At 45.8% G+C, this 288,358-nt stretch overlaps 13 protein-coding genes and 1 long non-coding RNA gene across 30 annotated transcripts in view; 7 read left to right on the top strand and 7 right to left on the bottom strand.

Annotated features, from left to right (window-relative positions):
* Positions 1–3,597: 3,597 nt before the first annotated feature.
* On the top strand, positions 3,598–4,784 carry LOC135384041 (lactosylceramide 1,3-N-acetyl-beta-D-glucosaminyltransferase-like). The gene is made up of 2 exons (XM_064613291.1): positions 3,598–3,731; positions 3,810–4,784. The coding sequence occupies exons 1-2, from the start codon at positions 3,669–3,671 to the stop codon at positions 4,704–4,706; spliced, it is 960 nt and encodes a 319-aa protein (XP_064469361.1). The 5' UTR covers positions 3,598–3,668; the 3' UTR covers positions 4,707–4,784.
* Positions 4,785–13,847: 9,063 nt separating this feature from the next.
* Positions 13,848–15,201, top strand: LOC135384038 (UDP-GalNAc:beta-1,3-N-acetylgalactosaminyltransferase 1-like). Its single transcript, XM_064613289.1, has 2 exons — positions 13,848–14,015; positions 14,105–15,201. The coding sequence occupies exons 1-2, from the start codon at positions 13,959–13,961 to the stop codon at positions 15,092–15,094; spliced, it is 1,047 nt and encodes a 348-aa protein (XP_064469359.1). The 5' UTR covers positions 13,848–13,958; the 3' UTR covers positions 15,095–15,201.
* Positions 15,202–15,947: 746 nt separating this feature from the next.
* Positions 15,948–17,844, top strand: LOC135384040 (beta-1,3-galactosyltransferase 1-like). Its single transcript, XM_064613290.1, has 2 exons — positions 15,948–16,194; positions 16,770–17,844. Exons 1-2 carry the CDS (start codon positions 16,120–16,122, stop codon positions 17,724–17,726), a joined length of 1,032 nt encoding a protein of 343 aa, XP_064469360.1. The 5' UTR covers positions 15,948–16,119; the 3' UTR covers positions 17,727–17,844.
* Positions 17,845–23,682: 5,838 nt separating this feature from the next.
* Positions 23,683–67,824, bottom strand: LOC135386118 (beta-1,3-galactosyltransferase 5-like). 10 transcript variants are annotated; one of them, XM_064615866.1, is made up of 5 exons: positions 67,202–67,585; positions 66,430–66,491; positions 31,216–31,349; positions 27,295–27,452; positions 23,683–25,730 (listed from the first exon to the last, which is right to left on the bottom strand). In XM_064615866.1, the coding sequence occupies exon 5, from the start codon at positions 25,719–25,721 to the stop codon at positions 24,645–24,647; it is 1,077 nt and encodes a 358-aa protein (XP_064471936.1). In that variant the 5' UTR covers positions 25,722–25,730; positions 27,295–27,452; positions 31,216–31,349; positions 66,430–66,491; positions 67,202–67,585; the 3' UTR covers positions 23,683–24,644. The 10 variants fall into 10 exon arrangements, 9 of the variants coding, with proteins under 9 accessions (XP_064471936.1, XP_064471935.1, XP_064471937.1 ...); XM_064615865.1 differs by lacking the exon at positions 66,430–66,491 and adding an exon at positions 36,918–37,117; XM_064615867.1 differs by lacking the exon at positions 31,216–31,349.
* Positions 67,825–78,869: 11,045 nt separating this feature from the next.
* LOC135385027 (neprilysin-1-like) lies at positions 78,870–81,521 on the bottom strand. The gene has a single exon (XM_064614204.1). The coding sequence runs from the start codon at positions 81,519–81,521 to the stop codon at positions 78,870–78,872; it is 2,652 nt and encodes an 883-aa protein (XP_064470274.1).
* Positions 81,522–100,059: 18,538 nt separating this feature from the next.
* Positions 100,060–133,068, bottom strand: LOC135386115 (E3 ubiquitin-protein ligase arkadia-B-like). Of its 4 annotated transcripts, XM_064615857.1 has the most exons (18): positions 132,680–132,818; positions 132,011–132,070; positions 131,643–131,756; positions 131,209–131,314; positions 129,333–129,755; positions 128,241–128,489; positions 121,641–121,809; positions 121,245–121,553; positions 113,110–113,377; positions 112,850–112,967; positions 111,251–111,408; positions 110,232–110,296; positions 109,886–110,152; positions 108,838–108,946; positions 108,666–108,776; positions 108,439–108,537; positions 106,142–106,224; positions 100,060–104,210 (listed from the first exon to the last, which is right to left on the bottom strand). In XM_064615857.1, the coding sequence occupies exons 3-18, from the start codon at positions 131,721–131,723 to the stop codon at positions 104,084–104,086; spliced, it is 2,742 nt and encodes a 913-aa protein (XP_064471927.1). In that variant the 5' UTR covers positions 131,724–131,756; positions 132,011–132,070; positions 132,680–132,818; the 3' UTR covers positions 100,060–104,083. The 4 variants fall into 4 exon arrangements, with proteins under 4 accessions (XP_064471927.1, XP_064471928.1, XP_064471926.1 ...); XM_064615858.1 differs by lacking the exons at positions 132,011–132,070; positions 132,680–132,818 and adding an exon at positions 132,951–133,068; XM_064615856.1 differs by lacking the exon at positions 132,011–132,070.
* A 30-nt stretch (positions 133,069–133,098) lies between these two features.
* Positions 133,099–134,547, top strand: LOC135386117 (UDP-N-acetylglucosamine transferase subunit ALG13 homolog). Its single transcript, XM_064615862.1, has 4 exons — positions 133,099–133,488; positions 133,554–133,713; positions 133,848–133,986; positions 134,101–134,547. Exons 1-4 carry the CDS (start codon positions 133,396–133,398, stop codon positions 134,213–134,215), a joined length of 507 nt encoding a protein of 168 aa, XP_064471932.1. The 5' UTR covers positions 133,099–133,395; the 3' UTR covers positions 134,216–134,547.
* Positions 134,548–135,416: 869 nt separating this feature from the next.
* On the bottom strand, positions 135,417–153,767 carry LOC135386116 (histone acetyltransferase type B catalytic subunit-like). Of its 2 annotated transcripts, none has more exons than XM_064615860.1 (11): positions 153,733–153,767; positions 153,044–153,115; positions 152,893–152,968; positions 152,608–152,731; positions 152,358–152,499; positions 152,060–152,216; positions 148,243–148,347; positions 148,079–148,185; positions 147,852–148,003; positions 145,567–145,683; positions 135,417–136,561 (listed from the first exon to the last, which is right to left on the bottom strand). In XM_064615860.1, the coding sequence occupies exons 1-11, from the start codon at positions 153,737–153,739 to the stop codon at positions 136,385–136,387; spliced, it is 1,236 nt and encodes a 411-aa protein (XP_064471930.1). In that variant the 5' UTR covers positions 153,740–153,767; the 3' UTR covers positions 135,417–136,384. The 2 variants fall into 2 exon arrangements, with proteins under 2 accessions (XP_064471930.1, XP_064471931.1); XM_064615861.1 differs by having other exon boundaries at positions 153,044–153,112.
* Positions 153,768–153,845: 78 nt separating this feature from the next.
* LOC135386114 (calcium-binding mitochondrial carrier protein Aralar1-like) lies at positions 153,846–173,769 on the top strand. The gene is made up of 18 exons (XM_064615855.1): positions 153,846–153,915; positions 154,050–154,106; positions 155,559–155,615; positions 155,683–155,825; positions 156,281–156,396; positions 156,480–156,619; positions 156,962–157,108; positions 157,928–158,069; positions 158,312–158,408; positions 166,896–166,986; positions 168,377–168,452; positions 168,791–168,999; positions 169,083–169,163; positions 169,659–169,799; positions 169,963–170,101; positions 171,032–171,190; positions 171,282–171,372; positions 171,954–173,769. The coding sequence occupies exons 1-18, from the start codon at positions 153,874–153,876 to the stop codon at positions 172,117–172,119; spliced, it is 2,094 nt and encodes a 697-aa protein (XP_064471925.1). The 5' UTR covers positions 153,846–153,873; the 3' UTR covers positions 172,120–173,769.
* Positions 173,770–179,494: 5,725 nt separating this feature from the next.
* Positions 179,495–186,638, bottom strand: LOC135386113 (large ribosomal subunit protein uL4-like). The gene is made up of 9 exons (XM_064615854.1): positions 186,535–186,638; positions 185,722–185,899; positions 184,756–185,001; positions 184,551–184,675; positions 183,614–183,743; positions 183,330–183,486; positions 181,350–181,433; positions 181,096–181,255; positions 179,495–179,828 (listed from the first exon to the last, which is right to left on the bottom strand). Exons 1-9 carry the CDS (start codon positions 186,535–186,537, stop codon positions 179,541–179,543), a joined length of 1,371 nt encoding a protein of 456 aa, XP_064471924.1. The 5' UTR covers positions 186,538–186,638; the 3' UTR covers positions 179,495–179,540.
* Positions 186,639–186,824: 186 nt separating this feature from the next.
* On the top strand, positions 186,825–203,903 carry LOC135385026 (leucine zipper transcription factor-like protein 1). The gene is made up of 7 exons (XM_064614203.1): positions 186,825–186,937; positions 190,063–190,190; positions 197,479–197,673; positions 198,985–199,126; positions 200,443–200,595; positions 200,656–200,759; positions 200,838–203,903. The coding sequence occupies exons 1-7, from the start codon at positions 186,935–186,937 to the stop codon at positions 200,857–200,859; spliced, it is 747 nt and encodes a 248-aa protein (XP_064470273.1). The 5' UTR covers positions 186,825–186,934; the 3' UTR covers positions 200,860–203,903.
* On the top strand, positions 199,534–200,410 carry LOC135386112 (uncharacterized). The gene is made up of 3 exons (XR_010420601.1): positions 199,534–199,584; positions 200,085–200,171; positions 200,339–200,410. It is a non-coding gene; the product is annotated as an uncharacterized LOC135386112 (long non-coding RNA).
* Positions 203,904–203,964: 61 nt separating the features above from the next.
* On the bottom strand, positions 203,965–249,822 carry LOC135386111 (FYVE and coiled-coil domain-containing protein 1-like). 4 transcript variants are annotated; one of them, XM_064615850.1, is made up of 19 exons: positions 249,748–249,822; positions 216,955–217,033; positions 215,612–215,731; positions 215,413–215,531; positions 215,216–215,322; positions 214,959–215,102; positions 214,790–214,862; positions 212,469–214,714; positions 210,835–211,093; positions 210,583–210,723; positions 209,559–209,630; positions 209,326–209,480; positions 208,617–208,755; positions 207,740–207,846; positions 207,483–207,655; positions 207,058–207,160; positions 205,959–206,280; positions 205,353–205,519; positions 203,965–204,329 (listed from the first exon to the last, which is right to left on the bottom strand). In XM_064615850.1, exons 1-19 carry the CDS (start codon positions 249,805–249,807, stop codon positions 204,251–204,253), a joined length of 4,665 nt encoding a protein of 1,554 aa, XP_064471920.1. In that variant the 5' UTR covers positions 249,808–249,822; the 3' UTR covers positions 203,965–204,250. The 4 variants fall into 4 exon arrangements, with proteins under 4 accessions (XP_064471920.1, XP_064471921.1, XP_064471922.1 ...); XM_064615851.1 differs by having other exon boundaries at positions 207,740–207,813; XM_064615852.1 differs by lacking the exon at positions 249,748–249,822 and adding an exon at positions 242,399–242,428.
* A 34,124-nt stretch (positions 249,823–283,946) lies between these two features.
* Positions 283,947–288,358, bottom strand: part of LOC135384037 (beta-1,4-N-acetylgalactosaminyltransferase bre-4-like) — a 12,435-nt gene continuing 8,023 nt past the window's right edge. The window contains exons 4-6 of the mRNA XM_064613288.1: positions 286,137–286,259; positions 284,350–284,445; positions 283,947–284,287 (exon numbers count right to left, since the gene is read on the bottom strand). Of these exons, the coding sequence (XP_064469358.1) occupies positions 284,083–284,287; positions 284,350–284,445; positions 286,137–286,259 (424 nt within the window). The 3' untranslated portion in view covers positions 283,947–284,082. The remainder of the gene's footprint in view (positions 284,288–284,349; positions 284,446–286,136; positions 286,260–288,358) is intronic.

The following is a 288,358-nucleotide window of genomic DNA, read 5'->3' as shown; positions in this document are numbered from 1 at the left end:
TGTCATCCAAGCTCTCGTGAAACGCTGGGACAAGTGCACTAGTGCAGCTGGAGATTACTTTGAAAACTAATTTTTCGCCTGTAAGTTCATTTTACTTTTGCGAAAAATTAAAAGTCCCGGTTTGACTTGAACACTCCTCGTAGTATTGTGGCTTGCAAAGTTACAGTGTACCTAGATTTCAAAGTTAACACGAGCACAGGAAGAAGAAATAAAGAAAAAGCACTTCTTGCTCAAGTGTTCCTTTTATAACCGCATCCGTCAGACTTGAGCAGCTGTGCTCTTACCTTTTTGTTATCATTTGGGCCGACCCATAATGGGAAGTGGTGCAGGTCCGTAGACGCTGGGACTCTATCTTTTATAGTCACTCTCACAACTGTTAGCATCTTCCCAGGTGTCCACATTTCACTAACACACACTTCATATCACAGTAGTCCTTCTGTTTTGACATCTTTTCCTTTTCCATACCCTTCGTCACCCCTCGTCGTCAAAAAAGAAGAAAGATAATTGGAGTAGATTTACGCGTAGCTCTTCATCAGTGGTGGTGGGGGCGGAATTGCTTGCCGTAGTCGGCCACGCTCACTCGGGCAACGTCACGACCACTATGGTCACGACTACCGCAGGAGGGTTTCGTGCGCCCTGGGCCGACTTCACAGGGAAAGCACCCAGACAAGCACAGCCGGCGTCCAGATTCGAACCCGGGTCATCTCCCAGTTTCGTGGTGGCGGTGGTGGTGGTGCTAATGAAAGAGCTCGCCGTTGTCGGCCTCACAGGGGTTGGCAACGTCACGAATAACGCCCTGGGGGAATGTGGGTCCTGGGCCGACTTCTAAGGGAATTGTGCCGACATAGGTGCGACAGCGTCTGAGTAAAACCCAGAGGAAATCCCGGTCTGGTTGTGGAGTGCCACAGCAAGACTCCATGCTCCGTGGCCAAGTACCATAGAAATCATAAGGAGAGATGAGTTGGTGGTGGTGGTGGTGATGGTGAAAGGGCTCGCCGTTGTCGGCCTCACTGATATGGGCAACGTCACGACTGACGCCCTGGGGAAAGTGCGTCCTGGGCCGACTTCTAAGCGAACTGTGCCGACATATGTCGGCACAGAGGAGTTATTGTGAGAGTTCTATGCAGAGTACCAATAGGTTATGTGCCGCTTTGAGGTGAAGAATTGGAAGGCCTGTCCCGGCCAGTATACCTGTAAGGAAGAAGAAGACCTGTCCTTAGTGGCTCACGGCCATCTCTTGAGAACAAGAAGAAGCAGAATGTGACTCTCGACCTGGCGGACCGAGATTTGTCTCTCTGATTTGTGACCTCTGTCTCAAGATTTGTGGCTCTGTCAGACCTCCTTTCGTTTGAGCCTCTCATAATGCCAGTTGGAATATTCCTGTGGCAGCGGGTGTTTCGCCTTTCTTTTCCACTCGCGCCGCTTTTAGCTCACAGTCATCATCATCCCCAATGCACCCCCATCATCCCTTGAGTATTATCGCGCCTTCCATCACCTCCACCATCACCTTCACCATCTAGCTTGTTATCTCTCGAGTCGGTTCTATAGCCCTGGCAAACCTCCTTTTCTGGCTCATGGCCATTCTACATGGGACAGAAGAAGAAGAAGATTTGTTTGACTCGCCTTCGGTGCTTTCCCCTCCACTCAACGTTTACATTCATCGTGCAGGAACTTGTACGTCCCCAACCCCAATATGCACCCACTGCGTGGGCAGAATGAAACAGAACATTTCCCATTGCACTGTCAATATTTGATTGCCTTCGGCAATGCTCTTTGGCTGCCTTTGAGCAGGATGGGCTTCGCTTCCTTACTATCATTCGGGGCAGTTTACACTGGATAGTGGAGCCTGTTCGTGGCATTTTACATTCAACATTTGGCTCTGCTAAATGAAACTGCCCCAGGGGGCGCCAAAGGGGGGGGGGAGGGTTTAGCCGGTTTCGATCAGGTAGATGAGGTAAAGTGAGTTCAGGTAAGGTTAGTCCAGGTTGGATCATTATAATCGGGGATTTTTTCAGCAACCCTCCACCACCACCTCAAAAAAAAAAAAAAAATATATATATATATATATGGTAGAGTGGGGCTACTTCAAGACTGGGGGCAAGTTGAGGATAGTTTGGGTTTTTCGCGTGGCATTTTCTTAGCAATATTTTTTTCTCGTCTGTGACACCAGGGTGGGCACAGCCGTTGTCTGGGCTCTGAGGTAACGTGTTGACGTTCTGCACGTGGCTTTTTAGAAAGACGTGCACATGAGATGCTGTTTTGCAGATGTGGTCGAGGTAGCTACCTTGCCCAGCCGCTGGCTAGACAAAGAGTTCCCTTCTCCCTGGGCGCCATCCTGTCGTTTGGAGCCTCCCACACCGAGAAATGCGGTTTGAAATAGCGTCGAGAGCGGTCGCCTTTCTTACCATCTGCTATGGCTTCCTTCTACTATCATGCTATCCTACCATCCTCCTTGTCCCGCGTGTGAAGCCGTGGGCCTCATGAGTCTTTAGAGATTACTCTGCACGAAACCCTGGGCAATCGCCCTGTGTGGCTTGTGGCCACTGTACCTAGTGGTGGAAGAAGAAGAGGGGGCCTTTTTTTTGTCCCATCTGTAACTTTCGCGAACATTGACTTCCAACTTGCTCATTTCTGCTCCTCGGTTAATAAAATATGACCTCACGGATATGATGCTGTGTCACCGACCTGTGTTTCCATGTACACTACTCGTGGCTGACCGTTTCGGCTGCCCCTAACAAGAGACAAAATTTAAACCCGGCATTAATTTTTTGATGTCCTTAACTTACCCATAGAGTGGGGTAAGTTGATGCAAATATGAAGCCTGTCATTATTGGCTCGTAAGAAATAAATATCTGGTTTAGCACCACAGTAATTTGTGCATCATTTCTCAAAGGTTTGGAGATTCAGTTAACGAATTATGGTACAATTTAGGCGATTATTCTGACTGCTATTAACAAAATAGCTCAACTGACTTCAACATAAACCACCTTACCGTATATATACCGGCCAGACAGACGAAAACCGCCACAAAAGCAGCAGATATGCATGGGCGTTGCACACATCCCTACGAGACCCCCCCCCCCTCTCCCTCCGAGATAGAAATAGGGGGAGGGGGAGGGGGAAAGGGGGGCTGTGCCGGAATTTGTCTGTGCCCCCGTGTCGGCATCGAACTACGTGCGGTTAGCGGTCGTTCGCATAGCTTGTGCGTATATGTTGTTTTCGTATTTAACTTTTACAAAATGTTTGGTTTGTTCGACGATTAATACAAAGGACATTCGTACAAGTGCAATTTTTGGACCTTATAGGCTTTGTTGCTTCGAAGAAAATCCATCTGTCACACTGCTATACACTGTGGCACACTAGCCCGCCATAGGCACACATTCAAGACCTTCATCAGCCATAACTAGCAAGCCACGTTTAGCTACTGCTACGTAGCTATTAGCTACGTTACTAATAAAACCGAAACAAGCCAAACCAAAATCAAAATATTTTAATGGGGAGCTGGGGAAAAAAGCTGTGAGCCGCTTTAATGTTATTATTCTTATTGGGGGTATAGAAGAAGAAGAAGAAGTCACACTTCGTTTTTCCATGCTCTTGTTCTATGGTGAGCTATACTTGTTCCACTTGTTCGATATTAACGTTGGAGTCGTCTTCTATGTCCTAGAGTTATGACATTACCAGGATGCTCTCGAGTGATACGGGCGTGGACACTGCGTCTATTAAGACAGAAGGTGGGAAGGAAGTTCTTAATTTCGATAACGCTTATTTTAATAGTCTGCATATACTCATCGCTGACTTATTCCTTTAAGGCGAAACTCCTGGTGCTCGTCATCTTCGTACTATTTCTCAGTGGGATCGTATCTACTTTGAACCAAGATGCCGAGCGGTTCACAGGCCCACCGCGACTGGAGAGCACCTGCACGAACTGCTCCCACCATGGTTCCACCGCCCAAGACAGCGCTTTCCCTTACGGCTACACCATAAACAGACCACGTGCCTGTGACGTGGTATCTTTACTCTATCTCATCGCTGTTCATTCCGAACCGCGCAACCTGGTTGACAGGCAATTAATACGCGCGGATGTTGGAAGCTCATCTCACCGCAACTTCACCACACGGCTAATCTTCTTTATGGGCCTTCCAGCCAATGGCGAGTACCCAATGGACCGAATTCACGAAGAGGCCGCATACGGTGACATTGTCCTGGGCAACTTCTCTGGTGCACTGGGCAACGCCACAATGGTTAGCATCATGATACTCAAGTGGACTGATACGTTCTGCTCCAACGCGCAGTTCATAGTCAGGCTCTCTGACAGTGGCAGAACAAGCGCGAGGGCTCTTCGTTCAATGTACGAATTTCTGAGAACCTATTCTCGGGTGTTTGACTTATTCGGTTCAGTAGTCAACCTCGACGGACAACCCTGCGAAGTCCTATCTAACGGTGAACTGAGGTACTGTCCAGGACCGGGATATCTTACCGGGTGTGTCTACATAATGACGGGACGGGCTGTACGCCCCCTGTACGAGGCTGTGGTTCGCAATCCTGTCGTTCCTGTGGCACCTGAACTTTATGTGACTTACCTGCTTGCGGAAAGCGCTGGTGCTCGGAGAGCAGATATTCTTCGTGTGCGTGGATGTTACCTCGAGAGGATACCTCTAACGCGTGGGATAGTGAGGTGGTTTAGAATGAAATTGGGAATACAGTAATTACGCGTAAAATGCACGAAACTTGTTAGATATATGACTATATGTTGAGGTTTCCTGTTACGTTGCAGTTCATATTAAACTAGCACAGAAGTCATTTTTAGCACCCTGTTTTCTTTATGTACAACTGTTAAGTAGGCCAGTAAAATGCACTATGAGAAGTAATTCACCCCACAGAGCCATAATTATCGCAGAAATAGGTATCTACCCTAAAAATGTCATGACGTTGGTAGACAAACTGAAACCGAAACAAATCGGAAGAGGATGGCTGGATTCCACGAATGGGCACTTGTTCGCTGCCTCCTATTAAAAGAAAAATAGGACCGAAGGTCGCGTCCCCTTCAGAGACCATCGTAATTCCCTCAAGATCGTGGCCTTCTTGCGCGACCTTGTTCGACCCTAGCTTCGAGCGTAGTTCAAGTCTACCAAATTGGTGGCGCTGTCGAACACTGTGACGTCATTTGTTTACAAACAGGGAGAGGTCGATTGAATTTAAAGTACACCGCAAAAACAAAAAAGAAAAAGAAAAGAAACGATCGTGTGCAACGGTGGTGGAGAGTAGTAACCTTGCGCTCACGCTACGCTGTTCGCGCTCGCTGATTGGTTCAGACTACCTTCTGCTAGTCAGCTGTCCAGGCCTCTGAAGAAGCATTGCCCACAGGGAAACACCCACGCTACACTGAAATCCTCCTTGCCCCCCCCCCCCCTTGAAGGGACAGGTTCCGACTACAGAAGAAGAAAGCCCTCACGCACACAAAGAAGAACACAGGCGCTGACCTCGACTGACCGCGTAGACGTTATGACGTCATAAGTCGTCGCTTTCTTCCTTTTGTGTGTGTGTGGGGGGGGGGGGCACGGTTATATATGTCATTGTAAATACACTGCTCGTGGCTTTGATGAGCGTCACTTGAACAAACCTGCACGTGAACAAAAGAAACTTGGAAGTTGGGACTTACCCCAAGTTACTTGGACAAAGTTACCTAAAAAGGAACGAGTTCATCAAGAGTTACTGGAGCTCAGAAGAAGAGGAAGGCGTCGTATAGACGGCATATCTGCCGTCAAAATGTGTAGCAATGGAGTGGAGGTAAACGTTGCTTCCAGCACCGTGTGTCGGACACTTCCGGCGCACGTCAAAAGAACCCCAGGTGGTTCAAATTATCCGCAGTGTTACCCTGCGGCATGTGCGACATGTCGCCACACTAGGCAGACAGAACATTACGTGTAACATCACGGTACCATTATTATTCGAAATCAGGAGGAATACGGCGAAACGCGATGGAGGAACAGCGATGGCGGAAGCAGCAGCAACTCCCAAAAAGCCACTGACAGAGACGTTTTCTGACGAAGAAGAAGAAGCTCAGAGAGGAAAACGTGTTCGTTTGGCGGGCTACTGTGCTCCGGTAACCATTCTGACAATCAATGGCTACATTGTACAGGGTGGGTGCAGATAAAGTAGCCCCACAACGCCATACGTGCATGCATGTGGGGCTACTTTATCTGCAACCACCCTGCACTTCTAGTAGGATTCTGTGTCAACGATTAGATACAATCTTAGCTCAGGGTCAAATTAAAACATATATCATGGGGAAGTTTGCAGGCTTGCTTGCAAAAGACCGTCCGCGAATCGGCAACCTCCCCTGTGTTGATGTCACGGCCAGTTCACCTCGCAGGCGGGTAGTAGCATAGATTGAGAAGTTACCCGTCAAAAAGAACTCGTTACGAGTTCAGTTACCGTGTGAAAAATGTAAGTAAGTTAATAACGGAGTTCTTCAGCCTGAAACGTAACTCGCAGTTACTGAGTGACTTAAGATAAAGAACGAGTTACTTCCAAGTTACTTCAGACAAAATAGCATTAAGGCTACGGTCCCACTCATCACCCGAAAAGTGTCATTTTCACTCAAAGGTTACACGGCTTCTCGGCAACTTACGTGAAATATGTTGGTACCGTTGGAGAGCTTGTTCTTTGGGCAAGCTAAGCCAAGAGCTCGTTTTTTTATGTGATGATCAGCTGTGGCGTTATAAAGCGGGAAGGACGACCATATCTTCCATTTTTGGTGTTTTTCAATCAAGGATGATGCGAACACGAAAAGAGATAGCGCTGTCAATCTTTTTTCAAAGTGACGTTGCACAGTATGCAAAGGAAAGTCAAGAACGTTTTTACTCGCGTAAAGCGTCATTAATTGATTATTGCCTATCAAATTTAAGAAAAAAAACGCTACTTTTACATTTGCCATAAAAGGCTATTCTGTACTTATTCTCGGCTGAAAATATGATCAGCGGGCGGGTAATTATCAGCAGGAGTGACGTTCAAAGTTTTATCGCAAATGAAAGAATAATAAATAAACTAGCGTGGTTCAAAATCGTACACAGAAACGCAGAAAATGTGGTGACTAGCGCCATCTGCCGTACGCGTTTGAAACCAGCGGCAGCTTCGCGTTGCAAGAGGTTGCCGAGAGATGGCACGGGTTCCTATGTGCTGATCACGTGATCACGTAGCGGTTCTCTGACCTCCCTGACTTACGAACCGCATGGAGCCCATCCTCGGCGCCGTGGGCAGCGTGGTCGCCACGGGGAAGTGTCGGAGGTTGGAGCATTTTCTGTTGCCACACGACGTTTGCTCAAACACCATCACACATATCAGCTATGTACTGTCTTATCAGGTTTAGTGACACGAAAAGCGTACTGCTTGCAACATATACTTGTTTGCAGTATGGGTTCCGCGGTTTTGCAACATTCTGCGTGCTCTGTGAAGGATTGTTTGAAGTAATTAGTTATAAACAGGCCCAGAAAAGTACTCATTACGTGCAACAATTCTTCAGATGTCACAACGACATTTAGCGAATTATCGGTAGTGACGGTCCTGTCATTCAAACCATGCAAACAGTTTATCAAAATACCCTCAAAAGAACACTCTGCATTTTTTTTCTCGTTTGTAAGCATAGCCCCACAGACAAAATAACGTCATCAAAGTCAACAGTACACGGCTCTTGACGACAGCGTTTGGTTCTTTCCCTGTCGTTGTTCCTCCGATCCCGAGTAAAGAGAAATAACCCCCGTTCCAGACGGACAGGATCATCCTCGTAAAAATGCTTGACATGCCCAAAATCCGTTGGCAATTTTGGCACGCACTCCAGCTCAAAACCGGCCTCCATATTTTCCGCCGAACACGGAGGGCTCGCTCCTTCGTCGCTACTTGGCTGACCCTAATCCGCTGCCCCTACGTGGTTCGCGCAGGCAAAATATCTAACCGGCCGGTGTTAGCGTTTCGGTTGCGCTCGATTTGTTCCCCTCCTCGGCTGAGCTTGCGCTGACCTTCGGTTCACGCTGCGCTCGGATTCTAGATACGTGAAACACCCAAAACATACAAGCCAGGATAGGAAGCCACCACGGACGAAAGTGCTTGAATTTTTTCAACGTCGTCTTTTATTGGGCGCATCTCTTGAACCCGTCGGTCGAGCACGCCTGTACGGGTGGACCGAGCCGCGAGGCTGGTGTTGCCGTCTTGGGGTTTTGGTGGTGGTGGTGGGCTGGTCTGGTGGGCTTCTCTGCCTCCTGCATGAATTGCCTGAGTCGTCAAGCGCGTTCATGTTGCTGGTGACGCGTCCAAGCCGGTCCGAGAAGTGACCCCCGAAGAGCTGGCCTTGCGACGCACGGAAGTCCGGCTCCATGTGTTTCATACCAGGGACCAGGGTACCCAAAAGTGCAGTGCGGCTAATACGCGTGAAAATACGGTAATCACTTCGTCGTGTAACTGATCACTCAAAATTATATTCATTTTACCTAGAAAAATTACTTGCTCGCAGAAGACTGATTGAAGACAAATTCACTAAACGAGTAATCGATCTTCACGTGTTACGTACAACTCGGTCGTGACGTTGTCCGCTCCACTGAGGTAAACGTTGCAGCTTTCACAGAGGCATAATTCCATCTGAAACATGTCTACCTCATGCTACTTTCGAAAATAAAGATACCGTTCGAGGCAAATTTCGCCAGCGTTCCAATTCGAGAAGCGACATGAGAAGTGCGGCAGACACCGCGTTCAGGGGTGCGTGCAAAATCTCGCCCTTGGAGTATGGAGCCAGGGCACATCATCACGACAGGTAGCTGTGGGTCAGCTTCTTCGCTTCTTTTGTCTTTCAAACACACTTCTCTGTTGGGTTCAGTTTGCTTTCTCTCCGTTTCCTTGTTTACAATTGCAAGGTACCATGCTCCCTTCTACCCCTCCCCATCCTTCCAGAGAAAAGAAAGAGAAAGAGCCGTCCCCCTGTCATTCACGATTGCGCCGTTCCTCGCCAAGAACAAGTTCAAATTCAAGAATCGGGTGCTCCAAGAACCAGGATAAAATTCATTTTGTAGACAAGGGGACGGCATGGTGTTGCAGGCATTTTGCTGTGAGGAACCTTCGCCACGCGATGCTGTTTTATTTGAAATCAGTTTATGGAAACCAATTTCTTGAACTGAACTCTGAAGTTTACATGAGGGATCCTCTGTTCGCTCGCAAGAAGGACGATCACTTCAATCACTTCACTGCAAACTAACGCGGCGGAAAAGACTGAACTAAAGTAGCGAAATCAGCGACTTGACTCTGAGAAAGGACACACGTCTTACCATCACATAAAGCAATAACTGCGCCCAGTACCAAATTTAGGTGGCGGACTACTGCTACCCGCTACTCCTCTAAAAAGTAGCACAATTACAAGCGGCGCTACTCATTTCTAAACGATAGTGTGATATATCACTCTTCCTAATTACTAATTATGTATTCGAATTTGTGGCGAACACGTACCCCTTTTTGACTACATGTTGCTATAATCTGGAGCAATGAGCACGGAAATCGTCGATACCAGCCCTGAAACCAGGATTCTAGACAGAATAGGTTGGCGCAGAAATTGAAAAATGTCACCATATCACCCGATCATGTTGGATTGTGGGGCTAAAGACACGGCTCCGCCTTGTCCAAGTGGAACGCCCTGAGATACGGTATACTTCTTTCCATTTTTCCCACTGAAATAGCGACAAAGTAGCTGTAGCAGCATCGAATCCGCTGCCAAGCTTTGTGGCGGAAATTACTTTTCCGCTAGTGGTTAGAAACGTAGCACATCCGCTCCTCAGCTAATGAAAATCATGTATAGCGATTAGCGACTACAGCACTGCCCATTGTGGTACTGTCACCGCGGCTGCCGTGCGGAATACAGACAGGTCTAAGAGTAAAACGCGCAATTTCCCTATTTTTGCTTCGTTTATGCCATTTCCGTATTACGGGCATTGATGCTGGTCAGTTTCCGTGCGCAGTGTATGCCAGTATGCCATTTCCGTGACTGCTCGGTTCCATAGGGTAATTTTATAAATAATTTCAAGCTGAAATAATAGAAATAAAGGTGAAAACACATAAACAAGCAACTTCACAGCAAAAAGCTGTTGACTACAATGTCTTTTTTATTATGATTGTTTCGTCATCTTGCATTTGAGAGGAATTCATTTTTTGCACACTGTACGTCACATGGCATGGACGCTGCAGGCAGCACCATACATAGGACGGTGTGAATGTTTGGGTTTTTGAGCACCGAAGCGAGTAATCGTATATCCTATTCCATTTCCTAATCAAATATGGAATTCAATGTTCGAATTCCAAATCGAATTGATGCTTCTACTAAATTGAATATATTTGAAGAGACCCGGCACATGGAGAACAAAAAAAGAGTAAGCGCTATACTTACGCATACATATACGTACCGTACATGTTTGTATTCCAATATATGTTGTATATGTATCCAATTACGGTAATTCAACGAGTAGCTTAATTTATTCGTATTCAATTCCATTTTAAAATGACTATTCACACATAGCATTTCTTTGCCTAGGTAGTCGCTGTGGGTCTGTTTTGGTGAATTTGCTTCCTTGTGTCTTGCAACAATGCGGCCTGTACAGTCATGGGCCTCCCGAGATGTGATACCGCTAGATATATTGAAATATATTTTTGCCTGTCAATTTTGTTGCTTTCCCCCCGCATTTTATTTCCCTCTTTACACATCACACCTCTCGTCATCTCACAAAGCGATAACACGAATCGCAGCCAAATAGAAAAAAAAAAGTTATCTTCACCTACTAGTCACGGCCGCTACTATGCGGAATACGGACAGGTTACATAGCGTATAATTGTCGACTTCCCTATTTTACTTCGGTTATGCCATTCCTTTGATTCTTATCATTTTGAGTGCGTACTGTGAGTTGAACTTCTAGTTTCAACAGAAGTGGTAATTTCATAATTAATTTCAAGAAATCCTGTTTCTGTAAGCTGTATTGAGATAAAACTGCTACCGATTGGCACGTGAACAGACTCTTCAAAGCTGACTGCAATTATTTAGTATTTGCGTCCATTTTTTATGACGGTTGTTTGACCATTTTGCGTTTGAGATATATATTTTTTTATATCTCAAATATATTGTATTTTGCACAGTCTTCGTCACACGCTACGCGCGCGGCAGCTACCCCCGTGCTACTCAAACCACGAAAGCACCAAAAATCAACTCGCAGTCTTGCACGACAGTTTCAGAAGGCTTTTACGAGACAATGCTCCCTTCTACACACGTATAAACACCGGGTACGGTGGCATACAGAAGAGACTCAAGGTCAAAGGGTCCAGTCGGGAGAATCGCGCGCGGTTCTCCCTAACGGGGTCATCCACGGAAACCGCGACGGTGGCGCCCCGCCGTAGCAAGTCGTTAATTAAATTCAAGATGGCTACCGTGAGCGCAACACGCTTAGATCGTTTTCGTTTGTGTCACCCGCTTTGCATCTTACTCCCTGTGGGTGTACAATGCTTCAACTTCATTTCAATGGCAGCGGTTCTTACTTCCTGAATAAAATACTGTCACTGATTGAATATCACGTTTTATGGCAAAAAAATGCCATGAAGGAACCGGAGAGAAACCAAGAAAATATGGGGACGTGACGTGAAAAGCGAATTAAAAGTAACTTGGAACTTAACTTACTTTGGCAAAGTTACCTGGAAAAGGAACGAGTTCCTCTGAAAGTTACCACGGCGCAAAAGTACCGAGTTAAGTTACAAGTTACCAAAAAAAGGAACTTAGTTATACAGTAACGAGTTACCTCGAACTCTGGGTAGTAGCAGCCGCCGTTCACGGCCGTGGTTATCGGATATTTTTTAGCTATTTGAAGATTTTCAATTTCATATTTCACAGGGTGAATGCATTAATTAGTACAGAGGAACATATTGAACATGATTGTGGGCTTGTCAAATATGTATCCATCCTTTCATGGCCCTTTTAAGTTAAAAGTTACAAAAAAAAGTAGATTAGCTATACAGTAACGAGTTACCCCCGACACAGGAAAATTGTGTACTGTTTATTCAGAGGCAGTCATCGATTTCTCTCAGATGCCATAATGATATGAACCGCTGAACAACCATACAGTTCGCAGCGTCCGTCAGAGAGGCGGGGGGTTGCGCACTTTGCCCCTCTTGGGAAACACCCTGGGAACGCTCGTACGTATTGTCCCAGGAAACATACTCCGAGCATCGCACAGTATACAGTCACAACAACTAGTCAAAAGGTAAAAGTTGAGCAGCATGGGCGTCCGTCTAAGGGAACGTAAGAGGAGCAGAGCTGCCCGCCTCAGCGTGGTCATCTACGGCAAGCAGTTCCATTGCCACCAGCACCGAATCAGTTGCGGTGGCTGCAAGCCAATCTTCTACGTGCCAGTTGCAGTGAAACTTGGGATGCTGGTTCATATCGATGCAAATGCATGCTTTTTTATTTAATAATACTAATAATAATAATAATAATAATAATAATAATAATAATAATAATTGGGAGTAGGTTTACACGTGTGGCTACATGCTGCACTTGCCGCAGGGCAGGACTGCGGATAATTGCGACCACTTCAATCCCTTTTATCCGTTGAATGGAATAATTTAATAATCGCAGCTGAAGGAAAACCTCTTCTTCTTGTTCCAATGAAAGGATGGCCGTGAGCCACTAAGGGAGATTGGCCAGGACAAAAAGGGCGTAATTATGTCAGTGTGGTAGTGATGGGATGTAAGGCCAGGTTAGACGCGCGTACTTACGACATATATGTATATGATGTATGATGTCTATGCATGAGCAAGTAGGTACGCATGTATGTACCAGTGTGCGTACGTGAAAGTGTATGAGAGTAGGAAGAATGTGCCTAGAAGCGGTTGGGGAGCACAATGTACGACACGAGACCTGCTACCACAGACCTATTGCAGAGCGCAGTGCGGGATGCTCCGAGAGACAGCACTAACGCTAATGAAAGTGGGGCTCCTAACAAACGCAAAGGGGTCCAGATATACCTCTGGTGTAGTTGGCCAAAATGAGAACAGATGAGCAAAAAGTGTTCTTCTTCCTCATGTAGAACCTTCCAGCCCGCCAAAGCTAAGAATAGCCATTAGGTACATTCTTCTTTTTAGGTACATAGGTACATTATTTTTAGTCCGTCCAACTCCAACATTCTTCTTCTTCTTCCTCACACTTTCTGTCCTTCATTTAATAGGCGACGACAGGTGACGAGAGCTCGATGCCTGGCGCTGCCGCTAAATTTTTACCTCCACCGTGCTGGACGGTCTTTGTCCCCAGCTTGCTCCCACTGTGGCCAGGATGAAACAACTGAACACTTCTTGCTAACCTGCTCTCAGCTCGGCCAATTACGCCGCAGATATATCTGGACACCCTTACGCTTGTTAGGAGCCCCACTCTCATTGGCGTCAGTGTTGTCGCTCGGAGCATCACACACTGCGCTCTGTCATAGGGCTGTGGTAGCGGGTCTTGCATCCTACATCGTGCTCTCCAACCGCTTCTAGTCACTTCCTTCCTACACTCACACACTTTCACGTACACACACATTCATACAGCCATCCTTTTGGCCCTGTATAGTCGTCATACGCATATTCCTACATACGTGCATATCCAGTTCCTGCATTAGTCATCACATGTCATATATGTCATAAGATACTTGGATCCGACTTGGCCTTAGTTCCCATCATTACTGCACAGACATAAACAAACATCTCACGCCCCTTTTGTCCTGGCCAATCTCCCTTAGTGGCTCACGGCCATTATCTCATTGGAAGAAGAAGAAGAACAGGCGAACATCGATAGCCATTTTCCAAGGAAGCCGAAGAACAGTGTTGCATTCTGGAACGTTCTGCTTCCCTCTAATTATGATTAGCAACCTGGCGCTCACGGGCAACTTTTTAACTCTATATTGAACAAGATGACTCGACGTCGTCAAGTACTACGAGCATTGGTACGGCGCATGGTGAAACGAGAGGTAGTACCCAACTTTTTACGCTTCATAAGCAATCGAACTTTAATTTTCTGCATGCACTATAACAATGATTATATTCTCTTATGATGCAGGTTCTGGTACTCGTAGCCTGCGTACTGTTCCTCAGCGGGGTTATGTCCATCTTAAATCGGCAAGGAGAGAGATTGCCTTGCTGCGGAACACTCTTTCCACTTCCACCGAACTGTCGCCGCTGTCCTCCGAGATTCGAAGCTCCTTGCACAAACTGTTCCAAACCTGGTTCCATGCCTTACTACAGCTCAGAAGGCAATGTCTCCTCTATCGACTATGCCGTCAACGCACCTCGCGCATGCAAGGTGGATGATTTGCACTACCTCATCGCCGTCCATTCCGAGCCACATAACTTGGTGGACAGACAGATACTGCGGATGGCCATTGGAGGTCCGCGTTGGCGCAACGTCACCATACGGCGTATATTCTTCATGGGTGTTCCAGCCAACAATGAACCTCTACTGGGTCAAATCCTAGACGAATCGAAGCGCGGAGACGTTGTCATAGGCAATTTTACTGCTACACCGGCTAATGCCACTCTGGTCAGCGTCATGATACTGAAGTGGACAGTTGAATTCTGTCCTAATGCACAGTTCATAGTTAGGCTGTCCGACAGCGGCAGAACTGACGCGAAGGCTCTGCGTTCGACGTACCGATTATTGAAAAAATACTCCTCGGAGTTCGACTTCTTCGGATCACTTGTAACCCTGGATGGACAAGCCTGCGATGTACTATCTGGCGGGGAACTAAAGTATTGCGCCGGTCCGGGGTATCTTACCGGGTGCGTGTACGTCATGACAGGGCACATTGTGCGTTCCCTGTACAGCGCTGCCGTTCACCATCCGGTTTTTCCTGTTGCACATGAACTTTACGTCACCTACCTCCTAGCAGATAGCGTCGGTGCTCGAAGGGTAGACTTCGTGCATGTTCATGGATGTTACCTGAAGAGGAGGATATCAACGCGCGGAATAGCTAACTGGTTAAGGATGAGGATTGGACTTCCGTGTTCAAGCGTGCCTTCGCTTTTGGGCCGTGTTGATGATTATTGTTGACCGTGCGCCAACATGTTTTTTATTTCATATTTTGTGTAACAAGCTTGGCGACAAATCAAGCGCATTAAAGGTGTATAAGCACTAACGTGTTGGGTTAACGTAACCGTATGACTAAATTATGATGCAGTACAAGCTCAATATAGCAATCCCTTCGCAAAGTCTCCGGTGTATAAGAGGCCTATAGATTACAAACTCCATTAACTTAAGCTGCAATAATTGGTTACCCCAAATTAACGCCTCAGAATTTGCTCATCCCCTTGTGAAACGGAACTATAGTCTCACAGAAGTCTGTATAGAGACTCTTCCATCGACGAAGCCCTGCTTTCGTGTGCCTCACTTGATGTAACTACGGATCGGTCCAGTGTACCTCGACAACGTATCCGGCAAACCATTTGCCACCACAAGACAGCTATCCAGATGACATTAGGTAAACCCCGAAATGGGAGACGTCTTTTGCGAAGGGCGCTAAACGTAAGTGTCATGTGCTTATTTCAGCGCTCGTTGAACAACCTTCGGATGTGCAGAATTTATAAAAAAAAAAAAAAGACTAATCACTGTCAGCTATCTCCAACCAGCCAAGGTAACTAGAAGAAGGAAGAGGACCGAGGACGAAGAAGGAGGAAGAATAACTTCAAGGCCAGAAAGAGAAGAAGAAGAAGAAGACAGTTCAGTGTAACTAACTTCAGTGAGACTTCAGTATATTTTCTTCGTGGTTCACGGCCACTGCGTGTATGAGGACAAAGTGCAAAAGTTTAGCCGTGGCCAATCTTCATTCTGGCTGTGCACCACATCTATAGAAGTAGAAGAATCATCTATATCTCCCTTTGTGGATGGAGAACAGATAGGAAGGAATTCTGTATGTGCGCACACATTCGTCATCCCCATCGACCATGGCTAGGAAACAAGGTCACGTTTAGCCAATAGTTTAGCCCTGGCCAATCTGACCTCGCTTGGTGAGCGACAGCCAGAGACGGAGGAAGAAGAAGAAGGAGCAAAAGAAGATACTAACGTTTCACCACAACCCCATGTTTTGGAATATGAAGGTCCTCCTAATCTGCCAACGTTGTAGAATCCTCTGGAAACGACTAGTTAAACGAAAGGTGATTTTCGTTGTATTTCTAGGGCTCGGATGCATGACGCAGTGCGTCACTACGTCGTGGAAGTTGATATAGCCGTCAACGAATACAATATGTCTTCCCTACACTCAAAGTAGTGCAGAACCAAAGCAAGCAAGTTTTCAGCGTTGCATTTAGCGTATATTGTATCGAAATCATAAGGGTGGCGTAACGCGCGTCTATGCACCGCAGTGCAATATGGCTATGCCTTGCCCTGCCCCCCCCCCCCCCCCCCCCCAGCGTTTCTGTCTTCGTAAGTTTCTTGATTTTAAACTTTATTACTTAAGATTGGAAGCACTAAACGACACTACAGTTCCTTTTTTTTTCTTTTTTTTTCTTTCTTGTTTTTTTTTTTTCTAGTTGCCTTAATGTGCCCGAACGATTTGTGGCGAGGAGCATCGCAGCGTTCTTCCAAAATAAGACAGTGCAATGCTTATGTACGTTGCCGCGTTTATTGCAACTTAAACTACCTCTAATACGTTCTGGAGGTGTTTCCATTGAGCTGTGCATTTCACAACGCAGTGGTAAGATCTTTGACATACCTCGTTTGTCTCCCTCAGATCGCGGCAGTCTTCATCGTCTTCGCAATCGTGTCCCTAGCGGAGGTTCAACAATACATCCAGCGACCCAAGAGAACACGCCATTGCTGTAAAGGCTCGTCAGAGGCAGAGGACTGTAACCGATGTTCCCCGCATTCCACATTCTTCCTCAACACCCTTCCGGAGGCCGGTTCACCGCGCCGCCTCAATGAGCGAGCAAACAACGTGTTCCCTTACAAATACATCTTCAACGTACCAGGCGCCTGCAAGTCCACCTCATTACATTACTTGGTTGCTACGAACTCTGAACCTCAAAACCTGGTGGACAGGCAGCAGCTACGGTCGTCGGTAGGAAACTTTCTTCTTCCAAACGCCACCGTCCGACGATTATTTTTTATGGGACGTCCGAATCACCGTTACCCCATGGAAGAGCTTCACGAAGAACAAAGCTACTTTCAAGATATTGTATTGGGAGACTTTTCTGGCACGCCCGAAAACGCCACCCTTGTTAGCGTCATGATCCTCAAGTGGGTAATGACGTACTGTAGGAATGCGAAGTTCGTAATCAAGCTTTCCAACGATGGGCGACTCTCTGCGGAGTCTCTGCGCTTGTCCTACGGCACGTTTAAAAAATATTCCGCCCATTACCAACTACTCGGGAACCTGGTGAGCCTGAACGGCCAAACATGCACACAGCCCTCTGAAGACAGTGAAGCACCGACTGACTGCTCTGGTGCAGGGTACTTGACAGGATGCGTGTATCTGATGACGCAGGAAGTTGTACGCCCCATGTTTTACGCTGTGGCTAAGAACCCGATTATACCAGCGGAAGACCTCTATATGACTTACATTCTGGCGGAGAGTGTCGGGGCAAGAAAGGCAGACGTGACTGTCTTCCACGGGTGTTCCTTGAAACCTAGAAGAGAACCTCTCGGGCTCCTGGCTGTGTTGGTCCGCAAATTCGGACTTGAATATTAGAAAATGTCTGCCGGGTAATTATTTTATTTCGTTATACTGTATACGTATTATTTGTGTACTGCAGTGCATGCGCTGTTGTCACATGTGGAACGTTGAATGGAACTATACATATAGTCACGTCCAGGCACGTACTTTAGGTTCTTTGTTTCTTTTGTGGTTTTAATAGTGTTGTACTGTACCAACAACAACTTTATTACGAGATGATGAATGGGGAGTTTCATCGCCAGGGGCGGTGCTCTACCCCATTGCTGGTGGTGATGCGGGGAATGAAATAGTGAGCCCTTTCACAATAAGGATCGAAGTCCGATGGTATCCAGAAATGTGAAGAGAGCTTTGAGGGCAGAGCGTCCGTGGGCTGGATGTGGCCAGGGACCAAGCAATTTTGTGAGAGAGGGGGCGAGAGTCTAGCTCGTTAAGGGATCCGGGGAGTAGGGTTCGGGAAGGTTGGTAGTGTGGGCAATGGAGAAGAATGTGCTCTAGATCTTCTACAGCACCGCAGTGACTGCGTTGGGGAGAGTCAACTTGTCTCAAGCGGTAACGCCACTGCGCTGTAAAAGCCACATCGAGGCTCATTCGATGAACTAATGCGGCATCTTGACGAGAGGTATGTCGAGGCATGCGGAAAGTGAGCACTGGATCAACTCTGCTGAGCATGGCTGGGGGAGAATGTCAGGGGTCCATTGGCTGGTAGCCATGGGAGTCACGAGGTGTCGAAGTACGGAACGACGATCTCCTCTCAGCAGCGCAATACGCGTCTGTCTCCGAGACGAGAGAGCTGCTTCTGCGGCGCTGTCTGCCTGTTCATTCCCTTCGACACCGCAATGAGCTGGAAACCATTAGACCCATTAACCCTGCTTCATAGACAAGGTTATAAGCCATTAACACATCCACGGTACGGATTAGCTATAGAGAATATGTTCAATGCAAAGTAACAAAAAGAGATGCTAGATGCGGATGCTAGAATTTTCAGTTAAGTATGGCATAGGGTTCCGCAGCTGTGGATGAGGTTTGATGCGAAAGGCGACGTCCTTCCACTACGCCTTCGGATGGGATCACGAATGCCGAGGCGGACTTGCCATTTCGAGATGCGCCATCGGTGTATGCTGTGGCAGAGGTAGAGAACTTCGCATCTACCAGAGCATAAAAATGGGCTCGAAGGACTTGAGGGGGAACCTGATCTCTTCGTTCTTGGAGGTCCGGAAGACGTACGGAGGTGGGTGGCACAGGCAGAGACCACGGTACGTCCGGCGGTGTGACGTCCTTAGCTATGAAGCCAGTGAGAGCCTGGCGTGTCCTCTGCGCTACGCGATAGAAATCACTTACAGGACCGACGGTATCGAATTTTCCTGAGAAGTGGGTGACGGGGTGCACACGCAAACGTAGGAAGTGTCGCGATTCTTCACGCTCACTGAGAACCTCCACCTGGAGTTCACCAGCTTCAGCCAGGGCTTGCCGTGTTTCAGCCATTCTTGTTACTCCCAGGCAGCGACGAAGGATCAGGGCAAACAGGGTCCGAAGGGTATTTAACGAATTGTTGAAATCCTGTGCAAGATTGGAAGGCTGTAAAGCACAGTTGCCCTCACTAAAGCCGCGTGAGCGGCTAGAAGGGAGCGCTGATCACAGCACCATCCTAAGCCAGAAAGATGTTGAATTGCAGGAAGCTAGCACTGTACTTTGGTTTCAAGTTGCTTAATGTGGCGAGCCCAGCGCAGGTCCGAGTCCATAACCACACCAAGGAAGCGATGGGAACGTACAGGCTCGAGCTTGTTTGCACCAAACCAAAGAGGGGAATTTCTCATAGCCTTGCGGGTGAAAGGGATCTCGACGCACTTTTCGGGCGAAATAAGAAGAAGACGGTCCATCCCAAGTCGCATGAGATACAAACGGCGCTGAATGGCTGGTCGTGACTTGCTTACTGTCCAAAGGGCAACGTCATCGGCGTACACAGGGAATGCTACTTTGCGAGGAATGATCGATTTTAGGCCTGCCGTTACCACATTATAGAGTGTATAGGACTCAGAATGCTTCCTTGGGGTACGCCTTGATGAACAGGATGCTTAGGGCCTTCACCATGCCCATGGGATATGCGGACAACGACAGTTCGGTTCGTAAGGGAATCGTGGAGCCAGCTGAAGAGTCGACCAGATACCTCAAAAAAGCACAAGGCATGCAGCGCACAAATGTGCGAGACTGTATCATAGGCGCGCTTGATGTCTAGGGAAACTGATACAACGATCCGCCGATGTGCACGAGCATGTTGGACTGTAGAAACGAGGTCGAGAACTGGGTCCATGGAGCTTCGGTGGCGACGAAAGCCTGCGTGAGGGAACGCACCTTTCCTTTCGAGCCACCAGTCGATACGATGCAAAACCATTCTCTCCGTCGGCTTTCCCACACAGCTTGTCAGGCTCACAGGGCAAAAAGAGGACAGGGCATTTGGGGGTTTGCCTGGTTTCAGGATGGGAACAACTAACGCCTCCTTCCAGGTAGATGGTTGGGATCCCTGTTGCCAAGACGTATTATAAACATGAAGAGAGCTTGGAGTGACCGGCCGTCAAGGTTTCGCAGTGCGTCATAAGTGATTTTATATAGTCCCGGGGATGAGCCCACACTCACAAGCTTCAACGCTGTCTTTAACTCGATTAGAGTGAAGTCACGGTCCATAACCTCCGGTGGACGGAGCCAGTCTTGGTGAATTTCGGCCGTCAAGCTCTGGACAAAACTGCTGTGTACCGCAGTCGTCGAGGCAGTCGCCGGTGACGTTAGGACGACGGAGAAATCCCTCGCTAGCGTGGTGGTGGTGATGGTGAAAGGGCTTGCCGTTGTCGGCCTCACGTATGTGGGTAACGTCACGACTGACGTCCTGGGGAAATGTGCGTACTGGGCCGACTTCTAGGGGAACTGTGCCGACATATGTCTGAGCGTCGCTATCGTGTTTTCGTCTACACCCTTAGCGATAGCCAATGCCGTGAGAGGACGCCTCCAGCTCGAATTGTCCTCCAGATCTTTGTGGCCGGGTCAAACGGTGAAAGGTGCTGACAAAACGTACGCCAACGCTTCCGGTCTTCCTTCTTAAGTTCTCGTGTTACTATAGCTTTCATCCGGCGGTATGCTACAATGTCAGGAAGTTGCCCTGTTTGACGAGCCGTTCTTTCTGCTGCTACGTAATGTCCTAAGGTGGTTAATTGATGGAGAATGACCGACGTGGCCTGTTACCCTTTTAGACAGGACCACAGAGTCCTGAATGGCGCAACCGATGGCTTGCCAAAGGGCCTCTAGGGAAATACCGGTGTGCACAGGTGTTCGGAGGTCGGCACGAAAGAGTCTCCAGTTCGTGAAAGTAATCAGTCCAGTAGTGGGTGAGAGAGGCAGTCTATCGTGCGAGATATATAGTGGAAAGTGGTCACTACCTCGGGTATCGACATCGGTAGCGCACGACAAGCGGCGAATTATGTCTGCTAAGCACCACGAAAGATCCAGCGCATCGAGTGACGTTGGTGATCGCATTGGCTGTCGGTTGGTAAGTAGGCACATGTGAGCATTCTCCATTGCTTCCAACAACCTCCTTCCCCGTCCGTCCGAGTACTGTACCATTTTTGTGCGTTGGTCCCGATTTTATGTTAATCACACATGATCGACTTGACTGTTGCGGAACCAATGAGGAGTAAATGGGAAGTGATCGACTTGAAATTAATATAAAGATCAGTAAATTACTTTCCAATAAATTCTGCTTGTCTAGAAGAAAGTTCTGGTTACCAATAATTTAAGCTTCAGTCACAAATTCAGCGGTGAAGTTTGTCCGCAGGCATTGCGTTATTATGCAGCTATATACTAGCGATAACACCTGTTCGTCAATTTTCGTGAAGTCAGCACCGTTAAGAAGCACCGTTAGACTTTCGGTGCGTGAATTTCACCGTTACATGTACTCGTATTGTCCCATGAGGGCTGATCTAATTACGGGCGCGTCATAGCCATTAGTACACTAATAAACACCAAACCATGGTCGATGGGGAGTAGACTGTTGAGCACTTGTGGTTATTCCTTGTTAATTTAGTGACACTTAAGCTGTACATCTTCTGAACCAATGAGAAGAAGCACAGATTTAGCCCGTTGCATGGTCACCAGGGAAATCAAACTTCACACACACACAGTGAACACAAAATTGAGAAATGCTGAGCAGAAATGGTGTCGGAGGTCAAGATCTGAACCTTACGCGAAGAACTAAAGAAAGTAAAAGAGGCAAAGTTCAAGTAAACGGACATTAGGTAACTTGTTGAACAACAGCGCGAGTCAGTTTTGGAGTTTCCTGTCTGCTTCGCATAGAGGGATGGTCAAGTTACTAGTAACCATTAAAAGACAGGAACCGAGAGACACGAAACACGATGACAGCACGACAAGTGTTCCGAGCCTCTTGGTTTTTGTCCCTGAATCGTTATGCACCAGCTTGTCTGCGCCCTTTCCCTCCTTTTAACAGCAACCAACTGTCACGTCGACGATAGGGTTTGTGATTGTGAACACAACTAATCCTGTAATTGTGGTCGGTACGAGGAACGATGACAGTATGCTGAATGTTGTAGTTGACAACCCTTACTAATACCAGGTACTGCATCCTCCAGTGAAAGCATAGTAAATGGAGCTGGGACAAGCCGCATACTAGCTGGTGAAGCATGACGATGGAGGAATACCCTTATGGTGAACCACACTCTGAAGCACGGAACGAGGAAGTATGACACAACGCAAGTTCTTGTATAGCCCTTGTTCAAGTTGTTGTGTCATCTTTTACGTTCCGTATCTCATGGCATTCCTTGATCGTCAAGCCATAGTGAACTGTGGCCGAGTTTTTCTACTCAACCCCGGTAACCCTCAGTTTGGGAATGACATATGCTTCTCGTCCGTCACGTGATCTGAGAGTAGCTACCAGAGGGACCCCAACCGATACAGAATGTCATCTACTTCTCTTTCTTCCCTTCCTGGAAAATCATCCTTCGTCCCATTTTTTTTTCTCCCCCACCAAATAATCTTTATCCCTTTTCAAAACTGGAGAAAGCGCGAACATGGTTTGGGACCCCAACACAGCATTGAACGTCGACAATCTGGAACTTATTCAGAGAATTGGCTTTGCGATTTATTTTAAATCTGCCTATAGAAAATTATACCCTGTATCCAGATTATGTAGTACGGCTGAATTGGAGTAATAGACGATTTCACAAAATCCCAGTGCTCCTTGCGCTCGCGTTGCATCCTGGGAAATTACAGGAAAAAGGAAGGGAGAACTGTCCTGCACGTTTCGTTTTCGCTCACCTTGACACCCCTGCCTGCCATTAGCAAGAAAACTGTTTCTTCGCTTTCTTTCTCTGTTTATTCTTCATTCCTTTCACCACTGCGTGTCTTTGCCATCTCGCGAACCTATCCACAGCTCAAGCTGCATGGAATGAACCAGTCCACCAGCAGGCTCGTTGAGTGGCAAAAACTGCTTACCGTGGCAAGAAAAGGTTAAAATACGCGATGTGGGCACCGGACAACGAGCAGAATAAGATCCCGCTTGCATGCGCCGAAGCAGGCGGGAGTCACATGATCCTACTTTCCACGCAAAAACTACTACTTTCTGCGCACAGCGCCCGTCTCCCCCAGTAGTGGAGCCCGCGCCAAATACCTTTCAGTTTCCATGACGACGTAGACTGTTGTAAAAGGACAGCCGGCCACCCGAGAACCGCTTTCGGTATGGTGACCTTCGAGTACTTCGGGCAAACGTACACGGACAAAACGTCACTGTTCACCCCGTCAGTTTGTTTGCCGACGCTTCTCGACGCTGTTCGGCGCCACTGTCGACGCGGTGGTATGGAAAAATCGCAGTTTTAAAAACCCAACAGTTAAAAAAAACGTCCAAATGAGGAATGTGGGACTTCGCGTATCCAATCCATGGACCACAACGTATGAAACGGAGCCATACACTCAGTGGGTTGCCAACAGTCTCAGAAAATTTATCAATTCGATAGCCAAGCCCCTTACGTCACAATTTTCGACCGAATTGCGCGCATTGTTTTCAGAAAATTACGGGCATCACTGTGTGGAAGTCGCTAAGCAACTGCGCATTGCTCGTCAAATACGGCGCCAAAAGTGTGCGCATATCACTGGGTCTAAAACAAAAGTTGGCTATGTAGACATCATGAGCAGCAAGCCAGTCGGAAACATAGATCACGGTCTCTTGACCAATTTCTGATTATTTCCCACCAGGCGTCGCCCCGATCCGTATTATAGTACGGCGCCTGAATACTAGCTCCCTCTGTGAGCTACAGCGGGAGCTACTATTCAGGAACCCTATTTTAACGCCATTTTACTTGCATATTAGAAGAAGAAAAAAAGCCTTCCCTGTCACATGTATAACCTGTGCTGGGTTTACAAGCAACAAGCTGTTAAACTACTCCGCCAACAGAACCTGTCCAACTGCATGACGTCCCCTTCTCTTTGGACATGAGTGACCCAAGTACTTCCGTCACAGAGGGTCAAGTATGCGAGACAGGCGCCCTTGGAAGCTAGTATAATTTACTATATAGACATTGAGGAAACGTGTGTGAGTCACGCGCACTTGGACGAATTCTGTCGTTGTGTGAACGCAACGGTGAATGTAAGATTTGAGGCGCGCACCCAATCTGCCCGTCTGAGAAGCTCGTGCAGTGCCCATTGGAAATACAGTCGCGAACGCTATAGCTATTAAACAACACAAACGACGAGAGTAGTGCAGAGTGAGTCTTCTCACACAATGTATTACCGTTGCTGGGAACCTCTGCCCAGGCGTTACCTTGCTATTGAGAAGCAAAACCACGCTGATGAATTCATCAAGTATCTCTCCGTTGCTTTTCCAGCAACTCCGCACACATTATCAGGATTAAATAAACCATTGGCTATGGTATATACAGACTAGCTGGCGGCACAATTACAAAAATACCAGTTGAAGATGACATAATGGCAAGATAGGACGGTGCGTTGTAGCGTACTCCAAAGGAATACCATCTCACTGGGTGTGACATAGTGCCCCGCGATGGCATTCTTGTGTTCACATACGGAAGACAACTTGAGTGTGGAGACGCCTCGCAAGAGCACACGAGGGATGCCAACGCGTTGCGCGCACGTACCAGTGATGTACGCGTCTTCCATGGAAAACGGCTTCACAGCACCCGTTGCATTGTACAGCAACTCTACCACTCTTCCACCTACCACATATGCCGCACCACCTACGTAGTCAGGGTACGTGTCACCGGGGTATTCCTCGACAGTCACGTACCACTTGCTTTCCAACGATCGAATCGCTGACGTCAAATGGTACAACATACCATAAATGGCGTCAGTGCGCTGCACTCGAAGCGCCTCGACCAAGTTCGGAACGTTCAGGTACGTGTCATCGTCCACTTTCACGAGGAACCGTACACCGGGACAATATTTCGTGGTCCAGTGTAGCATCATGGCAGACTTCAGAGTGACATTTCGGTATGTGTCGCTGAAGTTCCCTTGTATGATATCTGAGTAGAGCGCAGATTCACTTTCAACCGCTGACTGTAGAAGAGTGCTGTTGGGGCTACCTAACAAGAAGGCGAGTCTATTATTGCCGAAGGCAAGCACGTCCCTTCCCCAGGAGTCCCGAATGGCTTTGCGGTGGCCAAAGTTCGGAACTGCTGAAGACACAAGGAAGAGGTAGTCTATGTCTTGGGTGGTATTGCTTTGAGTAGAATTTCCACGACACGTGTCTTCAATGTTGATAATATAGGGACATGGTTGCAAGTACTGACGGCGGCTGAGCTCGAAGTGGCCCGGTGAACTCTGCCAAGACCGATGGTCTGGATATCGCTGTGGGCTGTCGGGAGGAAGGTAGAAGACAATTTGCCCTCTTGCGTGTATGACTCCGTTGTCGTTGAAAACCACGATAAGAAGCCATGCCGTGGAACACAGTGCTATCGCTATCAGGACTGTGTGGAGCCATTTCGACTTGAAGCGCCACATTTAATGTGTCTGAAACGAAACAAAAGATAAGTGACGTCGTTCATTATTCTACACCGGCGTTTGTGACTCAAGTCTACAAGCGCTTATTAACGATAAGCATTTTCAGAGGGGAAGTGCCCCTGGAAACCCCTGCAGCACAGTGGTGTGTTACATATTTTCGGTAAAAATACGATTTCACTAAATGCATACCTCCTGAAAGACTGAGTCGCGGGCTAACCCCGATATTTTCCTACTGCAATGCACAAAACGAGGCCAGCCTGCAGCTCAATATCAAACACTTGATACCCAGGAAACATACCAAGGACTTCAAACAACTCAGGGAAAAGAGGTGTTGACGCCAGGAATCGTACCTGGGTCTTCCGATCTCAGGGTCAGATATGCAGACCGCTACACCACACCAGCATGCCCTTTCCCTTGAGCTAGAGTGCATCAAGTACAGGGGGGGGGGGGGGGACAACTAACCACGCTATTCCCATTCTCTCTTACATCTTTCTCACTCACTCTCTCATTCAGACACGAGGCAGGGCGATTGTAAACGACGTAAACAACGAGAAATTGGCCGAGGCCGATTTTTCGTTGTATACCAAGGACAGCTGTACAACACTGCTTAAAGGGACTATGAAATTTCCCGAACCCCCATACTTTTTTTCGATGGAAACTGTTCTTCCCGCAGAGAAACTAATATGCCACAAATTTTTCCGGACGAAATCGCTCCACTCTGCGAGGAGCGCGCGCTGGAAATGTCTCTTCCGCGTTCCTCCTCTCCCGCGCATATTTCCCTGCCGATGGTGTATGTACGGACCGCTTTTCGGTTCCCCGTTACGTCACCGGTGTTGCACAATGGCAAGTAATGCCGCGAGCCCGCGCTGTGGCTGCCGCCACTGCCGAAATCTGCCGATCGCGCGAAAGCTGCTGTCATGGAGATTTCCACTCCCGATGAACGCATACGCAGGATCCTACGGCGCATGCTCCTGGCGGGATTCCTCGGCTCGGCAACACGTCACGATGACGTGTTGGTGTGCTGAGCCGGCCGTGGTCGCGTCAAGTTACCCGTTGTGTCTCCGCTCGGCAGCTCGTCACGGCGCGGCGCAAGCTGTCCTCCCTTCGCCGCTCCGTTTAAATTCGCTCCCGAGAAATCCGCTCGCGCGACGAAAGTAAAATTTCGGTTCTAGACTCAGAAAAATGTCTTCTTTCGAACGAAACGAAGAAAAAAATCGTTTCATAGTCCCTTTAAGTTACAGAAGCGAATCTTGTCAAAAGCACATGCAAATTTTTTAATGCATGGCGTACCGGGGAAAGCGGAACAAACGGCATACTAGGCATACCAGGTCATCGCAGAACATTCTTCGCTTCGCTGTTCTATCCCTTCGATTCAGTGCGACACCTACGAAAAACTTGGCTTTACAACGAACAAAATATTGTCGCTTGTAAAGCCACCCGCGCATTTATGACGCGAAAGAAAGGGGCAATGTGCGTAGCGTATGTGTCGCGGCAGTAATTAATTGAAAACTTCGTAATTTTATATGGTGGAAAAATTCATTGACGCCGACGACTAGGCGTTCGTGAGGCTCACCCAGACGGCGACGAAGCTTGCTTTTGGTTCGCAGATCAACACAGGTAGTTCCCTCCGCGATTTGCATTGAGAAGTGGTATAGCAGCGCCTTCAGTAGCGGGCAGTTCCGTGTCAGGACAAACCACTCTGGTACACGAATGCAACCAGGAGACGTCTATCTGCAAGGCAGGTGGAAACATTCGATATCTTATCAATCAATCAACTTGGTAACGCGCGAGGACACGCAACTCTGCGTTCTCGCACAATGTTAGTCTTAGCAAACAGTTGATAACGTTGCTTGCGTCGAGCCGTAATCAACCAGTAGATAAGATTCTGAGTCACACACGACTGTGATTGTTCCGATAGGCACGGTAACGTTACCAACGGTTTGCTAAAAGTGCCTACCAAGCAACGCTGAAAAGCGAGTGCACTGGAGTGGCCGCGTAGTTTAGATTTCGTGTGTGTGTTCTGTGAAATGTTAAGACTGATAACACACCTTCCAGTCACTAAATAGGGGTAAGAGTATCCCATTCCTTTTCCGCGCCGGACCCGCCGTTTGGTGTCCGCCATTGGGCCGATCGTGTCACGTGGTTTCTTCTTCCAAGAACGCGCCGTCCCTGTTGAGTCCCTTCCATCCAAAACTTTAGTCACTAAATGGGGGTACAGAGTATCGCATGCCTTTTCCGCGCCGGAGCCGCCGTTCGGCGTCCGCGATTGGGCCGGTCGTGTCACGTGGTTTCTCCTTCCAAGAACTCTCCTCCATGTTGAGTCTCCTCCTTCCAAAACCGGTTTCCTCGGTTGCGAGCTATCGTTGTTCGCCACCGGAGAAGGGGGAGATTGGCGTCCAGTTGCTAGGCGACGCGTCCGCACATGACTCAAGATGGCGGGCTGGCTCGCTGGCGTGGCTCAGTGTCTCTGCTCTGCTCCCTATTTAGTGACTCTATCCAAAACCGGTTTCCTCGGTTGTGAGCCGGCTCGACTGCGCGCTGTTCCCCGGCGGAGAAGGGGGAGGTTAGCGTCCCATTGCTAGGCGACGCAGCCACGCCGGACACAAGATGGCGGTCTCGCTCGCCGGCGTGGCTCAGTGTCGCTACTCTGTTCCCTATTTAGTGACTCTAGTGCCGACAAAAGCTCACCGCTCACCCCTCTGAACGAGTACACGAGCCCGTTTCCGCTCGCAGGTAGGGTGTCGCTGCTTGAAGCGCGCGCGCTTCTGACAGAGTGGAGAGATTTCTCCCGGAAAAAAATTCTGGCATATTAGTTTCTCGGCGGGAAGAACAGTTTCCAGCAAAAAAGAAAAAAAAAGTTAAGAGGGGGATTCGGGAAATAGTAGAAAAATGGCGGAAATATTTGCGCGACTTTTTATTTGGTTGCGGTTTGGTTTGGTTTAGATTTCCGAGCTTGGAACGACGCTCTTATATAGTATTGCGCTACTTTTGAGTAATGTACCGGGTAGCGGTATTCCGTTACTCAACTTCGGTAGCGGGCGCAACACTGATTACAGGTGTACAACCCTGACAACAGGTATGCAAGATGTATAGAAGAGTCCCAATTAACAGACTGTACTGTTGTGTCTGTTAAATAAAGCAAACGGTATTTCGACACACGGTCACATCTCACGAAGGGCGGGACACTCGTCAAGAAGGGTACCGGGAGAGCACTTCTTAACCAGCGGCGCCCCGCCCATCGTTAGTTCCGATCAATCCCGCTGTATATTTTAGCATCACGGAACATGTAAAGTTCGTGGTTTTCGTTCACGTGTCACGGCCACCGTATATAGCGAAGACACCGATGGCAGTCCCAATGAGTATGCTATGTTAGCCCCACGCCACATATATATTTTTCGGCTTCCAATATGATGAACAGGGCTAAACGTGAACCAAGAAGTTGAAGTAGGAGCATATAATTTGGGGAAGTGCCTCTTCCGACTAACCCACTTGCCAGAACACCGAGGCCACCTCCTGAATCATTCATGACATGTCACACGTCTGACGAGCCAAGTAAGACCGAGCTTTCACCGCAATTGCGTGACCCTGAACTGAATCCCAAAAGTAGAGGAAGTGTACGTGGTTCCGCACGGGGCTACGATGTAATGCCATTCTACCGAACGCGGTTCTATCGCGTGGAAATTACGCGCGTTATTTCTGAAGCAACGTATCAACGTTGGCACGTTTTATTTGTCGCTTATCTTCGTCTGCAGGAATGTGTGCAAGTTTGGTGATGAAGGGCAGAAATAGACAAAGAACGGTGATGATTTCTCTAACTCGTTCGAGGCTCACCGAGGCTCATTTTAATGACAAATATGAGAACATTTGCATTAGCTCTCCATATCGGTCGATCTCACTGAAAGCGAGAAGGTATACATGACAACAAAAATGGCCGAGACCGCGAAGTTCTCACAGGCTGTTCACGACAGAAATGACACGCTTTTTCAGCACAATGTCACACTGTACTAAAATAAAATAAACACGCTGTTGAATATACTTGTTTTAAAGCATTGTGGTGTCGGAGCCACTCGCGTTTTCTCAGTATTTTTACCTGTACCACAGAGCCTGCCGTCGAGGGAAGCCTATCAAAAGGCCGAAAATCATAACGCCGAACTATCATAAGGCCGAAAGTCAAAAGGCCGAAAAATTAGAACGCCGAAAGCCAAAAGGCCGAAAAATCATAACGCCGAAGTGTCAGAAGGCCGAAAGCCAAAAGGCCGAAAAATAATAAGGCCAGGCAATGAGAAGGCCGAAAGTCAAAAGGCCGAAAATCAGAACACCGAACCGAACACCGAAATAAAACGGCCATTGAAACAGGAGACCTAGTGTAAGCATCCCTGTGAATGACCACTGAAAGGGAATTGCTCTTTTCATTTAAAAAAAAGCAATGAACTATAACCTCGTATTGCCAACCTAATCTAGCAATAATATATAACATGTTTACTACAAAGAGGAAGTGTGTGGTAGGTGAATGCCAGTGAATGACTTGTATCACGCACTGAATGAATTGTAGAGGAAATGGTGTTTCTCTACATTTTTTAACCCGAACCTGATTGCCACCGTGTACAATAAACACACAATAACACAGTGGTTCACATCTCTACTTTTCCTTTTTGTTTTCCCCTAAGTTATCGAAAGTACTTTATTAATGCGATGTTCGACGAAACGATTTATTTGCTGTATTAATTCCCAACAAGTTTATTCTATTTAATCTGTAGAGCTTTTTTTTTTTTTGTCGCAGTTGGAATACCAGTTCTCGTATCCTGGGTTCCTCATTTGTCGGCGTTTCGATAATTCGGTTTTGTGACTTTTCGGCCTTGTGATTTTTCGGTATTTTGAATTTTCGGCCTTCCGGTTTTCGGCCTTATAATTGTTCGATGTTTTGATTTTTCGGCCTTTTGAGTTTTGGTCTTTTGATAATTCGGCCTTGTGAGTTTCGGCCTTATGATTGCCACCCGCCGTGGAGGCTACAAACTCAGTGTCCGACGAGAAGTGAAGTGAGTTTGGGGAACTCACTAAATCGTTAGTGCACTTTCTGTCGAGTGTCACTAAAAGATGTCGTGTGACAGCAAATGAATGACACTAAGTGCAAGTGTCACTCGTTGAAAGTGACACTAAATCAGTCCGTCTGACAGGGGTATTATGTTTCGTCCCAACTGCACTGGCTTGTTCTTTTTTTTTTTAACTGAAATTGAAAATTACGGGAAAGCCGTCGAAGAGGTCACCAAATGAGCATTGCTCGTCAAGTATGACCGAAAACTGCACTGCATGCGGACAACACTGCGTCTAAAACGAAAATTTGGCCACGTAGCATTGGGACCAGCAAGTAAGTCGGGAACATAGATCACTGTTGCTCGACGAAATTGGGATCATTTGCAAAAGACGTCGCCCGGAGCCGTATTTTACCCAAGTTTGCTAACAAATTAAAAATATCATGCACTGTCACATTTCTTACTTGGTCCGCTGGGTTTACAAGCAAGAAGCCGGGTTTACAAGCCGTCAGCATGAACTGTCTGTCTGCTGCTTTACGGCGATTTTTCCTGAAGTCACGTTTGTCGATAAACACCGTCTGCGAACATGAACCTCTACCTGCATAAAATAATGCATGGCTGTTCATCCCCTTTCACTTGCTTTTTCACTCATGCATTGTTGAAGAGAATGTCCGTCTAACACACAACTACAGGCACGTAAAAACGGTCTTCTATGTACGATGCGAAGCGAATAGCAGCGTAGAGAAAAGAGGGGATAAATCGAGAACAAGGAATGCAGTGTCGATCTCGGAAACAATTTTATCCGTTTTATGCGATCGATACACGAAGTCCTTAGCCTTGCCACATATACGCCGGGCCAGTAAAGTCACGTCCACTTGATTCGTCTCTGCCACACTGATGAGACACAGAACGCAAAGCAGCCCACTGCACTTTATTCCAGCGCTTAATTAAGGGCGGGGGGTTGGCCATGTGATGACGGCACGCACCTCGAATGCAGAAGCATTTACGACATCCGGGACTCGACACTGCGTTGTACATTTTGTCCTGAACTGTACCTATGCTCTTGCAATCATAGCTATGGCTATACCCTGCCGCATTGAATTTCCTTTGCTAGTTTGTGTTTCCTTTTTTTTTCCCTCTTTTCTCCCCCACGCTGTAGAACGCGTTTCATTCACTTCATACATCGAATTGCAGCAACTGTAGGGAACCTAACCACAAACGCAAAGTCACCTTTATAAGTTGTCTTTTTCCACGAACGTGTACTCAACAACAACAACAAATAAATCGTGACTATGACCGTAATCAGTTCCTTATAAATTAAGCGGAAAGGAAGGTACATCATAAAAGCAGCGCAGGAGACGAAAAAAATGAGAGAACTTCACAGGACAACTGCAAAATAAAGGTGCCTCGAGGGTGCAGCCGTGACTACGGAAGAGTACGTTTCTTTTTGTTGTTTTTTTAATTAACATACAGATGAAAAGCACCCGTTGTTGCATGAGTTCAAAGTTCTTGTGAGTGGGCGACACGTAATTACGTTGAACTTACTTTATTTGAGATTGGGTAGTATAATTTTGCGCAGGAATTTTCGCGGCACCCCCCCCCCCCCCCACACACACACACCCCCTAACACCCGTCTAAAAATTGGGGTACGCCCCCCTCCCTAGAATACGTGCCAGAAAGGCCGAAAAAGCTAGAAAAGCAGCAGACATGGGCGTTACACCTCCCCCCCCCCCCCCCCCGCTCTTTACGGGATTCTAACACCCCTCCCCTCGAGAGGAAAATCCTGGGAATGTCCATGATTTCGCATGTATGATGCTCCAACCATCTATCGTGACGAAATCAGGTTCACGTACAACGTGGGTCATTCCACGCCGAATGATCCAAAGGTCCTGCTCGACCCCCCTCAGTTCTTTCCCGAAAAAAACAATACCATAGATACTCCGTCCTACCGATAGGCATCTGCCGAAGTTTAACTAAAAAATATTGAACCGCTCTCTAGTTCCGACGTCTTAAAATTTACGCAAAACGCGAAAACCATACTATACGAAAGGACGGCCTTGGTGGCTCAGTCGGTGGCGTGTTCGCCTGCTGATTCCAACATTCAAACCCGTCCGAGGACGGAGGCAACTTGGTGGAAGGGTACAAGTAGAGTCAATAGATAGGGCTACAGAGTATCGCATCCCTTTTCCCCCGCCGAGCCGCCGTTCGGTGTCCGCGATTGGGCCGATCGTGTCACGTGGTTTCTCCTTCCAGGAACTCGCCGTCCACGTTGAGTCACCTCCATCCAAGACCGGTTTCCTGGGTTGCGAGCTGGCTCGACCGCGCGTTGTTCCCCACCGGAGAAGGGGAAGATTGGCGTCCCGTTGCTAGGCGACGCAGGCGCGCCTGACTCAAGATGGCGTGCTCGCTCGTCGGCGTGGCTCAGTGTGGCTACTCTGCCCCCGCTATTTAGTGACTCTAGGTACAAGTTGCTCAGACACGCAGTCTTCCGCGAGGCACGTTAAATGTGGTGTGCCGTGCGTGTCGAGATTTCGGCGCACGTTAAAGCACCCTCAGGAGGGCAGAATTCATCCACAGACCCGACCACTGTGTCGTCGCTCATTATCGCAGTTGTCTCGCCACGTAAAGCCCCGAATTATTAGTATTACCATATACTACGAAAGAAGAAGCCGAGAGGGCGGACTTCTCCTCATGAACGGGGTTTTTGCGGCACAGAATTGGGGGGGGGGGGGGGTCGAGTTAGCTTGCCGTTGTTGGCCGTACTCAAGTGGGCATCGTCACGACTATAGCAAAAAAAAAAAAAAAGAAGGAAAGTGGGAGAGGGGACTTAAGGACTTCAAAGTGATGCATAGGCAGGATAACCGATACTGATGGGACGGAGGCACACTGTAGGTGAGAGGTGCACTAGAGTGGTCTTTCCGCTAGGCCCGTTTCTTGAAGAAAGCGCATGAGGCCGCGTGTTTTTGAAAGCCGTTCCGCACAAGAACCTTCGGGAAAGAAGACGTCCGTCAGGATACCAGGCCTGGCGTGGGGAAGATGAGTTTCCCGCATAGTATGGTATGCACGGCATTCTGTCAGGATATGCGCGACAGTCTCCGGATAATTACGGTGTCCGCAACTGGAGTCCTCCCCGGAGCCGATCTTGAATAGTTGCGAGTTCGTGAACGCAGATCCCGTGCGTAATCGATGGAGCATTGTCTGCATACCACGGGGAAGATCTTTCGTGGGAAGAGAGGGTCGGTGATTCTGCATGATGTCCTGTATGCCAGGACGACACAACGAGGATGACACAACGAGGCCCCCAATAATGTGCCAACGGCGATTTCTTTGGCCACTTTTTATTTTTAGTCCGCGAGGCGGGCCCATATAGATTCCGGCGCTATTTCTTCCAAGTTTGCGATTTTTTAGGGGTACCTTGCGTTCTAAGAGGAAGATCAGAAAAATATCTGCTTACTTGCCACACCCCATACAGCATGTTGGTACGTCTTTAAACTTTTCCGCGCAGTTTTGCTACATTGAATTATAAACATGACAGTTTTGTCAAAGTTGGTCGTCACCGTTTTTGGCGTGAAGCGGTCGACGCAGATGTGTGAGAAACACTGCAAATGATAGAGCAAAGCCTCGAGTCAGACATATATAAAAAAAAATAGAAAAGTACTTTTCCATAAGCGCGAGAAAATATTTTCATGTTCGACACACCACACCGGGGGCGCGCAGTGCGCTCGGCGGCTTTAGCCTACCGTTCAACGGGGCAATACTGCGGTTCAGGATCCCGCCTATTTCCTTGTGTCGAGTTCCCGGGACACTTCAAGGCGAAATGTCGGGGCTCCTCGCTAATAACATACGACTCTCGTAGCTACGCAGTGGGACGTGTGTAACGGAAAGAGCGGTATCTTACTGAACTTTGTTTTAACGCATGCTCTCCGCCTAAAGTAGACTTCATAGTCTGAACTGCGCTGTTCGAAAGATCCGTAAAAAATTACGGAGAACCGCGACAGGTGTTGTGCGCGGTGAAGTGGCGGTGAAACCGTAACAACCATATCCGCTTTCATACGGCTATATAGCTTTCCAGATAACATACAGGTTTACACTACACTGGTATGGCACATAGTGTAAAACAATGCTTTAGTTTTGAGGGACAGAACAATTCCAGGCGGAACTAATGAATGGCTCTTCCTGCGGCCCACGGCAACTATGCGTGCAACACCGAGCATGTTACGTAAAACTACGGCAAAAATTTTAACAGTGTGGAACAAAGTTCATTGCCTATAGGATGGGCAAGCCTAAGCGATGGGCGAAGACACATATTGTGGTCATGTTGGTCAATATTGTTTGTATTGTATAAAGACAATGTTGACGAAGATACACTGTCCTGGTTGTACACCGCCATTTATGGGCGTTCTCTTACACGTACGGCGAACAGCATCATTATTCAGGCTCAGTAATGCAGGAGTTCGCTTCAGAGGAACGCTTTTTGCTGGCGAGAAAGGACTGTGGTGTGTCTGTTACAAGTTCAGGCCCGGGCGAGAAATGGGTCGGAAGCTGACGTAGAAGGTATTTCTTCCTTGGCAAACGAAAGAGAATCGGTGCGTTCAGTGAGTGAATCATCTGTCCTTGTCGTCACAGCATATTCGAACTTGTGCTGCACAACAAACAACACCGGAACAAAGGCACAGTGAAGCCTTTCCGTTGAAAATCTGACTTTTCAAAACTTCTCACATCTCTTTCACTGTACAGTCACGGACTACTTAACGGAACCTTCAAAACAGTGAAACAGTTGCAGCACCCAAACCGTTCGACTGCAGCGTACATTTGCGTTACTGAGATTGCGTTACTGACATTTGCTGGCGCTTATGGAAAAGTACCTCTTTACTTTTTTATATACAGTGAACCCTCGTTATTATGACCATGGTCGTTCTCGAAAATTTTGGTCATAATGCGGAATTGTCATATTAACGGGGGGATTTGCAGAGGTTTCACTGCATTGTTCCCCAGGAGTATGGTCGTAAAGCCCGTATGTCAGATTATCGGGGGTCATATTAACGAGGGTTCACTGTATGTCGGACCACGACCACATCCGCGCGAAGCGCCGCGCGCAAGTGGCCGTGGTCTGACTCGAGGTTGATTGATTGATTTGTAAAAGAAAAAAAAAGTAGATGTTAGTCCTAAGCCACTCGGGACTGGCTACTCCAGGACGCGTTATTGAGACTCGAGGTTCCGCTCTATCATTTACAATGTTTCTCACGTTTCTCCTCGACCGCTTCACTTCTGAAAACGGTCCTGAAAACGACCAACTTTGACAAAAGTGTCATGTTTAGAATTTAATGTAGCAGAATCTTCCGCCCGAACAAGTTTCAAAACGTGCCAATATCTTGTATGGTGTGTGGAAAGTAAGCACAATATTTCCACTTCTTCCTCCTTGAACGCAAGGTATACACTCTAAACCTGGTACCTTCTAGTAAAGGGTAAAAATTTCAAATTTCACCTATAAATAGAGGTTACGGTCTCCTAACCGCCACACCGACGTAAAAGTTACAGTTTCGCGAGGCATGGGTGTCTCGCTCGCCTCTTTACAGACGCTACAGAACAAATGGTGCTCAAAATGAGCTCTCATCAGTGCAGAACGCATACTGTTGTTCGGAACATATTGCTATAATATACGTAATTCATCTAAGGGCATCCAGTGGCGAAAAGTGAGTGATCACTACATGTACGGATTCACATGCACAACAAAGGAAATAAATAAATAATTGCAACTGCATATGTATTACTTAATTGGCAAACCTGGAACTACAGTTGAGGCAAGAGCACGAGGACATCGCAATACCAACACTTCAGCTGTGGTGAACGACATTCAGTTTCAAGGAGGTATAATCTTTATAGTCCTCATGTTGTTGCAACTTCCTCTCCAGTACGCCGAAAACATTTATATATCTTTTTGATATGTCAGAATGACACATCAGCGACGCGGCTATGGTGAATCAGAAGCACATGAAGAAGTGAAACACAAGAATGACAAATGACTAAGCAAATAACGGATGTAAAACACACACGTACAAACTGTGTTGAACCGTTCAACCGTGTTAGAGAGACAGACTGTGCTGTGATTAGTGTTCCTAGACTGTCCAGCAAAAACGTAACCACGTAAACTTTGTAGTGAACATACCGTAGAAATACCCTGATAAAGTTCCGTCATTTGACACTTGTGCTTTCTTCACAGTTCTGAACACGATCCGCAGTTCGTACAGACGCAGAGACACAATAATGTAACGCACACTGATCCGACACTCTCGTACTGAATGATTGAATGTGCGGCTTGAACGAGAACACAGTGACTTTTGAGCAGTACCTTTTATACAGGTTACCCTGCAAACAAACAAGAAAAACAAACGAAGGAAATTCAAACGTGGAATTCGTTTAGAAGTTACAACGTTCCTATAAAGGGTACATTTATAAGTTACGACGATTGGATTTCCGTTGAACACCGAAGCAACCTCTATTGCTCCTCCAGTGTCTCGTTACAAGTCATGTTTAACCTCTAAATAGAGGTATCGGTCGTGTAACCTCTACGATATTTGGAAATCTACGTCTAGTATAAAGGTTGCTAAAGGTTGCATTGCTAAAAGTTACAATAAAGGGTACCGAGTTAAGAGTGTACCTTAAAATAATCTCAAATATGTAGGGGTGTGCGAATCCGAATATTTCAAGTCGAATCGAATATGGAATCGAATGGGGGAAAAAATTCCGAATACCGAATCGAATATCGAATATTTGTGCAAAATTTACAATATGTGACTTTCGCACTAAAAGTTTCCAATTTGTAGCCCATGGCTTTAGTGTAATTTTTCTGGTGTTAACTGTCACGAGAGAGACATGCACTTCTTCTGTTTAAAGCCCCTACTCTTTAATTTTACATGAGAGTGCTTCCTGCTTTTCAAGTGAGCCCACACTTACTGGAGTACTGGAGTGGTTACCTTAATTTCAAAATTTTATGTCAGGCAGTAGCATGTAATACGGATGAGGCTGTAATTGTTTCAGACAACCACAGGCCATTTGTGAAACAAACGAATTGGCATCCTGCCTCAGTTTTGCCATGAACACCCTTTAGTTTCTTTGCACTCGTCCTAGGAAGTTGCACTACTGAAATTTTAGACGTAAAGGACATCTTTAAGACACCCTTCTTGTTCATGGGCTGTAGTCATTATTCAAGAGTCCTAACTTTTTAAAGGCAACCTCACAGACATCAAATCAAAGTCCCTCGTCGGCACTGCTAAACTGCATGTGGGAGGGGCGCCGCCCCTTCCACATAAAATGTCTACAAAACTAACTTTGGATAACGTTATCTTAAACTAAACACCGTCCAGCCTGTGTTGGTCCTGCAGCAAGGGCAATTTCGTAAAGGAGGCTTCACCTAATGCATGGAAGCATTAGGTGAAGCCCACTTTCGGGTTGTGTCGTTCATATTCGTGGAATAGTCGAATATTCGAAAAATCGAATATTGAATATTCGATTCGCGAATCGAATAGTTCGAGCGTTTGATATTCGATTCGATTCGAGAATTCGAATATTCGCACACCCCTACAAATATGCAAGAAATAGTGCCGAAATATGTGCCCGCCTCTCGGACTAAAAATAAAAAGTGGGCAAAGAAATCGCCTCTTGCACATTGCTGGGGCCTCGTTGTGTCATTCTGTGGCACAAAACCCTATCCGTGTGGAGAGGTCCGCCCGCCGGGCTTCTTCCTTCGTAGTATGGTTTTCGCGTGAATTTTGTGACGTCGTAACTCGAGAGCGGTTCAATATTTTTATTTCGGCAAATGCCTATTGGTAGGAGGGAGTATCCATGATATTTTTTTTTTAAAGAACTGAGGGGGCTCGAGCAGGTCCTTTGGATCGTTTGGCGTGGAGTGACCCACCCGTCAGTCCTGTCGCTTATACCCTTTATCGGATATGTCATAATGGGAACCAGTGGTCCAATCCAATTGGGGCTGTTGAAATCAAAGTTGCACAAAGCACAACACTAAAGCGCGGACCCCATAACAAGCGACACGCGACGCGCTGCAGAATTTGTCGCTGTCGCATCTGGTCATGGCGCGACTTCCTGGTCCATTTGAGCAGCGACATTTCGTCGCCGAGAAATGATGTTTTTGGAGAAGCATTGCTTATTTTATTCGAGCTAAGTTGTAAATTGCCATAAATATACCAAAAATAGTATTTCATTCGTCAAAACGAGGAGAACTTGTAATGAAGCTGCTATGTAATATTCGCCGTAACGCGGTGGCGCTGCGGTTGAAGTTCCCAACGTCCCGCCCACTTCTTCGTCTGCTACTTTTGTTGGTTGCCCTCTCCACCCTTTCCCTTGCCCACGCGTTCAGTTCTTGTTTCACGCCGTCAAATCTAGCTGGTTTTGTCAAACAACAGGCAACGAACTCAGCGACATGCTACAAATATCAAATATCTACTGGGAGTAGATGCAGAAATATTCAGCCGTGACTGAGCTTTTTTGACGCTCGTGTGGCGGCAGTGACGTCGATTTTGACGTCGATACACGCTTCTCGCGTGTATCTGCCGCGTGTCGCTTGTTATGGGATTCGGGCTTAATTTAAAAAAAAAAAAAGAAACGGAAAACATTAGGAGAAATATTCGCTGCCGCATACCACTTCCAGTATAGTCCGGCGCGCAATCCAACTGAACCAATGCCTTTACATTACGATGTTCGTTCGCTGGCTGCGATTCAAACTTCCGAGTTCTCGCAGATGGTCACCGAAACACGTGATAATAGAGGGTTTTAGTACACCGTAGGCATTTTGAAGGCGCCTTTGCGTACGTAAAAAATAGCGTTGGTGGTCCTGCTCACGCGCAAAACATAGAAAGCTCGCAGAACCACCATGCTATTCGTTATGTACGCAAAGGTGACAGAGTACGATTGCACTAAACCTCACAACTCGTATGATGAGGCAGTGCAGGTCTGAACGAGTACAAACAGCCAGCAGGGCACAAGAGTTTCGCTCCTCTTTCTTTTCTTCCCACTCATACCTCTGACCCGTATTGATAATGCTCCTCTCATCTCCCATCAGTTACCGCCCCTTGGCTCTTTCCTCATCAAGCCTTGCACGAGAGGGGTTTAATCGCCTCCCTGTCTCCGTTTTTCCTCCGTTTGCATCATCAGCTTTCCTGCACCCTAGCACTTTTGCAGTCTTCAATCGGCAATCGTCTTCTCGCAAACATCGCACGAAGGACATTTTGTAAAGAAAGGCAATGAAAGATAGTACCAAGGACATTACCCATGACACCAATGAAATCCAGTCTACAAACATTCCAGTGCAACGTGTGGGAGAAAGTTGGTTGACCCCGTCGTTACTCGTTCATATGGTTCAACACGGAACGGCGGGAGTATACACACATAGGTTGCGCGATTGTTTGCATCAGGTTTTTAAACCACCTGCTTCCTTACACCGGGATACGTCACGCATAACTTAAAAAAAAAGCATAATATCGTAGACTAATGGCTCCTTTATGTTGGTGTGCAGCCTATCTGTGGCCGCGGCGGTTGCGCTCTCAGACAGCGGTCGTGTATACACTTTCTGACTATGCTGCGCGAGCTGAAATACATCATTATCTATCCGACAAATTCCCAAGAAAATAATAATAAATTTCTTTCTGAACATCCCTTACATGTACGGCGAACAGCATAATTATTTAGCCACAGTAATGCTGGAGTTCGCTGCAGTGGAACGCTTTTTGCTGGCGAGAAAGGACTGTGGTGTGTCTGTTACAAGTTTCGGCCATCAACCTGAAATCAATTGCGATCCCCACGTTCCCTGCCTCAACTATCGTCCTGAAGTTTGGCCAATACATGTCAGCCGATTGGGAAGCACGCGTGTCAACAACAGAAGGTCGTATAGTATGTTATCGTTCACGTGCTCCAGTACCTCCGAAAGTGTTCTAGCATGCGTAGTAAAGATAGCCCGGACCTTTGCAGTTAACAACCGGACGTGCCGGCAACATATTTCCTGAGTATGAGGAGCAAACAGCTATTAAACACGCATTCACAGGGACGAGACTCTGTCGCTGCTCACACATACTAAAGAGACATGTTGCCTACACGTCCATTACACCAGGCTTGCTTGCCGCCTAGACTGATATGTTCAACCGGACGCATTCAACGGCCCTTGTCCCACCCACTGACACCATAGGACTTTTCTTTCTTTCTTGTTAACGATGTATGTATGATTTCTTGGAAATTACACACGAGATGTAAAGGCGGACGTGTAAATTGGCAGAGAAGCAAGAATTCACAAGGATATAAATAAACATCTACGTGGATGCACATTCTTGGCTGGAAAGGAGGATTCAACGTATGGCGTGCCTTCTCATGTGACGAAAAACCATATCTACATAATTCAGCATCAAAAGGAGTGCACACAGAGTATATACACTAAAGACGCAGACACGTGTTCTGTGTGCACTCCTTTTCATATTGAATCGCATGCCTCACCAACTCGGCCAGTTTTCCTTTCCGTTTTTACTGCACGAACGGTGTGTGCGTTGCGGTATGACTACGGTGTCATATGAGCTCGTGCGATGGAGCACTCACTGTAATTGTACCTCCACGGCACTTTGCACAGCGTCGTCCATTACATGGACGACATTCCTGACACAGTATACGCACCTATCAATATCGTACATAACTGCTCTCTCTCTCTCTCTTTCTCTCTCTCTCTCTGCGGATGGAAAGGTCGTACAGCACAACCATCGTCGCATGCAGCTGTTTTTCCTTCTTAGTGGCCCGTTAATAGACCATCGATAGACCATCGATACAGAAAGAGGGCTTTCTCCGTGAGGAGGTAACGGCCATGAAAGCGCAATCAAGCCTACGTGGATCCATGAATACAGCTGCTTACAGTCGACCTTTTAGACGGTTTGTTTGCTGTTCATGCATGGCCTGCATGTAGGGCTGATCGGAACGAGGGAGAATTTCAACCAAATGCAAACTCAGAAATCGATGTTGCATCGTTCCCGATGATAATATATAGAGTCACCAGGCCAAATATGTTAATGAAACTGCCGTGGGAAAAAAGAAAGCAAAAGATCGTACACATCGTTCAATGTTGTTAGTTGATTTGGTTTGGTTTTAATGGTAATGTACATAAGATAAGCACTTAAAGAGTTTGAAACGTTCAAATAATTTATTTTACTGAAAAACAAGCTTTTGGACGGGGTCCGTCCGAGAGCTCCCGAAGCTGCCGGTAGCGCCCGAAAGCACCCCAATAGGAGGGACGTCATCACCATTGGCTTCTCTTCAGCCTGGTACATTCGTTCTATACTCATCTAACACTTTGCTCTCCCCGACGAACTCATGCACCCTCTACGCATCTCTACCCATCATCATCTATCCTCCATCAGTCTTTCTTTTTTATGCTTTAGTCCAACTTTGCTGGCCAACAACGACGAGCCGGTCCTGCCATTACACCCCCCCCCCCCCCCCCCCCCCATAACTGTCGCTTAAGAGTGTGCAGCAAACCCGTTCGAGCCACCCAACCTGGATGACAGACGACACAGAACTTTTCTTGGTACTACCACTTGGCGAGACATGGGAGGGGGTATATAAAGTCGTCACGCATTGCATTTTCACTGCAGATAGTGCATCTAAACTATATCTCGGAGAAGCGGAAGATTTCTGACGGACCTCGATACCTTTACATTTGCATTCGGTATTACTCGCCCATCACACGGCGACCGCGCCCCCACATATGGTACCCGAAAGGTACGCCGGTTTTGGGCTTATGCAAACACAAAATGACGGAGAAAGCGATAATTACGTCAGCCATAAGAACAAAAAAAGTGGAATAGTACGAAATCTGTAAGCAGAAAACATATCTATAATCTTCGACCCGAATGTCGGATGCCGAACTTCGAATGTCAGCACAGTTCCCCCTGAAGTCTGCCCAGGACGCATACTAACCACCCTGTCCCCCACTCCTTCCTGCTGTCCTATCTCTATCTGTCCACATCTGTACGCCGTTCATAGCCACAGTTGCTTCGAGGCGCCAACACTGAATTAAAAAAAGAAAAAAAAGAACGCGTTTACTGTATATCGTGCGTCCCTCTTTCTTTTTCACGTTCTAGATCTACATGAAATATGCGACACATTCATGCTTTTGCTTAACAAAAACTCGAGTAACGCCACCTGCAGGTACGCGTCGACGAATCCCCAGAAATACTGCGAAGCTAATCAGAAGACGCACCACGGCAAAACAATGACCTTTCAGTGACCTTCGACGCATTTTTTATACGTATATTTATATTTATGTTTTGTTTTTCTTTGTCCCGCCTGCGCCGACGCTCAATTACTGCGTGGGACACACAATGATGAGGGAGCACGAGGCAGCATACCCTCAAGACGGCTTAGGCCTCGTGAAGCCAGTTTCCCGGTCCAAATTTGAAGGATCAAGGATGCATTCTAATTTGAAAATAAGAAGAATATGAATATGTACGTGCGTAACGAGCTCCGTGCAGACGCGTGTTCTTCGCACTTTATGGAAAGAGCTCGAGAGAAAAGTCATTTCCGCAAGGATTAACGTAATAGCCTTTCATCAACACACGACGCTCCTCAGCAAACACACATTTGTCGTGACATGTAGGGTAACTGCAACCAACCTAATTTGCAAGCGGAAGAGAAACGATCCGGCGCCATCCTGTCCTAACAGTGTCAGAGTCTGGTTCGGTCCTGTCGCGCGAACAGGCTAATTATCCTAGACGTACGACTATCTCGCGTGGTAATGAGTGAGACTTAGTCTGTCGTATGCTGTCGCCTTTGCGTACGCAAGGGATAGCGTGGTGGTCCTGCGCAATGGTCTGCTTGGCTTGCGCATGCGCATAACCACCAACGCTATCCCTTGCGTACGCAAAGGCGATAGCGTACGATATACTCAAACTCACTACTGTTACGATGGTAAGGTCTAGACTAGACAGATTTTGAAATTTACTGTCTCTTTCACGGCTTGCTTACTGTTGTGCCCCGAACAATCCCCCAATACTAATTGTTACCCTCGTAATATTTTGTCAACGTGTCTTTTTATAGCATTCTTGGTCCCGACAATCCAAGTACTACACCAAAGCCGCAAGGGAGCCATTCTCAGCATCGTAAGACGTTCTTTTTTTTTTTTTTTCATAAGACCAACCAACCAACCAACCAACGTTGTACCCGCTGTCGCTCTTGTATCTGCCGGCCGCGTCCAGGCAAGGGTAACCGCCGTATTTTCGTTTCCATTTCTATTGCAATAGTCCAAATTTAGTAGCTCGTACGTATTTAGTTCAACTCAGATTTAGCAGAGTCTTCGAAGACCGGAATGCGTTCACGATAATGTTTGCGACGACATAAGCAAATCACTTTTCTTTGAAGTGCATGGCTGACATGGCGTTGCTGATCTTTGATTTGACAGTTTCCTTTACCGCGTGTATTGCTTCCGTAGGGTGCTTCCGAATACTAAAACTATCTTCGTTTCCGATACCAGTCTTTCACTTTCATGCCCATGGCGCTTCAGTTATTCTTTCCGGTAATTGTCTATGCTTCAGATGATACAACGCGTACGCATTACAAAACTAATTTCGCTTCTGCGAAATCGTACCTCTTCAGTAATTTAGGAGAACATTTATATAGACGTGCCTTCATCCTGTAGGGTGCCCAGCTCGAAATGCTGAGTTCAGGAATTCCTTACGGGCTGTCTCCTTCCGCTGTCGCAACTACAGACGGAAAGAGTGCTGCCAAGACGAAATGAAAAATTCACAGGTGCACTTTCCATGCTATGTCGTAGCCAGGGCCGACGTCTACGGGGGGCGGGGGCAGAGGGGCAATTGCTCCCTTCAGACGTCCGCCGAGGGGGCGCAAAAATGTCGGCCGGATGGCTGGGAGTTCACGGTGTTTGGCGTCCCACATTGTTAGCCGGTCACAAGTGTGGTCCTTGCAAGGCATATACTAACGCACTGTGTACAAGCCTATCCTTTCACTAGACTAGAATATATCAAAGGTTCCATGGATGCCGTATGGTACGTTTTTCATTCATTCCGTTGTGCCGTGTTTGGTTTCGGGGCGTCCTGTGCTTAGGAATCACACACGGAACGCACGGCCAAAGAAGTTGTATGGTACGGGCGGGAGGAGGGGCGCAAATCTCGGAGTGTGCCCCTAGGAACAAAAAGTAGACGCCGGCCCAGGTCGTAGCGTCTGTTATGTAGATCTTCGTGCAAGCTTTTTATCATGAGCTATGCGGACTGGAGTAACTGAAGAAGAACTATAAGTCAAAATGATGTTTTGTAGGGTTAATACATTTACGTACAACATAAGGAGCAGTGTCTGTTTGAAGTATCGGCGGCGATGTGAGACTTTTCGTTTAATGGTTCCTCGAAGAGTCTATACAGGCGAAATGAACGTTGATGACGAGCGGTGATAAGCATAAAGTTTATCGCCAGTGAAAAGTTCGCCTGTACTCCATTTCGTACAAAAGCACCCTTACCTGCACAATGAAACACAAGGTGTATCAGTTCCTGCACGTCGAGGACGGTTATCCCAAGACCAAACAGACTGATCGTCTGCTGACATCACACTATAGCCTGGGAGATCTCCACAAGCGCTCTTATCAAGCCGGCCAATCACGGCACCGCACCGGCTCATCACCACTCTAACCCAGTATCGTGAATCATCCAGCACTAACACGAAGTTGAGAAGCAGACCGAACTTTTGTTCCCATTTCCTGTTTTGTACATTCCAAAACGGGGACTGAGGAAGAAATCAGACACCGGAAATAATGCGTTGGTTGTAGCAATGTGGCAGGAACTGTCCATACTAGAAAGTCTCGTGACGTGAGTGTTCACGCTAATTCAATGCCGCCAGTATACATCTACGGGAGAGATTCAATTGCCGTTCTTCTTAATATTTACGTCTCCACGTACCATATGAAACATGAGTGAGCCACTTGTGGATATGCATCCAGTGCTCCGCAAGACGTGCTAAGGATCAGTGGAGACATCCTGTCTGAGGAACTGATAGTCGCCTGATCGTCTTTTTGTTACACACTCTATTCTTTTACCACATGTCATCTCTCATTTTCTTTCTTTTTTTTTCAATACCGTCTGGTCAGCCTGTGCAATGTTACTATTATTGGGAATCGTCGCGTTATTCAATGAATGGATGGATGGATAATATCGCGCTGCCTCTTTCGTTCGCGAAGACCCGCTAAAAATAACGACAGTCACGCGGTCTGCTGAAACACTATTGTGCTCTCCAATCCAGGAATAGCTCTCATACACAAAGGCAATTGAAAGATGACCACGTATACACCGAACTATAAAAAGAAGGCAATATGTGAAGCGCATTCAATCGAAGACCTCAGTATTTGCTTAGTATCTCTCAATCGACCATTTGCGATATTCATAAGGCAAGACTGTCACCAAAAGGAAGCATTTGACGTCACTCACCGACCCTTTCGAGAGAGAATTAAACTATAAATTATTACCTGTTGGATTGAAACGGATCGGCAGCCATGCTAGGCGCACGTCTAGGCCGGAGTCACGCTGGTTATACATTATACACGAACATCCCGTCATACATGTATGACGAACGTGTATATAGGCCGGAGTCACACTGGTTATACATTGTACACGAACATCCCGTCATACATGTATGACGAACGTGTATAATAAACATCCTTTAAACATGTATGACGAACGTGTATAACAAACATCCTTTAAACATGTATGACGAACGTGTATAACAAACATCCTTTAAACATGTATGATCATACAGTGTTGGTCACACTGCTTATACACCGGCAAACATGTTTTAAAACACGTGTGTATAACCAGTGTGACCGTGCCGTCATACAAGCAAGCGCTCTGACTATGTTTGAGAACATGTTGTCAAACACACGACGATGTATTTGGGCACTGCCGAAAAACGGTAATGGACAAGTTGAATAAACGGGCGTATTCGCCACGACAGTTTTCGTTCGCACGAGTCAGTGTCAACAACATCGTGATGCGCGTGAGTTAATTTACACGAGTAAGTTGTAAGTCAGTGTTCGCGACATTGTGTTGCACGTACGTTCAAAATGGCGACCTCTTTGCCTGCGCACATGGAGCATGAAACAATCGAAAATCAGCAAGTGCAGCCCCGTCTTCGTCATCTTCGTACATTTTGAATAGCGATGTCCGCGAATGGAAGCTATATAAACTCCTCGGTTGGTTACTGTGACACTGACGTGTGCCATACATCACGGTTTAAGCCACTCCCACTGTTCCTCCAGTCAAGTTGTATAACCGGTGTGACCGATGTTTGAACACCATGTTCGAGACTATGTATAATCATACACGCGTTTGGACCAAACAATGTTGTCAAACAAGAATTGTATAACCAGTGTGACCGAGCATTATACATGCTCCATACATGTTTGAAGACATGTCATACATGTTTGGAGCACGTGTATAACCAGTGTTACTCCGGCCTTACCTCTTTTGTGCATGCGCAATGGGGAGGTTTGATTTGATTTGATTTGATTTGGTGATTTTCTGGCGCAAGAATACCAGAGATGCACGATGGCAAGGTTTCTCTCTATATTACGAGAGTATCATTAGGCGCTAAGAGAATTCTGTGTGTGTGTGTGGGGGGGGGGGGGTTCTTCTTTTGCTCGGTCGAGTCTGTATTCGTCAATGTGCTGCTGATGATACCTGCATATCCATGGAAACGTTCGATATGCAGTTGTATCTGGTGTATTATACTGGTGAGGCAATACTATGCAAAATGCGTTACATAGTGCGACCATACCTGGGACCATATTTAGCTACGTTTACGTAGGAGTATATAAGCGCGCGTGGTAGCGCATGCATGTGTTGAGCGCACATATGTTAGAGGGATTCTGTGCACAACTGCTCTCGCTCTCAATAGAATCCGCGGCCAATTAATATGCCTTTATATCTTTTTGGCAGTGGTCTCACTCCAGTGACGTTCCCGTCAGCTGTTTCCGATTTTTGCTCAGTGAAAAGCAGGGAACGGAACAGTAATGGTGACGGAAACAGAAACGGTATATTGCCGAAACTGGAAATGGCAACGATAACGCAAAACAGAAACCCATACCACAGTACTTCACCACCGGAAACGAAAATGGTCGTCCGGTATTGAATTCGGGTGATGGCTATTCCTGCTGTGCGATGACACCAGTGACTTCTCATTTTATGCATTGTATTTTGGCGACTCCGTTCCCTGTAATATATGCCCTGAATACTACAAGAGACCGTGGAAAGCGCAATATTGGTTCTCGAGGGTACATCCGTCGCTTAACTCGTCCCAGTCCTCATGACGTCACACATACGACCTACGCAACAGATTCCATGATATAGCACGGAGGCGCAAACATGTGATTTCACCGTGGCTATGGCAATGTTGTTTACTACTGAGAACGTCAGCCGATGAATGCGACATTGAATGGATTTTGGATTGGCAGATTTTGGCAGGTCGAACTCCGATTTTAAGCACGACACTTTATGAGATGAAGACATGTTTCTACAGTGCCTTTCTTTTTTTTTTTTAATCCAGCAAGACGTACTCATCTCACCGATGCAAAATTACTTGTGCGTACGCGAGACACCGAAGCACCACTTGGGCAAAACGGGGTGTTGACAGAGCTGAACGCGCTGTCCTGCCGTACTGCTCTGTAACGGTCATCCCATTACCGGAAACAATAACGTAAACGAAAATATTGCAGTAACGAAAATGAAAACGGTAACGGGAATGCGCCCGGTACATTCCCTGGTGAAAAGCTTCGGGGTCTCAGATTCCAGAGAAAAGTCGATAATTATGTTTCAGCAGCTCACAAACATAGCCCTTGGTTGCCTTATATTCTTCAATAGGACACAACGGTGACGTCTGCAAGCGTGTGCCCCCTAATGCGGGCAACGGATCACTATACAGGGTGTGTGCAGAAAAACATGACCCGCATTTAGGCACATAGCTTGTTGTCTACCTAACTAACGAACTTCCGGTGGCGCATTTATGCGTGCGAAATGTGCAGAAAAATTGTGTAAGCCATACTCAGCTTAAAAAATAAACGGAGCAACGAAAACGTCGGCCTCCGTTCATCAGAATAGGGCAACATGGTGGACGTTGGAGAGTTGTGTTCAAGCACCGCTAGGGGAGCTATCGGTGCATAAATCGAAACGATGTCCCACATGGATGCTCATCGGCAGTACCCCTAGCGGTGCCTGCACATAACTCTCCTGAAACCGAAATGCGCTACCATGCACTGTGATGACCGCCCTATTCTAATGAATGGAAGCCCATGTTTTCGCGCTCACTTTATTTTTTTACGCTGAGTACGGCTTCCAGGATTTTTCTGTAGCTTTCGCACGCATAAATACGCCATCGTAGGCCACCGGAAGTTCCTCGGATAAGTAGACAACGAGTTACATGTAAAAATGTGGGTCACGTTTTTCTGCACACCCCCCGTATATGTGAACACTGGAACAGGGGCAGATGTAGACTCTCACATGGGGGGGGGGGGACAAATGTTTAACCTTTTTCTTTGGGGGGTGGGGGGTGGAGCGATCGCACCCTATTCTCGGCCCGACCCACTACCAGATATACGAAAGCGATGCAGTCATCGTAGACACAAAGAGCGACACGAAGAAGAGAAATGGTTGGTTTGTAACACTGAGCCTCCGCGCTCGAAGAGTTCATTTTTGTTTGGTCTATCAACAGAACTCATGCATGTCCCTGCGTATCCCTGAGATGCGCTTCTTTTTTTTTTTTTTTTTTTTGAATAGCATGCCGACCTTGGTCTGGCAGACCTTTCCCTCTAATAAATGTATATCCCCCTTCATGCATGTCTACTACAAATGTGAAACTTTCAAAGGTTGCACTTCGGGCTGTCATGAATTCCTGTTCATGCAGACGGAAACTCCAAGGGAAATCTATGAGTGCATGATGCATACATTGAGTGACGAGTGCCCATCACACTCAACCGTGAAGTGGAACTTTCAGCGTGCGATTCTGACACTGTAGACGCCGGGAGATCTGGGATACCTCCAACGGTGTCAACACCCGAAATTGTTGATTGTGTCCATGTCTTCATTTTGGCACATCGGCGAATCTCGGCTAAAACAATTCGAGACACGTTCAGAGAACGCAATGGGTTTGTAATTCACGAAGCGCTGGGTACATATGCGGAAGCCAAATGGGTGCCGAAATGTTTGACTGCCGATTGATTTTGTAGCATTTTGAACGCTCCAGGTACACTTTTCTTCAGCGACTTGTTACAACGAAACATGATTGCATTACCATGATCCCGAGAAGAGAAAAGACAACAGTCCATGGAATGGCGGTTCTCCGGTGCCGAAAAATTCAAGACTCGTCGATCAGCGGAGAAGGGCGTGGCATATGATTTTCTGTGACAAGGAAGGTGTTTTGATGACTGACTATTTCAACAGAAGGGTGAAACAGCTGACGCAGTATATAATACCCTAGCTTGCCTGCCGGTTAAAGAATGCCTTGAAAGAAAAACTGCACCGGAAAGATACGGAAAGGCGTCCTCCTTTTGCAGTACAATGCACCGGCTCACAAAGCAGGCAAAATAATGCAGGTTCCGAAGGACTTGCGATTTGAATGCATTGAACATCCACCGTACTCGCCGGATCTTGCCCCATCGGTCTAATTTTTGTTTCCAAACCTGAAAGGAAGTTAGAAAGGAAAGAGATTCTTAGAATAGAATAGAAATAGAAAGAAAAAAATGAAAACGAAGAAAGATTCTTGGTAGACTCGGAGGTGACCGGAGCAGCTAAAAAGCGATTTTTTCTTTCTTTTTTTTTGTTTTTTTGTTGCAGTGGTTACAGAAGCTTCAGGAACACTGCGGAGAGCGTGTTGAACTTCGGGGTGAATATGTCGAATTGTAACGAAGGTTTATGTCTCTAGCCCGTGTTCTTCGTTGTCTGGCCGTGAACCTTCCCAGCACCTTCTCGTGCAATCAACCAACTACGCCACCTTTCTACGCTGAGTTCTGTATATGCAGTTCGGTTTCCTTCTCTATTTCCAAATCATCGAGGCATTGCTTAGTGAGATTTTGTACACGGCACCTACACATAACTCACAATCCCACACGATTAGTACGGTTGCCCCATGAACGCGCGGTGTTGTTGTAGGAGCCATCGTATAATTGGTATTGTTACCTTGTCTGTTTGCTGTTCGACTGTTTGCGTCTTGCGTGTTTGCGCGTTCTGTGAGATCTCAGTGTGTGTGTACTTGCTTTCTGTCGGAATCACCACCACTAATCATCATCAACAGCATCATCATCGCCATCCTCCTGCTCACCTTCATTGGCTTCATCATTCAAGGAGTTTTTCACCAAAGTAACTGGTGCAAGTGATGTGGAGTTGCGGGCCTCACATTAGTGAGGCCAAAATCTCCATTTGATTTTTCGTTAAAACCAACCAACCAACCAACCTTGTCGGTAGAATGTGAATGGAACCGAGTAAACAGATCACAACGAACAGTTTTCTATCTTGATGTTTCTATTCGCTGAAGCACATAACATTGCAAAGAGTAATCGACGTGTAACAGTCGGATGCGTACGCAGGAAAGCCCATACATCGGCAAATTGAACTCGTGCCTTCAGTACAAAGTAAAAACTATACAGTAGAACAACCAATCACGTTGCACCATTATTCGGTTGCTAGCTCTTCTTGTTGATTCATGCGAAATCCGATAAATTCGAAAACACGGAACCCTATACGTATACGGAGCTGGAAAAACGAATCATACTTTCGCCATAACTCGGGAGCTTCGAGGACGCTTGGTGGGTGAGTGTACTGCTAGCCGACAGACGTTCATTGCAACCTGGCTGCAATTCTTGGCCCACGTCAGAGCCATGTGCAACACCGTCGAGGTCTTCTGATGTGTAGTTCCCCTTGTCTATCGGTTTGCTCCAGACGCTGTAGAGTCCTCCTCTGTATCTCAATGGCCATTGGTGCTTCTTTCCAGGGGCGGATCCAGGATTTTTCTGAGAAGGGGGTCCAGTCATGGAGAACATGCTAGATAGGTGATCTAGGGTCAATTAAACCCTATGTGGAGACTGAAATTGAGGAGGGGTTAGGACATCTGGACCCTCCCTCTAGATCCGCCCCTGCTTCTTTCATGTTTTTTTTTTCTTCGCCTTCCTTTTTGTGACGTAGCGCAGCGGAGCCAGTGGAGGAGAGCTCCATTGTTGTACTTGCACATAACTGTAACTTTAACTTCATTTTCATATCTCACATCTAATGCTTCGCGTGTAATGGGGTATTGTACTGCTCTCCAGTGGTGAATCACCCCAAGTCATAGTCATGATTTATTTGTCGTTGTTGTTGTTGTTGTTGTTGGTGGTGGTGGTGGTGGTGGTGGTGGTGGTGGTGGTGGGTGCGCCGCACGCGTCCAAGTATAACTTGTTTCGTGTAGTCTCGTCGAGGCAAATAAAGAAAGCAGCAGGGCAATGAATTAATTGTAATTAATTTCGTTCACGTTTATTTACGTGCCCCAAAATTATCGACGCAAAGTCCAACCTATTTCCTGTAAAATGATAGCTCGTCCACAGCATTTTGCGAAAAGTTTTTAGGGGTTGGGACACTTCGTCCCGAGTTATCTAATGACGAATTCGGGTGGTCATTTCGTAGCAAAACGGCCGAGCGCTCGGAAATTGCTAGGTCGGCGACTGAGTTGGATCACGTGACCGTTGCCACCCGAACATGATTGCTGGGAATCTAGCGGTTTTAGGTACTTGGATCACGCTAGGGGCGTCGCGGTCGCAAGTCTTCGGGTTCTGTCGTCTGCTAAACCACGTGATTTCAACATGCGGGCCAATGAGGGCACTCGCCACCGTTGCAGTGCGGATGTGACGACACCGGATACAGTTGAGCAATCTGCTGCTCGACCGTTTTGAGACCGGGCAAAAAAAGTGCTAGCTAGCAAATTCCGAGCGCTCGGAAAGCGCCACGCGAACATGCGAGATTTGCTTCATTTTGACCAAGCGAACATGACTGCTCGAGATCTGGCAAAAAAAGTTGCTCCGAAATGACCAACCGAATTCGCCATAAGATAAACGCAGAAGACCAATTTGAAAGAAGAAGAAGGTAAAAAGGTTCCCCGAGACAAGGAGAAACTACAGGCACACGCTCTCTTGCCCTTCTGCTCTTGGCAGCAATTTGCATCGACGTGGACTTGCATTCAATGATATATGTTTTAGAACAAAGGGGGTCACAGAGGCTTGGACAGACATCGCTACAGGCGTCACCGCCGGTGAGGCAGCACTTGAGACAGTGGAGGTCACTTGCTTCTCCCAGTGAGCAGCCAGTGAGAATGGCTGCGGTTCTATCTTGTCTGACGTCAGAGCCTGACGCGGGCATCATCTTCAAGGGCTTATATCTCGACGACATTAACATTGCCTTGAGTTCGAGGGGAAACACAGGACGTGTGTTCTTCTCGTCCGGTGTTTTCCCTCAAACTCAAGGCAATGCTAATGTCGTCAGGCCAACACCAGTTAGGCTGCCTACTCCTGTTATGTTCAGCTTATATCTCGCCAAAGCACGACACGTAGAAAAAATAAGCTATGCAACTAGGTCAGCTGTCTGCGCAGCTCCTCAGTTTCCCTCTCTCCCCTATTGCCCGTGGAGTGACTTCATTCGTCAGTCTAACACAATAAGGGAACAAGATTCGAAGTTGAGGAGCACGTGCTTTCTTCTGCGGGCCCGTGCCGGTTCACGACTGCCCCCTTATTGCTGCCTTGTGCCTGGACAGACACTTGGTCACGTGGTTTCTCCAAACTTTACATCCTCCCCCGCTGATAGACAAACTGTTGTAGACAAACCCCTTATGCGTGTTCTGCTGTCCTCGCTACTCTCGCGTGCAGTACAACGCGCACATGCTGTAGTGAAACCCATGTATCAAAGTGTGACAGACCATTTTATAAAGGAAAGGAAAGTTTCGCCTAGATACTCCTGCTGTCAGGGTCAACATGTCCAATATACCGATTAATGTAGTTGGAAAAGGGACAGAGAAAGGCTGCACGGGTGACCCTGCTAAGTGGTCCTGCAAAGCGACGCTCCAGTGATAAATGGCTCCTGCACGTCTGGCTCCCTCACGCCACTCTGGTATTGCTCTGCGTGGTGCTCGGAAAGAGGCCGCGGGTTCCATTGCGGCCGTCGACGGTGGCAAGTCTTATAAAGCTGTACGGGAGCTCGAAGTGATTGTACAGTGGGGTTACTCAAACATGATCCTTATCCAGTCTTTTTGTTAGCTACATGACATCCACAATGCATCTGGGAAAGAACACCCAGGGGTACAATTTGCGAAATCACCTGCACTTTCTGATAAAAATTCTCGTAAAGTCCCACTACGTAACTTAAAAAGATACAGAACGTGTGAAACTTTTGATCGTATACCGAGTTTTGGTGCGAATCAACGCACATTTAGAGTAATTTTTTGGTGTAGTTAGCAACGAGGAGTTTGGAGAGCAACCAGAAGCTTCACATGTCCGTACTTTCACGCATGTAAGGAGCAGAGCTGTGAATTACGTACTTACAGGTATCTAGGTTACTGTAATTAACTTTACTGTATGTGAGTACTTTCTAAGATTAGAAGCTAAGTTAATTGCATTTTCCTTGTAACTCGAGCTCAAGAAGCAGTTACCGTATATTCCGGTGTACAACGCGCGCGTTATACAGTAAAAAAGCATTCTGAAGACGTCCTGCGCGTTCTCTCGGTGCGCGTTATACACGGAAATATTTTCCTGCAGAATTCCTTTTCATGCATGTCGGAGACGTACAAATTCTAGCCTCTTCCAGAGTATGCTGTGGCTTTCTCGCATATCTCTTAGGGTCAGTTGACAAAACCGGCTAAAGGGCACTCGACTTCATAAAGGTTAATGATGCTGCTTAAGGATGCTATTCAGCAGTCAATAATCTTGAATTCATTTCAGAAGAATTGCGTATAGGGACGCGAAACGGAAAGCACAGAGGAGACTGAAGTATACTATGACACCAAAGATGTTGCACCGGAGTTTAACGGATTTGACTAAATGTGTTTCAAATAATGCATATATGATACACCGCTTTGGTTTATTGTGTATACTGGTAGCAGTACATAAGCTTGTAGCACCATTGCGGTGCGCGTTAAATACCGGAAAATACGGTACATTTCGCTTTCGCTTTTTCCACACTGCGACGTTTTTGCTGTTTTTCTTTTACGTGTTGAGTTCTCAGACTGACTACCGAATGCCAGCGACCTTCGTCAGTTAGATATATATGAGTAGCTTAGGAGAACAATGCTAAGTTGTGTATGGCGAATAAGTTCTCGGAGGACACACACATACACACATATCTACGGTAATTATATTATCAAAAATAACGAAGACGGTTAAGAGCATCAGCATTTTTTGTCCTGCATCGCCGGAAACTTGCACATTGATTTTCTTCACGTAATTATAACAGGTAATTGTAGTAGATTTACACGTAAGGTGTGTCCTAGTGCGGCGACATGCTGCACGTGACGTCAAAAGAACCCCCGCCCGGGGGTTCTTTTGACGTGTGCCGGAAATCTCAGACACACCATGCTGGAGGCAACGTTTACCTCCCCCCCATTGCTACCGTCCTCGGTAGGGATAGAACCCGCGATCTTGTTATATCCATGGGATAATGACTGGAGGGCCCGGAATTTGAGGCATTTGCCTGCATGTGCCTATAAACGCCTAAATGCGACATTTTGGGGGCTGCCTGCCTTTTTATCGACTCTATTGAATTGCATTGTTCGCATTTTTAGATGCCATAACAGCCTTTTTTTAGGGGTGAATCGCCCCATGTCATCGTCATGATTTATATGTTGTTGTCATTGTTGTTGTTTATGGGTGAAACTGCGAGTGCGCCTTGCAGGCTCATGTTTAGTGCGGCAGTTTGCTTTTCGTTTCCGCGTGTTTGCCTTTCTTTTCCTTCTTTATTTTATTTATTTTTTTTTTTTTTGTACCTTGGTTTACTAGAAGGGTTCATCAAAATATTTGCCCTTCCTTGGCCTTTCAAGATAATCGAGGGTGGAGAACTAAAAGTATCATTCAATATATCTTGGTTCTAGGCCTCCTCAGCATTCGTGTACCATATAGTAAGTCAAATCTTGTACCGTATATGGCCTTTAAATGAGCACGTTTTCCTGGATGGAGCATTCTGAAACACAAACAAAGCCAAAGAGCGTGCAAATTAACGTGCCTATTTTTGCATTTGATTGCCTATCTTGGCATTTTTGAGGGCCTAAAGGCCTGCCTATTTCCATCGTTTTTAGCTAAATTTCCGGGCCATGAGATGGGCGATGATGACATTGAGTGCGCGCAGCTCGAATGTAGGCGTTTCCGCACCTCTCAACAACTTCAACAATGCTCTGAGAGGTCGACAACTAACGATGCTGTTAGTAAGCGGAAACTGGCAGACATTGCAGGGGTGGCTGCACGCCAAGTACAAATGCCGTCGAGGTGCATGTGGACTAAATGCGCGGGGAAGCGGCAGGAAGAGGGGATGCCATCCGCGAATATGCCGTTTCGAGACTGATTCACACACGTCCGCACAGGTTGAGAGACGGAGACACCACAGAGGAGAAGTAAACTGACACTCTACGTGGGAACGATACGAGGATGGGAGGGCAAAGGAAGTTTATGCAAGTGGGTGCTCGCCCCCAAGTGGTTCATGGAACTCCAGACACTGAAAGCACGTATGAAACGTCCTGTCTTTACGTTAGCGGAGAAGAGAGCATATACTACCACAGAGACACAAGTTCGGTTCCCCAACAGCATGCAGGAAATGTACATGTGCAACTCCCAGGTAATCAGTTTCACGTGATGGGGTGTGTGTGTGTGTGGGGGGGGGGGCGATAGGTGCACTGATTTAAAACGGGTCTATTGTACATTTGTCTGTACTATAGTACACTTTCAAAGCATAAGCATTCTATACAACGTTCAAGATTTCCTTTTGCCTTGCACTTACAGGCACTGCAAGTATACAAAAACAAGATATTAGCTAAATATAAATTTGTGAAGGTCAGCAATGGGGATCTTCAACTTTCATTTTGATTGATCCAGTCTTGGTTACACCATTTGAATGTTCAATCACGCGAGTAGCGCTATAGATGTAGTATGTTATGACGGTATGTTATACCGTTTTAAACCGTTATGTTAGTTAAAAAAAAAGCGACCAGTGTTAGATGTGGTATCTAATTTCTCTTGATGTGTTTTGTTTCTACAGAGTCGTTTTATTGCACACAAACATTGGCCCCGTCAGATCTGCTTAGTAAACCATACTTAGTGGTCTGTGGGCAACGAGTTGACGTCTTGTCACTTTAAAGGCACATAACCTGAAGTAATTCCAATCCAATCCAATTGAAGAGTGACTCAATTACATTTCACGAGTAACTGTAACTGAGTTACCCATTTTGGTTTCAGCAACGTTTCTTGCAACTTAATTACTTCCAGATATATGTAACTGTGATACAAACAATGTTCCGTGCATGTCAGGCAGTTGTCATGTGTTGAATGAACTACAGTACGCAAACTTTCGATAGTCATGCAAATTTTAATGCTTCTAGCTTTTCTTTTTGAACACAGTAAAGAGCCACTACGTTGTGTCCTCTCTACAAATCTGTCAGTCCTATAGCATATTCATGCATCCCCCCTGAACCGCGAAATAGTAGTTTTGGCAGACGTATCAGACTTATCTATACAACATGTTGGGACACCGCGGCCCACTCCTGGGCGGCCTTACGTCACGTAGTTGGTTTTTTTTTTTCTTTTTTTTTTAGGCGACTGCCCGAGTAGCACATCCGACCGGACCGATACCGGCGGAGGGTTGGGGATCCACCGCGGTACGGCACCGGGGAGTCATCCATTTTGCAACATCGCACCAGTGCTGGCCCGGTACTGGCCATGGGTACCCATGCCCGACAGTTCCCCGACGTGATTTTGATACCGATATCTCGCGCACTCTGCCGCTCGGGATGCTAGGTTTTTTGGGTGATTGAGTGATGATTTTGGATAACTAGAGTTACCACATTAAGAAATAAATACATCCAAGGCCTTTCGAAATGCTTGGAACAGTTTATTTCGGTACTCTTTCAAATATTTGCTTCTTTAAAAAATAAAAGCAGATGTTCTTTCCTTGTTCGCCGTTTTCATCGCAGGAAGTATTCTATTCTTGTTCGCTGTTCCCGGCCTCTGCTGTAACTTCCCTCTTGCGGGCTTCACGTCCCCTTCTCGGTCTTGCGCCCCGGCAAGAAAGCGACCAAGTTTTCCGTCAATGTCTTTCTCTGTCGATGCTGGGTACCGCTTTAGAAGTACTTCTGTAAAAGAGAGGGAGAATTTAATAGGTGTTACAGGTGCTAACCTAAATGCACGAAACTCATTTTTTAGCGCGACACACATTAAGCACTTGCCGGTGAGCACCTGAACCATGCATAGCCTTGAAGGACATCTACTGTACAATAAGCGTAACTGTAACATCCCGGAGCGTCTTTTAGTGATGAGGAGCCTGATTTCGCTATACTATGGGCTCGGCAAAGGAGCGTCCTAGAACACCAGGATAATCACCAAGAATGCAAGAATGTAGTCGCAAAGTGGAGAAGTTATGCTTCTGCTGAGCGCCCTTCAGACTGTGGAGCAATGCTACACTGTTGGTCAGCAGCTTGTTCATCACAATCTGCACCGTTTCTTGAATTGAGTTCCCTCCCAGCCGGGACAGCATCTCAATCTGAAAAGAAGATTAACAAGAAAAATTCGTTAGACAGGAACTATGCATCCCAAAACCACAAGAATAACTCACCATATGTGCCCTGCCTCTGGCCTTTGCCAGTACTGTGTCAAGCTTGAGAAGATCGCCTTTAGTTTTCACAGGGAGGTCCGGGATGTCGAAGTTTGTAACCAAATTTCTCTGGCAGTACGTTTCATTGAACTGCTGCAACGCTTGCAAACGCTGTTCCACTGACTTCACTGTTTTTTCTTATATATATGTCAAGTAGTACGGTGAGTATATTTCCCTTCTTCCCTTCAACCTTCATACTTCCCTTCAAGACCTGCAAGACATTGCGTAACACGACTATGTGATACCATAGAGCAACATGCCAATGCCCACCTTGAGCGGACCTTGCAGCACTGTTGTTACGATGCTGTTGCTGTTGTGTACGCAACACAGATGTTAGCAAAAAGAGAAAACGATGTTAGAAAACGAAAAACTTACCTGCATGTTTACCTGCGTAAACTTACCTGCGTGTTCTGTATGTTTGCCTTATGGCAAACATACTTGTTTTATTTGGCGGTTGACAGCGCGTCTGGCCAACGGACACCACAAACAAACTAAAGAGAATTAGAGGAGAGGGAAACAAATATTCACGCATGCGCGGAATGGTACGGTCACATGCGCGCCGAGGGCCGGTAGCCAGCCGGTGGTGTGCGGCGCAGAACCCAGGCCGTCGGGTATAGCCCCGTTACCTGTCGGGGGTCGACGCTACCCTCCTTACTCTCTCGTTTCTCTCCACCGATGTCCAGACGGGATCGTGCTGGCTCCCGGTACGCGGTATTGACCAGCAGCGGCCCGGTTGCCCCGATGGGACCCCGACCCTCACCCGACATATTGTGCTGCTCGGGTGGTCTGGACTCCTTGTGACCCCGACAGCGCCCTCGGACATTCAAACCACCACGACCAGGATCGCCGCTCAGATCATCACCGTCATCTCCAGTAGGTCGTGGTCATCTCTCATCATCGTCATCACTCACATAGACCCCCTAGCTATGGGGTAGCGTTCCACTCCTAGAGTGGAAAACCTCCCCGCTTCATCGTCAGAATATAATTGTTGTTGTTTCATGGGGAACACCGAACTTTTTTGCTCGTCCGAAATTATCTGACCAAACCAGGAAATAACATCACAATCTAAACAACGAACGAAAAGTAGAGGAGACTATATCGAATGGCAGCATAAGTTGATTACCGGGTCATGCAGCTAAACCAAACAAAGGCACCATCATGAGAGAACATCGCGCACGCTTCACTCTGCTTGTGTTGCCGTGCAAACATTGCGGTACTGATGAAATTACTTTCCACTGCTTTTCATTTCCGAGAGCAAACGAAAGTCGAGCGTTTCTCGAGAAATGTGACTGTATATAGTACATTATTTTGTGCGCGGGCAATAGGTACACAAGACAGATTTCCTGCGCATACCAAGCATTATAAGCGGGTTGAGGCGGCAGTGCGTAACACTGGCATAGAGGTATAGCGTATGCGATAACCGTAACATCGGTTGTTTACTGATAATAATTGATAATTTGTGACTTTACCTCGCGAGACAACTGTGATCAGGTTCTTCACTCGTTTATGACTGGAAAGATAGCAGTTCAACATAGTGTGGTGCAAATTGGACAGTGATTTCCCTCCCTACGCAAAAGTGTTAAAACAAAGGATAACCCATATTTTTTCTCTATCTCTCTCCTGATTTTACCTTATCAGGGGCTCGAATCCCCGGGAATCGTGGCTTTGATTGTGCATTTGGAAGAAGGAAGCGATGGTGAAATCCTCCTGCGCCCATGTAAAGTGGGTATATATAGGTGAACCTCAGAAAGGTCTTTTTGTACTTCATATCTCAGGGAGCGGTGCTGCTTTGTGTATGCGATGTGGAGTTCCTTCGTCTAGTATTTCTTGTACAGATAACGAGCATTGGAAGGTTTCCCCACTTATTTCCTCTTTTCTTGAGAAATCAGTGCCACACAAATGCCGACTAAAAATTTTCATTTCAACACCTCCAACCCACAAAGAAGAGAGAGTTATGACACCGGCCTATTAAATGAGCAAGACGACTGACATCTCTCATATCTTATTATGTCATATTATATCATATCTCATAACGTATTATTAACTCCTCAAAGGGAAGACTGAAGCTGATTTTTAGCATCTGTCGGACGATGCATTCTTTTCGTTTCTAAACGGTTCGAAAACTAAAATCGCAATTTCAAAAATACAACTCTTATTATCATTCACTATTCCACACAGTGGAAGCAATGAAAATAAGTTATGAAACTGTCAGGATGGGCTCATGGAAAAGGGCGCGGGGTGAGCAAATGTCGGTGAGTAATTTGTCTTCGTTCCGTTTCTTTGCCCGGTGAGCAATTGTCCGCACCCTGCTGTGGATATGCCCAATCACGGCAGATGTCCTATATGGATGTCCGGCAGATAACCCGTCCTAACAGCGAAGCAGGGAACAGCGCGCGAGACAGGGAATACGAGGGTGGTTCCATAAGTTTCCGGCCCGAGCAACATTTAATAGTCATAGAGACGAAACAAGTGTATCACTTTTCGACATAGTCACCCTTAACTTCGATGCGCTTTTGACAGCTTTCAACCAGCATTCTTATACCCTTGAAAAAATAGTCCGAAGTTTTGTCCGCAAAATGCTGGAAAACTGCCTCTTGCACCTCATTATCGTTTTGAAATCTCCGTCCACTGAGATCCCCCTTCAAGTTTGAGAACAGGAAGTAGTCACTCGGTGCCAAGTCTGGACTGTAGGGTGGGTGGCGGATTTCTTCGAAGCCGCACTCCTTCAGTGCAGCCTTGGCAACAGAAGCCGTGTGGACAGGGGCATTGTCCTGGAGCAACCGGACACCTCGACTCAACCTGCCGCGCCTCTTTGCCTTGATGGCGTCTCGCAGTCGGTGCAGGAGTGAAGCATAATAAGTCGCATTCACTGTGGTGTTCCTCTCTGCGAAGTCGATGAGGAGGATCCCGTGACAATCCCAAAATATTGTTGCCATGATCTTCTTTGTGGACTGTGTGACCTTGGCTTTTCTTGGGGGTGCTTCTCCTGGTTTGCGCCATTCCATCGACTCCTTTTTCGAAAGGGGATCATAGTAGAGCACCATAGTCTCATCCCCTGTGGCAATTGACTTCAATATTTCTTCTTCGTTCTCTTGAGAGCTCCAAATACTCTTTGGCACAGAAGACGCGCTGTTGCTTTTGAACTGACGAGAGAAGTCGTGGCACCCATCTCGCACTGACCTTTTTCATGTGAAGGCCCTCGCCGATTATGCGAAAAACCGTTGTTTTGGAGAGCCCCAGCCTTTCTGAGATTTCCTTCACCTTCAGACGCCTGTCGCTCAGCACTTCCTCCTCGACAAGAGACAAATTTTCTTGTGTCACCACTTCCACTGGACGACCATCGCGTGGATCATCTTCAATGGACTCTCGCCCCGGTCGAAACTGCTTAGCCCAGTCTTTTACCGTTTTTGCTTTAGGCGAGAGTTCCTCTTTTGTCAAGAATTTTATCACAGCACGGTACTCGATTTTTTTTCATTTTAAGAATTTTTTTTCACTGAAGAGTGCACCCTAGCTGTTTGAAATGCCGCTCTCCAACCGACAAAAGCATGGAGAGGGTTGAGGGTGGTGCTCCGGCCCTCCAACAGATGGCGCCACGAGTCCTTAATCGCATTTTCTACCTCGGGCCGGAAACTTATGGGACCACCCTCGTCTATGCGCCCTCCTGCCGCAACGTGGCGCTCTGTTTCTGGCTACCCATAGAAATCATAAGGAGAGACTAGAAGCAAAGGCCTGAGGAGGAAAATGGGAGAGAGCAAAGGAGTTGAACGGAGGGACTTTCCTCCTCAACGGCAAAACGCGGACTTCGCCATATTGTAGTAGCCGAAGCCGACCGGAAGTGCATGAGCGCCAGATAACCAAGCCAATCCACAAAAAAACAAAAACAAAAATGGCAGTTGGTGCAGGTACGTATTCGTTTTTCTGCCTCCCGAATGTGCCTCTCCAAATGTTGTACGCTGCAACGTCATGCTAGCCTTTTATGTCAGGTCTCGTATACCTGTTTCAACCGCAGGTTGTGCTAGCATGACAAATAATGTCTGTAAACGTGTACGCTGCGTAATTTCTTACGGGGATGGAACGTCAATACTCAAAGTTTCAGTGCGTGTTACCGATATAGCTTGGTCTGTGCAAGAAGTTTAGGTATGGTAAGCTACTCTGTCATATTGAAAAATGCATGAACGGTGATCTGGGTTGATATGTGACCTCCATTGAGCTCGGCGTTCTTCACTAAGCAGACACACAAACACAGGAAAATGGGAGGCCTTAAAGGTGATAGATGCTGTCATAGTTGTAGCATAAATTTTGAGTAAACGTAGGACGCTTGGCGCCTAAATATTAAAGGAGAATTTGCACGTGTAACGAACATGACTGATTGAACTCGTTTATTGGTCTTGTCGTGATCTCCGCCTCACTGGTTCACGAAGAGCACTTGTTTTGTCAGCTTGCTCATGATGTAGGCCTTCTGGGATATCTCTGTTATCTTGCGGGACAGTTCGTGCAGCTTCAACAGCAGGAATGATCTTGAGCTTGAATGAGCTTCCACAGCATGATCACTTTCACCAGTGAGATGATATGTTCGGGCTCAGAGCTGGAGTGGTCCAATAGATGTTCTTGATCTATGTAGTGGACTTTATGGTAGAGTTATGCTACATTATTTATGACAATGTGATTAACCAAAACAGAGTTCTCATTCATTTTGACTTGAAGGAATTTCACCGCACGTATATGCATGTAGAGACTGTGTTTTCAAATCTGTTGCTTGCGTTCTCTCATTTTCGCAATTTTTTAAATCCTAATTTCACAGGCTGTGGACACTGCAGTCATCTGCTCTGGAATGACATGAATGTGGCACCGTGCCTCGCAAACAGGTGAAAGCGCTTCATCTCCTTCAGTAGAAGGTATCGCTAGAGTGTGGAGCCAAGCATTAATAGTAAAGCTTTGTACCACAGTACAACTAAACAGTTTTCAGTATTTGCTTATTCATTGTAATACCTATTTCTTAGGTGCACTTTACTGTGTGCTACAGTAAACATTTAGTAACTGCAACAGCCAGTATCCAGCACTTCTTGTTTGAGCAAAGCAGTAATTCGACTAGTGGACTGCACTCTACAACAGAGTGAATATCCCTGTGCACCATGGTGTATGATGAAAGTCACTGAAAAGGTTAGCCAGCTGTAGGACTCGAACCCCCATCTTCTGGATTGCCGGTCCAGGGCTCTACCAATTGAGCTAAGCTAACACGCCTTTTCAGCGACTTAAAGGGTGCGTCATCTGAAGGGACAGCCTCAGCCTTAGAACATCAGTTCTTTCATGTTCACCATGGTGTGTTTGAGTTGACCACAAGTTTCAGCTAATGTGATGTTTGACTGAAAGAGCATTCACTGTATAATGCACGAAATTGAGGTATTGATTTTGAACTTGCACGTTAGTGACACCTCAGTCATAGCTGTTCCATATCTCTGACATTAGTACTTTTCTGGAACTGTTACTTACTTGTACTATAATAAAAATCTTGATTATTACTGCCTACTCCTGCCAGAGGTGACAAGATGTAATTATGTAAGTAAGAAAACAAATGTAAGTAATTATTTTCTTGAGAGGCATCGTGTGTGTACACGACCTCATTCTTGTTCCAAGATTACTTTCATCTGTCCTGTTATTCAAAGGCCATACCACTTTTTGCATATGAAATAAATTGTAATGTACCACATCTTGTTCGAGTGTCATTCCTGCATGTTTCATGGACAAGTGTAGAATGAACATCATGGACCCCCGACCAGTTGCAAACGCTGCAGGCGCCATAAACGCGAAATAAAATCATAAGTGTTGTGAAAGAGGCGGTGAGTAATTGTCCGGCTTCAACGGTTCTGCAGTGAGCAGTTGTCCGGCCTCAGCAGTTTTTTGGTGAGCAATTGTCTGCGCCCCGGCCACGGGAAAGGGTAAGGTGAAAGGGAGAGGGGAACTGTGAGTGAAAGGGAAGTTGTGGGAGGAGAGAAGGCACAAGAGAGTTATGTCATGAAGATTATGCGCGAAAATAGTTATTTATGTCTTTGACTGGAGTCTTTATGTTGGAAATTGCAATGTAAAGAGGAAACAACGCTACACGTAATAGAACAAGAGTCAAAATCCAGACTGGATCGCAACGCACTTTGAAAAACACATCGACGTAGGTACCTTCTTCGCAGACGGAGAATTCATGGTGGTCGCACGTTCTAACCACTGGCCCTACGCAGAGCCGTATGCCTCTTTCCACTTTATTTTGCGCCTGTTTGCAACGTTCCTTTCATTTTCGTCGGCTTCTTGGTGAAGTGTGGCACTGCACATCCACAGCGGGTATCATTTTCAAGCAGAACATAAAAAAAGGGGGAGGGGGAAGTTATTTAAATCACAGAAAATAAAGATGGTCTTAATCGCGATTAAAATCGCCGATTTAAGCGCGAGTGATTTAAATCGCACACCGTGCCCCGCCCGTACCTCTGGGCACGATCGGCAACGCGGCAACGGCTCAATTCTGCCTGCATCCCCATTGGCCGCTCATACTTTTCAGGTACTTGCTTTACCAGCGATCGTTTCTATGCAACCGGCACTACGCTTTGCTCGTCCTAGATAAAGGCAGGGCGATCTAGACTAAACGTCCCGGAAGCGTTACTCGACCCCTGATATCTTCGTAAACACAAGTAATAATGACATGGCGCTGCTCTTTTGCAACAAGCCCCGTGACGTGCACAGTTTTTTTTTTTTTTCTAAGCCCTTCACGAAACGCACAGCTGTTCGCTATATCGTAAACGCTGTATGAGAGACAGCTTCATACAGCCTATGCGTGTGTAAAAAAAAAGTTTATCGACAGCTGTGCGTCGCTTTTCTGAGCAGCGAATATGACACACACACACTGCTCCTTACTATCATTCGACCTTGGTGTAACCAGACCAGACCACAAAAACAACATGGGCGTACGGAGAAGGGGGGGGGGGGCAAGGGGGGACCTCCTCCCCTTTGAGCTCCAAGGTTATTTGTGAAAATGATGTGCTAGTTAGTCACAGCTCGTCATGACCGCCAGCACAGTCCGAAGTGTCCGTCTCCAGGAAAAGAGGTGTGTGTGTGTGTGTGTGCGTGTGTAGGCACGCTTTGCCCCCTGGAAGCACTTTGGAAAAACATCCTGGGAACGCCTACGTTACACAGCAGCCATTAGGGTCTCTGGCAGTCGTTACATAACGGCTCTATGGAGTTCTTACGTTAAATCGCATGCCGCAGCGAGGTCATTGACCACTGTGAAGGACACGTGTGGAAAGAACTTTGAAAGTTCTGGGAGTCGCAAAAAAGAAGAAGAAGAAAGAAATAGCGGAACGATGTAAGGCACGGCTCAGTGGTACCACATGCAGCATTAATGAGGAAATTTACAAAACTGCACACAGCTAAACCTGAAAGCGTTGAGAAGGCCTGATGGATGCTTGAAAACCAGAAACATGCACGATGCGAGAACACCCTAAGACACGAAAAACTAAGTTTATCAGACGTCAATATCTTCTGTCAAACCATTCTGATAATTCCTTGCTGGGTAGAGGAAGGCCTGTTATACAGACAAGAGGTACGCTATCGTTGGCCTTTGTTCCCAGTTAATTGTCCTCAGGAAAACAGCAATAAATCCGCAGTATTACAGCAAGGAGAAAGCGACGAGCGTGTCGAGCGTGTGTCTATTCTATACTAGCAGCACAAGGCGAATTTAAACAGGGATTACCCAACATTTTGATAAATCGGACTCATTCGGAAGTATTTTGGCGGCTTTACGAAATTGAAGAACCGACGTTGTTCCAATCGTACTAGGACTTCGTGCTGGCGACTGTTGCCCTCTGAAAGACAAGGATAGCCATACAAATGCGTCGAAGGGCGAGGAATACACATACAAGTCAGCAGCATGAAATAATATTTCCACACGTGTCTTTCCTCAATATTAGGGCGATACCTACGCCAGAAGAGTTCAACAGTGGGCGTAGCTCGCCATTCAACACCCTCATTTTCCTGTTCTTCCGCAGCGTGTCTTGTTCCAGTGAAAAGTATTTTTTCTGATTCTGCAAACGTATGGTTGAATGCCGAACCTGGACGGCAACCGAAGTGGGTTGGATTTACTAACGCCATTCGTTCGTTCGTTCAGGTAGAATTCCACGAGATAATCCACGGAGAAGTGCGGTACCCCTTCCTAATTTATTAGGCAAAAGGAACACATTCCAAGACCTCCCCGTTTTCCTATGTTTCTGGCCAAACTGCCTCCACTTCTCTTTACACTACAGTACAACACTTCGGTTTCCCGCCAAAACAACGCGCTTCGCGGTGACATCTGCCGCGCGCTGATTCGCGTCACTCACATCGTAACCTGCACTCGCGTAAAATTTACGAACAGCAGCCAGCCTACACAAACACAAAACAGTGCTCCTATTTTGCGCTCCCCACACGGCAAGGTATATTCGATACCTCCGGGCACATCCACGAGAAGGTAATGTAACGGAGCAGACGACACTGAGATCCTCGGAAGCAGAAAGAAATCCGTCCCAATTTTACTCACTTGCCATCGCGTCCAGGGGACAGCTAAAAATACCGGATGATCTGCGGAGGCTTTCTTCCGATACAACGACGCTTCTCGGCCTGATGTTCACGTCGAAACACAGCGCTGTCGTGAGTGTCAAAATTCTCAATAATAACGCAAGATCACACGAGCATGGAGCAGCATCGATGTTCCGACTGCTTCTGCCGTGAAAATGTGAAGTGAACGCAGATGGCGTGCGAGGGTGCGAGTGCGACAGTGACCACGGGGGCACGGATGATGCTGCTCCCTTTTGCTCCTCCCCTATCCCTCTCTCTCACAGGTCGTGTCGCGTCTGTTGATGACGAAACCAGCGCGAAAATCAATCTTTTTGACAGAGAGCAGACGCGGGCGCTCTCCCTCGTTTTGTCGAACGGTTCGCTGCCTGAAATAATAGCTCAAATGAAAACTCGGAAAGAACGTACTTTGGTCAGAAAGAAAAGTGATAACAAAAATCGAATTACCGTAATACAACCAAGCGGGTTCTCCGAGACAGGTAGTGAAGAAGGACAGATACGACACGTTTTCGATTGAGAGCCTACGTTCTCAAAGACCTCCTGGCAGGCGGCAAGGCGTAGTGCGATTCTCGCCCCTGTCTGGTCAGGTCGACGTCTGACACTCCTTGCCTTGAACTGCACCAAAATCCGGGCACCTGGGTCACGCGGTTAGGCCTCATGACCACCTCGGTATGTGTGAGTCATTGGATGTATGCAAGCAAAATCCGAGGGCCGATAGGGTTTCACTTTTTCCTCTCTTGCTAGCATAGCTCGGAGTTTCGGGCCTTCGAAACTCACGATCACAATCATCTGATCAGGCGTAAGTTTGGGCCCTGCTAGGAGATCACCTGAAGGTCGACATGACGAATCGGTGAGCTCGATCAGGCCGCATATTAGTCCACTCACCGGATAACATCACACTTGTAAGCAGAGCAGGTGTGATGTTATCTGGTGAGTGCGCTAATATCCGGCATGATCGAGTTCGCCGATATACGCCATGCCGTCCTTCACGTGAGTTCGTAGCAGGGGCCCGAACTCACGCCTTATCAGATGATTGTGATATCGTGAAGGCCCGAAACGCCGAGCAATGCTTGCTATAGTGCCTGCCATGTATTTGTCCGGTGCGCCTTCATTACAGCGCAATAATGAATTGTTCAACCTCTTCCGAATGCACGTTGTTACTCGATAACGTGTCATATGCGTTCAGACAGAAAAGATGGCGACGGCTAGCACAAGCACAGATGATGTGAACTGTTGCATTGCTCTTTGTCTATCTGCCTTGTGTCGGGTACTGCCCCATCGGCTCGCACGCATATTTATTTCGCCATATTTAAGACAGCACATTTTCGCCCTTCCTACCAAATTGAGTGATACAACAAACAACAAAAGAGAGTATGATTGTCGTATAATCGGGAAGTGTGACACGAAGAGGAACTGGAAGAGGGAATTTTCGAGTGTATTTAGCACCCCGTTTGCAGGGGAAAAAATTCTTTGATTGGCAGTTCAGTGCTGTGTCGTCGTCTTCTTTGTGCACGCCCTTGTTCCTGTCCCCGCGCTGATGGTTTTATCGATCTTAATTATGAGTTACCAACCCGCCGAAGTTTTAACTTTTTTTTAACGAAGTTAGTTTAAATTTGAACGAAGTTAACCCTTTTCAAAGGGTCTTGTTTCGGGTTTGGCAACGCTGTCCTATTTATTTTGCGGCGGTGTGCAAAAGTTCCGCGCCTTCGTCGGTACGAGAGGTGACTTCTGGTATATATACTGGTATATTCGCGGTACAAGAAGAGGTACAGGAGGGAGCGAGCATGACCGCTCTTTGGAATGGCTTTGGGAATAAGATTTGGTTATTATAAGACGTTGGATCCGGGACTTTCTCTGTTTCATGCAGCTGACACGTTTCTATTTTTCCAATGCGCTTTCAAGGGAGAACGGTGAGCGCGTGCAGTCCCTGGCGACGAGCGCACAACGCGGGCGTGCCGCAGAAAAAAAAAAATAATAAAAAATAAAAATAAGAATCTTGAGTTTAACGAAAAGTACTTTTCTGATTTTTTTTTACGTATTCTCAAGGTGGTGCTCTGCAGTTCTGTGAAGAGCACCTTTCTAGCTTGATAGCGCCACAACATTTTTACCCCCTATGCACTTCTGAACGATTTTCTCGACTTCACCGAATTTTTTCGGCAACTAAAATTTTAGTCAGAGCAACGGTACTTTTCGTTGGAATGTATGCCTGGTCAGCTACTCACATGCAGGATTTGGTTCTTCTATAAAGCCTAGTTATTATTTTGACAAAAAAAAGTCTAACACTGTGCCAGACACGCTCCTTTTGGCGACAGACCATTGACACTCAAGCACACGTAAGTATAGAGAGAGAGGTTACGAATTTTCGACTGTATTTCGGTGCATTATGACGGGCACCGCACGCTATCAAAGTGAACATGGATTTCCCTCCGGGCGCTAACTTTGGAGCCCTAGAGCGGCGAAACCCTTCGGAATTTTAGACTCATATTTCGCATTCGATATCCCCCTGACACCGCGAAGCACACCCGATTTGTTTGTTTGTTTTTTCTTCCCCAAAAATCTGTGATGGTCGAACGAGCAGCATCGCTGGATGAGTTGGCGTGGTACGCACGAGTTTCCTTATTGAGATCGCTCAAGGGCTTTTTTGCTGCAGAGCGTGAAACATTCGATCACTATCGCATGGTTGGAAAAGATGTAACTGGAATGAGGAAAATTACTCCAGTAGGAAAGCGCAATCGACGATCCAGCGTATATGGCTGACTTCACGAGGCTACGGGAGTGCCACGGAAGTACGGTTTAGTTTTTCTTCAGTGTGTTCCGCATGAAGAACTTTTCTCCCGGCAGAAGACCAGTTCCTGGCTTCTCTTGATCGACTGTGGGCCGCGGACGAAGAACTGTCGGAGACATCGGCATCCTCGTCATCGAATACATCTCAGGAAGAAGGCAATATACGCGACAGAAGTCTGCGAAGATGATTTTTAATAAACGTTTTTGTACGCTTCAGTCACTTTGCCAAGACATTTTTGCATGACGAGATCAGCAACCTAGAACAGTTTCTGTACATGCTGATAGAGGAAGGAATAAGGGAACCCTTCCCTAAGGTAAATGTTTCTCTTCTTATACAGGGTGTCCCAGAAAACGTGTCATTGAATTATCATTTAAAAAAACTACATCACCTAAAATTCATGCTGGCAACGGCCTTTGTTCTTATACTAGGCTTTTGCCACCTTCTGATGTGAATGTCATGTAACGCAAGTATAATTATGTAAATTTTTTTGCGAACTGAACTCGGAAATTTGCCAAGTAAAGGTCACATTTTTACTCCGCCAATGTGAAGCGCGTGCCGGATTTACTCAAATTAATGGGAATTGGCAGGGATATTGCAGGGTGCCGAAGCGAAACGTTTTTCGTTCCGGTTTTCGTTCCGGTTACGTCATAAACGATCCGGTACCGGTTCTGCTCCGGAGCAAAAAAAATAATGGTTCATACCGGTTTTTAACCGGTTCGGCTTCTGCTGGGAATACTCATCCCCACACACACAAAAAAAAATCATTGTTAAAAATGTAAACCCGTTTATTCGGCATACATGGTATTTAATTAATAGTCAGCTGTGAAATTGGTAGCTCCTGGTTCCTGTAGGTTACTGTCTGCTCAAATGGGCTTTCTCCTATCTTGAAGCGTATGCTACAAACGGACTTGTTTGTCGTCATGTCATACGTAAAGTACTTTCTTGCTGGGCAAGCTATTGGCTAAGCAAAGCTTGGCAAGCTAAGCTGGGTTGGAGCGATCGCGTCCCATCCGAATGTCTGTTTCTACTGTCTAGCCAGCAAGCACCACCGCACAAGTACGACGCAAATCGAGAAACACCTTCACTCACAAACGCGCTCGACGGCTCCGTTTTATTTTCTTCGTGTCCTTGTCCACAAAAGAGTTGCCACTTCGCACGGGCTTGCCCTCGCGTATAGGTAAATCTATTCAACTAAGCTGCTGTCAAACAAGGGACGCGTTGGGCGACATTACCGATAAGGAAGCCGTTATGCAGCCCCCTTAGGTCGCTGTTTAGTTGAGGAGAGTTTGGGGGGATCAAATTAAAACAAACACTACGGCACGTTGCTAGAGAGTCACACGTACAGCTTGGGACAAAAGCTTACGGAACACGGCACTATTTGTTCATCGGAGCGGTCCCCTGTTAGCTCTCCAGAACAGATCGAATAAGAAACAGGTGACCGGCTATTGTATCCATCTCTCAGTATGTTTGTCTGCTCCTGTTTGCTGCTAAGGTGTCCCACCAAGGGAGAAATGCGACACCCCGGTGTTCCGTAAACTTTTGTCCCAAGCTGTACCTCTAAGTCTGTGTGCGTGCGCGAACGACAACCCATTACAAAGGGAGCCGAAGGGTCATAGTATACCGACATACATTCCACCGTAACCGTAACCTTCGTATAGTATCCATGACATGACTTCAGAGCACACGACTTCTGTTTCATTTGCCTATCCGTAGTCCAAACCGGCGAAGTTTTTTTCTTGGACCGAAAACCGTTCAATATATTTTTCGGTTTCCCTCCTGAGCGAAAAAAACATATACGGTTTCGATTCCGTTCCGGTTCGCACCAAAATAGCGGTTGTTTTCGGTTTTCGGTTCCGGTTTTCGGTTCGCTCCGACACCCTGTATTCAGGAGCTATCCCATCGGAAAAAATAGCCGAACATCATGTCCGAACTTCATTATTACCATTACGAACATTAACAACACTACTTCATTAACAACATTACGAACATAGCACTATTTTTCTATTTCTATATTTCCATATTTACAAGGGTTGTTCAAGGTTGACCGAAACATTTGTTCGACAAAAATGGACGAGTAAATGTAATCGAATACAGTAAAACTTTTTGAAGACGAACTGCGATCCTTCTTCGGTCAGCGGCACGTGCAGCAGCGGCTGCTATCATGGCAGCGAGCAGTGTGTCTGTAGCTGTGGAACAGCGATTCATAGTAAAGTTCCCTGTCAAGGAGAACATCAAACCGCTTCTAAATGCCATCACTCCCAATTATTATATTTTAACGCGTAAGAACTGGAGCTGCAGGCGCCCTTACGGCAGCCGCCTACCCAGGCAGCACAATGTACTGAAAGTCGAGTGCAATAGGGGTGGACGGGTAGACGGAAGACCTTGAACAGTCTGTTCAAACTAAGGAACATTGATAAGACACATACCGTCTACCCCTATTGCACTCGACTTTCAGTACATTGTGCTGCTTGGGTAGCTCCAATGCACGACAATCCAGTTAAACTTATCTTATCTTATCAAACCAGCGGAGGCTTTGCAAAGGTTACAGGCCCAGTATCCCCAAGCAGCACAATGTACTGAAAGTCGAGTGCAATAGGGGTGGACGGTATGTATCTTATCAATGTTCTTCAGCTTCACGAGCCTGTTCAAGGCCTTCCACCTACCCGTCCACCCCTATTGCACTCGACTTTCAGTACATTGTGCTGCTTGGGTGGGGAACAAACGACGTCAAGGGGAAGAGTGTACGAATGGTGCAGACAGTTTGGCGAAGGACGCGATATGGTGACGAATGAACCATACACATGGACGCGTTCGTCCGACTGCAGTCACGCCAGTGAACATCGCAGACGTTGAGCACGCCATCCTGGAGAACCGGCGAGTATCAGTTCGGGACATTGGAGCACAACGTAATATATTAGTGCCGGCAGTGTGGAGACAATAATTCATGAGCAGTTGAGCACCTACTGTTCCGCAAAGTCGGATTGGTGCAAGATGGGTTCCCCGACACCTCACTTGTTACCAGAAAGGAACGCGCATGGCAGTCTCTGAGCAGCTGCTGAACCGGTTTCAATCCGACGAGGGACGAATTTTTGCAATCAATCGTCACATGTGATAAAACCTCAATGCGTCATTTCACCTCAGAGACAGACAGCAGCGGCATGGAATGAAGATGTGAGGCTTCCCCTCTGCCAAAGAAAAGCAAGATGCAGCCGTCTGCTGGGAAGTCCTTGGGAACTGTTTTCTGAGACATGCGGGGTGTCATCTACGTGGATTTCTTGGAGCATTTCGAAGATTAATGCCCAGTACTACTACTCCACGTTGATAAAGGGTGCCGTGCGAAACGCAATTCGCAAGAACAAGGCCTGGGATCAGAGTTGTACGTAACGCGTTACTAGTAATTGCGTTACTAGTAATCAATTACTTTTTCAGTAATTTTTTAACGTAATCAATTAGGTTTGTGAGCAAGTAATTTTCCAAGTAATCTGATTACAATTTTCGGTAATCAATTACTGAGTAATCGATTACTTTTTTAACTTTCTGTCAACAAGGCAACCCTATTCCAAGCCAATCTGTTCTTCTGTTCCACCACGAGTTCGACTGAAGCAATGACGTAGAGGTCACTGTGACGGCAGTCTCTAGTCCACACGTGTTGCATGCACACCACAGTAATATGATAATCCCTTACAACCGCGACCTACTGGAGCAAGAGTAAAATAGGTGACTGTATTGATACATTGTGCGGGCTGAACATAGCAATAGTAACAAAATGACGCCCATGTTTCGACGTGGATGTTTCGATGTTGTTTGAAGTGTGTATATAAATCTGCAATAAACGCGTGTATGTGTTTTGTATGTTGCTTTCAAATGTATTTGTGAATTTCACTTATCATGTACGTTGGTGTCTCGTATTTGAACTTGCAGCAAGATCTGCATGGTTGCATTCACCGCAAGCTTGTTGGCTTTGGTATGGCTCACAATTTAAAAGTAATGGTAAAAGTAACTCGTTACATTTTTAATAGGTAACGTATTACATTTGTGATGAAGTAATTTATAACGGTAAAGAATTACTTTTCGCGCAGTAGTAACAGTAATTGTAATCAATTACTTTTTTCGAGTAACGTGTACAACTCTGCCTGGGATGTTGTCCGAAAGGGTCATTCTCCTCCATGACAATGCCCTGCCTCACACGGCGAATTTGATGGTAACAACTCTTGCCGAGATACGCTGGAAGGTTTTGCCTGCCCCTTACAGCTCAGATTTAGCCTCAAGCGATCCCATTTGTGTGGCCCTTTAAAAGAGCAATGAGGTGACTTTTAACATGGCTCGAAACCTTGCCTCGTCTACCATGCTGTCCACCAGGAGTCACCATGCGAAATATTTCCGCTCTGCGGCGTATTATAGCTGCGCAATCGTATTTACAAAAACAATCGGAGAAAGCAGCCGCGGACGGTCGACACGATCCTGGGATCCACGACGTGGAAAAGGCTCCGAACCTTTTTCTTAGTTTTGTTCTTCTCAGCTCACGCGCCGTTTATACATGTTTGAGCTGCGCCGCTGTACGTCACGGATCACGTGCCGGCGATCATGTTACGTCACGACGTCCTCCCGTTCTGCGAACTGCGATGCGCGCTTTTCACGAGGAGAGGATGTTTGAAAGGTGGGCAGAACAGAGGCCTCGCGCTCGCTCTGCAGGTCACCTGCGCTGATCGTTCCTTCGCAGGAGATCATTTTATTCGTTGCGGAACACGCCGCAGCGAAGAACAAAAGATATTTTGCGGGTCACCTCAATGCTCCTATAAAGATAATGTAAAGCAGCAGGCAAGCTGTTAATATTGGCAGAGGCGTTTGAAAGCTTATTCCGAAAGACACACGCACACTGCAAATTTTATGTGCGGCAGAAAACTCTAAATATTTTTTCATCGCGACTGAAATTGCGGTGAAAAGACGCGGGGCGACGCCTGGTGGGAAACAGTCGCCCATTCGTGGAGTAACAGTGTTACATGCACGACCTACTCTATGCTAGAGACCTGGACAGCTGGCGATCCCCTATGGGAGAGACGGGTCACGGGTTAGTTACGTTAGTGACCGCTGCAAGCGCCACATAGCATTATTGGGGAGAGGGAATCGCCCTTGCCACCGCCTTTAGTCTGCTACGCAGGGATACACAGGCTGTTGCTAAGCACGCGCTATTATCTCTCTTATACTGCTTCGTCGTTGTCAACACAGCCTACCATACGCCGCGGTTTCGACAAGTCACGTGGTAACGAATAGTGCGAGCTAGCGCCAAATCCCATAGCCAAGCGGCGATTGCCAGAACTACTACCCCGGTGCTGGGAGCATTGCGGATGTCCAGGTCTCTAGTATAGTAGTAGGTCATGGTTACATGTCCCCAACACAGGGGTGACACAAACCAGCCATTGTTGTAACTACCCTCAAGCGGGTGCTTTTCGCAAAAGTCGTGGTCACACGTCATACGCAACGTCATTATTAGGTCAATTGACTTTGTTTACTCATTTTAGCGCTTACCGGCATATTCCCGTTGACATAAAGTCAAGAGATGAACGTACTTGGTCACCGTAAACTATACCGTGCTTCTTCCGCAACGTGGTATCCCATTTCTCCTCAGTTTAAGTACATCACACCGCCTCCGTGTGTCTTACGCGGGGTCACATCTTTGGAAGTGGTCAACAATACGAGCCCTCATGTACAAAACTGCGCGTTTTACTGCGAGATTATCGGATAAAAATAATCACCGGGATCGAAATACGTCCAAAACGGCGCACAGAAAGAGCAAACGCGTTGTTAACTAAACGGTTTGGCCGCCGATCACGGGCGCAGCCATCGTCACGTGTGCGGTGACGTTTGCTGTGACGTGTGACCACGGCCTGTCCAGAATGCATTGCGTTCGCCCAGCAAGCTTTCGTCTATGGAGCAACACAATGGATCAGGGTGTCGAACCGAAACCGAACCGTTATTTTTGCCGAACCCGAACCGAAATTTTCATGACACTGTTGAACCCGAACCTGAGCAGAGCCGGAAAAAATAATAGCGGTAACCGGTTCGCAACGAAACGGTTCGGATATAAAGAAGTCAGCATATGAGCTCAAGTGCATCTCAATCCCCGAACGCGAGGACACATTGGTATCCATATCATGGATTTCGCAAATTTGCACCTAGCAGTCAAACGAGGACGTATAGTAACTAGTAAGTATGTTTTGAGTGTCTTTTTTAACACGTCGGAGCGCAGTTGCCTTGTGAGCGCCGCGGCTAGTCGCTAGTGCACCACGCACGCGCTACGGCGTCTGCTCTTCAGAGAGGAGGCGCAACGCGGACGCTTGTCAAACGCTGTGTTTCCAAGCAAGCGTCGCGGCCGTCCTCTGTTAGCAACTGCTGTATTTTCTGAAAGGTGGGTGGCCTGTCATCGTCCACCGAATGAAGCAGGAATGGAGTAGGCCAGTTGTGTAGCTCTACAGGAAGAATCTGTGATTAAGCAAGCGCCGAACATTTCCCTTTACACGTGAGCAGTAACAATTAAACCAGTCAGAAACATGACAAGTGGATGAGCATACGCAGAACTGTGCCTGTACGATTGGTGGTGGTTTGAAAAATAGATGTAGTCCTGCTTACTGGTAGGGCAATTGTGTCGTGACACATTGCCTTTGTGTTGTGGATTAACTGGTACACTCATGTGACCACCGACTGAGCAAGGCTGGAAGACTTGTTTTCAACATGCTTCAGTGCGGTTTCAGATCGATTCACATTGCGAATGCAGTGTGCCGGATCAATGCCGTCGTCTATGTAAAATGCTGTCCATCTTATTTGGCTTTCTTAAGTGTATCTTGCTGGCACTCTGCATGTGGAAAAGGTGATTTTGAGAACAGAGAGTAGCAGGCCTTCCAACGTTTACCCCCTTTTTTCTTCTTCCTAATCAAATCGAATCTACACCGCTTCATCAGCGTGGACGCTGTTTGCAAGTGCTCATCCATTTCTCCTTTCTCTCGCTAAAGGTAGTACCAGGCCACTGAAAACGTCGATGCAGACAACAGCAGTAAGCCATTAGCCACGCATTTCCTGATAAAAGCGATTTAATGTGAGATATAAAACGGAAGCATAGAACCGGTTCGGTTTTTGCGCCGCTGAACCGGAACTGAACCGGAACCAAATCTAAGGAACGCGAACCTGAACCGAACCCGTACTTTTTGTGGTTCGACACCCTGCATTGGGTGCCACCCCTGTGGTCCTGGGCTAAGTAGCCGGCTTCTTGAACTTTCTTTGAAAAGGTTGTTCAAACGAGATACTTTGACATATATTCTCTCAAAATGCAAGAACATTGGTGCATCGTGGAAATGGGTAACAGAACTGTCAGCAGAATCACCATGAGAGCCACCACGTCCAAAAGTGTCCAGTCACCAGTCCAGTCCAGTCACCAAAAATGCACCACGTCCGGCAAGCCGGCGTGGTGATGGTAGCGGTTCAAAGATGTCACTGTACGCTCCCATCGTTATTGGCAAGTTTTTCGTTCGCCGCCCTGCATGGCGGGAACTGCGGCGTTCGTGTCGGGTCTTATACACAGGGTTGCCCGTGATATTGAATCTGAATTTTCTATAAAGAAAACTACGAGTTGGATTTTAACGAATTGTGTGGCGTTTGTATATTGAGCACCCAGGCTGTCAGACGAGACGGCAGTATAAATTAAAGCACTCCAGAAAGATGTCCTGCAGTGGCTACGACAGCAGCCCACCACTTTCTACGCCAAAGGCATCAAAAGAGCTGCCACAGCGATGGCAGCGGTGCCTAGATGAGCACGGCGAATACTTAAAAAAAAGAAAAAAACACTGACGTAGTTTCGCGCTTCCCGAATTTTTCATTGTAAGTCTCGGTTAACCCTGAACGACCCTTGGATAAAGCGCGCGTTATACGTAGGAAAATAAGGTACTTTTTCAGGTAATTTTAGGGTGGCAAAAGGCAGAGCTCATAACAAATTCGGGTGGCAACACGGCCTAGCGCTCCGAAATTGCTAGCCTGGTGCCCGCACTAGATCACGTGATCGTTGTCACTTGAACATGACTGCCAGTCCAAGCAGCACAATGTACTAAAAGTAGAGTGCAATGGGGGTGGACGGTATGTGTCTTATCAATGTACACGGTGTTCAATATGTCTGTTCAAGGCCTTCAACCTACCCGTCCACCCCCATTGCACTGGAGTTTCAGCACGTTGTGCTGCGGGAGGGATCTATAGGGGTTTTAGTCGTTTGGATCACGCTAGGGGCATCGCGGTTGCTCGTCTTCGGGTTTCGTCGTCTGCTAACCCAAGCGAACTTTGACGTGCGGGACAATGTGGGTCCTCGACGCCCTCGTAGTGCGGATGTGTCGACAACGGATATAGATGACCAGCCCGCTGCTCGGTTGCTAGCTAGCAAATTCCTGGCGCTCAGAAAGTGCTACGCGAACATGAGAGATTGCTGCGCTTTGACCAAGCGAACATGACTGCTCTGGATCTGGCAAAAAAAGAAAAAGAGAACAAAAAATTGCCACGATAGGGCCACCCGAATTATTCGCCATTAGTGGGTGTGGACAATCGGGCGCATTGTGGATTAAATGCAGGTGTGTACCCGTCGTGTAACAAGTGGAGAGGAGGGTATAAGGGGGACGAAAGAGGGAGGTAGGATATGCGGCAGTCTGCAGGGGGAAGCGTAAGGACACCTGGATTCGTACCCACCACCTCCCAGTGCTTAGCATACCCACAAGTACCACCACCTCGACCATGTCGCTGGTATTTCGTAATGACATAACGTGGAAACAAACGTACGGAAACGAATGAGAGCTTGTTTTACTATCGTACAAAGCTGTCACCAGAAGGCGCACGTATGCCGAGACTCTGTAGCGCATCCAAACACCTCCGCAAATGCGCCGGATAGTGACATTGGAACATTGACCCTCAACTGTGATGGGACAGCGGTCTTGAACTGAAGTTGTCTTCTGCCATGGCTAGCGTCACGGGCGGGCTCACAGAACATGGTGGCATAGTTAATGAAGAACAGCTTCCGGAACGTAAGATTCAGCGGCTGCCCCGGTATTGTCGCCATCAATTCTTCTCTGTTTGCAAAGTTAAGGAACACGTCGTACAGTGGTCGTAATACGGAACTATCAACTACATTCTCCTCTAAAAATAACGTGCTTTCAATATGACGCTTCGAGTATTGCCTCATTCCATCAGCAAATGCGTCTTGAACGCACCACGCCCGATTGAGAAACTTGCCCTCTGTATTCGTAGACCACCACCTGCGTACGATTCCGTTGGCGTCCACAGAGCTGCCTCGGAGGTCTATCGTAGAGAACATTCCACGTAGCAACGGAGCGACCAAGAACGGTACAGAAAGAGCATCGAACGTCTGCGAAAGTCTTGCGACGAATGCAATGATGGCGGGAGTAAGTGACAACATGTTGCGCTGAGGGTCGTACGAGAATCCTGGAAGGAACGAGGACTCCGTAGGGGTTCTCGGGACGCGGAAATGAGTGAAGTCTCTCGCAGCCCAGTATTGAAGCCGGGTGAAACGAAGCAGTTTACTGTACGTCTGAAGGAATTTTCCCGTTTCTGGAAGCGATAGCGGGAATGATAAGTCAGGTAAGGATAGCTTATGGATGTCTGGAATCAGCTGGATTTTCATGCGATCTATCTTGGAGCTGGCAATTGAAGACTCATTCTGAAGCATCCAAACCGTGGTAGACGCAATCTGTTTCATCTCTGCACGTACGGTGTCCTCTAAACGGCTCATGTCCTCTGCGAAGCCGGTTGCACCCGAGGTGAGAAACTTCGTCTTCGACAGTACCATGGACCAAACTAGAAAGTAGATGCCGAATGGGTAAGCTCGTTCCAGCATAAACATACAAGCTTGCAGTCGTTCGGGCACACCCACTCCTAACTGATGCTGGTGACTTAGCTGAAGCATGAAATCTGCCTTCCCACTTGGTAGCAATGGAGACATCGTTACTGCTAAGCGATAACCAATGTAGTTGATGAGGGTGCGTCGCTTGACGTGGTTTAGTATTCCCGACAGCTCCTCCACGTACAGCGGATCGAGTAGGACTACATTAGTGGTGACTGGTTTCGGCACTGCATCTTGTAGGAAAAAAGATAAGTAGTTAACCCAGTCCCAGTGGCGCAGTGCCTTGAACGAAGCAACTGGCTTCGTCTTGTGGATAGCAGGTACGCTGCGAGAAGAATGGGCGGCTGCTTGTGACATCATATGTTCCAGGTGTACGATCTCAAGTGACAGGTTAGAAGTTAGTTGCGAAGGTCTCTTCCATACTGACATCACGTTGAAGACGAAGTTTCTGTAGGTCCTCAGGCGTTCGTCTGGAAACAGGGTGGCATAGCGCCGTAAGAAAATGGGTGGGGAATCGATGTGAAGTTCAGGCTCTCGATCAGGATGTCGTTCTTGAAGCAGCGGCGAGACCAAAATGGACGTCCCCAGAAACTTATCGGCGACTTTGGCGACGTCGTGAGGCTCCGTGTCGTGCACATCACTCACATATGGCCAGCCAGATATCTGTAGGCTCTCCAAAATATTGCGAAAAGCTGTCCACTCACTATCAACTTTAATCTCTTCCACGCAACCTCGAGCCAAGAACGCCACTTGTCGTACAAACGAAGGAGCGCTGGAGCGCTTACCACGCAGGTATTTCCAAAAGTCCTGCATCAATGCTGCGGAAGCTCGGTACATGTAAGGGTTGGCATCGTGGTTGTCCGTGAACCAATCCGCTGAACAGACGTGAGAATAAAAGTCGTCACATGGGTCCACAGAATAGTTGAGCTTGTCCATCAAGTACTGCCCTTCCCACTTGCACGCTGCCGACGTGCACTGTACCAACTTCATGGGACCCGCGCTGGTTGTCGTGTTGTCATCGGTCTGTGTTGTTCGAGGTAGAAGCCAATGTCTGATGTTTATCATAGGGATGCTGTCCTGGTACTCTTCTCCTGCCATTCGAAGAAGCTTGCTTGCCGAACCTAGAAACAGCAGGAGGACAACGGCCAAGAAAACTATCGCCGTGATACATGTATTTAAGGAGCAGCGACAGCGCTCTGCGAAAGCTCTGCGGACGTCGTATTTCGTTGAGGTGTCTTCTTCATCCGGGTCGCCCTGAATAATGGATGCATCTGATGAATCTTGTACCAGATGAGTTCCGGAAGAAAGTTCTTCAACAGTCGACGGTTCACATGGTTCTGAGGAGCGCTCCAAGGATAGCATAGTATCAGGGGTGTCTTGGGGAATGAAATCTCCCTGTTGCGGTGAACGAATCGGGAACCTATATCTGTAAGGGGGCGGCGATGGCATGTAGGGGGAACTGTACATGGGATATGCTGCTCCGTAGTTCGTCGATAAGGTGGGTGCAGGGTACGGGGGTGCTAGATAAGAGGAAGGAGGATTCGACATATCTTTGACGAGGAAGGAGGTGGTGTTGGTGTCAGTAAGGCCCGTTGTTGAAGATGTGTCAAACATAGTTACGCGCAGAGTGAAGAGGTGGTGCCCCAAAGAAGCAGTGTGGCAGCAGAGCCAGTGTAGTATTCCAAGCTAATACAGCTGGGAGCGTGCACCGGCTATGACACGAAGTACGTGAAGGTGCTTTCTTCTTCGTCTTCACTCGCAGTGACGGCTCGTCCTACGCTTACTATCAATTCGAAGATCTTTGCTTCGACGATAGTGAACTCACGAATTCACCGACTCCCTGTTTCACTTTTAGCCTACTTGAGCTGTATTATTTGTCATCGGCAATATGAATTGTGAGCAGGCGAGAGTAACGGTAATGGTAACGGAAACAGAAACGGTATATTACCGAAATTGAAGATGGTAACGATAACGGAAACGGAAACGCATATCACGGTCCTCCATTACCGGAAACAGAAACGGAAACGAATTTAGCGTCCGGTATGGAATTCGGGTAATGGCTATTCCTGTTGTGCGATGACATTTGAGTGACTTTTCATTTTTTGTTTTTGTATTTTGATGTGTCCATTCCCTGTAATGCTATAAATACTACACGAGGGCATGGAAAGAAAGCGCAAAATGGATCCCTCACTTACTTCGCCCCAGTCCTCATAACTCCATGACATCGACACGTGACCATACTCCACCATAGCATGAGCATGCCAGGCCATGATTTTTAGTTACTTATTTTGTACTTTTTTCTTTTCACTGTGGCCATGGCAGTATTATTTATTATTGGGAGCGTCCGCTTATGAATACGACATTGGATGAAAGTTACCCGTTGCTGCACTCCGACTGACTCAAGACTGAAAACATATTCCTACACACACACACACATATATATATATATATATATATATATATTTATATCTTGCAAGATGTCCCAACGACGCAAAATTACTTACAAGTGTAGTGTGTACGCGTGACACCGAAGGAGCACTTGGGCAAAACAGGGTGCTGATAGAGCCGGACGGGCTGTCCTCCCGCAGCTCTCTAACAACCGTTCCATTACCGGAAACAGTAACGGAAACGAAACGGAAACGAAATTGAAAGGTCGGTATCAGAAACGGATAACGGAAACGAAAATATATAGCAGTAACGAAAATGGAAACGGTAACCAAAATATGTTCGTTATCCTTCCCTGAAGAATCCACACGGCTCAAAATTCCCGCTCGGAGAGATGTATGCGCGACGTCGGTGTGACGACATGTCGTTCCCTTTCACCTGGCTTGACGCTTGAGCAGGTATGGGAAAGGATGCTCACACGGGATCGTCCTGACGGAGCGTCACGGAAACGTCACGTGAGCTGATGAGATGTTGCGTAGGTGCGTGTCCGCTGCGTGAAGTCCATGTACGTTGCTCTGGAAAGCCGATTTCGAGCGGAAGGGGCTCTGAGGAGAGTTGTTTGGAGACATTCTCTCTTGAATAATTTTGTGGCGTACCGCAATACATATGCGACAGAAAAAAGTAAGGTCCATCGTAAATGTTCAGTTAATAAGGCAATTGCAGGCGTCATATCTTGACCATCGGCCTAGAACGGTAACGGTAAGCAGCAACTATAGGGTAGCAGGAGTTTATATATATTCAATGATAACTGATCCCGATTCCCAGATCTCCGCTTTTCGCAATAGATGCTGTTCTTGAATCACCAGTTCCTGAATCACCAATCACATACGAGAGACACAGACTGTGTTCTCATGCAGCTTCGCTGTTACGGACACGTCCTTCGAGACATTTTGCTGGTACGTTAGTGCTTATATGTGCCTGCGATTTCTTGCCTTGACATACAGAGTCCTTGTTCCCAGGGGGCGGGGGTAAAGCCACCCCGTGCGCCTTCACCAGCACGGGACAGGAGGTCCCCAGAGGTCGCTAAAGTTACGTACCCACTGACACGAAAAAACAGCGCAGGAACGGAACGTGAAGCAGCCAAACGAAGCTTGCCCCCGGAACTTCATGTCCCGTTTCTGCGCTTTTTTTTTCGTGTCAGTACGTACCAACTCGCCCACACTGTTACTTTGACTACGTACCCAATATCGGGTGAGCGCCCGTAACGGTGCCCGTAACGACAGAAAGGTCGCTTAGGAGTCACCAGAGGTCCGCTTTCCTACGCAGTCCAAGCAGCGGGGGTGCTAATGAAACAGCTCGCCGTTGTCGGCTACACAGCCAGCAGAGTCGGCTCCCCCCGGAACTTTCCCTGGGGGAGCCAGGCCCCCTCCGGGAAGTCTACCCAGCTGTCACTTAAGATGAACGTTTCGTGGGACATCCTCGCGTGTTTCATGCGAATGAACATGAAAATCCTATAAAAATTTGTCTCATAACGTCACTCCTGAATTCCTGACACCCTACCCGACCTGTGAAAGGGGGGGGGGGGGGCGTTGTGCCCCGGCTCCCTCCGGCAGATTGAAAACTCTCCGCCTGTGGCAAGGACCATGAAGTGATTTTCGCGAATCCCGAATACTCTGCCGGGAACGGTTCTCACGCTTCCTCACTATCATAAACACATCGACTTTTAACCGTATTCCGACGACACTATCGTATATCTGCCGTCCAAATTGTTGGAAAGGCTACAGTAGAGTTCACCATGCACCCCTCTCATAACGGAACCCTGACTCGCATCCCTCTCTCTCTCCCCCCCCCCCTCTCTCTCTCTCTCGTTCCTACTCCTTTTCTCTTCTAGGAAACTGCCCCTCGCCTCTCTGGAGTATGGAGTATGTAGAGCTTGCGACACGGTTGCCTGAAATCAGCTCCCCGTGGTTTATCCTACCTCAAATCTCGAGGTGTTGCAAGATCATTTATTTCGAATAAGAAACACGCGCTGCATATGGCCCACTTTTAAATACAATATTGAAACAACATTTTCGATGACGAACAAGGAAATATGAGGTGCAAAACTACTGACTCGCGATTTCAGACAACCGTGTCGCGAGCAGTACATATATGTTAAATAAACGCTTCGTGGTCTTGTGCTACGCTTGGAGTTGGATGTCTCCTGCTAAGGCTTACATATACACAGCCCCGCTACAGAGATGAAACAGAAATCAGAAGAAATATGGCGAAACGCAAAATGTCAAAGATGGAGGAAGAGATTATGCGACGCACACATCATCTAGGAGTCTTTTCGTACGCAGCATCTCCCAAGTGGCCACCGACAGAATCATTTTCTAACGAAGAAGCCCAGAGGAAAATTGAGGAAAACGTGCTCCAGTGAGGGATGGGCATAAATACACTTTTCGGGTATTTAAATATAAATACAAAATACTACATGTTTTCTTGTATTTAAATACTGCCTATAAATACTTTATGATGAAAGTAATTAAATACAAAATATAAATACATTAAGACAGTATTTAAATAACGTAACTACTTCCGTAAATACATTGAGCCGTCCAGGCACATTATTCTTTTAAATTAGTGTATAAATGGAGCCACCTGTGGATGCATGTCTGCTGCACACAATGCCCACATATTTCTTTGTTTTTCCGTGATGCAGTGTGATCATTTCAGCGGCTCTAGGACATTTCCGTACAAGACGTTTCCGCACAGGACATTCTGGTACGTACATCTCGGTACACGGACGTTTCGGTACACGGACATCTCGGTACACGGGCATCTCGGTACAAGAATTGTCGCGTAGGGAAAATGTTCACACGCCAGTTCGTCGCCGTTAGAAGTTCCAGCTTTCTCGATAAATTAACGGAATGCCCAACTGGAAAAAGAGATATGCATTGGAATTTTTACGGCAATGTAGATTCAAGGCTGAGGCAGCTGCCTATAGAAAATCGGGTATCATGTTGTCTCTGCTTAATTGCGAACTAAACCCGAGACAAGGAGTACAGACAAATTCTCGTTACACAGCAACAAGGTTAATGGACAGCTTATGGACTTAATGGACAACAACCTCTGCTCAATTTTCGCGTCAGTCCGTATTCCCGTCATGCATCACTATATGTATGCGGTATTATGGATGTAATCTTCACCAGCAACAACAAACCAAAGCAAACAACAACCGAAGTGAATACGAAGCGAATATATAGTTATGTATAAGATGGCACACATATTCAGCACTAGTACGGATACACAGCATATGTAGATTATATTTGCATTCGGTGCTTCCTATGATGCAGAACTCGCTTTGTTTTATACCCTCTCTTCTGGCATTTACGGGCTTATGAGCGCAGCTTCCGAACTATTCCAATATCGGTTTGGAACAGCAATCGCTTCGATTCCAAATTCCAATATAGTATTCTACATTCGATTCGGAATTCGAATCGAATACACAAGTACTCGCTTCGGTATTCGAAAAAATCATAATATTCACACAGACCTATGAAGCGGAGTTACTGCAAGATGCGTATAGTAAAGTCGACCAGACTTCGAGAAAAATTAGCCGTATAGTTCATAAATGTGATTGTGTTACATAATTGATAGAACTCAGTTACATAATTGATATCCCGTTTGTTCCCTTCCTCCAGAGAAACGGCCACGCTAAAAATAAATTTCGGAGCATAGACTAATTATTCGCAGAGTTCTCCTCCTAGTATTTCTTGATATGCGTAGCATTTGTTACGTTGTAAGTAGAAATCAGCATAAGTGTTTCCCACTCATTTAAATAACCTTGATGTTTGTTACAAAAACACCTCGGTAAGATCATTTATTCCGCACATGATTTAAAGGGACAGTCGCATCGACCACAGATCGATTCCGAAACCACAGTGGAATGAGATTCCCCGTCCTTCACTGACCATGACTCCGAAAGTCCTATCCCGATCGACGGAACATTTTTTCCATAATTCGTGTGTAAGCGGCGCTACAGCAGACGACGGATGCGGGCGTCAAGCGGAACTCCCTGCTGAGAATCTTTAGCAACGTCACAAGGAATCTGACCAATAAGAACTTACAGGCGAGAAATTAGTTTTATTTTTCAACGTAATCTCCAGTTGCACTAATGCACTCGTTCCAGCGTTTCACGAGGGCTTGGATGCCAGCAGCGTAGAAATCCTTACCGGCGCGTAGCAGCCATGATCGGACCACATTCTTGACCTCGTCGTCGCAGCTGATGTGGCGGCCCCCAAGGAACGCCTTCAGTGGCCCGAAGAGATGGAAATCGCTGGGGGCGAGGTCTGGACTGTAAGGGGGATGTGGCAGCAACTCCCAGTTGTTCCTGTTCCATCCAAGTTCCTGTAAGGTGCGTGTCGTGAGATGCGCGGCATGCGGCCGTGCATTGTCCTGAAGGAGGAGGACTCCTTTGGTGATGAGGCCCGGACGCTTTTGCTTCGGCGCCTTATGCACATACCTGAGAACCTGGCAGTAATATGCACTATTGATGGTGGTACCACTGGGCAGAAAATCAACATGAACAACGCCGGTCTTGTCCCAGAAAACCGTGGCCATTACCTTACCCGCAGACGGGGTGCTTTGGAACTTCTTGGGAGCTGGCGAGCCCGTGCGCTTCCACTGTTTTGATGCGCGTTTAGACTCAAGAGTGAATTGGTGCACCCACGTTTCATCGCACGCGATGATCCGATCAAGGAACGGCTGTCCTTCAGTGTCGAAACGGTACCTTAGCTCTTGGGAGATTTCCAGTCTTCTCTGCCGGTCAAACACGGAGAGCTGCCTCGGGACCCAACGGGCACTAACTTTCCGAAACTGGAGGTGTTCATGAATGATAGTGCTCAACGCTCCCACAGAAATGTCCGCCTTTCGAGCCAGTTCTAGACATGTTATCCGTGGGTCCTTGAGGATCAGGCGCTCCACAAGTTGGATGTTCTCAGGAACTCTGACACTGGGCTCTGAGTCGCCGGGATCGTCCTGCACCGATGTACGGCCGCCTCGCAACCGTTTGCACCACTCAAACGCTTTGCTGCGGCTAAGTGTATCGTGGCCATACTGAGCCTGAAGCCTCCTGTGAATTTCAGATGACTTTACGCCTTCATTCATGAGAAACTTCATGACAATTCGCTGTTCGATATGAGCGCTCACCTCGTTGTCGGCCATCTTGTCCAGCATGTGTCTTCTGTTTTGCACAAACTTTGGACCACCACGTGGTGAACGCGGAGGCTTATCGCGTGTGAAAATAACGAAAAAGAAGTAGCGCGAGCAGAGCCGTAGCGACGGGGGTGCGATGGGGCAGCCGCCCCGGGCGCTCTCGCGAGAGAGGGCGCCGAACGGCAGGCCCTGGCTGGTTGGTTCGACAGGATGAAGCGGGAACGAAGAAAATTTGAATATACGATCTCGGCAGTGCGAATAAGCGTTTTCATTTCTTTGTTTACAGGGCTTATGACGGCAGTGGGTGAGGGGGGGGGGGCGCTTCAAATTTACTCTGCCCTGGGAGCAAACTTGCCTCGCTACGGCTCTGGGCCGTAGGCTAGGCTACGGCTCTGGGCCGTAATTTGTATGTAGTCTCTGTAATTTGTACACTCAGGAGACAGAAAGTCCCTGTTTGACTTGAACACCCCTCGTGTATATATATATCCTTTGTATATGTCCTTGCTGGCTCGCACAGCGGCCTCCACAGGTGGCGCCGTCACCGTGGAACACTGATGTCTCGCCGAGACACACTGTTAGCGCCGACCCAAGAACGTCACTTCCCTGCGCCGAGCTCCAAGTAGAGCGAAACAGTGTCCTCGGCTGGGAGTGCACAATCAAATTATAAAGATATAATCGACGTGCAGCCACGGAGCTTCGGCTATTTTTCATTTGTATATGTACTTGCTGGCTTGCACAGCGGCCTCCACAGGTGGCGCCGTCACCGTGGAACACTGATGTCTCGCCGAGACACACTGTTAGCGCCGACCCAAGAACATCACTTCCCTGCGCCGAGCTCCAAGTACAGCGAAACAGTGTCCTCGGCTGGGAGTGCACAATCAAATTATAAAGATATGCTCAACGTGCAGCCATGGAGCTCCGCCTATTTTTCATTTGTATATGTACTTGCTGGCTTTCACTGCGGCCTCCACAGGAGGCGCCGTCACCGTGGGACACTGATGTCTCGCCGAGACACACTGTTAGCGCCGACCCAAGAACGTCACTTCCCTGCGCCGAGCTCCAAGTAGAGCGAAACAGTGTCCTCGGCTGGGAGTGCACAATCAAATTATAAAGATATGCTCAACGTGCAGCCACGGAGCTTCGGCTATTTTTCATTTGTATATGTACTTGCTAGCTTGCACAGCGGCCTCCACAGGTGGCGCCGTCACCGTGGAACACTGATGTCTCGCCGAGACACACTGTTAGCGCCGACACAAGAACGTCACTTCCCTGCGCCGAGCTCCAAGTAGAGCGAAACAGTCTCCTCGGCTGGGAGTGCACAATCGTTATAAAGATATGCTCAACGTGCAGCCACGGAGCTTCGGCTATTTTTCATTTGTATATGTACTTGCTGGCTTGCACAGCGGCCTCCACAGGTGGCGCCGTCACCGTGGGACACTGATGTCTCGCCGAGACACACTGTTAGCGCCGACCCAAGAACGTCACTTCCATGCGCCGAGCTCCAAGTAGAGCGAAACAGTGTCCTCGGCTGGGAGTGCACAATCAAATTATAAAGATATGCTCAACGTGCAGCCACGGAGCTTCGGCTATTTTTCATTTGTATATGTACTTGCTGGCTTGCACAGCGGCCTCCACAGGTGGCGCCGTCACCGTGGGACACTGATGTCTCGCCGAGACACACTGTTAGCGCCGACCCAAGAACGTCACTTCCATGCGCCGAGCTCCAAGTAGAGCGAAACAGTGTCCTCGGCTGGGAGTGCACAATCAAATTATAAAGATATGCTCAACGTGCAGCCACGGAGCTTCGGCTATTTTTCATTTGTATATGTACTTGCTGGCTTGCACAGCGGCCTCCACAGGTGGCGCCGTCACCGTGGAACACTGATGTCTCGCCGAGACACACTGTTAGCGCCGACCCAAGAACGTCACTTCCCTGCGCCGAGCTCCAAGTAGAGCGAAACAGTGTCCTCGGCTGGGAGTGCACAATCAAATTATAAAGATATGCTCAACGTGCAACCACGGAGCTTCGGCTATTTTTCATTTGTATATATACTTGCTAGCTTGCACAGCGGCCTCCACAGCTGGCGCCGTCACCGTGGAACACTGATGTCTCGCCGAGACACACTGTTAGCGCCGACACAAGAACGTCACTTCCCTGCGCCGAGCTCCAAGTAGAGCGAAACAGTCTCCTCGGCTGGGAGTGCACAATCGTTATAAAGATATGCTCAACGTGCAGCCACGGAGCTTCGGCTATTTTTCATTTGTATATGTACTTGCTGGCTTGCACAGCGGCCTCCACAGGTGGCGCCGTCACCGTGGGACACTGATGTCTCGCCGAGACACACTGTTAGCGCCGACCCAAGAACGTCACTTCCATGCGCCGAGCTCCAAGTAGAGCGAAACAGTGTCCTCGGCTGGGAGTGCACAATCAAATTATAAAGATATGCTCAACGTGCAGCCACGGAGCTTCGGCTATTTTTCATTTGTATATGTACTTGCTGGCTTGCACAGCGGCCTCCACAGGTGGCGCCGTCACCGTGGGACACTGATGTCTCGCCGAGACACACTGTTAGCGCCGACCCAAGAACGTCACTTCCATGCGCCGAGCTCCAAGTAGAGCGAAACAGTGTCCTCGGCTGGGAGTGCACAATCAAATTATAAAGATATGCTCAACGTGCAGCCACGGAGCTTCGGCTATTTTTCATTTGTATATGTACTTGCTGGCTTGCACAGCGGCCTCCACAGGTGGCGCCGTCACCGTGGAACACTGATGTCTCGCCGAGACACACTGTTAGCGCCGACCCAAGAACGTCACTTCCCTGCGCCGAGCTCCAAGTAGAGCGAAACAGTGTCCTCGGCTGGGAGTGCACAATCAAATTATAAAGATATGCTCAACGTGCAACCACGGAGCTTCGGCTATTTTTCATTTGTATATATACTTGCTAGCTTGCACAGCGGCCTCCACAGCTGGCGCCGTCACCGTGGAACACTGATGTCTCGCCGAGACACAGTGTTAGCGCCGACCCAAGAACGTCACTTCCCTGCGCCGAGCTCCAAGTAGAGCGAAACAGTGTCCTCGGCTGGGAGTGCACAATCAAATTATAAAGATATGCTCAACGTGCAGCACGGAGCTTCGGCTATTTTTCATTTGTATATGTACTTGCTGGCTTGCACAGCGGCCTCCACAGGTGGCGCCGTCACCGTGGAACACTGATGTCTCGCCGAGACACACTGTAAGCGCCGACCCAAGAACATCACTTCCCTGCGCCGAGCTCTAAGTAGAGCGAAACAGTGTCCTCGGCTGGGAGTGCACAATCAAATTATAAAGATATGCTCAACGTGCAGCCACGGAGCTTCGGCTATTTTTCATTTGTATTTGTACTTGCCTGCTTGCACAGCGGCCTCCACAGGTGGCGCCATCACCGTGGGACACTGATGTCTCGCCGAGACACACTGTTAGCGCCGACCCAAGAACGTCACTTCCCTGCGCCGAGCTCCAAGTAGAGCGAAACAGTGTCCTCGGCTGGGAGTGCACAATCAAATTATAAAGATATGCTCAACGTGCAGCCACGGAGCTTCGGCTATTTTTCATTTGTATATGTACTTGCTGGCTTGCACAGCGGCCTCCACAGGTGGTGCCGTCACCGTGGGACACTGATGTCTAACCGAGACACACTGTTAGCGCAGACCCAAGAACGTCACTTCCCTGCGCCGAGCTCCAAGTAGAGCGAAACAGTGTCCTCGGCTGGGAGTGCACAATCAAATTATAAAGATATGCTCAACGTGCCGCCACGGAGCTTCGGCTATTTTTCATTTGTATATGTACTTGCTGGCTTGCACTGCGGCCTCCACAGGAGGCGCCGTCACCGTGGAACAGTGATGTCTCGCCGAGACACACTTTTTAGCGCCAACCCAAGATCGTGTCACTTCCCTGCGCCGAGCTGACGAGCTCCAAGTAGAGCGAAACAGTGTCCTCGGCTGGGAGTGCACAATCAAATTATAAAGATATGCTCAACGTGCAGCCACGGAGCTTCGGCTATTTTTCATTTGTATATGTACTTGCTGGCTTGCACTGCGGCCTCCACAGATGGCGCCGTCACCGTGGAACACTGATGTCTCGCCGAGACACACTGTTAGCGCCGACCCAAGATCGTGTCACTTCCCTGCGCCGAGCTGACGAGCTCCAAGTAGAGCGAAACAGTGTCCTCGGCTGGGAGTGCACAATCAAATTATAAAGATATGCTCAACGTTCAGCTACGGAGCTTCGGCTATTTTTCATTTGTATATGTACTTGCCTGCTTGCACAGCGGCCTCCACAGGTGGCGCCATCACCGTGGGACACTGATGTCTCGCCGAGACACACTGTTAGCGCCGACCCAAGAACGTCACTTCCCTGCGCCGAGCTCCAAGTAGAGCGAAACAGTGTCCTCGGCTGGGAGTGCACAATCAAATTATAAAGATATGCTCAACGTGCAGCCACGGAGCTTCGGCTATTTTTCATTTGTATATGTACTTGCTGGCTTGCACAGCGGCCTCCACAGGTGGCGCCGTCACCGTGGGACACTGATGTCTCGCCGAGACACACTGTTAGCGCCGACCCAAGAACGTCACTTCCATGCGCCGAGCTCCAAGTAGAGCGAAACAGTGTCCTCGGCTGGGAGTGCACAATCAAATTATAAAGATATGCTCAACGTGCAGCCACGGAGCTTCGGCTATTTTTCATTTGTATATGTACTTGCTGGCTTGCACAGCGGCCTCCACAGGTGGCGCCGTCACCGTGGAACACTGATGTCTCGCCGAGACACACTGTTAGCGCCGACCCAAGAACGTCACTTCCCTGCGCCGAGCTCCAAGTAGAGCGAAACAGTGTCCTCGGCTGGGAGTGCACAATCAAATTATAAAGATATGCTCAACGTGCAACCACGGAGCTTCGGCTATTTTTCATTTGTATATATACTTGCTAGCTTGCACAGCGGCCTCCACAGCTGGCGCCGTCACCGTGGAACACTGATGTCTCGCCGAGACACAGTGTTAGCGCCGACCCAAGAACGTCACTTCCCTGCGCCGAGCTCCAAGTAGAGCGAAACAGTGTCCTCGGCTGGGAGTGCACAATCAAATTATAAAGATATGCTCAACGTGCAGCACGGAGCTTCGGCTATTTTTCATTTGTATATGTACTTGCTGGCTTGCACAGCGGCCTCCACAGGTGGCGCCGTCACCGTGGAACACTGATGTCTCGCCGAGACACACTGTAAGCGCCGACCCAAGAACATCACTTCCCTGCGCCGAGCTCTAAGTAGAGCGAAACAGTGTCCTCGGCTGGGAGTGCACAATCAAATTATAAAGATATGCTCAACGTGCAGCCACGGAGCTTCGGCTATTTTTCATTTGTATTTGTACTTGCCTGCTTGCACAGCGGCCTCCACAGGTGGCGCCATCACCGTGGGACACTGATGTCTCGCCGAGACACACTGTTAGCGCCGACCCAAGAACGTCACTTCCCTGCGCCGAGCTCCAAGTATAGCGAAACAGTGTCCTCGGCTGGGAGTGCACAATCAAATTATAAAGATATGCTCAACGTGCAGCCACGGATCTTCGGCTATTTTTCATTTGTATATGTACTTGCTGGCTTGCACAGCGGCCTCCACAGGTGGTGCCGTCACCGTGGGACACTGATGTCTAACCGAGACACACTGTTAGCGCAGACCCAAGAACGTCACTTCCCTGCGCCGAGCTCCAAGTAGAGCGAAACAGTGTCCTCGGCTGGGAGTGCACAATCAAATTATAAAGATATGCTCAACGTGCCGCCACGGAGCTTCGGCTATTTTTCATTTGTATATGTACTTGCTGGCTTGCACTGCGGCCTCCACAGGAGGCGCCGTCACCGTGGAACAGTGATGTCTCGCCGAGACACACTTTTTAGCGCCAACCCAAGATCGTGTCACTTCCCTGCGCCGAGCTGACGAGCTCCAAGTAGAGCGAAACAGTGTCCTCGGCTGGGAGTGCACAATCAAATTATAAAGATATGCTCAACGTGCAGCCACGGAGCTTCGGCTATTTTTCATTTGTATATGTACTTGCTGGCTTGCACTGCGGCCTCCACAGATGGCGCCGTCACCGTGGAACACTGATGTCTCGCCGAGACACACTGTTAGCGCCGACCCAAGATCGTGTCACTTCCCTGCGCCGAGCTGACGAGCTCCAAGTAGAGCGAAACAGCTGTCCTCGGCTGGGAGCGCACGATCAAATTATAAACATATGCTCAACGTGCAGCCACGGAGCTCCGGCTATTTTTCATTTGTATATGTACTTGCTGGCTTGCACTGCGGCCTCCATAGGAGGCGCCGTCACCGTGGAACACGTCTCGCCGAGACACACTGTTAGCGCCGACCCAAGATCGTGTCACTTCCCTGCGCCGAGCTGACGAGCTCCAAGTAGAGCGAAACAGTGTCCTCGGCTGGGAGTGCACAATCAAATTATAAAGATATGCTCAACGTTCAGCTACGGAGCTTCGGCTATTTTTCATTTGTATATGTACTTGCCGGCTTGCACTGCGGCCTCCACAGATGGCGCCGTCACCGTGGAACACTGATGTCTCGCCGAGACACACTGTTAGCGCCGACCCAAGATCGTGTCACTTCCCTGCGCCGAGCTGACGAGCTCGAAGTAGAGCGAAACAGTGTCCTCGGTTGGGAGTGCACAATCAAATTATAAAGATATGCTCAACGTGCAGCCATGGAGCTCCGGCTATTTTTCATTTGTATATGTACTTGCTGGCTTGCACTGCGGCCTCCATAGGAGGCGCCGTCACCGTGGAACACGTCTCGCCGAGACACACTGTTAGCGCCGACCCAAGATCGTGTCACTTCCCTGCGCCGAGCTGAGGAGCTCCAAGTAGAGCGAAACAGTGTCCTCGGCTGGGAGTGCACAATCAAATTATAAATATATGCTCAACGTTCAGCTACGGAGCTTCGGCTATTTTTCATTTGTATATGTACTTGCCGGCTTGCACTGCGGCCTCCACAGATGGCGCCGTCACCGTGGAACACTGATGTCTCGCCGAGACACACTGTTAGCGCCGACCCAAGATGGTGTCACTTCCCTGCGCCGAGCTGACGAGCTCGAAGTAGAGCGAAACAGTGTCCTCGGTTGGGAGTGCACAATCAAATTATAAAGATATGCTCAACGTGCAGCCACGGAGCTTCGGCTGTTTTTCATTTGTATATGTACTTGCTGGCTTGCACTGCGGCCTCCACAGGAGGCGCCGTTACCGTGGAACACTGATGTCTCGCCGAGACACACTGTTAGCGCCGACCCAAGATCGTGTCACTTCCCTGCGCCGAGCTGACGAGCTCGAAGTAGAGCGAAACAGTGTCCTCGGTTGGGAGTGCACAATCAAATTATAAAGATATGCTCAACGTGCAGCCACGGAGCTTCGGCTGTTTTTCATTTGTATATGTACTTGCTGGCTTGCACTGCGGCCTCCACAGGAGGCGCCGTTACCGTGGAACACTGATGTCTCGGCGAGACACACTGTTAGCGCCGACCCAAGATCGTGTCACTTCCCTGCGCCGAGCTGACGAGGTCCAAGTCGAGCGAAACAGTGTCCTCGGCTGGGAGTGCACAATCAAATTATAAAGATATGGTCAACGTGCAGCCATGGAGCTTCGGCTATTTTTCATTTGTATATGTACTTGCTGGCTTGCACTGCGGCCTCTACAGATGGCGCCGTCACCGTGTAACACTGATGTCTCGCCGAGACACACTGTTAGCGCCGACCCAAGATCGTGTCACTTCCCTGCGCCGAGCTGACGAGCTCGAAGTAGAGCGAAACAGCTGTCCTCGGCTGGGAGCGCACGATCAAATTATAAATATATGCTCAACGTGCAGCCATGGAGCTCCGGCTATTGTTCATTTGTATATGTCCTTGCTGGCTTGCACAGCGGCCTCCACAGGTGGCGCCGTCATCGTGGAACACTGATGTCTCGCCGAGACACACTGTTAGCGCCGACTCAAGATCGTGTCACTTCCCTGCGCCGAGCTGACGAGCTCGAAGTAGAGCGAAACAGCTGTCCTCGGCTGGGAGCGCACGATCAAATTATAAATATATGCTCAACGTGCAGCCATGGAGCTCCGGCTATTGTTCATTTGTATATGTACTTGCCGGCTTGCACTGCGGCCTCCACAGATGGCGCCGTCACCGTGGAACACTGATGTCTCGCCGAGACACACTGTTAGCGCCGACCCAAGATGGTGTCACTTCCCTGCGCCGAGCTGACGAGCTCGAAGTAGAGCGAAACAGTGTCCTCGGTTGGGAGTGCACAATCAAATTATAAAGATATGCTCAACGTGCAGCCACGGAGCTTCGGCTGTTTTTCATTTGTATATGTACTTGCTGGCTTGCACTGCGGCCTCCACAGGAGGCGCCGTTACCGTGGAACACTGATGTCTCGCCGAGACACACTGTTAGCGCCGACCCAAGATCGTGTCACTTCCCTGCGCCGAGCTGACGAGCTCGAAGTAGAGCGAAACAGTGTCCTCGGTTGGGAGTGCACAATCAAATTATAAAGATATGCTCAACGTGCAGCCACGGAGCTTCGGCTGTTTTTCATTTGTATATGTACTTGCTGGCTTGCACTGCGGCCTCCACAGGAGGCGCCGTTACCGTGGAACACTGATGTCTCGGCGAGACACACTGTTAGCGCCGACCCAAGATCGTGTCACTTCCCTGCGCCGAGCTGACGAGGTCCAAGTCGAGCGAAACAGTGTCCTCGGCTGGGAGTGCACAATCAAATTATAAAGATATGGTCAACGTGCAGCCATGGAGCTTCGGCTATTTTTCATTTGTATATGTACTTGCTGGCTTGCACTGCGGCCTCTACAGATGGCGCCGTCACCGTGTAACACTGATGTCTCGCCGAGACACACTGTTAGCGCCGACCCAAGATCGTGTCACTTCCCTGCGCCGAGCTGACGAGCTCGAAGTAGAGCGAAACAGCTGTCCTCGGCTGGGAGCGCACGATCAAATTATAAATATATGCTCAACGTGCAGCCATGGAGCTCCGGCTATTGTTCATTTGTATATGTCCTTGCTGGCTTGCACAGCGGCCTCCACAGGTGGCGCCGTCATCGTGGAACACTGATGTCTCGCCGAGTCACACTGTTAGCGCCGACCCAAGATCGTGTCACTTCCCTGCGCCGAGCTGACGAGGTCCAAGTAGAGCGAAACAGCTGTCCTCGGCTGGGAGTGCGCGATCAAATTATTACTACGATTACCGTATTTTCCGGTGTATAACGCGCGCGTTATACAGTCACGTTACACAGTTATACAGCCACGTTATTGTAAAGGGGCTCGTTATTTTATTCCCCCCATTCCACCAAGCACTGGGGTAGAGTATCGCCTGTTGCGATGAAACTCCCCACTCTCCAAGGCCGAAAATAAAGTTGTTGTTGTTATACAGTAAAAAAGTGCTCTGAAGAGGTCCTGCGCGTTATACACGGAAATATTTTCCTGCAGAGCTCCTTTTCAGGTCGGTGACGTACAAATTCTAGCCTCTTCCAGGGTGTGCTGTGGCTTTCTCCCAAACCTCTTAGGGTCAGTTCACAAAACCGACGAAAAGGCGCTGAACATGATACTGCTTAAGGATGCTGTTGAGCTGTCAATAATCCTGAATTCATTTCGGAACGGTAAAAGTGCATATGCTAGGATGCAGGCGAGCTGGTACCCATTGTAAAACAACAAACCTGAGACAAGGAGCACAAAGGAACACACACAACACTCAAAGGCTGGCGTTCCCAAAGGCGTTCTCAAAGGCATTTCAAAAGGCCCGCGTGATTGAGAAGGGACGCGAAACCGAAAGCGGACGGGAGAGTGAAGTATACTATGACACCTACTCTGTTGCATCAGAGTTGAACAGCTCTGACTAAATGTGTTTCAAATAAAGCATATGCATATATGATACACCGCCTTTGTTTATTGTGTATACTGGTGGCAGAACAGAAGTTTGTAGCAACATTGCGGTGCGCGTTATACATCGAACTTTTTTCAAATTCGGCCTGTTTTTAGGGGTGCGTGTTATACACGAGTGCGCGTTATACACCGGAAAATACATGATCTCCAGGTCAAATTAAAACGGATTTCATGACGAAGTTCGCAAGCTTGCATGCAAATTTTACAATTTGTCCGCAAGAGACTGTCCACCAATAGGCAACGTCCCCTGTGTTTGACGTCACGGCCCTCAGAATATTTTCGCTAGTTGAACGATTTTCAACTTCATATTTCACAGGGTGAATGCTTTAGTAGAGAGTAACAAATTGAAAATGGTCGCGGGCTTGTCAAATCCCTATGTCCCGGTAGCGACCTGCTGTAACAATATAAAGCGAGAGCCGAATAATTTTTTAGCTCGGAAGTGCAGATGGACACTTTGGGCTCTATCCAACGCGTTCGGTGTACTCTGCCCATCGTACTGTGGTGCGTAAAGGGTCTTTCAGAGATACCAACGCGACCAGGCCCCATTTCCAAAGCCGCTCATTGGTTTTCCGGCCTCTCCTTCCTCCAAACATCACGAAGCAGGAGCAGCGCTAAAGCTGGAGCACCCATGAGCTCATCAAGGAAAGGGGCGCGTTAGCGGCTCCAGAGCGCCGGGAGCTCTCCTTTTTACTAAACAGTGTCTACTCCTCTTCCGTAGCGTTGAGCGCACTCAATGGGTGCGTTGAGTGGCGGTCCCAGAGTCAAGAGAGTCATAGATCTCTCCACTAAACGGCCAAGCGCACTTCTAGTGCTTGTAACTCCTGTCTGCTCCTGTCAAAATTTCTGACACCTCAAAAGCGGAGCCACGGGGCCAAAGAGACGGAGATGGAAGCGAAGCGACGTAGTTCCGCCAGCTAGCAGACGTGATTTGGTGCATGGATGCCTCGTTCGGCCTGCACGTATTTGCAACGATGGACAATGCACAAAAGAATCGATCAAGAACCAATTGATCTTTCGGTTGATCGATCCACTAAAGGATAAAGTTGGGATAGTTGGTAGATACCCATTAAAGTTGTTCAGTTGAGAGTACGCGGTTGTCATGTATTGTTGGCTTCGTCCGTGTCCCTTGGGCTGCGCTACAAGTTTGAGTGATCGATCCACATCGGGAAACTAAGCATCGCTGATCACCTGCGTTAGCGGTTGTAGCAGGTCCTGGTAAGAACGCAACGACTCAGCCTGTCGCAAGGTCAATTTATTCAATGCTATACTTTTAAATCTTATATAAGATAATCTTATATAATATAATATTTAAGATAATCTTATATCTTAATCTTATATAATATAATAAGATAATATTATATAATATAATAAGATAATCTTATACTTTTAATCACGTGGCTGCAATGCATGTCAAAACTCCGAAGCGGAAATAGGTGCGAGCAGAAGCGTGGATCCTCGCCAAGCAGGCGAGGATTTGTAAACGGGCCCCCCGATTGGACGGCGAAAGGCTACGTAGGCATGTGACGCATGCGTGGTGGAGAGAGGCGCGCTGGTTACTTATCTTTGAAAGCATTTGAGCTGGCACGAGCTGAATGAAATGTATATTTGGGTATTATGAGCTGCTTTCTTTCACGGGGTACCATTATTTGTGAAATGTTTGGAGGCCTGTTTACGGCCTCTTTAAGCGGAGACTCCTTGTGGGGTTAGACAGAGTCGCTACTCAACGCACCCAATGAGCTCTCACGCTCCAGCTTGCGCCGGGTCGCAGCGCATGAGTGCTGCTCTGCTCCATGACCTCTGTGACATGCGGAGGACAGGGAAGGCCGGAAGACCAATGAGCAGCCTTGGAAACTTCGCCTGGGTGTGTATTGCGCTCAAGCAAGGCCACCCAGATACAGACGCCTGCGCACTCGTCGACTTGACGTAACAATTAAGAGTCAGCCAATCAGGATCGTGTTTTCCACCGCCGTGGCCAATCACGAACGTGCTTTCAATAGTGATGGCCATGTAGAAGAACCACCGTTATCTGCGAGTTATGATTGAATGTCCCCGCGTAATAAATGGGAAAACTTCGAAATAAAGCGCAAAACGGTATCAATCTTTCTCAAAAGCGATCTTCTAGAAAGCGTCTTGCACTTGTTGTCAAGGTATGTAGGTTCCAGGTGGGCTGCAATCATTTGCGCGTTCTTGAATTCGCAGAACGGAGAATCGCAGTAGCAGACGAATTCTGACTAGATATGTCCACGTAGCCAAGGAGGGAGAGGAGGCAATGCGCAGGCTTTCTCTGTCTAGGTGGCGTTGGCTCAAGGCTCTCAAAGACCGTTTAGTAGACGCACCGGAGTACGAGTGACAGAGTACACTAGGTACACCAATGCGTTGGCTAGACCCGTTAACGCACTCAAGGGGGAAAGGAGCGCGCTCCCTGCGCCCTGGGGCTGCTACTGTAGAGCCTCTTGTGGCGGGCGCATGTGCATGTAGTACAAACACCAGACACTGGCAGCGACAGCAAAAGTTGAAGTTAATTGGACAAACGTGACATCACACATTTTTCAGAGCACGGCAGCCTTTGTTACAAAAACAAAGTCGAAGGCAGAAAGATGAAAAGTTTAGCAAATCACTTTAATCCCAATTGTACTACAGAGCGCTACACAGAAGTTTCGGGTTTAAAAATAAAATATATGATTAATACGAGCCTAAGAGTTCCTTCTGAAACAGCTCTTTACAAAGGAAGGTCTTTCAGTAAGAAATGGGAAGCTTTGATTTGCATCATTTCAAGTTGCTGTATGTACATGTCACAGCCACTTGTCACAGTGTAACAGGAGGGCCATCGTAGAGACATTATTAGACACAGGTTATCACTTGTCGAGTGATCCATCATACGTTCGGGGACCATGTTCCTGACCTATGATGGATCAATCACATGCTCGTGAGAAAGTAATTCTGAATGTGCTTGAACGACGTTACTTTTTCACGGAATGAAGAAATGCACATCGCTAGGGATACTGAAAGGCCAAAACTAGAGTGGCATGACAATAACAAATGCACCTCTGAAATAGTAAAACATTCGGATGATTGCAAGGGTTGCATTCCTTTTTGGCAAGAGACAATGGTTAAGACCAAACAGGTTGACCTGAATAGAAGTCTCTTGAGGGAGGGCTAGTCCGCACGTCACAGGTGATTCCGGAGCAAAGAACACGAACAAACATTTAAGACAGACACAGAAGGGGGTTGTTAGGAGGAGCCTTTGTGGGTCCTCATTACGTGTTTGTCTGTGTTGTATGCGCTGGAATCGCCTGCGATGCTCACTATCGCCTCCTGTGGGAACTTTGTCGGCAAGCATTTGGGTACTTTTAGTTCAGCTTTGGGAGGCTGACAGTTTTCCCTTTCTGGCTCACTTGAATTCATTTGATTTTCATAAATTTGTCATTTGTAAAATAAACTTCGCAGCTGTGCTTGACACATTGTTCATGTACGTTTTTCTCCTCATTCCTAGTTTTTTTTTTTTTTTTAGAGATCCCTAAGGACTAAGCATTACAATTACATGGGTACCAGAAATAAGGCTTTGTCGCTTCCTTAGCTTTCTCTGGTATTCATAGTTTTCAACTACATGAATACATATAGCTTGCAAGTACAACATATATCAGAGTAACCAAGGCCAGAACATGAGCATATTTCCCTCAAGTAGTCAAGTTTTTTACACTAATAAAGGCAGAAGTTAATTATACTCACAGAAACTAACAGCACTGGCATTCTTGTGCAAATTTGCATTTGTAGACTCCTTCATTAAAACTGACTATATGTAGTTACTTTGTCTTGTAAGTGTATTACATCCATGTAAATACATGTTCACACCACCTTTTTAGCAGTAGCTTATAAGCTGTTGCAACAAAACAAGATAGCAATGGAAGGTGTGCATCGATGCAGGCCCTATTCACTGATGCCAAGCACAGCACCAAAAACGCCAAGCACAGTAGTGCACAACTTATCCCTGTTGTATATGTGACAGATGCAATACAACCTTGCACAATTCTCTTTTTCTGTTGAGTAAATGTGCATATATAAAAGCAAATCAACGTGTTGTAACCACTGTATATATCTCTGTTAGCATCAGGTCTTCTTTTTTACCATTGTACAGTGCTGAAACTTAATGCAATTCTTTGACTTGCTGCTGCGGATGCCAAATGCAAGGGGGTACTGCCCTAGTCAAGCAGCGTTTGCTGCTTTTTGGCGTACCTCCTCCAATTGTGCTGTAGCGCAAAAGGAAGATAAATGGAAAATGAAAAAAAAAGAAATCTACTTAAGAATGACCTGAAACATAATGGTGAAAAGGTCGTGACTAATCCCTGCGCTGCCTGCAGACCATGACTGTTCCGAAGGAGGAAGAGACGAGGGCATAAGGGCCACAATAAAGCGATCCAGTAAAAAGAGAATTTTCACTGTGGACACTACAATAGAATTTTTGTGTGTTTCACTTTACAGTACTTCACTTTTAAGATCAGAATATCTGTGAACGCAACCAACTGTCTACGATGCATGCGTAGCTAAATACACATGTGAACACACACATGTGGACACACACATGTGAACTCACTGTTAGTTCTTCTCCCAGAGCTGTTGTCGTGCAATCATTTTTTAGACAGTGCTTCTGGAAGGCGCACCAAGTTCAGCCCGCCCCCTGGGGGGAAGTTGGTCTCGGAGCAGCTCTGTTGCAGAGCACTCGCACGGATGAAAATTCTGGCAATTTATCTTGCCAGCTTGGTTCAACTTAATGCTGTTAGGAGTTGCATCTTGGTAAGGAAAACATTATTAATAGTTGCGTCTGATGCTGATACCCCAGATATAACTTCTCTGCTACTTTTTTTTTTCTTTTGTGCCTAGCCTTTTGGTAGGAGAGCTTTCACATCAAGTGCAACAGAAGCTGCATCGTTCGCATGTTTATAAAGCTGGAGAACTGATTTTCAGGTACTTTTTCATTTGTACAGTCAAACATAATGATGGCCCCCCAACAAGAAGCAAGGTAGACATGTAATGTAATTTCATGGGGCAGAAACACTTTTACCAATACAGAACTTTTGCTTCTTGTGTTGTGTCAACTTGTGCTTCTTCTCGTCCATGTCATTACAACCAAGCACTCCTTCGAGTTGCAGCTCATATTTTGCATCTGTGTAAGAATTCTGCGTGTCCACAATGCCCATATTCCCTATGCTACAACTATAGTGCACCACTAGATTTACTAAATAAGATGCTTGAAATGGGAAGGATTCTGTGTGAAAAATTCAGGTGCCATCCTACACAAATGAAATTTTGTGTCAGTGTTCCTCATTAAAAGTACAGCTCAATGTCACACGAAGGATGGTTTCCAAATACCATAAAGTTGATCCACATTGCAGTTATAGAAGCCACAGATGAACAGTCAACAGCTGAAAGCTGATAAAACACTGCACAGTCCACTATGCAAAGGATAATCATCCTAACTTTAAAACGCCACTAGTGCTCTCACATGATTCAATGGAGGAAAAAAAAAAAAGGAGAGAGAGAGATAGATAGAAGGGCAGGTACGAGGAGAATTTGCTGCATCACACATTAATTCCAACAACTGACAGTTTAACTGAAAACAGAGACTTTCTCAACCACACTACTGCAGCATTTCAGGACAGCATAGAGCAGTTTTGACTTTTGGCCATTCTAGTCCTGTTCAATGTGGCTAAGATCCGTTCAAGTCATAAAGCACATTCAGAGCCTCAAACTCACAATTACACGGCAACACATACATATTTGCGATTGAGCAAGTTCTCACTTCGTAAAGTTGCAGTTAACATTTCTTTTATCCACAGATTCTGGGATAACAGTAGTCTGTTATGGAGAGAAAGGAAAACTCTAACCGACCGCTTCAATGGTCACGAGGGTCGATACATACCTAGTAAAAGTGTACAAAACGTGAAAAAAATGTGTCAGTAGCTACAGCTGGCTGCTACACAGAACACTGGAGCCAGCTGTGATATAGCACTCCCACATTAATAGGACACACTCCAGTATTACAGACTGATAATCACACTGATATGTTTCCACAGGCCAATAGCAGATTCAAACCCATTGACAAACACACTGACATAAGGACTGACCTTGACTTAGATGCCTAGCCTGTGCAACAGCTCAAACTCGCAGAACTGATATAGAAACAAGACGACCTTATAGATTCAGATATAAACAACCTCATTAGCACTGCTATGCCTTCAGAGACGCAGCCCAAAATAAAGAAATATACACTAGTAATCACTGCCTAGACCTAACTATAGCACTGACCTACATCAGGCATACTCTCGCAAGGTGAATATAAAGCAACATTATAAAAAGTTCCCTACTGCTGCCATTCACAACGCACACAGACAGCATGTCATGCTACACCCCCCTCCCCCCCCCCAACCCAAAGGGGGGAAACAAAAAACAAACAAAGCTAGTGCATGGCACTAAACTTCTGAAGCAAAGCACTTATAGACATCACGTGCAAGCTTACTTCAATCTTAATTTAAGAAGGAAAAAGTGTCTGTAGTGAACAGAGGACTAGCGATTAAAAGTAATAAACTGGGAAATGCCAGGCAACTGCTACACTCAGTCAAGTTCATCACGAGGTAATGGCAAAGTCTTTGAGGTGTTCTTCGATATCTACCCGGCAGATTGGACAGCGCTTGTTGGTCGTGAGCCACTGGTCTACGCACACAATGTGGAAGAGATGCATGCAGGGTAATCGCCTGCAATGGTGAAATTAGACGGGGCCTCCATTATGTCATATGCAGCACATTGGTGCTACAAACACTTCAAATTATCACAAAAGTTGCATATTGCATCTCATATGACAACAGCTTCTAGGACACCTCTGTGGTGTATTAACTTTTCCCAAGTACTAAGAGCAAGTCATTTAAAACACACACATGTATAATGTGTGTGAGTAAAAGTTTTATACAGTCGCCGTCCGATTTTTCGAACTCGGCGGGGATCGCGCAAGAGTCCGAATAATCGAGCAGTCCGAAAAAACGAATTTCGCTTCAAAATAAACTTTACTAAGCCCTAGTAGGCTGGAAAAATTTGTCAATGCTATCCTAACGCGCTTCCAGCTCTGCCTGATAACATCAGCTTCTATTTCCCGAAGCGACATTTCGTCACTGTAAGTACACTGACAGAGGCACCGCCGTCATCAAGTCCGCAAGTCGGCTTCACTTAACGCAAACGTGCTTTAGGTGAAGCTCGCTTTACAGCGCTGTCGCGCGACTCGCGGGCGCACGGCACGTGCTGGGCCGTTGGCCAAAAACGAAGACGCAAAAGCGCTACGACAGACCTCTTCTACTCAGAGGAATGGAAAATCAACATCATCACTGCCTATTTTTCGCCTCAATATTTCAGTTGGTTGATTTCTTTTAATACGAATTTCGGATGATACCAATGTTTTCCGTCAACCCATGAGAGAAATTCGCGGGTTGGGCAAACAGAGTCCGAAATATCCAGTTGGATCTGCACGGCGTCCGAAATTTTGGACGTTCTTATACATCACCTCTATGGGACCCGCGGCCGTACCGCGAACGAGTCCGAATAATCGAGCATGTCCGAAAAATCGGTCGGCGACTGTAATCCAGTTCCTTACACAGGACGTCTTTTTTTTAATCCTTTACAGATTTTTAAATAAAAATTATGAGAGTAGCATAGATGTCGTTTTCGCAGTTGAGTTATACGGCCAGGCTCTCGAAGACAGTATGTAACTACAAGATGACAAATTACCTCAAATTAATTAATTAACTTTTTGATTAGGGAATTTTGGGCAAAAGCGAGACAGAAGAATGGGAGCCAATCCTCGGTGAAAGCCATTCTGTCTTTTAAAAATCCTGAAACGAGCACGTGCCGTGAAATATCCTTAGCGGAATTTCGCTATGCAAATGAACCGAAAGCAAAACTGTGCTAGACCCTCACCGACGGAAGCTTATCTGTGCGGCCAAGAGGTTGATCCAGATCAGCAACTACTCCAATCATCTACATCGCTCCAAAGACCATAACCCTCTGATGTGGAATAAGCGCTGTACTTCCTACCGCTTCTGATCGGCACGGTTTCGGCTAATTTGTATAGCGAAATTCGACAACGGATATGTTAATGCACGTGCATGTTTCAAAAATGGCTTTCAACAAGGACTTCTCCCATTCTGCTATCTCGCTTTTGCCCGAAATTCCCTAATCAAAATGTTAGTTAAAGTTAATTAAGAGTTATTTTAGGTCTAATTACTAATTAGCCACCTTGTACCGCCTGACTGTAATGTCCGCCTGACTGTATAACTCAAGTGCAAAAACGACGTCTATGCTCCTCTTAGTCTTTTTATAAAAAATCTGTAAAGGATTAAAAAAAAAGCCCTGTATATGTGTCTTACAGCTATGCTTATGTGAATAGTGGTTGTGTAAAAAATATAGTCACCACACCGTATCTGTACAGTTCACTTCACAGTTTCATTTTCATTGACCCAGTGGAAGATATTAGCTCAATCATTAAATCTTTGTATATGTCTTGATACAGGAAAGGAATGAATACATTTCCAAAATTCTTCCTTCATTCTACACAAGACTGCAACCAGGTATTCTGTCACAACGGATAAAAGATAAGGCAGAGAGGGTTCGTCGATAAAAAAGGGCGCACACGTCTTACCTGACATCTTCATTATCTTCGAATTCACTGAGACAAATGGTGCACTTTTCAATGTTATCTTCATTTTCCACACTTCGCTGAATCTGATAATGAAAAAATGAAAAGCAAACTACTGTACATAACAGGTTTACTTGTCAAGGAAGTACTATGTATACTCCTGTTCAACTTAAAGAAAAAGAAATCTAGTCTGTCAACTACATATGCCGTTGGAGATAAGGAGATGCAATAGCGCACCATGAGAAATACTGCAGCACCACCACACAGCGTAGAGCCATGTGGCTGTCATGTAGGAAATGCAGAGTAGCCTTCGTTTCGTACAAAGCAATACAAAGTATCGGGCGAAGAGGAACATGTTCTGCAATATTTCTTGTCCTTGTGATACGAATCCCAAACACCATGCAGGTTTGAAGCAAGATTAGTACGAATAATCAAGCACGTCATCCGAGGAACGGTCAGAGTTATTGGACGTGGAAATACATTGGTTCAATGGGGCATCTGACGGTGCCAGTACACTACAACAGCAAGTCTCTGTGCATGAGAGAAAGAAAAGGTTGGAGAAAGCACGTGACAAAGCATCTGCCCAGTCAGAGAAACAGCAATACGGGGGCATTCGCAAGCGGCCACAACGCTACGTGGACCTCACGTGCAGTTGTTGTGATACCATATCTCAGAGCAATCTGTTGAGACTGTTCTATGCACACAAGGGGAAAGGGAAAAGCTGAGGGGCTGCGCAAAAGGCTGGCCTACTGTCATAGCATATAGTTTTGTCCGAAAAATTGGAAAGTCTGAATTTTTTAAGTAAAAATTATTGGTCAGCGACTATGTAGTTATGAAGTTTATGAGTTACAGAGGGGAGGAAAATGTCAACGAGAGCCATAGGAACCCATACATAAAAAAACGCGATTCAAGGAATGGGCGCCGCCATTAGTGCTGCCACCCCGTGGTAGTCAGAGGAACTGCGCATGTGTGGGCTGCCGTTTGCCGTGTTTCTTCATTTTCCCGTATGTTTTTTAATTAATTTTCATGTCTGTTTGTGTTCATTTTCTTCTGCTCGGGAACCGGTGTAGAACAGATATCGCATCGGCCAGCACTCCACACGTGAACAACTGTGCATATCACACGCGGAAGCAAGCAATCTTCGTTTTCATTGATCTTTCGAACGTTGATACGCTAATCAGATGTTTACCGGATGATTAGTTATATGGAATGTTACGTTACTGTCAGTCACACGCATTAAAGATGGTGGCCACCAGTATTCACCCCAATGGGAAGAGCGATTCTGGCAGTCCACCACTGTTGTGTCGTCGCTGGGAATAGGGCTAAGAAGTGTACGGAGACTAGTAGTTTGAGAGTAACGCGACAAGGTCTATAGGGAGAGAATGAATCTTATGAATCTTATGTATGTGGCATAACTCTAATGTGCATATTTATCATCATAACAAGGTACTGAACACCGAGTTGCCACGGGTATTGCGGGACACTGATTCAACGGTATAACTGGCGGTAACATTTGCAGTATTGTTTATACTAGGGCTGTGCGAATAGTGATTTTTGGGTTCGAATCAAATAAGAATCGAATAGTAAAATCTTCTAATAGTAGCGAATCGAATAATGTCGAATACCACACAAAAATGTGTGCTTATTGCTGAATAGTAAGCAAAAGCTTGCACTGAAACCTGGTGCTCAGTTGTAGTTTGTGAGACGAACAGCGAACTATATACACATATTTCATTGATGAATACGTTTGTGCTAGAATTGTCCTGAAAATTGTAATTCCAGACATAAAGTAGCTGGCTGTGTGATTAAATCCCTCTTTCTATGGCGTCATAACTGGTCCAGCCAAAGCTCAAAATAATTAAACTAACTTAAACATCCTGCTAAACATTTGCTAAAATATTTCTCAAAAGTGGCAATTTTCAGTGACCCCTCAAATCGCACTTTTAAACCATGCCTGCAAACCCGCAGTACTGGCAGAAGTGTAAGCTAGGCTTCGCCTGATGCTCGGAGACATGAGGCGAAGCCAGCTTGCAGAATATCGTCAAGTCCGCACGCACAAAACTGTAAAGTAAGCTTCACCTAACACTTAGAAGCATGAGGGGAAGCCACCTTGCAGGATATATTTGAGGCGCAGAATTGTATGGTAGGCTTCACCAAACGCTCAGAGGCATGTGTATGAAGCCAGCTTGCGGAATTTTGAGCATTCGATGAAATGTTATTCGGTTCAAATACGAATAGCGCTGTACCGTTATTCGGTACGAATATCGAATATTCGTCACAACTCAAAGTGATAGCCATACCTTTTTGTATTTGTGGGGAAACGTGTTTCTTTCAATGGTGCCCTGAGATGCCCCACGGTTGACGACCATTCGGCGGTGATCTAGCAACCTCATGGATTCCTGAAAGAAACATTAGGCTGATGCACACTTGGCTCACATTAGACCACTGCATTTAGTCCTCTATTAGCGCGGCACGCTTGACTTGTGGTACCTATTGACACAACTGAATGTAACTTTAACTGCTTTACCTGAACATGTCTAGACAAGAGAGGCATATAGTTCTGAGGCAGCGGGACATAGTGAGGAAGATCTGACAGCGTTGAGATTGCGTACATCTCTGGGAAGCGTTGGGACATTGTCTGCGGTAAGAAAGATACCCATAGTGTGCGAACAACTAAACACTGTCCTCTGTGTGCCTACCACTGTTGGAGCAACTCCAAGCGTCAGAGAAGGTAGATGGTGGATCCGCGGAGGAGCATGGTAGTGATGCTGATGGATGTGGTGATGTAGATGTGCGTGGCTGGGTTCACTGCGGACACAACGAAATATCGTTTCTCCGGTTTATTAGGCATTGCGAAGACAAGGGACTGTGTTTGCTGTGACATTCTGGTGTGACAGTACAAAAAGACACAAGAACAGTAAGATCATTTCAAATATTTCAATCTATCTGTCAATCTACAGGCTAGTGACCTATAAAAGCATACCTGTGCCCACATGCCACAGGACAAGGAGAGATAGGGATTTATTTTCCGTTGCGCGTGAAATCAATGAGTGAGAGGAGTGTGATCACTGCCTCCTGTCTTCATCGCGATATCTAGGTTACAACACCGTGCTCAGCAATTACACAACGCAGGTGTAGCGTTCTGTTGTCTGCATGTCAAGCTTTGAAGGTGATTCAATCCTGGTAAGCTTCAAAGTGACGGCGCATCACTGTGCAGAGTCACAATGTAAAACGTACGAACCCCATAATCGAAACAATCAAAATGACAGTGTGACGAAGCACAGTTGAGATGCTGTTCTCCAGATGCCCAACAATGAAGAGGCTGTTAGTATATTGCAGAGCAGCTCACTAGGATCCCAGCTGCTGCAGTGTGCATCTAGGGTGCAGATTCTCAACTGCCCTTTGCAATACTGCTGTCTACGTTGTTTCGACTATTGGGTTTGTACATTTCACATTATAACTCTGCACAGAGATGCTCAATCACTTTTTAACAAGCTGGGATTGAACTGCCTCCACAGCTTTACACATAGAAAACACATACAATGCTCCCCCAACATTGAGTAATTGCTGAACACGGCCTGCAAAGGTAGACACTTATAGGTCGCTATCCTGTACAAAGAAGGTGCTTAACTTCATTTGACACAAGGACATATCTTACACACTAATCATATCATACTGTGAGATGTTCACAACAACAAAGTTTTTATGCTCTCCAAATCTAATGCAAGCCATGTGCAGCGAGCTCACCTTGTTGGACTGGCAATAACCACCTCAGCCTGGACACCGGGATCTAGGACGACTGCCTCGCTGGCCACTTGGATTGGGGGAGTGAGGGAACTCACAGTGGAGCACTGAGTAGCCCCACCCACTGCAGTGGAGCCCTCTGCAGGGGCAGGGTCCACAGGCAGCTGAATGTCAGTTGGAAACATGTACACCTGACCTTGCGTTTCCATCATGCGTTGCAATGCCAGAGCCTCCTGTTGCCTGTTTGGAAGAAGCAGAACAGGAGAAACACTACTTCATACATCACGTACACTGCGCTGCTAATTTAAAGTGTACATTCACCAAATAAGGAACAGAGAGAATATCATGCCTTTGCATATATAAGGTGTGGTGGTACATTCTTCTTCGTTGCATCTCTTGCATCCTTTGCTGTGCCTGCAAACATGTCGCCCACATCATTGCAGCACTTGGTGTATGAAAAGGCTGAAATGGTGCTATTTTAACTGTACTTCAGGCACCTAAATAAGAAGCTCAGCTACTACTTCTCAGCGTTAAGATGTGCCTCTGTACATTCGGGCAACACAGCGACAACGAAGATTCTACTAAGAGACACGAGTATGGCACACCACGGCACTCACAAATCACTATTTGCTTGAAAGGGAGCCAAACCAACGGTCCTATGTAGACGATTGCTAAGTTTCATTGGATATATCGCGAGTCCCCGCTAGTAAAAATTGCCTACATTACATATTGGTTATAATTTCTACATGCTTACACCGTTTTTATGTTTTCCCCCAAATTGGGATAAAATCGGGTTTGACGTTCAAAGCAGCAAAGCAGGTTAAAATAGTGTGATATAATGTGAACAGAAAAATAACAGAACGACGACACGAGGTGGCGAGAGGCAGAATTGAGCGTAAAGTATCTGTGTGCTCACCCGAGCCAGTTCGGGTGCCTGCACTTGCGCTTTGGCAAGTTCGGTCGCCTACACACGTTTGCGCCTTTTGCTTGCTTCTTTTACTTTTGGGTACGTGTTAGGGATGGAGTAAATGCCGTTCAGGAACTTTTCTTTCATTGAATCAAGATGCCGGCTTAAAGCTACTTCGTTCTAGCAGGATTTACAATGCATTGTTCCCTACGGCAGCCTGGCGGGCAATGTCAATTATTTCGTCATGTCGCAAATTTTATTGTATCACATTTCACTGTAATAAGGTGCGACTCTATTCGGATGTCCAAGTTAAGGAGATTGCAGTGTGTTTGTTCTTTGGAATTACAGTGTACAGGAATTACTCAGTGTAATTACATGTTATTGCACAGGATACTACTACCTTGCACCCTAGCAAACTCCATTTGCACAACGAAAAAGCGATAACAGAATTCAGAACCCACCTGCCAGATGCGTTGATGTGTTGGGTTCATACGTGCAAACATTGGGGATGCAAACTCGTGATGTGGGTTGTGGGCTGCAGGCGGACTATACACAGCATTGTGAGGACCCGTGTGAGGAGGTGGAGCCCCCAAGTAACCCAAATGGGGACTCGGAGTAGCTGCGCAATAATAATAATAATAGTAAGAAAAGAAACATCACCACTACATAGTTGGACGCAGCACAGATTTGAAGTCGTGAGCAGGGCTGTGTGAATGGTGAAAATGTCAAATACGACAAAATATTTGACTTTGAGCATCGAATCAATAAGTAAATAGGACATAATGACTTTATGCAACTCTGTTTATTGTGATGTGCACATACAGTATATAGAACCACATTTTGATAATCAGACAAATATGTATGCAAGGGAAGAATCAACTACGAAAGGATGACGAAAAGGTTGCCACTCCCTAAAGAAAACTCACACTGGTGCTGATTCAGGTGCATCCCACTCATCGTAAAGTTCCTCAAGCGTAGACGCCACTGCAATCATTCTCTCACTGCCATCATTCAACTGCAGATGCTACATTTAATGCATCATGACTGACCCTCAGTAGCGTACCACATCCTTAGAAGCAACATCTTGAGCTCGGTGGATATAAAAAGGTGGCAGATCAAACTGGCAGGTATCAAATACCCTGAGCTCAAGTTATTTAAGAAGCAGGTCTGTCAATAAAAATCTTGTTCGTCAGTCTGTGCTGTGTGTTGTGTCGTCCTTTTGTTTGTTTCCCGGCACTGTGGCTTTTATCGCTTTTAAAGTAGAAACATATGGGCACGTTGGCATTCGAGTCCTATCGAATTAAGCGAAAAAATTATTCACGAATTCGTATTTATTATATATTAATAACTGTGTTCCGGAAACTTTGAACATTTGAAGATATCTGGATTATTACAAAGCTATGTACGAATATAGAATTGTCAAATCAAATAGTGTAAATATTCAATTCTCATTTGAAATGTCGATTATTCACACTGCCCTAGTCGTGAGTGAAGCCCATGAAGTCAGCAGTACAGATTGCATTATAAAATATAAAGCACAAACCACTAGCACATCTGTAGCTCTGCAAACACTGAAAATGTAATCAAAATATTAGCATGTGTCAAAATAACCAAATCAAAATAATAATCAAACAGTGGAAGTTAAATCATTATTCACACTAGTATTATCAAAGTATATCCAAATCCATTTTTCAAAGTCAAGGTACAGCTTGGGACAAAAGTTTACGGAACAAAGCACTTTTGTATTTCTTCGTCGGAGTGGCTCCCTGCTAGCTATCAGGAAGAGGTCGAATAAGAAACCGGTGACTTGCTATTCTATCCATCTCTCGGTATGTGTGTACGCTCCTGTTTGTTGGTTGGGTGTCGCTGCAATGAAAAAATGTGACACCCCGGTGTTCCGTAAACTTTTGTCCCAAGCGGTACATCTCTGAAAACACTTTGGAACAATATGACATGCAACTCAACTATGGAGAGTGTCTGAGTTCAGTAGGTTTAAACTTCTCTGGAGAGAAGATTAGAAAGCAGCCGTATAATTTTGTTCAAAAGTGTGAGGCACTTACGGGAATATATGTGGCTGTGAGAAACAACCACATTAGGTGGGGGTGGAGGTGCAGGAGGAACATGAGAAAAGCAACTGCCATAACTTCTGCACCCATCACTGTTTGATCCGGTAGTTCCCTGCAGAATAATGAAATCGATTTGGGAGCTCAGTACAACTGCACACTTCTATTCAAAGGCATTCACAGTGCCTCCCAAACAGAGTTTCCAATAAAGTTTTGCGGGAGGACTGCTGCCCTAGATAAGCGATGCACACTCTTACCATTGTTCGTGCACATGAATCCTCTCTAGAGCAGTGCATCACAGGTACAGGTGGAGGCTCTGGGCACTGATAGCGGCAGCTGGGAAAGTGTGTGGCTCCCCCGTGCATCCCTTGGGCCACACTAGATGGGGGAAGAGGTGGTGGTGGTGGTGGAGGAGGAGGTGGAGGAGGAGGGGCAAAGCAGCTGTGGAAGTGGTGGTGGGAGTGACTCATAATTGGTCGTCCGCTTGCTGGACAGAACATGCTGTTACTGCTGCAGCTTGGTGCCCTGCGAATGCAGAGAGTGGCACCATTAGCGTGATATACTATACCTCGCGCTGTTAAAAGCACGGAGTAGCAATGTTGACTCGGTAGCGATGACTCAATATTGACGCAACAGATGCATCACAACAGGTTGCACACACACGTCAGTGTGATTGCTACTAAAGTCGTCGAGTGAAACACGAAGCAGCTTGCAAATACAAAAACACAAAAACAAAAAAGAATCACAATCACAAAAATCTGATCACACAAAAGGACGCACATCACCAAATCTCTTGAAACGCCCCTACAGTGAAAATTACAATTAATGTCCCTGGTTTTCTGCTGCGGCAAATTAAAAATTCCGCGGCACTGACTTGTAAATTCCGCGATTTTCTGCGGCAAGCAGTCAACGGCTGCTTGAAGTGGGGGATGCTTGGATAATGTGGGGACAAAAATATTTTATAAAACTACAAATTGAAAGCACTGTTGTGGCTCAGCATTACATACATGATATCTTGATTTCTCCTCTGACAAAGACAAAGGTCTGTCACCTGCAATCATTTTATACCTGCTGAAAGATCTTCTCTACAGAGTTTATAGGAACTTCATAGGAAGACTATAGGAAGGAGATTACAATACATGCCCTGTGGAAGTTACAGGACGCCCTTTTTGTTTCTGGCCAGTAGGCATTATTTAAGAGCCTTTAAAGGCAAACTCCCAGGCGTCAAATCAAGATCCCCCACTGCCACCGCTAAACTGCACATGAGAGGGACGCCGCCCCTTCCTCAGGCGAAGTATGCACAATAAACTTGGGCTAACGTTATCTTAGGCTAAACTACAATCTGTCTGTGCTGGCCCTCCAGAAGGGGGCAGTTTCGTAAAGCAGGCTTCATCTCATGCAGGGACACTTCAGGTGAAGTCTGCTTTCGGGAGGTGTCGTTCGTATTCTGCGAATAGTCGGATATTCGGAAATCCGAATAGTGGGTATTCGATTGGCGGTTGAAATAATTCAAGTGACTGATATTTCATTCGAATTCGATAACTCGAATATCCGCACACCCCTACAAATAGGGATTCCGTGAAATTCCGTCCCTAACGAAAAATTCCGCGATATTTCGCGGAATAGCGGAAAACCCGGGGCCTTAATTACAATGACGCTTATGAGGGAACAGATAATGATATTAGCTCCAGAACTTTTGGGACTATAGGGACGATCTGAAAGATGGTGCCATCGCCGACCGATATTTCGGACTCCAAAAATTCAGTTTTCCAAATTTTTCGGGCAAAACTCTTGGCACTGTCAAACACCCCATACAGCAAATAAATTTCCGCTTCCAACTTTCGGACGAACATTCCAAAAACAGCTAGAGACATACTGTGTAGAACTGAGCAGCACAGAAACACGTACACGCTCGCTCGCGCACACACGCTCATTTAGCTCGCTCACTCTTGCGTTATCTCTAGGGCTGTGTGAATAATGGCTGCCCTGTAATAAGTAGTCCTGTTTACTGCAATGTGCACATACACGTTTTGATGATCACAGAAATATGTACGGGGCATCAACTATGAAAGGATGAGGAATAAAGGTTGCTACTCCCACAAGACAATTGACAGTGCTGCAGTTACAGGTGTGCCCCACGAGTGAGGTACACCTGAAACTTTAGTGTAAATGAGCTCATTGTAAAGTTCCTCAAGGGCAGACAGTATATTTGATGCAGTGTGATTTGATGCAGAGTCAGGCTTTTCACATTATGGACTGACTCTAAGTCATGAGCCACATGCTCAACAGCAACACCTTGAGCTCCATGGTGGATGTCAGTGTAGCAGGTCAATTTCAAAAAGCTATGGTTAAGGCCCCGGGTTTTCCGCGATTCCGCGAACTATCGCGGAATTCGGTATTCACCGCAGAATCCTTCGTTTGGCACGGAATTTCACGGAATCCCTTATTTTTAGGGGTGTGTGGATATTCGAGTTCTCGAATTCGAATCAAATACCAATCACTCGAAGTATTTCATTCGCGAATCGAATATTCGCCGAATACGAACGACACCTCCCGAAAGTGGGCTTCACCTGATGCTTCCCTGCGTGAGGTGAAGCCTGCTTTACGAAACTGCCTATGCTTCTGGACCAGCGCAGAGATATTGTAGTCTAGCTTAAGATAACGTTAGCCCAAGTTTATCGTGCATACTTCGCCTGAGGAAGGGGTGCCGTCCCTCCCGTGTGCAGTTTAGCGGTGGCAGCGGGGGACTTCGATTTAATGTCTGGGAGTTTGCCTTTAAAGACTCTTAAATAATGCCTACAGCCGAGAAACAAAAAAAGGGTGTCCTGTAACTTCCACAGGGCATGTATTGTGAGACCCTTCCTATAAAGTTCCTATAAGCTCCGTAGATGCTGAAATATCTTTCAGCAGGTATAAAATGATTGCAGGTGACAGACCTTTGTCTTTGTCAGAGGAGAACACAAGATATCCTGTATGTAATGCTGAGCCACAACAGTGCTTCCAATCTGTAATTTTATAAAATATTTTTGTTCCCACATTATCCAAGAAAGTGTTACCCATTTCAAGCAGCCACTGACTGCAGCCGCAGAAAACTGCGTAATTTACAAGTCGGTGCCGCAGAATTTTGAATTTTCCGCAGCAGAAAACCAGCGTGCTGGTCTCGTCGGCTATGCACACTGAGTACTATCATTCAAGCTATCTTTCGCGTCAAAGCTCTTCCTCTCGCAAGTCGACAGAGTCCGCAAGTCGGCTTCACCTAACGCATGCGTATTTTAGGTGAAGCTCGCTTTACAGCGTTGCCGCGCGACTCGCGGGCGGACAGCACGTGCTGGGCCGTTCGCCAAAAAACGAAGACGCAAAAGCGCTACGACAGACCTCTTCTACTCAGAGGAATGGAAAATTAACAATCATCACTGCCTATTTTTTTGCCTCAATATTTTAGTTCGTTGATTTTTTTAAATACGAATTTTAGATGATACCAATGTTTTCAGTCACCCCATGAGAGAAATTTGCGGGTTGGGCAAACAGAGTCCGAAATATCGAGCGACGGAGCTGCACGGCGTCCGAAATTTTGAACGTTCTTATACATCACCTCTATGGGATCCGCGGCCGTTCCGCGAACGAGTCCGAATAATCGGGGTCTGAAAAATCGGTCGGCAACTGTAGTTCAATATGGTCGTGCAGCGCAGATGTGGTACTTTCCTGACATATGGAGAATTTGATGGCAAGCATTGCCGCCGTCACCAGCGATTTGCACATAAAGTGATCCCTCCCATGCGGCGCTTTCGCCAACTGGCAGTCTGGATGTTTACACCACGACCTACTTAATAAGAGAACGACCAGTTCACTTGACCCCCCTTCCAGCGCCGGCTTTTTTGTTTCACATGTTTGCCGCAGGAGCATTGGTGGCGCTGCCGACATTCCCTACTTCAATGGGGGTTGTAGTGCTTATGCGGTAGCTTTCTACGGACTTCTTCGCATCCGCGTCAGATATTTGTGCCTTCTTTTTTTTTTTGCCAAACATATCGTAATCTTTTCGCACCAAACCGCCACGAAGACCTCAGTTCTCATGAGCATAGTTTATTCCGTAGTGCCTTTTTGCAAGGCAAGATGCTTCCTCGCGTGAAAAGCGAAAAAGTGTGCTGTCATCCATCTGAGATATTTCTCCAAAACCTTGCAATTCAGCTGCGGTCACTTTTACTTTGCCCCTTAACATATTACTAACATTTCTTCCTTTTCTTTTTGAGCATGTAGAAGAGATTTCCTACAACAATTCACTTTGGAGATACCGAGTGTGTACATACAGACGCACTTGTTCAGTGCGTGATGGCACCAACTTTAAATTAATCTTAAATAGATGCGTATACGAAGAGGGGAGTCAAGTCCTGTAGATCACATAAACAAAATACAGAAGCCGACACTGAAGATTTTTGTTTAAGTTTAATTTGTACAAGCTTTCGCGTGGAGGTCCACGCTCCCTCAGGTACAAAGTGAAGTGGTGACACACATAAGTATATATAGTATAGACACTGCTGTACAAAGAAAGGGAAGAGGAAAGGAGATATGGTGCCACATGTCTGTGTACAATGAATAGCTGGGCAGACGGATAAGTGACCTCTAACCGTTTAAGAACAGTAAAAGGTGTTGTTGTGAACAAAAAGGCTCGCCAACCCAGTTTCGCGGAAGGGGGGTCAGGAGTATGGGAAACGAGTGGCCCAGAATGGACAAAAGGGAAGGTTACGGATTATCTAACGGAGTACCAGACGATGACTGAAAGTGGGGATTCAAGAATTGTGCACAAATAAATATAGATATATAGCTACTAAATTTACATAAGCGGATATAACGAGCCAGGACTAAGATTCAGACCATTTGGTGTGAGACACTTGAATTGCGAAATTAAGTAGGACTCTCTATTCTTACGTTTAATGTCGGTGCGGAACCCAGATGAATCTGGGTTCCGCACCGACATTAAACGTAAGAATAGAGAGTCCTACTTAATTTCGCAATTCAAGTGTCTCACACCAAATGGTCTGAATCTTAGTCCTGGCTCGTTATATCCGCTTATGTAAATTTAGTAGCTATATATCTATATTTATTTGTGCACAATTCTTGAATCCCCACTTTCAGTCATCGTCTGGTACTCCGTTAGATAATCCGTAACCTTCCCTTTTGTCCATTCTGGGCCACTCGTTTCCCATGCTCCTGACCCCCCTTCCGCGAAACTGGGTTGGCGAGCCTTTTTGTTCACAACAACACCTTTTACTGTTCTTAAACGGTTAGAGGTCACTTATCCGTCTGCCCAGCTATTCATTGTACACAGACATGTGGCACCATATCTCCTTTCCTCTTCCCTTTCTTTGTACAGCAGTGTCTATACTATATATACTTATGTGTGTCACCACTTCACTTTGTACCTGAGGAAGCGTGGACCTCCACGCGAAAGCTTGTACAAATTAAACTTAAACAAAAATCTTCAGTGTCGGCTTCTGTATTTTGTTTAATTAATCTTAAATATAAATAACGGCATACAGGAGCGTATCGCCACAGTAAGAGCAGCAGGAACTGCTCTTAACCTATGGCCCTTTTTTACCAACAGTGGTTAACTTTGGACTAAGATCCAGCGTTGCGTGATCTGATGAATATTCCAGTGACAGTAACTTCCTTTAGTGTAGCATAGTTAAGCGTTAAATTCAAGTTAAGACACCGTTGTTCTCGGTTCAAATGCTAATTGGTGATGGTGAAACCGGGACTTAGTCTATCACTGAAGGACGTACTGGAACCGAAGCGGATATCGGTTTGGTTACGGTTCAGTGTCAGAACTCTGAAAGCGGTTACAGGTAGGAGGCTCGCCGTTTTAATGCTTGTGGTTACCGGTAACCAAGCAGTTGAACCGGTACTTTTTCGGTTTTCTGTAGGATGTATCTGCTGGCTGCGTGGATGTCGCAGAAGCACGTTCAACGCCCCTAATCAGAGTTGTAAAGAAATATATATCGCATCCCAAGCTGATCGTGTTCACGCGTGAGCATATTCTTATGAACCGGTAACCGAAATCACATAATTCGGTTCAGGTTGCGGCTTTGGTTAGTTGCGAATGGTGGATTGCAGATGTGGATATGGAAGAAATTTGGGTTCCAAGTCGTCTTCGGTTTCGCCCCGGTTTCAGTCCCTGCGCGCACTTCCACGTGCCAGAGCATGATTGTCTCCACTGCTGGATCGCCAATGAGTTGATTGGTTTTTTACAGCGATATGGGGGTGGGGGTGGTGAAAGGTTTCACTGTTATCTGCCTCACAGATGTGGGCAACGTCACGACTAAAGCCCTGGAGGAAAACGCGTCCTGGGGCAACTTCAAGGGAATTGTGCGGAGATATGTCTAAAAGTGTCTGATGAAAACCCACGAAAAAATCCACACTGCACATACAGCTCCGGGACTCGAACCCGGGTACCTCCCAAGTTCTCCCAGGTATGGGGGAACTTGCTTTTCAAGGACGGCGTGGTATCAAATGAAGTACCTTGCACTGTGTACCAATATGTCATCGCACGAGAAAACAAAATAAACGGCGTCCATGTAAAGTATACCCCGACAAAACGAGCACAGGAGTCGAGGTTGTACACTACAAATCAATATGGACGTCGAAAAGATGTACACGAGTCAATACGAACACCGTGACCGTCTCGTCACATGTCCCAATGCGGAGTCCCCCTGTTTTAGGGAATGTGGGCAGCGCGCCAAGCGGGCGTTTCACCTGTGAGAGGAGGAAATTGCGAGGAGGTTCCGTGGACAGCCGCTCCATAGGGATTTGGGAAAGTGACCTGGTCGCTCTCTTATTAGGTAGGTCGTGGTTTACACGCTGCGTAACGCACAAAAGCCTTCAGCGCCATGTCATTGGACTATCCTGACACTGATTCCGTACGTAAACAACGAGAAATTAGCCGAGGCCGAGTTGTTTGATTTAACTGATTCCTCTTTCAGCTGTAGCATTCGAATATCTCAACCAGGTGAGGAGAGGCGACTTATGCGAGCACAACACAAATGCACGCGCAGGAACGGCAAAACAAAACCAACTTCCGGTAGCAACTGCACATGCGCTTGCAACCCACATGCACCGCTGTTGTGCAGTTCTGTGGTTCCGTATCGTAGAAGTTTTATTCACGCGCTGATACATTTTATATGGATTTCTTATGTAAAATTTCAGCAATCTATTGCATGCGTTTCGCTAGTGGAGGCTCCTTACCAAAAGCGAATCGGGACAACGCACATCGTGAAGGACTGGCGAGAAGCCGTCGAGAAATCGTTTGTGGATGCGCTTGATGATTTTGCCTGACACTGACGTCACGAGCACGGAAAGCTTGAATATTCGCGAACATCTCGAATATTCAGAGATATTCGGTTTATTCGAAAGCCACGAATATAAAATCGTCAAGTCGAATCGAATACGAGAACTAAAAACATTTCATTTGTGTTCGAAATGTCGAATATTCGCACAGCCGTAGTTATCGCCTGGTGTACATGTTTTTGTACTGCTCTATTGAATAGAGCAGTGCAAAAACATGTAAGTCGGGGTAGTTGGTATCCGGACATACTGTGTAGAATAGAGTCTATTCTACGCAGTATGTCCGGATACCAACTACCCCGACTTAGAATCTTGACAATTTTGTAGAGTTTAAGTCGTTAGAAATAGTTTTGTGATTTAGTGAACACTTTAAAGTAGCACAAAAGTCATTTTTAACACCCAGTTTTCTTCCTATAAAACTGTTAAGTAGGCCAGTAAGATGCACCATGCGAAGTAATTTACACCACAGAGTCATAATTATCGCAGAAATTGAATTTAAAATACGCCGCAAAATGCGACCGTGTGCAACGGTGGTGAAGAGCAGTACTAGCCTGTGATCTGCATGGAACCTCTGCTGACGCTATAAGGAGAACGCTCGCTGATTGGCCTAGAGAAATGTCGTCTCCTACTCCTCTGTAGTCTGCTACTCGGCTGTTCGGGGTTCTGATAAAGCCTTTCTCCTTGCTCGGTAATGCTTCGGCCGCTCCTTCTATCCCCAATTCTCCGGAAAAACTGGCAAAACAGGTTTACGGCGGCAAAGGGACAAGACGCTGACCCCACTGACCGCCAAACCAGAACGAGTCTCCTTATGCTGTCATCGGTGACGTGCCATCATACCTCCTCATCCTAGTTATAGCTGAAGGGGCGAGTTCAGGGTGAAGGCGCGGAGCTATGTTTATGCGAGTTTTTTTCTGGGAAACAAATTGCACACATCAAAACCGTTCGCGCTATTCGGTAAAATGACACACACACTTTCATCAGATGTCTTAATCTGAAATTTTTTTGGATGGCCCTCTGTACTCCTTTTAGTGTTATGTACATCATGTGTACAACTTACCCACATCCATTTAAGAAGGCTGGGTGAGCTGGATGAGGGGGGGAACAAGGGGGAGATACTCGTCTTCGATGGGCAGGGCCACCTCCAGATTCGTCGTCGGACTGGGTGAGATCCACAAAGGTGGCTCGCCCACCAGGACCTATGCAGGGTTGATGACGTGCAATCCTGCTGCCTCCAATTGGGGGAGGAGGTCCGTTCCTTCCCTGTATGCCACTCCTGTGACTCTGCGGCCCCCGATGTGGTGGCTGCGGGTGTTTCTGGTTGCTGTTGCTGCTTGACCCGCTCGGCGTCTGTTGACGACCATTAGATCTGCAACGGACAAATCGTAAGTCGTAAATAAAACAAGACCAATCATGGAGAACAATATGTGACAATGGGCAAAAGATACGGTTATACCTTGGAGGCTCTATGCTAATAAGCTCCACACTACTGCTGTCATCATCATCGCTTGTCAAACAGTCAAGTTGCAAATCAGGAGCTGCTGGCCAATCCATGCCAGGGCGTCGAGCAAGTCTATTACCCCTGGTGTCAGACTTTGATGAAAGCTTTGAACCAGATGAGGGGCCTGAAAGACAACAAAAACTAAGGATGCAGAACCCAATAACACACACCAAACCACACTAAACCAACTCAAAATAGACACACAAGGCCTGCTTAGTGCCTCCCTCTCATTCCTTCACCATGTGGCATATAGGGTATATGGCATATGCATAGGGTATAGGGCATATAGGGCATACGTGGCATATAGGGGGCGCGCTGAGTAACCTGTGGGCAGAGCCGTATATTAAAAGGGAGTCTGGCCATTGGGAGGAGTCACAAAAAGAGGCTCGACCTGTCAATCACAGTTTCGCTCCTCTGATTGGTTTGCTCTTTACCAAGGAGGTCGCCATGACACCATACTGCCACCCAAAATGGCGACGAAAACAAACACAGTGAAGCGGGGATTTCGTGACAAAAAATTTTCACAGACTAACTTGATTTTACGCTGCAAATGTACATCCTAATATAAATTTCTCAGAAATCAGTTTCAACTTATGCTCATCCATGAATATCAAACTGAAAATAATACGTTTTGTCGCCGGTGTTAGGCCTAGTGAACACGGCGATCGCGGCGATCACAACGAAATCATAACAAAAACGGCGCTGTGCTGTACAATCTTATTTTTAACAGCTGGATTTCATGGATATAAACATTCTTGCCTCTTATATTCCAACTATTCATGTAGATTTGTTTAAAAATCATACCGACAACAGAATGTGTCCCAGCAGGTGGTTCTGCCGGCAGCGGTACAACGACGGAAGCAGACGACAATTCCCGACGTGCCTTACGCTCCCTAGGTGGCGCTTATCAAATTTGAAAAAGTGGGTGGAGCTTCAGGTATAGGCATGACCCATTAATGGCCAGACTCCCTTTTAATATACGGCTCTGCCTATGGGTTGGGTATGACGTAGTGTTACGTGACCCGGAGTATCCACCTCCGACAGGATTTTTCGAATGGCAGGAGTTCCCCTGTGCTCAAGATGACTAAATGGTAGAGCTGTGCTAATATTCGAAATTTCGAATATGAAACGAATATCCGATGCTATTCGCAACCTATTTTCAGTATTGGAAATTTGCGAATATTTTTCGAACAGTACTGTAGCGAGGTATCACTATCGTCATTCTTCAAGTGGGCTTCGCCTCACTACATCCAAGAGTTTGGTGGAGCCCACTTCACGTCACCGCCATTGTTCTTTTGGTGCGCGGCTACATTCTGCAAGTCGGCTTCACCTAATTACACTCGGGTGTTAGGTGAACCCCGCTTTACACTGTTAACAATATTACGTCACTAAAGTCTACAACTTCCGTGAGCTCATGGTCAACACTGCACCCTGGGCACTGCATGTTCCACTAAACGTACTCCCATCTTTCGGAGTTATGTTCAGGAACAGATGGAAATACGTACGTGCAGTTTCTAAAAAAAGCGCAGGAAATTCACAATATAAGCATAGAAATGAAGAGATGCACACGAAGCAGGCTGCATGGAACATGTTGACTAACTCTCAATGCAGTTGATCCCACTAATGCAGTCTACCATACACAACACAGAGGGACCCTTCTCTCACCATACGTTATGCTGGGTGAAAAGGCGCACAAGTTTGAAGCACAACATCATCTAATGAGCACAAAATATTTCACCATGAGGTATTTGAAATTATTCGAATTTGGCCTTTTCTGATTATTTGAATTCGATTCGTCGTCTGAAGAATATATTTGATTCGCTTCGCAGTGCAAGTGAAATATTTGTGAACTATTCGCAGTGGAAATTTTGCTATTCGCACAGCTCTACTAATGGCGACATAATGGAGATAAATGATTCGTACTATTCCCTGGACATACGTTTGCTGCTCAAGAGTACTTCGGACGTTCTACACTAGTGTTTAATCTGGTTTCAGTCATGTGCTGGTATTTCGGTTGCTGAATTTTCACATGTTCTTCCGTCGCATTTAGAATCTACTACTATTTCTGTGAACGGCTGGCTCTTTGTGCAGGAACGAGATGTGTGTGTGTGTGTCACGCTAATGTCACAGCCATTGAAACACTTTGTTGATGACGTTAATATCTCTCCTTGCTCTACCTTCACAGACAGTATTCCTCATGGGTGTATCCCGTTTGAAACCATTAAAAATAATCTTTCAAAAATAAACGCGTAAGTACGCACTGTTAAAAATATATCTCCCAGAATATACGCTTAAAAATAAACGCACAAAAATAATCGGCGAAATATCCCCGTATAAAAATAAATGCTAAGGAATCTACGGTTAAGAATATATCGTTAAAAATAAATCGTTTCGGAATCCCCCCAAATCCACCCTACAGTTGCTAGAGTCATGTTGTATGGCCCAAATCAAGGTGAACTGCAAGCAAGGAGCTTAACCTAACCTCACAGGACCAAACTAGCCTAAACTATCCCAAACTAACCGAAACCAAACTAAACTAACCTAACATAACATGATATAACCTGGCGTAAATTGCAATCAGACCTCCTCCGTGCTAGATGGTGAGGGGATTTTGAAACAGTTTATTTTTAATGGTGGATTATTAAACGGTGATCTCTAAGCGGGGATAGCAAGCGGTTTATTTTAGGAGATATATTTTTAACCGTGTATTTTTTAAGCGGATTATTCTTGAATGTTTTATTCTTAAACTTTTATTCTTAATGGTGGATTTCGGGGACCCCCCTTCCTCATCACCTGAGTTGTCTTTTCCAAAGAGTACCGCATTTACTCACATCATTTGCGCACCCCCTAGTTTGGCACGAAAAATGGCAAGAAAATAAAAAAAAAAAATTCATAATTTGTGCACCTGAACATAGCATGCTTTCGGTTGTCAAGTGCGGCTAGCAGCGTCTCGACGTATTTCACCGGTAGGATGAGCGGTAGCGGTTCCTGCATTTTGCCGTTGCCGGTTGCGTGGTAGATGAGTACGTCTTTCACACTTGCACAATGCAGTGTAACATCAATATCTGCTCTACCGGGAGCCCATATGACCGGCATACAGTCGCCGACCGATTTGTCAGACCCCGATTTTTCGGACATGCTTAATGATTCGGACTTGTTCGCGGAACGGCCTCGGGTCCCATAGAGTTCATGTATAAGAACGTCCAAAATTTCGGACGCCGTTCAGCTCCGTCGCTCGATATTTCGGACTCTGTTTGCCCAACCAGCGAATTTCTCTCTTGGGGTGACGGAAAATATTGGTATCATCTGAAATTCGTATCAAAAGAAATCAACCAACTAAAATACTGAGCCAAAAAAATAGGCAGAGTTGATTGTTCATTTTCCATTCCTCTGAGTAGAAGAGGTCTGTCCTAACGCTTCTGCGTCTTCGTTTTTTGGCCAACAACCCAGCACGTGCTGTCCGCCCGCGAGTCTCGCGACAGCGCTGTAAAGCGAGCTTCACCTACAGCACGCATGCGTTAGGTGAAGCCGACTTGCGGACTTGATGACGGCAGTGCCTCTGACAGTGTACATTGACGAAATGTCGCTTCAAGAAATAGAAGCTGATGTCATCAGGCAGAGCTGGAAGCACGTTAGGAAAGCATCGACAAATTTTCCAGCCTATTAGGGCTTAGTAAAGTTCATTTTGAAGCGAAATTCGTTTTTTCGGACTGCTCAATTGTTCGGACTTTTGCGCGATCCCCGCAGAGTTCCAAAAATCGGACGGCGACTGTACTAACATTTTGAAATTTTGTGCCATTTGAATATTGTAACGAATGTTCAAGCACAATCTGCACACCCCCAACTTTTCAGACTTTTTTTTTTAGAAAAAGTGCGGAAATTATGCAAGTACTATGCGGTATGTGGATAGCAATATGACAGAGCAGTTCGGAAAAACAAATGTGAAGAAAAAAACTACTTTATTCAGTTCAGTGGCAGGAAAACCTAGTCAATGTTTTGTTGATGAACGCTGTTGCGTTTCTCCACGCGATCACATCTGCTTGTACCAATAATAATAATTCCGGGCTTTCTGCCACAAGACAACTGTGCCACTTGTACTTCACCTACGAACATTTCATTACTATATACACCAACGAAAGTACCGCCTTCATCTGTTCCGAGTTCCCCGACCACACCCTTTCTGGCATGTCGTCATAAGAGTCGGACCGGCTATCTGACCTATCAAGCACTTGCTGAACAATCTCGTCATCCGTCTGTTGGGTACATGACTGCTTTGTCCAGGTACCGTAATTTCACGCGTATAAGCCGCACCGCAGATAAGCCGCGGGCAATACGACGCGGCTGATTTGTGGGACAAAGGAAGCCATAGAGAAGGCCATAAGCCCTGTTGTCCATACTCCGGGGTCGGCATGGTGTACAACAAAGGAGGTCAGTTCTAGTGTTCTACCAAGATCGGACAGCTCTTGTTGTGTGTTTTTCATGGATCGACGGATCAGTGGCCTTCCAGAAGGCATGAATCACTCTCACCACTTTCCTGAAAGCTGCTTGGGAGAAGGCACCAGGATGGTCAGCAGGGTGTCGAACCGAACCCGAACCCGAACCGAAAACCGTACCCGAACCGTTATTTTTGCCGGAACCGAACCCTAACCCGAACCGAAATTTTCGGAACACTGCTGAACCCGAACCGGAGCAGAACCATAAAAAATAATAGCGGTAACCGGTTCGCAACAAAACGGTTCGGACATAGAAGTCAGCACAAGAGTTCCTCTCTATCCCTGAACGAAGACACAATGGTATCATCGTCACGCGCCTATATCATGAATTTCAGAAATTTTCACCTCGCAGTCAGACGACGACGTATAGTAAGTATACTTTCAGCATCTTTTTAACATGTTGAAGCTCAGTTGTCCTTGTGAGCGCCCAGGCTGGCGCCCCACGCACGCGGTGATGCGGCGTCTACTCTTGCCACGCGGTGCCACGCGGACGAATGCAACAGGAATGGAGTAGGCCAGTTATGTAGCTCTACACGACGAATATGTGATCAAATAAGCGCCCAAGATTTCTTTTTACACGTGAGCAGTAAAAATTAAACAAGTCAGAAACATGAGAAGTGGAAAAGGAGCGTACGCAGAACGGTGCCTGTTTGATTGGTCGTGGTTTGAAAAGTAAACGTGGTTCTGCTTATTGGTAGTGCAGTTGTGTCGTGATACATTGCCTTGGTGAGGTGGATTAACTAGTACACTGCTGTGAGCTCGGACAGAGTAAGGCTGGCAGGATCGATTCACGCTACGAAGGCAGTGTGCCGGTAAGTACTGTCGTCTATCTTACGCTGTCCATCTTATTAGCCTTCCTTTAAGTTTATCTTGCTGGCACTGTGCGTGTGAAAAAGAGATCTTGGGAACAGAAAGTAGCGGGACAACACCGCTTCATCAGCGTGGACTCTATTTGCAATAAGTGTTCATCCATTTCTTATTTCTCTCGCTAAAGAGCTACCTCACCGCTAAAGACGTTAATGCAGACAACAGCAGTAAGCTATTAGTCACGCATTTCCTGATAAAAGCAGTTTTATGGAACATATAAAACGGAAGCGTTGAACCGGTTCGCGAACCGGTTCGGGGCTGCGAACCGGTTTGCGAACCGGTTCGGTTTTTGGCGTGGCCGAACCGGAACTGAACCGGAACGAAATCAAAACAACGCGAACCCGAACCCGAACCGAACCCGTATTTTTTGCGGTTCGACACCCTGATGGTCAGTGGACTGGACTGTTGACACGTCCCTGTTACATATTGTTTCTGCATTGGAAGGGCTGTGCTGTTCCACAGACACTGTCAGTTCTTTCGTTAAAACCGGTGTGTGGGGAAAATACCAAGGAAAAATAGTCATCAGATAAGCCGCACCGGTGGATAAGCCGCAGAGCGCCAGTGAGAAAAAAAAACTGTGCATAAGCCGCGGCTAATACTCGTGAAATTACGGTAATTAAAGTTCTCAAATGCTGCGGCAGGGGGTATTTCCAAGTCTCCATACATAAAATCACCAGGCACACAGACGAAGATGATCGCACTAAAAGCAAAGGACAGATGAATGGCGGCGGTGACTGTGGCAGGAAAGTGGAACTAGACACGCAGCTGATCTACTGTAAACAAATTTTTATTAGCGACGTATTCATTTTTGCGAATCGCGCATTCAGTCATTTGGGAAATTATACGCGAGTATTTAATTTTGAGATTCCAGGGCTGTATCCTTTCGCAAGATAAATGTCAAGCTGTGTTCGCGAGTACAATATTCCATGTTTTTCTAGCTGCCGTGAAATTCGCGAAAATTAATACACGGCGAATAGAAATACGTTTACAGTATACCCCTGAGCTGGCAGTTCTACAGCATAGGATGCGGTTTGAGATGGTATCAAGGATACGGATCATCATCAAGATGGTGTTGTCAATTCGCGGTGGTCGCTGGCTGGGGGCAAACCAAGTCCCCAAAAACGAGCAACGGGATGTAGGGCATCCGAAATTTCGGTCGGCAACTGTATAAGTTTCATAGGTATGTCTCACAAACCTGGTACACTCTCCTCCACCTTGCTGCTCTTTGCTCGACCTGGCGGTTCAGAAGGAGGGTCGCCACAGCTGCCAGAATACATGTGGTCCACATGGCCAGCATATTTCCCATCTGCACCTGCTCCGCTCGCGCTACGGTGCCTAGAAGCCGACTCTATAACGTCCACGTCACTGTCGCTCTCAGTGGCTGCTTCGGAGGCCAACTCCAAGAGCACGGACTCTTCCCTCAGTGCCTGACACGAGGAGGAACCTGTAGAAATTTCCCATAGAAATTTATTGTACACAACAGGAGACAAAAGTGTTGATTTCAATGCACGATGTGAAATGAATGTAAAATAGATGCTCAATATTTTAATATGACACATTTCATATGCCAGCACTAAAAGTCAAAGTTCCTGTACAAGTGCTGAACACTTATGCCAATCTACACATGTCAATCTATTAATATTTTAGCCACTGCTTTCTGGTACTGAGTAGTGCAATAACATCAAGCTTGGATAAGTTATTTATGCTGCAAACGAAATTTCTCTGTATCTGGAACTGTCTTCCACATGGTTACACCACTGTGGGGTATTTTGAACAACATAATTTGATACAAACACTAATACTTTTACAGATTTAACAGTAACAGAAAATCACAAATGCTTTGTCAATTTTTATTCTGGAAGAAAACACCTTTCACTTTGGTCAGAGATCAGAGACCAGAGGTTACGTTATCTGCTGCTGTGCATATTCAATAATTATGCTTCTGATCCACTATTTGTGTCACGTAATTCAATTCATGATCTGCGCAATTAGTTCTCGTCACTACATTGACTTTTTTTCTTTCATGGTTCCTGCCACAGACTTGCGGAAATAAGTTCATTCATTTAAAAAACAGACAGAGAAAGACAGAGAGAATTGCTCCCACCCTCAGGGTAAATAAATTGCTTAAATCATTTGGAAGCATCACAAACAACTACTATAAGAACGTAACCGTATAGTCTGAAGTTAAATGAGTGTAGAGTAATTCTAACAAAGCTGCTGCAGCATCAGGAACTTTGCTTTCTTATCATAAATAAAAGACTTGAGACATAATCAGTTGTGCACCAACCGGGTAAGTTTGGCGGGCAGCCCCTGATACCACGCCCCATTCCTTGAATAACGGGAGACGACGTCTGCACAAAACGTGCCTCTCTTCCAGCAGGTCTACGGGGCCGCTCTTTCTTCCTGTGCTCGGAATCAGACTCGCTCAACAAGCGCTTGCGATGTCGGGCGTCACAGGGATCTGACACCAACTGACGGTTGGGCCAATCCGAAGGGCCTCCTTCGTGAGGAATATACATGGGAGAACCAGGCGCTAAGGACAGGACAGTCTCATATGAGGAATATGCATTGGGAGAGTGCACAGAGGGCAGCACTGGGTCTGCGGATGAGCTGAGACGATGCCGATGTTGTCGCTGAACGGAAAGGTTAGTTTCATCATCGTCTGGGCCCGCAAACAACGGTGAGCTGCAGTCCACTGGAATTTCGGGAACTGTAAAAAGTAACCCAGAATATTCGGGATGGGCACTGAGCGGGGAAAAAAAAAAAATTGATGTCTAACACCTTAGGCTAATACCTGTAATAAAAGTCACGCTCGCTGTATTAGGAATAGCACTACATAGACAGAAAACGTGACACATAAAACTGATTGTAAAACTGTTTTACATCATTATTAGAACAGTCACAAACACTGTTACTTGCACAGCTCGCACAAAGCTACTGGAAACTCATTATGGAAACTTCCTCTGGACCTCTCCTTCACGTTCTTTTCTCTCGCCCTCGACTATAACATGCGTGGCCCTGGGTGCCTGCTTACTTTGGGTTTGAAAACGGCTTGCAGAAAGGAGCGTCTCACAAGGCCATGGGCTACCATACGGTGATGTCGCATGTGACATAATCAGGCACAGCGTTGACAGGGTCAAGTTTCACCGCACGACACTCCTGACGCCGCTCGATACGTATATCAGCTTTGTGTAGCTTCGTACTTAGTTTAAATTCTCTCGCAAGAAAATAGTTCGCTCGTCGAACGTAAAACTTCGGTGGTGTTTTCAGGAACATCTCTTCTGTCAAACATAAATGAGAGAAAAAAAAAGGAAAAGCTTCATCGTCCCTTTAGGTAAAGACTAAAGCAGAGATGAGCTGACTGGGTCCATGTGGACTTAAAGGGGTTGCGACAGGTAATCCTAGATAAACGTAAAAGACGGTTCTTTGCACCAGTGTGCACCTGGATTGAAAGTTTCACAGCAAGGAGGGTAATAGAAGCGGAGTAAATAGGCGCCGCAAATACCGAAACTCATGCGGGTCTGACATCACAGCCCTCGCCGCCGCCAGTGAGGTAGTGCACGAGAAGTCACGCGCTTACGGCTGCCAATGGGAAAGGATGCAACTCTGAGCTCTGTGATGTCTGCACTTTGCTCGGGAATGTGTTCGAGGGCATGTATCTCACTAAGTATGACTAGAGCCTGAAGTTTTCGGGATATTTTTTTTTTCTAAATTCGGGGGGTAAAAATCGGGTAAATAAACATGTGCACTAAATCCATGCGAATTCGGGTGAGAAAACTCCCGGTATGCTAAATTCGGGGAGAAATCGGGCTCAGTTACTCAAACTAGCTGTAATGGTTTAGTACAAACGGCGATGTAACTGCATTTGCTGCCAAACAAGTAAGTTAATGCATTCCTACGGACATCCCAGTGAGGTGAATTTGCCAGGTAAAAATCGGGTTTCACCCTAAAGGGTGAACCTTCAATTTGGGGTGCAAATTCGGGGAAGAATCGGGTAAAACCCTAAAACTTCAGGCTCTAAGTATGACATATAGAAGAAGAGTTCTTTTTTCCTCGGTATTCCGGCTTGCAGTACAATGCGTCCATGATATAATGAACCACATCTATGAAAGTGTCCCAACCCTTTTAAGTCCACATTATCATAATTGCTTAATGATACATACCATTGGGAAGTTCAGCTGAGGTTGGGGTTATTGTGGCACCATATGCAGTTTCCAAGATCGAAGAAAAAGATGGAGGTGGGCTTTCTGCTATGAGTTCCTGTGGAGCCTGATGACAGACATTCAGGCATAATCTTTACATACAGAAAGTCAATGCAGGCTAATAAGAAGATGCTCAATTAATGAATACAATGTTCCACTAATTCATGCTTTTTTCCCCATTTTCTGCCATGTCTTTTGAAACTATCAACGCACTATAAGGCTGCGGTACTATACTTAGTGATGTCCAGCCTGCGATACAATAAGACTTACATAAAACTGGAAACCTATTCTTTATCTGCATTGTTAGTTCGTTATAATGACAAATATTCCTCGTTAATTGTATGCCATACAGCAGCGTGTGACACATAACATGCAAGGAAAGTCATGTTTCATACCTCTGGTTGACCTTTGACCAGGTTAGATGGACGTGGCCATTGGTCTGCCTGTTGATTTGGTGATAAAATCTGGTTTTCCATAGCTGCTCCACAATCTTCAAGCCAATTTACCGCCTGGAAGCACACAACATTTCTTCCAGTCAAGCCTTGCACTCACTGACAGGGGCAGCTGACAAAATGTACAGGGGTGCCCTAGCTATGCTATGCTCAACTGTATACTGAGCATCTAGAACCTCCCCAATTTAGTGACTACCCTAATTCAGAATGTAATTCAGTAACCTAAGTCCATATTACACCAGATTACACCAGAAAAAGGAATTCAATCGCAGATGACCACGAAAAAGATTCTACTGTGCAATATTACTTACCTCATCCTTCCACTGTATCAGATATGCAAATAGTTCGATAGCTTTGCTTGTAGCAAACACCTAACGGACAACAGACGTCATACATCTTCAGAACGGTCGATTCCATCAGATGATGATTGCGCGGGCGGAAAGTCTGATAAATTACGCAACACATGTGCCGCGACGTAGACAAGTACATGGATTGATCAGTACACTACACTACAGACATCTCCGTACATAGTTTGACTATTCAGGACCTTGATACCACACCACATTCAATAAAGTAAGTCAATATTCAAAGGTCAGCCAAAGGCAAAAACGCAGTGCCAACGCTGAGTAACGACTTTATAATGGAGACATCATGTCATCACATAATAATAAGCTTCACAGGCAAGAAATAACAAGCGATCTTCCGGGAACTGCGCTGGAAATAGTTTTCTGCCGGCTGGGTAAACCAAATCAGACATCCTAAAGATAAGAGGTACAAAGCAGAGCTTTCCGACAGTCTGCGTATAACTGTTTGTGTCATGTTACTGCTGAGAGGTTAAATCGTCATCCCCTGTAAAAGCAACAGATAACTGTTTTTCATATTCAACGTCTTACGTTCGATGCCAAGGAGTGTGTGCGATCACTTTTGTTGACACTGTGCTTATTTCCTTCGCGTTCGATTACGAACACAGCGACACGTACCAACTATTTGCCGCTTCCAACGTGATACGTTACTCCAGGTGTCAGTGGCGTCTTCTTTTAAAACTTATACGATTAACCATAGTACGACGAAGAAATTTTCTTTCAATACACCAATCGCCCTCCCTTCCGCCATATCACGACTCACAACAAAACAGTAATCTCGTCCTCGTTAACGCGTCAACCGTTCGCAAAATATCTGATGTTGAGGGTATACAGTAGAAACCGAAACACGAATAGGGTCTTTTTCCCCTCGAAATAACAGTGAAGTTACCTTGTGTAGCTTAATAGCAGTTTCACGAAGCCATATGTGTACGGGACCGACGCATATGTGGGACTGATACGGTAATGAATGCGAGCAATAAGCAATGTGAGCTCACATCCCGAAAACAGAACCGAACGAACCTACGAAATGGCGTCAGACTTCATAGGCGGCAGGACATCCGCGCTCATGTTTACTGGTTTATTGTTTTTATTTCCGCGCATGTTCCTTGTTAGCAGCACAGGCGCAGCTGGCACGAATTTACAGATGGGCATATGTTTTCTACTGCATTCTGAAGTGCTGTACATTTGAAAAACCAAGAAGAAAGGCAAAAGACGCGAAGCATTGTGGTAACTTACGACCCGCGTGCTGTGCAATAGATTCAGCACTTCGAGTCCACGTATACCGATTTCGACTTTGGGGTCAGAAAACATAATTGACAACCCAGCATTGTACGATGGCCAGCGACATGAAAACTGTGTTCGTGACCGTTGGCACAACTTCTTTTGATGACCTAGTCGCGACAGTAGTGTCATCGCATGTGCTTAACGTAAGCCGCCTTCAGGAACGAAAGTCGAATTCTCGCGTATTACATTTCTTTCCGGTACTTTCCAGGTGTTGCGAAGCCAGGGGTACACGAAAGTGCTGATCCAAGTCGGCAAAGGTAGAAGACCGAAACTGCAAACTTGCCTTGACCCATCAGTTGAATTCTACAGCTTCAAGGATTCCATAACGAGAGATATAAACGAGGCGTCTTTGGTAATCAGTCATGCAGGTGAGGGGCATCCCAAACTTTGCCTTGTAAGACAGAAGCACGTTAAAAATTCTGCATCCAGAAATTATGTCACTGTACAACTCCAATTCCCTGACATCCCATACAGGTGGCTAATTATTTGCCGTGTTTTGCAGGTGCTGGCAGCATTCTTCAGGCCCTAAGAGCAGGAAAAAGGTTGATAGCTGTTATTAATCAAGACTTGCTTGGGAACCACCAGAGCGAACTCGCAAGTCAGTTGCACAGCGATGGCTACCTTATGTACTGCACTTGCGAGTGAGTCACTTTGTATTATACAGGCTGTACTATAATGCGCTCAGTTATGTGAAGCACACACGTAGTTGCCTGTGAATCATCAGTATTTTATACTAACAGTTCGGCTTGTTCCAGGGATCTTCCAAAGACCCTGGAAGACATGGAATCAACTAGACATCGAGCTTTCCCCGAACCACACTTGAATCGTTTTCCGCAGCTTCTTGATGGCATAATGGGATGGACGTATTGAGCACGTACTAGCACAGTGAAAACTGCGGGATACTTCATACTTTTCTGGTATAATTTGAACTACTATAAGGCAGGGATACTGTTAGACATGCATTTATTCTTTTGTAAATAGTCATATTATCACCTTGTGTACATGAAACACTGAAGAACAACGTCAAGTGCCCGAAAGTGAGTGAATAAAAAAGAAAAAATGTCGGAAATTGAAGCATTTTTGCCTAGTCATGCCACTGGAATGGCGTCTTCACAGTTCAGAAACTTGGTCAAAGTTTAGTACTTGGTCAAATGTACGCTCCAGTCTGGTTGAGAATAAATCTACAAAGTGCTATAACATAATGCTGCATTTATTTGCACCAGCATCTATGAAGCTGACTCCCCTGCATTTGTGATTGATGTCCCAGTGATCCAGCGATATGCCAAGTCCCACGTGACTAGAGCCTGAAGTTTTCAGGAAATATTTTTTTACCAATTTGGGGATTGGGGGGGGTCAAAATCTGGGAAACCAACATGTGCTGTAAATTTATGTGAATTCGTGTGGGAAAAACTTCCAGTATGCTAAATTCGGGGAGAAATCAGGCCCCATTATTGAAACGAACTGTACTGGTTTGGTACATTGACGTAGTTGCGTTGGTTCCTACAGACGTTTCAGTGAGAGCAATTTGCCGGGTAAAAATTGGGTTTCACCCTCAAGTCCTAACCTTCAATTCAGGGTGCAAATTCGTGGAGAAAACAAACAACAAAAAAAACGGGTTAACAACTTCAGGCCCTACACATGATTTGTTTTACCACATTACCCTGTGGTATATTATTAGACCTTGAAGTTTTCGGGAAATATTTTTTTCTAAATTTGGGAGTAAAAATCGGGTAAATAAACATGTGCTTTAAATTCATGCAAATTCGGGTGGGAAAACTTCCAGTACGCTAAATTCGGGGAGAAATCTAGCTTGGTTACTCAAACTAACTGAACTGGTTCGGCACAAATGGTGATGTAACTGTGTTTGCTGCCAAACAAGTTAGTGTGAATACCTACAGACATTTCAGTGAGGGCAATTTGCTGGGTAAAAATTGGGTTTCACCCTAAAGAGGCAACCTTCCATTCGGGGAAGAATTGGGTTAAACCCTAAAACTTCAGGTTCTATGTATTATGGAATCAGGCTTGCAGCTGGAATAACACCTTCAATCCCCAAATATGACCAAGCAAGATGTGCACTTGCAACACACTTTTAATAACTCGCAAATACAACATAATTTACAGAATTCATCTCCACAATATGCAGACGTGGTAAACATCCCGCATACAACATAAGCAACCTCTTGCCGAAGGACACAGTTCACAATGAACCTGTTTTTGTTAAGGCTTGAACATGTTTAAAAGTGCTAACAGCATATAAAAGGCCTCGTTGCATAACAAAAGCATGTTAAAGATGGCCCTTGTCTTCCTTATCAAATACCACACACTCAGCAGGGTCATTCCACAAAGATACAAATGGCTGTGTGACAATCTCGGGCCTTTGTAGAAATCTTTGACATAAGCAATCAATGCTGAATGGAAGCAAATAAAATATGCCTCGCATGAATAAGTGATGTTAGCCTGTATTAACAGCAGCGTCTGATCGCATTAGGCGTTTACGTGAGATACATAAATGCCTAGTATGATCACATCTGCAATTTGTGGTTATGAAGTACTGGCACAACAGTAGTTGCCACTATGTAGGTGTGACTTGGAGGGCTTCCTGAACCAGCAGCAAAACGTCAAAGTAATTTAAATTTTCCAGAAATATTTGATCCACAGTTGTCTGACACGAGCCTTCACTAAAAAAAAAAAAAAAGAAAACGTCGTAATTTCCTATCATAGTACCTCTGGTGTGGAACAGCACTGCTGAACCACAATTTTAATATGTAATGCCAGATATAAGAACAACTTGTAAAAAGGACCATTTAAACTTTGTAACATTGTATTAGTAAGAACATGTCCAGAAACAGTTTTGTTATTTAGCATCTGAGAGAAAAATTAACAAGGCCCTCGTCTTTAACTCCGCGTAACATTTTTTGAGCATAATTGCTATGCTTTTTTTTTCTCTGTTTGGCATATCAACAGGCATGTCACGAAGACGAAGGTGTGTCTGCATTCCATTATACTCCAATGTGACATAATTCCAACAAAGTCGGGCGATCACCTGAGGTTTGAAGCGGCCAACCTCTCAAGTACCCTCCTGTATTCGAGCTCCACCTCGCGGTATTGTGTCTCTAATTGCTCAAACCGGTTTTCCGCATTCAGACACTGCTGGGTGGTACGGAACTCTTCTTCAGACATCACGTGACGCAGCTTCTCCATATCTGCCTTTTGTCTCTGTGCAGAATAAAGACCGATTACTGTGTGCCACCAGGCATTTGCGAAAATTCGGACCCTGGTCTTACAACTCCCATTGGATAGAAAGATCACGGCATGCATGTACAAGCCGAACAAGCATGCAAGTGTACAGCAAAGAAAATGGTTGCACGTAAGAACGACACATGAATAATGATGATGATGATGACGGAGGCTGTGGTAAAGAGTTAAAGTGCAAAAAATGGGAACTCCCCAATCCAGAACACCAATGAGTAAGGCCCCCTGGTTTTCTGCAGTGGCAAATTCAAAATTCTGCGGCAGCGGCTTGTAAATTCCACAATTTTCCGCGACAAGCAGTCAACGGCTGCTTGAAATGGGAAACACTTTATTTTCTTGCATAATGTGGAAACAAAAAATATTTTATAAAATTACAAATTCGAAGCACTGTTGTGGCTCAGCATTACATACATGATATCTTGTGTTCTCCTCTGACAAAGAATGCTGTCTGTCGCCTGCAATCATTTTATACTTGTTGAAAAGTCTTTCGGCATCTACAGAGTTTATAGGAACTTTATTGGAAGATTATAGGAAGGAGCTTACAATACATGCCCTCTGGAAGTTACGTCTTTCGGACACCCTTTTTGTTTCTGTGCTGTAGGCGTTATGTAAGAGTCTTAAAAAGGCAAGCTCCCAAACATCAAATCAAAATTCCCACACTGCCACCGCTAAACTGCACACGGGAGGGACGCCTTCCCTTCCTCAGGCGGAGTATGTGCAATAAACTTGGGCTAACTTTATCTTAAGCTAAACTACAATCTGTCTGTGCTGGCCCTGCAGCAATGTGCAGTTTCGTAAAGCAGGCTTCACCTCATACAGGGAAGCGTCAGGTGCAGCCCACCTTCAGGAGATGTCGTTCATGTTCTGGGAATATAAACAAAATACAGAAGCCGACACTGAAGATTTTTGTTTAAATTTAATTTGTACAAGCTTTCGCGTGGAGGTCCACGCTTCCTCAGGTACAAAGTGAAGTGGTGACACACATAAGTATATATAGTATAGACACTGCTGTACAAAGAAAGGGAAGAGGAAAGGAGATATGGTGCCACATGTCTGTGTACAATGAATAGCTGGGCAGACGGATAAGTGACCTCTAACCGTTTAAGAACAGTAAAAGGTGTTGTTATGAACAAAAAGGCTCGCCAACCCAGTTTCGCGGAAGGGGGGTCAGGAGTATGGGAAACGAGTGGCCCAGAATGGACAAAAGGGAAGGTTACGGATTATCTAACGGAGTACCAGACGATGACTGAAAATGGGGATTCAAGAATTGTGCACAAATAAATATAGATATATAGCTACTAAATTTACATAAGCGGATATAACGAGCCAGGACTAAGATTCAGACCATTTGGTGTGAGACACTTGAATTGCGAAATTAAGTAGGACTCTCTATTCTTACGTTTAATGTCGGTGCGGAACCCAGATTCTAGCAATATAATTTTCAAATCAGTTTCAAAATCGTGATTAGGTTGATTGAAGTGAATGGCGACAGGAGTTTGGCGGGCATTTAGGATATCAAATTTGTGGCCATAAAATCTTTTTCTCATTGTGTTGGAGGTTTCACCGATGTATTGTGAATTGCACTTGCTGCAGAATATCAAGTAACAAATATTGGGTGAATTACAGTGGAGTGAATGACGAATTTTCAAACAGAAGTCACCCAAAGTGCTACGGGCAATGGTGGACGGCGCGATAAATTTACAGGTCTGGCACCGTGTACTACCACAGGGATAACAACCCGGCGAGCGCTTCATCATGCATGATGACGTGAGGATGTCGCGCAAATTTTTCGATCTACGGAATGCTACTAATGGGGGAGTGGGAAAAATTTCCTTTAATTGCTCGTCAGCATGTAATATATTGAGGTGGCGTCTAAGAATGGAATTGGTATTGACAAGTGATTTATGATATGTGGTGGATAAAACTACATTACTTAAGTCCTCTTTACGTTTCGGGGTGAATAAGGACTCCCTGGATAGGCTAGATGATTTGGCAAACGAGTCATGGATGAGTTCAAATGGGTAATTTCTTTTTTCGAAATCAGATACCATTTGTTGAGCATGTTTTACAAAATCAGTCTGATCTGAGCAGATTCGTTTCAGGCGCAAGAACTGACCATATGGAATACTCCTTTTCTGGTGATTGGGATGATAGCTTTCATAGTGGAGATACTGGCGCTTGTCCGTTGGTTTCTTGTATAGTTCGGTGGTCAGCCTACCAGATTTACATGACACTGTCACATCAAGGAAGTTGATGGATGACCTTGAATAGTTACAGGTAAATTTAATTTTGCTATGCAGAGAATTGAAGTGATCAAAAAATGACTGCAGAGATGCCTCATCACCAGACCAGAGGACAAAAATGTCGTCGATGAACCTGAGATATATAAGTGGCTTAAGGGGGAAAGAATTGAGGGCTGAGTTTTCAAAACGACCCATGAATAAATTGGCATAATTAGGTGAAACCCGGGAGCCCATGGCAGCGCCATGAATTTGGACGAAGTGTTGATCGTTGAATACGAAGTTATTACAGCTAAGAACTAGTTCTAAAAGGGGGATGATAGCGGGCATGGGAAGAATATCGGAAGGGTGAGAATTAAGGAAGTGTTCAACAGCAGAGAGACCTTCGTCATTGGGAATGTTAGTGTATAGCGAAACGACATCCATTGTTGCCAACAAAATGTCACCATGGTTACTGAAATGGTCATGGACAGCGTTAATTTTGGAAAGGAAATCGTTTGTGTCTTTGACAAAGGATGGGAGAAGGGGTGGGATGTGTTTGATGCAGTGGTCAGCAACTAAGGATAATTTCTCTGTCGGTGTGTTTATTCCTGAAATAATGGGCCTCCCAGGGTTATTGGGTTTATGAACTTTGATCAAAAGATAAAAATTACCTGGTGTAACGTTCTTAGGACGCAAGAATTTGGAAATATGGGACGGGATAAGTTTACTAGTGACGAGTTCATCAATTTTCTTATTAATAAGAAGACAAAAGGAAGGGGTTGGATCCTGATCGATAGCTCTGTAGAATGAGCGGTCACTTAACTGCCTGTCTGCTTCCGCGATGTAGTCGGATGTATTGAGAACAACTATACCGCCACCCTTGTCCGCTGGTCTGATAATAATGTCATTACGGGCTTTAAGATTTCGTAGCGCTACTTTCTCACAATTAGACAAGTTATCAGTGTGTACAATAGATTTCGAATAATTTGTCTTGATATCCTTGTGAACGGCCTTGATGTAATTGTCAATAAGGGGGCTAGTTCTAGAGGAGTCCGGCGTCCAGCTGGAGGGGTTTCGGAAGGGCGCGGCATCTGAGCTAGGTTTATCGTGAAAGAAGGTTTTCAGGTGCATTCTCCTACCTAAGTTGTGCAGATCGTGCAGAATTTCAAATTCATCAATATTACGATCCGTAGGTACAAAACTGAGACCTTTTGAGAGAACACCAAGTTCAGCCTCGTCGAGGGTCACATCAGAAAGATTAAAGATGGTGTTATGGCCAGCCTTCGTGGAAGATGGTTCAGAATTTATCACGTCACAAATGCCATGCGCTAAAATGGGAGATAGGATAAGATCATCACGTTTCGATTTTTTGGTTTTGATTTCGTGAATTTTCTTCAGCTTATTGGCAGTGAATTCAGAGAGATTAAGAACTTCATGTTGAGAGAGTTGGTTAGCAAGCTGTTTGAGCTGGTTATCAATATCTTTCAAGACGTAAGAACTTTCCTGTCTGAGAATTTTAACTAGTTGGAGCGACGCATTATTGAGAGCGGTAGCCCACTTCGTAGAGCTCAAGGGGGAATGGAACTTAAAAGACGGCGTGATGGACAATGATAAACCTTTGGGAATTATACGTTGAGATATACAATCTGTATAAAAACTAAAATTAGACAGGAATCTAGCTTTCCTAGCCAAAAAGCTCGTAAACTTTTGGCTAGGAAAGCTAGATTCCTGTCTAATTTTAGTTTTTATACAGATTGTATATCTCAACGTATAATTCCCAAAGGTTTATCATTGTCCATCACGCCGTCTTTTAAGTTCCATTCCCCCTTGAGCTCTACGAAGTGGGCTACCGCTCTCAATAATGCGTCGCTCCAACTAGTTAAAATTCTCAGACAGGAAAGTTCTTACGTCTTGAAAGATATTGATAACCAGCTCAAACAGCTTGCTAACCAACTCTCTCAACATGAAGTTCTTAATCTCTCTGAATTCACTGCCAATAAGCTGAAGAAAATTCACGAAATCAAAACCAAAAAATCGAAACGTGATGATCTTATCCTATCTCCCATTTTAGCGCATGGCATTTGTGACGTGATAAATTCTGAACCATCTTCCACGAAGGCTGGCCATAACACCGTCTTTAATCTTTCTGATGTGACCCTCGACGAGGCTGAACTTGGTGTTCTCTCAAAAGGTCTCAGTTTTGTACCTACGGATCGTAATATTGATGAATTTGAAATTCTGCACGATCTGCACAACTTAGGTAGGAGAATGCACCTGAAAACCTTCTTTCACGATAAACCTAGCTCAGATGCCGCGCCCTTCCGAAACCCCTCCAGCTGGACGCCGGACTCCTCTAGAACTAGCCCCCTTATTGACAATTACATCAAGGCCGTTCACAAGGATATCAAGACAAATTATTCGAAATCTATTGTACACACTGATAACTTGTCTAATTGTGAGAAAGTAGCGCTACGAAATCTTAAAGCCCGTAATGACATTATTATCAGACCAGCGGACAAGGGTGGCGGTATAGTTGTTCTCAATACATCCGACTACATCGCGGAAGCAGACAGGCAGTTAAGTGACCGCTCATTCTACAGAGCTATCGATCAGGATCCAACCCCTTCCTTTTGTCTTCTTATTAATAAGAAAATTGATGAACTCGTCACTAGTAAACTTATCCCGTCCCATATTTCCAAATTCTTGCGTCCTAAGAACGTTACACCAGGTAATTTTTATCTTTTGATCAAAGTTCATAAACCCAATAACCCTGGGAGGCCCATTATTTCAGGAATAAACACACCGACAGAGAAATTATCCTTAGTTGCTGACCACTGCATCAAACACATCCCACCCCTTCTCCCATCCTTTGTCAAAGACACAAACGATTTCCTTTCCAAAATTAACGCTGTCCATGACCATTTCAGTAACCATGGTGACATTTTGTTGGCAACAATGGATGTCGTTTCGCTATACACTAACATTCCCAATGACGAAGGTCTCTCTGCTGTTGAACACTTCCTTAATTCTCACCCTTCCGATATTCTTCCCATGCCCGCTATCATCCCCCTTTTAGAACTAGTTCTTAGCTGTAATAACTTCGTATTCAACGATCAACACTTCGTCCAAATTCATGGCGCTGCCATGGGCTCCCGGGTTTCACCTAATTATGCCAATTTATTCATGGGTCGTTTTGAAAACTCAGCCCTCAATTCTTTCCCCCTTAAGCCACTTATATATCTCAGGTTCATCGACGACATTTTTGTCCTCTGGTCTGGTGATGAGGCATCTCTGCAGTCATTTTTTGATCACTTCAATTCTCTGCATAGCAAAATTAAATTTACCTGTAACTATTCAAGGTCATCCATCAACTTCCTTGATGTGACAGTGTCATGTAAATCTGGTAGGCTGACCACCGAACTATACAAGAAACCAACGGACAAGCGCCAGTATCTCCACTATGAAAGCTATCATCCCAATCACCAGAAAAGGAGTATTCCATATGGTCAGTTCTTGCGCCTGAAACGAATCTGCTCAGATCAGACTGATTTTGTAAAACATGCTCAACAAATGGTATCTGATTTCGAAAAAAGAAATTACCCATTTGAACTCATCCATGACTCGTTTGCCAAATCATCTAGCCTATCCAGGGAGTCCTTATTCACCCCGAAACGTAAAGAGGACTTAAGTAATGTAGTTTTATCCACCACATATCATAAATCACTTGTCAATACCAATTCCATTCTTAGACGCCACCTCAATATATTACATGCTGACGAGCAATTAAAGGAAATTTTTCCCACTCCCCCATTAGTAGCATTCCGTAGATCGAAAAATTTGCGCGACATCCTCACGTCATCATGCATGATGAAGCGCTCGCCGGGTTGTTATCCCTGTGGTAGTACACGGTGCCAGACCTGTAAATTTATCGCGCCGTCCACCATTGCCCGTAGCACTTTGGGTGACTTCTGTTTGAAAATTCGTCATTCACTCCACTGTAATTCACCCAATATTTGTTACTTGATATTCTGCAGCAAGTGCAATTCACAATACATCGGTGAAACCTCCAACACAATGAGAAAAAGATTTTATGGCCACAAATTTGATATCCTAAATGCCCGCCAAACTCCTGTCGCCATTCACTTCAATCAACCTAATCACGATTTTGAAACTGATTTGAAAATTATATTGCTAGAATCTGGGTTCCGCACCGACATTAAACGTAAGAATAGAGAGTCCTACTTAATTTCGCAATTCAAGTGTCTCACACCAAATGGTCTGAATCTTAGTCCTGGCTCGTTATATCCGCTTATGTAAATTTAGTAGCTATATATCTATATTTATTTGTGCACAATTCTTGAATCCCCATTTTCAGTCATCGTCTGGTACTCCGTTAGATAATCCGTAACCTTCCCTTTTGTCCATTCTGGGCCACTCGTTTCCCATACTCCTGACCCCCCTTCCGCGAAACTGGGTTGGCGAGCCTTTTTGTTCATAACAACACCTTTTACTGTTCTTAAACGGTTAGAGGTCACTTATCCGTCTGCCCAGCTATTCATTGTACACAGACATGTGGCACCATATCTCCTTTCCTCTTCCCTTTCTTTGTACAGCAGTGTCTATACTATATATACTTATGTGTGTCACCACTTCACTTTGTACCTGAGGAAGCGTGGACCTCCACGCGAAAGCTTGTACAAATTAAATTTAAACAAAAATCTTCAGTGTCGGCTTCTGTATTTTGTTTATGTGATCTACAGGACTTGACTCCCCTCTTCGTATACGCATCTGTTCTGGGAATAGTCGAATATCGGAAATCCGAATATTGGGTATTCGATTCGCCAATGAAATACTTCGAGTTTTTGATATTGGATTCAAATTCGAGAACTCGAATATCCGCACACCCCTAAAAATAAGGGACTCAGTGAAATTCCGCGCCAAACAAAAAATTCCGCAATATTTTCGCAGTGGAATCGCGGAACTATTCGCGAATCGAATAGTTCGAGCGTTTGATATTCGATTCGAATTTGAGAATTCGAATATTCGCACACCCCTACTTTTTTTACCACTAACCCTCGCGTGCATTAAATGCTGCAAAGATTACTGTCGCAACTCCTTTAAGAAAGTAGCCGAGCTGGCGCATGTAACTTATGCGTAAAGTAAGTTTTACTTCTCGCAAAATTTGGGGAGTTTGATCAAGCATTATCTCAGGCACTCTATTAGAGTTTCTTGTTTCTAAATAATGCATACAACAAAAGATGAGAAATAAATAATAAAATAAATAAATATGACAAATCAATCAGTCCAATATAAAAATTTGACTGTGCTTTGACATGGTGTACAGCTTGGGACAAAAGTTTACGGAACACCGGGGTGTCGCATTTCTCCATTCGAGCGACACCCTAGCAGTAAAGAGGAGTGGACACACATAGTGAGAGATGGATTGAATAACTAGTCACCCGTTTCTTATTCAATATCTTCCCGATAGTTAGCAAGGGGTCGCCCCGACTACGAAATGTGCAAAATATTTCCAGAAAATGCGTTTTTTTGTCATTTTTCGCGAGTTGATCCCGCGTACCTCGTTAACCGAACGGAAAACTGGTACTAATAACGTTTCAGTTAGGCACCGTCTTTAGTAAGGTGGCCAGATGGTAATTCAGAACATGCAAGAGCATTGAAAAAGAATTACATATTGCAAGCATGCAAAGTGGACAGCTATGAAGGATGCCACACAATTGCCAGTGGCGATCAGAGGAAAATGTTCACAACGTGAGATTAATTATTAGACCCTCGTGTTTTCAGGTTTTGCATTTTGGGGGAATCTGTTAAAGTGTGCGCGCGCGTGTGTGTCAAAAATAGGGTTTTATTTCGGGAGCTGCTAAACGGGTAAAATCAGGGCAATGTCGGTAGAAAAAGCAGCAGATAGAGAAAGCCTGCTCACTCGTCGACATGACGTAACAACTAAGAGTCAGCCAATCGGGATTGTGTTTTCAACGGCTGTAGCCAATCACGAACGTGCTTTCAGCGGTCGTAGCCGTGGAGACGAACCACCGTCGTCTGCAAGTAGTGATTGAACGTCCCCGCATACTAAATGGGAAAACGTTAGCGCAAAACGGTCCCATATCTTTCTCTCAAGATTGATTTATTGATTTTCCGGAAAGCTTGTTGCATTTTGTCTACAGATGCAATTTTAGAGGTTCTAAGTTAGGTGCAATCACTTGCGAGTTCTTGAATTCGCAGAACGGCGAATCGCAGTAGCAGATGAATTCTGACTTTATATGTCCACGTAGCGAAGGAGGGAGAGGAGGCAATAAGCAGGCCTTCTGTATCCAAGTGGCCATGGTTTACCATACTCTGGTGCCAGTATTAGTGGGTCAATTTGCACTTTGGCATGTTTTTTTTTTTTTTTTGGGGGGGGGGGGGTACCTGAAGTGATCAATTGAATTGAACTGAATTTCATGAAATCCCTATGAATTTTGCATAGACCCTCGTTTTTTTATGTTTTTGAAAAATCTTCGTTAAATATCTGGTTTTATTTCGGAAGCCGAGAAATGGGGTAAAAATCGGGCTACATGCCAGGTGGAAAAGCAGATTTTCGGGTGGAAAATAATCTTTAAAAAGCTTGCATAATAACCTGCAACTTTTGTCGTTTCACAGCCATGGGTGGAGGAAAGGCCATCGTAAAATGCGGACTTTAAAGACTCGGCATTACAAAACCAGGGTTATACCATGCTGCGAGGTTCTTACCTGATACGGGGCATTCAACCTGTTCTTGACTTCCAGCCTGTACATTTTATACTGACCGGGGTTGCTTCTGTTTGTCACATGAAGGCGGAGCATTTCGTAGACTTTTCGTGCTTGACGCTGAGCAATTGAGATGTGTATTACTAACACTGAACAGATACATATCATACAGAAAATAACAAGCACTGACAGGAGTGTGAATAAAGTTTGTATATGTTTGTTCACATCATATGCTTGCAGATTCTACACTATATTTCATTATTCCTTTAATTTGGAAAAACAAATAAAAATGTGTCGCTTGGGTAAATGTGGAAAATTTCAACTTGACTAAGAATCTGCATACCATTGTAGCTGAATAGGGGAGAACGTGTACACTGCATCTCGATTGTGCATAGAGCCTGAAGTTTTTGGGAAATATTTTTTTTCTAAATTCGGGGGTAAAAATCGGGTAAATAAACATCTAAATTCATGCAAATGTGAGGAAAACTTCGTGAGGAAAAACTTCCATTATGCTAAATCCGGGGAGAAATCGGGCTCAACTAGTGAAACTAACTGTAATAGTTTGGTACAAACGGTGATGTAAACTGAATTTGCTGTCAAACAAGTTAGTGTTTGTTCCTAAAGACGTCTCAGCGAGGGCAATTTGCCGAGTAAAAATCGGGTTTCGCCTTAAGGAGGCAACCTTCAACTCGGGGTGCAAATTTCCCATACTCCTGACCCACCTTCCGCGAAACTGGGTTGGCGAGCCTTTTTGTTCACAATAACACCTTTTACTGTTCTTAAACTGTTAGAGGTCACTTATCCGTCTGCCCAGCAATTCATTGTACACAGACATGTGGCACCATATCTCCTTTCCCCTTCCCTTTCTTTGTACAGCAGTGTGTTTAGTCGTGTATATGTCTGTACTATATATACACTTATGAGTGTCACCACTTCACTTTGTACCTGAGGAAGCGTGGACCTCCACGCGAAAGCTTGTACAAATTAAACTTAAACAAAAATCTTCAGTGTCGGTTTCTGTATTTTGTTTATGTGATCTACAGGACTTGACTCCCCCTCTTGGTATACGCTTCTGGTGCAAATTCGGGGAAGAATCGGGTTAAACCTTAAAACTTCAGGCTCTAATTGTGCAGAATGTAGTCAGACTGATTTTTCGGACTCCATATAGTCAGACTTGATTCTTCAGATAAAACTATTGGCACCGTCGAATGCCTCATAAAGTTGATGTACTTCCCCTTCCAATGATTTTTTAAATTCCGTGTTGGCTACGCGAAGCAACTGCACCTACGAGAGGCGTACAGAAGTGCACAGGTGGAGAGAGGACAGCAGGAAGGAGTGGGAGACGGACATGGGGGGACCCCTTGCAATATTCAAGAACAGCTCAATTTTTAACACACAGTTCGCTCATGCGCTAGCACTAGTGGGCTGAGGACAGTTCCCACCTTAGATATGATACTGTGAGCTTGTGGTACAAGTGAATCAGTCTCTCCCTTGAGAATAATCATATAATCACCAACAAAGCAGAAGGTTTTTACCACTCCTACAGCCTGCAGCACACTGGACAAGGACCTATCCATCTTAGTCAACAGTAGGTCACTGAGAATGGGAGCAATACAAGGCCCAATATATATACACTCCTTCCTTATGAAGATCCGACCACCCATCCCACTGAATAGGAAATGAGTTGCGCCTGTCCTCATCTGTTCTCTCGTCACCTGTGCTTTCCCACTTTGCTACCCAGTCTATGATGATCTTCTGCAAACTAGCCTAAACTTCCACCCATCTGATGAGTTGTGATGTAAAAACGACGATAAAACCAGAGACACGGAACAGAAAAAAAGACACCACGACACGTTCTCAAGAGTTGTGATGTGTTATCCCATGCTCATGCAGCAGAACAGACACACACAGAGTTTTCAAGTATACTGTAGGGAAAAAAAAAAGACTTGGGAAAAGTTTATTTGTTCCACTGACAAAAAATTCAGACTTGTCAGACAATTCAGATTTATTCTACGGTGCCTATAGATAGCCTATGGATTTATTCCATAGAAGTTAAAAAAAGCTGTCCTTGACTGCATCGTGAGTTTCATGTCTGCGACACCGCATAGAGGGATTTGTACGGTTAACATTGTGTCTCTGCCACAACACAACTACTTTATTCTCCCAGCCCTGTCATCCGGACTTGCTTTTTCTGCCCCCCCCCCCTCTTCATGCAAATGTTTTATCACCACTGTTCTGCACCACAATCAACAAATAGCACATATGTCACGAGTAATTGCTGTCGTTACCTTGTTAAGCTTCAGCTTTTCCTGTGCTTCTTTCCTCATTTCTTCTGAAAAACCTTTATGCAGCTTTTTTGGACTGTACGACGCAAGCTTTAAGCAGTTTCTTGCATCTACAAAGTCCCTCAGCCGAGTGAATGCCTCGGAGGGATCCTCCACTGTAAGCGTGAATAGACAATAATTAAAAGCCTATGCACACCTAGTGATTAGTAATAAACAAGAACTTATCATACCGGTGACATCCACCACACTAGGCTCTTTGAGGTAATAATTGTATATTGTCTGCAAAAGCTCTGCCCCCAGTCCATGCTTTTGAAATGGTGGAAGGATTAGCATTTGGCTGAAACAGACGAACTCTCCATAAGAGCAATTAGCAGCGGAGGTCGGACAAGATTACCTTATTCTGGGTCTCATGTTTGCAGGGTAGGCGTAGTACCGGTACACAGTGGCGTATCCAGCAAATAGGTAGTACGTTGCGCCTCCTATAATCTTCTTCTCGTGTCTGTCAAAGAAAGCGGTAGAACGGGGACATGTAACAAGAAATATCACAAGAAATCATGTTTATAGATTTTCGAATAAGCTAGGCTGACAAAGTAGAGAGTTGGGCTAGGTGGTTAGACATGGCAAAAAACGGTGAGCGAGACACACAATGACGACACCGGAAGAAGCCTGCCGGGTGTCACGGAGCAGTAGACGACGCAATTAAACATAGAGGGACATTGCAATGAAGAACTTGACAGGTATGAAGAAATCAAAATGAATGATTCCACAGAAGGTAAATAGACTGAACCCGAACTCCCCCCGCACCATGTGACGTATGCACAGACAGGGGAACCAGGATATACAGTCAACCCTCGATTTATGAACACCCTCGGTTCCCCGAAAAATCGTTCATAAATCGAGGGATTCATAAATCGAAAATTCAGTTAACTGAGTACTATCGAGCAAATGCAACAGTATTTCTGAGTTGGGATTGTGTTTATAATGCCATATATTGTGTAATGTTGCTTTTGACCTTGCCTTCTGCTGTATCAATCTCACAAAGAACAGACATTAGCGCATTCACACTCTCTTTATTATGCAATACTAAATTGTTTAATTTTGCTTTGGACCATGCCTTCCGCTGTGTCAATCTTGGAAATAAGAGATGTCACCACATTCGCACTGGACTGGTCTCGAATTTCCTCCGGGATTTTTAACCTCCGTTTATTAATCTCCGGGTGACAGCAACCACCTTATTCATCAACTGAGGTCAGGAACACTTGGTCGCACCTTGTGCGACCCCGGAAAACCCGTTTGTTGTTCGGATTTCGAGGGGTTAAGAACCGAGGGTGCAATACCTGGAAAACGTTATGTCCGTTCAGGTGTCATTCATGAGACCACAGAATTATCCCTTTGAAGGTTTCTGTTGACCTCGGAACGATCCATTCATAAATTGAGGGCAAAAACACTGGGCAACTCCTAGTTGGTTCCCAGAAATTCCGTTCATTATTCGAATATCGAGGTTCATAAAACGAGGAAAGAATTAATGAAAAAAGTTTGGTTCCCCGGGCTCGTGTTCATAAAACGAGGGAATTCATAAATCGAAGGTTCATAAATCGAAGGTTCATAAATCGAGGGTTGACTGTAACACAAAATATAGAAGAGAAGGAGGAATGCATGTTATCTCCGACGGAGCGACTGCAGCAGGACTGGCATGGGAGGAAAACCCCATTGAGCCCGACGTCCATTCAAGCTGTGAAGATAGCCGCCGTGTTGAAACCACGACCGACTAGATTATGACGACCACGTCATAATTAGAGCCTGAAGTTTTTGGGAAATATTTTTTTCTAAATTCGGGGGGTAAAAATCGGGTAAATAAATATGTGCACCAAATTCGTGCAAATTCGGGTGAAAAAAACTTCCAGTATGCTAAATTCGAGGAGAAATCGGGCTCAGTTACTCAACCTAAGTGTAGTGGTTTGGTACAAACAGTGATGGAACTGCATTAGCTGCCAAATAAGTAAGTTTGTGCACTCCTACAGAGATCCCAGTGAGGGCAATTTGCCGGGTAAAAATCGGGTTTCACCCTAAAGCGGCAACCTTCAATTCGGGGTGCAAATTCGGGGAAAAATCGGGTTTAACCCTAAAACTTCAGGCTCTAGTCATAATTCGCAAACCCCATGAGGAGCCCGTCCGCACGATCCGCTGGGGGCGCTACTCATCGGCCCGCGAGATCTGCATCATGATTGGACAATGGAAATTTGATGGAGTTTTTGTGTTGTTTTTTTTATGTAAGGCTTATGCAGAAGGATAATATGCAGGGATGAAGGGTGCGAAAGACACCCTAGTTGATGGCTAAAACTGCCTCATATGCTGCAAATGTTATTCAAAATTCCATCAACACGCGAATGTGATACACAATGCTCGTAATCCTTTTGGCCATGTGCTCTGTGTTTGAGTCGGGCTCCAGCTGCGAGTTGTGTTTCTAATTTCGCAGCACAAAACCTATTTTCGTTTCCTTGCGACCTTGATTTGCCTACTGTAGGCCTGTGGTGGTCTGGGCATGACAAATAGCAGGTACTGTACTAATACGAGGTGTACACATTATTTTACTAACATTTGCTCATCTCTTCTGCTTGCCTAACGTGAAAAAATGTAACGTGAAAAAAGAAAAGAAAAAAACAAAGAAATCGTATATAAAAACCTATTTGTCAGGACATTATGGTGTCAACACTTATTTATCTCGTGGGAGATTTCGCCATTACTTCTGAGCACATTTATCAAATTTAATTCGCACAAATTTAATTTTCCCAATTAATCTAAGAAATTTGCCGAGTCAACCTCACGTTTTCTTTTTAGAGAAACAGAAAGCCCGTGCCGGATTTACCCCACCGCATTGTAAAATATATTCCCTACTGCTTCGGTAATAGCTGGGACAAAAGAAAAGAAGCAAAAAAACGTCATTTCGAAGCGCAAAAATTTTCAGCGGAGCTCAGTTCTCCATCAAATTAATGCAAGACATGGGGGAAGAAAGTTGGTCACCAGCCCCTTCCTATTTCCTTCTCACTCTTCTTTCAGATACCCTTGAGCAAGGCGACAAAAGAAAGGGACACAGACAACCAGGAGGCAACTTTCAACAGTTTACTGACAATGAAACGGAACAAACACACATTCTAACCTGCACTCCCCCATATGACATTCTGTCACAGATAACACTTGATGCCAAACACGGATTTCACCTGAACCAACAACCTTTCTTTATCACTTCTTCTTGCTTCTTAGTAAGCAGGGCGGTGGGGGCACTAACACAATCTCTACCTTGTTCCACAATGAGTTGTCTTTACACAATCTGCCTGATATACACATCCTTTGACTTAAACTTTATGTCAGTCTTTCTTTTGTTGCCTTGCTCAAGGATATGTACCAACCCACCCCATACACTATGTGTCTTTCAGATAACTTTGCCCTGCAACCATACTGCTGTTATCAGCAGAAGCTTAGATAAGGGATAGTAAGTGGACAGATACAGGGCCTCCTGGCATGGCTTCTTTGGGAGATCTGAGCGCTGCTGGCAATTTGCTCCTAGGACTGATGCTTTTCTCTTTTTTTTTTGGTGCTTATTACGACTGTGTTAGTGAATGTACTTCCCAATAGGATGGGGTAAATCTGGCATGCGCCTTCTGTTTCCGTAAAAAAAAAAAACGTGACGTTGCAAAGTTTGGAGCTCAGTTGGGAAAATTCAATTTCCCCTGAGACAAACAGCATTTTTTTGTTGAAGCACACCGTATAACTCATTATGTATCATGTATATCTTAAATAAATAAATGCTCGATATCAAAGTGCTGTCGACTTAACGTGTTTGTGAGAATGTTGGCACAACTTTTCCTGCAGTGCGCAGAACCTTTACTTCTGTACTCCGGAGCTGAACCGGAAACCAAACCAAGACCTCTCAACCTGATCCGAACCCGTAAATTTTTCCGTTCAACACGCAAGCGGCAGGTTACGTACATTGTCACGTTGTACTTCTTAAAACTAGAAATTAATTTACTAGAAATTAATTAATTAATTCTTAGAAATTTTTTATGATACTGAGTGTCACATACAGAAACAGTATGTTGGGAGAGCACGAAGCGAGAAACATAGATAGCAATGGAATCGATTAGGTGGGATTCCGAAGACACGACATTTTGTCAGTAGCGGGATCTTAATCGCATGCTTAGGACAATACTTACAATACAAAATACTCCCATCTTTCATCATCCGAGTCAATGTACGATGCAGCGTCGATATACCACAGGATGAAAGTCTGCATTCTGGCATGGTAGTCGACGAAACCAGGTACTTTTGTATCTACCTTGTAGATCTCAAAGGTACGACAGCCCGGGTTGCCTTAAAAAGGATCCATGTCACTTAGTGTTCGTATGGGGATAATGTGCACATTACATGTTAGCATGATACATAGCATGCCACGTAATATAAAAACAAGCCATTCACCGAGACTGCAGTTTCAACCACATGCACGGTAAGTACCTTTCTTGAAAGTGAAGGAATGCTGGAGAACACCGAAAGGCTTGAACTGAGATTCTTTCGAAAGGATCGATGAAAAATGATCCAGGTTGCTATAAAAACCTGGGGGCAGCTTCTCTGTGACCATTCCTACCACATCATCTGGCTGTAATCGAAGTTAAATAAATCATGAAATATATTTGAATGCAACAAAGCATGGAATCATCTGCATATCGAATAGACGCAAGCACTGCAAAGAACATTCTTGTCATACCTTAACACCGTCACTCTTTTTGACACTGATCTTCTCCGCATACTTCACTGAGACATAAATGTTGAGGCTGCATGCAGTGTAGTAAATTTTCACCCTGAGGTTTCGGTAACCAAAGATATTCTCCCTGTGAAAGGCAAGTCATGTGAGAACGCTGCACAAGTTGCATGGTTGTATTTTTTTATACCGGTTTACGACCCGCGAAAAATTAAGCCTGTTGGGGCTCTATGCTAGCACTTAAATACAATGAATTGTAACGTGCTGTAAATTCTCTGCACATGGTCATACCCTTCTCCAAATATCTGGTGTGACATCTCGGGGGCGAAGCCAAGACTGTCATTGTCCAGGTCTTCGGCGGTTCGGACTAAATAAGCGAATGGACAAGAAAACACTATGCAGTCCACCTCTGAACTAAGAAATAAAAAGCAAGGTGCAATACCTAGCTTGAATTCGACAACGTCGTTCCCAGAAGCAATGTATGCATCCAGAGCTCCTTTGGACAAGGAGACTACTGAAAAGGGATATAGTTTAGTGCGACCGATTTTGAGCTTTATATTGCGTCGGTGGTTGTTACATTGTTGTGTGTGTGTGTGTGTGTTAAGAACCAAATACAACAGCGCGACCAATGTGGGAGGAACCTGAGAAATGGTGTCATGCACGAACTACTTAATGCAGTTAACAAAAGCACAGGGTTCGCTAAGCAATGAATACTAGTTGAATACAGGAGAAAGAATAAAGTGTGACAAACAAGAACCGGGCGCAGAAACAGAAGCTTGTGAAGCACAGTTGCGAGCATTTTTTTGTGGCTGGATATTCCGACACGTGGCGTTCGGTGATCGTGCAAATGTAAGGTGTGCATGTAGATATAACTATATTACACCATTTCTGCGCGCGTATAGTGTCCTGAAACTATTCAAGTCCAGGAAAGCAACGCAATAAACATTGGTGCTAAACGGATAGCCAACGTCTTCACAGGGTTCACTTGAACAAACGTTTAAAGTGACATGCACTTAATTGCAACTCAAAATGTGTACTTCAAAATGTCTGCATTGAAAGACGCACGACGGGCAGTAACACAGACAGTTTCGTTATACATTTATGCGTTTAAAAGCGAATATCGGAGCTCACCCGCCATGTTCTCAACAGTTTCCCGCCGTGTTCTGTTCGGGAAGTGACGTCGAGTAAAACAGATAAAACCTAGCGAATCATGTGCCACACAGCCAACCAATCGCAAAGCTCATTGCAGAACATCGCTTCCCTTTTCACAACATGGCCACTGAAAATGCTGAAGTGACCTTGCTCGAAGAAAAGGTATGCAAAGGTGTATTAGGTAGCGCTCAGTTGTCTTGAAACTTAGTATCATTATTAAGTCCTGTAGGCTTTGTTTAAAAGTCTTCATTCGTTTTGTTTCGAATTTCTTTCGTTTTCCTGCATTTTTACATCAGGCCCGTATGGAGGAATACGGTCTCTTGAGCTTGCTCCTCACCCGTGCATCCTGCGAGGTATGAACCCTGCCTTAAATCAGAGAAGTGTTTTTGTTTCATATGTTTTCTTTTGCATTTGTATGAAGCAGTTATATGTCGCTTTCCGCTTCTCCACGCATGTTGGCTGCTTGTAAAGAACGAGTGCTGTCAACATACAGGTTGCAGCTTCCGGCATATATTAGTAGACGACCTTTTCACCCCGCCTTTGAACGCAATGGAGTGCGGTGGCAACGCATTCAGTGTTGTTATTACAGCCGCCTTGCCAGAATTACAATGTTCATTGTCAAAAGCGCGATCATACTGTCACAAGCCACACAGACAAATTAGAAATAAAAGGTGCATGTTTGTTTGACTCCCGCGAAGCCTGCGAAAAGCCGCTAGACGAGCAAGAAGAGTCCTTCCCAACGCGTCATGTCGTGCTTGATTACACTTGGTTACGTGTATCAGTTACCATTTCTTGCTACGGTTGCCCACGCATCTGCAACTCGCGCACATTCCAAGCTTTACGTTCCCGTGAAGACAGCAAGCTGTTCTCATGCCAAAAATGCGACCCCACTGTTAAGCGCTAATTTTTTTGTGTGTGGGAACATATAGCTAATTTTGTGTTTCAAAATTTTTGAACTTAGAATTTAAAATGATTTTTTTTTTTTTTTTCATGTGCACAGTGCAGATAATATTTGTGTGCTTACTATATAGACACACATTCATCGACTTTGGTTACACAGTTGAGAGATAATTTGACACATTTCATTTTGGAGACATTCCTTCCTCAAGAGGGAGTGCAAATGTGGGGCACCACGCGTTATCATGACAGTGTAATTTGTGCTGTGTAACCGAGATAAGCATAGAAGTGCTTGGCGATTATAGAAGAGCATCATGTTTCTGAGTCACTTGGATCGTGTATGCATGTTTTAAACTTTAACTTTAACTTTGAGTGTCATAACTACACATTTACACGTAAGCTCAGATTAAGATATTTTTGATCGCTCAACGAATATAAACGAAGGTCTCACTGTTTTTCTTATCACACGTGGTTACACCATTCAGAACTATGTTATCCCTGATAAGGCTGCACCGTATTAAATATTGTTCATCTTAGTGTTGTGGCAAATAACTATTTCTCAAAATGGCTTTCTGGGAATTTTTCTAAAAGTATATCTCCAAGACATTTTTTGCATCATATATATAGCGAGCAATGTCTCGCATTCCCCATAAACTTCAATTGACAGACTCTAAGGTGCCAGTGAACGCGTGAAAAACGTCTGCGAAGTAGTCGACATGGCAGTGGACTTGTGAAAATGCTTCCAAAACTGTGCATGGGTAAAGAATCTTCTGCAAAGCTGTAGTGACAGTGATGTGCTTGTTTGCTCGTAATATATGGCTGTGATACTGCTGTCTCACCCACCAAAATGTGACAGAGTTTCTAAATTGTGTGCTTGTGTATTAACTGATCTTCTAATGCTTTTGTAGGGAAGCCAGTACATCAAGCGAGCTGATACGGAAAGGTTGAAAGAAGTATTTGACAAGGTAAAAAGGTTCACTAATCGAACTACGGGGCTGTGGTGTACGATGACAATGCAAAAATTGTTTACAGTACGCCAGTGTCGAGAAAGATGGCGACAGATACATGACACCAGATGACTTTGTGAGAGGATTTTTAGGATTGTTCGAAGGACCGCAGTACAACAAGCAAGCTGTAAATTTACTGGGGAGTATACTGGATACATCAAAGGATGGGTGAGTCATGCTGGCTCCTGCTGCGTTAGTTGTACACATCAAATGTCCCCGTGTTTGCACATATACTAACAAACGTTTGGGCACCTTGTGTAAGGTCCACCTGTACTTTTAATGAGATGTCTTATTTTTGCACATTTCCAAAGTTTCTGCCAGCTCGGTTAGAAAGGATTCGAATGCATCCATTATGTCTGTCAGACGCAAAAAGGAAATTTTTCTAAATATTGTTGGAATGCAAATTGCAGTTATGCAATATCCCACTCGGTTTTTTTTTTCTAAAATCCTCCGAGGTGATTGTGTATGACGATTTTTGTTATTGAACTGTGTCCCGCTCTGCATTCAGGCATGTACGCAGAATTTTATGCAAGCCCATCCGTAGCAATATTTTGCAATAATACCGAATTATATTGACACAGGCATATGAACTATGTCTCACATTAACCGACTCTGCATTGTAGACTCATATCGTTCATGGAGTTCCACGCTTTTGAAGGCGCCCTATGCCAACCCGACGCTTTGTACAAGGCAGCTTTTCAGTTGTTCGACACGAATGGGTCTGGTTTTGTTACTCAAGGTAAAGAATTTCGTTGCATTCACTGTAATGCGCAAAAGTAGAAGAATAGTGCGTAATGATTAATTATTTATTCTCTCTCGCAGATGAATTTGAGGATGTTATCAAGCAGACAACCCTGTATCATAAGATCCCTTTTGATTTCAAGAGTGATTTTATGACATTGCACTTTGGGGCTGATCAGAAAAGAACTGTCAGCTACGTCGAGTTTTCGCAGCTTCTGCATGTGAGTAATGCTCATGTGTTGTAGTATTCAATGCTCCCTTTGAAATTGCAATATCATGTTAAGATTGCTTGTGGGCAGCGGACATGTGCACATGTGCCCTCCCTTTTCATCTCGCCCGGCTATTCAACAACAACTTTATTTTTGTCGTGCTGATTGGGGTGTTTCCTTGCCAACGGGGGTCATATCTACCCCATTGCTCACCTTACATTTTGTCAATAACGTTAGCATATAGCACACATTAGCATATCAGAACATAGCTACATTAAGCACATCTAGTTGTGACTTTGGATCAATGACACCACGAAAGTTGCTTCGTTAAATCCTTTCTCACGTATATTATAGGACTTCCACGAGGAGCATGCTGTTCAGGCTTTCAAGCAGTATGATAAGAAACGCAAGGGAGTTATCTCAGCTATGGACTTCAATGACATCATGATCTCCGTTAAAACACACCTGCTTAGTGAAGATGTCAAAAAGAACCTTGTTGCTGTAAGTATAACTGTACTGTGAAGAAATCTCATTTGATGGTACATTGTGGACACACGTGGACTGGGACATGAATGGTATTGACATGAAATGGTATCGAAAAGGAAACAGTACAAAAAAACGGTATTGGGTATGAGGCAGTCCACAGTGGCAGCGAGGTCAGGACTTGCCATTGAGGGTAATAACCGAGTTCATGGGCACATGATGTCTACCCTTTCACCACCTTTTCAGCCGTTGAGTTGAGGGCTCAACACCTGTTCCGGGGGGGGGGGGAGGAAGTTAAAGGTAGTGAAGATGACCTATCTATGCCAGATTTCAGGAAGAGATATTCGCGGCATGATGTCAGACATAATGAAGTCGAACAACCCTATTTCTTAGTAGATACTCACAGGGAATGAAGCATTTCTGAAGGGAACAAATTTATTTACACACAATTTTATACACACGGGCTTTCATGCAGAATCTGCACTTTGCCAGTGCATGCTACATCGCAACTGGACTGTGTTTCGGACTTCATAGTCTCCTCCGCCATTAATCCTATTTCTTGAAAACACGGAACTCTAGTCATACATTAGGACAATAAAGTTTATCAATATTTGCGTTGTAACACATATTTTATATTGGAGTACCACTCTTCGAAATGCTGTGCATATGAATTGAATGCATAAAGTTTCTTTTCAAGCGTACATATTCAAGCCTTTCTGTGCCAGTGTAATAATATACACATCTTGCTCAACACATCTCACCCCATATTCTATATTATGCACACACATTGACGTGAATGGTTGTGAACTGATGCCTCAATCGAGCTGTATTTTGTAGGTGGCAGGCTCAGCTTCGGGCGGACATCAGGTCACATTTCCCTATTTTATGGCCTTCAATTCTCTGCTCAACAACATGGAGCTGGTGAAGAAAATTTACCTCCATTTTACGAAGGGCAACACTGGAATTGAAGTGACTAAAGGTGATTACACTGCATTGAACCTGATATGAAATGCAGTTGTAGCAGCGGCTGTAAGTTAAGCATTTGGCACAGAAATGGCATAGCAGGCACATCTGGTTGTATGTTTATAGCTTCATTGTTCCGATGATCGTAAGTATTGCTTTCACGCTACACCGTCAGGTATTTAAAGATTACTTTGCGTGCACCTGACAACATTTAGAAACACTGTGTGCTGAATAAGTTTCATATACTAATGTTTGCAGAGGAGTTTCTGTATGCTGCGCAGCAAATGTCCCAGGTGACCCCATTAGAGATTGAAATCCTCTTTCATCTTAGTGGGTTCCTGCACCAATCTACTGGGTGAGAAACTTTGATCACTATAAGATGTTGATAGAAAAAATCTATAGTAGCTCCCTGCCAGCCTACTGAAACCATGTAACCCATTACTCCTGTGTTGTGTGACCCGTAGTGCCTGTATTGAGCTCGAATTTTGCTTTGTTGATGAGTAGACTGAATATGGTCAGTGCATCATTCTAATCGTAGTACGGTTTCTAACTCTTGGGAAAAAGAAATTGTTCGGAAACTTAACTTGTTTTGCTTTTCTGCTTCCACTGCCCATATGTTGATTTGTACATGGTATATAACAGCATTCTCTACTTATACAACCATTGACACTTGGCTTATTGCCTCGATTCCTTGTGGTATACAGTCAGTCTGGTTAATAACGAACATGAGCATAGCCTGAACATACAGGGTGTGCGGACGGATTCAGAAAAATCACTACAAACCGTATGCATGAATAACAATGTCATTTGGCACGCTGCAATATTTTTGTCAGAAGTTTAAAAAAAAATACGTAAACTTCAGATCATACGGCCAACATGTTACGAGATAGAAGCCGGAGAAAATTGCAGCTTATGTATTCTGAATGCTGTACACCACTGTTGCCAGGCTTAGGGCGTAAGGTGGGTGTTAAGGGTGTTAAGCGTTACGGGTGTTAACGTGCTGGGGAATTGGCACAACACCAAATCTCAACTAGTGAGATTTTGTGTTATGTTGTGTCAGATTTTTCCCAGTCTCAGGGTACAAGTGATGAACCATCGTAACCACCAACTTGCCTGTTGCTTCGTTGTTTTGTCTATGACTTCAGATAACCTTTAGCGACAACGGTATACCTAGGGCCCTCTGTTTTAGGGTAAAACCCAGTGAGACCCGTTTTTACCCCCTGGTTTGCATCGTCATCACTTAGGGTAAAATCCGAAAAAGCCAGAGAAAAACGGGCACTGGAGAAAACTAAGCATTGGACATTCCGCAAAGTTGTTCCGCATCTTATGTCAATCTAAAATGCGAGAAGCACTCTTTTGTTATTTTCCACCAGAAAATTTACTTTTCCACCGGATTTTACCCTGTTTTACGGATCCTGAGATAAAACCAAATTTTTAACCCCCCCCCCCCCCCCCCCCCGATTTAAAAAAAAGCATAAAACCCGAAAACACAGGCCCCTAGAGCATTCTGCATTCAAAATACATGGGCTCCAATTTTCTCTGGTTCATATCTTTGTAACATGTTGGCCGTATAATGTAAAGCGCATGTTTTTTGTTTTTTTTTACTTATGACAAAACTAAGAAGGTGTGCAAAATTTTTTTGTTCATAGCCATGCATAAAATTTTTAAGGATTTTGTGAAATGTGTGGATACTAAAAGCGCTAAAACCACGAGAGGGACGAGACAACACAAGTAGGGCACTCAGTTTATTCGCGCAGACATGCCACCCTTAAAAATCATACAAATATTCCCTTTCCTTATCCAACAGACGCATTGCTTACACAATCCTCCCTCCCTCCAAGGTCAGGTATACGCGTACGCCCCAAATTTCCCTTTCCCTACTGCCTTGCGATTTCCCCCTTATCTTATCACCAAACCAAACATTACACCCAGAGGCGACACGTGCGTGCTCAATGAGAGCCCCAGACGAGAGTCCCTGATCTTGTCCACACAGTTCACACAATGGCCAGTCTGGCCTAAATAGGAGCGACTGAACCAAAACCAAATATGCCGTACATATGGCCCTGGGTTTTCCGCGATTCCGCGAAATATCGCGGAATCCTTCGTTTGGCACGGAATTTCACGGAATCTCTTAGTTTTAGGTGTGTGCGGATATATTCGAGTTCTCGAATTCGGATCAAATATCACTCACTCGAAGTATTTCATCCGCGAATCGAATACCCAATATTCGGATTTCCGAATATCCGACTATTCACCGAATATATATACGAACGAAACCTCCCGAAAGGGGGCTTCACGTCTTGCGTAGCAGCGCCTGTCCTGTCTTCTCCTCTTCCGTAGTGTCTTTTCGCGCTTTGTTTTTATCTTCATGGGCTTCACCTGAAGCTTCCCTGCACGAGTTGAAGCCTGCTTTACGAAACTGCCCATGCTGCAGGACCAGCACAGACAGATTGTAGTTTTTTACTATTATTATTATTATTATTATTATTATTGTTCCATTTCTGGTCTTACAGAAATGTGGACCAGGTGCTAAAGGCAGAAGCCTGACAAGGCAGCTGGACCGACACAACATGCAAGCAACAAAAAACAAAAAAAAAAACTACAACCTGCTGGTTCTGCAAATGCTGGTCCTGCAGTATGGGCAGTTTCGTAAAGCAGGCTTCACCTCATGCAGGGAAGCTTCAGGTGAAGCCCACTTTCGGAAGATTTCGTTCGTATTCGGTGAATAGTCGGATTTTCGGAAATCTGAATATTGGGTATTCGATTCGCGTATGCAATACTTCGAGTGATTGATATTTGATCCGAATTCGAGAACTCTAATATCCGCACACTCTTAAAAATAAGAGATTTCGTGAAATAGTTTAGCTTAAGATAACGCCCCAAATTTATTGTGCATACTTCGCCTGAGGAGGGGGCTGAGTCCCTCCCGTGTGCGGTTTAGTGGTGGCAGTGGGGGATTTTGATTTGACATCTGGGAGTTTGCCTCTAAATACTCATAAATAATGCCTACAGCCCTGAAACAAAAAGGGTATCCTGTAACTTCTACAGGGCATGTATTGTAAGCTCCTTCCTATAATCTTCCTATGAAGTTTCTATAAACTCTGTAGATGCTGAAAGATCTTTCAGCAGGTATAAAATGATTGCATGTGACAGACTTTTGTCTTTGTCAGAGGAGAACACAATATATCATGTATGTAATGCTGAGCCACAACAGTGCTTTCAACCTGTAATTTTATAAAATATTTTTGTCCCCACATTATCCAAGAAAATAAACTGTTTCCCATTTCAAGCAGTTGCTGACTGCTTGCCGTGGAAAATCGCGGAATTTACGAGTCGGTGCCGCGGAATTTTGAATTTGCCGCAGCAGAAGACCAGGGGTCTTAGCCGTACGCGTCAAACCAATCAAAAGTTGTTAAAAGGGGTGTGGTTCAGATGACGATTACGTCTGCTCTAGCCAGGTCATGTTTGCATGAAGTAAGGTGCAGTTTCAGTTTGCAGGCGGAAAGGTTACAGGATGTGTGGTTTCCTCTAGGGGGTATCGGAGGGGTCTGCTCTGGTATCCTGAAGCAGTTGGGGGAAGAGAAGTGGTGCCACGAATGGGTCAGCTAGGATGGTTTCGCACACCCTTAGAAAACTTGAGGGGAAAGGGGGTGGGGGGGGAGGGTCTAGCTACACAGTGTCACACACAGTGAACATGTGTTATTGAAAGGGAGCCTTATTAATAAGAAAGCAAAAAAAAAATTGCTGGGACATGGCTGCCAGAATTTTCTTCATTGTGACTCTGGGCTGCGACAAAGAATGTTCGCATAGGCACATTTGTAGTGTGCGGGTTTGGATGGTTAGTAACTGTTAGTTCAGTATAAGTAACAACATGCCAGAAGCAGGTTCGTTATAATCAGGACTGACTGTATGAGTGACGAGCGTTATATTTTTAAGGTGGGATGAGATGTGATGGCACAACCTTCATGTTACATAAAACGAGAGTCGGTGTGGAAACACATGTGCTATGCTTGTAATTGTGGCACTATTGCATGCTTTTATCGTTTGCTCAAAAGTTTTGTGTGCTTTTTATAGGGAAATCATTGCGGGAAAACCCATTCTGGCCTCCGGGGAAGAGCCAAATTTAAAAACAAGAGAAACGAGTGCCTGAAAGATTCAAGCACCCAACATTTGGGCAGATAATATTCAACAGGCTATATAGCGGGACAATATTAATATTCAATAGGCTTTGTGAAATGCCCGTTACAGGTTCCATGTTAACAATTTATGCAACAAGCACTTGACACACTTAACTTCGCTCATATTTGTCTAATGACTTAAAAATCTCAGACTATTAATGAACTTGATGCGCACAATGAGGGGAATGTTTTGCAAGTCAACTTCCGGATTTTGAGAAAATCCAATTTAGACCACTTCCAGGGAGATTAGGCCCTTGTGTTTTCGGGTTTTACGTTATTTGAAAATTGTGTGTGTGTGTGGGGGGGGGGGGTTATTTCATAAATTGTTTTTTGTTTCAGAAGCTGTAAAATAGGGTGAAAAGCAGAATCTGAGTGAAAATTAAAAGGTGCCTCTCATTTGCAGTGCATTTAAGATGATCACAATAGATGCCAAGTGGCTGTGCTGAACATGCAGCGTTCTGCAGTGCCCATATTTGTGGCTGAACTAACGTACTTTGGCATGTTTGTTGTCAAGCTTTTTGAGGTTTTACCTGACGGTGATGCAAATCGAGGAGGAAAATGGGTTTTACCATGTTAAACTCTAAGACACAAGGGTCTAAGTAAGATGGATGATATTCTCATTATTACCTTCTCCTAGTTCTTGCGAGGAAACACTTGTTTTAACTGTACTCGAGCCTTGCTAGTGTACGTTATGTAGTACTTGTAAAATAACAACTCCTTCGAGCAAAGCCTACAAAATATTTAGTCTCTCATATACAAGTTCTTGTATACGAGGGACTCCTTTGTTGTGTGCATGGTACCACACATTCTATGGAAGCAGGGATTCGGAGAGCATGGGAGCACGAGTACCGCAAACACTTGGTTTTATCTTATAGACAGCGGTGTTTAGGCGGAGGCTCCTAGCAGTGTCTCCCGAAGAAAAGATGTGAAAACCCTGTGGGCTGACCGCATCTGCCACTTGTGGGCATTGTTCCCCGCGGATGGAGGAGGTTCCCCCAGGTAACCATTCCCCTGACCAGCAACGGAGCTTTGGGCTCCAGGGGATATTCTGCCTCTGTCCGCATCAGTTCCTTTGCCAGATCTCTTGTATATTTATGTCGTATGCCTAAAGAAAAAAAATGAAGTACAAATTTCCAGTATTTACAGATTTCAATATCGGGCACTCGCGATCCACTCCAAGTTGCAGTTTTGTATGCGTGCAGCTGCTTGTAATCTTTCTCATTATTTGGAGGTCTTGGGTGCACGAAGTGGTAAGTCACAGCCACGCAAGGACGAATATGAGGAAAACCCGGGCCCGCTTGCACAAACATAGAGGAGATTCCTCGGTGGTGTCCTCAGTAGGTGCGGTAGTGCTTTGGGCATGCCATACTGTCCTCATCATCGCTCTTGCGCAGAGCACTGCGAAAGCACTACTGAGGACAGCACTGAGGAAGTACCTCAATATGATGGAAAGTAACTGTTCTGAGGCTGGAGCAAACAGACAAACACGACACAAGCCTCAAGGTGCCTAAGCTAGAGCACTGCACGGGCCGCATTTTTAGGCCCAGGCCCGGCCCGAGCCCGGCCCAAGCCCGAAGGATTCTAAGTTTATCGGCCCAAGCCCGGCTCAAGCCCGGTCCAAGCCGGATAAATTTATAGCCTACCCAGCCCGGCCCAGTGTATCAAGCTGTAAAATCCTACCATGGCTAACTAACAGAGGGGTAACACAGGCTCGAGCCCGATGTAGGCCCGGTGATAGGCCGGCCCACGGGTTTTCGGGTGAGCCCGTGCAGTGCTCTAGCCTGAGAACATGAAACTTTGTCATTGTTCATGCAAGCTCTGACCCTCTTCAGGCTTCCCACTAACAATTTTGGGTTAACTGCAAGTTTGATCCTTGCTAGTAATATTCAGTCTACAGAGTACCAATGTGCCAAGAATGTGTTTCAGAACATTTCTGAATCTATACCTCAGTCTGTAATGCTGTGGCTCGTCACTTTGTGTCCCAGAGCCCTTCATTTCCTTATTACTCCCGTCTTTTGGTATGTGCTATCCATGTACTATCATGTTTGTGAAGGGGAGCGTCTGTAATTTCTTGCTTGATTAGAAATCACTCACTCCAGCAAGCTTTGAGCAATCTCCTGATCTGAGAATGTAGTGTGTTTACTCAGAATTAATGATTCTGCAGTGTGGATAATGTGTAGGATAGGAAAAATTCACCAGTTGAACCTCAATGTAACAAATGGCAAAATATTTTTTTTTCTTTTGTAATCTATTTTACTAGGACCTTAGAATTGCTTCCCGTTGTGTATTACATTTCCTTGTAGAGCGAGGTATGATGTACGTAATTGAGCCGTGCTTCGAGAACATTGGAGGAGAACGTATAAAGGATAGGTGCGCAAGCTCGTGTATCATAACAGTGTGAACCATTCCCTTGAATCTTGGAGGTACAGGCAGCAGTGCTATAAACCTGTAGTTCAGGGGCAAAAAAAGCGGCATTTATTTCCAAATGCTAACGCCAATTTCCATTACCTATGGTACAACTAATTCCCTTGCCTCTCGTGGTCCTGCTCCTCAAGTACCATGTCCTATTAAGTTCTGTTGTCCTATTGGGCAGCAGTGATGTGGCTTCGCAGGACTTCCCCTATTACATTATGTGAGACACCACACTGTTTGAATATTTTCTTACATTAATACTGATATCACTTAAATATGTGACCACACACAACACTTGATAAGATTTTATCATTGTACTGGCGCATTATGACCTCTGATGTTATTGCGCCAAAAACATCAAACACTGTTTGAATGTAGCAATTTCAATTATCCATAAGACATGGTATTAAGAGATATCTGACAAGAATAGGCCCCTTAAGAATTTATCACAGTGCAGATTAGGATACCCAAAGGGGGCAGCATGTGAGTCGGATGAGAATGCAAATATATAATGTAAACTAAACCATGTCGTTCTACAGCTTTGTTACATGGAGGTTCAATGCCTATGATGTGCTGCTGCCTTTGCCTGGCTGCCACCAAATTGTTGGTCCAAATAATATCTTGTACGAAGCAAGCTTAGAATTCCTACATGCATTAGCACTCTTCCAAAACTAAGTTGATAGTCTTACAGCAGTGATGAGACAACTTCTCACTTGACTTTCCCTCGTGTCACATCCTTCATGGAACTGTAACACAGAAGGTGGATGTAACTCTATGCCACAGGGTATTATATAGTGCAGAAGTTTCCATACGGATGCAGTTTACAGACACACATGCTGGAAAATAACTTGAAAATAAAAATGAAAATGATACAAAAGGAAATCAAGGGCACAGAGGTACTTATACGCAGAGGTGTGAATTATTGTGACTGAATTAGGCTGTTCATGTGCATTAAGCAATAGTAACAATAAGACTAAGTAAGAATGTGTAATATTATACAAATTTTCATAACTTGTTACTTTTAAGTTTGAGAAACCTGTTTCTTATTACTTGTTAGCCTCAATAGTTTTCGAGATAAAGTACAGGTTGCCCCAAAGCGAGGATTTCATTGTGTCCGGAAGGAAGACTCATTTGTGGGAGACTGCCACAAATTTTAAACACTTAGATAACAGACATGATTTTGCTATTAAAAACTTGTGGATTATGTTGTTCCATTTACATTACTAAACCACCGGCTTGATTTCTGTAACTTATTTTGGTGTAAGTAAGGTTAAGGTCTGGTTAAGTAAAGAATAATGTGAAATTACATCAGTACATCTCGTGACTTTTCCAAGCAATACAACAACTAAACTACACATAATTTTGTCACTAAACTTGGTCACGTTGCCCATGTTTAGAAAATGCCCATGCATTTTCTAAACTACTTTCATCAAATAAATTGCAGGCTTCTGATAGACAATACGCTCATATGTAAGTGCTAGTGTAGTGAGAGTGTAAAATGTTCTGTCAATCTTTTTCGTGTGCGCTCGGGATCTCGAGAATTATTTTATGGAAGACATGTATTGGCCCAAGATAAACTGCAGATCAGTCTGTCTACATGGAGGTGCAATCTAAATATGTATGCCCATAATTTTGTTGCATATGTTGATTATGAAAAAGGAGGAGCACAATATATTAAGTATAATTTCATGCATGTCTTTTCTAGACGCTTCTCATTCCAGTGAGTCCAATTTCTTTTTACTTTTTTTCTGGTGGCTGGCAGCACAGTTGCTAAGATGCACTATATGGAATGCCAGGAAAGAATGAAATGCACATGGATACTATACCATTAATTAATTATATTGTAGAATGTCACAGGGGAGGTTATCTAGTTCAATTAAAAAGCTCATTAGTTGTAGAACACTCAAATACTCACTTAGATTGGAGACTCAGTAGCATATAGTTATATCATGAGCATGGAGTGAAAGGTAACATAGCGAGCATGCTTTCATAGCAGTGTTAACTCTATATCGGTAACATACTCCTTTTGTAGAATTTTGACTACGTTACATCTGTATTAGGCTACATTCACTAAATGAATCGGATTGATCTATGTACATTCTATAAATGTGACTTAATTTTCAATATTCAACATCCTGCATAGTTATAGCTCCTGCACTTTGCACATCTGTACAATATGTACTTCTTCCTTTGCACACTGCAGTCAGAAGATGCTCATGTACATCACTTTGTGTCTTTTGATTTTGCAACAGGCGGGTGACTTACGAAGATCTAGAGAGGATTGCACCATATCGACCAACTAGGTTTTTATCAAGGCCAATAGCAGAAGTAAAAGCAGTGCAGGTTTGTTACCGCTTTGGAACACTATCCTTTATCGTGTAGATTGCAACACACATCACCTGTTTTTAACGTAGAATATGTTCTTACTGTGGGCGAACTTGACTGTACCCTCACTTGCCTCGCTTCGTTTTTGTGCAACATTTTTTCACTGCAGAAGCGGGACTCAAACCAGGGGTCTGAAATAAGATGCCTCACCATATTCCTATGAATGGACTGCTGTGTATACGATCACAGTGCAAGTACAGCAAATTACATGCATATATCCACGCATACAACTCGGAAAAGGACTTACGCGACATCGCTCCATCATGTGGCTCCAAGACCTCGTGTTGTTTGTGTTTTGGCATTGCCTTCGCAAAGGGATAAAGGGGCAAAGTCAAAAGCAAGGCGCTACTTGGCCCGGAACCAAGCACAAGCACAGCACCTCCACCAAACAAAAGTCATGCCCAGTCATGTCAGTCGTTCGTGGTCTTAATACTACACATTGCCAGAGCTAACTTTCCTATACAGTCACCGACCGATTTTTCGGACCACGATTTTTCGGACATGCTCGATTATTCGGACTCGTTCGGCCGAACTCGAACGGCCGCGGGTCCCATAGAGTTGATGTATAAGAACGTTCAAAATTTCGGACGCTGTGCAGCCCTGTCGCTCGATATTTCGGATTCTGTTTGCCCAACCAGCGAATTTCTCTCTTGTGTTGAGGAAAATATTGGTATCATTCGAAATTCGTAGCAAAAGAAATCAACCAACTAACATATTGAGGAAAAAAAAAAAAAGAATAGGCAATGATTGTTCATTTTTCATTCCTCTGAGTAGAAGAGGTCTGTCGTAACGCTTTTGCGTCTTGACTCAAAAGGCCCAGCATGTGCTGTCCGCCCGCGAGTCGCGCGACAGCGCTGTAAAGCGAGCTTCACCTAAAGCACGCTTGCGTTAAGTGAAGCCGACTTGCGGACTTGATGACGGCGGTGCCTCTGTCAGTGTACAGTGACGAAATGTCGCTTCGGGAAATAGAAGCTGATGTTATCAGGCAGAGCTGGAAGCGCGTTAGGAAAGCGTCGACAAATTTTTCCAGCCTACTAGTGCTTAGTAAAGTTTATTTTGAAGCGAAATTGTTTTTTTTTTTTTTTTTTCCGGACTGCTCGATTATTCGGACTTTTGCGCGATCTCCGCCGAGTCCGAAAAATCGGACGGCGACTGTATTTTTTTCCTACGTGCTATTCAGTGCGTAAAAGAAAAGGACACACGCACAGACTGATGCAAAGCCACAGCTTATTCTCGCAGTCAAATCCTCATACCGTGCCATTTGCTGGCATTTACGCGACCGCGGAGGAGTGGGGGAATGTGACTCTTGGACACTGCACATTGAATTCCATGTCTTTATTTCCTGTAGAGTCCAGAAGAACGAGGGTTTGGTGTTCAGATCCTGGAAAGTGTCTACCGCTTCACTCTCGGTTCCATTGCAGGAGGTAAGGATTAAATCCTTTTTGGGGGAACAAGGGGCATCTAGGGGAACGCAGACACAAAACTCTTGCGTTATTGAGCCCTCCACACAAGTACCTTCAGAGCTTGCAGGCTAATTGGTGTACTCCTAAGCATCTTCGAGCAGATATATCCCATATCCCGTTTCCCATATCATGTCATATCTTGTTTCCCATATCATATCCCGTATCATGTCCCATATCCCCAAGTAGATGGCCGTTTTGTGACCCCCTCCGAAGCTTTTGACACGTTGCAGAACAGCATATCATTTGCTAATCATTTTATCTCCACTGTTTCTGACGGTAGAATTTTTGGTACATTTCAGCGGCTGGTGCCACAGTCGTGTACCCCATTGACCTTGTGAAGACAAGAATGCAGAATCAGCGGACGGGTTCATACATTGGTGAGCTTATGTATCGCAACAGTTGGGACTGCGCCAGCAAGGTCATCCGACACGAGGGAGTCTTTGGCCTCTACCGGGGTCTTCTGCCTCAGCTTGTTGGTGTGTGCCCCGAAAAAGCCATAAAGCTTACTGTAGGTTCTTACCTCTCAGAATTGAAGATCTCGGCCACAAAGAGTGTCATCTTAGAGCGTGTCATTTTCTTCCATTACACCAGATGAATGACTTTATTCGTGACAAGCTAACGAACGAGAAAGGAGAGATACCAGCATGGGGTGAAGTTCTTGCTGGAGGATGTGTAAGTAGTTACACATCGTCATCTCACGATTTCTTGTATAGCCGTTTGTAAAGTTTGCAACTTGAAATTGAAGGCTAAGATAATAGTAGTATTCTAGTCTCTATCTAGATATCTAACTATCTAACTCTAACTAGATGCAATAGATAGTAGGTACTAAATTAATAGTAAGGATAAGATAATGGAAGAAGTAAATTCTGACGGTTGAAAATGGGGTATGCACTCCATACCGTGGGGTATGGTTTTAAACTAACCCCACATATACTCCGCTCCGTAGCTCTCCGCTCCGTAATACTCTCTCCGTAAAGCTCTCCGCTCCGCTCTCCACTCCGCTCCGTAATAGTAGCTCCCTCATCTGCCAGTGCTGTAGTGTAGTGTAGTCAACGACAAATTGGTAGAGCTTCACGTGGTTTTGCAGTTCTGGACTACACAATTTTTGCATTAAACAAAAAAAATTGTTGTGTGCTTCACTTTTTTTTTTTTGTTACAATGCGACAGGCTGGAGCATCGCAAGTCATGTTTACAAACCCTTTAGAGATTGTGAAAATCAGACTTCAAGTAGCAGGCGAAATAGCATCCGCGGCGAAAGTGAGAGCGTGGACAGTAATCAAGGATCTTGGCATCACTGGGCTGTACAAGGTAAGCGTGAAACATCGCATAATTTTACCCGTGTGCAAGATTTATATAATACTTATCCCTCGTTGCTTATTGGCTGGTATGTACTGATGCTCGCGTACTTGTGTCGCTCTTACAATGTGGCCTATTGCTCCTGAACCCGATAACAAGTGACAGCATGTTTTAGGGTTCTCGGGCGTGCTTCCTTCGAGATATTCCGTTCTCCGCCATATACTTCCCAACGTATGCTCACTGCAAGTTAAAATTTGCTGACGATGAAGGCCACAATGGTCCTGGTTCCTTGCTGCTTTCTGCAGTGATTGCAGGCAAGTAACGAAGCACGTATTCTTAGGGCCTGACTTTTTCTGGTTATATTTTCCAGCAAAATCGAGGGGGGGGGGTAAGTATCGGGTTATATTTTGCTTCACTAATTCGGGTGTAATCGGGTTGAACTGAACTTGATTCAACCTAATTCTGGTTGAATCGGGTTGGATCAGGCGTAAATCTTTGGTTTACTCGATATAATACACGTGACCCACCAGTAGACACAGAGTATCAATGTATTTAGTCTGTGCATCTAAGAGGCAGCAAGGTCTCTGTTTTGACAGTTTGTATGAGCATATATTTATGCATTTACAAAACAGTTTCCGAAGTTTCATGTTAGTCTAGATGTTCAGATTACCCTGGTCCACCAGTTTTCGGGGTTATACCGGGTTAAACCCTGTTTTTCCTCATTTGAATCTGGAGGTAAATATCGGGCATAAATGGGTGGTTTAGGCCCTACGTATACTCTGCATAATTAGGGCCTGACTTTTTCGGGTTTTATTTTTGGCCAAATTCGCGGGGGTAAATATCGGGTGATATTTTTCATTTGAAAATTCTGGTTTATTTGGGTTAAATCCCGTTATGGCACATTCTGTCGTCAGGAATTTGGGTGTATTTGGGTGATTTTTTTTTTTTAAATAAAAATTTGTCTTAACATGGAACTAATGTTTAGCAATGTTATCAAACTTTATTTTAATGCACGCTTATGAGCGTGCCACGCGACCCGGATGTTTTCGGGTAGATTCGGGTTAAACCCGAATTTTACAGATTTCGTTCATCCTAGGGGTTCATCCATCGGAGGGGGTAAATATCGGGCGGATGCGGATATTAACCCGAAAAAGTCAGGCCCTATCAACATAATGCACTGCACAGGAAATACCCATATGGCATGTGATGGACATTGATCTAAGCAGAAGCTGACTCATTTGCAGGCGTACCCGCTGCTTACCTCGTTACACCAGCTGATGTAATTAAGACGCGGCTACAGGTCGCCGCACGTAAGGGCCAGACCACCTATTCAGGTGTCATGGATGCCTGCAAAAAAATATGGAAGGAAGAAGGTGGTAACGCATTCTGGAAAGGAGGACCGGGTATGTAATGACGTCTTCAATATTTACTTGACATCACAATGGACCTCGCATATGGAGAGCAATCTATAACCCGACCACTTTCTGACTGCAGCTCGAGTGTTCCGTTCTGCGCCACAGTTTGGCTTCACATTGCTCACCTATGAAATCTTGCAGAGGCTTTTCTTCATCGACTTTGGAGGAAGGTCAGTGGCTTCATTTTGGTATCTTGTACTGTGCAATAAACGGAGCATGTATAATGAAAAGGAATCGTAGTAATGGATAACAGCATCTGTGGTTACGGCTTGTGCTTGGTAGGCTCATAACCATCTTACATTGCAGCACTGTGTGCCACTGTCCACCATAGAGTGGAGAATGAATTTACATTTGACCTTAGGCATCTCATCTGCAAAATATTCAATGTTCCCACCCAGCTATAAAACACTATCAGACATAGTAGTGAAGCAATAGCCTCAGGTCAGGAGCAGCCAAGGTTTCCAAAGAGTCTGTTTTTCTATTGCCCAGCAGAACAGTCTCTGTTTGAAATGTCAGAGGCTCCTGAGGTTTTTTGCTCCAATCTTCCTTCACTAGATTGCTGGAGATATACCAGATGTAGCTTTGCATGCATTTTTGCTTTCTTTGGTGCTGCTTCCCTACACACCTTGTAACAAATCACTGGGCTTTAATTCTGTATGCAAAGTCTTTACTGTAATTAGCACTATGTCCACAAAAATGAAGCAACAAACCAAATTGATCATTGATTGGTCATGCTTCATGTTTCTTGCAGGAGACCAACGGGCTCGCAAGGCAAGGTTCCTGTACAGGCAGCAGAGATCAAGCCAGTCAATCCCGATCACATCGGAGGCTTCCGTGTTGCTCTTGCCACTTTCAGCGGCATGGAAACAAAGTTTGGACTAGTCTTACCAAAATTCCGACCACAGGAAGTGCAGTGAAGTCACTGTAGTTAGGAACTCTGTTCAGCTTCTCACATTACAACTGGCGGATGCATGTACAGTGCAACTTTGTAGAACAGCTTCATCTTCCATATCTAGATCTGGCTCAACCTTCAGACATTTCAGCAAAGAGAACTCAGCTTTGCATTGCATAGACCATTGTCAGCATCTGGAAAGACAGGGTGAAGTGGAGAAACCTATGCTGCCATCTAGTTGGGTTTTTTTAGCTTAATGTTGTGACACCACGGTACCCAGCATCCTTTTTGGTTCTATAGTTGGATATGCAAGGTAGATCTCCTGAGTTCATCTTAGAGGCCAGTTTTGTTCTTGCTGCTAGAAAGCATACGGAGACACATGCTTCTTTTGAAGACTTTTGACCGGAGTTTATCTTTCTTGGTGCAGCGTTCCACGCAAAAGCGAGCTTAGTTTTCGGATACCTTTGAAGTTAAGTGGAAGTTTCGAAGACCGTGCCAAAGATGCACTCAGCAAGGCACTTCAGTAGTACTCTGCGGTCAGTATACCCATCCCATGGCAGACAATATATGATGTATCGGACATCAAAAAAATAGTGAGTCCCTGGTCCCACCTTTTTTTGTTGGTTTTTGTCAGCACTTGGTTCTCGACAGTCCAGACTCCTTGCCGCTCCACTTCAAAGCTATGAGGATGTTACCCGAATAGGCTACACGAGCAAGTAACACCTAACGAATGCCAAAAACGTCTTTTACTGTGACACTTTTTAAGCGTTTAGAATGGACTGTTACTCTATGAGACTATTTTTATGCATGCAGTTTAGTGTGCTAACCTTTTATGCTTTGGCAGCTCTAGTCAAGTTGGGTTAAAGTTTTTGTAGCAGGAGGTAAGCCGTAATGTGGTAGCTTGCTTTTTTTTTTTTCTTAACTTTGTGTTTCGTGCTGAGTCTATGGACTGCACCAATTGAAACGAACAGTGAGCAGAGCAAAGGTGCAGTTCACTGAGCGAGAATAATTGTGGATAATAGAAGAAAATGCAGTGTTGCGTAGCTAAAGTAGCAATGAGAGAAAGTGTTGGGTGCTGCACTTTCAGCATTTCTAATGTACTGTGCAGACACCAAGAAATGTCCATCTTTGCTTAGACAAATTATTACTCAAAAAGGAAGGCAAGAAGGTTTTACTTTTAGTTTTAAAGTTTGTTTCTAAGGTTATATACTTAGTGTCACTTCCTCCTGAAATTAATTTTATCGACGCATTGAATAATGCAGTTTGTAATATGCATTGAGTCAGTGATTTTATAATTCAAGGGAGAAAAGTGTGTTCTGCTTGTTGAAGCAGCATTTGACTAGAGTATTGCACAAGCAATGGTCACGCTTAAAATAAATTTATCGCGTAAGCCTCAACAATACATAGTTCGGGCCCAGTGTAGCATAGCCTTAATTGCACATGAACAGATGTGTAGCTTGGCTGTGCTAATGTACAGGCATCAGAATGGTTTATACAGTTGAATTGCAGTCATTTACACTCTGTACAGAATAGGCTATCATTGAAACCTACTGACATCTATGCAAATTTTCATATCTTCAAATAAAAATGCAAATGTCAGTAGTGGACAAGCTACCTGCAGAGTACAGATGGCCATTGCATTGTTGAACGTTCCTAGTAAAATTTTCACTATTAATATGTGCATTGTGTTCACTTAACACACCAGTAAACCACGATAACGGTGGATCAGTGCTTTGAGGTGCAGGCAAACACTGCATGATAGTAAATCATACATAGAGCCTTAAGTTTTCGGGAAATATTTTTTTCTAAATTCGGGGGGTAAAAATCGGGTAAATAAACGTGCACTAAATTCATGCAAATTCGGGTGAAAAAACTTCCAGTACGCTAAATTTGGGGAGAAATCGGGCTCAGTTATTCAAACTAATTGTAGCGGTTTAGTACAAATGGTGATGTAACTGCATTTTTCTGCCAAACAAGTAAGTTAGTGCATTCCTACAGACATCCCACTGAGAACAATTTGCCGAGTAAAAATCGGGTTTCACCCTAAAGAGGCAACCTTCAATTCAGGGTGCAAATTCGGGGAAGAATCGGGTAAAACCCTAAAACTTCAGGCTCTAATCATACACCAGCCTATTGAGGTTGAATACCCCACTGTATCAACCTGGTCATGATCTGTCACAGCAGTTTCCCATTTTGGCTCTTAATACCATGCAATACCTGCAGTTCCATAAAAGGACTATGAAATTTCTCAAATATCTCATGATTTTTTTTTTTTTTTTCTGAGGATTTTTTTTTTCTTCCAAAAGACAAGCTCGTACACCAGGCATTTTCCTGCGATTAAAGTGCATCTTTTTCAAGCTCACACGGTTGAAATTGGCTGTGGACCTGTTCTCCACTTTCGTCCTTCCTCTGGATCTATGTTGGGTTTCCACGCTGTTCGCAGAAAGGAGCATCATGTCAATAGAGAATGAGGAGGAAGCCAGTCTGCATCTTTTTGTTGCTGGCTTTAATGCGGGTGAACCATGCAGGGAATGCTGGGCACACTGTCAAGTTTCTCTGCACGACCCTCCCCCCCCGCAGCTCACTGTAGCACGACGAATTACCTTCACTAATTCATTTAAATTTAAAAGCTGTTTGCTTGCCAAAGGTAAAACCAGTTATGGGTTTAGAAACACCTATTCTGTCAAATAAAAACAAGAACAAGAAAATCTTTCACAGTCCCATTAGAACGCTTCTGACTGTATCAGTGCATCACATCCGCCAGGAATCGAACATTAAATCCCCGAAAGGAGTTGTACATACAACATGTGGTGGTCGAATGCAAAGGTGCTGGGTAAGTGTACTGATGTGCACAAGGTCAAAGCACACCTGAGGAATTAGATTGGGGGATTTGATCAGCTCAGCAAGAATGTAAGGCATACAACACATTATTACTCATAGATGGCATTAAAAAAAAGGGGGGGGGGGGGGAGGTGTTGCTGAAAATAAAATGGTGCCGTGGGAACAGTTGTCCGTCTACTGAGCTTGTGTCCAGAGATCCAATGCACTAGAAACATTCAGAAATTGCTGAACACCATCAAAGGACACTACCTTGAGCAACCATCACACAAAATATTTCCCTTGGGAAGTGCACATTACCTGAGAAAATTACTTTATAAGAATGCATGCAATGGTGGTGGTCTCTCCCAGCTCATTCTGGCATTTTTTGACGTCACATCACCGGAGCACTTTATTGGCTACAGAAAATTGTCTGTGGTATGGGAGCAAGGCATCTGCTCTCTTTCAGACGTGGGACAAGGTGGTACCAAATACGACTGCAAAAAGAAAAAGAAAAATGATGGTGGTGGCTGTGCTTATAGTCACAGCTGTCGGGCCTTGAGAACAACTACAGACATGTTAGCTGTTAAGTCATTTTGTAGCTGTACGAGCTGATAGCCTTGGTTTTTTCTCAGAAGTCCGGGTTCAGCTCTTGAGCCAAAATAAAGATTATTATTATTATTATTGGTGTCTTAATGTCGCTGCTAGTGCAACCTTTGCCTTTCTAGCGACCTTGCCTAGCCTTTGCCTTTCTGTTACAGCTGTGCGAATATTCAAAATTTCAAATATGAAACAAATATCTGATGCTATTCTAAGGATATTTGCAACCTATTTTCAGTAAACTATCCGCAAAAGGAATTTTGCTATTTGCACAGCTCTACTTTCTACAAAATTTAGAACGTTCTGCACAGCAGCGTAGCCAGAAAAATATTTCCGGAGGGGTTGTATGGGGATTTTACGTGGGAGGAGGAGGATTTCCCCTTGTTTCCCTCTCCCAAATGCACTGCCAAAGGTAGCATTTCCGGGGAAGTTGAACACCCAGAAACCCCCCTCTGGGTACACCAGTGGTTCTGCAGCAGTCAGTGACACCTTTTTTATATTCCTTAACGTTTGCACTTTCCTGTAGGGCACATTTCCTTTGATTTTGATTATAGTTTTACTGGCACATATGCTGACATCAGAAAATTTACTATTTGGTGCACTACTTCCTCCAACATTCAAAAACAATTCTTTTTGTATACATGTACAGTTAGAGCATGTCAAGACACATTGTTTGACACACTAATTCATTTTGCTGTAACAAGGTAGGTGTGCTACGTGGCCCTTAATTTGGCAGTCATGGGAATGACCTCTTCCGACCCATGAGAATGAAGCGATGCCACCCCCAAAATTAATTCGGAGCAACGAAATGTTTCTGAGCACTTTGGAGCATGCAAATGCGCTATTTTGGAGCGCTCTGGAGCACATAGCCACAAAATTTGGGGTACCAAAATTTAAATGATAGATAGAGCCTGAAGTTCTGGGGTTTAACCCGATTTTTCCCCAAATTTGCACCCCGAATTGAAGGCTGCCTCTTCAGGGTGAAACCATATTTTTACCCAGAAAATCACAGAGATGTCTGTAGGCATGCACACGAACTTGTTTTGCAGCAAATGCAGTTACATCACCATTTGTAGCAAATCACTACAGTTAGTTAGAGTAACCGAACCTGATTTCTCCCCAAATTCACATGAATTTAGAGCACATATTCATTTACCCGACTTTTACCCCCTGAATTTCCGGAAAACTTCAGGCTCTAATGATAGAGTGCATCCACATGGTATGCTGTTGAAAACTAGTAAAAGGAAAGAAAAAATAGATAGAGAGAGAGTGTGTGCTATGCGGGTGTCATCCCCATCTCATTAGCAATCCGAAACTATGCAAATCTATGAACATGAAAGAACTGATGTTCTGAGGCTGGAACAACATAGAAGGGACAAATACAAAGCCTCAAATTGCCTAAGAAATTAATGATGAAAGATGAAAGTCACTGAAAAGGTTAGCCAGCTGTAGGACTCAGGGTGTCGAACCAACGTTTTTCGTTCCGGTTACATCATAAACGATCAGGTACCGGTTCTGCTCCGGAGCAAAAAAATAACGGTTCATACCGGTTTTAACCGGTTCCGCTTCTGCTGGAAATATTCATCCCCACAAAAAAAAATCAATGTTACAAAATGTAAACCCGTTTATTCCGCATACATGGTATTTAATATTAATAGACAGCTGTGAAATTGGTAGCTCCTGCTTCCTGTAGGTTACTGTCTGTTCAAATGAGCTTTCTCCTTTCTTGAAGCGCATGCTACAAACGGTCGTGATGTCATACGTAAGGTACTTTCTTGCTGGGCTGGAGCGATTGCGTCCCATCCGAATGTATGTTGCTACTGTCTAGCCAACAAGCACCACCGCACGAGTACGACGCAAATCGAGGAACACCTTCACTCACAAACGCGCTCGATGGCTCCGTTTTATTTTCTTCGTGTCCTGTCCACAAAAGAGTTGCCAATTTGCACAGGCTTGCCCTCGCGTATACGTAAATGTATTCAACTTAGCTGCTCTTAAAGGGACGCGTTGCGCGACATTACCGATAAAGAAGCCGTTATGCAGCCCTCTTGGGTCGCTGTTTAGTTGAGGAGAGTTTGGGAGGATCAAATTAAAACGAACACTACGGCACATTGCTAGAGAGTCACATGTACCTCTAAGTCTGTGTGCGTGCGCGAACAATAAACCATTACAAAGGGAGCCTAAGGGTGATACTATACCGACATGCATTCCACGGTAACCGTAACCCTCGTATAGTATCCATGGCATGACCTCAGAGCACACGACGTCTGTTTCATTCGCCTATCCGTGGTCCAAACCGGCGAAGTTTTTTCCTTGGACCGAAAACCGTTAAATATATTTTTCGGTTTCCCTCCTGAGCGAAAAAAACGTATATGGTTTCGATTCCGTTCCAGTTCGCACCAAAATAGCGTGTTTTTTTTCGGTTTTCGGTTCCGGTTCGCTCCGACACCCTGGTAGGACTCGAACCCACATCTTCTGGATTACTGGTCTAGGGCTCTACCAATTGAGCTAAGCTAACACGCCTACTTAGCGACTTCCAGGGTGCGTCACCTGAAGGGACAAACCAGCCACTCTCTCTCAGTCATCCTCCTTTCACTCTTACATTTTTGCTCACTCATACACACATTCATTTGACGAGATTGACGCAGGCAGCAACTGTTGAACATGAAAGAACCAATCCAGAAGATGTGGGTTCGAGTCCTACAGCTGGCTAACCTTTTCGGTGACTTTCATCTTTCAAATCTATGAACCTTTTCGAAAATGTGCACACTGATGACTGAGTGATCCCATTTTCTACACTGAGTACTTCAGCGTGGTTGATTGATATAAAAGTTGGTTCATGTAAATTACATTCTCTGTGCCCTACACTATGCTCACAGGAGACATACCGGAATACATTACAAACAAGGGAGTTAGCTTTTCACTGCGCGCACACACAGCCTGAAGAGTTTAAACTCGTAAATCTGTTTTTACACTTCGAGCATTCAAAGATTGCAAAACAATTAAGCGGCGATGACGAGCACGAAGAATAAAGTTGTGCAGCCGCATGCAAACAATAGACCTCTACCTGTTTGTAAACAAATGACGTCATAATGTTCGACAGCGCCACGAGTTTGGTAGAGTTGAACTACGTTCAAAGCTAGTGACGAACAAGGTCACGCCCGAAAGCCACGGTCTTTAGGGGATTACGATGGTCTCTGAAAAGGACGCGACCTTCGATCCTACCATTCTTCCAATAGGAGGCAGCAAACATTTGCCCATTCGTGGAACCCAGCTCTCCCCTTCAGATCTGTTTTGGTTTCGGTGTGTCTACCAACGTCATGATGATGTTTCTCGGGTAGAGGTTTATTACAGTGAGAGTAGGTTAGCGCAAGAAAAAAAGGAAAGGCCAACGCACGTGGAAAGGAGGAATATCACCCTCTCCAGAGTCAGCATTCCAGCCACCAGTGGTCAGGTGGGAGAAGACCGCATGATTCGCTTGGAGCACTTTGGCGCAAAATTCGCTATCTCTATCAGGATTGTGCAAATGGTGCCGGAGTGAAATCACTGGTCCTGCATTCATTTTTTGTGCGAATGTGTGTCCCAGGGCTGACGGGACCCAGGCATCAGTTTGGACTGATGGGATTGCACCGTGTAACTGGAGCCTGAAGTTTTAGGGTTTAACCAGATTCTTCCTGAATTGAAGGTTGCCTCTTTAGGGTAAAACGATTTTTACCCTGTAAATTGCCCACACTGAGACATCTGTAGGAATGCACACTAACTTGCTTCGCAGCAAATGCAGTTACATCACCATTTGTACCAAACCAGTACAGTTAGTTTGAGTAACAGATCGCAATTTCTCCCCGAATTCGCATGAATTTAGAATAAATTTTTATTCACCTGATTTTTACCTCCCCCGAATTTAGAAAAACAAAAAAATTCCCGAAAACTTCAGGCTCTACGTGTAACCAAACCCTGTGTAAGATACACCAAGCTCCATCACGTTCATTTCAACATTTTATTTCCATGAGCAACCCGCTACACCGAAGCTCATTTCTTGGCAGTCTGAGCCTTTTTAGCTGGGGTTGCCTTCGCTGCAGGGGCAGACTTGCCCTTAGCTGGTGCCTCTACCTTCTTCTTTGAAGGGATCTTTCCTTCCTTGTAAGCCTGGATCCTTGCCTTGACCCTACGCTTGGTAGCCAGCTTACCCCTCGGCTTCGGTTCCTGTACTGGAATCTGCTTTCCGCCTCTCTTTTTGATGGCTGCTGCCCTGCGAGCCTCAGAAGACCTCTTGAGGACCTGTTGCCACGGTGCCAACTTCACTTCGGGTGGTGGTAGCTGCGGAGGGTACAATGTGCATGTTACTGAGTTTCAGTATGCCCCTCGCCCATAGAAAATAGCTTAACAGCGAAGTTGCCGGATGCGCAGGTTTAAAGTGACATACAAAACAATTTGGTAAATGAACCGCTGCAGTCAGCAGTGTATACATGAACATTCGATCTCCCGATCACTGTCTGATTCAAATAACTGGAAATGTGTACGTGAACAAACAAGAAAACATTCCCTGCATCCAGCTGTAGCCCCTTTCACAAAACCTCAAAAACCGGTGTTTGGAAGGGGACAAGAGGTTTCACAGACTCACTGCAATGTAGAGTTGCAAGCCACACATCCTCATTTTTTACTACAAGTGGCAGGGCATAGGTACAGTAGAATCTCGATGATACGAATTTCGGTATGACACGAATTCATTTCCGGTCCCGGCCGGAATACCTATTCTTCCCATGTATTAAAGTTCGGATGATAGGAACGCGTTATCTTGCCTGTACGGATGATACGAACGAGCCGAGGATGCGACAGAGGTCGTTCCACTGTGACGCGACAGCGCGAGAGTCATGCTATTCCTTTTGAAAAGGGAGGGAGATCCTCAACACTCTTACCACAAACTCCCTTACATAATGTTGCACAATGCAAGTAATCACTCTCAATTTGGTGGTGGTGGAGGAGATAAGGTCAAAGGGATTACACGGATGGCCCGGAACCTTATCACTGTTTTGACCTTTTTACCCCCCTCGCAACCATAAACCGCAAAGCTGTGACATGGGACTGGAGGAAAACAGCTACCAGAACACGTGGAGGGAACATATATCAGGACAACATCTGGCAACATTACTCGTCGTCTTTCTGCAAGTCGGCTTCACCTAACGCCTGCGTGCTTTAGGAGAAGCTCGCTTTAGAACACTGTCGCGCGACTCGCGTGTGGAAAGCAGGTGCTGGATATTTTCAATCATCTCGCGAATTTGAGCAGCATTGGTCAAAAACTTACGACACAAAAGCATTACGAACGACCCCTTTCACAGACAGTAATGGAAAATTGAACAGTCACTGTATTTTCTCGATTCAATTTTTATTTTGGTTTAATTCGTTTGATACAAATTTTTTCCGCTAACCCATGAGATTCGTATCATCGAGGTTCTACTGTACATCTTCTCCAAAACCTACTATATTCTGAAATTACTGACTTTCCATTTTCTGTTCTCGTGCTCAATGAGCATACTATAGATTTCATGCGGTTAAAATCAAGAAATCAATCCACAGCGATACTCACCCCGCGCTTCTTTGCCAAGAGAGCCCTCTTTTCAAGCTTGCGCCTCGTGTTGTTGATGACGGCTGCACGTCGTTGGACCACTGCATACGGGTTGAGCTTGACCATAAGGTTGATGTTCTTCAGCGGGTTCTTATGCTGCGTTCGGCGGACAATCTTCCTCCTTCACAGAGTCAGGAAGGCAAGGCAGTGTCACATTTGCAACCACCCACATGCAACATGTATGCACATACAACATGCATCAGGTATACACTTACTTTGCAGGCCTGAGCGTGTGTCGGATCTCGGCGCTCTTGAGAACCCTGTTGATATCTGGGTTGGTCATGATGGGGATGGGGAGGCTGCAGGAATAAATTGCCAGTGTAAGGCATGACATTCATCTACTTTACTGTTACAAGCATGCGATACAGAGCAGAACTGATAGAAGAAAAAGGAGAAGCAATCAGTAAGTCTGCAATCCTGACTCGAATTATTGTCAGTAGATAACTTTTCAAAATCTAGCTAGCATTTTTTTACTGTATGTCAGCAGCATGCTGCAATAATGACATTTATGAACCCAAATGCTTAGATGTATATATATATAAAAAAAGGGCAATCACAATAACTGTCTCGCACTGTAACGTACAGCACCCTAGGTGTGGGGTCAACCCAAGAAACTGGAATAATCGGGAGGACATCACAGAATATTACAGAAACGAGTCAGCTTCAAGCAAAACAGTTCTCCTAAAAGAGTGTATACATAGGGCCCTCAGTTTTCGGGCTTTATTTTTGGGAAAATCGGGGGTAAATATCAGGTTGAAAATCAGGACCTGCCAAACAGGGTAATATTGGGTGATATACTGAGAAGTGATGTATTTTCAGGTGAGAAAATAAGATACTTTTATGTGTTGAAATTAATTAATTAATAATTGGGGGTTTACATCGCGAGACAAATGAGATCATGAGCGACGCCACTGCGGTCGGTCTGTGGAGTGTTAAAATTAAGTGAAAGAATATTTATTAAGAGACTGGTAGATAAATCACTGTATAACCACTAAGGCTTGCACTGGCCCCTGTTTATAAAACGAATAAGTCGCATGTTCAGTAAAGCATCATCCATCGATGAGCGTTGAGAGCATGCTCGCACTCGCGTTGGTATGCCTCGGAAATTGTTGGCTGTTGCTGCATCCTCTTTACTACTCCGCATACTTTGCTGATACAAGATACTCCCTACAAGATTTGAAAGTTGGCTTCACCTAACACTTCCGTGTATTGCGGGCAAACCCACTTTAAGGAACGCCAAGCGTTGCTTAACTCTTTTTTCTTCGCTGTTTAGCATGATTTTTCCTAATTCCTTTGCTATTTTTGGTAACAGCACAAGAAAGGGTCTCGTCAACGTCCACGGAAAGCACTAACAGTACAAAAATCCAACACTGAAGTTTTCAACTTACTTATTGACACAAGCTTTCATGATGCAGACTACATTTCTTCGGGCATGAAAAACAGGGCATTTTTGGTACGAAACCAGGGTATTACTTTGGTTGGCATTGCCATTCTGCAAGGCGGCTTCACCTCATTATTGAAACGGATTTTGAGGGACAAGGGAAGCTGTCATGGCCCCATTAATTTAACTTATCACTAAACTAACCAAGCTGATGATGTTTTAGGTTGGTGAAGTTAGGTTAGATTACTAGGGCTATGGCCGCTTCGATAATGAAGTTGGGAGTGCGAGGCAAGCTGCCACAGCCGCACTAATCTAACCTAATATATCACTAAACAAAGTGTATGATGTCACAGGTTCAAGATGGCTTTCCCGTAACACAAATAAATGAATCGAAAAGTTCCGCTAATTTTCTACAACCATACACTTAAAGCAACACTAAGCATTCGTTGAAGTGGGCTTGACCGCAATACACGGTAGTGTTAGGTGAAGCCAACTTTCAAATGATGACGCCTACCAAAGGAAAATTTTTCACACTAGAAATCAGGCCTGCATGCAAGCGTCCACAAATCCAAACCCGGCGTGTTTTGTTTACTTCACCAGCAAGATGTGGCGCGGTCGGGAGCAACTCGGGAGCGGTCGCGCGATTGACGTAGTTCGCGCGTGTGCGGATCAAGTCCTTCGTTTGCACTTTCGCAGGCCAGGTTTACAGGTTTTATCGGGTTAAACCCGAACTATTTTGATGTAAATCGGGGGGTAAAAACGGGCTTTATCCGGCTTTACCCGAAAACTGAGGGCCCTATGTATACACACTCACTGGAAGTTCTTCTTGGTCTTGGAAGGCTTGCTGAAGGAGCCGTAGAGACGGTCCAGCTGACGGAAAGCACCTTCGGTCCAAATTACAAAACGTCCAATATGACCACCGGGTGCAACCTTCAGCAAGTTCAGTTGGTCGACTCGAAGGGTCTCCACACCTGCACAGGGAACAAGACAGAAAATGACTGTGACCTCTTGTGACGTGACATTAGCAAACAAATGCCAGCACCAAAAATAAAACAGTGCGCTGAAGACACTCTGGAGGCAACAGGCAGGAAACTTCACCTGGGATGTTGCGGAAAGCACGGGACAGACCCTGGTCTTTTTCATAAACAACGAGTGGGCCAAGGCGTTGGATGCGGCGACGGTTCCTCATCTTGCCCTTGCCAGCACGCAGGCGACGGGACTTGTACACCTGCAAAGCACAGCCATGTAATTGTCAATGTCTCCATGTTGAATGCATCCACCAGTCAACTACGACCATGGTTGAGAAATTCCCAAGCAGCACAATGTACTGAAAGTCGAGTGCAATAGGGGTGGACGGGTAGATGGAAGGCCTTGAACAGACTTTTGAAACTAAAGAACATTGATAAAACACATACCCATACCCGCCACCCCTATTGCACTAGACTTTCAGTACATTGTGCTGCTTGGGAATTTCTCAACCATGGGGAAGAAAAAAGAAAGGAAAGGTCAGCCAGACGGCGGTCGGCTTGCTATTCCAAAACATATTAGACACATAGGTTAGAGACATATTAGGTTGGGCCACACACAATCCAGGAACCTTCCTGGCTCCAGATTGGTTCGATAGTTCAGTAATATCCGTGAAAGCTCGCATGGAAGTGCAACAGAAACAGTCTCATACTAGTAATAGTCTCATATAGTTTTTGTAATGGTCAAGAAAGAAGCATATACTGGTGTGTGCATAATGATTCCAGTACACAAGACAGAAAAATGTTTTTGCACCCAGAGTGCACAAGCTGATTACGATAATTTTATGTATCAAATGTGATCGAAATAAAGTTAAACGTAACAGCTTCACTACGACGACAAATTGACTCGAATCGTTATAAAAATAAATGAACAGTTTGAATGCGGGACCTGACTGCAGCATAAGAGAAATCCTTACACATAGTTGTCTGAAACTTCATAGCAGCTTTAAGAACAGGATCCTAGCACGACCTTTACAGCAAACAAACTCTGGACATTTTGCATTCCTTACCTTCTCTACATCCTTCCATGCTTTGAGCTTCTTGAGGAAAAGCATAGCCTCCTTGGTCTTCTTGAACTCTTCCACCTTGCTGGTCACAACCAGTGGTATTTCGGGGATCTCCTCAATCTTGTGTCCTGATGACATGCAAAGCCCATGTCACCGTGCGATCACAAATACAAATCCGTCCGTGCTGCTACGCCTATTTTCAACTTACCCTTGGAAAGGACAAGTCCAGGCACGCCCGTTGCAGCTACGGCGGAGCAGATGGCATAGCGCTTCTGGCCGACGTTGATGTGGCGGTGCCAACGACGGTACACTTTGGTCGGGGCAAACATGCGGCCACCACGGCACATGTTACCAAAGGCACCCTGACCGGAACGGTGAGTGCCTCCGCCACGGACACGCGGAATACGGGCCACAGCTCGTCCGGTGCCCCAAGACTCAGCCGAAGTCTGGTGGCCTGGAAATTTCAATTGTTAAAACACCAAAAAACAAATGCTTGCTGGCAAACAAACGGAAAAAGATCAGAAAAAAGACAATTCGTAAGAGAAATGTGCAACACACTCCCCCCCCCTGCACACCAGCTGTTCTATCCCGAGCTTTGTGAAAAGGAACACGCGAGCAGAACGACAGTTGTCCCTTCTCTGTTGCCATCACTCCTGACGCACTCTTTTGGCCAGCTGATAATAGGGGGGCTACGTCGCTACACCAGGAATCAAAGATTGATAAGGATGTAGTCTTGCACAATCCTGCTTTCTGCCATAGGGCATCCTGTCAAAGAGGCAATACTTTGCTGTCTACTCCTTTTTTCAAGTGAGAGCTCAGCTGTTTTCAGTCGGTCACTCAAAATATCTTTAGCGTCAACAGGCGTCCATTGTGAAATTCCGAAGGAATCTGCCCGCTGTTGGGGTAAAGGCAACCGAAAGAAAACAAGAAAAGCAGTCGTTACCAACTACCAATGAAAGGCAACACAGCACGAAAGACTGAGCTCATGTAGAAAACCGGATGTGCACTACGGAGGTGTCTGCATCAGAGAAGACACAAAGACAACAAAACTTGTCATTTGCTTCCATGTGAGGCCACAAGTGGCAGAGGAGGGTATCTGCCATGGGCTCGCGTGTTTTCGGTCACAAGGCTTACGCTGCTTACATAAGTAGTGCTATTTGCACATGCAACGCACCTGCTTCTTTAGACACCGCATAGGGGTGCCTCCTGTTCTTTGCCATGTTCATGTGAACAAAGTTGACAATGTCAGGTCGTATGGGTGCCTTGAAGACTGCAGGCAAAGCGACCGACGCGTCTCCCACCTCATTTTTCTCGGTGTAGACGGTCACCAATGGACGGTGTACCGTGTAACGCTGAGGAAGGAATGAGAAGTAAATGCATAAGCAATTAAATCAGCCTTAAACAGCATCCGCTAATTTCTCGTTGTATATGTAGTATACAGATGCATAAGTCTTAGTCGAGTAGATCGAAATGTATTGTCGTAAGAATTAACTATAATGCAGTACCCCTTCCGTTACATCTGTCCTACTTCATACGAGGGCCGACATTTCACGACGAAAACTCAATGCACTGCAACGAATTTATAATCTCCAGTTTGGAACAACCTTCTACTTCGAATGCCACATACAACCAAACGTTAAAAGGAAATAACGTGCGAGTTTGGCTGTGAGCGTACCACGTGGCGATTTATACGTGCAAACCATGCAACAAAACCAAACATGTAAGCAAGCTCCGAGGAACAGCAGAAATCTGTAGAACGACTATTACTGTTTTTATCCTACAATACCCAACTTCATTAACTAATTAGAGAGTACTATTAATAAAGCATGCAGCATAGTGACTTAGGCTTAGTGCCGGTACAAATTTCAGCATCTTGACAAATGATACATTGTGCCTTTTCATTAGCATCAGAAGTAAATACGTGAAATAACAAGCAGGAATATTTATCATAACAACAGATATGAGAGCAAAAGCGAAAAAATCATACCATTTTTGCAAAGTTAAGTTACAACTATCAGCCAGCGACAGCCTCGATGGCGACTCGCTGTAGGAAAAGGGCGGAAAGATACAAACAGGAACCGGAAAAGGGTTGACGGTTTCAAAAATAGTTCCTAGACAGGAGCTTGCACCTGGTCTGGTGCAACTACTGTTTTCTTTTTTTTCTTTGTACATTTTAATATCCAACAGCGGTCGAAAAAATGGGTTGGTTTTAATATCTACAATAAATTGGAAAGCATTGTAGAAATTGGCATGTGTCAGCGGATCGTGATTGGCAACATCAACATCGGCAACGTCGTTGGTTTCGTTTATGTAGTGCACGATTGTGCACGCTTCCCATGACGAATAGCTGACGCATTTATTCCTTAGTCCTTGTGTGGACGCCTGACATGGTAAACTGGGATGAATCTAGTCACTTTTGCTCCTAGTGAAAACCTAGTTGTGTGTGCAATGCAGCTTTCTGCGCTTCTTTATTGTGTCAATGCTGCTATGGTTGTCAATCAGCTTCCATCGCTTCTCCTCTCCTTCTTCACATCGCTGTTTAAAGAAAGCTGTGTTTTCCTGAGATATACTGTGTGATATCATAATGCCCAGACCTGAGTTCACATTCCTTTGCTTTGTTACTTTACTTTCACCTTTAGGCATTTGGAACCTAATGCGCATGCCTAGCCACCATTCTCAACAGAATGATTGCGCCCTGCGAAACATGCACGCAAGGAGTAGAAAGCATTGTATATATCTATACAAGGCTTAGAATCCTTAACATTCCACAGGGTTTTCCTAGCGAAATACGGCAGCTGTCGAAACTGAGTCAGTGCCGTACGTAGTGTTCGCAAATCCCATAAGCCTGTTGATCAAATGGGCGTCATTGTCGTGGTCCAAATTATTTATGAAAAATAAATAAATGAAAAAGAAATGCTACTGACAAAGACACCACAACAGCATTTTTATACTTCAACACTGTAGAACAACCCTGGCGTTGTTCGAATCCCCGCATATGAGCTGTCCGAGGTTTCCCGAAGACTTTCGATGCGAATGGCAGCACAGTTCCCCCTGAAGTCACCCCAGGAAGCATACTAACTGTCCTGTCTTCCGACTCCTTCTAGCTGTCCTCCCCCCATCTGTTCACGTCTCTATGCCGCTCATGACTACAGTTGCTTCGCGGCAATAACACAAAACACACAACAAAAAATAAGCAAACAAAAATTATCAGACCTACACAGACATACATGAGGCACAGAATTTTTAAAAATCTCCGTCTTGGGCTGGTATGACCTGCCGCTATTGTTGGAATGTGCTTGGCAGAAAAGTTGCAAGATTTCTCTGCAGCAGTGCTACACCTCAGTATGCCAAACGACGATGAACCAATTGCAGGTATTTGAACACATCTGGTGTGCCATATTTGGACAGCTGCTGTAGTACCACAAATTGCTGTACTATTTTGGGACATGGTTGTCTAAAATCTTTAGCCCGTGGCGGAGCCGTCCACTATCGGCAGTGTCACACACGAAGGAACTATAACTAGAGCTGAGCACGGGTACCCACAGGTACCTGTCACGATTTGCGGGTAGGAATTAGCGATCGCTGCGGGTAAAATGCGGATGTACCCGCATTACCCGCACTCCATGGCCAACTAAGTGATTCCTCTCAGTCACACGAAAGCTCAGCAGTGCCCCTATGTCGTTGGTCGTATGAATCCATGTGCCAGATTGCAGCAGGCAAGTGCTGGTGGGCGAGTTCGATTATTAATGGCAGACATATATGGCTCTCTGTTGAATTGCAGTTTTATCGGCATACGATTGAAGCCGTCCGAGACACTTAGCCAACACTCAGAATTTCCATTGTTTTAAAATAGAAACAGCAGTAAAGTGGACGAGGAACACTATAATACAGTACCCCTGGAATAGTTTTCTGGACCCACAGCACTTCCCCCTGTGGGTCCCAAAGTAGGTATGATGGTATACAGACAGCACTGAGGGTGCGGGTCGCCCAGATTAAATTCTTGCGGGTGCAGGTGCGGTCACATACGCACGGATGCTCTGCGGGTGCGGGTCCAAGTTTGCTTACCCGCATTCACCTCTAACTATAACAATACAGTCTCTGAGGGCAGGTCACAGACTGCCACCTGTCGGGAGAGATGATCGTTGGATACACAGCGTCGTCTGCTAGTGAGGTTAGTTGAGCGCGGCCTCCCCTCGGAGATTCTATTGGTACAGTTCTTTCGTGCACGACATCGCTGATAGGGCACCACTCCGCCACTGGCTGGAGATTTTAGCCAACCGTGTCCCAAGCAGTACATTTACACAATTACACCCTGCTTTACAATAAATATGCAAGGTGCATGATAAGCAAAAAGAAAGCAAGTAATTATATGCATATATAGACAGGAAAATATCAGCCGCAGCCAAACGGCAGCATGTAAAGTACGTGTCTGCATGTCTGGCATGCCACTGTCCCAATGGGGAATGTCACCAACAGTGCAACACATGACTGTTCCAGTGCACTAGCAACACCTGAGGGAACTGCAGTGCAAAGAGAAATGGTGCATTTTCGGTGAACAATAAGCGGAATGTCAGTGGCAACATGTAAAGTATGTAAGGAAAAAAAGAAAAGGCTAACTGAAGCTCTTTGGTTGAATGTAGTATGTGAATCTATAACTTAACATGCCATACCAACACTGGACAGCAATTTTCGGCCTTAGGCCATCGTTAGGCCATTAGGGGGAGCATTGTTATGCCAACAGTGTGAGCGTGTGTGTTTGGCAGTGTTTGGGTACAACGTGACGTTCTCCCATCGTGTCTTCACCCTGATGACAGGCCACACCCCCAAGCATTGCCTACCTGCACACTGCCACCGAAGGCCCAATAAGGCCGAAACAGTTGTGCAGTACTGGTATGGTGACGTTTGAGTTATAAGCTCACGTATGTGTTTACTACCAGTTATGCTCCTCACGTGAAGTAATATATTGGCTGAGATATGTACTAGAAACATCGTGGGGGCAGGGGGTTCAAGAAATGCCTGTTTACTTCCTGCATGCACTTCCTGCACATGCAGCGACCACTGCTCAATGCCCTTCCAAGTCTGAGATTCTTGCCTGACTTATCAAATGGGCCTTGATTCCAAATGACTTACTTGCACCTATGTATTGTATGTGGCATTATTGACAGAATGTTTAATTGATATCAATATTTGGCTACTCATGACATAAAATGGGTTAAACAAATTTTTTAGAAGAAGCATAGCTCTCTCATTGGGGAAAAAAAAATATAAAAGCAAATTTTTCTGCCGCACATGATAGGAGTGGTACAGCGAAGACAAAAATGAAAATTGCTTGATACGACAGCCCTAACGAAGGTAACGACATACGTGAAATGGCACCATCTCCGCTTTCACCACTTCAGGGTTGGAAGTAGGAGGAACTTGTATAGTAAATCATACACAAGGAAAAGAAAGCATCCCAACATGTGTAATGTAAAAATGTAATAGTAGACTCATCAGTGCTTGTTTTGCTGTCTAGGCTTCCCATTTGGAAATCAGTGACGAGCACCAAGACGTGGCACTTAGCTATCTGAAGTTTGCAAAGTTCCAGAGGTCACAGCGTCTCAAGGTGGTGGCCAGGTGCTTTGACGATCTTAAGGAATCTAGGTATACCCAAACTTAGTTTTCGGTGCACTATTTAGTGAACGATTTTTGGATATGTCTTCACCAAGTGCTTTGTGGGAGAGTTGTTAAGATGCCGTATTGCTGTTCTCTATGCAATATTTTGTATGTCCATATAATTTTGTAAATTTTGTGATTATTTAAGGAGTTGTGACATTTTGCTCCAAGCTTTTCGGAATAAATGTAAAAGATCATTATTTGCATCGTTGTGAATCTGCGTTGCTGGCATAACAGCAACATGGGTAACATGCGTAGAACATTGACACCACGAATAATGAAACTCATTCAGCCCAAGCAACACAACATCTTGGGTCAATATTGGCAATATTGGTCCAATATTGTGCCAAGATGTTGTGCTGTTTGGAAGCTGTGACATTGCGGCAAGCATGTCAGCTGGAGAGAGCATGTCATCCTTATGAGAACAAATAGGAGCACCTAAGGCTCTTACTCCTCTGACGTTAGAGTTGGATGCCGAAGCTCATTTAATTGTATTGCGCCAACTATGGCACTTGATTGATTGGCAATTGATTCAAATTTTGCCTCGAAACTTTGCCATGCAGTACAGTGTGTGCATGAGCTAATAAAGCATGTGTAGCACAGTGTCATAACTCCTTTAATGTGTGGATTTTTCTTCGGTGATGTGCCACATTTGAAGCCTACTTCAACAAAACCAGGTGCCGAGACTTTTGTCACCCATGTATGAGCGGCTAAAAAATTATATGTACGTCCTTAGGGAGGTTCTTGATATACATACTACTTCTGTAAAATGAAACAAATTAGTAGGTGCCCTCTCCCCTGCAACATTGATGACCGGCTTTGCTACTCTATCCGAGAGACGGTGGTGCACTGTAATGTTGAGTGCAAACTGCACATCTACATTCTCAAAATATATATATATTGACAGTTGTATGAAAATAATGAGGCCTAGGGTGCACAGTGCTGTACTGACTCTGTAAAGAAATAGTGCTGAACAGAGCAAATAACCATGGAGGGAAAACAGGGATTGGCTTTTTAATTTTTTCCAATTTATGGAAGGGAGGTGCGAAAATGGCACTCCTTTTTTCTATGTACCATATTTTCTGGTGTATAACTGTAACCCATGAAAACATGTGGAAAATGAACTACGTATATAGTATAGCACGCACCACGGGGTTGAAGGTACCGGTGCTAATAGCGCACAGAAACTGCAAGCTCGTCATCACCACCATTACTGTGGACAGTAATGGTGATGACGAGCTTGCAGTTTCTGTGCACTATTAGCATGTGCATCGAGTGTAAGTACTTTTTATTACATCTATCGTGGGTGTAATGCTTACTCGAAGCCATTGAAGTCCGACATGACAGTGTTGGTGTTGCGGTAGATTTTGATCTCCTCGCCCCTCTCTGTCACACATTCCTTCTGAACAGCGCTAGCCTTCTGAAATGAACTCAGGATTACTGTCATCTCGAAGACATCCCATTCTTTTTGGACATACTTTATAGTTCACCAATCCCACTTCACTGGCTCAGCACGACTCTCTCCGCTACTCGTGCTCGCTGTCTTATCTTTCATTTTTTTTCCACATTTCCCAAACATGGTACATTACATGATTTACGCCAATATCAAGCAGCTGGTTCAAGGCCCGAGGCAAGAGGTTACACGGCATCTTCCTAGCTCCGGCTCTGAAGGGCAAAGCTTCGATAAGTAACGCACGCTGGTAGATAAGGCACGCTGCCTCTTAAGGACTCTTTTGACAATGTACAACATGCACGTTATACAGAAAATACGGTAATACACCCTCGCAGAGTGATATCACCATTTCTTTCAGGTGCGCTTTAAATGTGGTACTTACTCGAAGCCATCTCTGTACTTTCATTTTTGTGGTATATGCTGTGACAAATATTCTGACTTTTGTTGTGTATGATTTGCCATTTCAACGGTATTGTAAGCTGTACTCTTTGTTCTAGTTCTATAATAAATTTGTTTTAGAAAAAACACTTTTGTGCCTTTTGCTTTATGTCTTGCGTTCTACTTTTGTTTGCTTTGAATTTCTATGTTGAACAGTCAATTGAAATGTTCATTTGACCATACAAGGTACTGAATTAAAAGTTACTGACATTGGTAGAATTTGAACATAGCGCGTTATGGTGGGCATTGATAGTGTAGCTGGTATGGCATAACTATTTGTTACCTTTATCAGTTATCCAAAAACTGTTATTTTATATTGTAATAATCCCAGTGGTCACCCAAACCCCTATTCTTTATTCCCTCGTGCCACTGTTTACCTTCCTTCTCTTCCTCTGTCATTGCCGGCACCCAGCCGATGTAGGCAGCGCCGGCACTAGGCATGTCTGCCCCAGACCTCGGTCTAACAACACGGACTGAAGTGGGAAAGATAGCGTCCCAGAGCGTGAGCTCAACACGCTATCCATTACACCACAGACCTGCATTGTAATTCCCGATTGAAAAAAAAATTTAACAATGTGAATGATGGCAGTTGAAGAAAAGTCAGCAGCAGAGGCATTCGAACCGGCACCCTCTGATTGCCGATGCTACCAGAGATGCTGCCAATTACACCGTGCTAGCTTTTTTTTCTTTTCGTTTCCTTTTTTTTTTTCATAAGAAAAAATTATTTACAATTTTACAATATTTACACTGTGCACGGACACAAAGCACAGAGAGCAAATTTCACCGCTTTGAGGGTTCGACTACCATGCCCCTTCTGTTTATCTCGAAAAGGTTCTCGAAGGAAGAAAGCGATGGCATAAGCCACGTCTCTGTACATGCTCCCGACAGCCATCTCCTTGCCTGGAGCTACAGTGCTGACAATCCAACATGAGAGGTATCACGTGCATCGCAGTGCACTGTGTGGGATACTTCAGGTCTCCGAAATACATGGACCTGTGGACTTTTATCACAATATTTACCAAAGACATCCCTGCTTTTTCTGCACACCAATACAGATTCATGGGTCTCATTCTTTCAAACTTAGAATGTAGCCCCCATTAGATGTAACTTTTGTAAAGTTGTTGCCCATGGTGGGATAGCCTGCGCCCAGTATAGTGCTGCAGGGAAGGTCACAGTGTTGAAGACGTTAGCTCATGTTTAGAAAAGTCAAGGTCCTACACTCCCATGAGAGGAGCTTCGCTTGCAATGCGGCAGCTTTCTGCTGGCAAGCTTCTGCCGATGGCTTCTGCAAGTCCAGAGGAATTCCGACATGTTTATGGGTTTCAGTGGAGAACTCGATTCCAGCGTATTGCTTTGGGACTGTTGCTCAAACAACCCAGCCATGAGCCTGTCGACTTGGATTTGTTCAGCGCTGCTTCACTCACACGGCAAAAAATTTCTACCACTGACAGTCCTTCGTGTATCTGCTTTTGAAGTGCAGATGATGCTTACGTCATCGACAAAAGCCAGGGATTTGTTGTTCGAGATGTTCATTTCCGTGATTCTTGTACTTCCAATAATTTTCCTGCAGGTTGTGTGCAGATTTGTTTGCAGGATGTTCCTGCAGGTTTCCTGTTGGGGACATTTTGCACACCTGCCTCACTGAACCTTCAAATGGGATACACTTTCCAGGTGCATCGTTGATGATAAGCCTCATTGAAATTTCCCGGTAGCAAATCCTGATCCAGTTCAACATCGTTGTTCTATCTCGCCAAGGGCCCTATTCCGAAGTGCCTCGCTCGCGCAATCGAGTCGTTTGCAAGCGACGGCACGTGGTGTGTGATGTCATCGAACGACAGCGCCGAGAATTTGGTATTCCAGTGCTTCCAGACGAGCCGCGCGTGAACGATCCTGTCGTTTGACCGATGCGCACGCTTGTTCAGCGGGGAGAGCTCAGCAGAAGGGAACGTGAAAAAGCGCAACTTTCAACACGAACCACCAAAAGACAATGGCAAAAGGGCAAGGGTGCAGGCCAGCTGGTACATGGTGAAATTCTTTTTGGTGAATTGGGGGGGGGGGGGGGGTTCATGGTGAATTTCTCGGGCTCCAATTTTTTCACCACCAGAAGACGACTGCCGCCTGGTTCTGACCCTCAGAAGCTAGCAACGTGTGTAATGATTTTTTTTTTTTTTTGCTACATTCTATAGCGGCTTCCCGCTCTAGCAAATTTTTCCACGGCTGACAGTGAATACATGCAGTGAAAAGCAGTCGGAGGTGCGAAAAGCAAAGGCAAAGGAACCACTGACAACTTCCCAATCCGTTGAGCAGCTACCACATGTAATTCCGGACCACCGATGGTGTCGGTAGGCGAAGCGATCGAGGCGTCGGGAACGATACCTGCACCTTTTGGTATTTCGGGTTACGTCTAACGATCGCGCGCTTGGGTTATTTACTATCGTTCAGCCCGTCGACGTGTTCAACGTCACTGTCACGCGCATCCCAGATGACGACGACAAAGCGATTGCACGAGCGCGTTCGCAAATATAACTTTGTGCATTTGAGATAAAAGCAAACATAGGCAATAAAAGACGACGCAAAAAAAAAAAAAAAAAAAAAAGAAACAAGCTGTGCTTGTTTTTCTTTTTTTCGTATAATTTCCTCTATCTGCGATGGATTCACCGGTACGCGCTTCACGTCCCACCTCGGAGCAGTTTCACATTGTGCTCGACTATGGGGGGAGCACCGTAATGTCTCTACGGGTGGGCTGTCCGCTGGCTACACATCGCAAGACAGAAATAGGGAGTGGTGCGAGCTGGCTACACGTTTGAACGCCAGCGGTGGTGCAGTGAAACCCGTTGAGAGGTGGAGAAAGGTGCGTAAATTAGTATCAGATACGAAACACCAACAAAAATATCAAAATTCGCGGCAGCAGTGACGACTGCAATATCCCCGTCATCGGCCCTTGGGACACCGCGGCCCACCCCAGGGCGACCTTACGTCTTGTAGTTGGCTCTTTTGAGGCGACAGGCCTAAGGAACTCATTATGACCCCACCAGCACTCTCAGACATTTCCACCATTACGATCACGTTCATCATCGCCATCGCCGCTCCGATCATTCCCGTCATCTCTCATTGTTATCACTCATCATTGTCACCACTCACATTAGAACCCCTAGCTATGGGGTAGCTTTCCACTCATAGAGTGCAAAATCGCCACCCTGCATCATCAGAATATATATGTTGTTTTTGTTGCAATATCCCACTACTTGATTGAAGTTGTGTTCAATGGGAACTTTTAGACGTGGACCAACTGGAAAAGCGCCACCAAAGTCAAGGCAGCTCGCATCTCACAACACACGCGGGAGACGGGAACAGGTCCCCCACCGAAAGAATCGCTCTCTGAGCTGGAGGAGCGGCTGGCCTCCGTGATTAGGCAAGTGGCGACGACCGGGATGCAGGAGACTCGGGATACGGGCACTGCCGGCCTCGGAGTCCGCATCAACGATCATTTGTATGGCACTGCCCGAGGCAGCTTCTGCCTCACAGAGCGATGAAGGCAGGTCGACGTGCACATAGGTTCCGACTGCGTTGGCCTCGATAGCAGCCACGCGAAGTAACTTGCAGCCATCTCCGTTGAATGCTCTGGCTACTCGACAGGCCAAACGACTGGGTCCGAGAAATCGCTCGTGCACCGACACTCAGCCGATAGCATCGTTCACAAGCGACACGTTTAGAAGTCAAGGAAATAGAAATACCAAATGCTCGGTGCCGTCGATACGTGACATCACGCATCACGTGCCATCGGTTGCAAACAGCTCGATTGCTCGTGCGGTGCACCTCGCGATTCAAGCACGCTATCGTTAGACTATCAAAAGTTGCATGGGTCGTTCCCACAAGGTCGATCGAGAGCGAGCGATCCTCGCCTACCGACAGTGTCGGTCGCGCGCAATCGGTAGCTCGGAATAGGGCCCCAAGTGCGAACAAAATTCGCGTAGAGCGAACAAAAATTTGTGTACCGCTTTGTCAAAGGCCCTGTTGAGATCCACGTGAACCGCAGCCTAATCGTCGTCTCTGGCATCGCGCATTCACAAACTGTCCTCATTGCGTGCAAGTTTCTCGAGGTTGCCGCTTGCCCTAGAGCAGTGTTTCCCAAAGTGTGGTCCGCGGACCCCTGGGGGTCCGCGAGAGTGTCCATGGGGGTCCGCGACCGTCTCTCACATTTCAGTGAGGATTTTAGTCCCCACAAACGCGCGCACGTACATGCTGCCCGATTTCCAAACATCCAGAACTTCCAAAATTGCTACAAGCATGCTTCAACGGCTAGCTTCTAATTTCTGATAGAAAAGTCCTGCAATGCACGTTTGTCCGCGTCATACACATACAAACAAGAAGAAACCAGTCCGGAATCGTTTCTGAAGCTGTATCAAAAGCACGCAGCAGCTGACGAGGTTGCTGGTTATGCACTGGCTTGCATGGGAAATACAATGCGTCATATCGTTTTGCTTCGAGTTCGAACTGACTGAGAGTGTTTAGCGCATTTTATATTTGGCAGCCTGCGGACCTCTTGCAGCGATGGTGGCACTACAGATGATACCTCTGTTTGGTATTATCAATCTTGAGAGTTAACAAGCAAGTGCACCATCGAAGAAAAAGTACAAAATGGCGTAGCAGTGTGTTATCTTGGCTCGAAACCGAGCAGACAAACATGCGATTGCGTTGCAAGCGGTTAATCGGTGTCTTCTGTGCCACCAGGCACGAACTGTAACACACAAATGTAATTTCGTTCCTTGTTATACCCTGTCGCGCATATTAAACGCGGTCTGCAATGCAGTGTACACAGCGCGTATCCCGGTATATCTGTGTGTGTGTGTGTGTGGGGGGGGGGGGGGTCCGTGAATTGGTTCTCATCGCTTCCGGGGGTCCGTCACCGCCAAAAGTTTGGGAAACACTGCCCTAGAGCACTGCCCGTGCCTTGCATTCCGTTGATTTATCTACCCGGGTTCGGCTCGATGGTTCCATACCGGGCCCGGGAGGACCCCGAATAATTTCTAGGATTTTCGACCCAGGCCGGGCCTAAACCTGAGAAATTTATAAGCTATCCGCTGTTTTATTTTATTTTCTTTTTTTTTTCTTCACGCTTCCATCATTTTTACATCTGGCCCCGCATCGGTTCACATCACCGGGCCCCGCGCTTGCCTCGAGACGGCCCTGGATCTAGGGTGCAGGCAAGGACAGAGGAAGAGAAGGAAGGTGAACAGTGGCATGAGAGGAATAGGGGTTTGGGTGACCGCTGGGCTTATTACATATTTTCCACCTGTTTTCGCAGTGCTAACAGGGGATTTTGAGACTGCGTGCATGCGCTGTGCATGCAGCCATGGCGTGATTACCTGCCTTGACCCATTCCAGATTGATGGAAGAAACCTATACTGCTGATGAAGTTCGTGACATTTTGAATGCCTTATGTTCCGTTCTGACTGCGGAAATGGAAAGTGAACTCATTAATTCCGCGCACACAAACGTCCTCCTGCTGCAGCAGTTATTTAAACAAGCGGAGCAGTGGCATTTGAAGTTACATGTTGACGTGTCGGAACTGGAAGATGGGTACGTGGCTGTATTTCCGTAATTGAGAAACAATTCAGAATATTGCATGCGATGCCCCTATTCCACACCTCTCAGAAAAATCCCGGATCTTTCCCTGCTTGCTCCCATGTTGCAAAGAATCAATTTTTCTTGACAAAGCTACTTGCTTGAGCGTTTTCCTATCATACTTATGTGTTTCGGTGTGACTTCAGTCACTTGCACCTCACAAGGCCTCCACTTCATGCAACTTCATTCAAACTCACCTCACCTGACCTCACACGGAATCCGTTATTCTCGAGACATATAGCCTCACGAGTCTTGCTGGACCCTCACTCTCCCACACAACCCGTTTGTGTCACGCACGCTTTCACCCGTGACCTCACATGAAGTCAAGGCCCCACTGCCTTGGAACTTCCAAGACCTTAGCTTATCTCAGCATATTGTGGGTGTATTCAACTCATGACTTGGTCTCGCAACCCCTCAACCCCTTCCTACCTCTCACATACCCTTACCTCGTGACATGGCCTCAGAACCGTTCAAGGCCTCAGTCAGTGAGAGCCTGGCGTGTCCTCTGCGCTACGCGATGGAAATCACTTTCAGGGCGGTATCGAATTTTCCTGAAGAGTGAGTGACGGGGAGTGTGTGCACGCAAACGTAGCAATTAAGTGTCCAGCTGTTTCCCGCTGACGGAAGACCTCCATCGGGAGTTCACCACCTTCAGTTAGGACTTGCCGTGTTTCAGCCATTCTTGGAACTCCAGGGCAGCAAAAGAAACGAGGCATAAGAAAAGGCAAAATAAACTAGACATAAAGGCATCGGTAGCTCAGTCGGTAACAACAGTCGGTAAGTCGTCGTTGTCTTCCTGAGCTCAAGATCGCGGATTCTATCTCGACGGTAGAAATCTAGGGGGGGGGGGGAGTAAACATTAGTGAGGTTTAGTATATCGCGTACGCTGTCGCCTTTACGTACGTATGCCTTACGTACGCAAATGTGATAGCGTACGATTTACTAAAACTCCCTTTTTTCGCCCTCAGATATTTCCGGCGCACTTGAAAAGAACCTCAGGTGGGCGAAATAATCGGCAGTCCATACCCTGCGGGCGGCATGTCGCCATACAAATAGGCTGTAAATCAGCTCCAATTCCTCATTGTGGTGTCTATGACATTAACGCCTATGACGTCGCGGTAAAAATGGAAGGAGGTCGAACTGGTGTCAGTTCCCCTCCTAGGTATGCCGACGTCATTGGCGTTACTTTTAATCAGAGCTTTTAATCAATTATGATTCTGGAGAATCCCTCTCGCATTTACGATTTTCTCTCTACCTCAACGTTAGGAATGCAATTGAGCAAGTCCGATATTTCGAAGATAGCATATCACCTTCAAAAGGGGAGACAATCCAATCATTTCAGACCAGCAAATCCAATAAACTTGATCCTCTAGAAGACAATCAAGGCCCAGTTGGGCTGCTGAAAAAGGTGAGACAGTTTGCATTTGGGTCCTGCATGCAGATGCGATGAAATGGTTGGGGAATGACTAATGATTTCGTGCAGAGTCGCATGAAGCAAATATCAACTTCATTTCCTTCACTACTTCCTGACGCGTCGGCAAAAAGCGTATTATTGCACCACAATCATTGCATATCAAACCCCTAGTTACAACCGTTACCATGAGATGGCGCGTCGCATTTTGCATATCGCCTATTACTGTGCTGTAAATGCACTGCTTATTCATACGAAACATGAATAGGGTATGCAGAGTGCCTAAAAAAGGCGCACTCTAAGCGAATGAAACCACTGATATAAAACAAAGATGCAGACTTCGTGGATCCGCGTGGTAAGATCTTGCATAACGTTTTTACCCTTTCCAGGAAATAGAGAAACTGAAGTCTGAAAATGAAGTACTCCGTGCTCGACTGAAGGGTGTGGAAGGACAGGTAACCGCCATGAAATACCTAACACGTTCTCTTTGACCTAACCGATTTCCAACAATTGTTCCCACGAATCAATTACTACTAAGTATTTACACACTGCAAAGTGATGATGATGATGATGATTCAATTTTAATAGCGCATAAGCAACTCAGCCAATGCCACGGTAAAACGCAAAGTAGGAATCCTGCAAAGTAGTATTTCAAGGGAACGGCGCGCTTTTCCTAAACGGACACCACAGTTCGTCGGGATCGGGCATCGCACAGCAGGATGCGTTAATCCTATATTGTTGTGGCTCACGACTCTGATATGGCAGCGCACTGTTCTTCTGCGGAGGCCGTGCTACAAATTGGAGCCTTGGGTAAAGACTGTATAGGACTGCAGGACAAGTGCATCGTTTCCGTCCTTTTCAATGTGCGAACAAGAAGATTGCAAAGACCTGTAGAACTGCGTTTTAAGAAACTCTTTCGAGTCTCTTGACTTTCTTCGTTTTCCTTTTTTTGCAGGCTTCTCAAATTTTGAAGCAGAAGTCGGAAATATCTGAGATCCTTTTTGTGAAAGAACGCGAACTAGACGGCATCAAGAAGAGCCAGGTATACGACACCATGCAAATTAGTATATAGTTCCTGTTCCCCGTTACTACTTTCGAATACTTACATTTGTACTCGCCCGCGGACGGAATATGAGATCTATCTGGAATATAAGATATATTTTCACTTAAAATATGTTTGTTGTGACGCGATCATGTGTGCGATCGCAGGAAGAAGAGATTGATGAATCTCTAGAACTGATGGAAGACAAGATGAACAAAGTGAAAGAGGAGATGGAAGAGGCAAGGATTGCGCGGGAAATTTTATTTTCGAGTACTCCACGTATAATATTCCACAATGTTCCACGGGAAATTTGTTGCAGAGTCTTCGTAAGAGCAGCGAAACACAGAAGCACTTAGAGAAAGGTTTGACCCTTACGAAGCAGAAACTCCTCGAAGTACAAGCACAGCTGGACCTCGCAGAAAAGGTTGTAGTAGTTCGATATGCTGCCGCGGGAACTTATGTGGCCATATTTTCTCGACTTCAGGAGCTGGAGAAAAAGTTCAGCCAAACGACTGCATACAACAACATGAAAAAAATGCTGGTTGCCAAAAACGACCAGATTAAGGAACTAAGAAACGCTCTCGCTGTGTAAGTCTTTTCGTAAGTAAGACAACTTTTTGCTTGGTAACATGCTTATTATGTTTGCTACTTCTCTTTCCCTTTCAGGTACAAAGAGGGAGAAAATTGAAGGTACAGTTGCGGCAGGAGCAATACTGTAGTCGTGCTACGAGTAGAAACGTAAAGTACCCTTCGCGGCTCACCGCAAATTTGAAATTACTGAAAGCTGCGGCACATTCATATGAACACTTACGTCTCCTGGATCTAGTAATTCAGATGAACACAGAAATAGCAGGAAAAATGCACAGTTCCAGTGGACCACGGTTATAAATTATTAGAAGTCAAGAGGAACGTACACTTTCTGGGGGTGGTAATTGTTGCATGTTGGAATCCAATGTTTGCTCACATTCAATCGTCAGGAGTGGGTAGGATGCTCTGACCTTATATCGCGGTACAAGTGATGGATATTAGGGAGTTTTGGGGAATCTTGAGCGCCCTCCAATCCCTTACGACTTAAAGATTGTTTATACTCCGGCGTCAAGTCGACGAGCGAGAGCGTGCAACGAGGTTGACTGCCGTCGAAGTGTTTATACTCGGGCGGTAGACGAAGACGAAGCGTCCGATTGCGCCCGATTGCGTCGGGCGACGCTGTCTGCCGTTGGAGTATAAGCAGCCTTTTACGCCTTGCGACTCTCTGTGTACACCAAGTAATCCTATCATTTGCGTTGGAGACATCTGTTGTGGTGGCGCATACAGTGTTACCCCATTTCGAGGGAGACCTACGAGGACGTCTGTTATGTCTTTTGTGAGAAGGTAATTTTATGTCCCTGTAGAGGAGATGTCGTCCCTCTATACATGAGGGCTCATCGGCAGTGATGGAATATGCTGTGGAGCGTGTGGAAGACGACTGATCAGACCAGGGTGATAGGCAGAACTGACTGTTTATTCCAGAGCGCGAGGGGAGATGTCGCGCGGATATGGCCGCTACAAGCTTCTCATCCGTGGCTTCACTCCAGTGACTGGTGGTGGGAGATATATTTATTAGAAGACAGAAGAAAAGGAAAAAAAAGAAGGAAAGGTCTATGACTGGCTTTGCCATAGTGCATCGGGTCGTCGTCGTCGTGCACGGGTCGCTACATCACTCCACCCTCGGACGCGGAGCGGTGCTTGCGGTTTGGTACGCGTCGATACCACGGACAACGAATGAGGACAACAGAAAGACAAGGGACGACAGGGCACATGGTTTGTGGTAATGTTAGTGGGTAGGGCAGAGCTGCATGGTGACATGGGCAAATGCCATGTAAGCCTCGCGGGTTCCAGTAAAGGGATGAACCGGCGTGGGCTCCAGGGGTAGAGGGCGGGAGCATCGCGAACGGTACATGAGCGGTCAGCTCCAAAAGTTGTCGTAAAGGAGGTGCGGGGGAGCATCATCGTGAAGCAGGTGGATGCCGGGAACGAAGCTCACGTGGTCTCCCTGTGATCCTTCGGTGGAACAGAGATGCTGGTTCCCCTTGTCTGCCAGCGGGGCTTAAGAAGATGAGGACCAATGGGGAAAGTCAGATGGGAAGATTTCACGGGCTGGGTTCCTTGACTGCTTGCATTGGAGATGCGTGTGGTACGGTCGACGCGGCGTACCGCAACCGGTACTGAAGCGCGTGGCTCAGAAGGTTGCCGTTGGTGGATGCTCGAGGTGGACCGTCGCGAAGCGTGAGCGGCGTGATGCTGTGAAGGTGACTGTAGCGGTGGTGCGACTTGCGCGATGCGGAAGCGACACGGTGAAAATACTGAGATTCAACGTGGAGCATCACCGCTTAGCGAGCCCTCCGAAGAACAGGTACCGTACCTCCAGCGATGGCTTGCATGAGAGTTCCGAGAGGGGTCTTCAAAGGGAGCAGTGGCCTCCCCCTGCAGCTCCAAAATCACCAGTGGAAATTGCACGCTTTTTACTCTCAGGTTGTCATGATTTATACTCATATGCCATCATAATTGAATCTTATCCGCCGGATCTTCCGCATATCAGAGGTTTCAGTTGTGGTTGTCCTACTGTCTAGTCCATTGTTTGCATGCGTTGCTCCTCCTCCCATGGAAGTTCTTTGCCCTCCTCTGGAAATTATCCTGGGAACGCCCATGATGGCGTCGTATGTGGTCTTTCAAATTTGGGATGGTGAAGGGCCGAATTGTCTATCATAACTGCGGTATTCATTCTCTGGGTCACCAAATGTAGATATGATGTCGTCCCACTACGCGAGTCCGGCAATGATGGAATGTCTCGGAGGGCCGGACGTGCTGGGGAGTTCCTCAGCCCGTGGCGTCATTCCAGGACGTTGCCAGTAGCCCGCAAAGGCTGTAGGAAGTGCAGAACGAGCTGCGGAACTCGGATAGGTATTCGATATTTTGATATCGCTAATGTGTTCTCACGAATGCGATTTCGAGTCACCAGTATCACTTTGTTACCTTGCTGGTACGACACAAAGCATGATTTTTGCATGACAGCTTTCTGCGGGACAAAAGCTCCCCGAACATCGGAGCGCTGCCTTTCAGAGTCCATGGGTCCCCAGTAGCTTCACTGGTCCATCCCTGGGAACGAGTGCACGCACCCTCATCCGGCCCGTCGGTACCGCACCGGAACAAATGACTGCGACCACGTGCTCGGGGGGACGCTTGCCCTTAAACTGCTTCTACTCCAAACCAGAGCATTGCTTTCGAGTCGCACCGTTATGAAAGCGTCACTGAAAGACCGGCAAAAGCGGTTCTCCCAAAACTTTCCTTTTCCCCCAAAAGAAACAAAATGGGATCAACGTGTTTTGCTTTGGCATCTTTTGGGTAGAATTCGAGCAGCTTTCATTATTTACCGCTGTTTCCGTTCCTCTTCTAGAGGACCTTTCCAGTCACCCATATTTTCGATTTAACCGAGATGCTGCTCGCGGTGTATCCGTAGGCGCCGTCCGATGAGGGTAATCGATGTAAGATGCATCACGATACGAGGTTCAGTCATACTGCCCACCCTGCCTGCCTGACTTGATGAAGCTGTTCTTGATGTTGGTATCTTTATTGTTAGTCCAATTGTACCTGATGAATCTATAGCTACATGTTAAACGCAACTGTTTTTGTCACTGTTATTTACACTGTTCTCTGTGTGTGACATCTTTTGTGTGAATTTCCTAATAGTCACACCCCACAAAAAAAAGTCTTACGATACGATGTACCTGTTTAATAAATTCTACACAGCACGTGATCAGAATTTTTTTTTAAAACGTACGTTTTATTAAAACATTTCTTATAAAACGTTGTCAGGTCTATGCGAGGGACGGAACTATATGAATGCCATCTGTACACGGTCCATTATATTAAAAATTGACGTTAAAATGATGGTCATTCTCTAATAAATTATGACATATACATGCACATTTACAGCGGATGTGCTCTATATCTACATTGTCAAACAAGCCTATAATTTACAACACTACCACAACCTTTACATTAATATACAAGTCTGCCGAGACGGGCACGAGTCGGGCAATTCATACGCACGACGACGCTTGACCGTCTTTGCACGGTTTCTGCGCATGAAGCTTGTAGCAAATCTTCTTGGCCATGAACCTGTAAGGAAAGATGCGCGACGTCAATGCGGGTGATAGCTATAGATTGGAATGCGCTCAAAATCTCTTATCATCCATACGCATTTATACTCCCAAGCAGCACAATGTACTGAAAATCGAGTGCAATAGGGGTGGACGGGTAGATGGAAGGCCTTGAACAGGCTCGTGAAACTAGAGAACATTTTGTTAGACACATACCATCCACCCCTATTGCACTCGACTTTCAGTACACTGTGCTGCGCTTGGGCTGTGATGACACAGGCGACGTCACGGAGGCTTCAACGAAATTTCGAAGGCATGATCATTGACAGGTACACTGAAACATTGCAACAGCTGAGCAATGATTTGGCGCCAGCTATGCCCTCAGCACCCATAGCGTCACAGATTGTGTTCAGATTTCACGATTTATGCCACGGCAGAAGTTAGAAAACAGCGGAAAAGCGATGGCGATAGCGCTCGCTGCGCCACTGCAAATGACCGCTTCCTTCCTAGACTCTTCAGTGCCTCCTCTCCCTCTACCTTTCCGTTGACCAAATCAACAGTGCCCGCATCAGCCATTCACCGTTGACTATTTCAAATACAGAAAGTATGTGGCAAGCAGCGGCTACCCATATGCCTGATGGTTGCTCAACTCCAATGCCGCTGAAAACATGACTGCGATTGGTGAACATTCGTGACGTGGCACATACGTCACGTCCATTAGCAATCAGGCTTCACTTAGTCGAGATGACGTTTAACAGACCGGCATTAGAATGGATGTGACAAACGTATACACGCTGCCGATCGCAACTGAAGTTCTTGACGTCATGGTCAGTGTCACGAACGTGAGGTGCCGTGGGGTCAAATGAATTTAGCATCGAAATTACGCGCTGCCTCATAGCTTTTGCATCGTGTGACTGGAATTCACAGTTGAATCGGCTTCATAATAATGACGGTAAAATAAAAACCGTTATTAATTGTACAGCGGAATCATAATTAATAGTAATGTAGTAATTTTGCACGTTCCTCTCACTAGGACACTTACTTTGAGTGCTGGTTGTCAAATACCAGCATGTAGAGTCCAGGGTCTCGCACTATCAGCTGTCCTTCTACGGGTTCGGGACTTGCTTGCACACTCACAGAGGGTAGGATGACATCCATGGCGTCTACGTCTGCATCAAATGATCTATACTTTATCTCGAAGGAGACAGTCTGCAAAGTAAGGATGAGCAAACGTTGATTATCCAACGAAATCTGTCAGCACGTCCCGAGATAAAACAAGAGCTTCAGCTGCGCAGGCGTTGGTAATCCAGTATGGATTTAGGAAACGTTGTGAGTGAATATCCTTTGTCTGTATACGGCCATACCCGTACACCTCATCGGGCGACCCACCAAGTCAGATAAACAAGAGAGGCATGCTCCATGCAGTTCCTGCGCGGTTCGTGTACCGTACCGTATATTTTTGAACTACAAGATCGAGATTTTCTTTTATACTCAACCCCTGTGCAGTTCCCCATAATGAGGGTTACGGCAGCATAATGAGAAGGCGGATGAAGTTGCGGATATGGTAGAGTAGATTGCGCTTATCAAAAGATTTGCGCAAAGTCACATTTACATGGTATGACATCATTGTTCGTAAGAGCAGACTTACCTTGGGGTCTGACGTGAACTGGTACCGGATAGTAGTTTCTGCAACGTCAAGATGGATAGGAATGCCACAGCTTGCACCAGCATTGACCCACAGTTCCCCGCGACAACCCTCGTCTCCGCAGTCGGCAATGTCGTCTGCGGTGCGAGGAGAGCTCTGATGGAAAGATATCTCCGTGCTGGCGGGAGGGCTGAAGCTGTTGTAAGGACTGCAGGCAGAAAGCGACCGTGCTATCTCTTCGTCGCTTATGATGTCAAAGTTCTTGTCATCGCCTCCACGCGGGGATCTCTGCAGGTACTGTAGTTTTCGAAGTCGAGGGAATGACCTGAGGAAATAACAACCATGTTAAGGACGTACAAAGCCGCTGGTGGAGAGTTGCGGCTACAATGCTAGGGTGTAAACTTTACGTTATTAGTTTTTTGCTCTAGCTAATATATGTTACAGATACAGATAATGTGCTACTGCGATACAGATGATCCACACGGTGATGCAATCGCTGCCATAGCAGAAACAGAACTTGTACTGCTCGCGTTCCTTCGTGCCCAGTTCATAATATACTATGAAGCGAGACTTGTTACGCCATGAACCCCTATAGCAAAAGGAAAATACTGAAGCAGCTCAATGTAGTGAAAGTGCGAGTGCATAGGGGTAAGTCAGAGCGGTTTGGTACGTTTGCAGCTGTGCGAAATGAAGCACTGCACTGTCAAGACGCCGTCGCTCCGTAGCTGGACTTTCAGGCTACCTGCTGTGCTGAATACCTGACTGCAGTGCTCTCTGCATGGGTAGAGACAAATATACGAACAAGCACCCTATCGGTCAAGCGCATGTGACTGTATTTCAGGTCCCGTCAAAGACTACGGCTATCCCACACACGAAATGCCAGTCGTGCTACAGACAGCGGCGGATCATTGTATTGAGACTTCATCCGATTCTTAACCTAGAATTTCGGAGATACTCGTTGTGGATATTCACAGCATTATTTTAAAGCTTCACTACAAGAGCCACCCAGACATGAAACTTGTGAAACGCAACAGCTCTGCCGCAGAGTAATGCAGCTGAACGGACAGTTATGGAGTTCGTAGAAACAGTTCCTACTACTTACCAGTTGCGAACAATTTTTGGCATAGTGCGTGGCGACGACGATTGCAAAGAAGGGGCCGAGGAGCACAAGGCCACTTCCTCTGCGAGGTGGCTCGGGATGGATGCTGTGGAGGAACAAAACGCCATTTGAAACCGGAGAGAGAAGAAGAAGCCATAGGGGAGAAAAGTTAACAGATTACAACTATATACGTATTCAGCTGCATTGTGTGTGGGGAATATCCTCATACTCTATTGTGGAAGGTTACAAAGAAATGCTATCCATGAGGAAGTAAGGAAGTCACTGAAAAGGTTAGCCAGCTGTAGGACTTGAACCGACATATTCTGGATTACCGGTCCAGGACCCCCTCCAGAACATCCTCAGAACATCCTAGCCTCAGAACATCAATTTCCATTGCTATCCCTGAAGGTGAAAGCTATTCTACTTACTCCTTTTACTCCTGAAGGGTATCTCAGTGGTTTTGCTTTTCTGTAGTTTGTAGCCCGACGCGTCAGGGAGGTCGAACTCGCTGTCCACAGTGCTCGTAATGGATACCCTCCTGGCGTTGCGCATAAGTTCTTCGTTCCTTGTCGTACAATCGTTGCACACTCGTGTGGGATTCCTGATCGAAGTAAAGGGCGTCGGCGCTTAGGCTCGAAAGAAATACTGCACGTCTTTGCATACAACGCTTTTGAGTCGAACTTACCGACTCGCCGTTGTCATCAGCCAATTGTTGGAGCAGTTGTGACAAAATATCTTTCCACACAGCCGGCAGTGGTGCTGCATTATACAAAGAAGCGAATGATGCTTCGCCTTCAACACGAACAAAAATGACTCATTTAAATGTGACACTACGGACCAATAAGTTTTTTTTTTCAAAATATTGTTCCTCTATGTGACGCCGATGTCGCCTAAAATTAAATGCTGGTTTTGAGAAGTACGAGGTCATAATGTATGTAATCCACTATCAGTCTTGCAACATTGCTCCTGCAAGGCTTGCGTCGTCTCTCCAAGGATAGTTTGAAACAACCGCGTCGTCTGCTACGAATTTCCGCCATCTTGAAGCCCACGCGCAGCTCGCGATTCGCTTACAAAAGTGTAGCTATACGCTTAGCGACACACTATATTTTGGAGTTGAGCAAATATATAGCAAAGCAGGTTTTAAAAAGCGGGTGAAGTCGGTACGCAGCTTTCATGCATGGTAAGCATGGGAGCCAACATGGCGTCTTTGAGGCATTCGCTTCTACAAAGGGTAACTCCACCTTACACAGAGGGAGCTGGTATTCAGACACCCAACTCCAAGGCTGCTCGCAGCGACATGTGCGAGAATGAGGCAAACAGTGGAGACCGGGAAGGTGTCTGAAATGTTGCTAGGAGACAGCCACTAAAGTTCTCGATGACGTCACATACTCTAGGAACTCCGAAACTATGAAGTTTAGCGGGTTCTTTCTAAAATTTGTGGAAGGGCATAACGTTCACTAATGGGATTCATATTTTGAGTTAGTTTGAGCTAAATTTGTGTTCGTTTAATCGATTTTGTTTTCAGTCCGCAGTAGCACTTTAAGCACCGTCAGGTTACAAACCTTTCGCATGGTAAGTGTGAACTGCGTTGAACAGTGAAGGCAGCAATCAGTTTCACTGTTGTTCATCCATTTATCCGTCGCTTGTACTCGCTGAAGGTATTGAAGGTTGTCGTTCTCCTTCCAAAGAAGGTCTTTCTCCCTGGTAAAGATACAAACTTCGTGAGTCAAATCGAAGGAAAAAGTCAATATGAATAAAGCCATCGATATCGTCTAAGTCAACGTTCCACTCTGCATCGTTGCCTGAACACCACAGAAACATGTTGTCTTCTGAATATAAATGTCCGCAATAGTGTGTTGCACCAAGTGGAGATACGACATGAATTGGAAATGAGGGGTGAATGAAAAAGAGAATAATTGAGGGGCCCGCAGGTGGTTGCGCGGTACAAAACGGGAAGAAGACTAAATGAATAACAAAGGGATACCCCATAGCTGATATTAGTCTATATTGATGGCAATGTTAATCATAGTTAGAAGATTCTGGATTTGGAAAGTAGTTACTTTGACGTACAACAGACAAGCAGACACTGTGGTTGTGTCCTGTGTGTCGTTTGTCCCTCCTGCGTCATGAATTTCATAGAGCACATATCTATGGCATACTGATTGATTGATTTGTAAGAGAAAAATTAAGGCGTACTCCTACCATACTATTGATTCGATCGTGATATTCCTCCTATTGTATTTTTATCCTCCTTAATAAGAAACTACTTACTTTACAAGCCTTATGATCTGCTTCTTTAAGCCATCGGAATCTCCCGACATCTGCTTTAGATCCCCTTCAAGTGTTGTCAGCGACTGTTTGGCTTTTGCAAGTTCCGTCTTTAGCTGCTCGTTCTGATGCCTGTCCTGGTCTGCTTGGACACGTAGCTATGCAGAATAAACACACTTTTTAGACTTGCGGTAGCGTGCAGAGATAACCAGATTGGATTCCACGATGTGTATTACCTGCCGAAGCTCTTCGCCCAGATTTAAGCATTCTTCTTCCCTGGATGCTACCACAAGTTGCACTTGTTCCATCTGCCACAAAACAAACAATTCATCTGTACCACGTGAAGACTCATTTATACGTAGAAAATTCATGTACGGGAGACGCAGGACGACATCGGAGCATATCAGACAGATTATACGGATAACCTCGAGTTTGGAATTTTCTGGAGCAAGGATATCGAAGATCAAACTGCGCCGTACGATGTTATGCAGATGTATATCTTCGTCACAGTAATGTCTTGTGGTTTACTCAATTTGAATTTTGTGGGTTCTTCCTGCACTGCACACTGTACCACGGGGATGTATACTCCTTCATGAGCAGGATATATAATGGACGATGCACAGACAAGTCGTTCTACGTGCCGTATTAAAGGTACAGTACAGAAGGTCGAACTAACTTCGCCCATTAATGGGACTAAGCCGCAGAACTTTGTAGAACCACCAGGTAATTGGGAGTTGCCAATATTCCTCTGTTTCGCGCATGAAACTTCGGTGGTTCTCCTGGTGAGGGGATCATCCAGCCCTCTACCCAGAAGGCATATACGGATGACCTGGAGTTACGGGCTTTGAAACGACGTCTATACTGACGTTGCCCTTAATCGTCAAAGTTAGAGTACTGACGCAGGCGTAACACAACACTAATATGCAAAACCAGCCTGTCACTATTATTTGTTTTACCACACCGTACGTCATCGCGTATGGAGCCTCGCAGTCGAAACTAATGTGTCGCAACTTGGCAGACGACCGCACGTGACCGTCCTCTGAATTCAGATCCACTCTTTCAGAATGGAATACGCACACCAGAACAGCAAGTCTAATAGCCGCTCTTCAACCATTTTATCCCGTCGCATTTCTTATACAGAGCAGAATCACGAAATCTAATGCAGAACACACACTGAAACTATCCAGATCAACATACTAGAGTGTGGTGTACACCAATAAGGTGCTGATAAATACTGCTATAAATTACGATGATACCCACCTCCGTGAAGAACTGGGTCTGTTCCGCTATGCGATCTTCACGAAGTCCCACCAGTGACTGTTCAAGCTCAGCGAGTGATTTTTCTTGATCCTCGATCCTATCTTTCATTTCTGTTATCAAGGTCTGCTGCACCGCGAAACTCTGAAACGTCAATACATATCAACCTATTGGGTCCTGATTGAAGGACCACAAAACTAGAATCAGGAAAACAGTCGTGATCGGATGACCAGTGAAAACACCACAAAAGTATACCTGTTGTATGTGGTCATGCGATGATGTCTGATATTGCAGCTTCTCTGTCAGCACAGCGACTTCTTCTTCCAGTGTGCTATACGCTTGCATAGTCTTCTTGTTGTTCTTTTCCATCTCCGCAATCTTCTCATCCTTCTCTTGAAGCTTCAGAAGCAGTTCTTGTCTTTGCTCAAGAAGCAAATCGCGTTCCTTTGTTAACTCTTGGACCTGAACGCTCTTCATGCACCGCTCGTTCTTCAGCATATCACATGCCCTCTGCCTGCGGAGACATAACATGCACTTCATTCAAAGGAGGCAAATTTTGTATGATGCTACGGCTAAGGTAACTTCGCATCCGAAGCAGAACGTGTCTTGACAGAAACCAGTGAAACCTGTCTCCCTGGTGAAACGAAAGCAAACTATGCATCATAAAATCGCGACAAAGTGTTAGATTTGAGTCTTCGGAAACCCCCTATGTTACTGTCGTTATCTATCTACAGGGTGGGTGCTATAAAAGTTCACATTTTCGTGCGCGACGCTATATGTATACTTGAGATACAGGCTTCCGCTACCACACAGTAAATAATTTGTACCCGAGAAACGTATAAAAAAAGAGTGGTTGTTAAACACGGCGTAAAAAACTAAATACGACCACGCAAACTTTCGTCTTCGTGCGTTTCCTATGCGCTACACCGAGGGATTAAGACGAAAGTTTGCGGGGTCGTACTGATTTTGTTACACAGTGCTTGGTAACCACGACTTTTTCGTAGGTTTTTCTGGCATAAATTCTTCACTCTGAGGCACCAGAAGTCTTTCCGTCAACGAGGCATCGGTCAAGGAAGTATCATGTCACGGACGAAAATGTCGCTCACCTTTTAGAGCATCCACCCTGTATTGCTGTTGTGTGTTCAGTTCCGCCTTACGGGCAGTGCCTCGCTGTCCCATGTACAGTGCTGGACAAAAGTTCACGGAACACGCTAGCAGCGAATGGGACCGTATGGACTTACAGACATGTGCCTAGGTAACCCAGTCACGTGTTTGTAAGTCTAAAAAACTGATAAAAACCGGGCTGTTTGGTGGTACATCCTAACAGCGATAAAACCCCAGTGCAGGGGACACAGAAAACAGACGAAGCACTGTCTGTCAGTGCTTAGTCTGTTTTGTCTTTCCGTGTCCCCTGCACTGGGGTTTTATCGCTTTTAGGTTGTAAGTCTATACGGTCCCATTCGCTGCCAGCGTCTCACTCTGAGGAATGAATGCGCTGGAGCGTGTTCCGTAAACTTTTGAGCACTGTACAACTTTCCATGCAACACAGTATTCCTATGACACTTTCTAGCGTATAAAAGGGACGGTTTTGCAAATAAAAACTTTGTTTTCCTCCAGTAGGCTCAACTGAAACGTATTACCGCAGTGATCAAAAAGGTGCGTGCGAAATACTTAGCGAAACAGTGTTTCGTATAGAATTGGCCATTCGCGCCATATTTGGAATACGGCCACTTTTGGAAGAGCGTTTCAGGAACCCCGTTCTGCATGGCGTGAAACAGACACCAAAAAGGTGTGTACCATAGGACAAGACCCGAAAGGTGCAGGAAAAAGAAAATAAACTGAATTCACGAGTAGGACAACAATACAAATGTCAAATGACGCCGACTTACCTTACATCTTTCTCCCTTTGCAGTCTTTCATCCGCCATTTGGGTAATCTGCAGAGTCAGTCGTTCATTGGCTTCTTGGAGCTCCGTTATAGTTTGTCTCAAGTTTGCGATAGCTTCTTCGCTTTGAAATTTCTCCATTTTCACTCGCTGCACAACAGTGTCAAGGGTACGTTTTCTAATTTCAGGGAGCGAGTCGTCCTGAGAGGTCTCTTCTACGTCAGACTCGTAATCCGTCAATAGCCTTTCCTCCGGAAGCGCTGCCGCTTCTTCTGTTATAACAGCCAATGCACTTTGAAGTTCCGATGGAGGCACTGGAGGCGCGTCGTCGTCACTGCTGCTACTACTGGTTGGGGAAGTATCGTAGCGTGTGCCACGCAGCAAACTATGGAGCCGCCTCTGCAACCCGTTGCTGCGCTCCGTGCTACGAACTAAACTATTGTAGAGTATCCTGCACTGTTGCTCCAGAAACTCAAGCCTTTGTGACCTTATACGATATCTTTCCTCGATATCAATAACCAGCATATGGGGCGAACGGGACAAGTCGTTATCTGAATCTACCACTGCCGAACTGAAGTCTTCAACGGAATCTGGGTCGTCCTTCTCTGACGTGTCATCACCGCTAGAAGGAGACTGTTCCCGAGAGCTGTGACCCGCGTCCGAGAGACCGCTGTCCTGACTGTCTTGCTTTTTTCTGCTGGTAAATTCTTCCCGCAGACTTTTCCACTCCAACTCCGACTCTGCGTTCGAACGACGAACTCTGGCACTGTTTTCGCGCGTCGTTTCTAGTTGGGCTTTGAGGTTCTTCAATATGTGCTTCTTCTCCTGCAGTTCATACCGCATGACAGCTTTAGCTGTCTGCAACTTTTGATGCGTTCCTTCTAAAGTTTCTAGCAGAACTTTAGTCCTGTCGAGCTCTTGCACGAACCCACAGAGTTTACGTTCTTGCTCATGCACTTTGCTCGCGAGTATACTGTTGAGCTCTCTGCAGTCAGCCAGCTCAGCATCCAGTTGAGATTCTGCTTGCATCAACCCATGCAGCTTAGCGTGATTACGGCAGAGGGTTTCGAAAAGTGTAGTAATAAAATCACATCCCTCAATTCGAGGTGGCGTCAGTTCTGTTTGTACTATTTCTTGTGACACCACAGTGTGACCGTTGCTAGGTGCGGCATCTTCAGGAGGCTTCATGCTTAGCACTTCCTGTAAGACGTGCAGTTGTAAGTTAATACTATGAGTTGCGGAAGACAAGTCTTTCACTCTGCTGCTTGCTTTCTCGATCAGAGATTCTTGCTGTAGCAACGCCGACCCGAGGTAGCGCAAACAGTGTTCAAACAGCTCAGAGTTAGCATCTGTCGATGAGTCTCCTGAAGGAAATTCGTCCACGACTTTACAGAGTTCCTGATATTGTACTTTATCATTGTTCGCACTTAGCGCAGAAAGTTCAGTGGTCCCGTCGGCGGGGCTATCACAGACATCACAGTTGACATTCCTGTCATCAACACTTGAGATTCCTTCTCCTTCACTTGGCGATTTGCTTGACGTTACATGCCGTTTCCGTATCACACACAGTATGCTTGCTAATTTCTTAATTTTTTTATCCTTAAGGGCGCTGCTATTAAGGGCTTCACAGCACTTTGACCTCAGTTCTGTGAGCTGATCGTCCAGACACTTACACTGTACTTTCTTTTGTTCCAGAAGAATGTGCGTGTTGTGTATCTCTTTATCCATGACCACTGCCTGCTGCCGCAGAATCGTGTTCTCTTGCCGGACTGCATCTACCAGGTTCTTGAGACCTTCGTTAACGAGCCGAAGCTTTTCCATTCTGGTCTGCAACTCGAGTTCCGATTGCCTTGCAGCTACCAGTGCCTCCTCGCTGTCCTCAAGCCTTTGTAGGATCTCGTTCAGTCGTCGAGTAAGAAAACCGTTCTTCACAGACAGGTCCTTGTTTTCTGTTGCGAGCTGTTGCAACACCTTGTCAAGCTCTTGATCCGTTTCTGTCGAAGAATCTTGGGCGGATCCATTCATCCCAGCGTTCTCAAGGACGGCTAATTTTGCCAAAAGTTCCTCTTCCCTTTCTTTCCAACGCTCTTCTTTCTGTTTTTGCTCGTCCTTGTGCACCTGTAGCGCTCTCGCAGACTCAGCAGTGGCAGCTTCGGCGTCACAAATTTTCTGCTGAAGCTCTTTTTTCATCTGCTCGAAGACATCCTGAGGAACGGAGCTAGGAACTGGAGATGCGGGACCGTCTTTATTCTGTAAGATGTTCGTTTTTGCTACATGGCTGTGGTATTGCTTATTTAAGTTAATCTCATTGAAACTTAACCTTACCCCCGATACTGGAACTGTAATACTGGTTATACTTGAACGCTTGTTCTGTGGAATCCAGGAATAATTGGTTTTCCTGTAAAAAGTATCGAAAGCGGTTCTGTAGAGCTTGAATTAGTGCATAAACTGTGGCTACGGTTACGACTGCGTATTCCTGGGATTTTACACTTACTTTGCAAAATGCGGCCATGACACATCTAGATCAGTTGCGCCTGGTGACAGGTCAAACGCTGCCGCATTTAGGTCATACAATGAAGCGATACAGTTATGGAACTTCTGTGAATTGTGGAGTATTGACCAGTCCTGGTAAAACTCACTGTAATAATAAAAACAGGAAGTGCGTTCACTTTGCCTGTATGGCAACACAGAAGATAAGAGCCCGTCATTCAGAATGCAGAATTTTCTGTTTGCAGATAGCATCTATTTTACCTAGTTGCCTTGACATTGTCAGCGCATGCTTTCAAGGTATCGGGAAGACACTTGAACATTAGACAAAACCTGATGAAAGCTCGGCCCCTCCCAAGACTAGTCTTGACCTGAAAATAATACAAGTAACAATATATATAATACTGGTCGTTGCGTATAGTTGTGCTATAGAGAGGACGAACACCGATCATGTAACGTACCTCGCTTAAAGACTTTGCGTAAGTAATGCCGCCGTATGCAGGACAGCTGCTCTCCGACGCGAAGCAACGGTAGAAGTAGTCCCAGTAATCCTTGGGATTGCCCAAGAAGGTGAACTTGTCTACGAGCAACAGAAGACGTTATGGATACGACGCCAGAAGTGTTGAAAGACAGGAAAGAAGAGGCATTGTATACACGAACCTTTCTGTCCATGTTGGACAACGTGTTCAAGCTTGGTGCAGAGCTTGTGGAGATTGACGTTGTCATCGTTGATAGGAATAAGAGTTTCCTGGTACTCTTTGCATAGCTCCTTCACGAATTCTGAAACACAAATATGCGATATGAGCTGCTTTCGAGGGAGTGCTTGATTGATTAATTTGCAAGAGAAAAAAAAATGCTTCATCGCATGCATTTACGTAGAAAGCATCTGGATATTTTCTTTTGTTGAACCTGCTCGAACGGACACCCACAAACGTCGACCACGAGAATTAGTACTGATTATGTGTGAACATTACAGAACACATTTTTAGTGTTATATGAAAAACAGACAGAAACACGTATTCGCGTTTTTCGCCAAATCGACGCCGCACAGCGGTGAAACTCGGGACTAGCCAAATCAGGTACAACCGGGGCAATTTGAGGCTTTGTTTGTATCTGTCCCTTCCATGTTGTTCCAGCCCCAGAACATCAGTTTCCCTCTTGTTCAACAGGTGCCGCTTGCGTCGACTTCCGTCGTATGAATGTGTGTATGAGTGAGCAAAAAAATGCAGGTACAACCGGCCGACCCCGCGTATACACTTGCGGAGAAGTTGCTGCTTTTCGCATGAATCGCTGAGCTGCACCCGTATTTTGCTGTTGAAATCATGGATGGTAGCGAAGCTTATTTAGTGACTCTAGGGCATACAACTCCTGACATTGTATCAAAAAACGACCGAGCCCTTCGGAACCACGAAAGCCGATTACCTCCAATGATGGGGATCATAGATTGAGAAGTTACCCGTCAAAAAGAACTCGTTACCAGTTACGTTATCGAGAGAAAAATGTAACTAAGTTAATAACGAAGTTCTTCAGCCTTAAATGTAACTCGCAGTTACCGAGTTACTTGAAAAAAAGAGCGAGTTACTTCCAAGTTACTTAGGACACAAACACTTCACCACGAATAACGACCATATCGATTGAAAGGAGGGGGCACACACTCAGGAACTTTTTCAGTATCACCCCACAGACCGCTACGACCCCCAAAAGCCTTGCAACACCCCCGCCCCAAATTGCATGGCAGAAAGATAAAAAAGCAAGGAAAGCTGCAAATATGGGTGTCACCGAAAATCCTGTGTATATCCCTGCACGCACCGAAACACGAGAAGGAAAGAAAAAGGCATGAAAGACTGATAGATATATTCACAGAAATGAACACACGCGTCATGGGCGCGAAACCATGAAGGCGTCGTGTCACAGCAAGAAAATGGCGTTTCAGCCCGATGACGTGCTACCCCGCTACCAGCACGTGTCATTCTATTAGAGTCTGTTGGCGTCCCTTAACTTACCTCGGATGTCTGCGACCACCTTGTCTATGTGTATTCCAGATGCCATTGCAGGAACTGGAGCACGGTCATTTGTGTCCTTCTGGAAAGACAACAGGAACATTGGTAAGCCGACCGGCTCAGAGTACAGCGTCTTCTCGATGTCACGCGTTCGACTGTCTCATGAGATGGTATTCGCGCGTCTAATAAAGCGGTGTCCCCCTCACGTGTGTTTGCTATCAGAGCCGTTGACAAAGTCAAACTGGATGCTACTGGCAGAAAAGATAACAATTCATCCATGCGCTAGATAAAGAAGGGATGTTCCCGCATTCCAATAGTATCACTAAGCTGTCAGTGTCGCACTACAGATAAGGGACAAAGGCGTAAGAATCTGAGCGGGCACTGTTATGCATGGTTCAGTTCCAGAGCTTTTGCTATGAGTGGACCTTCTCGGGGGACAGCTCGCACCGTCGATAGATAATGAGAAGATTATGATCGTCATTGACATGATTCAGTCAGAAAATTGTGCCATGATTCCACTGTCCCAGAGCAAGCCCCCCGAGCTACATGCCATCATATCGCCAGACAGATCACTCGGTAATAAAACCCCACCGACCACGCAACCATGGAAAGCCTGTAAGTATGTTGTAACAGCCACCTACTTGGGACCCGATTATCATCACCATTACTATTTGTGCTTCCTATTTCATCTATGCGCAAAGGCTGTCTTTGACTGTCGGCAGCGGAAGCTTCGTTGCGTTTTCCTTAAAACGTAGGTCTCCGAGTTTAATTTGTGGACTAAAGTTCGCTATCACGATAAAACAGGAACGTTTACTTACGAGGAACGTTTAATTACGAGGAAGAACGTGTTAATTTCACAACATAAAAAGAAGGCAGTGTTTAATTCTTCCGACACTGGGTCACGCACTCACACGACGAAAACAACAATGGTAAAAGTCTATTTCTGTTTCGGTTTTCGGTCCACTCGCTTGTTGTTTTCCTAATTTCCTTCTTATTTTTAGTGAGCTTTGAGACCGTGACGAAGCTTGTATATGTTCTCAAATCTATGTTGAGGACTTTACCGATACGTGGACACAACAGGAGAACATTTAAAAATATACGCATACGTGGTTTCTTTGAACAGCTAATACGTAGGAACGTGGTTTTCACGAATGTTACTCACGCTCACAACTTGCAAGTCACCGTAAGAACTCCATATTTCTTCTATTTACTATACAATTTACGATACTTACATGCTCCAGTTTTATGCCCCATCTCATCGTCATCATCTGTTGTTGTTTTATAGTTGATCAATTTTAGTTCGCTTTATTCGGTTTATTTCTAATGTAGCGAAGTGATACCGTAAATGAATGTAATGGATCCTGCAGTACCCGCATTATTACCTCAAATTATTTCGTTTCCGTTTCTCGTTCAGGTATTCTGAATGTGGGATATGCGTTACCGTTACCTGCTATATTTCCGATATAATACAGTTTCCCTCTCTGTTACCCTGCTGCTCTGTGCAAGCTTTTCTGCTGTATACAAGTCTTTCGTTTGCGTATAGAATCTCGCTGCGAAGATAAACGTGTATTATATACAGTATATAAATTTCCTCATAAGAGACAAGCACACAGAAATTCAGACATGTATGCCGGAGGGCATCCACCCAAATCTGCAGTTATCAGTAGCCACACGCTCAGATCACAAGCTGAATAGAGAATGAAAAGTGATCGAGACTAGTTTATCAGTTCTGCCGAATGACCGACAACTATTCACTATATATCGAAGAAATTAGAACAAATTCGCTATATCTAAAGAGTGTTCAGTTCAATGTCCAGTTCAATGTACTGGGACGAAACGGTCATTAAGTGACAGACGGTGCATTACTGTCATTTCGATGTAGCAGTGCAACACACGCATCGACATCTTCTACGAGGCGAATTGGGAGTGCAGAAAACGGGGCATACGGCGGAATCTGCGTAGCTGGAACTGACTGTTGCTGGAACTGCTGACAAGCTGTCTGGCGACGTAACGCCGCCATGACTGCAGGACAGGCTTCACGTATGTCCCCTGATATTAAATATTTCTAGGAAGCTACCCGATTTCTTCACAGCGGCCTGTTCCTAGCTCGGCAGGACAAATAAGTGAGATGAACTCCATCTAGGAGAGGAAGAAAAAGAAAAAAAGAAAAGGAAGCTCAAAACGGCCCTGCATATATACTAATTGATTCTTGGGCGTTTGGAGGCTTTTTGTGTTGTCCCTACTGATGAAGCTAGCTTTAGCTATTTGTCCTACCTTGTGCGTAACATCGCCCGCCACATATTTGGATCAGCGAGGGATTAACGTGTAAGAGAGAATGAGAGAGGGGTGAATGAGTTGTCCTTCGTGAAATACTTGAGACACCACAATTGACCAGAAAGGGTAATCGACGGTGGTGTAAAAGTAAAACCAGTGACCGGAAAACGGAGTCTCTAGGTTAACGTCCTGTCGTCCGCTCTGCATACGCGATGAAAGATTAACTGGAGAGAAAAAAAAAGGACTGTGATCTCGCGGAAAAGCGTCCTGTCAGTGTGTTTGGCTGCAGAATGTGCCAATGAGACCGCACCTACCTTTCCTGGTAGGGGGGGGGGGATATGTTTAATAGAGTGAAAAAAAGAAAAAGAAAAAAAAGGAAATGTCAGCCAGGCTATTGCCAGCTTCCAGGTAGGATGACAAAAAACAACAGTTCGTTAGCCACCTGGATCTGCGCGGCATGCTTGGTACTTTTACCCTTTGTGATTCATTTTCCCCGGTTCTGATGAAGAGCAAGTGCTCGAAACGTTAACCTCGACTTTTTCTCCAATTTTTTTCTTTTTTCATGTCCCTTAGCTGTTCTCCCCACCACCCGCCCCCCGTCTTGGAACCCGAGTTCCTTCGGGCGTGCTCCTCTCGCTATGGGAAATTACCGCCCGATCTGCCTTCTACCAGTGTTAACGCGAGTGATTGAAAAGTCCAAATTGCTTCATAGTTAAGTGAATGCCTGATGTTTCGACGCCAACTTGAGCTCCTTGACCATTGACCGTTCAGCCTGTCCAAAGTATTTGGCCCATGGAGGTCCCCTGCGCGTCAGTGCCCGGCTCTACGCTCCCTTTTTGCTTTCGTGCAAGCCACATGACACTTCGAAGAGCTCTATACAGAACAGAATTTAGACCTGTCGTCGCTTCGCGTTCACCATAATTCATCCTTTCATATTAACCTCTGTGAAGTGGGGTAGGGTCCTGCGGCTACAACGGGGAAACATCCCATGTCATCTTCGCTTCCCCTTCATTTATTGTTGTTGTTGTTATCGAAATGTCATATCGAAGTTTGATATATTGTCGATGGAACAGTACAGACTCATGGAAAGAAGTAGTATTACACTCCCAGAAGCTTTTGGTCAAATTCATTAGGCTCTAGACAATAATGAGTATGCAGCTGCTTTACTAATTGACTTTGACAAAAAATATTATCCGCAGGTTTACATTGACGTTCCTTAAAGTCATTTAAGAACTACCGGCCTCGGTGGCTCAGTTGGTAGCGTGTTCACCTTCTGATCCCGAGATCGCGGGTTTGAACCCGGCCGAGGACGCCAGCAACTTGGTGGCAGGGTACAAGTTGCTTAGACACACCGTCTTCCGCGAGGGACGTTAAATACGGGGTGCCGTGTGATGAGCTTTCATCGCACGTTAAAGAACCCTCAGGTGGGCAAAAACAATCCACAGACCGACCACTGTGGCGTCGCTCATGATCTCAGTTGTCTCGCGACGTAAACACCCAATTATTATTATTTAAGAACTATCTCAGCAATAGAACGCAAGTGGTGAAAATTAAAGGTAGAGTTCCACGATACACCTCAAGTCGGTGGTGCCACAGGGCTCATATCTATCCCCGCCTCTTTTGACATGTATATGTAAACGACCTCGTTTCCAACACAGACTCTGTTACGGTTTATCAGTACGCGGATGACACTCGCTGTCGCTATCTACAACACAAGAAACTGTCATAAGTGTCATTCAGACAGCTTCGTCAGCGATTATATAATGCTTCGATAATATCCATATTATTATAAACAAGCAGAAAACTAAGATGATTTGTTTCTGTTTGTCCCCACAATCAAAAATACAATACAACATACCGTGATATATGCACGCTTCAGAATGTAGAAACTGTTCTTGTACCCCTGTCGGTTACACTGAATCTGTGAAATATCTAGGCATAGTGTTTGACATGACTCTCTCTTGGAATACACATTTGACGCAAATTTCGAAGAAATTGAGAGCTGTCTCACGCACGCTGTATAATTTGCGGCGCTGCCCACCACGTCAGATCAGGCGATCAATAATGTATGCTTTAAGTTATTCTATCCTACGATATTCATGCAAAACCGTAACAACCGAATTCACAAGCGTGAAGCTAGAAATGTTCTTTGTGGCTTCCACTTGGGATCAGTTTTGCGGTGATGACATATTCAACACAGGTTCGCCTCTTTTCAAAGTCTGTATTTTGGAACAATCATAATATGACACTTTTGGAAATCACAATTCAGAACACCTCGTCACAATCAACACGTCCTGCGAAACAGTGGACACTGTACAGAGTACCAATAATTCTAGATACAGTAACGGTAACGCGACAGTTTTACATTCCAACAGCTTTTAATATTCTCCCTAGCCTGGCCCTAAAGATTTCCTCTGTTACGAAGCTGAAATCATTTTTAAAGGAATATCTGTTGCACAACCAATGCTGCAGCTTTAAAACCAAGAACACCCTGAGAGTTGTTTTTTTTAAATTTGTTGTTAGATTTGGCTCGCTTGCGTTTCGTGTGATACTTAGAAATACCTTCATTGTGTGTTCCGGTCATTATTGTGTGGGCATTGTTAAATGTTATTGTTACGCTTCGCTGTTGAAGTTATTGAATGCTGGCCAAGTCAACAAACCGTTATGGTTTAAGCGGACCTGATTTTCTGTAGGTTATTTCTATGTAAAGGAATATTGAGAAGTTGGCTAGGACACCAAACAATAGACACTTTGGCAGGCACTGTGCAGATAATGAATACATACACAGGCAAAGAAAAGCAGTCGGTGACTGCTCAATTAGTATACTGCCCGGGTAATTCGTGGTAGGCCACGCAAACTCATGCAGGGCGATGACTGCGAAACAGTGGCTTTAAAGGACCCCCTTCTTTATCTGCTCTTGTCACAGGAAGAGAGCGTTTATTTTGGAAGGAATTAATTCTTGCTTGCGGTCTGCAGATCCAGAGGGGTTTGGGTGCCAACTTGGCACCCTCGGGGTGTCTCTTCCTCATCCTGAGCGGCGATCAAACGTGGACCGGGGAAGCGACGTCGTCAGTCGTGTTTTAAAGATAGTAGATGAAAACGTGACCAGTGTATACTTGACATAGTTTGGGAGCCGTAGGAGGTCATTATCTCTTTCATATGGGCTCCAGTAATGTGGACTAGCTTGTACATAAGAGCGGACGCTTGCAGGAAGGACAACACGCGTCCTGTTGTACTTTTGGTATGTCCAGTTTTCCAAATGAACTGATCAGTGTGTCATAACCATAATTGCTTTGACTTGCTGATCACTTGAGTAAGTGACAAGTACAGTGCTTAATATTACTAACGAGTCCACGTGCTGCTTCCTACTATATCCCGCGGCTTCCGAGATGTCGCGATACTGATGGAATATGTTCCGTTTGCCCGTGATCCTGAGCCATGTAGATGGGGACGTACAAGAGTACCGAATCTTAAAGCCAAAGAAAAAAAAAAGTTCCTGGATGCAGGCTTTTCTGCAGAAAGTGAAAGTATGCTAGAATGCCAGCTTCGAAGGGGTTGCCCGCAACCGGTGCAATAGCCTATGTCTGCCAGCTTGCTGTCGCTTTTCTTGCGGAGGAAGCAGTGAAAAACTCCAGAAGCCTCTGAAGCGCTTGTGCAACGACGGTGAAAATGAATAACGAAAATAAACGAAAAATGACAGCGTGAAAAGCAAGAAACGAAAGGCCACTTTGAAGATAGCGGTGCTCGAAATACGCATATTCGTCGTGAATCGCTCGAGAGCGTGTGGTGCCAGGTCTGTGTGATGTACCGCTCGACAACATCCAATTTTTATAACTTTAAGAGATAGATGTAATCCGTATACAGTTCACTTGGGTATTTTTACTTTACTTCGAGTAATTCTGCTGAATAATACTTTCTACTTTCCTCGATGTACATTTTACTGTACTTTCGATTCAAGTTCAAGTATCCTCCTGTGAGCCTTGCTAGCTCGCTGCGTGACAGCTGTCACCGCCGTGTTCATCGTGGTATTCACAGCACTGCGCCTCGGCCTATTATAGCCAGTTCGCATTGCTTTCCATGCCGATAAATTGGCGTGCTTCAAAGTGGTCTTTCGCGTTATTTACTCATGCATATCGCATTCGTGTGTGGTTTGTCTGAGAGGTTGCGGTTGAACGTATATGTATGTGAATGCTCTGTAGTTGTTGTTATGGAAAGATTTATTACGTACATAACACACAACTTGTACTCAGTAGAGAGCTAAAAGATGCGGCACGAAAACAGTACGATGTAGTTGAGAGTACTTGATAAACACTTCAAGCACATTTCTCACTACTTTCTACTTTACTCAAAGTATTTAGCACAGGCAGGACTTTTTACTGTATTCAAAGTACATATTTTTGCAAGTACTTAATACTTTACTTCTTTGTACTTTCAGAATGGCACACATCTACCACTGCATTACATGGAGTGCGAGGCACTATGGGAAGGCGCTCCCTGATGCAATATTCGACATCGTTAACACGCATTCTGACCGCACGTCGTCATCGCAGTCATATAGCCTTCCTCATACTCATACCAAGTACAACAACACTGTAGCTTTTCCCACGGCATACCAGTGGCCAGTGGATAAATATTTATGTGTGCTCAAGGAAGCGGATCGCAAGCTGAACGCGAACAGAAAATCTTAAGCAAAGTTGAAGCGATAAACGTACCCAGGAGGCTCGTGTCGCTCAAGTAGATGGACAACAAACATGCAACGTTCTTGTGCTGAGCACGAGATAGTCGCTGGATGCACTTTCACATGATAGTTCGCGAAGGCGAGTGCCAGATTAAGGCAGTCAACGCCCGGGCTGCCATGTTATAGGCGTATGCTTGTCGATGGCAGAAAGCACCCACTACTGAGACGCGTTTGACAGTGCTAGCTAAAATTGTGTAGGATACTAAAACTCCTGAAATATGTAACAACGTGAGTGATGTAAGAACGAAAGAGAGAGAGGAAAGAGTGTTCTTCTTCAGAAATCTATGGGCGATTTTCGTTCGCACAGGACACGTGAACGCACTAAACTATCATCACAAGATTGGTACTGGCGTGTTCTCTTAGCTTTTCTCTAGTCAATGATATATTTTTTAGAGGACAAGGTTGTGCCGTTGATTTTTAATAAATTAAAGTTTGGTGCGTCTCGAACATGTGCTGCCATCTCGATAAAGTGCCGCACACTAAAATATTTGCGAATTCGGACTCAATACAAATCAACGGATAGTCCTGGAATTCTACAAAATGTGTCATTGGCATGGGTAAAGCAAGGAGAACACACCAGTGCTTCTGTTTTCACGATATTTTACGCCGTTTCTTAGCGGTGTGCGAACAAACTTTCTCTATTGTCTTGCGCAGAAGTGAAAGAAGCATCGGGAAAGTCATTAAGGATCTGGACAAGCGCTTCCTTTTATTTCCTACTCGCCTCGATTAACAGCTGGTAGAGGTACCGTACACTGCGTATTGTAAACAAAAACGTCCGTTCGTTCTGATTGTGCTCCGGTATTACGTAAGCATTTCTGCGCAGCCAACATCGATAGACAGCATATTCATCGCAGGTATTTTCTCTTTCTGGTGCAGATAAAACTGAGACAATGCTTTTCACAGTCTGAACATCTCTGTTGTATCAATAACTGCATTAATTTCGGTGGGGGAGCTGGTGAGATGAATAACTGAACTTCGCGACTATTCCCAGCAGGCAGACAGTCCCCCATATCAACTGCTTAACACAATGTGAAACGAGTCCTCACCGTAATTTCGGTTCCAACACATAATGCCCAATAGCCCAAACGACCTATCCACTCTTAAAAATGAGGTGGTGGTGGTGGTGCTGATGAAAGGGCTCGCCGTTGTCGGCCTCACAGAGGTGGGCAACGTCACGACTGACGCCCTGGGGGAATGTGCGTCCTGGGCCGACTTCTAAGGGAACTGTGCCGACATACACTCTTAAAAATGAACTTCACCGCATAGAACGCTCCTAGCCAACCATCATCTCGAATGATATCGCTATCTGCCCTGATTTGTTGAAAATGGGAGGCGTACGCCTTTTCTGTGACAATTATGAACAGCATAAGTGTTACAGAAAAGGCGTACGCCTCCCGTTTTCAACAAATCAGGGCAGATAACGATATCATTCGAGATGATGGTTGGCTAGGAGCGTGCTATGCGGTGAAGTTCATTTTTAAGAGTGTACACGCACACACACTCTTAAAAATGAACTTCACCGCATAGCACGCTCCTAGCCAACCATAATTTCGAGTGATATCGTTATCTGCCCTGATTTGTTGAAAACGGGAGGCGTACGCCTTTTCTGTAACACTTATGCTGTTCATAATTGTCACAGAAAAGGCGTACGCCTCCCGTTTTCAACAAATCAGGGCAGATAACGATATCATTCGAGATGATGGTTGGCTAGGAGCGTGCTATGCGGTGAAGTTCATTTTTAAGACTGCAGAGACCGAGAATAATCGAAAAACTTCATCTCCTATTATACCTGCACATGCTCACGAAGACCTTACCGAATCGAAAAATCCGTATCCGCTGCGGACAGTGGCTCGGCGAACTCTTCAAAGTCCTAGCGGCGATACGTAAGGGGAAACTCACGAAGCACACGTGGCCCCAGGGAGCCTCACTGCGAGATCTGCGACACGAAGAACTTGGACCTCACTGAGATCCCACCGGGCCAGAAATAGCTTTCGCTCCTCTCTCAATCTGTCACGTGGCCACATCCAGCTGTGATTCGTCCTTACCTGCTTCTTTTTTTCTCACGGGGAACACGGAGATAAAACGAAGCAGTACCAGGGCCAAAACGAAGCTTTTCCACTATGTCAGAGACTCGGAGTCCCTACCGTGATTCACCTCCTGTATGCAAGACTGCCAAGACTTGCATCCTTGAAGAAATATTGCATTCAGACGTCATGAATGAACTTCCATTGAAATGTTATGTATAGTAGTAACACTAGTCTCTGCACTTTCTGTTCACTACACAGCGTATGAAGTCTCGTGCCTGGCGCTACAGATAGACTCGTACAGCTCTGGTCAACCTTAATTATAACACTGGAAAAAATTCGGTCTCATTTCGCAGCGCGATAACAGCAACCCCTGGGGTACTGAGGGAAAGTTAAATGAACAAAATCCCTGCATTAAACTAACGGAACAGTTTTTGTTAAATTAAGATTTCCCCATGGCCCCAAGGGTGGCTGTAATCGCGTTCGGGAACAAGACCACATTTTTTCCAGTGTTATCGTTAAGGTTGACCGGAGCTGTACGTCGCCATAGATTAACTTGAACAGCTGTGTCACTCTATGCAATACTAATACTATTTACGTGCGCCTCGACAGTTAATCGCAAAAGGACGTAATTCATTGGTGTAATTCATTGGTGTAAGGACGTAATTCATTGATGGATAAGGGAGTGAAAGAGCGTCTTTTTGCGCTTCGCCGCGACCAGCCGCGACAAAAATACGTAAACCGAAACCAATTAATTACTGCAACAAATGACCCGCTTCGGTGGCAGATTTTTCTCTGAAAGGTGTCCACTGAAGGTCCCAAAAGGGGTAGTACCCATTTTAATACCGACAGCGCCCTGCTTTAGAAGTTACGCTTTTTTTACGAAACTCATTTGCATTTTTATTTAAATAATGAGCGCCTCCCGCTCATTAACGCGGTGCGCATCTTGTAGGCGGTATTGGACAGATACTTGTAAAAAAGAAAGTTATTCGATTGGTGCACCGGTTCGCGAATTATTTAGCCCGGGGATTTAACTGAAACACCCTGTATACGGCACATGCCGTATATAGATTAACCATTGCGTAATTGCAACGAATGGGTTCGTTATAACGTCAACAACTTATACAAGTTGACGTTCAATTGCGTCTTGAACTGACGATAGACTGACAGATTGAGGAAGGAATCAAATGCACTCTCGAATTAAGTTTCACATCATGCAGCAGCGTAATTAGGTAAGTGTGAATAGAAAAACCATTTAACAGGTACTGTTACATAATTTTAATGAAAGCAACGGAGAGCATGAGGAGTGATCTGCGTTAAAGAAAGCATAAAGCAACCAGCTCATCTGAGGTGAGTCATCAAGTGAGTCAACCATGGTCAAGACTCAACCAACAGTGCTTTAAAACACGTGCTATGCCTGCATAGTTGGAAGCATTGAAGAAGTAGCTATGGGTATACTCACCTGAAAAATGAATTATGTGAGCACAATCTAGCAACTTTGGCCTTCGTTACCCAGAGCACGTCTCGTGAGATATGCATGGAGAATAATAGGAAGAACAAAACGATGCCCCAACTTCTGAGCTTGGTTCAACATTCAATGATCAGGTTTCACATTAATGGATCGTTATGGAAAAAACTTGAACTACACACTTGAATGTGAAGCGTATGTACTTAAGGAATGACAACGATGCGATACAAATCCAATCTAAACGGTCACGGACAGTTGCAGTGAGAAGGAGGTTAACATTGGCAAAAGGACAGGGGCGTAGGAAAGTCCATTGCCATAAGAGAGGGCGAGCTGAAGTTCCAGGGATCGGAACGCTAAAAGACCTTCTCAGTACATGAAGCTGGCGTAACAGAACGACCATGGGCGTTCCGAGTGTTTATTTCAGGGAAGAGTAAAGAGGTTCTAAGAAGGTGCAAAGCGTGCGACCAATATATAACAGACAATAGAATAACGACAACGAAAAAACCTCTGACTTGCAGAGGATCTGGCGGATAAGGTTCAGAGTAATGATGACGACATGTGAGCAAATTTTGATGACCTGCGATAAAGAGCGCACACTTTGCACAGGTCACCTTGGAACTTCAGAGGGGGGGCATGGCCCTCCCTTGTCCCCCTATCAGAACGCCCAAGATAACGACACATGCTATACGGAGTGCAAAATGAATTGGAATTGGACAAGAGAGTGCAAAATGACTCCAAATACATTAAAGAGCTTTCACTTATGACATTCGGTTGAGGAAGGTAGTCTTTTTTTCTATGCGAGTAACAGATATAGCCATGTGTGTAAGTGATAGTGACGGTATCAGTGAATATGTTTATGCAAAATAAGGGGTTTTGCTAGCTAATTTACAAAACTTTATACTCGCAGTAAGCCAAGTTCACGCAAGTTAACATGCAAATCCTGTAATCACCTGTCAGTAAAAATACCAGGCACCCAGCCTGACCTCCGTGGATGAAGGGGGGGGGGGGGGAGCGAATCCCTCACAGCCTGAGATCGAGGGGGAGGGGCAGTCTACTTCTCTGCCCCCACCTTCTGACGTCGGTGTACAAAAATTGGCGTGGATTTGTTAGTTTCACCAGGGCATAGGATCCGCTGCAACGTCGCCCTCTGCGTCGAAACTCTCCGTATTTGATGATGATGATGATTGCAGTTTTAGTGGCGTATCGACAACAAAGGTCCTCTCCGTATTTGAACAAGTTGACTTCAGTATTTGGTTGAACGGTAATATTCCTACTCTATTGAAAGAAAGTTTTTGGTAGTTCCCTGACTGACTGACTGACTGACCGGCTCGTCTTTTTTTTTTCTTCTTTTCAATATTTAGAAATAAGACTGTTCTGGACAAGATCAAACGCACATAAAAAACGCCTGCAGGCTCAATCCGGCAGTCATCGACGCAAGTGTAGAGGCATTACCCGCTAGGGCATACCCAGTGTGTTACAAAAGCTTGCTCTATCAAACGACTTTTTTTTTCCATTATTTACGCAATAATAAGTTCGTTGATAGGAGGCTGGTCGCCCGCGCGCCCGGTTCAATAATCTAGACGTGGCGTCCTTCTTCGTAAGCCTCCTGTCCCCCTCAACGAGGAGGAGGCAGAAATAGCCACGAATAGACGAGCCACATGTTCTCGTTCGCAAAGGCGTATACGCTCTTCGTAAAGCTTTCCCTCTGGCTTCTTCCTTCTAAGGTACGGGGATGCTATTTCATGATCTCCTACTTTTTCGAGTCGTCGGTCCTTGATAGCGTATGTCACCATGTTCAAGGGACGGTTGCACGAAAACTTCTCTCATCAGGGTGTGGAACCGAAACGTTTTTCGTTCCGGTTCTATCGTAAACGGTCCGGCACCGGTTCTGCTCCGGAGCAAAAAAAAAAAAAAAAAAAAAAAACGGTTCATACCGGTTTTAACCGGTTCCGCTTCTGATGGGCATATTCATTCCGAGAAAGAAAAAATCAATGTTGCAAAATGTAAACCCGTTTATTCCGCATACATGGTACAGTCTAAACTCGTTATTACGACACTCGTTAATACGACATCCTCACTTTGTGACCGGTTTTCTAGGGAACCGTTTTTTCCCCATAGAAACACCATGTAACTCACCCTCGTTATTATGACAACTCGTTAATCCGACTGTGATCGAAATTTTGAGGACGGACCACGGAGAACACGTGTATTCTGAGCTCGTTATTATGACCGCCGACTGTTGACCTCGTCGACGATGAACAGAGTTTCGAGAACGAACGGCGGAAAACCCCGGTGTTCTGTCCCAATTTTGACCACCGACTGTTGACCCTGCGGCTTTTGTGATCCACCAAGAATATCAGTGGCCCCGTGTGACGCATGTGTGGACAATGTCGTACAGAGCACACCCCCGTCTTCAGAATTCATTAGTGAGTCATAGTCTTGCACCGAAAGTAGCGCTTAAAAGGCCAGGACGTTTCCTCCCTTGATCATTGCGTTTATCGTGCATATACGGGCAACGCGATGAGCATGGCTGGAAACAAGGACATTCAAAATGTGCATGCTATCTGTAACGCTATAGAGACAGTGGAGAGCTTGCGAATTGAAAGTGCTACGAAACAGACAGTTCTGACGGATTTCTTTCGCTAGTAAATTGTAAATCAGCAACTGAATCCTCTTCATTTTCGTACAGCATGTAGCAGTAGATCTACACAGGTGTATGTGTGTGAAGGGGGCGTTTTTTTTCCGTGTGTTTCTCGTTAATATGACAATTTCGCTTTATGACCAAAATCGGCGGGAACGGACTTGGTCATATTAACGAGTTTAGACTGTATATAATATCAATAGGCAGCTGTGAAATTGGTAGCTCCTGGTTCCTGTAGGTGACTGTCTGTTCAAATACGCTTTCTCCTTTCTTGAAGCACATGATACAGACGGACTTGTTTGTCATGATGGCATACGTAAAGTACTTTCTTGCTGGATTGGTGCGATCGCGTCCCATCCGAACAACTGTTGCTGCTTCCTAGCCAGCAAGCACCGCCACACGAGTACCACGCAAATCGAGGAACACCGCACACACTCACAAACGCGCTCGACGGCTCCGTTTTCTTTTCTTCGTGTCTTGTCCACAATATAGAGTCACTAAATAGGGGTACAGAGTATCGCATTCCTTTTCCGCGCCGGAGCCGCCGTCCGGTGTCCTCGATTGGGTCGATCGTGTCACGTGGTTTCTCCTTCCAAGAACGCGCCGTCCATGTTGAGTCCCCTCCATCCAAAACCGGTTTCCTCGTTTGCGAGCGGGCTCGACTGCGCGCAGTTCTCCGGCGGAGAAGCGGGAGGTTGCATCCTATTGTTAGGCGGCACAGCCGCGCTAGACCCAAAATGGCGCTCTCGCTCGCCCGCGTGACTCAGTGTCGCTACTCTGCTCCCTATTTAGTGACTCTAGTCCACAAAAGGGGCGCCACTTCGCACGCGCTTGCCCTCGCGGAAACGTAAATGTATTCAACTTCGCTGCTCTCAAACAAGGGATGCGTTGCCCGACATTACCAATAGAGAAGCAGTCACGCAGCCTTTAGTTGAGGAGAGTTTGGGCGGATGAAATTAAAACGAACACTACGGCACATTGGTAGGGAGTCACAACTGGTCACATGTACCTCTAAGTCTATGTGCGCGAACGATAAAACGTTACAAAGGGAGTCTAAGGGTCATCTAAGGGTCATAGTATACCGACATACATTCCACCGTAACCGTAACCCTCGTAAAGTATCCATTACGTGACTTCAGAACGCACGACGTCAGTTTCATTCGCGTATTCGTAGTCCAAACCGACGAAGTGTTTTCTTGGATCGAAAACCGTTAAATAAATTTTTCGGTTTCCCTCCTGCGCGAAAAAAACGTATACGGTTTCGATTCCGTTCCGGTTCGCACCAAAATAGCATTTTCGTCTTTTTTTTTCTTGGTTTTCAGTTCGCTCCGACACCCTGTCTGTCATAGACTGCCCAAGAAGCACGCATCTATTTTTGAACTTTTTTTTGTGTGTGTATATGGTGGGCATGCGTACAAAAATGCTCAAAACGGGCGTTGTCTCGAAAAATTCGAATTGGTTACATATTTACGCCTCTTCCGCTTCACTGTTCCTTTAGCGTTATCCATTCAACACAACAACCACAACAGATAAATTAATGATGATGAATGGGGAAATTCGCCACATGAGATGCGGCCCACTACCCCAAGGCACAATGGGCAGGATGAGATGTGTCCTGATGATGAGGTGATGAACGACGATGAATAGGGGTTGATAGTCAGTGGAGTCAGTGAGACTCCACTATTGCTTTAGCGTGTGTTATCCATTCAACACAGCATACAACGTACTGACCTAATTAAAAGGAAAAAGATGGGGTGTAATTATTCAGCTTATGAAGATAAAATGAAGCGAGGCATGCACCGTTCAACATGCGCAACCCCGCGGAGTAGTACCTGTCCATGCGATCTGTCCGTAGAGGACAGCATGCCAGACGAACGCGATGCATTCTGCACACTCACACGTCATTGCAAACGTCAACGTACATGCGGCCATAAAGATGGCGGCACTCATGCATGATCGGCGGAAAAACCGTTTGTGAACAAAGTAATTTTCGTTGGTGTGCGACATTCAATAACACCCTTAGGCCTGAGCATTTAGTTTCATCCAATATTCGTACAGCGAAAGAAGTAGCCCATATTTGCGAATGCGGCCTCGTACTGCTGGTCATTCCATGGGCGTTCCCAGGAATTTTTCCAAGGGGGCAAAGTACCCACTGCCCCCCCCCCACACACACACACACACTCCCCCCTCTTTCTCTGGAGACGGACGCTGCGGAACAGTGCGGGTGTTCAGAGGTTCGTGCTATTATATGGCATCTGAGAAAAATCATGTCGACCTATGACTTGCACAATTTTCTCATGTGCTCTTGAAGCGTCAGGGGTGGGGACACGGCCCCCCTTGCCCCCCTTCCTCTACGTCCATGGGCCGCTCCCAATCGTGCGATAACGACGCTGGTCCTCAGACTCATCGATGCACCTCGGAGGAATAAACTACCATGTCGAGTAACAGGCACCGTATAACTTAGCTAGTGAAATGTGCTCATATAAGCGTTCTATGTTGGCGGATAAATGACGGCAGCCGGACTGTAAACAGGGCCACATGACCTCAAAATGCAGGGTGCCAAATGGTAAACAAATTTTACTCAAAAGACACGTGCGCTTCCTATAGGAACCCTCAGTTTTCTTCAGCTGTATTCCTTCATTGTTTTCTTTTTCCAATCATCCAATATGCGTTATTTATATTATTTTTCTATTTTTGTTTGACCGTTGGTTACGCTGTATCCGTTTCGCTTCACAACTAGTTTCCTTTTGGAACTTCTGTATTCTCCTGAAAGCCGAGATGAATCTACTCACACTTCGGTGTTTTCTTTGTGCTAACCGTGAAATGAAATTCAGTTACGTGTGCATTTAGTGTGCGCGATAGTCGCCTACATTGTATGTAAAATTCCATCAACTAAATCAATCATTGAAACAAAAATTAAATCAATTTAAATGGGACGTACAAATGAACGTTACGGACCGTAAAGCAGGCTGTGTCACTTGGCGTACCATCGCGATTGACTTCATTGGTATTATGAATAGTACCGAACGGAAAAGATTGCCATCGTCGACAAATGAAAATGATAAGGGGAGGGCACTGTAATCGGAACGCAATATTTGTGCTGCTGAGGCGAACGTGAACAATACACACGGATAACAGGAATAACGAGAAATCCCAAACGCTCCTCTTTGAATAAAGTATGTTGCAATATTGACCGCAACAATTGGGAGTAGATTTCCACATACGTATATTATCTTGCAATATTATTCATGCAGTGTACATAAGGTGCTGCACAATGAAAGATGTGCTAGCTTGCGTTGCCCTCACCGAAGTGTTCCGAATTATGTTAATTCACACAATAAAATATCGCCGTCGCGAAACCCATCGTCGAAATTTTAGACGTATGCGAATGATTATTCTAAAACCGAAGCGAATAGATATATAGCCAAGGCCAAATACGAAACGAATAGTTGTATAACCGGATCGCGGACACACATGCAGCACATATGAGCATGTGTGCAGCATCTACTCGTATGCGCGATGCATTCACATGGATCAGAATATGAAGTAGCGCCGGCCTTACGTGTGCAACTTCTGAACTGTTCGAATATATATGGTTTGGAAGAACGAGAAAAATCTATTATAGAATTTAATATTCGATTCGAAAATGAAGTTGAATATAGAATTATGCTCTTTGGTTTTTGGCACCGTCGCAGTCTGCCAACAAGGATCTCCTCGTCTCTCTTCCCTAGTGAATTTCGTTATTCTCCTTCGGCGCCACCACGAATAAACAGTTCGCGAGCTATACACAATTTATGGACGCATCCTAGGTTAGTTTTCTCCCATCATCATCATCATCATCATCATCACCATCATCATCTCATCGTCATCATTAGTTACGCATGCAAGCACGACAATGCTACAGAAAGTGCGTATGTGAGCTGAATACTCCCGTCCAAATGGAAATACAAATGTTCGTAAATCTCGAATCGAACGTAAAAGGTTTAGGTCGTCCATAGCCGAAATTTTAAATATTCACATATCCAGAAAATAACAGCAAAGGCACAGTCAACGTGTTATTGAGTGCTAATAAATCTTAAAGTTTTAATAAATAAACTTCCTCGCTCTCAGTTTCAGCCCTATATCCACGGAGCCTTCGCTTCGCAAATATCGTATTGCCAGCCCCATCGCACTTTCAGCGCCCGTGCACTTCGCGTCAACAAAGTATAGAGAGCGACAAAAAGTAAAAGTGGAGATTCAAAATATTTGGTTTCCGTATTGGTTGCAGCTGCACGCCTTCATCGTAAAAATGCTTCGCACGCCGGTATTTTAGGAGGCAGGCTCGTGCTATATTCAAATGAAAATATTTTAGCGCATCGCTGCACCTGAAATAGATATTGGAATCTAGTCCGTAATTTCGAGACAGTGCGCGCTGAAAATGTACGAAACCGTAACTTTTTTTTTTTTTTTTTTGCGAAATTTAACGCTGACTTTTCTGTGATGATAAGATGGGGCTGAAGCCGGCCCACAGGCTGGGCGCTGGTCCAGTGCAAACTGCACTCTTAAAAAAGAGTTTCACCACATAGCACGCTCCTACAGCCAACTATCATCCCGAATGCCTCTGATGTGTTGATCTGTTCTCGCCCCTGATGTGTTGAAAACGTGAGACGGAGCCTATTTTGTGTGGTAACATGACATTCTCGGGCAGACATAAACAAGTCCCGCCACAACTTCCGGTGCCACGAAGACTTCCGGTCGCTAAGGGCGCTCGGAATCAGCCGACATGCAAAATTTTGTCTTTCGCTTTCCTGATTTGTTGAAAACGGAAGGGGTACGCCTTTTTGTGGCAAGTTGAATTGCCACAAAAAGGCGTATACGACCATCTCTCTCCTCAAATCACAAGCGGTAACTGGATCAATGGGCACAGTGGTTGGCGCAGAGCGTGTTTGCTGTGAACCCCGGATGTCGTTTTGGCACCAAACCGGAACTGGTGAAAACGGCATACCATTATCGAAGAAGAAGAAGAAGGAAAACATCGACACACATTGTGCAATCAAGAGCTCACATGATCTTTCTAAATGCAGGAGATGTACGAGCTCAGCAGATACCATTATCGGCAAGGTATCTCACTAGTGCAACGTTTTAACGATGTCGCTTGTGTTCGCGAAATTCTAATCAGTCCTCGATAAACACCTGCTTGTACATACAATGCTTGCCCGAAACAGCAACCTTTCAATTCGGTGACTGCGGATGAAGTTTATATTTTATCGGTTAACACTCAGCGAGTACCAACTGAAAGGGCAAAGTCGCCAATATGGCGTCCTCATAATTTATCACTCAATAAATGGAACGTATGAAGTCTACGACCTATGAGGGCACCGTACCGCAGCGGTAGTTGCAGGCATCCTGTATATGACGTATACTCGCCTATCTGTGCTCTGTGCTTATGGAAACAATGCATGAATGGCACACAACCTTATCCGTGCGGCTTAATGGCTTTTTTTTCTGTTATCGGAAACTCTCACATTCCTTCTGACAGATTATGGAGCGGATAACAATATCATTGCAGTCAGGAGACCTTCAGTATCAATGCAGGATAGCAAGCAACGGTAGTGCGGCGCCGAGCACAAGGTCGAGTTGACCATCAGCCAAATCTTCTGTTGGATGTTGCTCCTCTCCCGGTCGCCTCTGACCTCATGGGTACGGCATGAAAGAATAGGACATTGTGTGCATATTACTCCAGTATTGCTTAGCAAACGATAATGGTTCGTTTCGGTAGATATGTCATTATAGGTAGCAGCGAAAATTAATTCGAGCAGATATACGGCAGGTACGCTGTCTTGTTGTTTTTGAACCGTATTGTTTCTGTCGTCCTGCTTATCCCCAGTACGTCATACTATAGAAATTTGATAACGTTGAGCAATATTCTCCACCCACCCCACCCACCCGTACACACAAGAATAGGACACGGCCAAAAAGGGCGCAAAAGGTTCGGAAAGTCTGCAGATATGGGTGCTACGTCCCCATCACAGGCGAAATTTTTCTTACTCTACCTGATATGAAAATCCTACACAAATCATCCGCGATATTCGAAAACGAGTTCCAGCATAGAACAATGGTCATAGAGTACATAAAGAAGCGTCATCCCGTTAACTAGCAGCACTCTGATGCAATTACATAGCCGTAATCATTAGGCAGCAGTGAAGCATGGAGCAAACCAAGTCCTGATTAGCCCTGCGGTGTCCACCCGCATCCAGCTTTCACATTAGCTACGGTTACATGAATGCAACAGAAGCGTATCGTATCGAGTTATGCCATGGTCACGCCATTGTCATATTCACTACGTCACAACGCCTCACACTTCGTGATGGTCCTCTTCGGGCTTTTACCAGCGGCACCTTACCGAGCCACACGCTCCAGCACCGGTCGCGATAAGCCGCTGTCGACCGCACCACACGCAGCTTCTAGGCTAACGGTCCAGGAACCCAGCCCGCGTAACCTTTCCCACACTACCTTCCCACCTCGCCTTCCCCATTCATCCTCACCTTGGCAAAGCCAGCAGCCAATTACCACCCACTGGCAGACAAGGGGCACCGGGATCACGGTTCCACCGGGAACCCGGAGGGAGGTCACAATCAGTTCCGTTCCCATCATCCACCTGCTTCGCGATGGGCGATGGTCCACCCTGGCGCTTCCTTGGCGACAAACCTTCGAGCTCACCGTTCGCATACCGGTTGGACCAGCTCCAGTGGCATAGTGGTTAAGATGGTCGCATTCCACGCCGAGACTGAGAGGTGACACGGGTTCGAATCCTGTGACCGGCTGTGCTGTCTGAGGCTTTCCCTGGGTTTTCCGAAGACTTTCCAGACGACTGTCGGCACAGTTCCCCCTGAAGTCGGCCCAGGATGCCTACTAACCTCCTGTCCTCCGCTCCTTCCTGCTGTCCTCTCTCAATCTGTCCACGTATGTACGCCGCTCATAGCCACAGTTGCTTCGCGGCGCTAACACGGAATTTAAAAAAAAGCACACCGGTTGCGGTACTGTCGTCATCTCTCCCTGGGGCCCACACTGCTTCAGCTTCTCGCTGGAACCCGCCCCGCTTACATCGCGCCTGTCCATGCCATCATGTAACTGCTCTACCCTCTGCCATGATTACAAGCCGTGTGCCCAATCGTCTCGTCCATGTGTCGTCCCCATTCTACACCTCGCGGCATCGACGCGAACCTCTACTGCAAGCACCGCTCCGCGTCTGAGGGGAGGGAGTGATGTGACGGCCCGTGGACGACGACGATGTGGCCTTGCTGCCACGCGCTACTGCGTTGGTTGGTCGGTTCTATCGGTAACGTCCTGGAGTGCAGCCACGGGTTGAGAAGCACCCCAGCACATCCGGCCCTCAGGGAGATTCCATCATCGCCGATGAGGACTCATGTAGAAGAATAGCATTTCCTCTACACCATCCGGTTTGCTGGGTTTTCTACCCTTCTACACAAGTATGAATATGTCGCAACCTCTTTTAGTGAAGAAGGTGTCGCCGCCCAGTAAGGGTGCACCCGAAGTACTTGGACAGGGTTGCAAGATCTTGCTACTTTGCGACAAATTGGCTACTTTTTGACTGTCGTGGCGCCGAAATTTGGGCAATGGCGACTTGGCTATTTCCTGGCTATTTTGAATACTTCTTCGCGCTACATCTGAGACTCTCTTATCTGACACACTCTGATTATCTCTGGAGCATCTACATTTCTCCCACAATAGCAGTTAAACTGCGGTCATACTTCACGTGGTTTTATTCACGTGGTTGTATCCGCCTGTTTTCCCCGCCGATTTCAACGCATTATATTTCTATGGGCAAACCAGGATGTCGTGCGGATACGCGGATATAACCACCACCTGGTCTTTTTTTTTTATCTTCCGTCTTGAGCTCATTTTTCTTCTTACGTGCTTTTCATCGCGGAACGGGCTCACTTTACCGCTCTCGTGGTGGTGGTGGTGCTAATGAAAGAGCTCGACGTTGTCAGCCTCAGAAAGGGGGGCAACGTCATGACTAACGCTCTGGGGGAATGTGCGTCCTGGGCCGACTTCTCTGGGAACTGTGCCGACATATGTCTGACAGCGTCAACCCCAGACACCATAGCCGGCAACCGCGATTCAAACCCGGGTACCTCGCAGTCTCGACGTGACATGACCGGCACGCTAACCACTGAGCCGCGCGAGCTGGTAGCCACTCTCATAGTCCCCGCTCTCGTATAGTCCCCGTTCACATCGTTGCGTTGTAGTGTTACGTTCCTCCAATGAACTAGCGCAGTTCACAGCGCACCCCTACGGAGAAAAGGGAAACGCCGCAGTTACCGTAGCTCCCCGCGCATACAGTGCGCATGCGCTATATCCCCTTATATTGGGCACTTGGCTTGCGGTTGCTTGCTTGCGTCGAGAAAGTGAGAAGTTGGCTCAACCCCCTCTGTTCCGCTTACATACTTCATTTGCGGAAAGCGGGGCTCTGTTGCCAAGGCGACGATTCGCCGCAAGCGCAACCGTAAACGCAGCAGTGTGAACCAGCTTTAAGACATTCCCGTGACGCAAAACGTCAGAATGTGGCCAAGAATTTTGATGCTTATACAATAAAACCAAATCACCAGCACATTTTTAAATCGATTTTTTTCAGTTTAGGTGCTTGCTGCTTCTTGTTACAGTCGTCTTTATCCTGCCATCGAGAAGTCCATCGTCATGATCCAGGCTCTGGTGAGGCTACGAGCACAGTCCGCAGGGACAAAAACGGGCTGTTCGAGAGCTTATCATTCTGTTCTGTTCATTCTCGAGCCTATTCTTCTCCTGCTGGTTGCCCTACTTGATGAGCATACATACAAATTTCTCTCTAATAAAAAAAAGCCCAAAGTTGCGGTAACATGTGGCCCTGTTCATTGCAGAGAGGGAATCGCAGGCAGTGGTTCATGACGGATCGGACGGACGTCAAGCTTGTAAGGGTGAGTACTGACCGTCGCCGATGAGTTTTAACCAGGATTTAGCTTAACGTCCGAAATTTTGCTGGTTAACGTTACTGTCGAGGCATACGTGTTTAAACCGTTAAATAGTTGTAGGCAAAAATATTCCCCAGTGTGAGACTATTGAAAATTGCTCAAGGAGAGCGACCTGCTAGAAATATGGGAAGATCGACATTTCAAAATTTAAGAGAGAGCCTCAGATCATTCACGCCATTTTGAGATTGGACATAAATGAGGATTAAAAAAAAAAACCTTTGCAAATGACAGAGGAAAGAAATGAGAAGGAGAGAGAGAGAGCGTATTCTCAGCGAAATTTCTGGGAATTCAACTCAAATTGCAACTCGCATCCGGTTTAAAATGACAAATTTTATACTGCCGTAAGGATATTTGTTGGTTGGTTCTCGGCGAGAAAGGCTTCTCTACTGCCCCGTGAAGCTGCGAACATAATCGCCACGCCCAGAAAAGAGGACTCCAAATGATTCGGAACAGAGTGCAAAAAGTCGAATCAGGCGTTCGCCGAGTCCGCCTTTCTTTTAAAATTCAATATGATAGTCTGGTTAATGGAAGTGAAAGCCGTCTCTCCTATATGCCGTCAGTTCTTACGATAGTCGTCATCCACCCATCGCCACGAGAAACACGGTCCCAGGGGCACAGCAGGGCTGCACGAGCGCAATCCTCTTCTGTTCTGGAGCCTAAACTATTCTTGTGGCCATCACCATTCGTCTGGCAGGAGTTGGAAGTTCGACGTGGCGGCACAAATTTCGGTTTCGTAGTGTTCCATTCTTTGGTTTGCCCAACTATATTTTGACGTACTCAAGTGAGTGCACTTCATATTCTGAACATAAGTAGCGCAGTATCCATTTCTGCAAAGAATCGGGACAAATATACAGGGTGTTTCACCTGAAGTGACAAAAAAATTCTAACTGGCGACGTACTCTCCGGAGGATTGTGGGACTTTGGGCAATTACCTTCTGAAAACTTTTGCCGCCATTTAGAAAGGCCTTGGACAATTTTTAATTGGGAGAAATTTATTTTTCTCAATTGAACTTAGAAAACTGCCAAGCGAACCTCACTTTTTTTACAGTAATATGAAGTCCTCCACGGATTACCACAGACGCAACAAAAAACTATGCGCAGTATCACAACAGAAATAGTCGAAAAAAATTAGTAAAAATTCGGCTTTAGCCCAGCCTGCCTGATTGTCGCAAAGAAGAGCGCATGGAAGGTGCGTGAAGAGGAGGAAGTGTTCCCGCCTCTTGGTTTACCCTTCTTCCCCCCTTTGACCTTGACGCTGGTGACAACAGTCTTACCACAAACAAGGCAAAACAACGGAAGGTGGGGACACTTCCTCTGGACGCACATTTCGCGCGCGCTTCTTTGCGAAGATCAAGCAGGCGCTGCTAAAGCGTAATTTTTACAATTTTTTTCCGATTATTTCTGTTGCGATACTGTGCATAGTTTTTGTTGGGTCTGCGGTTATCCGCGGAGGTCTTCATATTTCTATAAAGAAAAGTGAGGTTCGCTTGGCAATTTTCAAAGTCCAATTGAAAAAATAAATTTATCCTAATTAAAAACTGTCCAAAGCCTCCCTCAATGGTGGCAAATGTTTCCCGAAGGTAATTGCCGAAAATCCCAAAATCCTCCGGCGAGTACGTCACCACTTAGATTTTTTATCACTTTTGGGTGAAACACCCTGTATGAGGGACGTTGTACTTTGACGAATTTGAAGTAATCTCAAAAGTAGTCAGTGTGATTACTAAAAAGATGGCGATATCTTTGGGCATTGTGACAAACACATTTCGATCTGGTAGATTTATCTATAGGACTGTTACGCAGCTACGTCACCACCACGTCACGTGGTCCTGGGCGTGAGGGTTGGCCCTATAGCTTTAATATCATATTCAACGACGAATCCACCTGTAGGCTGTGGCGCTGGAATCACACCAGGGCGTTTCTTACCATTTCGTTATTGTGTTTTGCCTAACATCATATATGCAAACCAGTTAGAGATACAAAATTTGCGACCTGCCCACTTTTTCTCCGACAAAGATCCCTCAAGGTGTCCGCTTTCTAAACAAAATAAAAATCGAATGAGCCCTTCGAATGACCACCAATGATTCAAGAGGATTGCGAACAAACCTGCACGTTGCACCGAATCACCAGTATGCGGCTCTTCTATGACAGGGGAAGTCCCTGTGTGTTCACATGTGCACCTCCCAAGGTGAACGGCAAACATTGCTCTGTCAATATCAAACAATATGCCGCAAACAATGCTCTAGTACAGTATATGTGCCTCTCACACGTACAAGTAGGATACTGGTACAAACTCCTTTACTCTGAACACAAGAAAGAGTGAAATTCGCAATGCGCTCTAAAAAAAAGAAAAAAGAAAAGAGAAGCCGGATATCATTATCGCGAGTCGCGTGTGGATAATGTTTCACAGTATAGAGCTTACCTGTTCCGAGATCAGTCTGAACCGCTTCCGTAGCCGGTTCCGTTATGTTACTAAAAATTCTTCCATATTTCCTACTATACATTATTTAGATATACGTATATGTGTATTTAAATTTTTATATTAAATATAATATAATTTAATATAATTAAATAAATATGTGTATTTATAATTTGTAATGTATAGAATGTTTAAATAAAGCACTTATCTATCTGTCTATCTAAAAAAATATCTCGTTTGCTGTGTTTCCACCTTGAAGCCCATTCACTGAGTCACGAGTTATGTCGAGATATTTAGGGCTTTGCTCCTTGACATTGACATGTGTGTTGGACATTTGATATGTGAAGCACTTAGGATATTGATTGCAACAGCCTGAAATCCTACGCTACACGCTAACATTTGCTTCCGAAGCGACCCGCTCTCCTCCAGTCTTTCCTCCAAAGCTGACCAGTAGCTCTGCCCACGAAGCGGCTATAGAGGGAGGGGGGGGGCTTTATTGGCAGAAAAAAAAAGAAGAAAAAGAAAGGGGAAAGGTCAGCCATGCAGCACGCCGGCTTGCTATTCCCTAAACAAAAAAGGAAAAATATAAACAAGAAAGAAAAAGAAATAACAAAAAGGCAAATAAATAAATAAACAAATACAAAAGAAAAAGACACTCGGCTCACAGGCGGCTATAGAGCGTTACATATAGCGCCTCTAGTGCATGTGTATTAACGTTAACGCTCGAAGCTACTAAAAAAATTACACACGATCGGCATTTGTTACTGGTATCATTTGTAGACTTGTGCAATGGAACGAGAAGTAGGTATTATCCACTGGGCAACAAAAAAACAAAACAAAAAAAACAAAAAAAAAAGAACAACAACAACACTTGCCTCAGTCCACGTCATGGCTCTGTCTAACTGGACGTAATCCACTCGACGCACTCCACAAATTCTACGACACCTTCTTCTACACTTCACCACCACCACACCAACACCTCAAATGCACGATCAGTTACAGTTACACGGTTAGCACTGTACGTCACCTCACCCGTGGACCCGCAATTATAGCTGACGTTAACAAACAGCACCAGGAATGTCTGGTGAAGTAGCGACGGTTTCGGTCTTTGGGTAGCATATCGTAAGCTTGTTCCAAACGTGCGCGCGTGAACAGAATAGTCGATCCCCTTTCTCTGTCGAGGGAAGCCTTCATTTGACGTATCTAGACAAACAATGGGTCACCTGCGACAATACCGATAAAGGATAGCGGCGGGGTAAAGTACTAAGAGTTTCATGGGAGAGCATAGTATTCAATTCACCGGAGCACATAATAGGTAGGTTGTTTCGCCGGAATTGCGGTTGCGGGATTTGCTGATGGCAGATGAACCGCGTATGCTGCAGCTACAGCAACGCGAAACAGATGGGAGATGTCGATGACTATGCGAAAGAACGTTATTTTCCGAACTGGGTAATAGAGATTTTTATCATTGCGTTTGAGCTTCTGCAGCGTTATACTCAAGTGCGTTCTCAACGTTATACTCAAGTGCTTCTGCGTTATACTCAAGTGCCCCGAGAAACATGATGTTCGCCCATTTTTCCCGATAGGATAGATCCTGAATATCACTGTCAATTATCATGAATTTGAGTAAACTGGGCACGCTCTTCCTGTTGGTGGGGTAAAAAAGTGACCTTTACTTGGTAAATTTCCGAGTTCAGTTCGCAAAAATTTACATAATTAAACTTAGGTTACATGACATGCACATCAGTTGCCGCTACGCAGAGTGCTTGCGGCCCATGGCCTGACAAGCACCATAGACAGTAGCTATGGTATAACATTGTATAAGGTTATAATGGTGTAACGTTATAAGGTGCAGTGCAACACTATGTCTCTTGAAACGTAGATGGCTACTGCGCCGTCTGGTAAAGACAACGCGACTGGTATTTCTGCTCTCAAGCAAGCAATGTCACCGCCAGAGGCGCGCGCGAACAACGGAAATCATTTTGTGCGCCGCGCGCAAACTTTCCAAAATAGCGCGTGCACGCAACGCGTAAATGCAGCTTTGCTTTCTGGACGTGCGCATGCGCAGTGCGGACGCGCGTACGTATAGGTCCGACTTTGCGCCATACTAGAACTCTCGTATGACACACGGGGAATATTCCGGTGCAAAAGAGGGAGAAATGATAAACAAAAGGAAAGAAGGCCGTCGTCGACGAATCCGGACAACGGCGGGACCCGGAGCTCGCACTTCTTGCTGCTAGGATTCCCCTGAGTCAGTGAAAAGCGGCAACTGCAACGCAGCATAAAAAGGCAACAGGAAGTACTATTACGAGTTCGGTAAAAGAGCGTACGAGCTCAAAGACAGCCTGAAAGTGATGGCGCCGCCAAGAGGTTAATCTTTTTCATCTTGGCTTAGTTCCGTTTCTTTCTCCTGGCCACAATAAACTCAGTCTGAAAAAATCGGCAGGAATCCGGTTTAGCAACGAAAAAATGTTGTATTACAATGATAATTACCGGATGTAACGTTTTAAGAAATCTCATTTGTATTGTTCTGCGGAAAGATGATGTTCGGCGGGATCGCTAAGAAAATTGTATCACTTAACTGGAAGATAGACAAACTACGACGAGGTAACAAAGAGATAATTGTCCATGAGGTAAGACGTATAGGAGAAAATTACCCAGATGTCGGCTCCTGGAACGACGGGCCCTCCAGAATGTGTCTATGCTTGTACATATATGTCTGTGAAAGAAGGAAAGGAATGGAAATCTATTAAACTGTAAGGAGCCGCAATGTCCATGTGATTCGGTCGCAGCATGTTCAGTTCGAATGGGCGGTGGTCTAGTCATTGTGACGCAGCCCGAAGCACACTTCGATGCATACTGTATCCACAACAGTGAATCAGGATGTGTGCTGTGGATTCCTTATCGCCGCATGTTCGGCGGTTTGGCAAGCTCGCCTTCTCAAGCTTGTAGAGGAACGAGAGACCTCTATATGTTTTTGTTTCTATCGAGTATTTATATCGAAAATCAGAATGTCGCACCCGCGCACACTTCTACCAATGTTGACCAAAATTGGCAGCACCAACGTTACTGAGATTACGCTTCCTCTCCTAACATTCTTCTCTCTATGGGACGCCCTTTATTCTACTGTGTTGTTTTACCAGACCTAGTAGTACCTGTACATGCATTCCCCAGTTGTTTGTCGTAGATGAGCCCGACAACCGCACAAAGCACCCAACAACAGAGCATTCTGTAAGAGGTTACAGAGTTCTAACACTGATTGGCTAACACTCTGCACACGACACAACTTATCATGGTTTACCCCGCCTTCAGTAGGTTATCGTCGAAGTCGTCTTGACAAACCTCACATCGATAAGAATGTGAACCGCAGAGTACGTAAACATATCGTCAATTCAATGAGTCACCAACACATGGGCCTGTGAGCAATGCCACGCTGTTTGTTCTCCCACAAGGGCGCACATGCGATAAGAGTGCGCCTGTGATTAAAATGCAAAGTTTCTAGGTTGGACACGTGGTCGATCTCTCTCTTCTCTTTTCCGGTTTGACATGCTTCGATCTTTCTTTGTATACCAGCTGTTCCACATAGATAATAATAATAATTTTGTTCTTGTTCTGTTCCACTAGTGTTTACACGCTTTGTATTATCCTGCTCCCCTCTTTAATGCTGTAAAGCCCTGAGGGTACTCAAATAAATAAACAAAAATAAATAAGTAATTGGGTGTTTACGTCGAGAGACAACTGAGATTATGAGCGACGCCACAGCGGTCGGTCTATGGATTGCTTTTGCCCATCTGAGGGTTCTTTATCGTGCGATGCAAGCTCACCACACGGCACCCCGTATTTAACGCCTCTCACGGAAGACGGCGTGTCTAAGCAACTTGTACCCTGCCACCAAGTTCCTGGCGTCCTCGGCCGGGTTTGAAACAGCGATCTCGGGATCAGAAGGCGAACACGCTACCAACTGAGCCACCGAGGCCGGTTGTTCCACATAGATACCTCGTAGAAGGTCGACCTGACTGGTGATTACGATACATTGGAAAATACTAGGTGCCGCAAATAATGCAACCAGTTGTACATTGTAGGAAATTTGCGACGGTGTTATGTGCAACACCGTGATGTGATGGTGTTATGTGTTGCGACGGCGTCCAAAAAGAAGGAAAAAAAAAAGAGGACTCAGTTATCAAAAATAGGTACGAAAGAACTGAACCGCGAAAGGTCTAATGCTTCATACTACCTCCATGATGTCCCAAACTGACATTTTAATCATATACATCTGTCGCTGACTTTGAAAAGCGAGCCGCGTTGATACTATCACCGCACACCGTAGGGACAATCTCAAATGCCAGATAAATGCAGTGAGCACCTCCGTCTTTTCAATGCCAACTAAAAGATGCCTGTCTGGCGAAACAGATGCCGGAACGACCGTGGAAATGACGGATGCGCAGCGGCTACCCCCGGCCTTCGCAACGTGCGTGGCTTCCTGACGCACTTGGCCAGGTTTCAAAGACCCTTGTCTCACATGCGCACTTCTCGCAGTTGTGTTGCAGCCGCTGAACTCCAGGTATACGCGATTGTCTTTCTAAGGGGAAAAATAAAATTTCTACCATAACCCATGCGCAGTATGGCGATCGCAAGACACCCGCGAATTTCATCATTCTCTAGTATCTTGGGCTTCTTTGCATATCTGGAGAGTCAAGTACTCAGTGAAACGCGGATGGCATAGTCGAGTGCACGCTGTATTTTGTTTGCGACGAAAATATTTCAACGGTGGCAGAGAATATAACACACTTGGTACAGTTGCGGACATGCAAAGTGATTAACACATCTCCATCTCTACTAAATGTCCGCTAACTCGAACTAACTCGATGAAAGTGAACTACTTACCGTCTTACTCAAACTCATATACCAAGAAGCAAAGAAGGCTCACTATTCCACGCGGAAGTAAAATCGGCAATCGCTCATGGGGTCACAGCTTAGTTTCAGGTTTCTGCTGCTTTGGGTATATGCCAGTCATCCCCATATCATCGTCATCATGTATTTCTCTCTCTATATATATGCCACGATATCCCATCGTTCTAAATCCCAGATCTCGAGATCTACGTTACCAAAATCATAAATTGCGAAATCAAAGCTTATATTTGCGAAGTTATGAGAATGAGCGTATTTAACTTTCAAAGTAGGGTATCATTGAGCAATGTGCCGGCTTCGCGCGTTTTAGATGTTCATCGAAATAATTTTAGCGAAGAAAAATACACATTTCAGCGATGGTTAGGCTTAGAAGAGCGGACACGCTGTGAGCAACACAAAACGAAGCATTGGTTAATTTATTGTCATGAGATGCTTATATACATAGTGCTGTGCCAAGACCAAGCTTAGTTCCAAGTTTGTCGACTACAGGTCCTCGCGCCGGTTCGAAGCGGTATACCAGCGTTAGAATATGACGATTTGGCATTTCGAACCTGTGGATTCTTAACGGTGGGAAATTCTGTGCCACATCTGTCAGTATAAGCCTCTCAATATGGCCGCTAAGGCGTCGTGTGCAAATTCTTCTCAGCAAATTAATCTACGACGCTGCTTGTTTGGCCGCAAACCGATATACGCAATCCAGGGACGATTCTGCGAAACAAAAGATTACTTCCTGTTTCCTTTTCAAACAGCTCGACAAAGCAAACGAATACGCCCACACGGATATTCGTCCTTGTTTGGCGGCGTTTTGCTTTGCCAATAAAAGTGAAAAGAACCAAGTTGATGTTAGTCTTCTTTGATAGTCTGTCGAGGGGTGCTGTGTTCGAATCCGACCACCGGCGGTGCTGTCCGAGGATATCCCCGGCTTTTCCGGCGTATTTCCAGACAGACACCGGCACATCAGTTCCCCCTGAAGTAGGCCCAGGACGTGTACTGACCCCGCGCCCCGCTCCCACTTATTCTTGCTCCCGTCTCCCTGTCTACCTACGCGTGCTCCACTTACAGCCACGGTTGCTTCGCGGTGCTAACACGGAATAACAAAAGGAAAAGAGGGAAAAGTTGTTCGTTTGCGGGAGGTAGTCGCGCACTCCGACTTGTCCCCATTATGCTCTCGCCCGTGCTTTAAAACCTGACTGAGCTGCAACGCAGTAGGTAGTTCAGAAGGGAAACGCAGTGGACCCCGGTAGGACCGGCATCACGTGGGCCTCCTCTTTCCTTGCATCAGCCTCTATATGTAGGAAGAGCATATCAGTCCGCACGCGCGTCCTTCAAAGAACGCCCCTCCTTCGTTTGTGGAGTTTCCGCACCAGATCTGGAATGCCCCGGTCACGGGTTATTGACATTTCTTCGGTTGATGTTTTGATACGATTGTTTTTAGTAACAGTGGTGCAGTATACACGCTCTTATTAAGAACGTTTTGACTCTCATGGAGCAGGCTTATAGATAAATAAAACATTTGTTGCCGTAATTTACTTGAAATGTTTGGGCCTGATTATAAGATGAAAGTTTTTGCCCCCGATTTTGCCAGTTCCCGTGGATTAGTGGATAAGTAGATCGCCTTCCACTCCGAGATTGGGGGAAGGGTGATTCGGGTTTGAGTCCTAGCTTGACACCGGTCGTCTGGGTGTTTTCCCTGGGTTTCCTGCGGAACTTTTGAAGCCGACCCACGATTGTGTCGCTACACTGGCAGGCAGACTTCTCCGTAATAACACTCCACCAACAAACTTTATTATGAACTTTCAGCGGTCGCCACTACTTTTTGCTTCTTCTGAATTTAAGAACGAAATGGACGTGCACACCTCAGCTAAGAGGATCGTCACACGCGCTTTGTGTGTAATATGTGTTATCTGTGCGTTGTACAGGCATTGAAGACAGTTTTGGCTCACAATACTAGGTATAGGTATACAAACACGTCAGGTACCCTTCGACGTAGCGCTGTCATCAAATGCAGTCGAGCGTACATGCGGTGCTATTAAAAGCGGACACATCATGGGTTATAACAAGCGCTGCGTACGTGTCGGCGTCCGTCTTTCTATCTTCTTGCTATTGTTCCCATGACGACAGAAGTTGCATACATACAACTCACACTCAACCCTGGGCATCCAACCCAACAACAAATGTCGCCTCTCAGTTTGGATTTAACGCGGGCAACGCATCCGAGCGCTTAAACACATGACCCGATAAACTATAATTATAACCCTTATCTCCCGAAATGCACAATACCAGATATCCGCTTTGAGATGGCGCACAGTTTTATTCCTTTGTATAACTATTGGAACATAGGGCTATCCACTACTGCCATTCTAGAGGAGTGCCGGCAGCCAGCATTGTCTGCTGGGCACATATCAAACGGTTGCTTGAATCCTCTATAGGACCAGGTCAAGAACCATCAGGCTCACGGAGCCGATTACAGTAATTGACAAACAGATATGGCACTGTCTTAGTTTGCATGTTTGTCAGTCTGTGCACTTTTGATTTATCTTTTTATCGTCGCGTTGTACTTGTATAGGGAGCTTTAGTAGAACCGAGGCACTGCAGGAAAGCGATACGATAAAGGCCCGTTCCGACATACAGCGCTTTGCTCCGGAGCACTGGAAACCAGCGCTGTTTTTCCCTCCTCTCCCGGCTGCGACTCGATGGAAAACAGCGCTTGGCGAAATTGAGCTTCGGTGAACTTTCTCATCGCTGTCTCCCAGCGATAGGCTCCCTGAACCAATGAGAACGCGGCGCCGCGTTCACGTGACGGGGCTGCCTTTCTTTTTTTTTTTTTTTTTCGTACGATGCGTGAGATCACCAAGTACAGCGCTGGGACGAGCGCTGCAAGTGCGAATCCCACAGTGGAAATACATCACTGAATTGCAGTGCTGTGGTGCAGCGCTGTGGAGCAAAGCGCTGTATGTCGGAACGGGCCCTAAGAAAGCTGTCAATTCCAGGCTCAGCAACGTGATATCAGTCACTACAAACGAATAGAGCGATGGCCGCGTTTGATTATCGTGTTTTCGAAACAGACCATCGGGAACACCTGTCGATAATCTAAAACTCCCTTAGATTTCCTCGCAATGGATTTGTTTGTTCTGCAAAAGCAAGCGCTCGTACGATAAAGCGATGACCACATGGGACGGCGAAGTTCGTTATGTGCACCAGCCCTTCTTTAAACCATCGCTACAAAAGGGTAACTAACTGGGTTTACACGCGCTGTACGCGTCGCATTTATGACTATACTCGCACATGGAAAACGCGCAAAGAAACACGCTCTTACCTTTCCGCAGAACGAGGAATCTTGTCGCACGAAGAAAATTCTAAACCCCACCTTCTCCATCCCAAATTCGGTTCTTGCATAAACACATTTCGTTCGCAAACTTTTGCACGTAGAGACAGCGAAGACATCCACACACCTCTAGTTCTCCTTCCTTCGAAACGAATACTACGAAATATATCGGGATGGATGATGCAAGTATTCCGTCCGCTATGATTACGGCAACATGTGTGGATGGGATTACACAGGGCTTGAGGGTCACGTGTCCACGGCGTCAGCTGGTCTGCCCGGTTCCCGGTCACAGCCCCAGTTTCATGTACTGGGAACCACATATGTTTGCTGCATGTACGATTGCGACAGTGAACGTCCTGCAAAGCGCGTCAAGCAGTCTATAGGAAAAGGCCTGCGAGTCATCAGCTGGGTTACGTAACAGGTGTGCAGGAGAGAGACGCAGCTGTACGGAGTTAATGCGCGGCGAAGGCTGCATTACGGAGAAAAAACACGGATGTTTTGTCTGATTCAGCGCAGGAAAATTTGTGAGACGTGATGCTTGCGATAAAGAATGTATAGGCTGTGAAAGGGCATTCACATTTACGAGGAAATGGCGCTACATTGAGATAAAGTAGTATATAGTATACGCAGGCAAACTGGTGGACCAGATTCACGACGACGAAGCTAGAGCTTGGGCACACTCTAAATCTTTTCACATCTTTAAAGGTGTAACAACGTGCATGGCGCACGCCTTTTTAGGTGTAATTTTGGTAACATCATAATGGAGCACGGTTTCGCACAAATTTTCTTGACTCAAGTGTTGTCTGTCCTCCAAAAATTCAGTCTTGCAACATCTCAACATTGTTCAACAGTATTGTAGACACTTGCGCGTGCTCGGTTATCGATAGCGATGCATATATGCATTAGCTCGTACCTACGATATCCAAGACATAATGAAAGCAAGATTTGCACTGACACTTGCACTTCTTTAGTAATGCTTTCCAAATTTTGTAAAATATCATCCTGGAGATGCAATGTTATGCAACCAGGTTGAATGTACATAGCGCACACCTTTAAAGGTGTGAAAAAGTTTACAGTGCACGACAACAACAAGGACGTAATAGCAACACAACAGGAGCTCAATATTTGAGCTCATGTTGTGTTGATCAGGCTTCGTTGTCATGAACGCTACACTCTAAGAAAGAAGGGTATGTAAAGGTGGTGACTTTTATAGTTACCACCTAGGTCAACATAGCGTCTGATAAGGGGTGTAAAAGGGCGATAAAAGCAATTATCATATATCCAAATAGCTACAAAAAGGCGTACACCCCCCTTGCTCACCGAATCAGAAGCTATAACCCTATAATTCTTAGGTAGCAGGTAGAACTTTGCAACCTTTTAGGCGCAACATATGCGACAACTATTACCTCCTAAAAGGTGTAACTGCTCCACCTTTTTTTCTGAGAATGGGCGTCCTTTCGAGACAATCTGCTGCACTTTTAATGCGTTAGCATTATAGGAGGGTCAAAATGGAAAAAAGCTGTATGTATGTGTGTGTGGTGTGTCTGTGTATGAGATGGTGAAGCCTCACCGAGCCTGAGGTACACTGTTAAAACAGAACTTCACCACATAGCACGCTCCTAGCTAACCAGCATTCAAGATGATATCATTCTGTGTCCTGATTTGTTAAAAACAGGGGGGAGGCGCCTATCTGGGACAGCATAATGTGTCCCAGATAGGCGCCTCCTCCCATTTTCAACAAATCAATACACAGAATGATATCATTCGGAATGATGGTTGGCTAGGAGTGTGCTATGTGGTGAAGCAGTGTATAAGTCGACAGGATAGTAAATGGAGGTAAATGATTTGAAATTGGAGTGGTTGAAGGTAACTAAGAGTATGAGGCTCTCCATTTTTTTCTTTTAAAATCAATCAATCAAGAGTATGAGGTGAGGGTAATTAAACGTAATTAAAGCAAGAAAATTGAGTTTAAAGTTAATGAATGTAATATATATGTAATTAAGAGAAAGATTAGATGAAATTAAAGATTACCAAAGGTAACCGCATGTTACTGGAGGTAATTAACGTGAATTAACGTGAGTAATTAACGTGAATTAAGGGAAATTGAGAGTAATTAAAGCAAGCAAATATAATTAGAGGGAATTAAATGAAACTCAATATTACCTCAGGTAACCTGCAGTTATCTTCGGTAATTAAAGGGTAATTGAAAGTAACTGAGGACAATTTAATTAAATGGACCTACATGTAGTAATTGAAAGTATCGAACGGGAAGTCAAGTACAGACCGGAGGTGGACAACCGGAAGTCAGTGGAGAACCGGAAGTCGAGTTGGACCGGAAGTGGACAACCGGAAGTTGGGTATAGAACGGAAGTGGATACCAGGAAGTCAAGTATGGACCGGAAAAGGCGCTTAATGCTAACGCATTTCTCTCGCATTTACCGTTAAATCGCCACTGAATTTTTGATTATGCAGGTGAATTCAATGATCATTACACTTTTCGATCACGTCGTAAGGATACAGGATGCTGCCTATCCCACCTCAAACTTTGCAGACTAATAGCCATGTGTGTGACGTTTTATTATGTTTTGTTGCAAACTTTATCTTCCTGTATAGAAACAAAACTAGCAACGAAGTGAACTCTCACCCTATTTTGAACCCTATCGCATTTAAAAGCCGGCATTGTTTCTTGTCTGTTTTGTCATGTCTTATTTGTTTCCCTGTTTCCATCACAGCACTCAGATAGCGCTGCCGGGAATAATGGGACATTGCGCACATCATACACCTATCCTCTTCTGCGCGTTGCGACGCCCGTGTGCGCTGATAACTGGAGCAGACGCGGAAAAAGAATGGCGGCTTTTGAGTAAGCTAGGCCGTTGAAAATGCGTGAGGTGAGATTTTATTTCATTTTGAGTTTTTTCTTTATTTTTTCTGCAGGAGGACAATGTCGGCAAAAATAAAATAAGGACAAATAAGACTTCTCAGAAATTACTCTCAGTCTGCGAAGTTTGAGACAGGACAGGCCCATGCATCTTGCATGTCCACAGTTTTTTTGCGACACGTGAGCGAAACGTGTAAATGTGTAATATTCTATCGCTGAATTCACCCTGTATATGACATGATTATGAGCATGTTAGGACGCATAGGTGCGGGTATGGAACACTCAACCTACGCGTCTATACTGCGCAGCATTAAAACGCATGTTTTTAAGATATTTTCTACATGCGAAAGCTTATTTACGTGTCCCATTACACTTCTTCAGAATTTCACACTGCACGTTCGGTGTACGACACATACATAGTATATGTATATGCGTACCAACCAGTGTTAACTATTAACCAGTGTTAACCAGTGCTACTATAGTTGCGCCACTACCGTATTCGCAACTTTTTCAGTAGCGGAGCAGCGGTCCCGCTACATTTGAAACTGGTAACGGAAAAAGTATTTCCACTACAAATATGGATAGAGCCAAAAGCGAGATATGGCGAAGCAGAACTTTTTGTTATTCCTTAGGCAGTCTGATGTGACGATCTTCCTCAATTTCACTAACTCTCACAAGCTAAGCACAATCGAATATTTAGGAATATAATTTGTGTTATTCTGTGCATTTCTTAACTTTTTAGTTGCCTAACGCACCGAGTTATTTTCTTACATTAAGTACGTTACAATGCAGCTATGTGAGCCACATAAAATGAAGAAATAATAATAATACTCGGAAATCAGCGTATATGCCAACATGCTTAGTGATGCGCTTTGCACACCTGGTGACGGTACGCAGGCGATTGACTTTAAAACAATCGATTGTTTACAGCGTTTGACATGTTTAGGGAAAAGTTGCATAATATATTTTTCTGTAAATGCTTCATTACGGAAGTAATCTCACACGGGTATATTCTTCCTGAGGAACTCATACTCCCGTAAAAAGCGTATTAAACATAATACTCGTGCAGTCAAACGGTTTATAAGAGAAGCCATCGTGCGGCTTGAAGAATAGAAGCAGGGGATAACAACAACAACAACAATATATAATGGGAAAAGTGATGATGACATGGGGAGGGGGTAAGCAACAACAGTAACTCATAATTCTTGTGAGACCTAAGCTTTGATGCAGCGTGCAAGCAGCACTCAGACAGAAGGCTGTCCATTCTTCTTGGAGACGGTCCGGGCGAATGTATGAGCAAACATTATGCCATTAGTTTGATCTTTTTACCACCTCGTATCTACTTGTTGACGACTCGATCAGCGGTCGCTTATGATGACAGTTGCGGTGGTGGTGGTGGCGAACCGCCTTGCCGTTGCTTGCCCCACGTATGTGGGCTGCGTCACGACTGTAGCCAGGATGAGATGATATGGTGTGCTAACAGATGGTGGTGTGATGTGATTGACCGCAGGGAAAACTCATCAATCCGATGATAGCAAGCAGACGGAAATGTTTGAGGTTGGGATTTGCGGATATCTCGAACAAAATACTGTTATTGCACAAAAACAGTATTGTGTTCGAAAGATTCTGACGAGAAAATTATTAAGAGCACATATGCGCTGTGTGCATTAAGTTATATCTTAAATGTGCATCACCTCAAGGTCAAAATCAAAGCGAATTTATATACCTTGGCTGTAAGTAGTGGTATACTTTATGCAGCATGGTGGCTATGTGAGTGAACATAAATATTGCAGCGTGTTTAGACACATTCGACAATGAGATGCCTGCGGTATGGTGTTGCCTAGAAGAGGGTATGTAGCGGAAAAGTAGCTGCATTGTATTTACGTTACTTTTATTTGGTAGCCGTAGCGGTATCGCGTTAGTTTTTCAACAGCGACATATAGTATTGCGCTGCTTTTTTGTGGAGTAGCGGGTAATGGTATTCCGTCACTTCTTTTTGGTAGCGGCTACAACACTGGTACCAACTAACGTTGTCGGAACAGTTCTCTGGTAAGTCGGCCCAGGACGCACGGTCCCCCTCCCCCCCTTGCGAAACATGCCGCCACGCCGGCAGGCAGATCTCTTGGAAATAGCACACCGTAGCACAATGTAAATTTTACAAAAGGACACTCGGATTTGGTAGGCAGTAAAACAATGTAAATGTTCCCTGTTGATTGCCCACACTACCAACCTTCCTACACTTTCCGGGTCTCTCAATAAGCTGGACGTTCGCCCCCTCTCTTTGTAAAAATTGCTTTGGCCATGGCCGAGTCCAGCCCACCAACGCTCTGCCCTCAAAGATCTTGCGACTTTACACTGTGGGGTGGTCCTCACTGTGAGGCGATCATCATCATCATCGTCATCATCATCGTCGTCGTCATCGTCGTCATCATCGTCAACATCGTCATCATCGTCATCATCGAAACTTGTTGTTAAACGCTCTCTGGTTGTCAGTAGTATAGTAACGACCCCTTTACGCGCAACACTTTTATGGAAGAAAGCAGCGTGCAGGGCGCGCGATCTAGATCACGCCCCCCTCCCTCCCCCCGCAATGGACACCTGCGGCTCCCCTGCGCTGACCCCGCGAGTCGACGCATTGACCGCAGATAGCATAGAAAGCGTAGACAGATGTACACTTGAATATAATTTTATTAACGAACTAATTATTTAATCTACATCCGGCGCCGAATCTCGGCGCCCACATCAGTGCGCCGACATGCAAAAAATACATAAATGCAAACTTCAAACTATTTTTGTTAAAGAACTGCCCACTCACACCTGTGTGTCAACATGCAAAGAATAGACATACACAGTTGTACACGTGAAAATATTTTTTATTGCCCTAATGGAATTGAATTCGAGCAACTCACATATGCAATGATCTTTTCCCAATGAACACAGATAGGTGTAACATTTTGTAACAAGTCATTGCAAGCAATATTTATCCTACTTAGCATAAACAGTATGTTTTAATTTTACAGTATGTTCATATCGACTGATGTCTGAGGAATAATTTCAAAGCAAGCATAATTATTCTATATCATAACACTCCCAACAATTTCTTAATCGAAATCACAGGAACAGAATCACAGCAAGTAATTATTCTGTATCACAAAACTCCCCACAAATTTTACACTGTTGGAGGCACTGTCTGGTCCACACGAAACGTAAACAATCCTTGTTCAGGGACGACATTACATATTACATTTTTTTTTTTACTGATAGCTACAGATGACATTACAGACAGCAGTTTTATCTATAATAATATACAAGTTGCAGCATCGGGGCACAAAGTTTAATAGACGATATTTTAGCAAATAAAGAGACTTACCATTTTTCTAACACTTCAAAACTTGCTCTAGCCCTAATGCTCGAAACACACCAAGCTCACCTTGTCATTAATCTTTTACAGCACAAACACAGCTGATGCAGTTCCAAAACCACACACACACACAAAAAAATACACTGACAGCAACCTGGAACTTCTGCACATCCCTTTTGGCATGCTTTCCCCTCTTTCCTGAAACGTCAGTGGGAACTACACAAGTTTTCCTAGATACGGGAGAGACGGCACTTTTTATGTCACTCTTTCTATTCTGCAAACTACCAATTGGCATAGAGAAGACACGAACTTTGATGATGATGATGATGACAGATAAAAGAATCCGGTGAACTCCTGGTTGAGGTTCTACGTGAATGTGAAACGGCGCGGCACTTCCTACGTTTGCGTGCTCGCATTCCTTGTCACCCGCTGCTCAGAAAATTCCATACCGCCCTGAAAGTGGCTTCTATCGAGTAGCGCAGTGGACACGCCACAGTCTCACAGGTTTCATAGCTAAGAACATGACACCGCCGGAAGCCCCTAATCTCTGCTGATACCACCGACCTTTGTAAGCCTTCCGAACCTTCTAGAAAAAAGAGATCAGGTTCCCTCTGAAGTCCTTTGAGCCCATTTTTATGCTGTGGTAGACGAGAAGTTTTCTACATCTACAGCAGCAAACAGATGGCGCATCCAGAAGCGGTAAGTCCGCCTCGGCATTCGTCATACCATCCGCAGACGTAGTGCAGGGACGACGTTTTTCGTATCCAACCCCATCAACAGCTGCAGAACTCTATGCTATCCTTTTTTTCTGTAGCACAGCGTTGCTTTTACCCCGCAGGAATTGGCAGTCTTCACTGACTCAAAATATGCACTGCGAGCTATGGAAAATTCTGGCATACGAGTCTCATCCGCACCCCTAGTCACGGCTGTGTTAATGGCTAACCACCATGTGTACAAAGCAGGCCACAGGTTGGTTCCCCAGTGGGTTCCGGCACGTTGTCGTGTGGTGAGGAATGAGCAGGCGGACCGCGCCGCAGAAGCAGCTCTCTCGTATCGAGCGACTGGTATTGTACTGCTGCGAGGAGACCGTCGTTCCATTCTCTGATGCCTCGTGACACTCCCGGCCAACCGACATTCTCCGTATGCCACGAAGCACTTCTTGTCAAGTTGCTGCATTAATTCATCGAATGCGACTCGATGTGGCTTTTACAGCTGAGTGGCATTACTGTAGAGGAGGTGGAGTTCCTCTACATGAGTCCTGACCAGTGACGATGGTATGCCACGGAGAGGCAATGACGGTGGCTGATCTCCATGGCCGCGCCGGAGGAACCTACGCAGGTGCTCCAGGCGCGTGTCCATCCTCGTCGTTGTCCACCCGAAGCCACATCACTCCCCCCCTCCGTGATAAAGCAGAAGATGTCCACGACTTCACTAGAGGAGAGCAGCGAGGGCGACCGCGGTTGACGTGCACGGTTGAACAGGTTGATTGCACGGCACATCTTGGCAAAGCATTACAGCTGATAAGTCGTCACGTTCCAGTAGTCCAAGAAGAGTGGGGAATAGAGCGAGGCACTGGCGAAGTGCTGTTCCTGGGGTGCCGCCACCGGCACGGGAGCCAAAGCTGTGAGAGTCCCAGGGGAGGAGAGGGTGAGGCTGTGCGAGCCGTGGAGAGATGCCGGGACGCCGGCTGAAGCGTGCCGTGGCGTCGGCTGCCGCGACTGGCAGGTGAGCGCGAGACTCGAATGTCGCGACCGGCCGTGAATGTGACGCTCGGAATGCAGTGAACTCGCCTGTGTGCCGATGGCTGTGCATAGCAATATGGCCATTAACTTGCCAAGTGCAGGCAGCCGTACAAGATTGTGACCAGAGCGAGGCATGTGCATGAGTGGGTATGAAGTCTGTTGAAGCAGCAGCCTGATAGCGAGCAGAGTCGGGGCAGGCGCAGTGACAGTACCAAGACCGGTACGGGAGCAACGATCTCCAAAAGCTGTTGCAGTTGATTGTTGGATCGTTGCACGATACTAGGGCGATCCTAGGCTGGTAGGCTTCCTGGGTTCGACGCTCGGCGGCATGCCATCGAAGCTGGTGCAGAAATTTGGGATGGTAGAAGGCCGAATTATGCCGAACATGGTATTCATTGTTCGGGTCACCAAATGTCCCTGTTTGCTCGAAGCCTTCGTCGATGCCTCGGAGTTCCAAGAATGGCTGAAACACGACAAGTACTGGCTGAAGCTGGTGAGCTCCCGATTGAAGTTCTCCGTGAACGGGAAACGGCTCGGCACTACCTCCGTTTGCGTGCTCACATTCCCCGCCACCCGCTACTCAGGAAAATTCGATACCGCCCTGAAAGCGACTTCTATCGAGTAGCGCAGAGGACATGCCAGACTCTCACTGGCTTCATAACTAAGGACACTATACCGCAGGAAGCCCCCTGGTCTCTACCGGTACCGGCCACTTTTGTACGCCTCCCAAACGTTCTGGAAAGAAGAGATCAGGTCCCCCCTCAAGTCCTCCGAGCCCATTTTCATGCTCTGGTAGACGCGAAGTTTTCTACGTTTACGGCAGCATATACTGATGGCGCATCCCGAAACAACAAGTCCGCCTCAGCCTTCGTCATTCCATCCGAAGGCGTCGTGCACGGAAGACGCCTCTCACATCCAACCTCCTCCACAGCTGCGGAACTCTATGCCATCCTTTTCTTTCTAAAACAGATCGCTGATTTTCCACCCCGGGAATGGGCAGTCTTTACAGACTCCAAATCTGCCCTTCAAGTAATTGAAAATTCCGTCATACGAGGCCCATCCGCACCCCTAGTCACAGACGTGCTAATGGCTTACCACACTATCTATGCCGCAGGCCACAGGCTAGTTCTCCAGTGGGTTCCAGCTCATTGTGGTGTCGTGGGGAACGAGCAGGCCGACAGCGCCGCAGAAGCAGCACTCTCGTATCGGAAACGGACCCGTATTGTTCTGCTGAGAGGAGACCGCCGTTCCATTCTGCGACGCCTAGTGACACCCATGGCTTCCCGCCAACGGACAACCGACATTCTTCCCCCCTCTATGTTGAACAGAGTTGATCCCACGCTCGCTTTCCGCATGCCACGAAACACCTCTCGTCAAGATGCTGCATTAATCCACCGAATGCGCCTCGATGTGGCCTTTACAGCTCAGTGGCGTTACCGCTTGAGACAAGTTGACTCTCCCACCTGCTGCCACTGTGGTGCTCTTGAGGATCTGGAGCACATTCTTCTTCATTGCCCTCACTACGAACCTTCCCGAACCACACTCTCTGAGTCTCTTCGTCAGCTGGACTCTCGCCCTTTCTCCCTATCGAAATTGCTTGGTCCCTGGCCCAATCCAGCCCAGCAACGCTCTGCGCTCAAAGCTCTTCTGACACTTCTGGACACCATCGGACTTCGATCGTTATTGTGAAGGGGCTCGTTATTTTATTCACCCCATTCCATCCAGCAATGGGGTAGAGTATCGCCTGTGGCGATGAAACTCCCCACTCTTCAAGGTCGAAAATAAAGTTGTTGTTGTTCACCAAATGTAAAGGACGATGGTCTTCCTCTACACGGGTCCCGACAGGCGATGATAGTATGCCACGGAGAGGCGATGACGATCTCCATTCCATGGGTGCTCCAGGCGCGTGTCCATCCTCGTCGTTGTCCACCGGCCGCCACATTCCCACTTGAGACAAGTTGACACTTCCAGATGCTCTCACTGTGGTGCTCTAGCGGACCTGGAGCACATTTTTGTTCATTGACCACACTACCAACCTTCCCGAACCACACTCTCCGGGTCTCTTAGTCAGCTGGACTCTCGCACCTTCTTTCTATCAAAATTGCTTGGTCCCTGGCCGAATCCAGTCCACCAAAGCTCTGCACTCAAAGCTCTTTCGACCTTTTTGAACGATCGATCCTTATCGTGAAGGGGCTTGTTATTTCACTCCCCACATCACCACCAGCAATGGGGTAGAGTATCATCTCTGGCGATGAAACTCCCCATTTATCATCTTTAAATAAAGTTGTTAGAAGAACAAAATGGGGAGGTAAGTCGCAACTAAGTCGGACTGGCTACCCCAGTACACCTATGTAGAGGAAAAAGAAAAAGAAAGAAAATGACGGTAAGAGGAATAGTTGCATCGGTGTAAGAAGTCGAAGAGCCACAATCAGCGCAGAGCGTATAGTCAAACACTTTGTGAGTCACACCACAGTGTCACAGCTCTCTGGGACAATCACAAGGTGCAACGTATAGATGCTGTAGTCCCGTAGCCCTAACGTACAGAAGTCGCAAGTTACAAAGGACTTCCATTAAACGTAATTTTATCACATGCTCGTCACGTGGTCACAGCGGGAAAATTATGATACTTTCTACGGAGACAACAATTTTTACCACACTAATATGTATAGGAGCTGGGCACACTAAATTAATTGAATGATGGCAATTTAAGAACACAACAACTTTATTGTGAGATGATGAATGGGGAGTTTCATGGCACCAGGGGCGATACTCTGCACCATTGCTGGAGGTGATGTGGGGAATGAAATAACGAGCCCCTACACAATCGAAGTCCTATGGTGTCCAAAAAGGCGAAAAGGTCGCATCATCCCAGCATGGTGAAGAATTAAAGGTCGGCGAAGTAGTTCAAGTAGGTAGCAAGAATCCACAACTTCTCTCGCCTGTGTGCCTGAGGAACTGAGAACAACTTATCTCTGCGTTTCTATATGGTGCTGTAACCAGCAGTGGGATTCGAAACCTTCTGACTGCCGTTCAGGGATGGTACTGTAGAGGAGATAGTGTCCCTCCACACGAGTCCTGACAGGCGGTGATGTAATATCCCAGCGGGCAGATGTTCGTCGCCTCACGCTAGGACGGTGCCTGCAGAACTGACTGGAAAGCGCAGTGGCGCGCCGGAGCAGAAGCACGTCTTCATCATCGTCGTCTGTGGCAGGAGCAGATAGGCCACTACAGGTACTCCCGCGGCGTCGCGGCGTCTGTGCAAGAGCGGAGGGAGGTTGGGCGAATTCGCAGTGCACAAAGCTCACGACGTCTGTTGCTGTTGCAGCTGACGTTCTTCATGGGGACGGGGTTGAAGTTGGCAGGGTGCCGTGAGGAGAGCGGCGCTCTCACCGGCTTCAGGGAAGGAGTGGAGTGCGGTCAAGGTGGCGATGTGCGCCGGGCCTGTGTGATGGTGGTGTTCACTAGGCACAACTGCCGAGACGCCAGCTCATGATGCCGCGTCGTCAGCTGCCGCGACTACCAAGACCGGTAGGCGAGCTCGAGGCTTTGGTGTCGCCGACGGAAGGGGAAGAACGCCAGGGAACAATAGACGTCGCGGGGTAGGGTCTCGATGGAGAAAACTGGCGTGGTGGCACACTTGCTTTATTAGGTGGACGGATGCTGGCTCTATGCACCGATGGTGTTTCTCTTATTGCCATTGATCTTGGATGACGAGGTGATGTACGCAGCAGGATGAAACAGGAGGATATTTCCGGAGCGGCGGTACGGTCTCTACGGCGTCATGTGGCGTTTTCTTGCTCCTTCGGGTCACCAAATGTAAAGGAGATGATGTTCGTCCACACGAGTCCTCACCGGCGGTGATGTAATGTCTCAGCGGGCAGATGTTCGTGGCCTCACGCTGACGAACAATTAGAGATAGTCGGTTCGCTTGACCTGAGGGAACGTCTTAAGACCCTGCTGGAACGAGAAAAATACACATAAAACATGCAACGCAATTTCGACAAGCGCTTCAACCCCATGATACTGGATATCAAAGAAAGAGATGCCGTCCTTGTCCTGCAAGAGTTACCCGGCTCTCGTACCATCTTTTGAGATACCTTACGAAGTCATCAAGTCCATCAGACATGGGGGGCATCTTCAAAGCCTTGAACTATATGGGGCCAAGAGGAGCCCTTTTAACAGCCGCTATTGGGAACGTGGTCCCTTACTGTTCCCGGAGGAACAGACCGCAAGCTGAGGAGCATGTAGCAAACATATGGCTGTACCACACGTGGCCGGCTCTTTGCCTGCGTCTAACCCTTCCTTTCTTTTTTTCCCCCTTAATAAACATATACCCCCCCCCAACCTTTCAAGCACTTCATATAATAATACGAATAATATAATACGAAAACTTGATGCTAGAAGGAACTTATTACGCTGTCAACCAGAATGGAAAAATGCGGTGATTTTCCATTACCGCAACCTCGCAACGATGCTCTGGACTACGGCGTCGTCGACAATGCTTAGACACTTGACCACCTCATCGTTTAGGCGGTTCTGAGCACAATAATCCTTTAGGTTTCTCACGCATTCTAGCGCATCTTTATATAGCACTTCCGATGGCGTCCCGTCCCAGACACCGTCGGAGGCGTCCTGCGGTGAGCACTCCTCCTCAGTACCACGCACAGCTGCTATGATATGTTCGTTCATAGCTGCTGCTTCACAGACGTTGATCTCGTCGCATTCTCCATTGAGGAAGTCGTCAAAAGTGTCCCCGCAGAAACGACGTAGTTTCTGACGAGGTCACGGCAGACGTCTTCAGCGTTCACACCCTCATTCTTGGCTGTGTTGTTGTCTGGCACGGTACAGTACTTGCTTATGGTTGTGGCTTTCACTTGCCACCAGGAGGCAGATATCATTTTGATAGCTGCCTTCAAATCCACCTTAAGCGGTTGATGTCACTGCAGGTTCAGGATGCCTTTCTCACAGATGCGCCTCTTGTAGTGTGCCTTCACAGTTGCTATGACACCCTGGTCCATAGGTTGGCTCTTGGCGATTGTGTTCACAGGCAGGAACTTCAAGCTGACGGCAGTCAGCTTTGGCTGTATGTTGTGTGCGTGTGTGGGGGAGGGGGAAGGGGGTATAGGCGAAGAGGAAGGCCCACAAACCCACAGGCTTGTGGGCTGTGCAGTTGCCTAGCATTAGCACCACCCGCCGTTTTTCTGTGACCACGTCGTCGTCAAACTTCTGTAACCAACTGGTAAAAAGCTCCTCTGTCACCCAAGCTTTCTTGTTTGTTCGGTACACTGTTAAAACAGAACTCCACCACATAGCACACTCCTAGCCAACCATCATTCCGAATGATATTCTGTATATTGATTTGTTGAAAATGGGAGGAGGTGCCTATCTGGGACACATTATGCTTGTCCCAGATAGGCGCCTCCCCACTGTTTTGAACAAATCAGGACACAGAATGATATCATTCGGAATGATGGTTGGCTATGAGCGTGCTACGTGGTGAAGTTGTGTTTTAACAGTGTGTATCATTATGCATCTGTATACTTGTACAAAACAGGCTCAGCTCCTTTTTAAGTGCGTATAACACGCTCTGCACAAAGCATTGCCTCTGAATATCACACTTCTCGCTTCTGATTTGAGGACAGACCGGGGCATGACAATGCGTAAGTGCACTCTTAAAAATGAACTTCACCGCATAGCGCTCTCCAAGGCAACCATCATCTAGAATGATATCGTTATCTGCCCTGATTTGCTGAACGGGATTTGCTGGAACGGTACACTGTTAAAATAGAACTTCACCACATAGCACGCTCCTAGCCAACCCCCATACCGAATGATATCATTCTGTGTCATGATTCGTTCAAAACAGGGGGAGGAGCCAATCTGGGACAAGCATAATGTGTCCCAGATAGGCACCTCCTCCCATTTTCAGCAAACAAGGACACAGAATGATATCATTCGGAATGACGGTTGGCTAGGAGCGTGCTATGCGGTGAAGTTCTGTTTTAACAGTGTAGGCGTACGCGTTTTTGTGACAATTATGAACCGCATAAGTGTCACACACACACAAAAAAGGCCTACTCCTCCCGTTTTCAACAAATCAGGGCAGATAACGACATCCTTCCAGATGATTGTTGGCCATAAGCGTGCTATGTGGTGAAGTTAATTTTTAAGAGTGTGTCTCAAAATGGCGTACATTCTTAGAAATGAACTTCACCGCATAGCACACTCCTAGCCAACCATCATCTCGAATGATATCGTTATCTGCCCTGATTTTTTTAAAACGGGAGGCGTACGCCATTTTTGTGACAATTATGAACAGCATAATTGTCGAACGGGAATCGCAAAGATTAGTAGGAATGTGCATTAGAACGAAAGGCCGCACGACACTCCCGAATGGTTCGTCATACTACGCTAATAATAGCCAGTTTTAGTGAATCGTTTTCAGTCAAATGGTTCGCGAACGGTTTCGGGGAGGACCATTGAGAAGAGCGACTGACTCAGAATGGGATCCTCTGATTGGACAGGGGCAAAACCGTTTGAGTGAAAACGATTCACTAACACTCGCTAATATGCGCCAATGTCATCACTATCACGAACTTCCATAGGTTCCGTTGGCGGTAAAACGATTAATTCAACTCTCTGAACTGTACATAATGCATTATTAGTATTGCATTACGGAGCATACATATGCATACAACGTTATTTCATGTCTAACCGTCAGGTGCCTCAGGATGCCCAGTATTTCACAGTCAACTTGAGTACATGATATCTCTTTCAGACCAAGCATAGCATCAGCTTTACATCCTATTCCACTCACCAATATACAACCTTGCTGATGACTCTGGCACGTTAGCTCTTACGTGGAAACTGCATGTCCGGACAGCATATCTAGAAGTCCTAATAGGCCCGTTTTTACACCTGTTCAGTGACAACACCACCGACTGATCACGCGGCTGCTATTTTTTAACTCCCGCTGTGTCACAACATCGGTGCTAAAAGCGACGGTGCAACAGACTTTTGAGGCCTTGTGAAGGACACAGCTGACAGATGGGAGAAACGGCCGGGTAAATATCCGCGAAGGAAATGTAAATAGATGGCTGACTCTATACCGATACAAAACTCTGCCAACACGGAGCCCATCGGCACACACATAGGAAGCTGTCCGCATACACATTCGCGTGTGCATCCATATGTGGAAGGCGCCCTCTGACTTCGCTGCGAATGGATTGGTTAGTGAAAGAAGAAAGAATGGAGACGTTATACCCCTGTCACACGGGCATTTTCGATCCTGCTCGACCGAACCTGCTTGAACCGAATGCAGATCGGAAGGTGCTACACGGCCGCTTCCAAGCAGGATCGAACTTTGATCAAGCTTGACTCAAGACATTTCCCATAACAGGATTCAGAATTTCAAGACGGCTCGAGACCGCCATTTGCATCCTCGACCTCGGTAAACTGTCATAACTTAAGACGGACATGCGCGCGAAGCTACAAATGATGCTTACATCGGTATGCGATAAATTACCACTAATATCGCTGTTATATAGGAAACGCGAAATTAATGAGTTCCGTTTATTCATTTGCGCAGGTCAACCATTCAATGCGCATTGAAAGTGGCCGTGTAGCAGCGTCAAAACTCGAGCGTGCTCGGGAAGTTCGATGCAGATCGGATTCGAGAAGGATCGAAATGCCTGTGTGACAGGGGTATTATTCTCGTTAGGCGGTCAGCAGTCGTAGTCGTAGCTAAAGAAACTAACGACCAAAACAGCAAGTCGAGACCAGGGGACCTGAATACACGAAAAACGGATGAACAGAGAAAAAAATGGTAGGCCTAAAAACACAGAACAACAGACAAAGGACACATAGAATAGACAAAGAAATAGGACAGATTATAGTATAAGCCATGAGTAAGCCATAGTATAAGCGCTGGGGACGAACACATGCGTCTGACGCCAACATGTCTGTCGCTGCTGATAAAGAAATGTCTCGTATATACCTGCATGTGTCGTGTTTTCTGACAAGACAATTTTGTTTTAGTTGTCCGTTGTATCTCTGTGCATGGCATAGCTTTGCTGAGTGACAGGTTTGAGGGGAGAAAAGAGAAACTGAATGGCGTCACTCGACGAACTCTGAACAACAACATGAGCCATCTTCCCACTGCCAGTCTTCTGTCTATCGTCGGAAGTTGTGACATCACATTTAACAGCTTGTCCTAAGGAACGTTTTGTTAAAGTAAAAGTTGCAGATACAGATATATCATTCGATAGGTACTGATAAAGTTCTGCTACTCCGATAACAAGGCACATTACGACGTTCCATAAAAATGGCACCCCCAATCCTCCCTACGCACCTCACAAACGCGCCTCTCCGAATTGCATCTTGCACACTGTATACAGAAACGCGATAACGCAACAAACGCAAGACAAGGAACAAAGCACTCGATGAGACACAGCTAGTACACGAACCTAAATTGTTCGTCTCCACAACCGAACTCATACCAGTACAAAGTTTACGAGCGCTGACAAGTTGAGTCTCTCTCCTTGGGTTTCCAAACACCCAGCACATTTACTCACATAATTTTATTTTCAAAAGCCTTTTTCAATGTAGTCCTTTGGCTCAACTAGCGCAATGTACTGAAAGTGCGAGTGCATAGGTGTGGATGGCTAGATCACGGTTCGTTTCTTCGCGCGCATTTTCTTCTAAAACTTGTATTCCCTTACGATACCAGCAGTTTGTGTTTTCTGTGTGTAAGCGTCCTGGGGTAGCCAGTTCTCCTTCGTCGTAACTCACATCCCCATTTGGGGATGAGGTCTATTGGCTCCAGTGATGCACACTCTCAGAACAGAGGGGGGGAGGATAGGCTCGCCGTTGTTGGCCACACAGAAGTGGGCGTCGTCACGACTATAGCCAAAAAAAGAAAAGGAAAACGCATAGCAAAACAAAACACAAAGGAAGGACGACGGATGAAGGATAGAGGAGGTTGAAGGATGGGGATGCGGTGAGGTGCACGAGTTCATCGATGAGAGAACAGAACAGAACTTCACCGCATAGCTCCTTGTGCGCCAACCGCTGCCACGAATGATAGGGTAGTCGATTATCATGTGAAGAGTGAGAGAGAGAGAGGGGGGCGTACTCCTTTTTTGTAGCAATTATCATATATCCAAACTGCTATAAATAGGCGTACTCCCCTCTTGCTCTTCGAATCAGAAGCGGTAACGCTATGAGTAGTGAGAGAGTGAGAGAGAGAGAGAGAGAGAGATTATGGGTTTAATGGCACAAAGGCAGCAGAGGCCATAGAGCGCCAGAACTATGGTGAGTGTGTGGTGGTGTGAGATGATTATGGGAGAGATGATGTGAGAGAGGGTGTGTGTGTGGTAGTTAAAAGCTATCTACAGGTATGGAGCGATGAGATGGACCAGGATAGGAGAGAGAGGAGAATGGCGATAACAAGTGAGTATGGCAGTTAAAAGCTATCTAAAAGTGTGAGCGATGAGGTGATCCAGGATGAGATATTTACATGAGGAGTTCGGTGATATTGAATAAAAGCGGAGCAATGCTTAACATCTACATCTGACTTAGTAGCCCACACATGGTCAAAAATTGGATGACATTATCAAACGGCACAAGAGGAGTGTCGCCCAGTAGAAGGGCTGGGTGGAGTGGGACATGGTATCTGTAGAATGCGGTGAAATACTGTTGGCGTTGCGGTTGGTGTTCGAAGTGAGGGCAGGATGCCAGTACGTGCAAGACAGTCAAGCTGTCACCGCAGTGCGCGCAAGCTGACGGATCCTGACCTCTGAGTAGGTGGTGATGCGTGAGCCATGTGTGCGCAATCCTCAATCTCGCGTAAAGAGCTTCGGAGGATCTGTTGATGTGTTCAGTCCAATGCGGGGGGGAAACGTGTGGCTGTGTGACGTGTAGCTTGTTATTTTCTTCCATGTCCCACTCCTGCTGCCATTGTGTGTAGACAGCTCTCTTTAACACTGGCAGGATGTCTTGGTAGGTTAGTCCTAGGTCCGACTCCTCTTGTGCCAACGCTCGCCGAGCCTCACGGTCGGCTCGTTCATTCCCCGGGATCCCAGTGTGGCTGGGGACCCAGCAGAGACAGATTGAAAAGCCTCGGGAACAAAGTTGAGTCGCAAGCGCTCGTACTCGCTTGACGAGGTGATTCTTGCTGTCATATAGCATGAAAGCAGCGCACGCACAGGGCTTAGCGAATCTGAGTAAATAACTGAATTTTGAAGGTCGTTTTATTGAATGTGGCGCAGAGCGAGGAGAATCGCGTAAAGCTCTGCGGTGAAAACTGTGGCGTTCGTGTTCAGGCGTGCAGTCCTAATAGAATCACCGCCGCAACGGCAACGGCCGCCACACCATTGCTTACTTTGGTCCCATCAGTGTAGATTGCATGGTGGTTCCCGAAGTTATGGTGAATCTCCAGGAACTCCTGGTGAATGACATTGTGTGCAGTGGATTGTTTGTCAAACTGTGTCATTTTTAAATTGGATTGTATTAGGTGTCTCTGCCAAGGGGCAGCATCAAGGACTGCCTGCTGCAGGGGAACGCCAAAGGGACTGAATCCCACAAGGGAACTCGCCGCCTGCACGGGAAGCGGAAACGAGGGTACAACAGAGGGACTTACAAGGAAGAGTCGCTCCAGAGCGGGATTCACGCTATAGTGTACAACTGGGTCATCGCCCTGGCACCTGTACTTTAGCGCAGCCTTCACATGTTCAAATTGTCTCCGCCTCTCGAGCGACCATTCATTGATTAGTGGCAATGGTTGGCAGACAACGTGCTATGCGCTGAAATCCTGTTCTGAGCCTGTTGAACTGCGCTACCCTGGGATACGGGACATCACGCACTATCATCGCCCCCTTCTCCACAAGAAAAACTTTCCTCGAAGCATACAGATCATGCTCCATAGGCTCCGCACTGGGTCTGCGTTCACCAACTCTCAACTATACTCAAGATCGGCTCTATAGGGGTGACGCCTGCTGTGGCCACTGTCAACAACCTAAAACAATCGAACACATCCTGCGAGACTGTCGAGCATACAATTCTGTGCGCGAAGCCCATCTCCCTCGCACCACTTCGGGTACGCTAGCAGACATCCTCTACCCCGGCGGTTCTTCTGCCGAACGTTCCGTTAAAGCAAGACACCTTATTCCCTTCCTGCAGAAGGCAGGCCTTGCGCAACGACCCATCTAACACTTTGCTCTCCCCGACGAACTCGTGCACCCTCTACGCATCTCCACCCTTCATCCTCTATCCTCCATTCGTCCTTCTTTCTTCTTCTTTTTTTCTTTTTTGCTATAGTCGTGACGACTCCCATTTCTGTGTGGCCAACAACGGCGAGCCGACCCTCCCCTCCCCCCCCGCCCCCTTCTGAGAGTGCAGTGTGATGTAATTAGGGCATCAGCAAACTATCATCATGTGCGACGCCACAGTGGTCGGTCTGTGCAGTTTGATGTACCACTGCCGCCTGTGCCCGGAAGAAGAGACCGCCAATTATGTTTCCATAGTTTTCATGAGCTGTTGTGATTCCTTTTTTTTTTTTTTCATCTTTCTTGGAGTACCATTTAGCGAACATTTGAGATGTGGGATCATCTGAATTGGGGAGTGATGCGAAATGATTATTCAAACAGGGGCTATACGTTCGCGAAGCAAGATAGCGGAGCGGAGCAAGAAAAATAATAATCCGACTGCTAGATTCTGAAACGAAATTTTGTAACTTCCTTTTTCTTTTTAGTTACAGTGACAAAAAGAAAATTTACTTTTCTTTTACACTGCGTCATGCGTTTACGGTAACCCTCGAACGCCTCTGATGCTTCATTGACAATCTGCTCGTTTCACGTGCTTCTCAGTGAATTAGTTTGGCGAGAAGGAGCGGTAAGAGCAAAATTCGTTCGGGAAATGCCCTATTACTGTTCAGGAACGGCTTATTTCTATTCATAACACGAAGGAAAAGAAAAGATTCGAGAATTGTTGTCTGTTAGGCCTTGCCGGCTGGCTGCTTTGAGCGTGTTTCCGGTTGACCGTGACAGCGACGATGCCTAACAGCGCTTCGTCGGCGTCGTCCCAGGCTGTCATGTCATTACCGCGTATCGTGTTCGTGTTCCTGCGTTCTTCTATCTGTTTGCCATTTCATTACGCGACGTTCCCACGTATTCCAGTCGTGTTTCAAATGTTTTCCTCCCCAAGAGAGTCATTGTGTCGGCAACCTGCACTTCACATACCCCTCTCATTTCTCCAAATACTCTGAAAGCGTTAGCCAGAGGTTCCGAAACGGTTACGATACACACGAAGTGAACTTTCCAAGAAAGACACAAGGCCTGCGACGAAAAAAAGAAAGCGAAAACTTGCGACAGCGGAAGCGCAAGTTCCAAGTACTGATGACGTCACTGGAGGTCGTTCTGCTGCCACCTGGCGGGTTGTGCTTTTTTTGCCAGCTGTTGGTTTTATTCTCTGGGAAGTCGTATGCTAGGGTTGCGTAACCCTGGAGCGGGCAGCGACGCCAAGATGCTTTATTTTCGCCGTTTATCTTGCTCCATCGCCCAAGGGCAAGAACGGCTCTTAATTACGTGTATTTTTAACCGGAGAGTTTGTGAAGAAATGACGGCGTTCTTACCAGGGAACAGGAATCCCTTACAATCATACGAGAAATAATAAATGACTTTTGTGACAGCAGTTGACAGTAACATAATGATCCACAGGAACCGCCTGTCTTCGCGAATTCTTCACCCTATACTACTTCCTATAAGGATCTGGATGATGGAGAAAAGGCATCTGAAACACAAGGTTGTCCTAAACAGAATACAATCCCCTTGAAATGATGGTTCATGCAGAATTCGCATTTTTGAAGAGTGTTTCAGAAACCCCCCGTCTGTATGTTGTAACACGTATATACCAAAGAGGTGTGCGACATAGGACACTATATCTACACCCGAATGGTATAAAAAAAACTCCAGGTACTCCATAGCAGGTGAGAGATTATACTGTTCGTACGGGAGTGAAACGGGATTTATTGAATTAACTCACAAGCACGAGCTAAATCTCCCATGGTGCTGTACAGTATGCAAAAAGAGGATACCAACAGAAACCACGAGATGTGACGCAAGCCCTCCGGGTCACCGGTAGTCGTCAGCAAATCCACAAATAATCGAAGACCCTGATTGTGTTGAACAGGATCGGGACAAAGGCCTAGATCTGCAGTGAAGCTGAATGACGCTGATATGGGTGAACAGAACCCGCAGTATCTGTTCCCTCGTGTTTGCCATTCATGAACTGACCAGTGATTTCCTCAGAAATTCACTACTGGGGGGGTGCCGAGCTTTCAAGGGGGGGGGGGGGTCATGCTTGATGATGGTTCCACTTACGGAATTTTTCTTAGACACGGAAAGAATCGTGGCACAATGGTGACATATCCGCACAGCTTTCCCGGTTTATTTGTACATGTTATTACTTTAGAACACAGTACATTAGAATAGAGATTCATCGTGAACGCCATTTCAACATTAAGATGCATAATCACACGACCGGCAAAGATAAGAGACTACCATCTTGTCAACGAACACCTAGCAATCAACGGTGAAAACCTTAGAATACCTCGCTCGGTTGAGTTGGGCGCAAATGGCTCTTGATGACCCACATTGAGTTTGCGTGCCCGCACGCATTTTTGCTCGTACATACGCGCAATATATGCATTGCACAGTCACTTTCAAATGATTTTGGAGAAACGCATGGTACGGTCACCTGCATGACTGTGGTCCTACAGCCCAAGTTTGACAGCACAGGATGTAATTCGCTGCGCCGGACTCACTACCAGAACGTGTTGGTGGCCGAGCTGGGTGGAGTCACCTGAGAAATTTCAGGGGGGGGGGGGGTTGAAAAAATGCAGGGAGGGTGTACACCCCCCCCCCCTGAGGGGGGTGTAGGGAAATCCCTGGAAATTACTAATGCCAATTACCGAGAGATAGCGATTTGTACAACCCCTACGTCGAATGAAGGGACTGAGCTTCAGTATAGCGAACTATAATTCTCTGCGAATTCGGTACACTCCCACACCCAGCCTGGGTGCCGTGTTAGCGCCGCGAATCAACTGTGGCTCTGAGCGGCGTAGAGATGTGGACAAATGGACATAGATTGAGAAGTTACCCGTCAAAAAGAACTCGTTACAAGTTAAGTGAACGCGTGCAAAATGTAACTAAGTTCATAACGAAGTTCTTCAACATGAAATCTAACTCGCAGTTACTGAGTTACTTAAAAAAAAAAAGAACGAGTTACTTCCAAGTTACTTCGGACACAAAATAGCATTACGCAGGTGCAGCGCGCGTGAGGAGTTGGGTTAGACCTTGAGTTACCTGCGGAGGAGTGCAACACGCTTAGATTGTTTTCCTTTATGCCCTACAATAGACCTCTCCCTGTTTGTAAATAAATGACGTCATAGTGTTCGACAGCGCCAAAATTTGGTTGAACTGAACTACGCTCGAAGTTAGAGGTGAACAAGGTCGCGCCCGAAAGCCACGGTCTGGAGGGGATTACGACATGATCCCTTGAATGGACGCGACCCTCGGTCCTACTTTTCTTTCAGTGGGAGGCAGCGAACAAGTGTCCGTTCGTGGAACCCAGCCGTCCTTCCGCTTTGTTTAGCGTTCAGTCTGCCTACCAATGTCATGATGACGTTTCTCTGGTAGAGGTCTATTCGAACGCTTTGCATCTTACCCCCTGTGGGCGCGCAATGGTTCAGCTTCATTTCAATGGCAGCGGTTCTTACTTCCTCAATAAAATACTGTCACTCATTGAATATCACGTTTCATAGCGGAATATGCGATGAAGGAACCGGAGAGAAAGCAAGAAAATGTGTGGACATGAGTGAAAAGCGAGTTAAAAGTAACTGGGAACTTAACTTAAGTTACTTGGGCAAAGTTACCAAAAAAAAAAGGAACGAGTTCCTCTGAAAGTTACCACGACGCAAAAGTACCGAGTTAAGTTAAAAGTTACTAAAAAAAGGAACTTAGTTACAGTAACGAGTTACCTCGAACTCTGCAAATGGAGGTATAGGGCATGAGGAAGGAGTGAGGGACCAAGGGGTTTAGTATGCGTCCTGGGCCGGCTTCAGGGGGAACTGTGCCGACATTCGTCTGGAAAGTATTCGGAAAACCCAGGGAAAACCTCCGACAGCACAGCCCCTTAGGGTCCAAAACCTTCCAGTCTTCAGCACGATCTTGGCTACCTCCAACGAGAGGGACACCTTAACCCGCTCGGCCATGGTTCCGAAATGTATAAAAAAAAAACTCCGTGTACCCGGAAGAAGTGCGAGGGCGCAGGCGAGCTGGTACATGATAATACGAAGGGAACCCAGAGACAGGGAACAGAAATCGTGTGTGTTTCGTGTTTTCTTTCCCCTGTCTCTGGGTTCCCTCCGTATTATCCGTGTACCCCATAGAATGTGAGAGATTATAGCATTCGTACTGGAGTGAAACGGGAATTATTGAATTGGCTCACAAGGACGAGTTAGATCTCTTAGCTGCGCAATATATACAGGAAAAGGATAACAACAGGAACCACGAGATGTGACTCAAGCACTCGGGCCACAGGTGGTCTAAAATATTTCCATAAATAATCGAAGACCCTGACTGTTTTGAACTAGATCGTGACGAAGGCCTATATAGGTTTGCAGTCAAGCAGAGTGGCTTCCCATGAGAACCCGTAATATGTGTTCCTTAGCATTTGCTATTCCTGACTAATGCTGATTGCTGACAGATAGCAATTTCTACAGCCCCTACACTCTAAGAAAAAAAAAAAAGAAAAATGAAAGAGAGAGTAATTTTAGTCCTTTTGGAGACTAAATGCATTGTCGCAAAAATAAATCCCGTTAGGGCGTAAATGCACGGGACTAAACAAACGTCACAGAGTTGGGACTGCATTTCACGCTCTGTTCAGGAGTCCCAGGTACATAATTTGTGTGCATGAATGAAATACTTTGGATGAAACCGTCAACCATGATACGCTGAGTGATATAAAATCTTGCGACATGCATAGGGCACAATTTTGCGAGAAATAACCTTTTTTTTTTCTGAGCGGGTGGAAAACTGCTAAGTTAGCTAAGCTATATAGCCTTATTCCCTGAAATTAACGAAGAACCCAGATTTACGCAGGCTGTTGCATCAAGAGACCATTTGCGAAGTTCAGTGGCAACAACAATAAATGATGACGATGAAATGGAATGTTTCACCGCTGTGGTGCGGTACCCTACTCCATTGCATGTGTAACATTATGTGAAGATGATGAATGAAGGATGAAAATACAAGAAAGAACTAAAGGCGTCTGGAGCAATCCAGTGGACGACACAGGAAGTCCATCAACAGGTGAAGAATCCGACGATGGAGTATAGGATCTTCATAGGGGCCAATGGGTGCAGCTAAATTGAGCGGCCTCTTGCTGATACGGGCAGGCTCATCACACAGTATCCGCCCCCTGCGGGCAGCAGAGTGCACATTCCATAAAGAATGTGCTGTTCAGGTACAATTTGCGGTCATGGGGAGCAAATTTCTGGGTTAGCGGACAAAAACGAGGAGTAATTGCAGTCTAGGGGACTAGAAGCTGCAATTACTCCACATTTTACTAATTTTACACTCCTTTCTAAAGTGTACGTCCAATGAAGGTGCTCCACAAAGCGAACTATATAATTCTCTTTCAATTCGGTGTACTGCGCTTGATCCAACTACAATGATAAGTTTCCCATTACATGTGACTCATCAGGCTGCGTCTTAGCTAGTACCCAGAACCATGACACACCGAGGGTAACTAGGGAGAAGGTGATCACTCAGCGGAAAGGGCGGCGAATTCTTGGCTGCGCAGAGTCATTGCTGCTTTCTCAGTTGGAACGGAAGCCCTCTCCTGTCGGAATCATCTTTCTGGTGGAGCAACAGTGGTCGTGCAGATCGCCTCACCCCAGGTTCCTCCACGAGGGTCTGTTAAATTTAACGAGCAAGCCCCATTCCATGGTTTCCGTGCGGCGAATCTTTTCATCCCCATCCTCACGTGATTTGAGCGTTGAGACATTGACGTTGGCGTTCCGGCCAAAAAGGATGCGTAACATTTGTTTACCAAGGTGGCATGGTATTCCTGATGTCAGCGAGCGAGGAGAGCAAGCGAAGTGTCTCAACAAGAAAGCTGTTTTGTAAATGAGCCGCATGAGTCGTGACTCACTGCCATAAGACGTGCTCTGTCAGAGGCGTCCTTCGCGGCAGGGTGGACTAGCCCTAACCTAACCCAACCCAACCTAACTTAGAGGAGAGCTCTACGGTGCATGTAGTTCTACTTAGATTGAGAAGTGTGGCGCCCCCCCCCCCCTGCCTCCACCTTCCGACGCCCATGTGCTCTGTTACTGAAGATGGCACGATAGATGGGTACGGGACGCGGGACAAGGTACTTGAACGTATATGGTTGATGCGAGGGTAGTAGAGTAGAGAACCATAGAGTAGATGAGAGGGTAGCTAGCAAGGTGACCTGGTATTATATCTCAGACCGGAAATCGGATGTTACGGACTCGAATCCCCCTGCTGGTGTCTTTTCGTCAACTGTCCATTCTTTAAAGTGAAAATGCCCCTCTAACAGTTAGCCTCCTTGCATTGTGGTTACACCCTTGCATCCTGGTACGGCCCGTACCAGCTTCCTGGTTACATCGCTATGGCTCCTACAAACCTGCAATGATCAAGGTACACGCAGTCCTCATATATGCCACAAAATATGGTTACAATGACGTTATAGTCTCGATTCGTCCGAGGAACAAGCGTTCACGCTCATATAGTCTAGGCGGTGTGCCTTTCAAATTGCGCGGTTAGCTGCTTGGAGAATGCCTCGTATAATATGCTTCAATGAACTTCTTCGTGTGAAGCCATCCTAGCAGGTGGACTTCAGCAGGTGGGGGCCTGCTATGCTGCAGCTGGCGCCATATATAAATGTCTGAATTCAATCAGTCGGTCAATCGTTTTTATTTCGTTCATTCATGGAATGCATACAATTGCCATAGAGCTGAAGGAACCAGAGGGAAAATCCCGGTTAAAGGTTCCTTCGTGAAAACTATCTAAATGTCAGTGGAGCACAGCAAGTTAAATAACGAAACATGTTAATGAAACAGTTAGTAATAATTTCAAGACTCCACTCATATGTGTTCATTGTGTACATTGACAACGTTACATTTTCTGTCCATTGACTGCGAACTTTCAAAGATTTGTGCTGCGCTCCGTTCGACAACGTGTTAGTAGCTATAGTGTGACGAAGTGTGCAAATCCTAACATCAGGCGTTTTTGACCTTCCGACCTTAAAGTAACCTCTTTCTAAGTATTCCATATAGTACTGTGGCCATGTGATGATGTTCGCTACAGCAGCATTGTTTCCAGGTTATCCTTGTGTCGCTTGGTCAGGCTGCTACATTTATTCAGATGAACTGCGGCTAGCTAGATAATGCCAAAATTGATTGACAAATATCCCGTTGCAGGCACTCGTGTTAGGCGCATAGTGTAGCTAGCGTGCAGTACACCTACGAAGTGTGCGGGTAACCAGTTAGAGGTAACTCGTTGCTGTAACTAAGTGTTTTGGTGATTTTTAACTTCGTACGTTACTTTTCAGTTCTAGTAATTTCTTGAGGAACTCCTCCCTTTTCGTGCAACTTTGTAACTTTAAGCAACTTGTAACCAAGTTCTACAGTTACATTTTCTACTGTTCTGACGCACAAGTAACGCGAGTTGCGCCCTCCCTCTCTAATGAGACAACTGTCATGTTCGAAGAGGTTGCACGTGCACGGTGTGCACTGCGCACAATGGCGGAATGCACTGTGTAGCTAAAACACACTTAGCTAGCACAACTGCAACTGTAGCTAGCTCGCTTGACGGAGTTCTACGAAATATGCGCAGAGGATGGCAACTCAATGGTATAGAAAGATGATGGAACTCATCTAAATTAAAATTCCGAGGCTTCCTTAGTGTTCCGTTGAAGAAGCTCATTAGTGAGAAGTTTATTAAACCATCAAACGTCAATCTAAGGAACTGCATAAAGTATCAAAACAATTATAGAACGTGCTGCACCACCCATTGTGACATCAACGTCTCAACTAATTGCACTAAGTTGAAAAACTATAGGTACACATTACGTAGCAAGTAACTTGAAAGGTAACTCATTAGTTTTCCAAAGTAACTTTGGAAGTTCAAGTTAATTTTCGTTACTTGTAACTCCGCAACAGTGAGTCCCTTTTATCGAGTGAACTTCCACATATCTGCATTTACGGATATCATAAACAATTACCGATTGTTCGATGTATCCAAACAGTTGGTGTAGTTGGGGAAGTTGGTCCATATTAACCGTAACCATCAGCGCTCCAGAAAACATGGGCTGAAAGACACGAGAGACGGGACGCATGACAGATGTTTATGCATCGATTTCACTTTTCAGATTTTTTTAAATTAAGAAAACCTTACTGCTCCTCCGAATTGCAAGATGGTTATGGGAACGTAAGGGTACATTACCCACTCAAGAGGTGTACTGGTCGTGGTGAAGCATTGTTAACGTTACACAGGACAGTCGTAATTTATAATCAAGTTCCAAGAAAGTGATTAACTTCGTAGTGAAAAAATGCGAGTGATGTAATTAGATAAGCTATTGTTGCTTTTTATGCATGCAACAGGTACACCATGGCTTACAATAATGCTCTATCCTGAATGAGGTTATAGCGACACCGCTGATATCGCTGATATCGCCAAGCCACATGGCTAAAAGACTGGAGCTATCGTCAGAGGACAACAATCAAAACCGCTAGACAACTACCCAAACGATACTGCCCTAAAGGTTTTTAATTGTGAGTACAAGCCCAGTAGAAAAAGAATATTTTATAGCTAACTGACGCGCACTTCACAAAACAAACGTTGCCCATGCATGCGTTCTTTCTGCGGAAAGCTGTTCCGACTCAACCCGTGGAAATAGTGTAGTGTAGACGTAAGGACAGTAACAGCTCTAGATTTATGTGGCTAACTACCAAAAGAACGGACGAAAACTACTGTTCCCGTTCTTCCTGCAAGCGTCTTGCAACACTTGTTAATCTTGGAAGCGCACTGCCTTTAAACGTTTACTTGAAGCGCGCAGTTCGTGTTATTGTTGTAATATAATATAAAATAAACAAACACAGCACAGGGAAATAAAGGAGGGGAGTAAAAGGACGCAGTTAATCCGGTTCAAGACATCTCGAAGAACGCGCAGAGCGCAAAATAGTGCAGGTTTCCGATGTGGCAGCCGGGAACGCTATTTTTAGCGCACTGCAGGTTCAGACCCCGCAGCTTGCGTGACGGGCTCTTCACAGTTGCTGGGCGTCTCGCTGCTTTGGCTAGTGACGTCACGACTACGTCGTACTTCTCAGTAGAGTTGAGGCTATGAGAATTGACAGCTTACGACACTTCGCGGTGAAACGTGAAAACTTGCCAAGGGTTGTCACCGAAGACAAACTTTGCTGTGTAGACAAAGTCGGTTCGTAGACGTTCCTCTTGTATATGTCTGGCTTTCGTGCAGGCGGCTTTTCCTGGGACCGCACCTTGCTTACAAGGCTTGCATCCATTTTATTTTCAGCTGTGATATATTAAACGCACATGCTATTTAAGCCTGCAGGATCTTACAATTGGTTGTTTTTCTACGATGGGCATGTTCGTCAGTTTGCATAGCTCGAATATAGTCTCACACGCAATGCCTTTGCTTGCACGGAAAGGCAAGTGCTCAGGTGCGAATAGAGTGTGCGATATTTCTGATTTCGCTTGATATCTGCAATTCTACGCTAAAATAAAGTACAATAAGATCGAATAAGATCAAATGACATTGAAAAGCAGTGAACCTGTGCGTTTGAAAGTGCTACTTTCTCCGTGGACCAACTCGTCCTTACAGCGCATGACCATCGAAGTTTCTGGACATTTCTTTGAGGACACGGGACTAGCCTCTCGTCTTTAAATCATGCGATCGTGTTGGTGCCGGTGCGGTGGGTTTAGGGGTTCATCGCATGAACTGGACACCCCTGCTTTCATTTGGGTAGCACCTGTCTTCATTTGCTGGCAGCTAACAGGCCCTGAATGCAGAATAGCCCGTCCTAATTTTCTATGAGCTTCCTCTCTGCATAACATTTTTTTTATATATCCCCCCCAGGAAACTCTCCATAGATTTTTTCTGTTACGCGTCTCAACAGCAATTTCTCTCTCTCTCTCTCTGTCTTATTTTTTGGCGTTGGAAAAGGGACTGGATACGTTGGGTAGCTATCCGCACTGCACACTTCTCCGAATATATAGCTCGATGGCACATCGCAATGCGAACGAATATACGACCAAAACGAAACATACAATTGAGACGGTACACCCTTCGAGTTGTAAGCCGCCTGTTTTGATGTCTGCCCAATTCCAATTCAGCGAGACCATAGAAGATGGCATTCTTGACACTAGAAATGTACATAAGTGGATTAGTTTATCAATCGACATTGAACACACGACTAGAGAAGTTAATAATAAGAAGCTAAAGTAATCGACTGGCCAATTCCTGATACTATACCTCTAACAGAAAGAAATATAAGCAATGCAACATTATGCTGTCCTTCCCTAACTTCTATCAAATGTTCTATTTCGTCAGCGACGCAGAAGCTACCGAGAACGCATTAGAGGCGAAGGCAATAAATAATATAGTACTTATTTCCCGCCATACGGTCCACAACAAAAGGTTACAAACGCGGAGAGCCATATCAAGATCACACATGTATTTTCGTCGTTTAATCAGTGAACACTCTACACGTTAATGTCCTCCGCTCAACGAACAACGAAAGACATTGTCTAGCCGTGTGAGGTGAATAACCTCGACTTAAGAACATGCAGTTCTTTAATCTTAGCTGCATAGTTGCTTTTCATTCCGGGAAGACGTGTTCCATGGCTGGCATCAAACTGAGGACAGGACAGCCGGCCGGTGCAACAGTGCTCTCTCCGTGCAAGAGCATCTGGCAAACAGCCACGTCCGATGCGTCTAAAAGAGAATGCACAAATCAACCGAGGACGGCCAGTGACTACACTGCTCCTAATGACGTCCAGTTTAAAAATAGAGGAAGATGCAAACTTAAGAGTGCATGCGTCGAAGACTGTGATTTTCGAAGATCACTCTTGGGTTTCATTAGAAAACGATCAAGTGAATACAATGGCATAAGAAGAGGAGTGCACGCATAGGGCACAAGAAGGGCAGTGGGAGTAGACGGAAATGAAAGGGGCATTGAGAAACGTAAGTTCGAATAGGGTCATTCCATGCCAAACGTCCCAGACATTGCGCTTGACCATCCCCGATTTCTTTCAAATAAATTGTGGTTGATCGTTCCCAAGCAGCCAATGCTCTCTAGGCTTACTTTTCCCGCAAAATTTTTTTTCGCGCCGTGGCCGTCCTCGTGGCGATTTGACGTGTAAACTACCTGGCGAAAAAACAATTATAACAAAATAGCTCTTGCGAAAATCCAATCAAATCTTTTCTGAGTGAAGGCAAATCATAATACTTTCGTGTGAAGACCTGTTGTGGGCTGATCTACACTTTTTTTCGAGAGTTTATGCCCCGAGGAAACTGTTGAAATGTTTTACGGAGCTCTGCAATTTTTTTTATACCTACTTAGACTGTTTAGAGATGTTGTGTAGGAGGTGTAGAAAGTGCTAAAATATTTTAGGCGCGCAGGCTTAGAAGAGTACCCAGAAAAAATTATGGATTTTGGAAATATTGCTTTTTTACCCCATATTCATGCAGCCATCAATTGCGCACTGAGGTGGTCATGAAAAAAATATGAGACAAATTGCATCTGATAGTATGCCCCTTGAACATTTATTCTATAAAGTTTTGTCGAAACACTTTTTGTTTTAGCATCGAAAACATTTTTTGAACTTGACCACCCCTGCATTCGTAAGGCATTGCTCGGCAAGGCTGCTTCACTCCAAGACGCATCGCCCCTGCTGCTCCCATATGTACAGATGGGGAGCTGCCCAAAGCGATTTGCGTTGCCTGCAAAAATATGTTGTACGTACAAATTAACTTTCGAAGTTCCTAATTAACTTCAGGTTCTCATGAGAACGGCCTTCTGCGGTGGCGCAGTACACTCTTAGAAATGAACTTCACCGCATAGCATGCTACCATTATCTCGAATGATATCGTTATCTGACCTGATTTGTTGAAAACGGGAGCCGCACGCCTTTTTTGTGGCAATATGCTGTTCATAATTGTCACAAAAAAGGCGTACGCCTCCCGTTTTCAACAAATCAGGGCAGATAACGATATCATTCGAGATGATGGTTGGCTAGGAGCGTGCTATGCGGTGAAGTTCATTTTTAAGAGTGTACACATGGAGCACTGTTGCCAGGGGTGTACTTCGACGACGACGGGTCTGCATCTATTACATTTGTCTCACTTTGATCGGAGGCGACACCATCCTCCCGAGCAGGCTTCTTATATTCAATGACGTCACTTGGACAGTCTTATGTCTTCCCTTTTGTGATTGTGTTCTTTGGTGGTAGCCGAAAGAGTGAGGTTGTCTGTGTTGTCGACTAGTGAAGGAGCGGTTTTATTTTATTTTTTTCATAACTTTCTGTGTCTCTGTTTCTACTTCGTCCTCTTTGTTCCTTTCCTTTGCTTTCGGGAATAGCGAACTGTCCTCGGTACCTCAGTCGGTAACGTGTCGTCTTGCTGTTCAACATCGCGGGTTCGATCCCGACCGACGACGGTAGCAGTGTGGGGGAGGCAAACGTTGCTTCCAGCACCGTCTGTCGGACATTTCCGGAGCCCCAGGGGGTCGAAATTATCCGCAGTCCTGCACTGTGGCACCTGGAATATGTCGCAGCACTGTGCCGACAAACTTTACGTGTAACTTCACGGCACTCTTATTAAGCCTCCATCATGACTCATCTTTCCGTCACTTTTTTTACCATCATTAAACATATTGCTCCGCCCCCTTTATTGCCTGGCGCCGTAGAATCGGTGCTAGTAAGCGTTGTGGGCGTCATCGTTCGAACAGATTATGGTCATTCAATAACCCACCTGTGCCGGTTGTTACCGAAGTACATCCCTAAGCCCAGTGCTCCTGCTGTACTGTGTCGCCGCAGTAGGGCGTTGTCGTGAGAACCTGAAGATTATAGGTTTATTTATCATTAATTTTCTTTTCGCTGAAGAACAAAAATCGTTCGGGCAGCTCCCGTGCGCGTTTGGCGGCAGCGGCGACGATGCGCCTTGGGGTGAAGCAGCCTTCCGGGGCAATGACTCTCAACCTCTGAGAAGAAGAAGAAGCATCCCGATGAGTGCGCGGGTGGTCAAGTTCCTTTTCTTTTTTTTTGGCTGCTAGAACATAGTGTTTCGATAAAACTTTGTAAAATAAATGCTCAAGGGGCGTATCTATGCCTCGTACACAAGAGGGCTACTGTGCAAATAGGTATGAAAAGATTGCAGAGTTCCGTAAAAAATTCCAAAAGTGCCAGAAATTTTACAGTGTTCTGGAGGCATAAACTCTTGATAAAAAGTGTACATCAGAATGATCAGACTTCAACGATGTTGGCACGGAAGTATTATGCTTCGCTTCCACTCAGAAGACTTTTTTTTTTCGCCAGGTAGGTTACATGTCTAATCACAAGCTTCAAGAAGCGGCAACGGCGCTAAGAAAAAAAAAAAAAAAAGAGAAAGAGAGAACGCAGCAAAAACACGTGGTTGAGCGCAATGTCTGGGACCAGTCTGATAGGCTGATAGGTAATCCAAGAAATCTGCGACATAATTCTTATCGGGTATACCGGCAAAAAAGGTAGGGACCAATATTATCAGTTGCACATGTGCTTGCTGTGGCAAAGCCAACCCGGCATCAAGGCGTTGTGCCACCAATAAGCACAGCTGCTGAAGCTGACTGCGGACCGAATGCGACATTGCAGATACCGTAGTCGACGTACCTTGGAGCGGAAGCACCGTTAGCACTTGGGTCTCATCGGCTGGATTTCCCGGTCCTGCAGTCACTGGGCCCCCTACCAGTCCTGCTGCCGGCCTCTCCTCCGAGCTGGACAACTGGTATACAGGGGATTGCGCATCGCGAGAGTGAAAGGGCCCCTCTTCACTGACACGGCGGCTTGACCGAGGACAAAAAGTGCATTAAAGAAATGCTCTCGCATTTACAAAATACTTGTGACCCGATGTCGTCAGGGTCACCGCGTCATGAGTGTGTGCAACGCCCGAAAACACCTGAAATGGCAAAAAGCGCTGTTCATGCGTCGACACAGCGTTCCTTCATTTCATGTGTAAGGCTCCCAGAAAACCAACTTATGGACGCCTTTGCATGCTCCAGTTTTTCTGGTGTGATCAAATCAGCTGATCCAACACTCACGCCCAGTAACTCGGCAAGCCTTTCCAGAGTGATGCGTCTGTTTTGACGGATGAGATCATCTGAGGCACGAGCAGTTTTGACCCGTGCAACAGTGTGCGGGCGGCCAGGTCGTGGCAAGTCGAGCACGTAAGTCTCGCCTCCACTTACGCGCCTACCCATACACTTGTTGTAGTAATAAGCACGCGTTCCTTATCTGATAGTGGGCCTCGGTTGGTGTCACCTCTTCACACACAAGAAAACGTATGACCGACCGTTGTTCCTCCCTGATACAGACCTGAGCGGGGGTGGGGGATAGCCGTTTCTAATCAGTTGTCGCGTGCGCCATGCTCAGGAGGCACAAACACAACAGTTATTAAGTGCGATATCGAACTCAGAATTTTAATTAGGGTTTTGAGACCACCCTCGTATATTGACGTGACAGTCTTAATGAACGCAGTGGAGGAGTTAGTCGTTCAACGAGATAACTAGAATGTTCGAGTACTAAGCAATTCACCTCGAGCACTCGCACATGATCCATAGCAAAAATGGTGCAGGTGGAATCATGCAGCACGTTCCCCAAGCATTGACCCGTCGCCGCAACGGACGAAATCTGACTTCGTGGCCTCTTGCTAAACGGGAATCTCAATATTACCGTGCCCTTGAAGAAACTGGTTAAGTGTGGGTTCCGGATGTCCTGACGCCATCTCAATTTGTCGTCACCAAATGTTTCAACTGATCTTGGGCACTGTATAGATATTATACTGCCACCCCCTCTCCTTTCTTTCCCCCTCTCTGCTCCTCTATCAGAAGTAGTGTGCATGAAGACATTCCACAATGATTGTTCGGAATATGAAAACGTTCAGTTCCGAACCTTTATTCACAAAACCATGTCACAACCAACCATATGTCTTCGAAATTGTTCCAAGATTGCAAAGCCTCCTCAGGTATAATATAGGTTGATCGAAGCAGGCTATACACTGGAATTGCGATATTTGGGCACTATTGGTGCACCCGTCAAACCGCTTCGACTACTCCGACGAAAATGACTTCCCTGCAATACGTCCACTTGAAATAATGTGTAGAGCTTTTTAAACACAGTGTCCACAATCTTGTACTTCAGGCTGTTGAGGCCATCCTTGCGAGTGCGGCTATCCCACTTATCCAGGATGGTAGCCCTGCGCAAATGACACACGATAAAGTCGTATTATACCTTGAGGTACGTCTGGTATGCAGTTACCTTCCTGAATTCGGCTCTACCGCAGTGTGATGCAGAGAAGCATACCTTCCTATGCTGCAGCTGTAACGGTGAATGGTATGTCCACTCGATCGAAGTCTAGAAATTAGGCAATGCAGAAGAATTATTTACTAAATGCGTGGAACTTCACGGATGATGGCTCTTTTGTACCCTACACTGTTAAAACAGAACTTCACCACATAGCACGCTACTAGCCAACCATCATACCGAATGATATAATTTTGTGTCATGATTTGTTCAAAACAGGGGGGAGGCGCCTATCTGGGACAGATTATCTTGTCCCAGATAGGCGCCTCCCCCCTGTTTTGAACAAATCATGACACAAAATGATATCATTCGGTATGATGGTTGGCTAGTAGCGTGCTATGTGCTGAAGTTCTGTTTTAACAGTGTAGGCATCAAGCACATGGTGGAAGCTCCCCCAAGAGAACAACATCCGTGTAATAACAATGCTCTCCTACCCTGTGTGCAGCCCAGCCTAGGGGGCCCTGTAACATTGACAATGTACCTTGCTTTTCTCTAAGCGACGCGGAGCTCACCACACTTCACCCGGTTGACCCCAACTTGTTACACAGTAAACACTTTTGTTTTCTATACTATGACCGTGCGCAGTGCAAGGTATTGTGTGTGTATTCATTATTAAAATTACGGACAAGCGTTGTTTGTTAGGCTCACACGTCTGACGAGAACTGCTGCTTTTTTATGTTATAATTTTTATTGATTATGAACGGACGATCCAAATACATATTGGAAAGAAAGACCTCTTTTTTTCTTGTTTTACGTAACTCGGATCGTAGTATCAAAATCTGAAATATGCAACCTAGTCATGTTTCCTTTCCGCACCATGTGTTTATCCTCTATCCTACTTTATCCTACTAAGCGTACGGGGGAAACCATTTATGCAACGTCCAGTGCAGCTGATCCAGTGCTGATCCAACGTCCAGTGCATGATGGGGGTAGGCTGCTAGTTTACAGTGCAGGGTGTACTGTACAGGGTGTTACCCTATAAAAGTCTACCCGTGCCGCCATGCCGTATTCGCCAATTACTCAGTGCAGTTGGCACATTGTGCGATCTTTATATAAAGCTTATAAGGACATTTAATCTTGGTAAATTTCACGGTGATTGAGTGTCGCAGCACGAGGTTATAACTCAAAACGTGCAATTCCCATAGTCAAAACAATCAAGATGGCGTCGTTGAGAAGAGCACTTGACATGCTGCTCCCCAGACGACGACGTGTCGCATATCCTGCCAGCCGGATGGAACTGCAGTTTTCATTTCGCTTTCGTGTAACTGTCGTATTTTGCTCAGAAGTAAGCAACGTGAGGAACCAAAAATGCCGACGTATACTCAGCAGACGACACCCAAAAGGGATGTCGTCTGCTAACTGAGAGGCGCCATCTTGGCTGTTTTCACTACAGGAACATCACGTTTTGCGCTATAACTTTGCGTTACGGTGCTCAATCACTTCGATATTTACCATGATGGAATGTCCTTATGAGTTTTATACGTAGGCAACACATTGTACCGCCTGCATTGAGTAATTGGCGAGCACGGCATGCCGGCGCGGGTAGACTTTTATAGGGTAACACCCTGTATATCTTCCTGACCGGCGTTGAATAACTTGACGCTCCTAGCCGGGCGGTTTTATTGGAAGGCTCCCATTGCGCAAAGGGTTAGCGTAAGGGTAAGTGTGAATCGTACTCGTTGGAGGCGGTATGCAAGAGGCTATATTACACTCGATGAAAATGGAGGGAGTCGTTTCCTTACCGACGAGACATGTCGTCGTCTTCAGCTCCCCAACCCCAGTAGATATTAGAATAGCCATTCACCCTCTCCATTTGCTCTCTTCCGACAGCCGAGACTCCTCCAAACATACTATCGTACACGAGCCTGCATTCCGTAATACATATTATGTTCACTTGCTCAAGTCTTGCGACTCCATGCATCCGAAACATGCATGGTTGCTACATACAATGTAAGTATTACATTCTATGAATTAGTGTGAAATATAGATATGTAGGCGATGTTTGAAGCATTACTCATTAGCGGGACACCGGTAAGTTGTTATAACTCGGGTTTCTGGCTTTTTGCAAAAAGTCAATATATGTCCCCTTAATTTGGAACTGCGTTCTGAGTGCTTCGGTATTCATGAAAAGTGTATTCCGGTCATTGTCTGAAGCGGTATAGCAGGAAATTGCCATTTTGTATGAGGAAATGTTTTCGCTTGTCATGTGCGCTAAACTCATAATTTTCAGAGTGCGTCATGTGTGCTTTTCTATAGAGAATGCCCTTCCCACTCGGTTTTAGGCTTGCTATGCTCAGACAAGGCCATGACCATCGAAATGAAATGATGTGTAAGCATCCCTTCTGTTCCAGATGGGAGAGCATAGTGATGCACTTGTGTGTAGTACAGCAAATATGAGGAGTTTCTTATTTTCTTCTTTTTTTTTTCTGTTGGGTCCTGCTGTTCGCCTTAACAGTCAAGTTATTTCCAGTGCTATGGTGTAGCCACCCAGATTGGGGCATTTGTTTTTAGCCTAATTATTTCTGGAAAAAAAAAATCCGGAACTCTCGCCTCCGAATTTCTGTAAAAATAAACTCTGATAAACCCCCACCAAATCTCTGTAACGATAAATGCCGAAGACTAAAAACCCTAGTTATAACATACTGGCATAGGTGTAGGAGAATAGTGAATCATTTACTCCATAATATACAAATATTTGATGCAGCTCTCTTCTTGTTATGAAACTTATTGTGCGCTTCGAAGCAGATAAGCACATGCATATCTGTGTCAAATATCACGCGATTGAAGTCTTGTTAGCGTACTTCGGAGTGTACACCATGTACAGTAGGGTTCGGAATCCCGAGCTGTTTTTACAGTCCCGGGATATCGGGATCTCTAAATAATATGAATCTCGGGATCCCGTTGTCGTGCCGGGAACGTATCGGAATTGTCGGCAACTATCTCCAAGATGCCGTACAGGATTTGTATCCGCCTGTATACATCCACCCTATCACAAACTGCGATACAGCGCGCGTTTCCTGTCATTCCCACGGAAGACTCTAGTGGAAGAAACCGAAAAAAAAAAAATCTCGCACCGTGCCGGAATATCGAGCGTTGGTCTCTTCTTGTCTTGTGGCTGCGCCCTAGGATACTTCTCGCAGTTATCAGAACACGAGAAGGCATGCCGTTCAGCACTGGTATACTTGCGCTGCAGCTAAGATCAATGACATTTTCCCGTCATCCGGTGGAGTATTCTGCGGAACGTCGCTTGTGAGAGTACATGGAATGGTGCGCTTTGCATTTCTCCCCTGTTATTGCTCCACAGTAACATTCATGTTCTCGTCTGGAGCAGCAGAGTCTAGTTTTCTGAAAAGGCTGTCTCCGTTTTCACTTTTCACTTTCAAGCCTATCGTGAGGATTTAAAGGAAAAAGATTTTCTGCGTAGAGATATAGATAATCTGGCAGTATTCTGTGTAGCCCTGTGGACTAGAAGACTCCGTCTGATTTCGTAGGGGCTTTAATGCTACTTGAGGGCTGTTCTTGGTCACGGCTTGCGCTGTTCGCATCAGTTGGCAGCCATGTTCAGTCGTGTGGTTCGGTTTCGGATTGCAAATGATATTTTTCGGTGAAGGGATACTTGAAACCAAAAGTTACGCCGTACAGCCTAGCATGCATTGTGAAGAAAGACGAAATTTATTATCCCTCAATCCCGAGACTTGGCCTCTCGAAATCCCGGGATTTTGAGACATGAAATTATGCCGAAATCCCGGGATCCGAACCCGAACTTACAGCCCAACAGACACGGAGACAACGAGACATGGAGCCAAAGGAACGCGGAGACATGTATTTTTACTCGCACATGGGTAGCATATCCGAAAGAACCGTAGGAGGGATCTCGAAGCTATTTTTTTTTCTAGCACTCGTGTGTGAACCCAACACGTGAAATACATTAAGAACATCCTGTGACCAGATGACCCCAAGGAGC

The sequence above is a fragment of the Ornithodoros turicata genome, chromosome 2, assembly GCF_037126465.1.
Source record: "Ornithodoros turicata isolate Travis chromosome 2, ASM3712646v1, whole genome shotgun sequence".
NCBI lineage: Eukaryota > Metazoa > Arthropoda > Arachnida > Ixodida > Argasidae > Ornithodoros > Ornithodoros turicata.
This window is presented reverse-complemented; position numbering and strand designations above follow the sequence as displayed.

Coding starts and splice junctions, on each gene's coding strand:
- LOC135384041 (XM_064613291.1), top strand. CDS start 3,669: ATGACATTACCAGGATGCTCTCGAGTGATACGGGCGTGGACACTGCGT. Junction 3,732..3,809: donor TGCGTCTATTAAGACAGAAG/GTGGGAAGGAAG, acceptor TATTCCTTTAAG/GCGAAACTCCTGGTGCTCGT.
- LOC135384038 (XM_064613289.1), top strand. CDS start 13,959: ATGACTCGACGTCGTCAAGTACTACGAGCATTGGTACGGCGCATGGTG. Junction 14,016..14,104: donor GGCGCATGGTGAAACGAGAG/GTAGTACCCAAC, acceptor CTTATGATGCAG/GTTCTGGTACTCGTAGCCTG.
- LOC135384040 (XM_064613290.1), top strand. CDS start 16,120: ATGTTTTGGAATATGAAGGTCCTCCTAATCTGCCAACGTTGTAGAATC. Junction 16,195..16,769: donor AACGACTAGTTAAACGAAAG/GTGATTTTCGTT, acceptor TGTCTCCCTCAG/ATCGCGGCAGTCTTCATCGT.
- LOC135386118 (XM_064615870.1), bottom strand. CDS start 25,721: ATGTGGCGCTTCAAGTCGAAATGGCTCCACACAGTCCTGATAGCGATA.
- LOC135385027 (XM_064614204.1), bottom strand. CDS start 81,521: ATGTTTGACACATCTTCAACAACGGGCCTTACTGACACCAACACCACC.
- LOC135386115 (XM_064615858.1), bottom strand. CDS start 131,723: ATGGAAAACCAGATTTTATCACCAAATCAACAGGCAGACCAATGGCCA. Junction 129,756..131,208: donor CTCAGCTGAACTTCCCAATG/GTATGTATCATT, acceptor TACTTTTTACAG/TTCCCGAAATTCCAGTGGAC. Junction 104,211..106,141: donor GAAGATAATGAAGATGTCAG/GTAAGACGTGTG, acceptor TCACCATTGCAG/GCGATTACCCTGCATGCATC.
- LOC135386117 (XM_064615862.1), top strand. CDS start 133,396: ATGGCCAGCGACATGAAAACTGTGTTCGTGACCGTTGGCACAACTTCT. Junction 133,714..133,847: donor TTTGGTAATCAGTCATGCAG/GTGAGGGGCATC, acceptor CGTGTTTTGCAG/GTGCTGGCAGCATTCTTCAG. Junction 133,987..134,100: donor CTTATGTACTGCACTTGCGA/GTGAGTCACTTT, acceptor GGCTTGTTCCAG/GGATCTTCCAAAGACCCTGG.
- LOC135386116 (XM_064615860.1), bottom strand. Junction 152,732..152,892: donor CACCAGATATTTGGAGAAGG/GTATGACCATGT, acceptor TGCCTTTCACAG/GGAGAATATCTTTGGTTACC. Junction 152,217..152,357: donor TTCCTTCACTTTCAAGAAAG/GTACTTACCGTG, acceptor ATCCTTTTTAAG/GCAACCCGGGCTGTCGTACC.
- LOC135386114 (XM_064615855.1), top strand. CDS start 153,874: ATGGCCACTGAAAATGCTGAAGTGACCTTGCTCGAAGAAAAG. Junction 156,397..156,479: donor GTCTGGTTTTGTTACTCAAG/GTAAAGAATTTC, acceptor TCTCTCTCGCAG/ATGAATTTGAGGATGTTATC. Junction 156,620..156,961: donor AGTTTTCGCAGCTTCTGCAT/GTGAGTAATGCT, acceptor CGTATATTATAG/GACTTCCACGAGGAGCATGC.
- LOC135386113 (XM_064615854.1), bottom strand. Junction 185,002..185,721: donor TGCGGTGTCTAAAGAAGCAG/GTGCGTTGCATG, acceptor TGAAATTTCCAG/GCCACCAGACTTCGGCTGAG. Junction 181,256..181,349: donor CACACGCTCAGGCCTGCAAA/GTAAGTGTATAC, acceptor GACTCTGTGAAG/GAGGAAGATTGTCCGCCGAA.
- LOC135385026 (XM_064614203.1), top strand. Junction 199,127..200,442: donor CAGTTGGGCTGCTGAAAAAG/GTGAGACAGTTT, acceptor TTTATTTTCGAG/TACTCCACGTATAATATTCC. Junction 200,760..200,837: donor CTAAGAAACGCTCTCGCTGT/GTAAGTCTTTTC, acceptor TTTCCCTTTCAG/GTACAAAGAGGGAGAAAATT.
- LOC135386111 (XM_064615850.1), bottom strand. CDS start 249,807: ATGGAGAAGGTGGGGTTTAGAATTTTCTTCGTGCGACAAGATTCCTCG. Junction 209,481..209,558: donor TGGGCGAAGAGCTTCGGCAG/GTAATACACATC, acceptor TATTCTGCATAG/CTACGTGTCCAAGCAGACCA. Junction 207,656..207,739: donor CTGATGACAACGGCGAGTCG/GTAAGTTCGACT, acceptor TACTTCGATCAG/GAATCCCACACGAGTGTGCA.